Source organism: Gopherus evgoodei, chromosome 8 (genome assembly GCF_007399415.2).
Source record: "Gopherus evgoodei ecotype Sinaloan lineage chromosome 8, rGopEvg1_v1.p, whole genome shotgun sequence".
Lineage (NCBI taxonomy): Eukaryota > Metazoa > Chordata > Testudines > Testudinidae > Gopherus > Gopherus evgoodei.
The window spans coordinates 29,660,078-29,872,134 of NC_044329.1; the positions used below are offsets into that span (position 1 = coordinate 29,660,078).

Genomic DNA, 212,057 nt, shown 5'->3' on the forward strand with positions numbered 1-212,057 from the left:
AAGCTGTATTAGCATTTAGCAGAGGATGCAGTGTACTGGAGGTAGATTTAGACCCAAAGTTGTGCAAAATTATCTCTGAGCCTGGCTCCAGGTTTAGCTGTGTGACTTGTTAGCAGCTGGTAACAGAGCTTTTACATTTTTAATGTCCAGCTCAGGAAAACTTGTCACCAACTACATTTCCAGTGCTGCAAATCTGGCAGCATTACTATGAGCATGTGGGGCCTAGCGGCTATTTTTCAGTGGGGTTTAAAGTGGCGTTATTGTGGGTGCTGGTAAGTCTGCTAACGTGCTCTCTCCATAATACCTAAGAATGGCTATACAGGGTGAGCCCAGTCTTCTGACAGTGCCCAGTGCTTCAGAGGGCCTGACTAGAACAAGCAAGCACTGAGTGAGTGACCCATCTCTAACACTCAGCTTGTGGCAAAAAGAGGCTAGGGAACAAGCCGCTGATGGAGCTATTCGCCGTGAACGTAGCTTGTTCTTCCTTTGAACCCTGCTAGTATTGTTTTGGCCATCACAATGTAACTTCCATAGGTTGATGCTGAGTCATGTGAAGAATAACTTGCTTTTCTGTTTTAAACCTGCTGCCTAGTGAGGGTCCCCTAGTTTTTGAGATATGTGAAGGAATAAATAACCTCCCTTTCTCCACACCATTCATGGCTTCATAGACCTTTAGCACATGTGCCTTGTCTGTTTGTTTTCTATACTGAACAGTCCCACTCTTGTTAATCTCTCCTCCTAGGAAGCTGTTCCATACCCCTAATTGTTTTTGTTGCCTTGCTCTGTACCTGTCTCTTTCTTTACAATGGGGTGACCAATGGGGTGCATGCAGCATTCAAGATGTGGGCATGCTATAAATTGATATAGTGGCATTATCTATTCTTTTCCTCGTGATTCCTAACATTGAAAACAGCTAATGGTGACCAATCCATCTAAGGTCTTGAGTGGTAACAGCTAATGTTGTATGTATAGATAGATGGGCTTATGGTTCCCAATGTGCATTACTTTGAATTTCATCTTCCATTTTTATTGTGCAGATCAGTAAGAGCCCTTTGTAATGCTTCACTGCCACCTCCTCATTCATGTTGGAATGGTCCCCATATAGATCTCTGGGGGCACCACGCTTTCCTTTGCTCCCTTCTGAAAATTAGCCATTTATTCCTATCCTTTGGGTCTGTGTTGTAACCAGTTCCTTCACACTGCTTAGCTGAATACTTTCTGCTAATTTATTCCTGTTTAATTTATCACTTTGTTCCATAAACCTCCCCTAGTGCCACCTCAATCTGGGACAGTTTGCATTGTCACCTAAAACTAATACACCTCTACCCTAATACCCCTCCCTAAGGGAGGGATAGATCAGTGGTTTGAGCATTGGCCTACTAAACCCAAGATTGTGAGTTCAATCCTTGAGTGAGCCATTTAGGGATGTGGGGCAAAAAATCTATCTGGGGCGTGGTGTTGTTTTGAGCAGGGGGTTGGACGAGATGACCTCCTGAGGTTTTTTCCAACTCTAATATTTATGATGTGGACCTCAGGAGCCAAAAAAAATCTGTGTTTAGGTGAGACTGTGTTACAGCAGCATAGAGAGAGGCACTGCTTTCACTGCTCCCTGCCCCACGATGAGCATGCCACTCAGCTCTGCTTCTCCTCCCTCCCAGGCTTGCCTCACAAAACAGCTGTTTGGTCTGGCAAGCTGGGACAGGGGGCAGGAAAGGAGTAGCAGCAGCACTCAGGTGGAGATGAGCAGGGAGCAGTTCCTCTGAACACACCCACACCCCACTTGCTGCAGCCCCCCGACCCTGCTCCACCTCTACCTCCACCTCCCAAGCTTGCTGCACCACTCAGCTGTTTTGTGCCACAAGACAGGGAGGGAGGTGAAGCAGAGCTGACTGGCATGCTCATGGGACAAGGCAGGGGCAGGAAAGGTGCACAGAAACCACTCCCTGCCCCAACTCACCTCCACCTTCTCCTCCCTCCTAGGTTTGCCACACAAAACTGATTAGTGCAGCAAACCTGGGAGGGAGGGAAGCAGGCAGAGGTGAGCTGGGACAGGGGGGCCCTGGGGAAGGCCACAGCAAGTAACCAGGGTGCAGAGGAACCACTTGCAGTAACACAAATTCAGATATAATGTGGTAAAGCAGCCCCAGAGCACTGCTTTACTGTGTTACACATCAGGGTAGAGGTGTAGCTCACATCCTCTGCAGTAAAGGCTGAGTCCAAGAATTCACTTAGCTTCTTGACAATAGCCTGCTCTTGCTTGAGTATTCCTTTAACACCTTGGTCCTTCACCATTCCTGATTCTGCTGTTCTTGTTCTTTAAATTCTTCTTTTGACTTGCCTGCATTTATGTTCCTGTCAGTTCTCTGCAGTAGGATGTGACTTTCTGTTGGTCTTTTTTTTTTTTTTCCTTCCCCATTTGGGACCTTGCTTATGGTACGTTTGAAGTGTTTCCATGCCAGTTGCCCACATTACCTTTTAATTTATAGTGAACTAGTTTCCTTATTTTTAATGTCATTCCCTTTTCTATAAATGCCACTGTAGTGGGCTTCTGTGTGTCCCTTACTGCCCTCCCCTCACCTGCTGTTGTTAAATGTATATTATGGTATACTATTTCTATTGCTATAGTATCAGCAAGTCTTTCAGCTCTATTCACCTCTGTGCCAAACATGCTCAATTTAGGACTAAATCAACATTTGCTTCTCTCCTTCTGGGTTCCAGAACTAGCTGCTCAAGGAAGTAATCATTTGTGGTGTCAAAAAACTCTTTGCTTCCCATCCTGAGGCAACCTGTGTCCAGTCAATGGGGAGAAGAGTTGAAATCTACCACTTTTACTCAGTTTTCTATTTTTATAACCTTTCTCCCAGACCTTTTCACAATCACCAGCTTGGACAGGTAGGAGATAAGAATATAGCAGTAGGAATATATTATTGAAGCATAGAATGTCTATCCATAGAAAGTCTGTTACAATTTGATTCATTAAGATTTTTATTGTATTTCCCCTTATTCTTTTTTGCACATGTAGTACTACTAGGCCCACCATCCATCAGCACTACCTCATCTCTCATTCCTATATATTTTGTACCTTTGTATCACTGTGTCCCATTGGTTGTCAGCCTTCCACCACATTTCTATGATGTCTATTATATTACTATCCTCATTCAATGCCAGACACTCACATTCACTTATCTTAGAATTTACAGCATTGGGATACAAGCAGTCACTGTTTAGCTGTCTGTCATTATGTGACGTAATTGAGTAGGACACTCATTTGTTTCTTCAGTTCCTACTTGTGCTTTACCACTCTAGTTATGTTCAACCACACTAGCTCAGAGGCCCTGACTGCTATGCCTACTGTACAGGTGTCCCAGCTCTTGTGTAGCACTCAGAAGTCTGTTGGTGATACACTGTTCAGAACTTCTACACACTGTTGGTAAGACACTAATAACCCCATCACCAAAGGATGTAACATTGCTACTATGCGTGGCATACAGCTAAGCAACTCTAAATCACACATGCAACTATGACATCATAAATCAAGGGCAAGTTAGTTTTACAAGAACAAAAAAGACAACCTCCCCCCCACACGCACACCCCACAGCTGTATAAAACATTTAAGCCTAGGAGTAGCACCTTAATTAGCTGTGTGTACATACTTTTTGGCTTCCATGATGAGCAGCTTAAAGGTACGCAGGGAATGTTTAACCACAACTGTAGTTCAGAAGACAAGCACAATGCCTATGACTGAGGTCAAGTTTCTGCTAGTCCAGTCACATAATTTCTGCTTAGAATTTAGCTTGGTTAGGTTGACTTATAGCCCTTATTTAACAACTGAAATGTATTCCTAAAGCTTCACCAACTCTCAAATGCAGGAACTCTACCCATAACATTAAACAACCACCCCCACCAGATTTGGATTTTTATTATGTAAAAAGGAAGTATCAAGAGTTAACAGGACATGCTAAAGTATTTAGCTCCCTCTAGTAAAAGGCATAGGTTTTCAGCCCTATTTTCAACTGTAAAGAGGTTAAAATTAACTTCACATCTCCACCACCTTATTCAATAAAAAGAAAATTCAAGAGACATAATACTCTAGAATGCATAAAAGTCTACATCTTATAAAATACTTATGTGTATTTGGAAAAATACCTTGTTTTTAGTTTAATAACTTACTTTATAAGTATAATTTTGAACCAGCATATTTTGTCTTTCCTGGATGTAACAATTGCATTTTATAACTTTGTATATATACACATACACACATTTGACCTTTTAGCTATCTCTGTGCAGCCAGTTCAAGAACAGCTTCCTGAAACTGGAAAAAAAAGCAGCTTTATAAAATTACTATTTTACATTACATTTATATGCCATTACAAATTACTTCTTGGTTTATTAGTTTTAAAATATAGGCAAGTCTATTGAGTCTATAGCTTTTAAAATGATAGCAGAGGAGCAGCTCATGCCTCAGCACCAGCCTCTGTTGAGAACCAGGTGCTTTAGATTTTCATTTCCTTTGTGTCATTCCTGAGAGATTTGAAGGAGTCTTTTATCCTCATCAGTTCTGCAGCACACATATGACCAAAAACTCTGTTGTACCATTCTGTTGTTCGTCCCCTGTAAACCAAGAAATCGATATGTTAGCAGCTCTTAAAAGATATTTAAACAGATCTAAGCAATTCATTTTCGTTCTGTCCACTACCTTCTTAATTTGTAAGCACATACACACCTAATTATTATTAGTACTGCAGTAGTGCCTACATGCCCCCACCCTGAGTGAGTGAGTGAGTGTGCGTGCGTGCGCACAAAAGGCCAACTCCTCCCTGTAAGATAGCCTAATGAGTAGTTTGGCTAGGTCTGGGAAAGAGGAGGATTTAATGCAAAAATGCACTAATTCCAGTGGTGAAACAGTGGAAGAGGTTCATTTTCTTATCACACCTAGGTTATAGAATTTTTGACTGGTCATCTTGGTGTTAGCAATTAATGACATTTTGCTAACTGCTGCAAATCTCTTCCCAGTGGGTGTTGGGGGCATATCCATCAAAATCTTCCAAATGAGCCACTGCAGCCATTCCCCAACAGAATCCCACTTGTTTTTCTGTTCAGTGACATTGGTGACTATTTCACAGCTTGATGCAGACTGTTTAGCCAAAGTGGTGCCACTTTGCTTGGGACTCTGACCCCTTTGGGTTTTGGTTAATTGAAACAAAGTGTAGCAATGGTTTGAGCATTGCCCTGCTAAACCCAAGGTTGTAAGTTCAGTCCTTGAGGGGGCCATTTAGGGAACTGGAGTAAAAAAAAAAAAAAAAATCTGTCTGGGGATTAGTCCTGCTTTGAGCAGGGGTTGGACTAGATGCTCTGCTGAGGTCTCTTCCAACCCTGAGAGTCTATGATTCTAATTCAAGTCCATTGGACATTCACAGTGTCCTCAAAGTTGGCTCACATTTCTGGGAATTTTCCAGAGCTCAGACAGGAGGTGAATCATGCACAGAGGTAACGCACACATGAAAGAGAGAGACTACAGTATAACACTGTGCCTCAAATGTTTTTAAAATTGAGACATGCAATTTAAAGTTGACCCTTCCATCTCCCCAGCAAGACCATCCCTTACAGAGTAAGTCTTATCTCTTGGCAGCATTGAGGTTACTAGAATTCACTGTTCTTGGGCAGAATATGTTGTGTATGAGTGAAATCTAACTTTCTTCCAACATCATAGGACTTGACTCTCTTCCACCAGCTTATTTATTCTGAAACACCATGGAGAAAAAAAATCTCTCTACACATAATACCCCATTAGCCTGCCTTTGATTAAACTGCGTGCTATGTCCCGCTCTACAGGTCAGGAGCAAGGCATATCCTGCAGAACAACTACTCTGTGCATGATTGAAGCTCCCACTTCAACGGTTTTGCATGTGCCCCAAGATTTTAGAATATTGGGGGTTAACTTGTACCTATTTGTTGTTTTATGGAGACAGATTAACAAGAGTCATCTTGGCTTATAGAAATCTAGCTAACAGGCAGCCCCCATCATCACTCATGAGAACAGCTTCACCAGCAAAGAATGTGAAGCAATCATCTTTCCCAGCTTCTAGATATTCAGCACTGGATTATACCAATTGCTTGCCATTTTCTACCTCTCTCCTCATAAACCCACACAGATCATTGCAGCCACAAATAGGCCAAAACTATTATAAATAGCTCCGTAACAGCACACAATAACACTGTGCGACAGCTTTGGACAGGATGTGATGAATAGTTCTAGTACTCACTGTGTTGAGGCAATTAATATAAAATTCATAGTAAAAAAAAACAACAACTCAGTAAAAGATTATGTGGGATTTTAACTACCATCTGTCCCAATACCAAAATAGCTTTATTGTTGATACTCTGGGGGGACAGAATACTTCTCTACAGTAAGCACAGACTCAAACCTGTAGTAAACAACCCACTTGGTAAAGACAGCTTTGCCAATACACAAAATAGATCAACAGGCACTTCTTATCCAAAGACTTCAAAGTGTTTTTACACAGGTGAGGAAGTAGCATTATCCTCATGTCACAAGGGGCAACTTTTACAAGGAAGGGAGATTAAGTGGTTGCCCTAGATCATCCAGCAAATTAGTGGTAGACCCAGGAATCGAATCCAGACCCCAGCCTCATGCCCGCTCCACTTGAGTGCTAAGTATTATTTTATGTTAATTTCCTCTATGTTACTGTAGAATGTGTGTGACAGAACATATTGGTGGTTGGAAAGCTGTGCTCAGGACCCAGCAGCACCATAGGGCTAAGGTAAAGAAGCATAAACTAAAACAATACCTCGTGTCTGTCCGGCAGACGTGAGTCACTTTGGATTTCTGGGAGCCAACTGGTTCTATGAGATACTGACACAAAAGGACATGGGCCAAAATCCCATGCAGAGTAGCTCCTTCACTGTCAACGGAGGTAGCTGCCAAAATACAGGTGCCACTTTGGGGATCAGTCCTCCAAGTCCTAGAACAAAGAAGGGCATTTTTAGGATGTTTCACACAGATGTTTTTAAATGGCTGGACGTATGGTGTAAAGCAATATTCTGATGGGCAGAGACCAAATCAGTTAATGCACAAAATGAATAAAAATCTTTTCCATGCCTCAATCCATATGGAGGATGCTTACAAATCCTGCCATAAATCATCTATTATTTGTGTTGCACTAGCACCTACAGGTCATGGATGAGGGTTCCTTTGTCCTAGGCACTGTTCAAACGCATAATAAAGACAGCCCCTGCCCGGAACAGTTTACAATCCATATAGAAGAGACATATGGAGGAGCTAACTAAGCCCTGGTCTACAGTACACACGTCAGTGTAACTACATTTTCTACAACCCTGAGCTACATAATTATAACTGACCTAACCCCCTGTATAGACAGCGCTATGCCGATGGGCAGGCTCCTGTCAACATATCTACTGCCTCTCTGGGAAGTGGATTACGTACGCCGACAGGAAAAGCGTAGGTAGCATCTTCACTCAGCGGCACAGCTGCACTGTGGCAACACTAAGTGTAGACAAGCCCTAAGGGTCCCAGTGCTGCAACCAGATTCCTGCACCCACATGAAACCACACTGCACATGAGCACAACGATCTGCTCAAGTGGATCCAGGGGCCTAAATCACCTGAGCAGATCTGGGATAAAACCCCAGTCAATTCACAGCTCCCACCTATACCTTCTTAGGAAAAAGGTGATAAAACAGGATCTAGTCATGGTCATACTGGGCTACAATCTAATTTTTCCCAGACGCAAACCAAGGATTCTCACACTGGGGGATAATACAGCTACAACAACAAACATTTGTGCTGTAATTTTTAGAAGAAAAGAGGCAGGAATGTGGCAACTATTTCTGAATCTCATCAGTGTAAGCCTCCTATTGAGTTTGTAAGCTCTTTGGGGGAAGACTTATTTTTATACGCGGCACACTGCCTGGCAAATGGGGCCAAGGGTTCTAGGCATTACCGCAATACACACTGTGTCACAGTAATGGACAATCAGATCAGTGGTTACACAGTAGGTATCCAGAAATAGGGAAATGCACCCCTTTTTGATTGACATGGAACTGGAACAACCCAGCATAAAATGCTGGGAAGCAACAGGCACCACAATTGGGCTATAAATTGTGTTTGGGAAACCAATGAGAAAAGTCACAGCAGTTCCTTACCTCAAAACCACATAATCCCGCGGCAGGAGGGGTGACATGCTTTCTGTTGTATAGTGATACACATCTGTTTCATCATCCCAGGTCTCCAGGATTTTAGCCTGCTGCAGACTTGGGTCCCACAGATGCTGCTCTGTCAGTATGCGTTGAAGGATTACTTTAGGAGCAGCATTGATTTCAGTGGATGCCTTCCATAACCGGACGTGGTAGTTATCTTCCACCTTAGAATACAGGTAATGGACACTAGTAGTCTACTCAAAGAGCTTGGCTTGTTTAGCCTAACCAAAAGAAGGCTGAGGGGGGATATGATTGCTCTTTATCAGAGTGATAAATATCAGGGAGGGAGAGGAATTATTTAAGCCTGGTACCAATGTGGACACAAAAACAAATGGATATAAACTGGAAACTAGGAAGTTTAGACTTGAAATTAGACGAAGGTTTCTAACCATTAGAGGAGTGAAGTTCTGGAACAGCCTTCCAAGGGGAGTAGTGGGGGCAAAAGATGTATCTGGCTTCAAGACGAAGCTTGATAAGTTTATGGAGGGGATAGTATGATGGGATAGACTAATTTTGACAATTTATTGATCTTTGATTAGCAGCAGGTAAATATACCCAATGGTCTGTGATGGGATGTTAGATGGGGTGGGATCCGATTTACTACAGAGATTTCTTTTCTGGGTACTGGCTGGTGAGTCTTGCCTACATGCTCAGGGTTTAACTGATCGCCATATTTGGGGTCGGGAATGAATTTTCCTCCAGGGCAGATTGGCAGAGGCCCTGGAGGTTTTTCACCTTCCTCTGCAGCATGGGGCACAGGTCACTTGCTGGAGGATCCTCTGCACCTTGAGGTCTTTAAAACACGTTTTGAAGACTTCAATAACTCAGACATAGGTTAGGGGGTTGTTAAGGAATGGGTGGGTGAGATTCTGTGGCCTGCGTTGTGCAGGAGGTCAGACTAGATGATCATAATGGTCCCTTCTGACCTTGAAGTCTATGGAGGAATATATTTAGTGATCCATTCCCCCTTCCACCACTCCCTCCCTCCAGCAGAAACCTAGGCAGCCTTTCACCAGGCTGTGTGTGTTACAGAATGGTTCTAGGAGCCAAAGTGTAGTAAAGGGGACTTTATAATATGAATAAACTGCCCAGTCAGCATGGATCATGGGTACTCATGTTTCTGGTATCTACAATGAAGGCCCTCCCTTGACTTTTTCCTACAAGATAGGTATCTTGCCCAGATAATGGTGTGCTGCAGGTGAGGGTGTGCAAGTCACAAATGGGCAGCTCAACTTTGTTTAATGCTAGATATAGACTACAAATAAAAAGGCACCAGGGAGTTGCCGCTAGCTCAAAAGGGCTCTGGGGCAGTTGCTGAATTGATGTTAGTCAGAAACACAGCTACTTTCAGTGCCTCCGCAAGCTCAGAAAGGTGCGTGATTATTAAGTGCCATCTTTGCTAACATCCCAGCATCAGATTTACCTTTTTGTTCGCCAATTCCACACGTTCCAAGTTTGAACAAGTAACCCAGCTCTTGAACTTCTCTTTGGCATCTCGCAGCAAGTCCTGCATGGAGTTCTCAAGGGAAACCAGCATGGAGTGCCTCATTGAGGTGGTCTGATTAGAAGCCTTTTCAGTCAGGCCATTCTGTTCATATAAGTCATCATAACACTGATCCAGGCAATAGTCAGGCATCTGCAATGGGAGGGGATGTTGGATTCTAAACACAGTCCCATCACATTTATTCTTTTACGCTGGGGGAAAACTCTGCTAGGATAATGATCCTTAAGTGAATATGAACTCACTACTGGAGACTCTTCAAGTGAAAGTTACAAAAGCAAAAGCAAGTGCCAACAAATATTCTAAACTGTTCCTTGAAAGAGCCGGACTTGCTAATGCGGTGAGACTGTGAATGATCGATCAGCAATCAGGAGCAGCCCTACACATTTTATAGCAGTAGATGTGAAAATAAAAACCACTGCCCTAAGAACTGGGAAAGCTAGTTTAAGGAATGACATCCTCTCTCAGCAGCTGGAGCACTGCAGTGGGATTCCTACATTAAACTCCTGGCTCTTCCACCACTTCAGTGTGCAATGTGGGCCTAGTCGCTTCACACCCTTCTGTACAACTGGAAAATGTACTTACCTAATTGGAATGTTGAGGCTTTAACTATAATGTCTTATGCCAGGAAATCAAATGACTAAGTCCCATTAAAAGTGTATCTGCCTATAAATGTGTTTGAAAACTACACTCATTAAACCCCAACTCCTCTAGGAAGATTTTATATTAATTCTGCACAGACAGTAACTGAGGTAAAGGCGCATGACTTGCTCTTCCTTGGGTTAGGCTATATAGATCAATTTCATATGAAAGCCTCAGATGTTCCAGCTAGTGAGGTTACAGCATTTTCTGGCTCATACCGAGAGATACAGTAAGATTCAGAGAGGAATTTCCATTTCTCAGCAGCAGTTCCTGGCTTATGGACAAGGGAGAGATGTCTGATCGGAGACAAGATACACTATCTCCTTTGCATGTACATGACTTGCCTGACCTTACAGAGCGTGCCTGGGGAGCTGCTTACATCTTTTATACTATGCCGGCCCAGACTATGGAGCCAGCCATCACACTGATTATTGTGGGGGCCGTTGGCTGCATAAGAAGGAGGTCATGCCTGCCTAGTAGGGAAAGTATACGCCGCAAGGTCTCATTAAAAAGCACAGCCAACTCCTTCACCATGAGAGACAGACTTAATGGGCTAAGAATTCTTTTCTGATAAGGGAGCCTCTCCCCCACTGAGAATGTCTTACCAATCTGGGAGAAGCTGTGATAACATATGGTTAATGGAAGAGTGCAGAGGGTTGCAGGTATGCTTGCATAGGAAGAACAGAGCTCTTCTCCAGAGCAAACACTACATGAGACTTCATTAGTGTCCTGCTCTAGCATCTTCCATCTGAGTCTCCCAAGCTGCCTTGCAAATAACGACCAAGCCTCTCAGCAAGGGAGCTATTATCCGCACCTTACAGACACAATGATTATAGGCTCCTCAGTGGCAGTGACACCACAGCAAATCTATCACAGGCACATCCTGCACCAGTGCAAAAAGGGGCTTGCTTGAGTGGGGCTTATCAGGATTCGGCCCATCTGACACTGGCAGAGTGCATCTACATTGAGGGTTTGCATCTGTAGCTACCCCAGCCCAGGCTACGTGACTTGCTCTATGTGACACAGCCAGAGGCAAAGCTGGGAACAAAACCCTGAACTTTAACTTCATTATGCATCAGAGCCTGTTGCAGGAGGTGATGGCTCTTCTTTTCCACTCTATTCTTTGGGGCTTCCCCCCCACCATCTCTTTTCTGTTCCCCCTCTCCACGGTGCACCATTTCTTTCCTGTGCTCACTCTTCAAATACAGGCCAACACTGAACGTGGTATGCCTAAGCCCAGAGAGGAGGCTGGAGGGATTGGACCATCATACCCTCCTTGCCAGTGAAGGTATTTTGGAAAGCTCCTCTGGCCCTCCCTGAAGTTGAAATTTCTCCAAGGGGCCATTTCAGCACCAAGGTAGAAGGGACAGCCTGGCACCAATTAACAGACATGTGAATGCTGCCAAGGGGAGTGGCAGAAGTGCCTGGATGCCAGACTGATTCTTGATCCTTATCCAGCTCTTGCCTCAACGGCATAACTGCAGACTCCCACGTGCAGGCCAGTTAGCCTGCTGGAGGGAGCTAACCAGCTGCCAGCGAGGCTGCTGTGCAGTACTGACAGCAATCTTCACAGGAAGAGGAAAAATGAGGAAGGAGAGGATGCAATTAGCAGCCTTCCCGCAGGGTTCCCAGCGAGGGGGAACATGCACATTTCCCCTTGTGAAGGATGTTTTAAATCACTCTAGGATGGCGAGCTCCCTTTGTTACATGCTTATCATTAGAGCCCTGCAACCCACAGATAGAAGGGGCTGGCCACTCCCTACACGTAGGCTACACTCAGCTCAGGGTTGTAGAGATACCCTACCCGAGTCAGTCAAATGCTGGATATAGAGGATTCCTGGAGGCATACGCCTGTGGGGTAAGCATTGCCAGGTGAGGTTGCCAAGTTATTTCTGTCTTTAACTGGTAATACATTTAGAAATGCTGTCCTAAGCCAAGCTAGATGGAAAAAACAACTGCACAGAAAAGGGACATTTTAAATAAACTGAGTTGGGTTTTAAAAAGAATCCTGGTTCTGAGTTCTCAATACAGTGGGGCTAAACCAAAACCCAAACCCCACCTCAACCTCTGTGGCTCAAGCGCACCTCCCACACAGATATATCCAGAGCCTCAGGACGGGGTTTAGCACAGGAAGAAGGAAATGGATGGCAAAATGTGATCCTGCTAAGTACTGTACAGCAGATACGATGACCTCTGTAACAGAATTCTCCCTGTATTACGGTCAGTAGGACACAGATACCACACTAAAGCGTTAGGAATTGCAAGCAGAGGAAAGAGCAACAGGATAGTGAATCATAATTTAGCCCAGGAAAACTATCATCCTCAGTAAAAACAAGCCTTCAGGGTTTGCTTCAGGGGTTGTTGGATTATTTTAAACTGTATTCAAGCAACAACAGGAGGACATTTACTCTTGCCAATAGGCAGCAAAGAACTTGCAGGCATGTCCAGTTTAAGTTTCAGGGCTGGAGCATCCTACTGGCATATTCACTTTTCTAATGAGCATGATGGACACTTTCTGTAATGTAGTAACATAGGGGGTGTTATAGGAAGTGACATACCTGGAAGAGTCTGTTGCACTCCATTATCATGTGGGCCAAGCCTTGGGTAGCTGCCAGATTTTCGCTCAAATCTCTCTGGTCTGGTTTTCCCAGGCTGTACTTCCTCTGGCTGGACCTAGAGAGAGGGTTAAGAAGGATTTTTTCAAAGGCACAGCAGAGTAAATCAAAAAAGTAAGAGCTGAAACGCATCAGCAGCAGCCTAGAAGCTCTAGGGAATTCTCTCATTTACTCTGGTGTCTGAATTTCTGCGTTACAATGAGTTCTGTACACAAACAGCTTTACTAGACAAAGTCTTCTGTCATCACTTTCACATGGACAACATTGTGAAAGCCACAGTAATCGTGAATAGGAAGCCAAATAGAAATGTTTCAGAGTGGTAGCCATGTTAGTCTGTATCGGCAAAAACAATGAGTCGTCCTTGTGGCACTTTAGAGACTAACAAACTTGTTTGGGCATACGCTTTCATGGGCTACAGCCCACTTCATCAGATGCATTAAGTGAAAAATACAGGAGCAGGTATAAATACATGAAAGTGTGAGGTCAGTCTAATGAGATAAGTCAATTAACAGCAGAATACCAACTGATTTATCTTGTTAGACTGACCTCACACTTGGTTAAGCAACCCCCATCCTTTCATGTATTTATATCTGCTCCTATATTTTTCACTTCATGCATCTGATGAAGTGGGTTCTAGCTCATGAAAGCTTATGCCCACATAAATTTGTTAGTCTCCAAGGTGCCACAAGGACTCCTCATTGTTTTTGCATAGAAATGGCAGCCTTGAACCAAACTGCTGAGATACCAAAGAGCACTAGTGCTACTGAGGTTTAACAACATTTTACAAGTAATAAGGTCTTTTACTGAACAGTCATTAGAAAGGATTAGCCAAAGAAATTAATGAGCTCTCACTGATGTGTTCAGCATCGAGTTAAGTGTTTAGTTACGTCAACAACCTATGTAAGCTGTCTAAAGACTTTTTATAAAATCATCACAATCCATAAAAGTGCTGCCATATTGCTATGTTTTGCTAACTCGTGTTATCAGCATTTTAGGTCTTCCCAGACATAATCTTTATATTACACTAGTAACACTCACTCACAATAGCTTTATCTTGGAACATTCCTACTGAACAACTTTAAAAAGTGCAAGCGATAAGGACCCTTGACTATTCTTTAGAGCCAAGCCTTTTAGAGTATGCCCCTTTGAAGTCTGAATCCTAAGGTAAAATATTAACAACTAATTATCTTAACTTAAGGTTCAAAACACCCTTGTTTCTAAAATGATTTTAGGCTCCTTGCTGTTCCAATGTAGAGTTAAAAGTAAATCCAGTGGTACAAACCACTAAACTAGGAGTCTCAATTTCCCAAACATTACAGATTGCTTAATTCTGGTCAGAATTTGCTATTGGAAAGCTATCAATCACTTTGCCACATTCCTGGCTCCACTCACATCTTCTCTCACTATGATCAGCAGTGCTGTCATTGTTTCAGCTTCAGTGTTAGCTCTTCCCAGCAAGAGCTGAGCATCACAGGACTTGTTTTATAGGTAGATATGCGTTTTGAGATGCTTTGTGCTTCTTAAAAGCAAATTCTTTACATTTTTCATCTGTTTACTTTTCTCAGAGAGCGTCATTAAATCTGAAATGCACAAATACCATGCATGTGACATGCTTCCTCACCAAAATGGAATGCAATATCCTTATCATTAGATTGCATAAGATGAAGAGGCATCTGCTTCGACAAGGGCATGATGTTTCTGTCAAAAGAAAACAGCCCTTTCCTGCCTCAAAACAAGTTTATCCACAAGCACAGCCATACTATATACCAAACAAACAAGGCCTTGCATGGAGGTTAGACTAGATCCTGAATGAGCATTCTCAGGTTACTGTACTGGTTCTGCCTAGAAGGTCTTTCATCACTGCATGAACTGCTGGTAAATGTTACACAATTAGGATATTGTTGCTTATTAAAATTAAAAATCACTCAGTCCCCCAGCATCTGTATCACCAAAAAGAATTAGTACCTGAGCTAGACACTAGCTGCAGGAGCTTGAATCTGCAGCTGGGTTTTTACATGCAAATACTAACAGGAGTTTCGAAGCCCACTTAAATAAATGCTTTCTAGCTACCCATTTCTCTGGAATACAGCCATCTCTATTGCATGTTACTTGAGTGCAAGCAGAATTATAAAAAGCAAACTTTGTCAGGGAGACTATTCTCACTCCTCTCTTCATAAAGCACACACCGAATGGGTTTTTTGCTGTCTCCTTTGGCGCAGCTATTGGGAGAAACCAAATCTGAGTTTTTTGTAGCGGAATCAGGCTAAGCTAATGCAAATGATACATCTTACCACCTTCAGAATCTTATGCCAGGCACGTGTTAACTAATACTCTGTGCATCCACAAAGAGTAGAGTTGTCTTAGTGTATGATGCTGGGGGGAGGGGAAGAATGGATTACTGAGATAACTGGGGCCCAGACTACTTAGGGCTTTGAAGAACAGGGCCTTAAAATTGATCTTGTAATTGACAGGGAGCCAGAAGAGCTGGAGGGTGATGTAGTCTCATCTTCCCTAAGGACTGAGCTGTGACATAACGGGACAAATCTGGAGCACTTCCAGATTTTTTTTTAATTTTATTTTTTTTTTAAAACAGGCAAGGTACATTTTGGCTCATTTTATTTATGCAGTCAACATGGCACAGAAACACTCTGATTTAACAGTTCAGCTGTTACAACGATACCTAGATGATGATGAACTCTCTCGCCTTAAAGTATTGAGATGAAACAAGGATGGCGCAAGACAGACTGCAATATTGGTCGGAGTCATCTGGTTTTCTTCAACAAAAGCAACTACATCTCGGAGAAAGAAGAGAAGAATTTTCAGAGCTTCTCGATTTTCATCTGGGAGCAGAAGAATGGCAGCCTGGACTGCATGAAACTGTTGATCCTTTGGCAAATCTGAAGATAAAAGAATTAGGAAACTCACGAGACGGTTTGATAGGATAAAACATTAAATAAAAGAGTGAACACACTATCCTCTAAATAGGGCACCAACTCCATACATCAGCTCTCCCATTACTCAGGATCATAGGACACTCCTCAGAGATGGCAAAGAGCTAAAAGGCCACCATTCCAGGTGTCGACACACCTATTTGCACCAGTTTAGTAAAGCCAGTTAAATTAAGCCTCCGCAAGAGGTTTACATAGTGGCTTATTTCAGCTGGTCTTAAAGCTCTTCCTGAAAGACTAAAACTGAAATAAGGCTCTTTAAAATCCGGATACAGGCTTGTCACACCCGGAGTTATTCAAAGACAGTTACTCCTGAATAGCTCCCTGTTCAACCATACTTACTCCAGAAGCAGAGTGCCCACCAAGGTAGGCTAAACAGGAACAGCTGTTTACTTTAAAAATAGCTTTTTTTTAATTTAAAGTCTTCATTAAAAAAAACTTTATCCAGAGATTTGGGATATTATTACATATTCTACAGACAGGAAATAACAAGAAACTAGGACTCCTGTAGTCAAGGCTTTGCCTTGAGGCAGCAGGACACATGTTCCTCATATCAAAGTAAAGTCATGTAATACAACAAAACTCAAGATTTAATCTTTTTAGAAAGCTTGGGCTTATTTAAAGTTTAAACGCCTTTTCCAGGTTACAGAAAAGACTGTCATTAAAAACCCTTGAGGCACCAACATCACATGCCTCCGGAACAAGTTCTTGCTGTATCTCAAAAATGAATTCAGTTAAAAACAAACAATTGGAGACACAACTAATTGAAGCAAATGCAAATGATGTAGTTTGTCTTATGGTTTATTCTTCTTTCAGACAATGTAGATAGGCTGACAGAACAACTAGAAATAGCTGGTATTTCCAGTGAAAATGCCATAATATGAGTGCTGGTCCTGTGGTAAGAAGTACCTGATCTCAAGGTGCAGTCTTATTGAAATGAACAAGACTAGTTGCATAGTCAGGTGCTCCTCAATGAGAGTAACAGATTATGCCCTAATTTAATACACAGAAACAACCATTTAAAATACAAGTCAGAACACCTACCACAGAGTACTCTTAAAGGGGGGGGGGGGGAAGAGAGAGAGAGAGAGAGAGAGAGAGAGAGAGAGAGAGAGAGAGAGAAAGAAAGAAAGAAAGAAAGAAAGAAAGAAAGAAAGAAAACACACACAAGGGTGAGGAAAATAGTATTTGTTATATAATCTGAGATCAATATTTTCATATTGATTTTAGAAGCCCATCTTGAGACACGCTGGATTTTATTTGAGAAGTGCTGAGCACCTGCAGCTCCTATTGACTTCAACTGGGCTTAAAGATGCTCAGAACTTCTGAAAAGTCACACCTCCAGCAGCATAACGTTGGATTCTCAAAATATGGAGCACACAAAAATCAGGTTACTTTTGACCTAAATGTCCAAGAAACTCAGAACATTAAAAAAAATTACATACACTGATAGATGTGGAGGAAGGATTCACAAAGCTTGCTAGTGAATATAGGCTCAGGAAGATCTCGGAAATACTGCTTTACCATATCTGCCACATCAAACGCTGACTGCCCTTCATACGTTACATTGTTTGGGTCATTTTCATTCATTTCCCTTAAAGAAAGGATCCTAGATTTAACACCTGATTTTCTGAACAGGCCAACCTATTAAGAGAACAGACAGACGTAAGAGTCCAAACTTAAGTCAAAATAAGCAATTTTTCTCCTTAACTCTGACACTGAAGTACTTATGATGGCTGTACATGCACACACTGTACATGCGACATGATTTTGCTGACAGGTACATTAAAATATATCCCTGGCGTTGCTCTGAAAAGTCAGCTACTACCAATGCACTCTGATCTCTTTAGATACAGCTTGGAGATTCCCTATTCTCCAGCCAAACCACAGTGGGACTCTTGGTGCATCAGTTAACCCAAGAGTGAGAGAAGTGAGAGTCCTCACTGAAGACTTTTCTTCCTTTTAAATCTATTTGTATTGGCTCTCTCAATTTATATCAACAGGATATGATGTTAACACTAAGTCCGCAAGTGCCAGTGCATTTTGGATGTTATATACAAACCCTTTTCTCTTTAATACACAAGTATGAATTTAAATTCATACCTCGGTAATTGCATTAAGCATTAAGCAGGATATCCAATCACAAAGTTTCACATGCCTATTTTTTAGAGTTGGATAAGAACCAGAATTTCCATTTCGTGGGAAATATTTCAAATAAGTTAATTTCAGTTTGGAATAAAAATTGGAAATTTTTAAAATTTTCCATGAGACAAAAAATTCTGAAAAATTCAATTTGAATAATGTCAAAACATGTCATTTCAACAGTATTTCAATTAATTTTGTTTCAACTTTTATAATATTAAAATATTTAGTGTTATATATTTTAATATATAGTAAAGTTAATGTTTTAATGTAATAAAGCCAAAGCCAAACTACTGAAATGACATGTTTTGACATTGTTACAGAATATATATTCCATTTTTAATGGCAAGATATAGATTTGTACACTAACCCCATAATATGTATTTGGATCATTTTTTCATTTTGCATAATATTTGGTTATATATGTCTACACAAATCTGCAAATTAAACAGTGTATGACAGATCTTCCTTTAACATGCACACGATGACATACAAGGCAGCTCCTCAGTTTAGTTTTCAGTGAAGAGAGACTTTATCCCAAATCCAGGACTCATGTAAAATGGTTTTCTAAGTGAACTGAATCTTTTTTTAAAAACAAAAACCCCACAACCCTCCATGGGTTTAAGTTATATGAGAAAAAGATTAATGAAACTAGATTTGTGAATCCAAACAGTTGGAGAGGAATGGAAAACTTCTAACTTTACAAACTTTCCCCATCTTATAACAGAGGTACCGCAGCATATAGTATGTGGCTCATAACTGTGGGCACTAATCTACAACTGCAAATATCTTCAGAGCAGTGGATAAATGTAACTTAGGCACAAAAAGGATGTTAATCACAGCACAACTATATACCATAAAAAGCTACAGCTCAATTCTTAGAGATGTGAAATGAGAATTCTGATGTTGCGATGCTTTCAGATTGTACTGAGCAGACACAAGAGGTGCTACAGGTATTAGATTTTGCTTTTTACCACTAAAATACCACTAAGAGAAGGCAGTTGACCCACATTTGCCAAGTGATCAGAACAGCTGTAGGTGCTATAAACAAAGAAGGGCAACTAAATTTTTACTGGAGTGGAAATAAGGTATCCACAAAAGGAGAATATCCCTATTCCCTGTAGGCTGCCCACTCAAGCCTGTTAAGACATCACTGTTAGAAGCCTTGGTGAGGAAAGAATGTCCTTGAAAGCGTTGACAAAGCAAAAGAGACTGGTCAGCTCTCTAGGGGTTCCAAGTTGAAAACATACATGGAATGAAGTGTCACTCAAGTCATATTTAGGTTTGTTTTATATTTGTACCTGGTCAAGAAAGTGGCTTCTTAAGTACTCCATGGCCTGGATAATGCTCTTTGGAAGCGGATGGCTTGTTCGCTGAACATTTAGCAGTAATGGCACCCCAAATACATTTTTGTCCTTATAGTCAGGGGCTCTGATTTTTCTAATGAACTTTGGAACAGTCCTGAAAACAAAAATAAATACATTCAAACCATTAGCTGCCCTTCCATTCAGGCAGTTTAGAGCAGGGGGCACTGGGGATCTTTCCCCCCTGCCCCCCACACACCTCTCTTTATGCTGTGCACATTTAGGAATCATGTGCCACCTTTTTTCCTTCCCTAAATGCTGCAGTCTTATTACACTCATGGCTGCACAAAGAAATCAACACTTAAAAATACTGCAACAACCTAGGCTGTGTGTCTCAAGTCCCTGAAATTAGCAGGGAGCAGCTCCCATAAAGAAATCCTCATTAAAAGCTGAAACTCTTGCAGAATATACTACCATCCTTGTAAGAGTGGCAGGTTCCTTTGCTGTGCCCCTATGTTCAGGTGCTAGAATCCTGCATAAAGATGCAGAATTGTTATTGTTTATCATAATGGCAGGTGAATTTTATTTATTTAAGCTACAACCAGGATAGACGGATTGGAGTGGGTCTCTGTCCCAGACCCTAATTCCCTTTTAGAGAAAAGCCCTATGAACAAGCAAGCTTCGGGAGAAAGTGAAGACTGAAGCCTGGACTGTTATTTAAGTTATCAATAATGCCAACTGTAGGAAAGGGTGAGAATCTGGGTGAAATCCTGGCCCTACTAAAATCAGTAGCCAAACTCCCATTGAGACGGTGGGATCTGGATTTCACTCTAGATGTGCATACTCAGTTCAGAGCAGGGTAAGAGCCATCTGCTTTTGCCAACTGTCATTTTTCCTGAAGTAGAATATGTTAACATAACAACTTACCAGTTCCAGCCCTGTTTACTAGAAGGAGAGTATTTGTCCATTAAAGCAGTGAGTTTCAACAAAGCATGTTTCTGTATTCGGTTTAGGTGGGCTGCTGACTGGTTATCAATTTGTACAGAAAGGCTTTCCAAGTTTACAGTCTCCTCTGTAGACCAGTGTCGCCTCTCATGTCTAAGGAATAAACATTATTTAGGTTAAAGGAATGTTCTTATTGCTCATGTCAGGTCTCTGCCTAAAGCAATGGAACACCTATGGAACATTTTGTCCTATCAATCACTTCAAAAGTGACCTTCTGTTTCCAAGCAGATTTTGGTTGCATTTTACATAAAAGGTCTAGTCTATAAGGTACTGCACCAATGTGAAAGGTTCAAATTAGAGAGAGGAATGAGCCACAAAGTTTGGATCTGGATTTATCTCAGTGTTTATGTGGCCATCATCACCCTGATCCATAGCATCTAATACTTGGATCTTGTTGGCTCAGGTTTGACTCTAATTGAAATGGATTTAAAATTTCTCATTGTTTTGAGGTGGTGATTGTGTTTTGTCAGGGAAGTTCTTGGAGGTAGGACAGAAGGAGGAGGGGGAAGGTTATAAAGAAAAATGAAGCTGACCTGTTGGAATGTGATGATGATGATCCCATCTCTGAATTTGATATATATGTCAGTTCTGGGGAATAAAGCTCATTGCCATGCTTGCAGTTCTGTTTTCCATCAGCAGCTCGTAGATCTACCAGTTTCTCTTCTGAATGCTTTTTTATCTCAAGGTGGATTTCTTTAGGGGAAGATGGACACGGAGAGGTTGAGTCGTTCGCAAAATCAGAGTCTCCGTCATCTGAGAACTTCTCAGTCCACTGATGGACCAACTTTCTGAGCCCATTGACATGTTCCATAACATTGTCTAGTTCTGAAAAAACGTCATCATCACTAACTTCCGGTGTCTCCATCTTATTAAGATGAACAGGAATGCTGGGCACATTGTCATAGATACTCAGTCTGTTATCTATATATGATAGAGGACTCAGAGGGGTCTCAGACTCCTTAGAACTAGTTCTAATTCTGTTCCGCCTACATCCATGAAAGCTTCCAGTTCTCCAGTTCACAGAAGTATTGTCTGTGGGAGATAAGAAACTGTTTGTAAGTGCTTTGGGGAAAGTCCCAGGCTTATGGCCTTGTGGTACATGAAACATTTGGTTCGCATGCAAATTTATTTCATTTTTGAAGTTTTGCTCAGATACATCATTCCACAGAGAGAGCTTGCTGGAGTTGGAGTCCTCCACATACACGCCTCCTCGTTTAGCATAGCTCCTGACTTTGATAACAGGACTCGGAGTGCTCACTGTGCTGCTGGTTTCAGACTGGCTGCTGCTGCTGCAAGTGTGGGGAGAACAGGAAGAATTCTTTTTCATCTGGCTGTCAGATAGGTCACAAATATCTACACAATTAAGGTTCTTCAGCTTCTCTTCGTCCAGTCCCTCCAGAAGAACAGGTTCACCAATAGTAGGTTTGGCCTTTGACTGAGCCGCTCTCTTTACACTGGAACTCCTTATGCGCAGTTTCTCCATTTTCTTTAAAAAGCTCTTCCCCTTTTTTTGTGGTGGCTTATCCAAAAGCTTCTCCTCGCTAATGATGTTTAAGAACTCACTAGGAGAAGGAGAACAACTAAAAGTAGAATCAGGAGAGGCCAGTTTACTTGAGGAACACCTTGAGGAACTAGTGCTGGTCTCAACATCCTCAAAAGTCTTAGGGAAGCTGATAATGTCACTGTCCCCACTGCTAGTACTGTGAATTGACGACACATCATGCTTCTCTCCTTGGTCTGAAAAGGATATCTCCTCACTACCAGTGCTCTTAAGTCTTGGACTGTCTGGGACTGATGCACTAGACCCATTTCCAGGGAAACCTTCTACGCTCTCCAGGCGAGACCATCTCTGACTGCACCTCTCATAAGCCCATTTGTTACTTATTGCACAAGGTTCATCGTCTTCAGATTCATCACTCTTAAAGTAAAGAAAGTACAGTTCAAGGGGCAAAGTCCAGCAAGTTTTAAAATATCTAAGATGCAATGAAAAAGGAGGTTTAACTTTTTATGCTTATTTTTGCATCACTGTAGTACTTTTAAATTTAGATTTCTACATTGTAACAACATTCTGGCTAAAGCCCTTCAGCATGAGATTTGTTTTGCTTGAGGGGCTTTGGGGAGAGACAACACCTAAGCAGGCTGGAAGCTTTGTTAAAAGAGAATACAACTGACTGGATAATGAAAAATCTGTTTCACGGCAACTTTCAAAGTTTGGTTTCAAAATCTAGTTTCTTTCAACATCGGAACAAAGCCAAAACTCCTGGAAAATGTTCATGAAAGTGAAATTGTGTTGAATTGTCTGTTTTTTTCAGATCAAAACCTGAGCTTTTCTATTAGGGAAGGGGCTAGCTGGGTGAGTAGGTACATGCAGGGAATAGTGTGTCTGTCTGTCTGTCTCCAAGGTGGTGGAGAGAGCACTGGCTTAGGATGTGAGACCCCCAGGTTCAAGTCCCTGAATCAGACAGAGATGGGACTCAAATGTGGATCTCTCACATCCCAGGCCAGCACTATAGCCACCAGGCTAGAGTGAGAAAGAAAGTCTGGGTGTCTCTCCTATTCCCAAAAAACTCTCAAAAGAGATACGTTTCCACAAAATATATTGGTTTCAACAAAATAGCATATTTTGTTGAAATTTCTTTTAGTCCAAAGTGTCCCAACCAGCTCTAAAAGAGAAATCAAATACTTTCAGGGAGGCACAGGGTGGGATTTCTGGAAGTAGCTAAATAGGGTGACCAGGTGTCTGGTTTTCTACTGGAACACACGGTTGAAATAGGATCCTGGCGGCTCCAGTCAGCACTGCTGACCAGGCCGTTGAACGTCAGGTTGGCGATGCCATGCAGTGGGGCTGGCAGGCGCCCTGCTAGCCTCTATGCTGCGTGACTTCCGGGAAGCAGCCAGCATATCCCCCCTGCATCTCCTACACACAGGAGCAGCCAGGGGCTCCGCACGCTGTCCCCACCCCAAGTGCCATCCCTGAAGCTCTCATTGGCTCAGAACCGCAGCCAATGGGAGCTGTAGAGGCGGCGTTTGCGGACAGGGCTGTGCACAGAGCCACCTGGCCGTGCCTCTGTGTAGGAGCCTGGGGGTGGGGCGCACGCTGCTGCTTCTGGGATCACCCTCCCACCTTCCAAACCCCTTGTCCCCAGCCTGGAGCACCCTCCTGCACCTGAACCCCCTGCCTCATCCTGGAGCCCCCTCTCATACTCCAAACACCTCGGCTCCACCCCCCCGGCTCAAAGCCCCCTCCTACACCCCAAACCCCTCATACCTGGCCCCACCCAGGGCCCACACCCCCCTCACATCCCAACACATTGCCTCAGCCTGCAGCCTCCTCCTGCATTCTGAACTCCTCATTTCTGGCCCCAGCCCAGTGCACCCACACCCCCAGCACACACCAGCCACTTGAGCCAGCCCAATGAAAATGAGCGAGTAAAGGTGGGGAGAGTGAGCAACAGAGGAAAGAGGGGATGGAGTAAGCAGGGGGCGGGGCAAGTGTGTTCAGTTTTGTACATGTAGAAAGTTGGCATCCCTATAGCTAAGTGACTTAGGCACACTAGTCCCATTGACTGTCAAGGGGCTTTGAGCTCTTAAATGCTTTGGAAAAATACATCCACAGTGCCCACTCTATAACTCTCTCCAGCCACTCATTTGTCTGAAAACAAAAGGCGGTGTCAGTAGCCAACAAACAAGTTAAAAATGTATCCAAATCAAAGGACAAACACACTGAGTACAATAAAACAAGTGTGTGTAGGTTCACGTGACTGACAGTGATATACGGAACTTTTCACCTAATAGCATAAGAGAAGCAAAACCTTCCTTAATCAAAATCCCATTCTCATAACGGGCACCTGCATTGGCAGTCTCAAAGGGTTTGTCCACGCTATGGAAAATGGTATGAGCTTTTATAAACATGTTAATTAGCTCTCTTTAAAATCCTACTGCAGAGTGGCAAAACTGTAGTTTTAACCCATGTTAGCTAGGCAAGGGAATCCTAGACTTTTCCCTATTGTGGGCAAGCCCATGGAGAATAAATTACCCTCTCACTTGGAGAGACAAGGTGGGTGAGCAAATATTTATTAGACCAACTTCTACTGGTGAGAGATGCAAGCTTTTCAGCATAAACTATGTCTACACTGGCAACTGAATGACAAAACTTGTGTCTTTCAGGAGGTGTTTAAACCCTGTTGCTCCCAAAAGACAAAAAAGTTTTGCCGTGACAAGCACCAGCGTGAATAGCGCATTGTAGGCAGGAGTGCTCTGCCGACAACATAAATGCCACTCCGTGGGGGTAGAAGTTTTTTTGTCGGTAGGAGAGACAAACAGCAGATACACTGCGTGACTTTTAGTGACATGGTTGTGGCGACACAGCCAAAAGATGTGTCGCTAAAAGATGTGTAGCATAGACAGCCTTAAACGGAGCTCTTCTTCAGGTCTGGGAAACGCATTCACAGTGTTACAGCTAAATACAAGGTGGAACAGATTGTTTAGCATAAGTAGTTAACACATATTTCAAGGGACCATTCAAACTGAAACATCTGATTAACACCTCTCTAGTCACCGAGAAGGGGGCGTGGGTAGTTAGTGGGTTATAGACTGTTGTAATAAGTCACAAATCCAGTGTCTAGCAGAATTATGAATTTAAGCTCCCAGGCTCATCTTTCGAAAACGTTCTGCAGATCTCCTTTGAGAATGAGGACGGAGGTCAGACAGAGTGATCGTTTTGTGAAAAGTGTTCACTCACAGGTGATCTGGTGTTTGTGTCTTATTTTTCTTTGTAAATTAATTCAAGAGCATAGTGATTGTCTCATTTCACCCATATAGTCATTACTGGGTCATTTAGTGCACTGGATGAGGGACACCACCATGTTGTTTTAAGCATGTGCAAGAACTATGGATTTTGAAAGATGTGTTGTGTGCGGTGTTCATCATCATAGCAATGGAGCTATTTCTACAAGTTTTGCATCTGTTGTTCTGGCAAGGTCTGTTGCCACTTGGAGTTGGTGTGTCCTGGTCTAGGGGAGAGCTTGCGTCTGATGAGGAGTTTGGAGAGGTTGGGGGATTGTTTGGAGGCCAGAAGAGGAAGTTCAGGCCTGAATAAGAGCTTTGTGTAAGCTCAATAGCTTGTCTCTCTCACCAACCTTGTCTCTCTAATATCCTGGGACCAACATAACAACAACACTGCAGAACCTCACCTATAGATCAGTTGAGATAGAGATACAGAAGCTTGCACTCCTCTGAGCATAAATTTTCAGGACCTGACTCAGAAGAGTGTCCCTAGTCAGGGCAGCACTTAAGCATATGTTGAGTCAGGGCCCCTGTGCAGTCCATTTGTAATGCTTATGAGTATTAAAAATCTATGAGTAAAAAGTTCGTCTTACCAGGCAATGACGTGTGCCAAGTTATGCTATTTTTTAAAATGCTCTATTTGACTAAGTTATGAAATGAAAATTTAAAGACATACCCGCTTTCTCTGACGACTTATTTCCACTTTCATTGCTGCACACTTGTTCAGTGTATTTAACCGTCTAGGGGGAAAAAAAAAAAAAAAAAAAAGGACTTAAGACCTTAACCCAAATTATTTCTTGAATAAAAGCAGACTGACATTCTTATAACTGCTCTTGAACTCTTAAAAGCAGTCTGAACTTCTGCCAGTAGGAACTGACTTTCTGCTGTGGGTTCCTGAAATGCCCTCAAACCACCAGCCCGTTCTCCAGTTACATGATGTTGTCTACAGCTAGAGTCCTCCCCTCGCCAAGTCTGAAGAGAGGACTATAACCAATCATTAATAAAAGCTTAAGAAACCTTTGGTGATTGTGAAGGATGCTACATCAATGTAAGACTTTGGCAAAGAAAAAAAAATCTTGGTAAAATTTATGTTTTAAAACATAAGAAAAAAAACAATGGGACTAAAGTAGATCACTAGGGCCTTGGCTACACTGGCGCTTTACAGCGCTGCAACTTTCTTGCTCAGGGGTGTAAGCTAATCCCCATGGGGAGGTGGAGTACTTGCAGCGCTGGGAGACCTCTCTCCCAGCGCTGGCGCCGCGACCACATTCGCACTTCAAAGGCTGCAAGTGTAGCCATACCCTAGGACTCTCTCAGGTGTTTGTTTGTTTGTTTTAAATCATTTTGGTGGAACTGCAGAATCAATAAGGCCCCAAACCAGCAAAAAACTTAAGCACATAAGTAATCACTTCGACATCAATGTGAAATGCTGAGATGTAGTTCCAGTAAATAAATAAATAAAAAAAGTGACATCAATCTAATGTGATTCTGATGGTGAACGGATTAAGCGATAGCCAAAATAGTATTCCATCTCACTCAGTACACAGAGAAAATAGCTTTGCTATACAGAAACGCATTCACTTAAGCACTAACTTAACTTTTAAGTAAGGCCATTGATTTCAATGGGACTTAAGCATTTGCTTAAGAGCTTTCCTGAATTGGGATGTCATCTGTTAAACAAAGGAAAACAACATACTCTCAAAAGGAGTATGTTAAATGCTAAACATAAGCATAATTTTCATGTGTGCTAGGCTGGGGGAAAATTCAAACTAATAATATTTACCTGTAAAGAGAATCAATGGCATCTCGATCTAAAAATTCATGATCTTTCCTCACAGTTTTGATGTCGACAGGAAACTGCATGTCTGTGAATACAAAATATTTATAATTAAGCTTGGAGGGTTTAGATTGTTATCAGTAAAGACTGTTAAACATCAATTTTATCATTCATACAAAGCAATGAAAAAATATATCCATCACTATTAATCAAGATTTACAGTTAGGCAAAGTAAGAAAAATGCTGCTTGAGAACTTAAGAGTTTGATTTAAGGCTATTTACTTTGTATATTTTGATACGTGATGAAGACAATTTGTGTTTTAATGGAAATAAGCTTCAACTTTTTTCTTCTCAAAAACTCATTTCAACAGTCATTAAATAATTATCTGACCCTTCCATTGCATGACCTCTCCCAATAATTTCCTGCAACTATGAAAATTGAAGATAAAAATTGAAAAAAGCTTAAACACACACAGATATCTCCTGAATTTTTTTTTAAAAAAAGAAGGAAAAAAAATCAAATTCTGCCAACCCTACTTATCTTTTGACAAGGATCATAATATGAACATCTGCAAAGAAGTTAAACAGTACTTGCCATCACATTTCAGTTTAGGCTTGATAAAACTAAATATAAATACACACATGCAAATAACTAAGGACCCAATCCTCCAAGCAATTACATATGCATAATTTTACGCACATGCTCTCAATGGGATTACTCACATGCAGGGCTATCCCTAGAGGGGCTGCAGTACCTGGGACATAGGCCCCGAGTTTTTAATTTGCCTGGTATGCTCCCTCCAGACCTCGCCCCACTCCACCCTGCTACATTCCACACCTACCCCACCCAAGCACACTGGGCTTTCGCTTCTCCCTCCCTGCCCCACGAACCTCCTGACACCGCGAAACATCTGCTCCACAGCAGGCACTGAGAGGGAGGGGAGGCGCTGATCAGTGGTGCCGGGCCAGTTTGTTTACCTGCTGCATCTGCAGGTTCAGCCGATCGCGGCTCCCACTGGCCACAGTTCATCACTCCAGGCCAATGGGGGCGGCCGGAAGCGATGGCCAGCACATCCCTCAGCCTGCGCAGCTTCCCGCAGACCCCACTGGCCTGGGACACTCTGCTTAAACTTTAGTGAGATCAGCAAAACATGCAACACCTGAGTAAAGTCAGTTCTCCAGTTTAAAAGTATGATTAAAGTTCGACAGCCCAGATTTTGAGATCTACCCTCCCAGATCAAGGAGGCTGCTAGTTCCACTGGCAATGTTTTCCTTGGATTCTTTTACTGAGATTTAGATATCAAGTGAAGTCAGAACACTGCATTCCATCCTCAGGCTAATTCAGAGAGCATTATACAGTATGATACACTGAGTATCTACACAAACTGTAAGGCTGCATATAAAATGCTAGTTTATATCTACTACCTATTTCAGTCTGACAAAGGATATCATGAGACACCACATTTTAAGGTATATGACTTCCAAGTTCAGCTTTGACTATTTGATTTCTCAATCTTAATGTTGCAATCACTGATTTGTTTGCTCGTCTGTTTTAAAGAAAGTGTTGCCAGTGATGTTTGTAACTTCCTTGATCGATAGCTATTTGGTTTCATGTCCTCTCAACCCAGCTATCCTAAATCAAAAGTTTAGACTGATAAATATTAATAAGCATATTTCTAACATGCACACATAAAACTGCTCTGTTTTTAAACGTTTATAACTTCAAAATGACAATCATTTTTTCCAAACTTGGCATAACCCTTATAGCCCAATAACACTATGAGAACAAGCTGAGACTGAACTTACAATCTATTTGAGATATTCCTGATTGGAAGAGTATTCCCCCCCTTTAAAAAGTGGTTCAAACAACTATGTTCAGGCATTTTTGGGAGGGTGGAGAGAGAGCTTGAGTGATTGCTAGGAGTAAAAAAACTAAAACATGGAAAATTTCAGCCAAAAAGGAAGGAGACTGAAAAAGTTCTGAGCTGTTAAAAAGTAGGGAAAAAAATTCAACCTGAATTGCAATCTCTGCTACCAAAGCGTATTACTTATGTTTGCTCCTTTCCCCACACCCCTCATTTTAAAAAAAACCTTTACATTGCTGCTCAAACATTAACTTAAGATATACTTTCCATGCGCACAACTCAGCTCCATGTTTTGTTTGTTAAACTGTATCAGATTAAATTTTTATGAACTGGTGACAACAACATGGCTGTGCCTACAGTATATGTGTGGTCAAAGGTACTGGGCTCTGAACGTTTTTATTTTTGTTTTTTTTTACAAAGGGATTCCAGTTGGATTTAATATCAGATGTATGGATCATACTGTACCTTCAAATAACTGAGCATATTGGGGGAAACCAGCAGCCCTCAGCCAGTCACAGGCTTCTTTGGCTTCAATTTCTGTAATAAAACATAACAAAAGACTGACTTTCAGTTGTTAACAAAAAATTTAGAGATCAAGCAATTAGGGTGACTTATTAAATAAGCAAGGTTATTCTGTAAGACGCCACAAAGGTGGATTCCTGAGGACCCCTGCATATGTAAATTCTGCTAGTTTACTATTTAAAATGAGTACACGCACACAGTGTATTTATTCCACTGTAGAGTAGATGCAAACATACAAATATGTTGAAAGTGGGGTATATTTGCTATATAGTGTACCAGTCTACATTATCCATTTGTGAAAATCTTGTGCTCTGAAACATCTGTTACACGTTGGAATGAACAAAAAGGGATATATGATACACATGTCCAGCTACTGGTAAAAGATATCAATGCCCAGTCACACATACTGACTCTTAGGCATGACAGCAGGACATATACATAGCAGAGAATACTACTTTATTAGTTAAACTGGAAGACCAGCACACCATTAGTAACATTGAACACCACTTACTAGTTCATAGTAACAAGAATTTGCCCCGGTTTAGTACCCATTGGTAGAGTCTTAATATTTTGTTCCTTGCCCACTATCAATTCCACTTGGCAGTTACTTCAGGACAACAGATATCAGGAATCAACTGCTCATTTTATAGCAATTATGGCCATACTATAACATTCCCACAGGAGCAGAGGCGAAGCATAACCTTACAGAAATACAGAACACTCACCAGATGCCTTAAAAATGTAATCAAGTTTAGTATGTGTTGGAAGAGCACATATCAGCTGCTTCTAAACTGTGCCAATATTGCAAGTTAGTGGTGGCTGTTGTGGAGGAGAGGAATCCTGAACTGCACTCTTCTCCTTCCTAGGTACACTTCTAGTTGAGTTATGAGTACAACCAAACTGTCAAGGCTTGTCTGACACACAGACAGTCCCTGTGCATTCTCCTCAAATCTTTAGGAAGAGCTTCTGGCATATTAGACAGAAGAAACAAACTGGTTTGTTAAAATATGTTTTCTAAACAAAAAATGCATTCCATACATTTATGCATAGGAATGCATAGCCTGATTTTACTTGAAATATTCAGCAGTAAGTTACCAGTTTAGTAAGGTGAAGGAATTCATCTATATATTTCTAGTTTTTTCATGAATTTACTGCTTTGCTCCTCCTTCATAAAGTGAATTTTAAATCTCTCAACTCTGAATCTGTTTTATTACTAAGTCAAATAAGCTCAGTTTGATTAATTTAGGAAATCCTATTGCAATGCACACCCAATCAACCATTTTCACCTTCAAGTAAGGAGGTAGGTTGAAATAACATTTGTTTTAAATAGACTGATTCACTTCTCTCCATTTTAAAAAATTTTCACAAATACTTATTTCTATGCCAACTTTAACAGTCTAAATATACCATTGCTGCTGCTCTCATAATACACATTTCAGGTCCAACTGCCCCTAGTTTGCACATAATTTTATCAAAGCATAGCCTTTAACAACAAAATCAGGAACAGATTGATAAATCACATGCACATTCCTAAATGACATACCCACATTAAGTGAAAAGAAGAATAATAAATCTTTAGGCATTATCTTCACTAGGAAAAAAGCTTTGTTCTTAACTCGAGCTGTCTTCACTAGAATTTGACCTTGTGTTAGGTAAGGCCATTTCTAATTTTCACACAAATCAGCGGGTCAAGGAAACCCTAAGTTCATCATAGTCTTTAACTCAACCTGCTAACTCTGCAAAAAGTAAACTATGCCCTGCCTTGTCTTCATTAGGACTAACTCACGTTAATTAAGTTAAGCACATCTTTTTCCAGCGAAGACGGAAGAATCTACATAGTCCCATAAACGTTAAATAATTTCCCAGGTTAAAGTAACCCAGAGCTTCCTTCTGAAACTACAGCTACATTTCCACTGCGAATTGAATCAAGAAAAACTAATCCAGGAAGGCAGCTTAAAAAATGTTTCCATTAGTAATTTTTCCATCAGCTAATGATCCTGGACACAATGACCTTATCACCCCAGTGGTGGTCCCTTCTGGAACAAGGTCAAGGCAGGTTCGGAAAAGTTGTACTGCTGTCCCTCTATTCTGTAGCTAAATTAACTTCTACCTTCAGGTATTTCAATGCAGCACTGTACACAAAGGTTACAGACACTACAAAGTTCTTTACTTTGGCCTGGTCTACACTACGTGTTTATCTCAAATTTAGCAGTGTTAAACTGAATTAAGCCTGCACCCGTCCACACAACGAAGCCCTTTATTTTGGTATAAAGGGCTCTTAATATTGATATCTGTACTCCTCCCCTTTGAATACCTTCATCTTGGCCTGCTGCCCCTCTGTTACCAGGCTTCTGTACAGGAAGCATCAATACACTCCTTACTCTATATCTGTTCCCATGTTACAGCTTTTGAAACAATCTAGCTGTTATTATTTCACTGATAGAAATGGTTGCCAAAATGCTCTAAAAAAGTCGGTGGATGCCACGGACATCCAGGGAAGATTTAGGTGCAGCTCTAATGGGAATTAAGATAATTGGAAAATAGAGTCCCAGCTGTTTAGATATGATCTAAGGACATTCCCTATTCTCCCCTCCAAAAAAACAAAACAAAAAAAACAAACTGTACCAATATGATACTAATCAACCTCAGAGGAGGAAATAAACTTTATCAAAAGGAAAATGTGTGTTGACCTACATCAGACTCCTGATGTGCCAGGCTAGTTTGCAGCCCGACAGCAAGGGAATTTAAGACATGCGATGTCTGAAGAGCTATTTTGGCAGCAATGGCATACATATTAAATACCCAATTGATGTTTTCTATGGATGCACACAGAGTGTTCCAACACCCCCAAAATGTTAACACCTGAAAAAAGGGCAATACTCATGAAGGCATGGCATTGTATTGCACCAACAGTATAGTATCAAACTTGGGCACCAAGTATTAGAGATGTAACAAGGAACTTCTGAATCCTGGTTTAACTGAGCTACTATAATCATGAATATTATTGCTCTATAAACTAACACAGTGCTTTAAAAAGTGTAGCTAAAAGCCACAAAAGTTCAGTGAGGACTAAACTGGAGTCTGAGATATCCGTTTATGTAGAGCAGAGCCCATTGCCTTACAAATAGTTATTTAGCCTGTTGAAATGGTCACCCATATTACTTTTTGATCAGGGAAGCAGCCTAGCCTAGTAGTTTATGCAGAAGAAAGACGTGAACTCTTGTCTTCTAATATCTGCTCTGTCCCACAGCCACTTTGTCCCTCCCAGTCTCAGTTCTCTCCAACTGTGAAATCAAGGTATGTATTTTACTTAAAGTGGTATGGGGATTAATAAATATTTGTACAGTTCTTGTAATAGGTGTACAAACTTTGTGTGTTAGCCACTATTCATAACTGCCAACCTCACTAAATTATTAGAATTGTTTTTGCCCCTATACTGTTACACAGATACTACAACAGCATCTATCAATAGACTTACTGACCAACTTTTTAAAATAGAGATGCTAGAAAACACAGGATGATTCTAACTGCTTACTGTTTTTTGATGCCAATATAGCTGCTCAGATGCTTGTAGGGAAGGAGTCAGCCCCTCCTAAATAGAAGCAGGAAATGGGAGATCCTTTGAAAAGCTGGCACAGGAGTGACACTCCGAATTCTATTACAATTACATCCTCTTTCTCAGGATTGAGCAGAAGGCAGATTCCTAGAAATCGTACAGCATTATCTGTATATGGTATGAAATACCAGAGTTACTCTGACATGGCAACTCCGCCTCGCACATTAAATACACTGTTTGGTTTTATAAATATTTAAGCAGTTGGAAAATTTCCATTTCCTGCAAGCCCCATTAGTTTATCAGAGATTAGAGGCAGCACTTTAAAGTTAGCTGTTTTCTCTTGCGCCAAAGGTGACAGGGTCACTGCCAAATGTTTATGGGAAGCAAAACAAAAATGCATGACCCGTGCCAATTTTCCATATAGGATTGTAATATAGAGTTACGTAGGCAGGTTATCACATAACCAAAATTTAGAAGGGATGATTAGGTCCAAAAACCAAACAAATGCTCACATTAATATGAATGTTCATTTTTTATTAAAATGTCAATGAAGATTTGAATTTAAACATACTCTCTGCAGTGTTTGCTGCCCAAGAACAGCAGCCCTGTGATAGTATAGGAAAGGCAGAAAATGAAACTAACCAGAAAGAGCACATGAAACAAACTAGTCTAATCTCAGTTTAAAATGATGAATACTTCACCTAAACAAACAGTATGAATAGTGACTAGTACTTTAGAATTTAAAAATACTTTGTTTTAATAATTTACGATATTAGTAACAGTTAAGGATATTTGTTTAAAACTACAGCATATAAATTTATACTTGACAGTATTGCTGCAATATATTGAACATAAAACTCATTCTTAATATATTGTTTGGGGTTTTTTTGTTTCTTTTGTTTTTAAAAACAGTTGTCCCTCGCTACCATTTCCTGCATTTGAAAACTATAACATCTCCATAATCAAGATCAAGGTAAATGCACATCTTTCACCTTCGTGTCACAATGTAGTCTTCCAGTTTTAATGGATAAGAATTAGATGGTGATCAGGGTTTAAGAAAATTGAAGGGCGAGGGTTTTTAAGTCTGAAATTGTTCCAAAACCTTGCAGATGTTGAACATTCCTGCTGTTTGCAGCAACTCCATACCAATTATCCCAGGACTCTCCACTTCAGCAGCTCTAAATTGCTTAAGAAATTGCTATGAAAAGTAAGATTTGCTCAACACTCCCAGCTCACCAGGAAGTGTAGCAGCATCTCCTCCTCACTCACAGCAGGTACAAAGGAGAGAACAATTAGTGTAGAATTAATTTTAACATTACATGATTAGGCTAGGATGCCAATTTGTGAGGCTATAGAAATAATTCAAAAGAGTTTTGTTCCCTCTTGATCCTTGTGTGACACATGAAGGATTTTTTTCCATAATACAATAATCATACTATGACAGCAAAAGGCAAGCCTACAAAAAAAAAATACAGCAAAGCAGATGGCCCTAATACTAATCAGATGCTGCAGCCTCCTTCTGTTACTGGTAATGCTGAATCTATTGTCCTTCTCAACCACCTCCATCTGCTCCAGAACTGGAGTCAACATGCATGGGACATGCTTGGCCGCTGCAGCAGCCAGATGTCAAACTCTGGAATGCATTGTTCCTACAAGAAATTAGCCTACCCAGCACCTACTAAGCTAACAGGTTCTTCATGAAGCCTCTTGCTTGGTTTCATTGTGGGCTGTGATTCAAGCTGTTGTCTCTGGGGCTGATCCAGGTTGCAGATAAACTTATTAGTCCTTCCTGTCATCCTTGGTCTGTATTCCGTGTTGCATCTGTAAAATTTCTTATCAGTTGTCCATAAACTTCAGCTCCTAGGAAGCCAATTCCCATCTGCACATGTGCGGTGGAAAACACATCCACTGGACTAGATCCACTTAAATCCCAATGGGTTGCCCAGCTGTACATCAAAATCCCAACAGGTATCACAAATTAGATTTCTAGCCTCCGGCAGCACCACAAATGTATTTACAAACAATTTTAGTTCTGAACAAAAAATTATACCTTACAATCCACTTAACTACTGGATATAATTGTTTCTGGCCATTCACCTGAATTAGAAGTGTATGTCCTCAAACCCTTTCAATAGTTCCTTTTCCCCTAAAAAAGTACATGATGTTTTCTCTGGAGTACTGCTGTCACAATTCAATGTTACTGCCTGCCAGCATATACACTCACCCACATTACAACTCTGTCCTTGGGAGTCAAGTCTTCCAGTATACCCCGGAGACACAACTATTTGCTTTGGCTCAGCTTTGCAATCAATGTATCAGTTGCAAACTCCCCTGGAACCACATGAATCTGAGCAGCACCTTGTGCACTACCGATGTTAATTGGAGAGTCCCTACCAAATATTTAAACCATAATCTCCTGGCAAGGTGAAGGGGGAAATGCCACCCCTCCTAACACATGCCTATTTACTTGTTTTGAATGGAATACACGGGAAGAGTAAGTGTCCTGTTGCAGTTATAAGGAGGAGGTTTGTATTTGTAAGGGAGCTAAAGTGTAGTAGTCACCTAACTGCTCTGTGCCTCAGTTTACCTTACCGCATGTACTGCAGGAGACACAATCAGCGAGTTCAAGGTCAAGACAGTCTCTGAAGAATCTAGGCCACTGACTTAGACGCTTTAAAGGCAAGTTGTTTAGCGGCAGAGTAACACCAGGGAAAAGAAAACCTACGTTCTCTCACCCGGCCTGGCCACACGCCTGACTGCAGAAAGACTTCAGCTAACGGGTGAAAAACTGGGGCGTGCCCGACTCAAAGCCACCCCGACCAGCACACTGCGGGGGGGGGGGGGCTACTCACTCAGGTTAGGAGAAAGACACTCACACACCCCGCGCGCGCCCCGCAGCCCTCACCAAGGCAGGTTTCTGCAGGAGAATTACCCCCGCCTGGGTGGGGTGTCGGTCAGAGCCCCCCTAAAGCGCGGGGAGCGGGCGGGCCCGAGTCCGCAGCCAGACAGCGGAGCACCAGTGGCAGCCCCGGCCCGCTGCGCTCGGAGCGCTCCCCTGGCGGCTCACCGAGCCGCTAGAGGCCGGGCACCCATCGGTCTCGGCCCCGGCCCCGGCCCCGATTCTCCCCCTGCGCCTCAGCAGCCGCCCCGCGCACTCACGTGTCACTATCATCCTGCCGGCTCCCCGCGCGGCTCCCGCTCTTCCCAGCCCCGGGCAGCCGGAGCCGCGCGGCGGGAGGGCGGGCGCTGCGCCGCGCCTGCCCGCGGGGCAGGGCCCCTGTGGAGTCCTCCAATCCGGGGCGGCCTGGGCGCCCCAGCACAGCTGGGAAGGAGCCAGCCCAGCCCCGGCGCGCTGCCACTACTGCTGGAGGGGTGCACAGCAGCTGGGCTCGGTCCGGGTGTCCTGGGCTCTCCCCCTCCCCCGAGCCTGGGGGCGGCAGTCTCGCCGGCTCCTGCCCTGAGCCAGAGCACAAAGGGGTGTTAATGAAATTAACTTAGATAATTTTTTTCACATTTTACGTGATTGAGGGCTACAAGGACGCCTGTTACCTACCACTGCTTTGACAGACGGCTCGCACCCATCCCCCCGCCCCTTTCCGGGCTAACTAGAAGCGGAGAATGATTTATCAGTAGGGAGGAGGCCAGAATCTCTTCCCCTCCACTCTGATCCTTGGCCTTCAATGGTCAACAGCTCCAGCACGGATTTTGTCCGGCTCGCTGTATGGTCCTGGGGTGTGCACTATCATTTATTAAGAGCTGTAACAATTGCGCTTAGGAATTTTTTCCCCAATAAATTAAAAGTAAGTTTCACTTAAGTAACTAGATGCAGTGCCATGTAGCTATAATACACTAACCAGGAAAGTTGTGCTCAAAAACTGGTACATTAGTATCCCAGAAAAGCATGAACCATACCTGAGATATTTACCCTAGTGTGCTGCTTTGATACTATTAGCATAGGACTCTTCCACCTCCAGCCTTTGATGGTTCACTAAATAAATTGCTAAAGACTCAGATTTGTAAAGGTATGTAAGTGTTTCTGAGCTCAGCATTGCAATGCATAACTGATTTAGAAGTTTAAGACCCTTTGATAATGCAATTTTGACTTCTAAATCAGTTTAGCTATTGCTATGCTGAGCATAGCAAAACTACAGTTATTTTAAAAATCAGGGTTGAAGGACCTGCCTATATGGGGAAGTTATTGCAAAATAAGGTAAGGTGTGGATTTAAAGTTCAATAGCTATTCCACACTAGCTCCTAGAATGGATACTCTTATTCCTCACTAAGAGAGTGCCTTCATGCTGTTAATCCTGTGGCTAGTCCCCTGTGTAAACAAACCCTAATAAGGAGTTTTTCAACAGAAAATGAAGTTTCATCAAAAAATGGAAGTGAAATTTATTGATTGCCTCTGATTTATGGGGCATCAAAAATAATAGTTGCTCCTTAACTTAAGCATACTAGAATATTACTGTACAGCACACATTGCAAAATTTTTTGGGTGGGAGATCAGAGAGAGAGGGCAATACACCAAATACATATTACTACACCTGTGCCCCTGATAGTCAAATCTATTAGTTTTTCCATAGTAACTCCTTATTTTGAGACATTTCTAATGGAAGATTTGTCATAGGCCAAAGTTCATGACACTTAGCAATCTCACATTCTTGCTGACACTAACTTATTGGTCAAAGAGCTCCTCACAACACTCCTGCAGTCTCAAGAGTCCCAGGCTAGCATCTGAACTACCAGACAGTCTTTCCTCTTATGGGTATTGATAAAGTCACCCTGTGCAATCCACTTGAGCTTATTTATAAATGGGTTTTGTTGCATAGTACATCAAACTGTACTTTAAAAAGCCTTAAAATCAACAACCATGTTAGTTTACTTAGAAAAGTAGCAACTGTGTATTGTTTGGATGGGAAAACCTTGTGTGAAAGAATATCTCCTTGGTCAGTCAGTTCTTTAATTGTGTACCTCGTGTAAATGATATCTGAAGAGCGCCAGGGCAACCAGGCATGGCAAGACCTATAAACTGAACTTTACACTGGCATAATAGGCTTTCAGAAGGGGCTTCCCAGTACAGATGGGAACACGCTAGATCTGCTGAAGCTGACACACTGCTATTTTTAGTGGCACAAGCTAGCCCCAAGTATAACATACTGCCATGGCCACACCGCTATTTTAGAGCACCAGCTCCAGCAGAGCTAACACACATCTGTCTACCTGTGCTGGGAAGTACCCTCCCAAATGTTCAGAGACATAGTATGTCACATGAGTATCATAATGTAATTTGGCACTCTCTTGATTGTGTATTAAGTGGATGCAGACAGTTTAATCATCACTTCACACTTCTGATTCCATTTTCCCCAACAGGCTGCTTCTAGGATTAGTATCTAGACTGCATCTGCATTAGAAGTTTTTATTTCACATTATTGTTACCAGCAGCGCAGTTGTCTTAATCTCTTTGTTGTCTACTCCTGACTGGAGCTGACTTACACAATGACTGCAACACTGGCAGCCTATTGCCACTAGTGTTCCCACTGTTGTTCCAATTGTGGAGCTGCACCTGTGCAATGGTGTAATATTGTCTAGGGCACATCAGACTAAAGATTAGAGTGGAGAAGTTTCTATACTTTGTACATTTGAGAGCATTTTGTTTATAATTATTTTGCTGTTTTCCCTTTTTGTGAGGATTTTTCACATAGCAGCAGTAGAGGGAAAATATTGTTTCAAAAAGGAAATGCAATTTTACACCTGACCCCACCCCCCAAAAAAAATTGGTTGCAGGACTAAAGTGCAGGTATAGTACCTGAAACTGCTTTTCTATTTTAAGCAGTCTAGATTTCCAGGTTCATAATGTCCCTTTAACACAACAGACTTCCAATGTGCTGTGCCAAGAGTCCACGAAATAAGGGTCCATACATTACATATTGGCACAATTCATCATAATGCTTCCCATAAACCATAATTTTATGCCCATATATTACGGAAGATCAGAGTGCTATAGTACCAATAAGTCTGTGGGGGAGAGAGTATAAATACACACACAGAATTTCTGAGGAAGTCACCAACTCAATACAGTTCAGCTGAGGGAAATTTGAACAGCCCAGGCACAAGGCTTTCAAATATGCACCAATATGTACTAAGGCTGGGCATGATGTACTGATACCCCTCAGTCATTATTAAAGACACAAGTTAATGTGCCACGGAGATTAATTGGGTCCTATTTGAGGTGATATTTGTAATTGCATTGAGATTGCAATACATATGTTAAATGAAAAATGTTTTGTCATTAAAAAGAAAATTAGAAAGTAAAGTTAACATGACTATTTCAACCAATACAAGCTAGGAAACAGATGAGAGACAGTCTATGGGCTCGTCTACACTACGGGGGGAAATCGATCTTAGATACGCAACTTCAGCAATCACGTAGCTGAAGTCGAATATCTAAGATCGGATTATTCACGCGTCCTCACCGCGCAGGATCGATGTCCGCGGCTCCCGCTGTCGATTCCGCAACTCCGTTGGGGTTGGTGGAGTTCCGGAATCGATATAAGCACGTCTAGATGAGACGCGATATATCGATCCCCGAGCAATCGATTTTAACCCGCCAATATGGTGGGTAGTCTAGACATAGCCCCTGACTCTAGTATCAGAGGGGTAGCCATGTTAGTCTGGACCTGTAAAAGCTGCAAAGAGTCCTGTGGCACCTCATAGACTAACAGACGTATTGGAGCATGAGCTTTTGTGAGTGAATACCCATTTTGTCGGATGCATGTCTAGCTATGATTCTAGGTAGATCTTGTTGATATCTGTTCAGACATAAAGGTAAAAAAGGATCCTGAACAAAAACAAGTGTGTTGTTTTTCTAAAAGAGCTGCTCTAGAAATTATTTTGGCCTGTGTTATACAGGAGGTCAGAGTAGGGATAGATCTATTTAAAATGCTGCAGCAGTGCAGCTGCGCCCATGTAGCAGTTCAGGATAGACACTGCCTACACCAATGGGAAGGCTTCTCCTGTTGGTGTAGAAAATCTATTTCCCGGAGAGGTGATAGCAAGGGCAACAGAAGAAATTCTTCCACCGACCTCACGCTGGTCTATGCCCGGGGTTAGGTCGGCACAGCTATGTCTCTCAGGAGTGTGGATTTTTCGTACCCGAGAGACATAGTTATACCAAAGTAAATTCCTAGTATAGACCAGGGCTAGCTGATCACAGTGGTCCCATCTGGCCTTAAAATGAATGAATCTATAAACCTAGATACTATGATATAGCAATTTCCTTGTTCTTGTCAATTTATCATTCCATGACATGCTATATATTACATGGATTAAGGATATAGGATCTCTCAGGCACATTTAAAATGAGTCACTAATAGCTGCAACTCTACCCAGCTGTGTTCAGTTTAGGGCCAAGTGATTCTGTTTGCACCCACTGAGAATTAATTGCCACAACAAGTTCCACAATTTATTTGTCTGATGTAATTAACATGCTAATGACCTCAGCTCTAGTTGGGTAGCTTCATATTCTGATATCAGTGCCCTGTTATACTATTCTAATATGATAGACATTACATTAACAGCTTACACCTGTTTCTTGGAGGAAATCTATTGCACAAAATGAGAAATTTGATAAACTTGACAGCTGAATCAGTTAAGATGTTAGTTTTAAATCAGGTTTACTCCCTTCACTTTCCATCAGATATAGGTAATCTTTCTACCATTGCAGAAATCCCAGATTTTGAGAGAGGCTATTTTTTATGTCAAAGACTTTTTTTCATTTGAACAGCCCCAGGCAAGCTCATGTTGATTCTCTCAGGTTGTCTTGCACCTTTTTTGCAGCTTAAGGTGCTTTAACGTGCCTTGTGTGGTTGCAGCTCTAAAAAAAAAACACCACCTCAATGACGGGCGTAGCTCCTAGCACTCCAATTTGCTGCATTCAGGGGTTGTTTTTTCACACCCTTGAGCAAGAAAGTTGCAGCGCTGCTAATTGCCAGTGTAGACAAGCCAAAGATTTAGTTAGTAATCCCAAATGAAAAGATCTCAAATTGTAAATCTCTGATTAAGAAAAGGATCTAAAAGGTGGTAATGGAAAAATCTAAAATCCATCAGTTCAGTGTATAGTAGCATGATTAATTACAAATCTGAGGGAATCAGGAAACTTGCATTCTATTCCCAGTTCTAATGAGTGACTTACATGTTGTTAGGCTTCCTTGGACTTTTGCAAGAGATAAACAAGATTTGGGCTCATGATTAAAACCCACTTTGGGTCCCATCTACACTGCCAGACTAAACCATATCATGGGACTATTGTGTTATAATCAGATCCATTGGCATAACATATTTTATGGAATAGAGAGTACCTTTCAGACTATTTTGCTTATGTAGACTTAGTCTAGACAAAAATAGTTTGTGGTCTGAAATATGCACACTTTGTTGAGCAATGCACTTGTGTGCTAAAAACATTTTGAACTTTGTGACTGATCACGGATTTCTCTGCATTTGCTGTAAGCTGTTTTCAATGAACCCTTTGATTATTTATTTTTAATAAACCAAAACAATTTAATTAACCAGCCTGATATGACATTTCCCTAATGTGGTTTATCTCAAACTTGTAAACATTTTCCTATTCTGTAATTGCAGAGGCCACATTTTTTATAATTAAAAAAATTAAAACTCTGTCCACATTGTTTCTGGAGCCAAGTTAAACCATATATTATGGCGCCTTATAATAAAAATATTTGAACAACCTTTATGGATGCTTAGAGCCATATGGTACTGGATTATAATGTGGTTTGGCTGCAGAAGCATACCTTAGGTTACTATTCATACATTTTCTTTTAGATCTTTAAATCAAGGTTAGTTTGGTGGCTTTTGAATTGTTAAATATTATGAGTAGAAAGGGGAGACCCTCAAAAGGATGAGATGCTTTGATCATTCTTCAGGTTCAGATACTTATTCAAAGTTTATGAACTACTTCAGATTGCAAAACTGGCTTAGAAATTTCCCTAAAATAACATCTTGTGATGTTTAGGCATTTCTAGTTTGGAACCTGAAGTGCACAGGGAGATAAAAATGAAAAAGAATGAAGTAGTTAATCAAATATATTTTTAAAACATCAAATAAAAGTTCCTTTTGGGTTTGGTTTGATTTTTAAGTGAAGATTTGAAAATCAAGGTCTTGCAAGTTTCTATTCAATCCATTTTGCCCAAACCTAATTGTGATAGCCTGATAAAGTTGCAATTTAAGGGCTTAGTTCATTAAAATTACATCTGGTTTCCACATGGTAAAAGTGCCCCTCAAAACTTGGTATTTTAAGACTTGTACAGCCTTGTGAAGGAGCCAATTCTAATTTGAGTGGAAATGACCTCTACATTGGCAATTCTTTATGACAGAATAATGCAACTGTATTATTATGCTCTTGATTCACTGAGCACATGTGCAACAAATGAGATTACATAAACCTGATTTAGGATATCCAGCAGTTATTAATTTAGAAATTGTTGCCAGTCAAGTAAGAAATTCACCCATTCAATGGAAAAAGTACACACCCTTCACTGATTAAATTCTCATCTATGCACTGGGGTTTAGACGACAGAACGTATTATTGTCAATTGGGGAGAACATCTGTAGACAGAGTTTCAATATGAAAAAAATGATCCATCTGTATGATCATACAGTCTTTTTCCCACTCTAATTTTCCTTGAACAGCTGCCAGTATGTGATGAGACAGGAAGAAATTAGAGTTAGTTTATTAGTAAACAACGTTTACAGTGATCTTGAATGCAAGCCTCATATTATATAGGTAACTGATCAAGAGCAGGTAGGCAGAAGAGAATGTTAATATGGTAGGGCTTGGTCGAGTGCCGTGCAGCCATGACTGAATGGTGAAGGGCTTCAGAAGGGTTTTGAGTATGTAGGTGCTGATCCTGCACTACAATGGAGGTGGATGGACCCGTGCACCCACAAAGAGCCCCACTGAGGTAAAAGGGGCTGTGCCCCTGCACTAGGGTGACTAGATGTCCTGATTTTATAGGGACAGTCCCAATATTTGGAACTTTTTCCTATATAGGCTCCTATTACCCTCCATGCCCGTCCTGATTTTTCACACTTGCTATCTGGTCAGCCTACCCTGCACAGGAGTTTCATGTTGCAGCATCTCAGGGCCCTTTAGATTTTAAAGTTCCTTGAGGCAGAGACTGTGTGTGTTCTACCATATCGAGGCCATTGTACTAGATTTTGGATGAGACCTTTGTGCATCACCATAATTTATATAAATCTATCAAAATCCCCAAGTCCAGTTCCAGGGTGGCACACTGTAGAGATTCGCAGGACAGGCGCGTGAGACATTAAGGAGATATTTCCCACTTTCCTATGCTTCATAGTTCCTGATTCCAGAGCCCATCCATGCCCACTACCGCTGAGTCACTCAGCTTACATATTGCCACATCCCAATAACTAGAGTAACTCTCTGGTGCTGAATTTCCTCTCTTCCAGTTCATATCCAGAACAGAGCTATTGGACAGGAAAAGTCCATTGCCACTGGGTGGGTTGGGACCACTTTCAAAAATCATCTCTGCTGAATGCCTGACACTGGTGGGATTCTGGTGCTGGACGGCACAGATAGACACCCTTAGTACTTTACAAATATTAAGGACACACAGTCCCTTTTTCAATCTAAAACACTACTGTTTGCCTGTTGTAGCCTACACATGTAGAGATTTTATACATGGTGTCTCCAAATCAGAGGCATTCCGGGTTGCTAAGACTCCTAGACTTACCCAAATATGGTGAAAGATACTTCAGCAAGTCATCTTGGAGCAGTTCACTTGAAACAAATTCACAAGCTATTTCATGAACAAAATTAACCTTTTCATAAATGGAAATGAACTTTTTCCTGTCTTTCCTCCTCCCTTATACTTAACCAAAATTGTAGAAATTGCTCTGAAAGTTACTCAAGCTACTTCAGACAGGCACTGATCCCATCAGTGGAGTCACATCTCATTAAAAGCCAACCCACTGCATATTTTAACTCCGATGTCATTGGAACATTTCCCATGTAAACATGAATCTACCAGAGATCCCACAGATCACCTCTCCCTGGTTGCCTCACCCCCACCCCTAAATGAAGAACTGTATAAAGGAATGTCCTGTGCTCTAATTCTGGAAACAAAGCCAACTTCATTTCAGCTGTGATTAAATTCTGTGATCATTTTTAGTGAAGGGTGTTCTGCATAGAAGTACTGCTTCACCATAATACTCTATGCTCTATAACATACTGTACAAACTACTCGATAAAACATTCATAATCATCCGAAGTAGCATCACTGCTTCAAAAGCAGAGGCCCTGAGGTTTATTTTAAACAGTCCACTGGAATCAGTGCTTCTGTATCCTGGGAAATTTCCCCAAATCTGGGAATTTGTGAGTAAAATGTTTGAATGAAAATTCCCAATTGAACATTTTACTCACAAATTCCCAGATTTTGAGAAATTCCACAGGATACAGAAGCATTGTAAAAAACTTTATCTGGGAATTTTTCACCGGATTTGGGAAATTTTTAGCACTAGGTTGGGAAAAGTTGGCATCATGATATAGAAGCATTGGCTCCGGCCTGGAAATCCCCCAAGCTGTGGCCTACTGGAAGGCCAGTTAGGTACTGGGCAGTGCTTTTATATCGTGATGCCAAGTCAGGCACCTAAATACATGTCCTGATTTTCTGAGGTGCCAAGCACTTGCAACTCCTACTACTTTAATGGGAGCGGTATGGTGTTTAACACTTCTGAAAAATCATCCCACCTTTAATGAGAGAGAGTCACAAGTCACCCTAAGTGCACTTGAACTGCTCAGCCTTCCTGTCTTCCCCCCCTCAAGCTTTCCAAGAAGAATCATCTCAGGACAGAGTCCAACTTTTGCAGTGAAATTGTCCAGGCTTTATCATTTCACAGATTGATGAGGTTCTCAAATTTAAGTTTGCAACCTCAGCTATTACCAGGTCTCCACTCTAACAGTTCATTGAACTAGTTTCCTTGTAAAGGTTAATTGGTGAACATGGGTGTATTTTAGTGTCTATTTCTATGCATGTTAATTCACACTAAAAAACTGCTATAATGAAGTCACTTTTTTTGTTTCTTGGAACAATGTCACTATGGGTGCCCCAAGCCTGATAAGCCCTTTCCGTACAAAAAATAAATGTAAGCAGAGTCTCACTCGTCTAGTGAGAAGGGAGAGCTTTGTGGTTAAGACAATTGTCAAACTCAGGAGAACTGGGTTCAGAAGCCAGATGTGCCTCAGACCTCAGTGTGACTTTAAGGTGATCATGTAATGTGTCTGTGCCTCAGGTCCCCATCTGGGAAAAGTGGACAATCTTTTTTCTCCCATGCTTTGTCCATCTTGTCTGTTTAGATGAGGGATGTATTATTTACTTTATATTTATGATGTTTCTATGTAGAGTGTCTAGCAGAATGGGGCCCAGATCTTAGGGCTAGTTTACACTGGCAACGCTAGTAGCTACCAGCAATGCGAGCGCGGCTCCCAGTGCTGGTGCACTGTTTACAGTGGTGCTTTCCAGCACTGAAACTTGCTGCGTTCAGGGGCAGTGGCGTATTATCGCTTAGGCCTACAAGGCCTAGGGCAGCAAATTTGCAGGCGCGGCAAATTTATAACAACAGCATTTTTGTAATCACGACATCAGCAGCGCCACGATTCTTCCAATAAGAATGCGTATTGAAACCACCAATGACGGCGCAATGCTATTTAATAAACATATTCGCGAGAATCCTAAACATTAATAATATGACCAGAAGGAAGATATTAAGCAGTTCTCAGTTAAAAAAAATGCTATACAAAAGAAAAAAAGGGAAAATGAAATGATAGCAAAAATGCGCAAAATAGATTCCTTTGTTGTATCAGTTAGTGAGACAGAAAATAGTTGAAAATAGTAGTGAATTAAAAAGTGAAAATATTGGTGTTGTTATTGAAAATATTGATGTTTAATAAGTTCATATGGGGGCGGGGGCGGCAATTATTTCAGGGCCTCGGAGAGGCAAAATCATTAATCCGCCACTGATCGGGGGGTGTGTGTGTGTTTTTTCACAGCCCTGAGTAAGAATGTTGCAGCGTTGTAAAGTGCCAGTGTAGACAAGTCCTTAGGCTCTGTTGTAATACAAAAGACCAAGTAGAATAACAGAATTGGAATCTGAACATTGCAAAGCAATAAAGCAGTTCAGACTTTTTCCTATATGAGGAGACATAAGAATTTTATTCTACTAGAGTTCACATTGAGTTAATTCAACTCAGTGCAGAGGCCCTATGCAATGCTGTCTAACGCACCACGTAAAATGCATATTTGCAGCTTATGGAGGTCTTAAATGGTCAACCTTTTATAAGTCCCTTAGCAGTTTGGTGGATTTCACCCCAGAAGGCCATTCCACTGTATGCTTACATGATTATATATTAGATACATTAAGACTGGAGTATTTGCCTTTGTCTATTACACAGCTATGCAACAATTAACATTTATAGAAATGAGAAGAGCTTCTCGCTAAGATCACAACTTTGGTACTCAGTTTCTGGGTCTAACTCACTGGAATGAACTATATTGAATCCTTTGATTACATTCTTTTATTATTTACAGTTCCTAGCGCCTTCAAGTAAAAGTGTTATTTGCTTTGGATGAAACATTTTGTTTATGTAGGGCAAATTAAGGTCCCTGTTCAACATTGTGAAATCTTACGAGTTTTGACATACTGATAGCTATGTATGAATCAGTTCTTTGTTTCAGTAGTTAATACAAAAGCTGGCTCCAGATGCCTTACTGTGAAGACAGATAGTCTACACATACCCAGTCTCCACTCCAAGACCCAGAATAGTTAGGATGTGCAGGCAGACAGGAATACTACTGGAGTAAACACTAGATACTCAAACGTGCACACTCCCAAGCCTAACAGAGTAAGGTATATTCACACTGGGTAATATACTTCAAATATAAGACTCTTTACAGAAGAGATCACATTAATGGTTATGCATGGTCAGTTTGATCTCACCCTAAGCAACAGCATTATCAGGGAAGCATGTTAATTTCATCTCATTTTGATAGAAAGAGAAAAAAACAAAACAAATGTGCTTCCTGTGCCCAGAACTAGTCACATTATTTTGCACTGCCTCGCCGTTTTGAACTATGTTCTCAGGCCATGAGTGCTTTCCCTCCTCATGGAAAATGCATCTTTAAAAAAAATATAACAAATGTTTATGATATTTTCATGAAGAATTACTTCAGACTTGATTCCTCTCTAGTTTTCAGCGAGGGGCAGCAGATAGCTAATCCTCCAGGGCAGCACAGGGAGGGCATTGTGACTCTTAGTCACCTCTTCCTGTTTGTTTCCCTCATTTGCTCCAGTAAGAAGTAATCAGTGACTAGTTCATAGTAGTAAATGGGCACAGTCTACAATTTGACTCATCAAAAGCCTCCTAAACCATAGAAAATAATGACTAATTACACTGCTGTCTGGTCCAGCTAATATGTAGCCTCTGCACCCTCACACCTACAAACCTCTTTCAGAAAGAAGGGAAGGGGAAGTATATTGCACTAAAATACATTAAAATTAGAAATAAAATATTGCTCTGAGTGTAAAAAATAAGTTAACAGCCCTGAATTGACTTATGCACTAATCTGCATGGGCAGTAGAGAGCCTCAAAGACTGCTCTAGTCAATTGGGCTTTTGCACACAGTAACCTTGCCAAATGTACTTAGTGTATCATAAGAATGGTGTGGGCCTTTTTAGAAGTTACTTCTTCCCAGGGCTTGACTTTCAGGGCCAAATGATCAAAGGGCCTCTGAAAACGTCTCATGGTTCTTGCACACACCTCTTTCTTGACAGTCTGCCAAGGCCAAAAGGGGAATGAAGATCCAAAATGGGGTGGGGGGGAATTATTCAAGCAGGAAAACAAACTGCTGTAGGATTCCTTCCTTCGCTTTTGTAACCTCTGCTGCATAATTCTGCACCTTTGAAGTAAATAGTTTTCAACAAAAAAATTTAAGGTACATCCATTTATTTAATTTATTTATTTATGTAGGACATAAGTAACTTTGGGTCTAAAATAGCAATAATATCCATCAAAATTAGCTGACAGGTATACTGTAGACATCATACAAGGTAATAAGAATCATTTCCTTGTTTCATGGCCATTTTAAACACTGCAACTCCAATTTTGCAACCATGATTAAGCATCTGTTTTAGTTCTTTTGAATATTAAATGTGCTGTGCCAAACAAAATTAGAAAGTAAATAGTTACAGACTCAAATACATGATTTTAGCAGAAGCTGCCGTAGTATCTTGAGTTTCGTCTTACCCACCCCATCACAATAAAACATCAAACTTTTTTTTTTTTTTGGGTGGGCGGGAGGAAGAAGGGAAGGAGTACAGAGCTAAAGGAGGATGAGAAGTGGTAATCAGCATTGGCCAGGAAGCTGAATTTCCATCTTGAGAAATTTTTGGCATTTTCAGTCCAACACCACAAAAAACACAACAACCCACAAACCTCAACATTTTTCATGGAACTGAAATTCAACAATGTTTCATTTTTGTGTTTCCAAAATGAAATATGTGCCCCAGAATCCCTGGCAGGCTGCCCAGCTCTCTAGGCTCCCAGGTTAGCAAGTCAAACAGGTAGCCCAGCAGCTCACCACGTGTGCTGCTAGGGAACTGGGCAGCCTAGAGAGCTGCCAGTCTGCTTGGTTTCCATCAAAACTGTCACTGTAAAAGAGACATTCCCCGCAGAACATTTTGTTTCCATTGAATCAGTATTTTCCAACAGAAAACAAATGTTCTGTGTGAAAATTTTCAACCAGCAATAGCAGTAACCTAAGTCTGGATAACAAAATGAATGCCATAATGCAGCCAAAGTTGGGTCAGAACTAGAACCCAAATCCAAATACCTCCTAATTGCAGGAAAGCACCACAATATACACATTTACATTTCAGGACTAACTTTGAACAAAACAAAACAAAAAAATCAAACATTAAACATTTTAACCTTTGCATCAGTGGAAATGTGTAGATCTAGAAACTGGTGCACTTTGGTACAAAAAGAAGCTTGTATATCCTAATAACTATGTGGTGACCCTGCAAACATGCATAATTTTACCCATGTATAATCCATGCTTAAGAGTTTGCAGGATCGAGACCTATGCTATATTCTTCTCATCCCAGTGCTTATCGGTGCAACCCTTCATTAAACACCTAAGCATGTTCATATATGCACATGCATAGGTATGTACAGCCTCCCAAAAGAAAGAAGGGGGAAGTATTCTTCACTCCTGCTCAGTCCTGTTGCTATGAGGAAAACCTATTGGGCTTACACTTGCTCGTTTTACTCACACTGTACTTCCCTCTCAACTGATATTGATTCATATGGACCACTTTTTCCAGATTTTATATTCAGACTTCAATCCTGAGACACAGATATGAGTAACTTTACATGCTTGAGTAGTTCCACCAATCAGTATTTGCATGATTGCGGTCACAGTCTTTGCTGTATAAAAGGCTTTTAAAACTAAGTAATTTTTCCTGCTTCTTAGGAACAGACACAGCTCTCATGCATACAAGGAGACAAGCAGCCTCTTCAGATGTCAATTTAGAGACAGCTGTGTCTGGATATTATCACATGACCTGCTCTGAATGCAGCCAAGATGTCCCAGCCCATTGGAGTGACATCGTAACAAGACATCTGTGCAAAGAGATGGACAGACTCCAAATCTGCAGAGTTCCAAACACTTCAGCAGCAGTATTTGGGAAATGAAGAAACAGTTGTAGTGCTGGGAAATAACATACTTTAATGGTTATTTTCAAGAGGGTCAGAGAGACAAAAAACAAAACAAAACACAAAAAAAACCCCACAACCCATGGCTAAGGCTCAGGATTGTGATTCCTTTACTTGTGTTGAATAACACCTTACTCCACAAGAGAGTCATTGACCTCAGTGGGTCTTCTGCTATTATTATTGTTACTACTATTCCTTGTGGAGTAAGGTGCCCCTAAATGTGAGTAGGGGTTTGTCTACAGCTAAAATGCTAATTAAAGAAAGAAAGGTAAAAATCATCTCTGTAAAATCAGGATGGAAAATACTTTACAGGGTAATCAGAGTCATATAGCCCAGAGGAACTCCTTCTAGCCTTAGGTTCAAAGTTACAGCAAACAGAGGTAAAATCCTCTCAGCAAAAAAGAACATTTACAAGTTGAGAAAACAAAATAGGACTAACACGCCTTGCCTGGCTGTTACTTACAAGTCTGAAACATGAGAGACTGGTTCAGAAAGATTTGGAGAGCCTGGATTGATGTCTGGTCCCTCTTAGTCCCAAGAGCGAACAACCCCCAAAACAAAGAGCACAAACAAAAGCCTTCCCCCCACCAAGATTTGAAAGTATCTTGTCCCCTTATTGGTCCTTTGGGTCAGCTGTCAGCCAGGTTTCCTAAGCTTTTTAACCCTTTACAGGTAAAAGGATTTTGGTGTCTTTGGCCATGAGGGATTTTATAGTATTGTACACAGGAGGGCTGTTCCCTTCCCTTTATAGTTATGACAACCTCCCTGAGAGGTGGTAGGTAGGTTGACAGAATTCTTCTGTTGACTTAGCACTGTCTACACTGGGGGTTAGGTTGGCTTAACTACGCTGCTCAGGAGTGTAGATTTTTCACATCTGAGCAATGCAGTTAAGCCAACTTCATTTTTCAGTGTAGACCAGGCCTAAGTTTATTATAAACTCTTTCTGTCTGTCAAACCTGCAAGATCCACAAGGGGTTTCTTTCTCCTTATCTCCAAATTTAAAAGTTTTTCCTTCTTCCAAAAATTTCCCATTATCCCCCCATTTCATTCAAACTATCTGAATTTACTGGTAGAAAAAAACAAGGATGGGGCAACTTACAGATGACAGCTGCTCTTTGCCATCACATGCTGCTGTTTATGCAATACTGTGAAGGCAGCATTAAAGAACAGGAATTCCAGCTGTTTCCCTCTTACCTAGCTACATTTTTATTTATAAGACCATGTCTATATATAATCACACCCTGTATTAGTTTATTCTTATAACCCACCCCACCCACTTCCACAGAATACTATTTTAGTATTAGGAAATACAAAGAAATACTGCATTGTTTTTAATATATTTGGGTTTCCAGAGATCACATACAAATGATCTCTTCTTTACCCAAGACACTTAGGCCTGGTCTACACGGGGGGGGAGAGGGTGGAAATTGACCTAAGATACGCAACTTCAGCTACGAGAATAGCGTACCTGAAGTCAACGTATCTTAGTTCGACTTACCTCGCGTCCTCACGGTGCGGGGTCAATTGCTGTGGCTCCCCTGTCGACTTTACTTCCACCTCTCGCCGAGCTGGAGTTCAGCAGTCGACGGGAGACCGATCAGGGATAGATTTATCACATCTACACTACACGCGATAAATCAGTCCCCAATAGATAGATCTCTACCCGCTGATTTGGCCGGTAAGCTAGGTAGGATTTGCCATACTAGGGCAGGCCACCTGTCCATCTAGCTCTTATTCATTCCTAGATAGTAGCCAGTATCAGGTGTTTCAGAGGAAGGTGCTAGGAACCTTCTGATGCACAATTATTTAATAACATACCCATAGGGGAAGTTTCTTCTTGCTGCTCTCAGTTAGTGGTTGGCTTAAACCCTAAAAGGTCACGGATTAGTATCTCTATTTAAAAAACAAAACAAAAAACACTTCTAATGTAACTGGATGTTTTCATTATCATTAAAAGTAAATTAGCCTTTTATATCTAGGCTCACATTCTCGGTAACATCTTGTGGCTGTGAATTCCACAGGTTAATTATGAAAAAAAATTCCTATGATTAGTTTTAAAGAGTGCTGCCGTTCAATTTCCTTGGATGTTCTCTGGTTGTTTTATAAAGGCAGGGAAGTGTGAAACAAAAAAGTGCTTGATCTACCTTATTCACACCATACATTGTTTTATATACCACTATCACATCCCTTCTTATTTGCCTCTTCTCTAAACTAATCAGTCCCAGACCTTTTCAGTTACCTTTCAGATGGGAGTTTTCCATTCCTGTAATCGTTTTCATGAACACCCTTCAATCTCTCTTGATACAGGCTGGCTGGAACTGAACATTGTATTGTAGGTGGGGGCATATATTGATTTATATAACAGCATTATGTTTTTGGTATTGCTTTCTGTACCGTTCTTTGTAATTCCTAATGTTCTGTTTCCTTTTTTGACCACTGTTGTGTACTGACCAAAGGTTTTCAGCAAGCTGTCCAAAATTACACTAAGAGAAAAAAAGCTTTGGGTGATTACAGTTAGGTTAGAAGCCAGGTAGCTCAGATTAATTTTTTTTCATAACTGCCCTATGTTTTTTCATGTTCTTCACACGGTCAAGAGTCACATGAATCAACTTTAATAAATACACATAGGCAGACCTATTTTCCAGCAAATTTCAAACATTTTTTGTTATTAGAATTGATCAGAATAACTTAAGAGCTAAGAATACAGTAATTATCCTGCATGAACTGAATGCTATAGTAGTCACGTAAGCTTTATAAATAGAAACAGAAGGAACCTCATACAGTATGTTGCTATGAACTCTTTTAGTATATACAGGCTGTTAGTTTCCAAGTAGAATGTAAACATCCACCTAATTTGAAGATGGTGATGCACACAGCTATCTATTAAACTAGCCATGATGTTCTGTCCAAATGGGAACCCTGAACTTGAAGCAAAAGACAGTGGATCATTAGCCATCAAATCCCGAAGCTTCCTTCTTTAGCTATATTACTGATCTGTTGCAGTAACATTTAGACCTAGATACTTATTTTTCATCTATCATCCCAATAAAAAGAAAAACAACTTCTATTTAGAAGGGTACTGTAACCACACATGCATTGTAACACGTAATTTTGTAGACCATTAAAGCTTTATAGAAAAGCAAAACAAAACAACAAAAACAAAAACAAAAAAACAACCCAACTCCCCCCACAAAAAAATGCATGATAGTAATTCCACCTCTGTCCCTTTCTTTTCACCACCACCAAAATTACAAGAAGTTGAAAAAGATACTATCAAAAGGGCTTTGTCGGGGTACGAATCCTTATTACAAGAGAAGAAAGCCCTTACATGTGTTTACTAACTTCTCACTGAGTACATTGTAAGATCTTACTTCTTTAACACTTTATGATCTTTGCACTTCACTGAGCATGGACAATGAAAACAGACTAGTGAAATCGCACTGTCTGGTTCTCATGCACTAGGCACAATGCTGCATGTTTGGGAAGCAGAGGAATGTTTAGACTCAATGTCTCAACTGACTTTTTTAAAAATCATGAAAACCAATGAACTTTTACTATTAGGGTTTTGTAAATAAAATAAACAACATTTCCCCAAAGCCAACACTTACATTTTGGAATTAAATTACTCAACAACATCCCTTTAAATAGTCCTTCAAACAGTAACTTTGGTTCCTCTTCTTGCAATAGTGGATGAAACCCTCTAACTGCAAGTGGATTGCTAAATTATTTGGAACTAAGCGCAATATTTGTGGTGACACTTTCTATTTCAGCCCATCCTACTCACAGGCATCCAGCCAGGAAGGAACACACTCACTGAATAGTCTCACTTGTACCAATTAATGGAATAATTATTTACTGATGGAATTACAGGAACACCTACTTATCCTAATCAATGAGCAGAGCCTCACTGTGCTAGGTGCTGTACAGACATAAAGTGAAGAAGATAGTCCTTGCCCCAGAGGTCTCACAACCTACATCATCAGACTACACACAAGAGGAGAAAACAGACTAATAGGGTGTGGGAGGATGGGAGGCTGAGTGAACAAGGTGGAACAGAAAAGCAAAAGTTAGAGCTCGTTATTTGCCTAACCAATGCCAGCCAGGAATGAAGATGAGTGTATGGAAACGGATTAAAAATCTTAGTGATGTATTACTGAACCAAATTAGCTCTCTCCAGGAGAGAGGGGTGAAAGGTGGGGGAAGGAGACTTCTTAGCAGTCAGAAGTACCTCTTGAAATGAATTTAGGATACAGTGAACTACTTATCTTATTAGCACCTAACTAAACTAATCATATCATTTTTGAATAGAGCAATATTAAAAAGATCATATCAATACTTTCAGTCTCTTCTTGCCAAAATGTCTTGAAGGAGCTTAGAGGGAAGCTGAACAGGAAACTCAGATCATGATATATGTTCTCTGTAGATGTGTGGTCAGGCACATTACTGCTCTTTCATGATAATCTGAACAATAATAATTTGATACCAACAAAATTCTCAGGGTATAATTGGGTTAGATACTATTTGGCTGGCTGGAAATCTTCCACAGAAACTTTTTTTCTGACAGAAAACTAAGATTTTTTGGGCTACCAAACAATTTTTAGCATTTTTCATTTTTTCAACAAAAAGTAAAACTTTCAGGATAAAAAGAATTATTTGTTGATCAGCTCTACTTAGAGTTGCCAACCCTCATGGTCTGGCCAGGAGTCTCCTGGAATTGGGCTCAATCTCCCGGAAGCTACTGAAGCTAATCCAGGAGATTTTAGGCTGCTAAAAGTCTGGTGACACAGTGGAGCTAAAGCAGGCTTCCTACCTGCCCTGGCTCCATGCCATTCCCAGCAGTAGCTTCTAGAAGGAGCCATGGCCAGAGGGTCTCTGCGCACTGCCCCACTCTGAGCACCGACTCTGCAGCTCCCATGGGCTGGGAACGGGGAACTACAGCCAATGGGAGTTGTGGGGGTGGTGCTTGCAGGCAGGGGCAGCATGCAGAGCTGCCTGTGAGCTTAGGAGCTGCTGCTGAACATGCTGCCACTTCCAGGAGTCACCTGAAGTAAGTGCCACGTGGGTGGAGCCTGTACCCCGAACACCCTCTTGCACCCCAACCCCCTGCCCCAGACCTGAGCCCCCTCCTGCACTCAAACTCCTTCCCATAGCCCACACCCCAAGCCCCTTCCTCACCCCAGCCCCTTGCTCCAGCTCTGAGCCCCCTCCCACACCCAAACTCCCTCCTGGAGCCTGCACCCCAAACCTCTTCCTGCACCCCAGCCCCCTGCCCAGGCTCAGCCCTGAGCCCCCTTCTACACTCTGAATCTCTTGGCCTCACCCCCTAGCCCAGAGTCCACACCCCATCCCGCACACCAACCCTCTGCCCTAGCCCGGTGAAAGTGAGTGTGGATGGGAGAGAGTGAGCGATGGAGGGAGAGGACTGCAGTGAGTGGGGGGATGGTGCCTCAATAAAGGGGCGGGGCAGCAGTGTGGCCTTGGGGAAGGCAGGGGAAGCATGTTTGGGTTTGTGCAATTAGACAGTTGGCAACCCTAGCTCTACTTAAATACAATTCCAGGGCTATAATGACAGAAATATGAAGGATCTGGAAGCAATTTAGAATCATAGTATGTCAGGGTTGTAAGGGACCTCTGGAGATCATCTAGTCCAATCCCCTGCTCAAAGCAGGACCAATCGCCAGACAAATTTTTGTCCCAAATGGCCCCCTCAAGGATTGAACTCACAACCCTGGGTTTAGCAGGCCCATGCTCAAACTATCCCTCCCCCAAGGTTATAGTGTATTTGGATTTTCTTGTCTTTGTCCCAGGAATCATACTCCATAGGGAATATCCTGTAGAAATAAATGGAGAAGAAACAACTAGGTTCTATAGACATTTTAAAAGGTTAAGATTATGGTGCTGTGATACAAAATTTTTATTGCCCTTAATTTAACAAAAAACAAAACAAAAAAACCCTGCAGCTATTTGTCTAAAACAGAATTCTATCATCCCATTCTCTCCACATCACTTTCCTCATTTCTATTTTAAAGGTAAAAGACTGATCTGAAACACATAAAAATATTCTTGATAACTTGTTTCTTACATTCCTGAACCTGTTCTCAGCAACTGCTACCATAAATGCAGATTCAAGGCACAGTAGTGTGGATGGATGGTTCAGTTTTATGGTTTACATCTGATGAGTTCCAATACACTTTGAGCACATTTGCCCTTTGCATTAGAGAAAGTAGCAATGCTAATTTCATCCTGCTTTTGTGACATTTTCTATTTTATGTCCCTACCCTTACCAAAAAAGGCTCTGGAATAAGTACATGCAGAGCAGATGGAACCTGAGCTTTTAAGAATGGGATGTTGAGAGTGCTAGCCTACCTCTGCTCCCACTGAATCATTAAACCCCTGGTTTTGTTGTTTTTGTTAACCTTTAACTCAAAACACACTATAAAGAGTTGTAAGAAAGATCTCAATAAAAAAAACCCAGACATGTTTTTCCCTTCAATTAAGGGCTAAGAAGCTCACAAGATTCATCTTAGTACCCCCAAAAGACCTCTAGTGGAAACTAGCCCTTACACATTCATCAGAAGTAGAAATATGTAAATTTAGTCTATGAGCAGAAAGTCTGCAAAAAATGAATAAAAGTTAAAGAGACCCTGAAATTCTGGGATTAAAACTTTTTGAACATTTTATTTTCCACTTGCTTTGCTGGCAGTCTTGAGCCAAAATGAAAGACTAAGAAATATTAAGCCCAACAGTCACTTTACTGTCAACACCCAGCAGAGGGGGCTATAGCAACAAGGGGCAAGGAGTTTGGTGAAAAGCAACATGATTAAGGGGCTGGAGAAATTGACTTGTTAGGAAATATTAAGAGCAAAATACATGCAGAAAAAGACAACTCAAGCTGAATAACAATTAGGGCTGGGTAAAATTTTCTATCAATTTTTTAAAATAGAAAATTAAGTTTTTGACTAAATGAATATTTTTTGTGAAAAGCATCTGCTTTCCTTGAAAATTTTTGATTTTTCATTCAAAAAACTGAAAACTAAAAATTTTGGTTTTCAGTTGCTGACAATTTTCAATTTTTGGTATTTTGATGAAAGTGCAAAGTTTTCTATCAAAATATCCTCCATTTTCCCCATCAGCTCTAATGATAACCATCTATATCTGTCTATTGAGAGGGACAGAAGGGAGTAAGCTCCAGAGAAAAAGAAATGATTTAGCTTAATGCAAAGGATTTTAACTAAGTAATGGGATGAAATTAAGAAATGGAAGATTTAGGCTGAATGTCAGCAAAAGCTTCTTGACAGAAATCTATTATATTGCAAAATAATTTCCTCAAGGATAGTGGATGAAACCTTATCACCTGGGACATTAAAGCAAGACTGGGCAAAGCTTTAGGAAATATATTGAAGGAAACAAACATGTATGGGCAGAAAAGAGGACTGGGTGACCAAAAATGCCTTTGCCATCTTTAATAAGGATAAGCTGAATACAATTAAAGCTTTGAAACTGCTTAACAGCAGGAAAATGATAATATACAAAAGATTGTCAGATACAATATATAGTAATGAAGGTTCAGAGAGCAACTGTGAGAAAGTAGAGAGGCCACTTTTGGAAGTGAGTCTATTACCAGAAGCTGAGGACAATCAAAACTTTCTACGGACTCTAGGATTTTATAGTTATTCAGAAAAGTTAGGAGTTAGAAAACCTAGGCACAGAGGAAGTTAAAAGTTATTACACTGAAAATAGGAGTCCCCTAAAGGTATTGGGGACAAATGAGTTCCCTGAAACATGGGAAACAAGAGGACCCAGACAATTATAGACCAGTCAGCCTAACTTTGATACCTGGTAAGATACTGGAACACTTTAAAACATCAATTTGTAAGCATGAACCTGATCACTAGGTTTAAGGCAGGAAGGTTATTCTAAGTTTACAGTAAAACTGAGTATCTTTTAGGGAATAGAAAAGAGGAGGAGGAGAAAGTGGATGAATGAGACATCATGCAGAGGGGCAGATTTTCAATGGCACAAATGGTAATTAAGTGCCTAATCCCAATTGAAAAAAGAATAGGAGTACTTGTGGCACCTTAGAGACTAACAAATTTATTGTAGCATAAACTTTCATGGGCTACAGCTCACTTCATCGGATGCATGTAGTGGAAAATACAGAAGGAAGATATATATATACACAGAGAAAATGGAACAGTCGGTGTTACCATACACATTATACGGAGAGTGATCAGTTAAGGTGAGCTGCAGGAGAGAAAAATAACTGTTTGTAGTGGTAATGAAAATGGTCCATTTCCAACACTTGACAAGGAGATATAAGGAACTGTAGGCGGGGGAAGACAAGCATGGGGAATAGTTTTACTTTGTGTAATGGAGTTAGGCCTCTCACTGTCATTTGTGCCTTTAAAAATTTCCCTCAGAAAGTGCATGTGCATAGGCATGCACTGTGAGAGTAGAGATCTGAGAGGCAAGAGCATTTGGCAGGCCACCAACACCTAGGATGACCAGACAGCAAGTGTGAAAAATCAGGACAGAAGGTGGGGGATAATAGGAGCCTATATAAGAAAAAGCCCCAAGTATCGGGACTATCCCTATAAAATCAGGACATCTGGTCACCCTACCAACACCAATGACAGAGTTCTCCATAAAAGTCGAGACAAAATGGTGCAACTTAAAGACAATGAGAGAACCAGGTGGCCTAGCACTTAAGTGAGCACATCCCCACTCAGTTTATGCTCCAGCCAGCATGAAGATCTCAAAACCAATCATTCAAAAATCTTTATTATTAACATTTCAAATTCTGACCAAAAAAAAAGTTTCCCCATTTTTCAGCCAGCTCCAGTCAACAGCTTTTCCTGGATTCTCCTGCTTTAACACAAAGCACAATTACAGGATTCCAATGCTGACCTGGTGAACTCCAACCCCTAACTGACTCTGCAAAGAGTTCTCCCCCACTATGGGTCTCAGTAGAAGTCAGTGAAGCCCTCATTCTCACCACCACACCTTCCCTTCCAAACGCTGCTATCTAGGGCTAGATGAAGACGCCACAAATCACCTCTGGAAAAGTGCCCTCACTGCCCATGCAGTGGACGATGCCAGAAAGGGAAGGACCCTCCCTCCCACACAATAAAGAAGAATGAGCTGCTCAACCTCACATTAAAAAAAAGCAAACCATTCTCCAAAGGGAAGAAGAAAATATTCCTTCTTATACCTGCCAGTTCCTAGGAGATAGTTATTAACTACAATCATATGCAAAGAAGTATCAGTTGCTGCAATCGTAGCAACTATTCTAAATTGTGTTATAAAGATGATCTGATGGCTGGAAGGCAAGGAGGACTATTGCATTGTACAGCTTAAGTAAATTGACTTTCCATCTTCCATCCTTCTTAAAAACCCCATGCCCATGACCATTAGGATTGTGCAGTGCTTCTGTTGTTAATACAATCCAAGATTCAAGTTAACATATCCTCACTTATGTTGCAAGTTTGACATTTTTAAAAGGGAGGAAAAAATTATGCTTAGGCTATGAGTTACAGGAATTTTCCCAGCTATAATTTTTATCATCAGACTAAACAAATTGAAGAACTACCAGTATATCTTTATTAATGAAGTCTGTATCTTAAAGGTAGGTCAGTCAATGCAGGACAGGACATTTTGTTTCATTGTTTCAACACACAATTAAATTATTTGATTTTAAAAGCTCAGTAAACAGAGGGATTTGTAATGGTTGTCTAGGATTCCCTTATGTGTGGTTCCTTCAAGGACTTTGGGTGACAAGGGATGGATCACTTGATGATTACCTGTTCGTTCATTCCCTCTGAAGCACCTGGCATTGGCCACTGTCAGAAGAACATAAGAACAGCCGTACCGAGTCAGACCAAAGGTCCATCTAGCCCAGTATCTGTCTACCGTCAGTGGCCAATGCCAGGTGCCCCAGAGGGAGTGAAGCTAACAGGCAATGATCAGGTGATCTCTCTCCTGCCATCCATCTCCATCCTCTGATGAACAGAGGCTAGCGACACCATTCTTTACCCTTCCTGGCTAATAGCCATTTATGGACTTAGCCACCATGAATTTATCCAGTTCCATTTTAAACATTGTTATAGTCCCTGCCTTCACCCAGCCTTCACCCAGTCACAACCTCCTCAGGTAAGGAGTTCCACAAGCTGACTGTGCACTGTGTGAAGAAGAATTTCCTTTTATTTGTTTTAAACCTGCTACCTATTAATTTCATTTGGTGACCCCTAGTTCTTGTATTATGGGAATAAGTAAATAACGTTTCCTTATTCACTTTCTCCACATCACTCATGTTTTTATATACCTCTATCATATCCCCCCTTAGTCTCCTCTTTTCCAAGCTGAAGAGGCCTAGCCTCTTTAATATTTCCTCATATGGGACCCTCTCCAAACCCCTAATCATTTTTGTTGCCCTTTTCTGAACCTTTTCTAGTGCTAGAATATCTTTTTTGAGGTGAGGAAACCACATCTGTACACAGTATTCGAGATGTGGGCATACCATAGATTTATATAAGGGCAATAATATATTCTCAGACTTATTCTCTATTCCCTTTTTAATAATTCCTAACATCCTGTTTGCTTTTTTGACCACCTCTGCGCACTGCGTGGACATCTTCAGAGAACTATCCGCAATGATGCCAAGATCTTTTTCCTGACTCGTTGTAGCTAAATTAGCCCCCATCATATTGTACATATAGTTGGGGTTATTTTTTCCAATGTGCATTACTTTACATTTATCCACATTAAATTTCATTTGCCATTTTGTTGCCCAATCACTTAGTTTTGTGAGATATCTTTGAAGTTCTTCACAATCTGCTTTGGTCTTAACTATCTTGAGTAGTTTAGATAAGAGAACACAAGAACATAAATGATCTGGAGAAAGGGGTAAACAGTGAGATGGCAAACTTTGCCATCTCACTGTTTACCCCTTTCTCCAGATCATTTATGAATAAATTGAATAGAATTGGTCCTAGGACTGATCCTTGGGGAACACCACTAGTTACCCCTCTCCATTCTGAGAATTTACCATTAATTCCTAGCCTTTGTTCTCTGTGTTTTAACCAGTTCTCAATCCATGAAAGGACCTTCCCTTTTATCCCATGACAGCTTAATTTACATAAGAGCCTTTGGTGAGGGACCTTTCCAAAGGCTTTCTGGAAATCTAAGTACACTATGTCCACTGGATCCCCCTTGTCCACGTTTGTTGACCCCTTCAAAGAACTCTAATAGATTAGTAAGACATGATTTCCCTTTACAGAAACCATGTTGACTATTGCTCAACAGTTTATGTTTTTCTATGTGTCTGACAATTTTATTCTTAACTATTGTTTCAACTAATTTGCCTGGTACCGACGTTAGACTTACCGGTCTATAATTGCTGGGATCACCTCTAGAGCCCTTTTTAAATATTGGCGTTACATTAGCTAACTTCCAGTCACTGGGTACTGAAGCTGATTTAAAGGACAGGTTACAAACCTTAGTTAATAGTTTCGCAACTTCACATTTGAGTTCTTTCAGAACTCTTGGGTGAATGCCATCTGGTCCCGGTGACTTGTTAATGTTGAGTTTATCAATTAATTCCAAAACCTCCTCTGGTGACGCTTCAGTCTGTGACAGTTCCTCAGATTTGTCACCTACAAAAGCCGGCTCAGGTTTGGGAATCTCCCCAACATCCTCAGCCGTGAAGACTGAAGCAAAGAATCCATTTAGTTTCTCCACAATGACTTTATCATTTTTAAGTGCTCCTTTTGTATTTCGATCGTCAAGGGACCCCACTGGTTGTTTAGCAGGCTTCCTGCTTCTGATGTACTTAAAAAACATTCTGTTATTACCTTTGGAGTTTTTGGCTAGCCGTTCTTCAAACTCCTCTTTGGCTTTTCTTATTACACTCTTGCACTTAAGCTGGCAGTGTTTGTGCTCCTTTCTATTTGCCTCACTAGGATTTGACTTTCACTTTTTAAAGGAAGTCTTTTTATCTCTCTCTGCTTCTTTTACATGGTTATTAAGCCACAGTGGCTCTTTTTTAGTTCTTTTACTGTGTTTCTTAATTTGGGGTATACATTGAAGTTGGGCCTCTATTATGGTGTCTTTAAAAAGAGCCCTTGCAACTTGCAGGGATTTCACTTTAGTCTCTGTACCTTTTAACTTTTGTTTAACTAACCCCCTCATTTTTGTATAGTTCCCTCTTTTGAAATTAAATGCCACAGTGTTGGGCTGTTGAGATGTTCTTCCCCCCACAGGGATGTTGAATGCTATTGTATTATGGTCACTATTTCCAAGCGGTCCTGCTATGGTTACCTCTTGGACCAGCTCCTGCGCTCCACTCAGGATTAAATCTAGAGTTGCCTCTCCCCTTGTGGGTTCCCGTACTAGCTGCTCCATGAAGCAGTCATTTAAAGTATCGAGAAATTTTATCTCTGCATTTCGTCCTGAAGTGAAATGTTCCCAGTCAATATGGGGATAATTGAAATCCCCTACTATCATTGGGTTCTTAATTTTGATAGCCTCTCTAATTTCCCTTAGCATTTCATCATCACTATTACTGTCCTGGTCAGGTGATCGATAATAGATTCCTAATGTTATATTTTTATTAGAGCATGACATTTCTATCCACAGCGATTCTATGGAACATGTAGATTCGCTTAAGAAGACAGATATTGGGCTAGATGGACTTTTGGGTTGACCCAGGATGGTCATTTTTATGTTCTTTTGACTTATGCACATGCTTAACTTTTCTCATTGTAATTTCTCCCAAAATCAATGGGACCATGCTCTGTGGATTACGGTTAGCACGTGCATATGCCTTTGCAGGATTTAGATCTAAGTTACTACCCTGGGCTCTCATCTGAGTGTCATGGGCAAAGCAAGGTCTTTGAGTTTAATTTCATTCTTCTATTCCTCCTCATTGGATGCCTCAACTGCCCAGTCACTAGGATAATGGTGTCATTAAGGGCATCCTGACAATGTTTAAGTACATAGGCACATACATTAAACACTGAAGTTTGAATCTGTAAGCACGACGTGGATCACTTTTGGAAGCAAAATGGTCAGGTCTACAGAGTGATCACTCATTTATTATTTTATTTTCTTAGTGCCCATGACATACTATGTGGCTTTCCACATGCATAAAAAGACACAGTCCCTGCCACAAAAGGTATATGATACAACATGACCTCTTTGCAGATAGAGTGATATTGTGTCAAACAAATCATATTTTATGGGACTGCTGCTTCTGATTACTAAGAATTGCCCTCATCCTATTATTTTTGTTATCCTCCATCACTTTCTATTCTAGCCCCCTTACTTCTCGCATCAACCTCTTGCATCTTGTCTTTTAGACTGTAGGCTCTTTGGGAGCAGGCGCTCATTTTCTATATGTTTTGTAGAGCACCTAGCAAAATGGGGGGCCTGCCTTGGCTGGCTTCTGTGAAATAATGTTCAGTACTAGTCATTCTATTTTGTTCACAAAATAATAAAGCTAGTGTGAGCATTAGAACTGGGCCATCCTTATCAGCAATATTACAATATACACTGATGATTCAAAGCACTGGACATTACAGTACAACACTACAGTTTCTACTGCAAAGTCTTTTTTAATATGAAAGCATTTGGCTATTTTTCTGGGTACTCTATAGCAGTGGTTCTCAAAGCCGGTTCGCCCCTTGTTCAGGGACAGCCCCTTGTGGGCTGGACCGGGCCAGTTTGTTTACCTGCCCCGCCTGCAGGTTCAGCCAATCCCACTGGCTGTGGTTTGCTGCTCCAGGCCAATGGGAGCTGTGGGAAATGGCGCGGGCTGAGGGTTGTGCTGGCCGCCGCTTCCTGTAGCCCCCATTGGCCTGGAGCGGCGAACCGCGGCAAGTGGGAGCCATGATTGGCCGAACTTGCAAATGCGGCACGTAAACAAACCAGCCAGGCCCGCCAGGAGCTTTCCCTGAACAAACGGCATCCCAGGTTTGAGAGCCACTGCTCTATAGTTCCTGCCACACTTGTTGTTATGCTGAGGTTGCCATTCTTCACAAAATTCAGCACCATCGATTCTATGCCACCATAGATGGAAATGGTGCTGGCCACGATAATTATACAGTACATTGAATGTGGAGTCCGAAGAGCTTGCAAACTAAAGGTCCTATCCTGTTCCCACTGAAGTCACGGCAAAGCTTGCACTGACTTCATGGGGAGCACTGCTGCCACAGAAAACCAGGCTCTAAAATGGCATATTAAAATACTTTATTATTTGTATTCCTCCTGGAAAGGGAGGAGAATAATTTGAAACCATGATTGAAGTCTATCCAAACATTCTTTATGTCCATGATATAAACTGTTTTCCATAAAAGTTTATCTAGATTTACTGGATACTAGTATCACTAGGCTAAACCTCTAGACTGATGAAGGAAGGAATTTTAAATGCGCTATATTTAAAAAATTAGCTAATCCCTCTTTATTCTCTGTCCAGCCCCTAAATCAAAATCTGAATATAAACATCCTATCTAGCTTAGGAGAATGTAAAGAATAACTAAAAGTGTCCAGAAAAAAGCTGTATTAATTGATCGTAAAAAGAGATTTAGATTAGAGACCTAAAGTGAGGTTTTTCTGTAGTGTGAATTGAGTGGTATTAATCCAGGTTTGATAGCCCTGGGCACCAGATATGCAGTGTTATCAACTTTCATTGTTTTAATTACATATTTCATTATAGTTGGTGTTTTTCTTAAAGTCTCAGCTGCTGGAGTCAAATGATTAACTGGAAAAGAATAAAAGCTTAAAACACGAAGTAATTGTAGCCTAAAGGCTCAGAAGCCAAAGGACAAATAAAAATAACCCGTTTAAAAAAATTCTCATGGTTTTGCAGGGGCCTGATTCCTGATTTCTGGATAGAGAAGACGCAGCAGTAATGCAAGCTGCCCCATAGAAAAGAGGACGTTGCTGGGAAGTAGCACAGAACCAATTGCAGTTTTGGAGCAGCTTCACTTTTCTGCTTGGTTCATTTTTCATGTGAAACACGATCAGCTGTTCAACCAAGCAGATAACTTCTCCCTCTCCCAAACCTCAGCACCATAGATACAAAACAAAGCTGCTGACTAATCTTTGAAACAGGGATTTTCAGGGTACATTTACACTATGGGATTATTCCAATTGTACATAAACCGGTTTTATAAAACAGATTGTATAAAGTCGAGTGCATGCGGCCACGCTAAGCACATTAATTTGGTGGTGTGCGTCCATGGTCCAAGGCTAGCGTCGATTTCCGGAGCTTTGCACTGTGGGTAGCTATTTCGTAGCTATCCCATAGTTCCCGCAGTCTCCCCCACCCCTTAGAATTCTGGGTTGAAAGCCCAGTGGCTGATGGGGCAAAAATCATTGTTGTGAGTGGTTCTGGGTAAATGTCGTCAGTCATTCCTTCCTCCGGGAAAGCAACGGCAGACAATCATTTCACACCCTTTTTCCCTGGATTGCCCTGGCAGACGCCATAGCACGGCAACCATGGAGCCCGTTCAGCGTTTTTGTTTTTTTTTACAGTCACCATATGTGTACTGGATGCCGTGGACAGAGGCGATACTCCAGCGCTACACAGCAGCATTCATTTGCTTTTGCATGATAGCAGAGACGGTTATCAGTCGTTCTGTACTGTCTGCTGCAGGTGTAAATTGGCAATGAGATGATGGTTATCTGTCCTTCTGTACTGTCTGCTGCTATCATGGGTACCCCTGGCTGAGATCGGTCGGGGGCGCAAAGGCAAAACTGGGAATGACTCCCTGAGTCAATCCCTCCTTTATGGTTTCTAAAAATAGAGTCAGTCCTGCCTAGAATATGGGGCAAGTGTACTAGAGAACCAGTGTATCAGGGAGCACAGCTGCTCCATGTCAGATCCCGCAGAAATGATGAGCTACATGCCATTCACGGGGGTGCCCCTGCAACAACCCCAATCATTGCTTTCCTCCTCCCCCAACCTTCCTGGGCTACCGTGGCAGTGTCCCCCCCATTTGTGTCATGAAATTGTAAAGAATGCAGGAATAAGGAACAGTGACTTGTTAGTGAGATAAAATGAGGGGCAGGCAGCCTTCCGGTGCTATGACAGTCCAGGCAGGACATTAAGTGGTGCGGGGGAGAGAAGCCCAGCATGCCGCTGCTATGACAGTCCAGGCAGGACAGAATCTTTTCTTTACACAGGAAAGGGAGGGGGCTGATGGAGCTCAGCTCCCAGTTGCTATGATGAGGACTGTTACCAGCCGTTCTGTACCATCTACTGGGAATGACTGAGAATCATTCCTATTTTCACCCAGGCTCCCCCGGCCAGCCTCACCTGAAGCCAGCCAGGAGCACTCACGGGTTGATAACAAGGACGGCTACCAGTCCTACTGCACCGTCTGCCACCGGGCAGGGGAGAGGAGTGGATACTGCTCTTCACTGCTGCAGCATCGCGTCCACCAGCAGCATTCAATAGACATAGGGTGACATTGAAAGAAGTCAAGAAACGATTTCTTTCCCTTTTTTTCACGTGGCGGGGGAGTAAATTAACGAGCTATTCCCTGAACCATGCCGGACAATGTGTTTGAACCTACAGGCATTGGGAGCTCAGCCAAGAATGCAAATCCTTTTCGGAGACTGCTGGGGACCGTGGGATAGCTGGAGTCCTCAGTACCCCCTCCCTCCTTCCATGAGCATCCGTTTGAGTCTCTGGCTTCCCGTTACGCTTGTCACGCAGCACTGTGTAGCCTGGAGATTTTTTTTTCAAACGCTTTGGCATTTCATCTTCTGTAACGGAGCTCTGATAGAACAGATTTGTCTCCCCATACAGCGATCAGATCCAGTATCTCCCGTACGGCCCATGCTGGAGCTCTTTTTGGATTTGGGACTGCATCGCCACCCGTGCTGATCAGAGCTTCACCCTGGGCAAACAGGAAATGAAAATCAAAATTTCTCAGGTCTTTTCCTGTTTACCTGGCCACTGCATCCGAGTTCAGATTGCTGTCCAGAGCAGTCACAGTGGTGCACTGTGGGATACTGCCCGGAGGCCAATACCGTCGATTTGCGGCCACACTAACCCTAATCCGATATGGTAATACCAATTTTAGCGCTACTCCTCTTGTCGGGGAGGAGTACAGAAACCGATTTAAAGAGCCATTTATATCGATATAAAGGGCCTCATAGTGTGGACGGGTACAGCGTTAAATTGGTTTAACGCCGCTAAAATCGGTTTAAACGCGTAGTGTAGACCAGGCCTCAGACTCAAGCTTGTACCCTGTAGGTGGCTGTAGGGCTGGTGCAACCACTAGGTGAACTAGGCAGTGACCTAGGGTGCCAAGTGGTTGCAGGTGCCAAAAAGCACGCTTAGCAGAAGCGGTGGAGTGGAGGTGAGCTGGGGCAGAGGGGCACGGGGAGAGCTGCCCGCAGCAAGTAATGGGGTGGGGGGCATGCAGGGGAACCGCTCCTCACCCCACCTCACCTCCGCTCCACCTTCTCCCCTGAGCATGCTGACCCTGCTCTAATTCTCCTCCCCTCCCAGGCTTGCTGTGCCAAACAGCTGATTGGCGCCGAAAGCCTGGGAGGCGGGAGAAGTGCCGGCGTTCTCAGAGGAAAAGGCGGAGTGGAGGTGAGCAGGAGTGGGAAGCTGCCACAGGGGGGGTGCAAGGTGGAAGTTTTGCCTAGGGCATGAAATATCCTTGCACCAGCCCTGGGTGGCTGGTCACATGATGCTGGCTCTTCTCCTACTTCCAGCTACTATACTGCATTGAAAGACAGCTAAAAATACAGTACATACTTTCCTAATGTTACTTTTTCATGTAAGCAATTGCTGTATTGTCTACAAGGGGTGTTACGCAATCATGAATGGAGGAAGAGTGTGGTCTCAAATAGCCAGCCTGTCTATTAAGGTTCAGTCCACACTATAAAATGGCAAATGGAGGTTAGCAAACATGAATTGCAGTCTGACAGGCTTCCTGGTTCGTTGTTTGCCAAGCTTCTCACTCAGCAGCCAAGCCCCTCTGAATTAAACTAAAAAAACTGAAGACAATTTGGTCATTCAATGCAACACACACAGACACACACACACAGTTGGGTATAATTTGGGGGGGGGTGGTTACTTTTTATTCTACATTATTTAAGGCTCTCTCTAACAGCAGGCATGGGGGTGGATATTTCATGAGCAGCATCCATACATACTATTGGCACGACAGCTTCCAGCATGGAAGGTGGGAGCCTCATTTCATCCTGTCGCCCCTGACAAGAGCAGCTGTACAGAGTAGTTGGTTGATAATCTGTATTTTTTCTGCTCTGGAGAAAGAGGAGAACTATTATTCCCATCACATTCCAGGAGGCAGAATTTCCTCCATGCACAGCACTGTTGATAGAACATTGACTCCAAGCCAAAGAACCTCTTGTAAAGAACTCAAACAAGGGTAGGAAATACTTTTTTTTTTTAAAGTCACTTATTAAAGCAGAGCTTCGTCATACCGTTTTCACTGCTGCCGTGAGAGGTGAACTCAGAAAGGAAGTCCACCCAGTTTCAAAGTTATATAAATGAAAGTTTCATGCTGCTTCCCACCTGATTTTTGCCAAAAACCTGAGGATATTACATAAGAATGTTAAGTGCCCTGTGTTTGTTTTGCTCTGTTTTCATGGATTTAGGGATGAGCTCAGATAGTTGGCTAGCAACAAAGGGCTTGCTTTTAAATCAGAGGTTCCTCCAAAGTTCACAAAAAAGTATTAAATAAGCAATTTTTAAACTAAAAAATGCTTTTCTAAATGAGGAAAAAACAGCTCACCCTGCTACAAAGCCTGAAGTCAAAAGAAAGGATGGAATTCACTACCCAGATGAAATATATAGTCCTTCACACAAACTCTTTATATTTGGGGCAGGGACTGTCTTATTATATGCATATAATGCTAAGAAAAATGGAACCTCTACACACTATTGTAACTAATAATCATAAAACCACCTTAAATTTGTAGCGTTAACATTATATGTGTTCATGCAATATGTAAAATCTATTATTTTGCAATGTTCTTAGCACCCCTTGGAAGTTTACACTTCAGTTCTTCCTTCTGATAACACTTGGGAGACAGCTTGGATAAACAGAAATGGACTCCAAGCATGGTCTAAAATTCAATTTAACCAAGCCAATAACCAAGAAGGTTTGAAAAAGTTTAGTTAACTTATGCTAAAGGAAAAAACTGTCATTACTGGTAGTTTTTCATTCCCTTTTGTCTATGCATTTCCTATCTCCAGTTAGGCTAAACATCCTCTGTTATGGTATCTTGACATTTCTGTATATAGCCACCACTTGAAGTGCTTCCAATATCAGAAAAACACTTGCTCTTGGGAGATTTCCAGCTCCACTTTGCAGATTTAAGACATTCAGCCAGCATGAACAACCTGGTTCATCCAAACTGAACCTCTAAAATTTTTGCAGTTTAATCAGTGCTAGCTAGAGTCACAGTTCAGGGCAACTCAATCTGTAGTCCCCCTCTATGGTCCTGCAAAGGGCACCTGTTCTAGGCTTCCAAGCCATCATCTCTCTTGGATGGAGACACACATTTCACTCACTTCTGACTAGAATATTTCCAGGCTTCACAGTTCCCTGACTATACTTTGGTACCCCCAGCAAAAGACAAGTTGCCTACAAGGTCTTATTTTGCCTTCTCTTCAGAGATGGTATAACAGTGTAATTGTCAAAGGTACAGTTACCACATAACTATTTCTAAGCAAGCACATTTTATTCTCAAGGTAAAAGCATTACAGAGAAAACATGTTAAAAACAATAAAAGAAACTACACACATGCTTATAAGCTTACAAGGGATCAACCCAGTTCTAAAATGGGCTGTAGTTTCAAGTTCATAACACTCTTTGTTCAGCACAAGAACACTCATGACTCTAAGTCTTTCATTTATCCACTTTGGGCCTTTGAAGAGACCATGAATATGTTATAAGCCAACCAATGGTTTTCTGCTCAAGGCGCAACTTCAAAAGGATGGATTCAGAGATGCATCATTTGCATTCCTCTCATCTCAAGTGTTTCCTAGGAAATCTACTTCACGCATATTGTCCCCAAAAGTCCTTTGAAGTTCCTGGTGCTTCCCAGAGATTGCATTAATTCTGACTTCCTCTTAAAGAAATTCTATTTACTCTCACAATAATATATAAACATTTGCATTTTTAATACATTGGACTCCTAAACATTATTGAATTAAGTATTTTAACTTAACTCCATAAAGTTTGTTTCAGATAATGTCATATGTGTCATGTTTGGAGTGCAGTGTCCCTCCAAAATAAAACAATGGGGATTATCTTGAGGAATGTTTTTGGGCCTCACCTATTAATTTTTGGACCTGTGATACTTTGAGAATAACATTTAGTTTTTCTAATGGCCAACAGACAAGGGCCTTTAATATTGGTGTTTTGGAAAATTCGCTATTAACTCCACTTTTGTTTGTTCTTGACTTGAAGCAGTGTTATTTAACATGTTACATGCATTTTTACATGCCACAGTCAGGTTGGGATCTGTAGTGAATTCTGAAGGAACAAGGTGCTCCCTAGAGGAATGTCACTTGAGAGAAATCCAGAAGAGCAAGTCATAGCATAGTCTTGAAGAGCTATGTTAAATTATGTTCAGTGGTTTGAGAGAGGAGGGTCCTGCCCTGGGCAATACAGATCATTGCCAAGGCCTTTACATAAAATGGGAGGGAGCACAGAATTAAGTGGGAAGAGCCAGTGTAAAGGAAAAATTTGAGGTTTCTCTATTTTAATTTGTATTGGTCTGGAAACAAAAGAGAAGCTTCCTCTTTTGGCTTCTCACAGGGAAACAGTCAATGTAATTAGCCTTGGCTGATAGGTATGTATTTCACAGGTATCCTGCCCACCCCATGTCCAGTATCATGTTACAATATCTACTTAATGCATCTAAACCCGACTGTATTATGAAATTAAATTGATGATGAGTTATTTGCTAAATATGTATGCATGTTAGATCTTAAGAAATTGAGTAATATTTTATTTCCTTGGCACCAACTCTCAGGCTTTCAAAAGAGGGCCCCTTTCCACTGAAGAAAACGGGAGGTGCAAATTACTATGTACTGGAGCTCACAGAATCTTTGGACTGGACTCAGGACCACAACAAAAGTAGGAAGGAACGGGTGTGAGAAAAATCCATAGTCAGCGGCAGGCCCCCTTCCTGGTTATCAAGTCCAATATAATTATCTAAGCTACTAGAGTTGATGTAGTATAAATGTTTTTTAATGGAGACTTAAAAAAAAACTTTTCAGACCATGTCTTCCTGTGGACGGAAGAGAGTTCATGTGATAGTGAGCTGCATTGTTCAGCTTTACATTCCACATAGATACATCACTTTTTAACGTAAAATACCTATTATAAATCACTTCTATACCACTGTAAAATACATGGCACTTCATGTCTAACTATGTTCCTAGTCTTTGTGCAGAAGAGTGTACAGCCTATGGGCTAATCCTGAAAGGTTCTGATCACTGTCAGTTCTCATTAATTTTACTTGGAATTGAGAGTTCTTAGCACCTTCAGGGGGTATCGATTAGCAGAATTAGACCCCAAATATTGGGTACTGGTCAATTTAATTAATGTTTTTCAAATGTTTCTGCCATAACAGGGAAAAAGACAACCATAGAAAGATGACCATTCTGTTTTAATCTTATATTTAACTTCTGTAAGTAAAATGTTACAGCCTCATTCAAATAGATCAGAGATCAGCCCCAAATAAAGTCCCAGAGCCATGCATCTGCAAATGTAAGAGAAGTTTAGAACTGGATCCAAACTTTATAGCTGACAGTTTCTCTCAAATGGGCTGAACCACACTCTCTCCATTTTGTGCAGAGTTGAGATCCAGATATACAAGACGGCTGGAGGCTTTTTTTTTTTTAAACTTTGTGACTATTTTAAAGCTCAAGAAAGAATAGAGCTAATAGAATTAACTTGAGCTAGGCACAATATATGATTCACCATGCTGCTCTGTCCAACACACCTCAGTACTGACCGACATACTACTTCTATTCCTCTTTAAAAGACTGGATTTCAACCTCATTCTCCAGAGACACAAGACTACCTAAATTTAATTCATTCTTACTATTCTTCTCCAGATTGCTAGCAAAGATGATTCTGTGCAGGTAAAACAACTGCCTTTATTTTGCCTTCATGGTACAGCATGTCACGAGGATAGAGCCCAATATTATCAGTGTTCCTGCTACACGAAGAATGTGAAACATGTGTAGTAAATCCCACTCATTCCTCACTTATTTTTTAATGCTTATTAAAATGATGGACTGCTGCACAAATAACTCCATTCTTTCACCTCCTGTATCTACAAGAATCACCTGCCACCTCCAGATCAAAGTTCACTCCTGGAATAGAACTGGCTTCCACATTGTGCAGTTAGCACAATGAGGAAGGTATAAAGGGAGTTTAATGTACTTCAAGTTAAAACATTTTGGCAAATGAGACAGCATAAAATCACTGGCTAAAATAAAACAATCTATGTATAAACCAACCTCATAAGAATTTGACAAGAGTTTCCATTAAAAAGATTCCAGCTGATTGTGAAAAACATTTTAAAATAAATAGTGGTTTGTTTTAATCTTGTGAAAGTGTCTTCTTTTTAATCCCACTTGCCCTACAAGATTAAATACACAATTAACTGATACTTCAGTCACAGTTCTGGCTATCTTATTTAGGTGTCCTGTTTCCATTAAAAGTCTGGTTGGTGGTGCAGCGGAGGCTCTGCACAGCTTCCAGAAGCAGAAGCGTGTATCCCATCTGGCTCCTACGTGTAGGGGTAGCCAGGGGATTCTGTGCGCTACCCCCACCTCCACAGCTCTCATTGGCCGAGAACCACAGCCAATGGGAGCTGCAGGGGCGGGCCCTGCAGATGAGGCAGCATGCAGAGCTGCTTGGCCGCATTGCCGTGTAGGAGCCAGAGGGGGTACATGCTGCTGCATCCCACTTCCGCCCTCCAAACCCCTTGGTCCCCACCTGGAGCCCCCTCCTGTACCTCAAACCTCTGCCCCAGCCCAGAGCCCCCTCCTGCACCCTGAACCCCCTCATTGCTGGCCCTACCCCAGAACCTGCACCCTGAGCCCAGAGCCCATACCAACTTCTACACCCCAACCTTCTACCTCAGCCTGGAGCTCCCTCCCATACTCTGAACCCCTCAGCTCCACCCCCCCACCCCGGAGCCCCCTCCTGACACCAACCCCCTCATCCCTTCCCCCACCCTGGAGTCTGCACCCCCATCTGGAACCCTCTCTGCTTCACCTCCTCCCACCCCCCAACCCCCGCCACAGCCCAGTGAAAATGAGTGAGTAAGTGAGGGTGGGGAGAGTGAGAGACAGAGGGAGGGGGGATGGAGTAAGTAGGGGCAGGCCTCGGAGGAGGGGTGGGGCAGGGGGCGGGGCAAGGGTTTTCAGTTTTGTGCCAGTAGAAAATTGGCAACCCTAATCTTATTACCATGCTCTTGGATTAGGCAGTACTGATTTCCAACTGTATTTAGGCACCTAAAGAGCCAGACAGGTGCTTCTGAAAACCCCTTGACATGCCTAAGAAAGTTTGGTGCCTTTCTGCATCTTTAGGTGCCTATATACTTTTGGAAACTGGACCCAAGGTCACTGAGCCCAGAAATAAACTGGAAGATGCACAAAGCCTCTTTGAGAGCTGTCAATAACCTAGTCCCAGAGTTGGACCTTAGCGTCCAAAATATGGGGGTTAGCATGAAAACCTCCAGGTGAAAGAGACGTTAACCCTTAGCTATCTGTTTATGACACGCCCCCCAAATTGCAGACAGTGGGGAAGCTCACTGGCGGCGATTTCCTCCTAGAACTTTAAAATAAACAGATTAATACAACACATGCACCTTTACATATACCACTAAGTATATAACTAACAGACTTTTACATTCTAAGAACACTTTTTAACTACTGGATTCTGGGAAACTCTCACAGGAGAGTGCATCAGCTACTTTGTTAGAAGCTCCTGAGATGTGCTGAATATCAAAATCAAAATCTTGGAGAGCTAAACTCCAACGAAGAAGTTTCTTGTTGTTCCCCTTGGCAGTATGAAGCCACTTTAGTGCAGCATGGTCAGTTTGTAGCTGGAACCGCCGTCCCCAAACATATGGGCGTAGCTTTTCCAGGGCGTACACAATGGCATAGCATTCCTTTTCACTGACTGACCAGTGACTTTCCCTCTCAGACAGTTTCTTGCTGAGAAACACGACAGGATGGAAGTTGTGATCTGTTGCTTCCTGCATGAGCACTGCTCCTATACCATGCTCAGATGCATCCGTGGTTACTAGGAACGGCTTGTCAAAGTCCGGGGCCCTGAGCACAGGGTCAGACATGAGCGTCGCCTTAAGCTGGGTAAAGGCCTTTTGACACTCATCAGTCCACTTAACTGCATTTTTGCTTTTTGGTCAGGTCGGTCAGTGGGGCAGCGATTTGGCTGTAGTGTGGTACAAATCGCCTGTAGTACCCGGCCAAGCCTAAGAAGGATTGGACCTGCTTCTTGGACCTTGGGACAGGCCACTTTTGGATAGCATCCACCTTGGCCTGTAGGGGGTTTATGGTTCCTCGACCCACCTGGTGCCCCTGGTAAGTCACTCTGTTTTGGCCTATTTGACACTTTTTGGCCTTAACAGTTAGTCCGGCCTGCCTGATGCGCTCAAAGACCTTTTCCAGGTGGAGTAGGTGTTCAGGCCAGGAGTCTGAAAAAATGGCCACATCATCGAGGTAGGCAACTGCATATTCTCCCAGTCCTGCTAGTAGACCATCTACCAACCTCTGGAAGGTGGCGGGTGCATTTCGAAGGCCGAAAGGAAGGACATTGAATTCATACACCCCCGCATGGGTGACGAATGCTGACCTTTCCTTGGCAGGTTCATCTAGCGGTACTTGCCAGTACCCCTTGGTTAAGTCTATTGTAGAGATGAACTGGGCACGTCCCAACTTCTCCAATAGCTCATCGGTGCGTGGAATTGGATAGTTGTCTGGACGAGTTACCACATTTAGCTTATGGTAGTCCACGCAAAAGCGTATTTCCCCATCTGGTTTGGGTACCAGAACCACTGGAGATGCCCATGCACTGGTAGATGAGCGGATTATACCCATCTGTAGCATGTTCTGGATCTCCCGTTCTATAGCAGCTTGGGCATGAGGAGACACCCGGTAGGGTGGGGTTCTAATGGGGTGAGCATTACCTGTGTCAATGTAGTGGTATGCCCGTTCAGTCCATCCTGGGGTGGCTGAGAACAATGGGGCGAAGCTAGTGCACAGCTCCTTGATTTGTCGCCGCTGCAGATGTTCCAGGGTGGTTGAGAGGTTCACCTCTTCCACGCCACCGTCTTTTTTTCCGTCGTAGTAGACACCGTCAGGCCACTCAGCATCATCTCCCTGGACTGTAAACTGACAAACCTGTAAGTCTCTGGAATAGAAAGGCTTGAGAGAATTAACATGGTACAGTTTGGGCTTTAGTGAGGAATTGGGAAATGCTATGAGGTAGTTCACAGTTCCCAGGCGCTCTTGGACCGTGAATGGCCCTTCCCATGATGCTTCCATCTTATGGGCCTGTTGCGCCTTCAGGACCATAACCTGGTCTCCTACCTTGAAGGAACATTCTCTGGCATGTTTGTCATACCAGGCCTTTTGCTCTTCCTGAGCATCCTTTAGGTTCTCTTTAGCAAGGGCTAAGGAGTGTCGGAGGGTGCTTTGTAGGTTGCTTACAAAGTCCAGAATGTTAGTTCCTGGAGAAGGCGTAAACCCCTCCCATTGCTGCTTCACCAACTGTAATGGTCCCTTAACCTCGTGACCACAGACAAGTTCAAACGGTGAAAACCCTAAACTGGGATGTGGTACAGCCCTGTAGGCAAACAGCAACTGCTGCAACACTAGGTCCCAATTATTGGAGTATTCGTTGACGAATTTACGTATCATGGCCCCCAAAGTTCCATTAAACCTTTCCACCAGGCCATTGGTTTGATGGTGGTACGGGGTGGCAACCAAGTGGTTCACCCCATGCGTTTCCCACAGTTTTTGCATGGTCCTTGCCAGGAAATTAGATCCTGAATCAGTAAGGATGTCGGAGGGCCAACCTACCCTGGCAAAAATGTCTGTTAGGGCCAGGCACACAGTGTTAGCCCTGGTGTTGCCTAGAGCTACTGCTTCCGGCCATCGGGTAGCAAAGTCCACGAAAGTCAGTACGTACTGCTTTCCTCTGGGTGTCTTTTTTGGGAAAGGACCCAGAATATCCACAGCTACTCACTGAAATGGGACCTCAATTATGGGGAGTGGCTGGAGAGGGGCCTTGACCTGGTCTTGGGGTTTTCCCACTCTTTGGCATACCTCACAAGACCGGACATACTTGGCAACATCCTTGCCCATCCCCTCCCAGTGGAAGGACTTCCCCAACCGGTCCTTGGTTCTGTTCACCCCAGCATGGCCACTGGGATGATCATGGGCTAAGCTTAAGAGCTTCCCCCGGTACTTAGTTGGAACCACTAACTGTTTTTGCGGCTGCCATTCTTCCCGGTGTCCACCAGAAAGAATTTCCTTGTATAAAAGTCCTTGGTCTATAACAAACCGGGATCGATTAGAAGAGCTGAGAGGCGGTGCGGTGCTCCATGCCGCCGCCCACGCTTTCTGAAGGCTGTCATCTGCTTCCTGCTCAGTCTGGAACTGTTCCCTTGAGGCTGGGGTCACCAGTTCTTCCTCAGATGGTGGACTTGGGCTTGGTCCCTCTCGAAGCGATGTAGGTGATGGGGTTGTTTCCGTTGCTGGTGAACTGCTCTCCGCTGGTGCACCTGAGGGTATTTCAGGCTCTGGCTGAGCCTTTTGGGTATGGCTGTCTGTTGCTTTGGCCAGTTCTGGCTTGCTGGCGCCCTCTGGTGTTGAGTTTGAAGATGTGGTTGCACTTGCTGGTGCTGGTTGCTGTTCCAGTTCCGGGCCTGGGACTGGAGATGCTGTGGCTGTTTCAGTGGTTGGCATGGAATCCAGGTCCACTACCTCTGTCTGGGTCTCTGGTAACACAGACGGGGCACCTGTGGACGGCTCAGGAACAGGAATGGGTTTGGAAGCTTGTCTGGTTTGGCTGCGTGTAACCATTCCCACTCTCTTGGCCCGCTTCACCTGGTTGGCCAAGTCTTCCCCCAGTAGCATGGGGATAGGATAATTGTCATAGACTGCAAAAGTCCACATTCCTGACCAGCCTTTGTACTGGACAGGCAGTTGAGCTGTAGGCAAGTCTACAGCTTGTGACATGAAGGGGTAAATTGTAACTTTGGCCTTTGGGTTGATGAATTTGGGGTCTACGAAGGATTGGTGGATAGCTGACACTTGTGCCCCCGTGTCTCTCCACGCAGTAACCTTCTTTCCGCCCACTCTCAAATTTTCCCTTCGCTCCAAGGGTATTTGAGAGGCATCTGGGCCTGGGGATCTTTTGGGTGCTGGTGGTGTAATGAATTGCACTCGGATGGCGTTCTTTGGACAGTGGGCCTTGATATGTCCCAGTTCATTACACTTAAAGCATCTTCCATCTGATGGGTCACTGGGCCGAGGTGAGTTACTGGAGACTGGTGAGGTGGAAGAATAGGGCGTCTGTGGCTTTACTTGGGTTGTATGTGGGGTCTTTGGCTGTCCTCGGTTGTAGGGTTTATGGTCGGTGTGCCCCCTGGGGTATTCATTCCCCTTGACCGTAGCTTTCTTGCTTTCTGCCACTTCCATCCATCTGGCTCCAATCTCTCCCGCCTCAGCGAGATTTTTGGGTTTTCCATCTTGTATGTACCGTGTGATGTCCTCAGGAACACCATCCAAGAACTGCTCCATTTGTATGAGGAGGTGCAGTTCTTCCAAGGTTTTAACATTGTGTCCTGATATCCAGGCCTCATAATTTTTTCCAACGTAGTAGGCGTGTTTGGGAAATGACACATCTGGTTTCCACTTTTGGGTTCTGAAACGCCGACGGGCATGATCCGGGGTTATCCCCATTCTGTATCTGGCCTTGGTTTGAAAAAGTTTATAGTCGTTCATTTGCTGCGTAGGCATTTCAGCTGCCACCTCTGCTAAAGGTCCACTGAGCTGTGGCCTCAATTCTACCATGTACTGGTCTTCAGGGATGCTGTACCCAAGACAGGCTCTTTCAAAATTTTCCAAGAAGGCCTAGGTGTCATCACCTGACTTGTAGGTGGGAAATTTTCTGTGATTGGGAACCATAATTGGCGAAGGGTTGTTAGGATTGGCTGGCGCATTCAGCCCAGCTTGCGCTGTCCAGTTCATCTTTTCTCTGTTTTTCCTTCTCTTCACTTTCTTTTTGTTGTTTTTCCATTTCTTTTTGTTGTTTTTCCATTTCTTGGCGGTAGGCTACCTCTTCTTCTGCTTGTTTCATTTTGTGGGCCACCTCTTCTTCTTGTAGTTTTCTGTGGTGGACTGCATTTTTGGCTTCTTCTTGTTTTTGTAGCCTTTCCATCTCTTGTTTGTGAGTTGCCTCATCTCTGGCCATCTGTGTTCTGAGCAGTTCTATCTGTTTTTCCATTGCCTCGAGCTGTACTGCATCTGGTTTTCATGACATCTTGTTTTTTTTGTGTTGGGGTGCCCTCCGGTGTTTGTTGTCTGAACTGCAGGTTCTCTGTTGCCTCCTGGGGTCTGCATAGCAACAGTGCCTTTTTCCCTTTTTTCCTCTAGCTAATCGTTTCAATGTAAAGTAAACCAGAAAAACCACTTTATTTGCATGTATATAGTGCTGGTATTTGCCTCCTAATGGGAGTGCTATTGTCTGACAAAAGACCCAAAATAGTCTCTTAATGGTTTCTTGCTTAATATGCAAGCCACAACTGCCAGAGAGAGCAGAAAAAAAATTCTCTCTGGTTCCCTTTTAAAACCAAACCCTCTCTGCTAAAAAGCCCCTAGCAGAGAAAAGAAAAATATAATATTCCTACTGGCTTCTGGATTCTATCTATCCCACCACTGCCACCATGTCAATAACCTAGTCCCAGAGTTGGACCTTAGCGTCCAAAATATGGGGGTTAGCATGAAAACCTCCAAGCTTAGTTACCAGCTCGGACCTGGTAAAGCTGCCACCACCCAAAAAATTAGAGTGTTTTGGGGCACTCTGGTCTCCCCAAACCTTCCCTGGGGACCCCAAGACCCAAATCTCTTGAGTCTCACAACAAAGAGAAATAAACTTTTTCCCTTCCCCCCTCCAGGTGTTCCTGGAGAGATACACAGAAGCAAACTCTGTGAATCTAAACAGAGGGACTCCACCCTCCCCATTCCCAGCCTTGGAAAACAGAAGTACCGAGAGTTAATCTCTCTTCCCCCCTCACCCAGAGGGAATGCAAAGTCAGGCTAGTAAATCTCACACACACAGATTTCCCCCTGACTTCTTCCTCCCACCAATTCCCTGGTGAATACAGACTCAATTCCCTGGAATTCCCCACTAAAGAAAAACTCCAACAGGTCTTAAAAAGAAAGCTTTATATAAAAAGAAAGAAAAATACATAAAAACGGTCTCTCTGTATTAAGGTGACACATACAGGGTCATTTGCTTAAAAGAATATTGAATAAACAGCCTTATTCAAAAAGAATACAATTCAAAGCACTCCAGCAACTATAGGCATGTAAATACAAAAGAAAATATATAAATAACTATCTGATCTTTATACTCACAACTTGGAAACAGAAGATTAGAAAGCAGGAAATAGAAATCACTCCTCATAGCCGAGAGAGCATACAGGTAGAAGAAGCAAGAATAAAGGACTCACACACAAACTTCCCTCCACCCAGAGTTGAAAAAATCCTGTTTCCTGATTGGTCCTCTGGTCAGGTGCTTCAGATACTTCTTTCCAGGTGAAAGAGACGTTAACCCTTAGTTATCTGTTTATGACAAGAGCCTATCAGCATGCCAAGTATACCTGTGCCTTCATCATGAGATCCTGACACACTCATCTCTTCTGGTGATAACGAGCAAGGATTAATTGGGTCCACACAGTAACTTCCACTCCAACGCCATCCTCCAAACCATCATTGATCTAGACATTTTGCTACCAGTGCATTCTAAGAAAAGCTGGAAAGCTAACCCCTGATGCTTCAGCAGGAAATTGAGTGGCAGGGGATTATGCACAAAGAGCAGCACCAGCAGAATATGGAGCAATGCATTCTGGGATTTCTTACCACAGAGTCTGAGGGGAGAAAGGAAAGTCTAGTTACATGAGTAGTTACGGGAACCCTTCTGCATAGTAAAAGCAGTGTTACAAGCTGGTTACAGGAAGATGTAGGGTAGGTCACTGGTAGGGTGACCAGACAGCAAATGTGAAAAATCGGGACAGGGGGTGGGGGGGTAATAGAAGCTTATATAAGAAAAAGACCCAAAAATCAGGACTGTCCCTATAAAATCAGGACATCTGGTCACCCTAGTCACTGGTAAGGGTTTATGTGGATAGCTACAATGGCTTTGAGGCAGGGATGCTGGAAAAATTTTTTGATTAGTAGGGGTGCTGAGAGCCATTGAACCAAGCTCCAAACCCTGTATATGATGGAAACCACTTCAAGTCAGAGGGTGCTACAGCATCCTCTGCACTCCTAGTTCTAGCACCTATGTTTTGAGGTGTTGCCTGGGCACAAATCATATTAGTAACTGGTTACAAATGATTCAAGTCACAGCATGGGCCCTAGCAATAGCAGCTGAGTGCCTCCACCTAGTAAGACACCAAGTACAGTAGCTGCAGCTAATAGTCATTAAATCAAACTCGATTACACTCCTTCCACTTCCAAGCCCACTCTACCATACAAGTCTCCTATGGCCCAATGCTGCAATTTTCCAACTTGGCTTCTAGTTTTGCTTTTTGTTTTATGGATACATGAACATTTCTCTCTTCTCAGTGTTTAAGTTGTGTACATAACTCATGCTGACCTCTTCATCTCTTACTGAGGCGTGCTCCTTATCCAGATTTCCATCAGACATCACAATGCTGCTTATTTGACACACTATTTGAAAATATCTCTCAGACATTTGAACAATATTTCTGCTGGTATTAGATGTTTAGAAGACATTCAAAAATGTCAAGAGTACCCAGGTTGGTTGAAGCATAGCACTGAAAGGATTTTATGGGACATTCCACAATCTCAGTCACGTTAGACTGGCTCATACAGAGGCCCTGGCAGGGTCAGGAGAAGGCTCTCCAAAGCTTGAATTAAAACAAAACAAACAAACAAAACCTCAATAACTCAAGTTAAAATCCTTTTAAGTCACTTTATAGGTGAGGACACCATGCCATAACTGCTACATGTCATAATCATGGGTATAATCAAGAGTGGTGTAGAGTGGTGTAGTAGAGGCTATAGCAGTGAACTGTAAGTCAACACTCCAGGGATCTATTCTTGGCTCTGTCTCTGTGACCTCTGTCAAACCATTTAAATGCTCAGTACAGTCTGCTGTTTAGTGGCAAACACCACTTACCATCACTGACTAACAGTTCTATGCACATTCAGAGAGAAGGATGTAAGTTTAGGTCTCAAAGCTGCCATAACTAAGCATCTCATTTCGCATAGGATCATGAACTGGCAAAAGCCCAAATGGGATATTAACCGTTATTCATATTGACATTTTCTATAACATTCCCACTTGTCTGAGGATGCCTACAGACATAAAAAACACATGAAAGAGACCACAGTCCAGGACACAAAGTAAGCAACATTTTTGCTCAGTTCTTTTACCGGCAACATACCATGGCTGTAAGGCATGATGCAACACAATCTGTTTTAACAGCTGAACAAAAATCTTTTACCGTCATTATGGATTTACAGCAGTGAAGATACAGATATTGTGCATGTGTGGGTTTGACCAGTGTTGCTGCTAAGGTAACTGAATCAAGAACTTTTGCGTTGAAAACATATTAAACCAGAGTACTGTAAAAATTAAGGGACCTTAAAATCGGTCCCATTTTTCTCTTGTAGCTGCTTTGGAGTGCCAGCGCTTGCTTCAAAAAAGAAAACAAAAGTTTGTGACTAATAGGTTAACAGATGTACATAAAGCCGTGTATTCCTCAGTGTGAATCAAATCCCACAATTTAGGTGGATGTTTTAGCCAAACATTTTTTTAAAATGGATGGATTGGCCTATACTATAGGATTTGGAGCTGACGGCTGGGAGTGGGGTATGCTGTGCTTGGGAGAAGGGGTAACGAGGAAGGTAGGGTTTTGAGCACCTGGAATGTGAAGCACGTTTGAACTTCTAGGGTTTCTTTCTTTCAAACAGGAAGCCTGGACAAGGCAGTGTGCTTTTAATACATGCTAAACTGGTTGATATAAAACTTTAACTTGACCACTATAAAACATGTTAAAGGCACACTGCCTTGCCTACACGAGACTTAACACTGACATGTTGTCTAGACTAGGACTTGGAAGGTGTTAGGAACATGTTAATATTAACCGCCTAGCGTAGGCACAATAACGTGTGGCATAGTGGTCAAATTAAAACTTTATTATCTACCAGTTTAGTATGTGTTAAAGGCACACTGCCTTGTCTACACCAGGTTATTAATGTATTAGTTAACAACTTCCAAATCCTTGTCTGGGTAAGGCCTCTCAGTCCCATTCTGACCCAACCCCCATCTTTTGTAAAAGAAAAAAAACAAAAAACTCACACCTTCAAAAGACTTGGAGTTTAATTTGAGATAATACAAATTTGTTAGCTATCACTTATCTGTATATCTCAAAGTACTTTGCAAAGGAGAGATCATCCCCATGTTAGGAATGGGGAAAATCAAGGACAGAGAGATAAAGTGACTTGCCTAAATTATCTGCCATGGCAGAAACAGAAATAGGATCTCGATCTTCTGAGTGCCAGTCTAGTGCCCCATCCACTGAATTATACTCCCCAAGGCATGAAATTTGGTTCCAGATTTCAACTTTTGACGAAGTTTAGGGGTATTGAAATCTCCATGTAATGAGCTGGCCAGTGTACATGAACCACTGCCCTCTACAGGATGGATTCAGAACTTCAAGACTGTGTCCAGGGTCGTCCCTAGACATTTTGGTGCCCTACGCAGCCCCCATCCCGCGGGGTGGGGGGTGGGGTGGCTGGCCCCAGACCTCCACAGGGGACGGGCAGGAGCAGGCTTGGGGGGCAGGGGGGAACTACCCCCCAGCATGAGCTAGTGGAGCAGAGCGGGTTGGGTCCGGGTCACTCTACTTCCTGCTGCCCAGTGATTGCAGGGCAGGCTTGACCCTGCACTCATGGGGTAGCAGGAAGTGGAGCAACCCAGCCCCAGCCCACACTGCTCTGCTCCTCTGACTTCCAGCTTTGCAACTTGGGGGACCGGGGGAACCGCCTCCTGGCCACCAGCACTCACTGGCGGAGCGGAGAGGGTTGGAGTCAGATCGCTCCACTTCCCGCCGCCCGGTGAGTGCAGCATGCGCCCGACCCCTGCTGCAGTCCCCTGGGATGTAGCTCTTGGTAAGGGGTGGAGTAGGGGCGGGGATGGGGAAGAGCAGGGGTGGGGGCTTTGGGAAGGGGTGGAGTGGGGGTGGGGCTGGGCCAGAGCAGGGGTGGAAGAGGCAGGGCAGGGGTGGAACAGAGGTGGGGCTTTCGAGAAGAAGTGGAGCAGGAGCAGCTTTCGTGACGGGGGATTGGGCTGGCTGCTGGAGCAGCATGCAGCTGCATAGATTTTCCAGTGCCCTACACAGCTGCATAGTATGCGTATGGGTAAGGACGGCCTTGACTGTGTCAGTCATAAGCCATATATAGCCAACAGTTTAGGGAGATTTTCCTTAAACTGAAGAGGGCAGGGTGTGTGCTTTTAGACTAGGAAGACTGGAACACTCATACTGGCAGCTGCTGCTCTGAAGTGCCAAGTGGCCAAATTAGTTTCCAGCTGTGAAATTCAAATGCATTTTTGTAACATGAGGTTCGAGTTGAGGGCTGTTTGGTTCCAGTGGGTTCGCTTAAGCCCATCTCTACTTAACTAACTTTGGTAGCTCCTTGGTATCCTCATAGGGGAGATTCTATAAAAATACAAAGATTTTTTTTTCCCCCCACGGATGCCCCCACTTTGTCTTTAAGGACTAAAACAATTTAAAAAAAAAACCTGGCCACTGCTCTCTTGCAGTGTCAAACCAGCGTAAGCCGTGACAGCACTCACATGAAATATTTTACTATTAAAGGCTTAAAAAAAAAAAGCGTTCAAGATGATATAGTGACACCAAACAATCTTGAAGTATTACAAGCTTTATATGGTCCCATTTAAAATTTATAGTGCTTTAATGAGAGGGAGATACTCTGACCCATACCATCATATTTTATTAATAATTTCTGAAGGGTTATAAAAAAAACCCCACAGCAGAGCTGTATTTGTTTTTCTGCTACATTTAGAATGTGCCAACACTTAAATCATCAGAGTGCATAGCTTTCATATTTACCATACCTTTTACAAGCATACTTAGCATACTGCCCGAGAGAGACTCCTGTGCCCACAGAAATGAGGAATCTGGATTAATTTAAAGGAGAACATTTCACAATCCATTTCCCCAAAATAAGAGAGCAAGGAGCTGCTCAGTTAAATTAATGGCAAGTAAATTTTGAACAAATAAAAGGAAATTAATCTTAACACTATGTCTAGCCACGATGTGTACTTAGGTGCTGATGGAATTCAAAGTCAGGCATTGTGGCTGGAATTTTTTGTAAATGGTTGGATAATCCTAAACCCAATAGTAATATTATTTTTGTAGACTGGCATGATAAATTACAAGTAACCAGAACTTAGGCCTCAGAATGTAAACTGACAATCACGGGGAGGCCAGATGCTCATCACGCTATATACTGCCATATGGGTAGGTGCATTCTGGGGTGCTGGTTTACCTTCTTCCAAAGCATCTAGTAATGGTCTCTGCCCAAGAGAAAGGCTACGAGCTGGATGGATCAATGGTCTGACCTATTATGGTATATCCTATGGTGACCCAGTAGGAGGTGCTATACTACACTTTTGACTATCATATATGCTTTAGTTTAGCAGACCTAGCTGTGGCCCAGAGGGTGAGGAAAGGGAAAGGTGGATTGAATAGAATAGAGGCCTCACTGCTCTCTATACTTCAACTTTTAGCACTAACAGCCACTTTAAATTGTACTAGAACCTAGAACTTCCATACTGAAAGACACACGAAGTGCATTTCAGCCTCCTCAGCTCTGCAACTGTTAGTACTTTATTATTTATTTACTTAATGCCCCAGAAGGTGCCAGGTTGACAGATAAAAGACCCTGAAGAGCATATGATCTACTGACAACAGTTTCCAGAGAAAAAAGAGATGCAAAGGAATACAAATACAAGATTGTAAAATAATTTCACATTCCTACTTGTGTTACTTGACTCCTGCCTTGCTGATATTAATCCAAGCCTGTCATCTTTTGTAGGGAATTTTTAACTTTGCCTTTTTCAGTTTTTAAACATTTTTAAAATAACTTTTGCTTGTTTCATTTATTTTTAGTTGTAATTCACTTCCTCTTTAGATTTTAACCCTTGTATATTCTATATATTTATATTTCACCCTCCCCTTTTCATACTAGCAGAAATAATAGGCTGAGATTCCCAGAAAGACGACTCCGCAAAATTCAGTCTCTTTGACAACTATTAGTTTAGTCTGCCAGTCCTTCGCTAAAGTACCTCAGAGTACCTAGTGGATTTTAATTTGAGTAAGTTTTCACAGATTAGGCCACATCTAGACAGCTTTGCCCCAGTTACAGCCAATTCAGTGTAGCCAGACCAGTGCAACCTCTAGCGTAAGCTGGCAAATCCACTATTGATACTCGGGGAACTTTACGTCTGCTTGAAACCATGGGATGCTAAAAGCAGCTTTACTCGTCTGCACTAAGGGTGTCACTGGGATGGCTACACTAATTGTTGGCCATTAACAACCAATCGAGCCAGGGCTTTAGAGCTTTTGCTGATGGTGCAGAGGCTTTCAGCCCAATGAGAAGAGAGCTTAGGGTAACCAGATATCCCGATAATTAGGGGTTTTTTTTTTGCTCCACCAGCGACACTCCCCCTCCCCGTGTCCCGATATTTTCTGCCTCTCATCTGGTCACCCTAAAAGAGCTATCATGCATTCCCCATACTAATACCCACAAAAGGAAGGGAGCAAGGAGCCCCTATACATTCCTAAAACCTACCTTCCAATGAGTTAATCTGCTACTGCATTCAGAGCCCGCCCCTAGATTAACCTGCTACCCAAACACATAGGCTCAATGGCCCCCTAATTAATGTGTCTGTCCACCCCTCCCCCACCTCTAATTAAAATTCTGCCTCACCACCACACACACACACCCCTCTCTGCTGTACCCTCTCATATTGCTCCTGAAGGGTGGGCTCTGCCTCTTCCCTCAACTACTTTAATCCCTCTCACAGCCCTCCACATGCTGCAGGAGGCCAAGCGGGTGGGAGCAGCCCAGAGGCTCTTATCCCCAGAGGCATGGGGGAGCTAAGAGAGAATTTCTTCATCCTCACAGGGGCGTGGTGAGGGAGGGAGGGTTACAATGTTGGAAGCAGAGATGAACACTGACTGAGCCAGCTGAGGAGCAGGAGGGCAGAACACTTCAGGTACTCTCCTGAGCCCTTAAAAGGGAGTAGGCGAAAATCCCATCCACATTCGAAGTGCTGAAGTAAGGAACCTCTCAGCACATGAAGCACTTCTACTTAGTGGCCTTTCCCCAGCAAAGCAAGTTGGAAAAAAAAAAAGCCAGAGTAATTGTCTCCATAGACTGACAGGTTTTCAAGTTTGAGGAAACTGAGGCACAGATAAGTTAAGTGACTTGCCCAAAGCCTCACACAAAGCATGTGGCAGCCAGATATACTACCACAATCTCCTGACAACCTCCCACCCCCACCCCATAGCCCCACGCTCCCCTGCAGGCCAGATCCTAAGTCACCAGATCATCCAAGGGAGGGTAGGATATCAATATAGATATATAGGTCTCTTGGGTCACGATTGTCTCCAAGCAGAGATATCAAGCACTAAGCCCTGCCACTACTGCCAGAAACATTCAGAAACTCAAACCTTATAATTACCTAAAACCTTTCCAGGTACAGCAGTTTGCAGCAAATGAAAAATCAATCAGACTCTGTTTGGTGGCAATAGATTCCTTCTGTTAATTCCTAAGTGCTTAAATCATTTCTGAAAAAGACACTTGGGTATTCTTGAAAATTTTACCAATTGAATCTGGTTATTTGCAAGATTTTCACTTTGAATATGTTGGGCTGGAATTAGATGAGCAGAAGTAATCTTCCAAAATATTTCTTCCCCGTCTTCCTCTTCGCCAAATTGTTTTTGGATGTATTCTTCTAATGCCATCCAGCCATAACTGCTGCCATGACACCATATATTTTAATTACCTGTGTTTCTGTTCCTCTTGTTCATTGACTGTAGTGCTGGTAAAAGGTGCAAGACTGATAGCCCTGGAGAGGAGGAGTGGTCTAATGGTTAGGATGCTAGCCTGCATCTTGGGAGATCCGAGTGCAATTCCCTGCTTTGACATAGACTTCCTTTGTGACCTTGGCCAAATCATCTAGTCCAATGGTTTTCAACCTACAGTCCACGTACTCATGGGGTCCATAGATCATGTCTAAAATTTCCAAAGGGGTCCACAAATGAAAGAATGTTGAGAACTCATCTAATCTCTCTGTATCTCAAGCCCCAAGGTGTGATGCGGATTAATAATGACTAATATGGTTAATAATGCATTAATGACTGCAAGGCGCTTTGGGGGAGGATGGGGGAGGATCATATAAACACCTACGATACATGTTCTTATTGAAACAGCATTTTGTTCAGAAATTTTGCTAATTAAGAAAAAAAGTGAAACACACCTCAAAACAACCTGAAACAAAAAACTGAAAAAAAAATCCGTTTTTAAAAAGTTATTATTCAGATCAGCCTCCAAGCCAAAACCTGTTGTTTGCTCAACTCTCCCCATGAGCAATGCAACATATTCTTGAATGTTCTTTATAGGTGCCTTGTATGTAATGGCAATGTTACAGTAGTGTCTAATTTACAGTTGAACTAGGCACTGTACAAGTCATGCACATAGTAAGAGGCAGTCTCTGCCCTGAAGATCTTACAATCTAAACAGACAAGACAAAAGGTAGGGAAGGCGCACAGATCAGTGAAGTGACTTGCTCATGCAGGTTGGTGGCAGAGCTAAGCATAGAACTGAAGATTTATTGTACCAGCCTAGTGTCTACCCACTGGACTACACTGCCTATATTTTGAAAGTATCAACAGATATCAGTTACATTCTCTTATTTTGTCAAGCTGGCTAGGAAACTCAGTTCCACTTCAGGAAAAAAAAAGTGAGGTTTGGAAAAATGTTCAGCCTGATTCAGGCTGGAGAAAATAGAACAAACAAACAACAGAAAAAATTTCAAAACTTTTTGCCAAAGTGGAATTTTGCAAATTTAGTTTCAGAAACACCAAAACATTCCTACAGAGGGAACATTTTGTTGTTTCCAAAATAAAACACAGTTCCTGCATTCTCAGGGTCCCTGGGATCTGGAGCCTTAGCTGCATGGTTGCCTGCTCGGTGGGTCCTTAAGGAGCCAGAGGAGCCTGGAAGCCCAGCAGTCACCAGGTGGGCTGCCAAGAAATCTGCCTGACTTTCTTAAAAAAAAAAAATCCCCCCAAACTGACAGATTCTCATGGAATGTTTTGCTTTCAATGAATCTTCATTTCCCAACAGCAAGTTGTTCATTTGAAAAAATTTCCAACCAGCTCTGTTATTCTGATACTTCAGATTGTATCCAGGATGGTAATTTATGCACTAAATCTAAGTGCTGCAACACTAACCAGGAATGGTGACAGGTTTCAGAGGAGTAGCTGTGTTAGTCTGTATCAGCAAAAACAACCAGGAGTCCTTGTGGCACCTTAGAGACTAAATAAATTTGTTAGTCTCTAAGGTGCCACAAGGACTCCTCGTTGTTTTTACTAACCAGGAAAGTGTTGATTTCCCTCTTGGTTTACTTGTTTGTTTCTGCACCTTTGGCAAACACCTTCGCCTTTTGTTTTCTGGGACGATTTCAGCTCAGTTTTCCAGGCATGTACTGCAGGGGATTTTTCACTAACAGTAACTAGATTTAATTTCACTGCCACTTGAGATGGCTATAAATCTCAGCATGCCAATTCACAATAAGCCTCAAGTATGAAAGCCCTGTTTTACTACAGGCCAAATAGCAGTGTCTATTTCAGAGATTTAAAGTGTTTTTCAAATGACACATTTGTACAACTTAAATGGAAACATATTGTCAGCTTCTGGCAGTTTAAGTGCAAACATCTGTCTTGAAAGATGTGTGGTACCACAAGAGCCTTTCTGATAGGAAGTCAATCAATAGAGATAATAACTGGAAGTGATCTGAGGATTTAAGATATTCTAATTCGCTCACAGAATCGTAGACAGACAACTTTAAATGCCCTATGATGGGAATCACACCTCTGCTCCTGGGAGGCAATGCCACAGCCTGAGGGAGTTCAAAGATCCTTTCCCCAGACACTTAATTCTAATTAATTTTTTCCCTCTGAATTTCATAATGTAGCCTTATCTATAGTTATAGGTCTTTATAACATAATTACCCACCCCAAGGTGAGGGTTTACAGCTACTTTAATCTGTAAGAGTCCAGCTCCCAAAATGGACTACAGTAGAGAGGTGATCAATCAGAAGAGGATCCCACGGTGCACAATAAACACTACATAATGCTTTTTCTATAATAATTACTTTTACTAGCCCTACAGTACACACATAGCAATCTGGTAAAGGAGAGAGAGACGAATACAGAATGTGTTGTATTTTCATGACTCACAGCATGCCTTGTGGGAAAACCCAGAGTGTTAGTCCTCCTCATCCTCACTAGGATCGCCCCAGTGTTTGGCATCTCCCCCCATCAAGGCACGCAGACACCTAATGCATTATGCTGACACCCATGGGGGTTCATACATATTTATGAAAGCTTTAACTCCTTTTCCTTATTTGAACTTCACATCTCACAGACTTTTGGGGTATCCTGTTTTTCACAGGCCAACTCATTACCATTTATATCACTTTGTCACCACAGTAACCTTAAGGAAGTTTCTGATGTTATACCCCAGCTACCAACAGTCATCATGTGATGTCTACTAATCTCTGGTAGACATTATTAACCACACACAGCAACTATTTTCAAAACATCAGCATATCACAGAGACACAAGCTCAGCAGGTTTATTATTAACTTGCTTATGCTAATTTATCCTAGATCCTAGAGCCTAATTTGGCTAAGCTAAATATTTTACAGGCAAGGACGCCCTGTGTTACAACTTTGATTAATGCATATGTTGCACCTCTATATCCTAAATATCCTGGATACCTTTTGTCCTTGGCTATGCTAGTACTCCTCTTTATTCCTATTCAGGCCCCCTGAACATTTCCTCTCCCACCAGGGTGCTTACACACTATTAATACTGGAAGTAGTTGTATTATAACCACTTGAATGTGGTAGCACTTTGGCACCCCAGTCATTGACCAGGACCTCATGGTGCTAAGTGCTGTACAAATGCAGAACAAAGACTCATCCCTTGCCCCCAGGAGCTTCTCCCCAGCTGTAGAAACCTTTTAGTTCAGCTATCCACATTAATTTTCCACAAAAAGTCAGCCCATTCATGCCCTTTCACTTTTGTTGCTTTTTTCTTAACTGAGATAGGAGTTTAAATGATGTTAATGTGTACGTTTACATTTGGAAGGCAATCTCCACATTATTTATTGCAATTCATATAACAAATGGATGGACTTCTGTTTATCTTTGTGTACAAGTATCCTCAGTAGCTTTTTAAAATGAAGTTGTTACCACAACTCCACCAGCCTTCCTACAGATCCATCACTTGCACTTAAGCAAAAGTGATGAGTCCTAAAGAAGACACTGAAAAATGCTCCCCACTTACCACCTTCCATATCCCCACCACATTGGAGCTACATGGTACAAAGACAAGGAGTAAGTGCCACAGGCAGCGGGCAAGTTTTTTGGTAGGCTTTATGGCAAAGTAGTTTAAAGTATGATAATGAGTTAGTTTTGCAGATGTTTATGAGGAGCTTCTCCCAAGCATGAGGGGCAGCATGAGAATTGAATGAGAGGGTGATGAGGTGGACGTTGTGGGCTGAATAGATGTAAAAGTTGACCTTTCAGTTCTGAATCAGAGAAGATAGGTAAGGCAGGGGTTGACCATGAAGGGTATTAAAAATGAAGACAAACAGCTTATTTCTTATGCAATAGAGAAGGAAGAGCCAGTGGAAGGATGCAAAGAAAAGAGTGACATGGTTAAAGCAACTGGCTAGAAAGAATGATCTTTTCAACAGCATTCTGAATGGACATGAACAGATTAAGATTGTCAAGACCAGAGGGAAGGATGCTGCAGTAATCAAGATGAGACCGTGGACGAGAGTTTTAGCTGTGTGAATAGCCAGGAAAAGTCGTATCTTAGAGAAGTTATGCAGAAGATTCTGCAAGATTTAAACATACCCTGGATGTGAGGACCCAGAGAGAGGTCTGAGTTGAAGATGACATCCAGTTAGTGGACTGCTTGACACACAGGATGATGTCATTGTCCATAGTGATCAAGAAAGGAGGCAGTGGGGAGAGCTTGGGGAGGAAAAAAGTAGGATCTCTGTTTTAGCCACGTTAAGCTTGAGCTGCCAGCTAGGCATCCACGAGGAGATGTCAGAGACACAGGCTGACATTGTTAGTTTGGACAAGCTGGAGCAGAGACACAAATCTGTGAATCGTCCACTTAGAGAAGGTAGTTGAATTTGTGTATATGCTACATGTGACTCCAATTTGGAATAGGGGTGTTCCATAGCCTGTTTACAACACAGGTGTAAATTGTACTGTGGATGGGGCAGACCTGTATTTTTAATTTGTGCTCTCTAGCTGGGCTAAAGCCTGGGACTTGCCGTTTTAGTCCAACTATTAAACAGATAGGTCATGTCTACACATCCTTGACATAACTAGGTCAAGGGACAATTGTGCTGCAATTGATTTTGTTAGACGCGAAGGGCTGGAAGGAAAGAATGAGACTAAGGTTTATTCTGCTCAGAGCTTGTTCTCCAAACATTCCTACTTTTGATTAAAAAAAACATTGAATATGCCCAAGGAAAGTCAATTAAGGAATCCCAGAGGGATAAGTACCGTTATATTCTTATATATCAAATCAAATATGCAAGCTCTTCAGGGCAGGGGCTTGTCTTGCTGTATGCATTGACAGACCATAGCACACTGTGGGCATTATGCAATAATTGTCCTGTGGTGACTGATATCAGATTCTATTAATTATTTGCATTATCGTAACATCTAGAGGCCTCACTAGAAACTGGAGTCCCATTGTACTAGATAGCCACAGCCCCTTTACATTCCAAGTAGAGCAGAGGGGCAAAGCGTGACACCAGAAACATGCACAGAGGTGAAATAACTAGCACAAGGCCACATAGCAGGTCATCGGAAGAGTCAGGATTAGAACACAAGTCTCTCAAATTCCACTCTAGTGTCCTTTTCACTGGACTGAACTGTCTATCGATGCTAGGCACTGGCTTCTGCAGAAATGCCTTATGTAGCATATGATGCAAAGGGTTTTTCCGCACTGCAGTTGAATTCCTTCCAGAAATGCAAACTGGCTCTTACACACACACTGTAGTGCTCTCTTGCCCTTGTCAAGTTAATACACTGTACTCATAGCCTCATGCATAAAGAAGTGGCAGGAAAGTTGCATAAGTGCAGTGTAAGTCCTTGTGACCATGGTTGGTAAGTATTTTGACTGAGATGGATGTGTCAAAAGAATTTTTGACCAGTGTCATTTTAGCAAGCTCCTTCTATGCCACCTCCTAGCATCAGGTCCTGTCCCCTGAACTATACTGCCATCTCTCACGCTCTTGGGAAGATAGACTTTAAATAAAATGTATAAACATATTCCCCATACTCAGGAAGTTCAAAGGTTTCACAAGTTTATTTCCTGAAGTGCAGAGGAATTCAGCTCTTTCTTTGGACTCACTGACTACTGCACAGCAGTGGTCATGAAAGGGAGGTGTCCCTTTGGGGAAGTGAATTCCTTTGCCAGCAAGTGGGTGGACAAAGAATCAGAAGACAAAGTCAGGACAAATATTTTAAAGAGACAGAACAGGAAGACAATGTTTCGAAAAGAGCAGGTCCCTTTGAAATTCTCTCTGGGTCAGGAGACTGTGTGTCTGGATTTTGCAATGGCACAAGGCAGAGAAAGCTCTTTAAAAGGAAACTGACTGCCCAGAACAGAGGCAGACTTGCACTGCTAGGACAAGTGGCTCAGCAGCTACACTACACAGTATTAGTACATGCTTGTATTTGGGTTTATGAATGAGAGAGGGGCGCAAGCGTGGATGGGGATCTCAACTGCTGCAGAGAGGGGAGGGAGTCAGGGCAGTGCAGGACAGGAGCAAGGATATTGGATCCAGTCTGAACAAAACTGCATAAAGCACACAGTTGTATCAGTTGGCAGGGGCTGTGAAAACATCATTAGTTGATGTGAGTTCACACTCTCACATTCTATATCCTAAGAGTTGTCAATAGGGGTCTACCGTGCCTTTAGTCCCAAATCTCTGCAGGATGCAGCCTGCCACCTAGGCTCAGGACAGTGGGAGCTGGACAGCTATCAGGATGCAGGAAATACAAAAGACATAACACCTAAGAAGGCAAAATACAGCAAGCCATGGAGTAAATCTTAGGAACATTTTGTAAAGCCCTTTTCTCATGCTCTCTTCTGTAGTGTGGAGTAGACACAGTAAGAGCCAAGACAACTCTGGTAGGAAGCCATGGGGAACCATGCGATGAAGGTAGAGGCTGGAAAGCTGAGGGAGTCTGCACTTGACGAGTCATATCACTCTCTCTCCTCCCCTGCTAGTCACATGTCCATCCAGTACCAACTCTTCCCCTATTTGCAGTCACAAGAGTGATCCAGCCTCAGCCAACCCAGTGAAACATTCTGCCTTATCACTTCCTTAATAAAAGTGGAAAAGGCCCAGACTGGCAACAGCTCCAAAACTACCCTGAAACCCAGCCCCACCCCAGAGAATTTCCCCTCTCCATATCCTGTCATCACTCTTCACCTTTAGACAAGGCTTTTGAAAAATCCTCTTGCCTACTTTACTATGGGCAAGTAGGACATTTTGTTTTGCAAATTTGTGAGCTTAAATATCTGCAGATATTGCTCTAACCTTGCACTGAATTAAGTTTCCAATTCACCTTGGTAGTAACAATCTTTCCAACAGGAACTGCTGCAGTGCTGTTTTCCTCAGTGTGCAGACAGACATCTCAGTGGCTGCTGCTCAGAGTTTTGACAAGCAACAGCAAAAGTGAAATTAAAAGAGTGATTAAAAAAAAACACCTGTTCTTAAGATTCCTAAGGAAAACTTGTGAGGGACTTCAGCCTAGTGGTTAGAGCACAGGCCTGCACACATCAGGAGTTCTAGTCTCTGCTCTTGCTGCTAGCTCACTGTGAATACTTGGTAAGTCAGGCTCCCTGTTTCTTGGTATCTGTAAAATAGGGGAGGAATAATAATTACCTTCTTCAGAGGCATGAGGAGAGACTTAATTGACTGTGAAGCACCTGGAACTCCTTGAATGAAATAGTCTACAGCAGTACAAGATATCTTATTATGTACAGCTGAAAACCTATCACAGCTTCACACCCATGGGTTCTGAGATTTTGGGATTTTTCTTGCCTTGTTTAAAAACATCAGCCTGTGTTTTCAAATTTGGTGGGTGCCTATGTAACACTGACAGACCTCAGTTGTAGAAGAGCAGGATTGAACCTGGGACCTCTCAAGCTTAATGCATGAGCCACAAGCCAACTGGCTGTTAGCTAAGGCTGTAGAGCAGACTCATTTTATCCCTCTCTCTAAGTGGTCTTGGTGCCACTAGATGGGACAGAACACCACAGCCGGGAGGTGTGTGGGTTACACCTACAGTGGTAAATACTAAAAAGACATACTGGAGAGTTGATGGCTGCACAGTTTTAGAGTCATAAAGCAATTGGCTAGTTCAGGGATTGGCAACCTTTGGCATGCGGCCCGCCAGGGTAAGCCCCCCTGGTGGGCTGGGCCAGTTTGTTTACCTGCTGCATCCGCAGGTATGGCCGATCACAGCTCCCACTGGCTGCGGTTCACCGCTTCAGGCCAATGGAGGCTGCAGGAAGCAGCACAGGCTGAGGGAGCCAGTGGGAGCTGCGATCGGCCAAACTTGCTGGTAAACAAACAGGCCCAGCCTGCCAGGGCACTTACCCTGGCAGGCCACATGCCAAAGGTTGCCAGTCCCTGGGCTAGTTCCTGCTACATGTAAGCTTTCATATAGAACAGGGGTTTTCAAACTTCATTGCACCACAACTCCCTTCTGACAACAAAAATTACTACATGATCCCAGGATGGGAGATTGAAACCTGAGCCCGCCTGAACCCTGGGAGAGGCAGGAGGAGAGGCAAAGCTAAAACCCGACCCCCACACAGGGGGCCTATAACCTGAGCCGTGCCACCCAGGGCTGACAATATAAACTGATGCATTCCCAACCTCTTTACCCAGCATGGTGAGTTAGTAGCTGCAAAAGGACTTGTATGCAATCTAAATGAGGTATCCTTATCAGAACCTAAGTGAACTCATATAAAAGGTTGTCATTAAGGACAGCAAGCTAGTCCTGAATGAGTGGCAGGTGCTGAAAATCAGATGATGAGATAAACTTTCAGCTAGAAACCAGGCACTTTCACACACAGGGCCAAATTCTACTCTTAGTTACACCAACAAAAACCACATTGACCGCACTGGGATTGCATAGGTAAAACTAGGGGCAGAATTTAGCCATTGTCTTAATACTGTCTAGTCCTTTCCTCTTTTCCCACATGAACCCTAGCTACCCTGTCCTGCCCAAGAGGGCTTTCCTATCCTGTCCTCTGTCTGCACAGAGTTTGGGGCTTTCTAAGCCCTGAACCCCCTGGCCTTCTCTCTTCCCCATAGTAACCACCACAGGGAAGCTCGCCTATGTTCAGGGTAGGGCACGGAGTTCCTTTCTGGACCAGCCAGTACATAAATCATCAGGGAAAAGAGTGCTATGGAGTCAACATGCCTTGCAAACAGGTATATGACTTTTCAGGGCCTGGTCTGTTAATGAGCTGAAGAGTGGAAGACAGAATACCCCGCTGTAAGCTTAGGTGTCCCACTTTGCTGCCTGATAATGTACAGCTGTTGCTTTGCTGAGTTGATTTTACCTCAGTGCATCTCTCATGGCACTTACAGAGACAGTAACACCACAGCAATATGAAGAACTGAGCAAATACATAAGACTATTGCAATGTGCAAAGAATTGCAAATAAATTCTTAGGATAGACCAGACCTTCATCAGGGAAGCTTTATATTCTTTTCTACAATATTCCAATAGTCTTGGTTGCAAAGGTCAAGCATTATCACTGCTCCCAAATCTTTTCAAATTAAAAAAATAGAGACTTTTTAAAACTGGAGTCAGGTTGCTTGAGTTACCAGCATAGGCTCTGGAATTTCTAGACTCTAGAAGCAAGTCAATTCCTCAGTGCAAAACCATTCATTTCATATTCTATGCACTATTCTTGCAAGTACACCAAAAGTAAAGGTTATCTGGGGGTACTGACAATGCCCATGACTGTTGATATTTAAAATACATATTTCCATGATGTTCACTACATGAATAACCTCACTGAGATTTTTTTCCTTAACACTTGCATGACCCCAGCCCTAGTCAAGTATCATGTATTTAAGGGATTAGAAATAGGTCTTTAATTATTTAATAGGGAAAGTGGAGTCACTTACAATGAAGCCGTCAGTCCCAAAAGTAATTACCATAGGGTGATCTCTTCTGCAAGAGGTTCCTGGTAATAGCCCAGTTCCTGAAAAACTGAACATTAGGAAGAAGAGTTGCATGTGACCACATCTTCACCTACAGCATTAAGCTCCATCTTGGTTTGTGGAGGAGGGATCAGTAACGGAGCGGGGGGGACGGGGGACGGAAGCTCCAACAATTATATTTTAAAGTCACAGTGCTCATGCTGAGCATGCCCAGCAAAGCTTCTCATTGATTCCCAGGATAAGAAATAGATTTAAATGTCCTCCCCTCCCAAAAGCTATATGTTTCTGGTTGAAATGCTCCTGGATATTGGGAGAAGTCTCACAGATAGTATGGGAGAGCTGGTATATGAAGGTTGCCTCACACTTTCCACCATAAAGCATTCTTGCAAACTTCTTTGAGTGGCGGTCAAACCTCTATTGTTTGCGGCAAACCTTTGATATGGGTTAGGTGGAATCCCCTTAGGCTACAGAAATGCCTTTTCTTTGTTCCATGAAATTCTATGCAGAATTGACTGAGATAGAAACAGTTTAAAATCACTAATTCCCTTCTCCGACTTGCATTCCTCAGGGAAATTTTGACAACCTGCCAAAAACACTGAACTTTCTGAGGCCACTGCCAAAGCAGCAGCACATGCTATACTAGGAACTGGGAGGTGTTGGCAGGGCATGTGCTGGGGAAAGAGCCAGGCCAGGCTCCTCTCCCTGCTCACCAACAGACCCAGCACGTGGCTTTAGTAGCCCATTAATCCTCCCCACCCCTTTGTCTGTGGCCTGGTCTACACTATGCATTTAGACCGAATTTAGCAGCATTAAACCGATTTAACCCTGCACCCGTCCACACAACGGTATCCCACAGTGCACCATTGTGACCACTCTGGAAAGCAATCTGAACTCGGATGCACTAGCTAGGTAGACAGGAAAAGCCCCGCGAACTTTTGAATTTCATTTCCTGTTTGCCCAGTGTGGAGTGTTGATCAGCACGGGTGGCGATGCAGTCCCAAATCCAAAAAGAGCTCCAGCATGGACTGTATGGGAGATACTGGATCTGATCGTTGTATGTGGAGACAAATCTGTTCTATCAGAGCTCCGTTACAGAAGACTAAATGACAAAGCATTTGAAAAAAATCTCCAGGCTATGATAGACAGAAGCCACAGCACAGTGCTGTGTGACAAGTGTAATGGAAAGCCAAAGAATCAAATGGACGCTCATGGAGTGAGGGAGGGGGTACTGAGAAATCCCGCTATCCCACAGTCCCCGCAGTCTCTGAAAAGCATTTGCATTCTTGGCTGAGCTCCCAAAGCCTGAAGGGTCAAAAACATTTTCCCGGGTGTTTCAGGGTATATGTCGTCAATTTACACCCTTCCTCCCCTGAAAGAAAAGGGAAAAAAAACATTTCTCGCCTTTTTTCAATGTCACTCTATGTCTACTGCATGTTGCTGGTAGACGGAGTGCTGCAGTGCTGAACACTAGCATCCCCTTCCCAGTGGATAGCAGTCATATTACACTGTCTGCTATCATCATCATCAGCCCGTGAATGCTCCTGGCTGGATGAGGTCAGGTGAGGTCGGCCGGGGGTCCCTGGGTAAAAATGTGAATGACTCCCAGTTATTCCCGGCAGATGGTACAGAATGGCTGGTAACCATCCTCATCATAGCAACTGGAGGCTAAGCTCTATCAGCCCCCCCTTTCACGTCTAAAGAAAAGATTCTGTACTGCCTGGACTATCATAGCAGCTGTGTTTCTTATTCCTGCATTCTTTATTACTTCATTGCACAAATGGGGGGACACTGCCATGGTAGCCCAAGAGGGTTGGGGGAGGAGGGAAGCAACGGGTGGGGTTGTTGCAGGGGTACCCCCTAGAATGGCATGTAGCTTATCATTTCTGCGGGATCTCTGGGGCTCTGACATGGAGCGGCTGTGCTCTCTGGTTCTCTAGTACACTTGCCCCATATTCTAGGCAGGACTGACTCTATTTTTTAAATAAAACATAAAGAAGGGAATGACCCAGGGAGTCATTCCCATTTTTGTCCATGCACCCCCGGCCGACCTCAGTGAGGCCAGCCAGGAGCACTCATGACAGCAGCAGACGGTACAGAATGACTGATAACTGTCATCTCATCGCCAATTTACAATAGCATGGCAGACACTGCAAAAGGGATGGTAACCATCTGTTACCTTGCAAAGGCAAATGAATGCTGCTGTGTAGCACTGCAGTACTGCGTCTGTCAGCAGCATCCAGTACACATATGGTGACAGTGACAAAAGGCAAAACAGGCTCCATGGTTGCCATGCTATGGCGTCTGCCAGGGCAATCCAGGGAAAAAGGGCGCGAAATGATTGTCTGCCGTTGCTTTCACGGAGGAAGGATTGAGTGACGACATTTACCCAGAATCACCCGTGACACTGTTTTTGCATTGGGATCTCAACCCAGAATTCCAATAGGCGGGGGAGACTGCGGGAACTATGGGATAGCTACGGGATAGCTACCCACTGTGCAACGCTCCGGAAATCGATGCTAGCCTCTGTATATGGACGCACACTGCCGAATTACTGTGCTTAGTGTGGCCGTGTGCACTCAACTTTATACAATCTGTTTTACAAAACTGGTTTATGTAAAATCGGAATAATCCCGTAGTGTAGACCTACCCTCAAATAGGTCAGAAGCTCCCTCAGATCTCAGGCAAGGAGAGAGAAAGAGATAATACAGACTCCCAGCAACCACTGTCCAGCATGTGGCACTAGCAGCCAATCCCCTCTCTGGGGCAACACCTGGGGCAGGAGCTCCCCCAACTCTAGGTGTGGGGAAGAGAGAGAGCCAGGTTCAGACCATATCCTAGACCCAGCAACCCTTACTGCTCTGAGATAACAGCCTTCTCCTGCTACTTGCTGGTGCTATTAGTGCTAAAGCAGGGGTTCTCAAACTGGGGTCTGGGACCCCTCAGGGGGTCGTGAGGTTATTACCTGGGAGTCACGAGCTGTCAACCTCCACCCAAAACCCTGCTTTGCCTCCAGCATTTATAATTGTATTAAATAAATTTTAAAGTGTTTTTAATTTATAAGGGGGTCACACTCAGAGGCTTGCTATGTGAAAGGGGTCACTAGTAAAAAAGTTTAAGACCCACTGTGCTAGAGCTCAGACTACACTGCTAGACATGAGGGTTCAGACCCTATTGGTGACGTGTGGGATTTTTGGGGGGTTGGGCAGAGAATGTAAAGGTGCACATAACAGAACTTGTTTTTATCTTTTTCTTTAAAATAAATACATAAACAAACAAACCTGGGTTTTTGTGACCATAAATCTGGCATTTTCTAACTTTTTGAGGGTTTTACTTTGCCACCTATGTTCTTTTAACATAGCTTTTTTTGTGTAATATTACATAAACCACAAAGGTCTCACAGTTAAATCAGCTGCTCAGACAGCTTTGAAAGAGCTGTGCCATGAATCTCAAACCCTGAAGCACAGGAAAGAAAAAATTGACCTGCTGGCCCCAGACCAGACAGTGGGAAAATGACTCCGCCCCGCCCCCCCAAACCTGGTATGCCGGAGCTTTGCTGGGAGCACAGCACAGCACCAGTTCCTGTACTTTCCAGACAGTCCTAGTTTTGCTCTTCCTTCCCCATCTTGCTAATGGAGAATGAATGTGGAGAGGTTTAGCCAAGAGCTGCTAGCAAAGCAGCAGCGTCTCCCATCTCAGGAGGAGGAGGCTCTTTGAGCTTTTCCCAGTTCTCAGTATTGGCAGAAAGAGCTGTAGTATAGGGACAGATGCACCAGAAATACCATGTGATCTCCAAGCAAAAGACAGAGTGTTTTAAGCACTTAACATAAATCTAAACATTTTATAAAGTGAATATAGTTTTCATGTCTGGGGGTCAGATTGTCAATATGAAACTGCTACCTTCTGTTTATCCACAGATTAGATACAGCATAAGCAACACATGCTCCTGACAACATGCTTCAGCCTTACACTGGAGGGAGCAGCTGGAATGGATGATAGGTTCATTCAGATTTTATATCTGCTCTCTGACTGGCTAGTGATTTTCAGTGATTTTGCTGAGCGTGCACCTTCTGAAAAGCAGGCCCCTTTAAGTTTGCTCATGTTCAGCACCCAAAAATCACTAGTCACATCTGAAAATCTTGACTGTATATATACATGCATATAAATACTGGAGCCAAGCACATATAGGCACTTATTATGCTGAGATTGCAAACAATCAGGCAGAAATTCTCCCACCTGGGGATATGAAAAATAGCCATACTTGTAGTGGCTTACATCCTGTGGGAAGAGAATTAGACCCAGTGTGACCAGACAGCAAGTGTGAAAAATCAGGATGGGGGTGGGAGTAATAGGAGCCTATATAACCCCCCCCCCCAATATCGAGACTGTACCTAATAAATCAGGACATCTGGTCACCCTAATTAGACCAAAGGGTGCCAACTGTCACAGTGATATTTGTGATGGTGACACACCAATCCACTAACAATTGGACTGAAGCTACAACTCAGTTCATATCAGCCATCAAAACATTTGGCAGATAAGACAAACTTCCTGCATGGGCCAGATTCAAAGCAGTGACCTTAAAGTAAATGACTGTATCCTGCTGCCAATCCTCTGATCTTCTTTTAAGTACATTTTTAACATTCTTTCATGCCAAGTCAATAGAATTTAAATGTCACATTACGATAAGATCCCCTTTCCAACATGCTCGGATCATACCTTAAGTATAGACTAATCTCACTTGAATCATAAGGGCATGGGCTTTAGGGAGTGAGCTAAACCAGATAAGGACATAAGTTGAGGAAATGCTAAAGATAGGAATTTGTGATTTATCCAAACTCTTCACTCGAGATAAACCCACCTCATCAGCTGCAGTAAATAATAGCTACTTTAGCCGTGCAGGTTGAAGTATCAGTTCAACGGTAGAATAAACTCGTTACGAAACCTAATAGGTGTTTTCTTTGGCAGCAGTGAGAGACATATTTCAAGGAAAAAATTGGAAGAATTTCAAAATGATCAATTTACTAGAAAAAAATCCCTCTTGGTTTTAATCTCTGGGGCCATAGAGGTAGCAGCATGCACTGAGCCAAATTCTGATCTCAGCTACATGATCCAAAATCCAGTGCAACTCCAGTGGAGTCAGTTGAAGTCCATTCCATGGACACAGACTGTGATCCTGCTAAGATACATATGTGCCCCATTGAGCTCACCATGTTTAAAATTAAATGTGTGTGTAAATCTTGGCAAGATTGGAGCCTTATCCCAGATTTACACCAATGTGATAGGGAGCAGAATTTGGCTCAAATTTTGCATTATTCAGGGTGAAAAACCTACTTGGCTGGGAGCTGTGGACTATCTTGAAAACGAAAATTAAATGGAAAGGCCTTCCTAGAGAGATTTGGTTCCATGTTGCAGCTGACTCTGTGTACCCCTTATCTTTATTCCTCTTATTAGGATTGTTTGACCTTAAATGTTAAAGGATGACAGGAGTCAGAATGAATGTTTAGTATGTACCAGATATTTTTATTTCATGTTAGTGAAACTTTTTTATAAAGCATTTAGGCAGAGATTCTTGTTACAGCTGTGTAACATACCCGGGGTGACAGACTGTAGCTGTAATCTAACATTATTTGTCTAATTAAAAATGCAATGAAAAGGATGCAAATTAAAAAAAAAAAAAAGACTGACCGAGATCAAATAGCTTCATTTTGGTGCCTTTCTTTTCCCATTCACTTCACCTGGGACATCAGTGGCTCCTTGTTTTGAGGCTTTGTAGTAGCTGGAATATTCGTAGTGTCTAATTTAGTTGTGGCAACTGTCACAGAGTTCCTGGGCGATGCTCTGGAACTGCTCCCTACAAAGCCAGTCAGGACTTTGGGGAGCCTCTGCTCTCTTGGAGCAGACTGTCTTCAGGGCAAGAAGCTCACAGGGCTTCACTTTCCTGGGTCTGACCTTGGAACATCCAGCATATGCCCCTCCGTGTGCTTCCCACAGCGAGTCTACCCGGATGGGGTCCTGGGGAAGCCAGAGGGTCCTGCACGCATCCCCACTTCGCAGTCAGATGAGACTCTTAGCCAGCCAGTAAAACAGAGGTTTATTAGATGACAGGAACACAGTCTAAAACAGAGCTTGTAGGTACAGAGAACAGGAACCCTCAGCCAGGTCTCCTGAGGGAGAGAGGGGCAGTGAGACAGATATCCATGTCTGCACTCACTCTTCATCCCCAGCCAGCTCCAAACTGAAACCCCCCCCACCCCTCCTTTCTGGCCTTTGTCTCTTTCCCAGACCAGGAGGTCACCTGATCTCTTTGTTCACCTTTAGCCATCCCCTTGCAGAGGGGAAGGTCCCCGGCCATTTGCTGCCAGGAGACAGACTGTCAGGCATTTATGCACATTGGAAACTTAAGAAATGTATATGGGAAACTGAGGCACCCACACAGGATTCAGAGGAAACATTAAGAACAGTCCCACTTCTTCACAGCAATACCTTGTATTTCTATAGTGCTTTCTATCCATAGATCTCATAAGGCTTTAAAAGTACTAGTGAATTAAGCCTCATAGCACCCCAGTGTGGTAAGTAAGCTTTAAATAGCCCCTTTTACAGATAGGAAAATAGCAGCCCAGAGAATGTAAAGCTCAGAACACTGAGACACATAAATAGACATTCCCCAACTCTGAGGATGTTTTTGAAAATTTGGGCCCAAAACACTTGATCAAAGCTGTGCAGATGCAAAGATGACTGGAACACAAAGGTGAAATCCTGATCCCAATTGACATCAATGGTAGTTTTGACTTAACTGAGGTCAGGATTTCACTCCAGTTCTCCTGATTCCTACCCCACTGATGAATGTATTGAACTCAGATAGAATCACGAGTCAGATTCTGTCAATCTTGTTCACTTTAAGTTACTTCATTACTCTACAGTTAGTCCCGGAGGTGTCGGTGGGACTGTTGGTGTTATACAGCACTACTTTATATGAGCCAGGGCGGCAGAAGCTGGCCCTATCCTTGCTAATCTAATTGTCAGTGCTTATCTACTCTTAAGAGTTTGTTTCCTGTAAGGTGAGGTTGTAAAGAACATGTTAAAGGAAGAAGAACAAGGAGTCCTTGTGGCATCATAGAGACTAACAAATTTATTTGAGCATAAGTTTTTGTGGGCTAAAACCCACTTCATCGGATGCTTGTAGTAGAAAATACAGTAGGAACAATTTGGAGGGAATCCTCCCAAGATGTGCAGTGATCAGCTCCACTTCCCACAACATTGCACTGTGGGATACATACCCACAGTGGATTGCTCACACTATCCATGATGGCACCCATAATGTGGACATGATCTGTCGACAGAGGGGGCATGTGTGAACACCCTTTGGCAATTTTGTTTTGTCCACATTTGGGTGTCGACATAAGTTTTGTCAACAAAACTTGGTAGTATAGACAAAGCCTAAGTAACTCGGCTCATATATCCATGCTGCCACTAACAACTATGACCATGATGAGCTGCTACAATGCACTTACCAACAAGCTTTTCAGATCTGCTTTTCACAACCTAATCTTTAGGTCAAATGTTCCAGTGATATTTCTCTTAAAGGCAATTTCCTGTTTCCTAATCTGAATAGTTACTTTAATCATTCTTCCACTGATGTTCAAGTGTTGTTTGAAAACATCTAAACAAGAAAAAAACCTGAATTCTTCTCCCTGAACATTCTGTGCCCTCCTCTTTGGAATGTTATTTATGTGCCAGGTGCTGGAGTGAATCCATAACATGCCAAAAGGTGGATGTCATGTGTTCTATTCCTCTTCATAATAGACAGTTTATGTTTGTGTTGTGGTTTTGGAAGCAGGTTGGATTTTGCACAGGGTGTACTTTGCATGCCCCAACTGTCGGGCACAGCCTGAGTTGAAATGTTCAGTGGCCCCATTAGCTAGAGATCAACATCCTTATTGAAAAAGCCCTTAATATTTACCCACTACATACTCCCAAGTCACTGTCATCTATTTGGGCTTGATGGCGTACAAATTGCAATCAGCATCTGAGCCTGCATAGAGAGGTTCCTGAGTTTAACACAGGTGGTTGGGAATTCCAAACCATGGAATAAAGGGAGAGTCAGTATGGTAATGATCCAAAGCTGCTGAAATCAATTGATTCAATACAATTCAGATCAGGCCCTGTTTCTGCTAGGACACCAGTTTATTTAAGCAAGTTGTTAGCTTCTTTTCTACCCATTGCTGGGGGGAAAACACAGTTTTTGGTCATTTGTTTTTACTGTGAAATATATTGGCTCTATGTGTCACCAAGGTCCTCTTCACCCTTTCTTCACTTTCCCGGTAGTTGTAATGAGAATTATTCCAGCCCGGGAGTTGTTTAATTTATTGTTTAAAATACTTGCTGAGTTTTAATTACCAGGGTCCCGATTCTGCTTTTATACTGCTTAAATCAGCAGTAATGCCACTGAAGTCAGTGGAATAACACAGGGGTAAAGCCATCATAAGTGACAGGAGAATCAGGCCCCTAGGTACATCTGTGCATATAAATGGTTTCTGAGGCCATGTCTACATCTAAAATTTTGCAGCGCTGGTTGTTACAGCTGTATTAGTACAGCTGTATAGGGCCAGCGCTGCAGAGTGGCCACACTTACAGCAACCAGCGCTGCAAGTGGTGTTAGATGTGGCCACACTGCAGCGCTGTTGGGCGGCTTCAAGGGGGGTTCCGGGAACGCGAGAGCAAACCGGGGAAGGAGACCAGCTTCGCTGCGGTTTGCTCTCGCGTTCCCCGAACCACCCAGCAAACCGCAGGGAAGGAGACCTGCTTGCTCGGGGTTCCGGGAACGAGAGAGCAAACCGGGAAAGGAGACCAGCTTCGCAGCGGTTTGCTCTCGCGTTCCCCGAACCACCCTGCAAACCGCAGGGAAGGAGACCTGCTTGCTCGAGGTTCCGGGAACGAGAGAGCAAACAGGGAAAGGAGACCAGCTTCGCCGCGGTTTGCTCTCGCGTTCCCGGAGCCACCCAGCAAACCGCAGGGAAGGAGACCTGCTTGCTCTGGGTTCCGGGAACGAGAGAGCAAACCGGGAAAGGAGACCAGCTTGATTACCAGAGGCTTCCTCCTTCCACGGAGGTCAAGAAAAGCGCTGGTAAGTGTCTACATTGGATTACCAGCGCTGGATCACCAGCGCTGGATCCTCTACACCCGAGACAAAACGGGAGTACGGCCAGCGCTGCAAACAGGGAGTTGCAGCGCTGGTGATGCCCTGCAGATGTGTACACCTTCAAAGTTGCAGCGCTGTAACTCCCTCACCAGCGCTGCAACTTTCTGATGTAGACAAACACATACATATCAGCCACTCCAGTGAAAACATCAGACATTTATCTCACTGCCAGCTGCCAATACCAATCCTACTGTTTTTCTGTCTTTTCATTAGGAAGTCTTATGCCCTTGAAAATCACATGCACAGGAAACAATAAATAGACTGGCTTGCAGGTCTTCCAGTAGTTTGGTATTGCTGGGAGAGGTCATGCTGGAGAATGAATTTGAGATTGGTGACAAGCACAGAAAATTAGCCATCCCCTAATGTCAGCACTTTGCAATGAGTTTCCTGCTCTAGGTCCTTAGTAGCCATCTATAGATATAAACCTTTTAGAAAAATGTCACTCTCCCATGCATGTCACTTTTATCATCAGATGGAATAAGGCATCACTACTTCCCCTTTTGGCAGCAATTTTATGCTTTGGGCTGAACTAACATTATTCGTTCACTGTTAACTGCTTGGGTTTGACTTGAAAGTTCTGTACAAACCTGTTAGCATGAGCCACTGATTTACCTATCTGATTTCTCTTGCTCTATCTGCTTTTCATTTTGTTTTCTACATTCATATATAGAAGCATTTATATATAACCTTAGGCTGATTAGCAGAAGAAAGGCTCTGCAGTGACCATCTCTGTCTCTCATGCTGCACATCAGATTCTGAGCATGTGAATTAGGACCAGTCTAACTATTCCTGGTCCAGGGACTAGAATGTGGGTCCCACGTGTTACAATGCGCTCTATGTCTGTATATATGTAAATATGCAGTGTTGTTGTACGCAGGTTGGTCCCAGGATAGTATAGACACAATGTGGGTGAGGTAATATCTTTGATTGGACTCACTTCTCTTTGATGTGCGAGAGAAGCTTTCAAGCTACACAAAGCTCTTCTTCAAGTCTGGGAAACTGACATTGCATTAGTTTCCTAGACGTGAAGAAGAGCTCTGGGTAAGCTTGAAAGCTTGTGTATCTCACCAACAGAGGTTGGTCCAATAAGAGATATTACCTCACCCACCTTGTCTCTTTATATGTAGTCAGTCAGTCGTATTATAAGGCACCAATAGATGGTGCTCAGGAATGTGTAGCACTGATCGTAGGTAAAACTGAGCAAATAGCTGAGTTTTTGGTTTGGGGGCTGAACTGAATAATTTAAAAAAATTGTTTGATTCAAATTGAAACTGATTTTTGTTTGTTTTTTCATTTAGTTTCAGTGTTTTCTAGTGTTTTTCACTCCCCTTTTTAATTACCTACATTTCTAAACAAAATACAACACAAAATCTCTCTCCTAGATATTTATATAATCCCCCTCGTATGCCTTACAGTCATTAAAGCAATCCCCTCCCCTATCCTTGTGAGGGAAGGCAGTTTTATTCCTATTTTACACATGGGAGACAGGCAAAGGAGATTAAGTGACTTGTCTAAGGTCATATAGGAAATCTGTGGCAAAACAGTGAACTGAACTCAGGTCTCCTAAAATACAGGCTAGCACCCTAACCACTAGACCACTCTTCCTCTCTAGGGCACTCAATCCAGCACCTCTTACCAGCACTACAGTCAATGAACAAGAGGAACAGAGATAGAATTAATCAAAATAAATTTTGTCATGGCAGCCGTTATGGCTGGATGGGACTGGAAGGATACACCCAAACCAAAGATGGAGAACGAAATATTTTGGAAGATTCTTTGTATTAATTCTGAACAGCCAACTGTCAGTTACCTTCCAATGAGTGTAACTGAATGTGATTTACATGTATTCTGGATTAGTGCTGTGAAAAAGGCCATCCCTGCCAACCCAACTGACTGTGTTTTAGGTCAAGAAAATTCATGTGGTAATGCTTAAATAGTGCCATGTTGCTTTAGTTCTACCTCATTCATCTTGTCTGCTACAAAGAGAATGGGATCCACCATGTATTTGTAACATGATGTCTGACATTCAGAATGCAAACCGTCATAATTTATCCAAATATAAAGTTCCCCTTGTTTAAATTGACTATCAGGTTTGAAAGTGGCTCAAGGAAAATCCCTGAGATTTCTCTTTCCATCTGCTTCAAACTACTCTCCTGCATCTATAATTAGTAGATTAATTAGTTAAGGCTGTAGAATGCTACGAACATGTAAAGTCCTACATTATGTTATTATTAAACATACTATGTTCCACATGATGTTGGAGGCTCTATCTAGGAAATTAGATGGGTGGTGACCACACGAGCTAAACCTGTTATGAACAAGGAGGATTTAAATTAAAAGTGAACTCTTTCTTTTAAAGAAGTTTTTGAAAACCACAATCTTTTTAGGAATGTTTTTCTTAACTTGGTGGATCTTTTAGAAATGTCCTCCTTACTGACATTGACTTTCCCTGTGATGCATTACACATGCTTGAATGGCATGTCTGCATTGGGCTTGTGGAAAAGAGGAGGATTTAAAGAAAAATTCACTCTTCAAAAAAATGTGGTTTGTGAGGCAAAAATTGCTTTATCGGTTTATTCTTTGATAGCAGAGATTCTGAAGCCATATTGCCCACTACATGTAAACCTGAAAGGACTCTGTGTTTGGAACCTGTATAGGTAACTTCTAAGCACACAACCATCCGAAGTGTGTGCTGGTAGTCAGTATTCCCGAGAGTTCGCACTGTAACAGTGGCAGTGACTGTTCCAGAGACATTTAGAAATCTGAAAGGTCCAGTCTCTGCTACCCATACTCTCCATGAGTAGTACCCTAATGCTCACATAGTCCCTATGAAGTTAGTGGGATAGCTAGAAAAGTAAGGCACTACTCAGGTGTGTAAAGGTATCAAAATCTGTCCCAATGTAAGGGAGCCAAATAGCACATGGTATTAGTGACATGTAGACCAGTGGTTGTCAAATTTTTGTACTGGTGACCCCTTTCACATAGCAAGCTTCTGAGTTTGACCCCTCTCAAATTAAAAAACACTTTTTTATATATTTAACACCATTATAAATTCTGGAGGCAAAGCAGGGTTTGGGATGGAGGCTGGCAGCTCGTGACCCCCTCATGTAATAACCTTGAGACCCCCTGAGGGATCCCTACCCCTAGTTTGAGAACCCCTCATGTAGACCCTTCAGGCTGACAGTAAAAGAAACTAGCTCTGGATGGAGTTAATGACATTCTGATGGCTCTCTGGTGGCTTGGGTGAGATGAATTTGATGGTCTCAATCCAGACTAAAAAGGGCAAGTATCCACATTTCACAAACTACCATAACAAGTGATATGAACTAACCCCTTTCCTGACATGTTTGCATTGTTGCTGTAGCTGTGTTTGTCCCAGGATATTAAAGAGACAAGGTAAGTGAGGTAATAGATTTTATTGGACCAACTTTAGAGAGACAAAACTTTCAAGCTTACACAGAGCTCTTCTTCAGGTCTGGGAAGCGTACTCAGACTATCACAACTAAATACAAGGTGGAACAGATTTAGCATAAGTAGTTAACACACATTTCAAGGGACCATTCAAGGTGAAGTGGCCTGTTAACACTTCTCCAGTCGTGAGGGGTGGCTGGGGAGGGGAAGACAGGGCAGAAGTTAGTGGATTATAGGTTATTGTGATAAGGCATAAATGCACTGTCTCTGCTCAGTCCATGATTTTTAGTGTCTAGCAAAGCTATGAATTTAAGCTCCCAGGCTTGCCTTTTGAAAGTGTTGTGCAGGTTTCCTTTGAGAATGAGGATGGAGAAGTCAGATACAGAGTGATCACTTTGTCAAAAGTGATCACTCACAGGTGATGTAGTGTTTTGTCTTTGCTGACAGTCAGACAGATCTGGAAGCTAATAGGCAGGGAGACCTGGCTGACATCTTATCCATCTTACTGGCTCTTCCAGAATACTTATATCTGCAGACCTGTCAGTCTGGCATCTTCCATTAGAAGCAAGAGAAAGACTAAGGGCAGGGTAGGCCCATTACTTAATGAGGAGAAAAAAGAACAGAAGTACTTGTGGCAAGTAGTTCAGGGCTGCTACTCTGAAATCTGTTAGTGAGGAGAGAAACACAATAACAGAAAATGCAGCAATTGCTGAAGTCTTAGGGTATGGCTGCACTTGCAGCTGTACAGCGCTGAGAATTAAACCTGTCTTCGTACAGCTGAGTAGGGAAAGCGCTGCAGTCTGTCCACACTGACAGCTACCAGCGCACTGTCGTGGCCACGTTTGCAGCATCTGCAGCAGCATTAGGAGCAGTGCATTATGGGCAGCTATCCCAGTGTTCAAGTGGCTGCAACGTGCTTTTCAAAAGGGTGGGGTGGAGTATGACAGGGAGCGTGGAGGAGAGAGAGAGTGGATTTTTGGAGCCAACACTGTGCCAGCAGGCTGCCTTACAAGTTCTGACCCCCTTTCCCACCCCTCTCTCATTCACTGAAAGCAAACAGCAGCTGTTTACCCCCCACCCCACAGACCACATAAGCAGCCACTGCTGAAACAGACCCCCCCTCCCCCACTGTGCTGCTTCTCTCCTCAGGCCCCCTCCCTCCCCTTCTCTTAAAGCAAACACTGGCTGTGGGTGTTCCAAAGGGAGTCCCCTTGCCTGCCTCTGCTCATTCATATCAAAAAAACAAATACAGCTAGTGTTTGCTAAGCAGCTCCCAGAGTTCACAACAAAACAAAGAGCGGAACCTTCACTTGAAAGCATTATGGGAAGCTTCTGGAGGTCAGTTACAGTGTACTAAGATTATTCCCTGTTTACACTGGCACCTCAGCACAGCAGCAGCAGCGCTATACTCTTTATTCCTCTCATGGAGGTGGAGTACAAGCAGCACTGTACCCACAGAGATACAGTGCAATAAAGCCACCAACAGCGCTGTAACTCACTCCCCGTGAGTTACATGGCAAGGCACATACAGTGCTGTAACTCTCAAGTGTAGCCAAGGCCTTAAATGCCTTTTTTGTTTTAGTTTTCCGCAAACAAGTTAGTAGTGATTGGGTGACTAACATAGTAAACATCAGTGTAAATGGGGTAGGTTCTGAGTCTAAAATAGGGAAAGAACAAGTTAAGAATTACTTAGGACTTGTCTACACGTCTGGCTAAATCTGCATTGCTGTGATCAAAGCAGCGGTGTTGATTTAGCAGGTCTAGTGATGTCAAGCCAAGTCGATGGCACAACGATCTCCCTAATAGGCAGACAGTAAGTTGGTGGGAGAGTGTCTCCCATCAACATAGCATGGTGTAGGCACGGTTGTCAGTTGACCCAAGTTACATCAACTTCAGTTGTGTGACTTATGTAACTGAAGTAGCGTAACTTAGGTTGACTTACAGAGTTACCGTAGACCAGCCCTTAGACAAGTCAGCAGAGCCTAATGAAATACATTCTAGAATACTTAAGGAATGGGCTGAAGAGATCTCTGAGCGATTAGCAATTATCTTTGAAAACTCATGGAGAATAGGAGAGAGATCCCAGAGGCCTGGAAAAGGGCAAATATAGGACCTATTTATAAAAAGGGGAATAAGGACAATAATGTAGGAAATTATAGACCAGTCAGCTTAACTTTGGTACCCAAAAAGATAGAGCAAATAAAGAATAAATTTAAGCACCTAGAAAACAATAAGGTGATAGGTAACAGCCAACATGGATTTGTCAAGAACAAATCATGTCAAACCAACATAATATTCTTTTTTGACAGGGCAACAAGCCTGGTGGATTGGGGGGAATCAGTAGATATGGTACATCTCAACTTTAAAGGCTTTTGATATTGTCTCACATGACCTTAGAGTGACAGGGTGGGTGAAGATATCTTTTATTGGTCCAATTGAGGAAGAGGGTGGTGAGAGCATACAGAGTGATGAGGGCAACAAGGGATAGACATATCAAGTGGGGTCCTGTGGGGATCTGTCTTGGGTCTCGTTCTATTCAATGTCTTCATAAATGATTTGGATAATGGCATAAGGAATACACTTATAAAGCTGGGAAGGGTTGCAAGCACTTTTGAAGATAAGATTAGAATTCAAAAATGATCTTGACAAATTGGAGAAATGGTATGAAATAAATCAGATGAAGCTTGGGAAGGAATGATCAACTGTACAAATACAAAATGAGAAATGACTGTCTAGGAAGGAGTACTGCAGACAAGGATGTCGGGGTTACAGCGGATCACAAACTAAATATGAATCAACAATCTAACACTGTTGCAAAAAAAAAAAGAAAACGTCATTCTGGGATGTATTAACAAATTGTGTAAGCAAGACATGAGAAGTAATTTTTCTACTCTACCTAACACTGATAAGGCCTCAATTGGAATACTGTGTCCAGTTCTGGGCTCCATACTTTGGGAAAGATGGGGACAAATTAGAGATAGTCCAGAGGAGAGCAACAAAAATGATTAAAGGTCTAGAAAAGAAGACCTCTCAGGAAAGATTGAAAAAATAGGGCTTCTTTAGTCTGAAGACAACAAGACTGAAGGCAAACATGATAAGTCTTCAAGTATATAAAAAGTTGCTATAAAGAGGAAGGAAGTAAATTGTTCTCCTTTAACCACTGAGAACAAGACAAGAAATGATGGACTTACATTGCAACAAGGGAGATGTAAGTTAGACTTGAGAAAAAACTTCTCAACTGTAAGCATATTTAAGCATTGGAACAAAATAACCTAGGGAGAATATAGAATCTCCATCACTGGAGGTTTTTAAGAACTGGTAGACAAACACGTGTCAAGGATGGTCTAATACTTAGCCCTGCCTCAGTGTAGGGGACTGGACTAGATGACTTACTGAGGTCCCTAACAGCCTTACATTTCTATGGTTCTATGACCAAGATCCATCAAAGCACAAAAGCATCTAGAATGGCATGATACATTTAGCTGTGATCCTGCAATGCAACCAGCTAGCGTGTGCTCCTGTATCCATATTTATTTTCATGTTGATGTTATCAAACATTTTCTCGTTTTTGTCTGTGGAAAATGAATGTAGTCGTATAGTGTTTATATTAGTCAGCCATTTGATATATTTACATTTTATCAAAGTGCAAAATGCTTTAGAGATTGCAATTCCCGTTCCAGAACAATGGGGGCTGTGGTAAGCGGTGTGGGCCAAGGGATGTGCTGGCCACCACTTCTTGCAGCCTCCATTGACCTGGAACGGCAAACCGTGTCCAGTGGGAGTTGCGATCAGTCGTACCTGCGGACACTGCAGGTAAACAAACCTTCCCGTCCCGCCAGCGGATTTCCCCGACGGGCCACGTGCCTAAGGTTGCCCATCCCTGGTTTAGCCTATAAGAGTAAAGCCTTCTAACAGGATGGATACATTTCCACAAAACTCATACAGTTTAAAACAATTCTGTATATGCCATTCCAGAACTACCCAAACCCCACATACTCCATGGCTAGTATACTCTACCATTTTACAGAGCAATGTTTAAAAAAAGAAAGCAGGCTCAAAACCACACTAACACCACTAATGCTACAGAATTGGCTAAAGAGTAGCTCAGAAGAGATAGGAAACACATGGTGAAATGAAGCTTCCTGTATATGGCTATGAATAGCCATGTGATAGGGATTATGCAGAGTTCGGCATAATACATCTGGACAAATTCTGCCATCCGTTATAACCTCGAACTCTAATTCAAAGGGACTGTACAAGTGTATCTGAGGGAAAAATGTGCCCTGTTTACTGGTTAGTACAACATAGTCTCCAAAATGCCAGACCAGCTGTAGATGGACTATTTCCAAGACATTGAGCCCAATCTTGCTTCTACTGAAGTTTATGGGAATTTTGCCAGTGACTTCTCAGAGAGCAGAAGCAAGCCCTTTGAATAACCGGTGATTGAGTAATATTAAAGCAGTCCATTCTCCCCTTTATGCTGCTTCATTGGAATATGAAATTTTGAAGTTTGAATTTATGACAGCCAAAGATCTGGCCAAATCTCATGGAGAAGATTCTTAATATTTAACGTATAGACTAGTTAATCTTTTCCCTGGGATATAGTCATTCCTGCTGGTATCAAGATGCAAATTGTACCAGTCAGACCTGATGCAAGTCAGGGAGGATACACCTCAGTAGAGTTACGTTCACGGCTGACAGCCTGGTGTGAGGGTGAGGGTTAGGAAAGGGAGCATTAAAATCTGTCAGGGGTTTCATAGGATCAGTGCATCCTTCAGCTACTTTAGTCATGTCCCACCTCTGCCAGATCTGCCCGCTCTTCCCCCCAACACAGTAGCAGTGTTGTGGCCACTTTCCATCATTGCAACCTTCCCATGCTGGATTTTTTGCTACTAGCAGAGCCTGCGGGTGGTTTTAATTTTTTTATATATATATATATATATATATATATATATATATATATATATATATATATATATATATATATATATATATATATATATAATATATATATATATATATATATATATATATATATATATATATATATATATATATATAAAAAAGATGTCTAACTCTAAAGCTGGCATTCGGGCACCTTTGCCTATCATAGTGTGTGTGTGTATATATATATATATATATATATATACACACACACACTATGATAGGCAAAGGTGCCCGAATGCCAGCTTTAGAGTTAGACATCTTTTTAACCACAGAGAGGCAAAAGCTAAGGCCACGAGCAGTACAAATTTCTTTTCAGTGCCCATCAACAGGTCTCCAGACTTAAGGTTGAGTGTATAGCCCAGTCTCCATGTCCAAAACTTTGCTGATCTGCTCTGAGCACCAACAAGGATGCCAATTAATGCCACTTGTAATGATTTTTTTTATAATATCCACTAGGAACTAGACTGAGACCACCAAACTCATTTCATAGACTGCCTATGATGGACATTAGATGGTAGTGACTTTCAATCACTACCACCCTGGTCTTGATTTGAACTCCCAGCCTGGTTATGAAAATTCTGTATCTCGTAATTACTAGTTCTCAAGGCTAGTCCATTTCCAATAGCCTATCAGTCTCATTGCTTTTGCTGCTGAAAGGCACTGAAGAAGCTTCCACAAAGTCCAGGAATATTTCAAAATAATGCCCTAAGAAAAGGGTGGGTGCTTCTCCTCAAATTAGACTATGAGGACATTGTGTTAGTTAGTGTGTGTCACAGATGCACCTTAATGAAGTTGTGATGTCATCAGCTTTGGACTATCCAGTAGGCAGAATTTGTAACATATGTAGGAACATTTTTACTCTTCTTCCTACAAAACCAAACATAGTATGACACCTAGTGGCAGGACATCACATGAATAAAACAGTGGCCGAGTGAAAGCTGTATGTTTCATAACCATTCACATCATCCCTTCACAAAGGGCTACAGGCTTATGAATGGTTATTATGCATTTTAAGTACTTTTAATACCCACCTTTATAGATGTTAAAAAGGAAGGATTTTTATATTACAGTCATTCTGCCCAGCCCCTTCATGTATACTTTAAAAATAACATGACAATACTTCTGAAAAAAACAGTGCACCGAGGTTAGTATATTTAAATTGCATTTGTCTTTGTGCAAAATTTTCCCAAGTATCCCCCCGTCTTATCACACTTTTGATGACGTTTATGAAAACAGGCTTGGCAAGGTTCCTGTAATGCACTGTTTGGACATGGAAAATTTAAAAAGGATGAAAAAAGGATGGTAAGATCCCAGAGGCAGGGCCTGTCTTTTTGTTCTGTGTTCCTACCCCCCAGCACAAGGGAGTCCTGAGCCATGACTAGGGCTCCCAAGCACTGTCACAGTACAAATAATAATGGCAAGTGAACGCCTTTGTCAGTCCGAGTTTTTTCCCCCTCCAGGACAGGTTTAAGGAACACTGAAGGGCATGTGGAGACATTTGCACTGCTGCTAATTGTACTGCACCTGCTCTGTAAAAACGAGTTTAGGTCACAGGCAATCCAGCACCTTTAAACAGTACTAACTCAAATGGAAATTAAAGTGATATTACTGGCCATGTCCTAAAATGGATACAACATAGCTCCCAAATTAACATATTTCCAATTACTTTTATTTTGTACCATTAGGAGGAGTAAAGTAATGCTGGAAGAACGAGGGTAATCTACACCAAATATTGTCGAAAGGCCATTGTGTTTTATAGTAGCAATTTACTATGCTGTTATAATTCTCTGTTAGATTATCGCTGCACACATTTGACAAGTAAAAAATGCCAATGTGACAAGGTGCAAAAAAGCCAATGCAAAAGACTGGCTTCTTGGCCAGAGCAATCCACTTTAACCATTGTACTCTCCCTTTCTTTGACTATTACCTGCCTTGCCTCCAGATGGGACCAGCCCCCTCCCACTTCCTAAACTCTCTCGCAATGCTCCCATGCAAGAGAACACCAATCCATCCAAAGCCCTGCATGTGTAGACTGTGACTGCTCTTTGGGCCAGAAACTTTCTTTTTATTATTTGTGTGTTCAGGACCTAGCGCAAAGGGACCCTACCATAATAAATATGATTAACAACAACAACAACGGTCAGGCTGAGAACAAGCTGCAAGGAGACAGCTAACAATGAGGAACTCTGGGATCAAATGAGGATTTTGTGAAGGAAGCAGGTCAGGATTTATGCTAGAGAAAAGTCCCATCCTGTCCAACTTCTTTGCTCCTAGAAGCCTTCATTAACCTACACCAGCAGCTCCAGCCAAGGCACAAAGTCTCCCCAAAAGAGCCATTTTCCAGCTGTAACCATTGGAGAACCAGCTGGCTTCCGATGGGTTTAAAAGGAACTTTCAGCAGAACCAGCATCCAAAGCTTCCCCGTTTCATCCTGTAGTCTTCCATTTATCTACTTCATCTCAACAGGTCTATCCCTCATTATTAAGAATGATTAGAAACAAAGAATGTAGGTCATACTTACAGGATAGGTGACTATCTTGGGAAGCAGTGACTCAAAAAAATTTTGGGGTCATGGTGGATAATCAGCTGAACATGAGCTCCCAATGTGACTCTGTAGCCAAAAGAGCTAATGTTATCCTGAGATGCATAAACAGGGGAATCTTGAGTAGGTGTCGAGAGGTTATTTACCTTTGTATTTAGCACTAGTGTGACTGCTGCTGGAATACTGTGTCCAGTTGTGGTGCCACAATTCAAGAAAAATGCTGATAAATTGGAGAGGGCTCAGAGAAGTTCCGTGGGAATGATTAAAGGACTACAAAACATGTCTTACAGTGAGAGACTAAAAGAGCTCAATCTATTTAGCTTAACAAACAGAAGGTAAAGGAGGGACTTGGTTGCAATCTATATGGGGAACATATTTCATAATGGGCTCCTCAATTTAGCAGAGAAAGGTCTAATATGATCCAATTGCTAGAAGTTGAAGCTACACAAATTGAGACTCGAAATAAGGTGTACATTTTTGACAGTGAAAGTAATTAATCCTTGGAACAATTTACCAAGGCCATGATGGATTGGATGTTTTTCCAAAAGATCTGCTCTAGGAATTATTTTGGAGAAAGTTCTATGGCCTTTGTTACAAATGAGGGCAGAATAGATGATCACAGTGGTCCCTTCTGAATGTCCAAATAGTCATGCTCACTCACACTCTCTCTCGCCCAGTACTGAAGCTGTTGCACTGTGGATAAATAATGAAAGCATCACTGGGGGGAAGGGGAGAGCGCGCACATGCACAAGAATGATGCTGTAGTGTGGTGGTGGTTAGACAACATCCCTAGGAGACCCTGGATCCAGTCCCCCTGCTTCAATGACTTTTTAAATTATTTACCTTCAGTGAAACAGCTTCAACAGGCAGGACTGAGGGATCCCCACATCTGAATATCCCATAGTGGCTAGAGCACTCATGTGAGAGGTGGCAGATCCCTGTTGAAATCCCTTCTCCCACCTCAGGGGAAGAAGGGGATTTGAACCAGGCATCTTCCACATCCCAGGTGAGTGATTTAAGCACTGGGTTAAAAGTTTAGAGGGAAGCTCCTCCCCACATGCCAACCTTCTTGCCAAAAGGGAGCCTAACACCACAGCTGAGTATCCCAACTAGAAGGTGGTGCCTCCATGCTGCCCAATTTTAGGTGTCTATCTCTGTGAGTGGGGTGGGGTGGGGCTTAGCATTTCCCATTGGCTGTCTTAGGCAAGGATCATCCAGTGTGCTGGCTTTTGTGAATCCGATTTGAAGTTGCCTATCTCATTCATTGTATTGGGAACCCAGCAGGAGCAGCGCCAGGGTTTTTGGCCCCCTAGGCGGGGGTCCTTCTGCACTCCCAGTTGTTGGTGGCAATTCTGCGGCGAGGGGAGTCCTTCTGCAGCTCCCGGTCTTCGGGGCACTTTGGCGGCAAGTCCTGGAGCAAATGAAGGACCCGCCGCAGAATTGCCGCCGAAGACCTGGAGCATGGAAGCACCCCCCGCCGCCAAATTGCTGCCAAGGGTGGCAAAATGCCACCCCACCCCAAATCCTAGCGCCCTAGACGACTGCCTAGGTCTCCTAAATGGAAGCACTGGCCCTGGAGCCCAGGCACCTAATCCAGGCTTTGTGAATTCCAGTGCTTTTCTAGGCATCTAAAAGTTAGGCTGAGTATCACCACACCTAGCAGTACATCTACACAATTAAACACCCACAGCTGGTCTGGGTCAACTGACTCAGGCTCATAGGACTATAAGAGTGCTGTGATGTTGGGGCTCAGAGTGGAGCATGAGCTCTGGACCCCACAAGGGGGAATGGTCCCAGAGCCTGTGCTCCAGCCTGAGCCTGCACATCTACACAACAATTTTTAGCCCTGTGAGCCTGAATCAGCTGACCCAGATCAGCTGCAGGTCTTTTATTCCAGTGTAGATGTACCCTCAGTTTCTTTGTGAATCTAGACCGTTAGCACTAGGACAAGGCTATCCGGCTCCAAACACCTGCTTTTCTAGGTTATCATTTACCCTCTGATTTAATGCCCTTTCCTACTCACATGGTTACTTCCTTTTGATCTCTCTCTCAACAGTTCTCTATATACAGCATTGAAAACCAAGCCTTAGCCTTTGGTTTATAAGTATCCTCAACCTGAGTTCCTCTAGGCTAGGTCTCCTTTTGTACCTCTCACCAAGTCTGCAGAGCTGCATCTCTCTGTGAGCTTTCATAATATTCCTTCTGCCATCTGCATGTGATTGCAAAATGAAATAAGTGAGTCATTAACCCTGCTCCCCTGGCTTATGGTCTAATGCAGAGTGGACAGGGAGTTCGCTGGATGAATCACTCCTTATGAAACAGATTTTAGATTAAATCATGTTTTTGTTTCTCAAGCTCAGTGGGTCATTTAAACAAAACATTGATTCCTGTTCATATTTCTGAGACTTTGGATGGTTGAATACAAGAGAAACTTATGGTTTCCATTATACCAAATGAAACAATCTTCATTCCAGTTTGTATGCAGGCCTATATTTTTCCTCAAGATTATGTCATAACTTTGGATGTCTTGGAAGTTTTTATTGAGGGAGCATTAGGGAAGCCAACATTTCATGGCTCAAGTGCTCAGATACTATGGCCAAAGGGGCAATACATGTACTTAGACGATAGCTCTTGCTTTCCTCACAGCAGTAAGAGGCAAGAGAGCGTAGTAATATTCCTTTTACAACATACGTGTTAAGTAAAATGTACCCCTAATGCTGGCCCATGGATCATGTATTCTGGCTTTAATGTTTCATTGGCTCTAGACAGGGTTGAATACAATTTGGCCAATTCACTGTTTGACACAGTTTTCCTTTTTACCTCAAATGATTTATTTAATGGACCAATTGTTCCTAGTATCTGACCAGCTCTAATAGCTATGTAAATGAAACCCACACACCTCCTGGGTGTGATGTCCTGTCTCATCTAGTAGCACCCAGACCACTTAAAGAGAGAGAGAAAATGAGTCTCCCTAACAGACGATTGGCTTTTAGCTCATGTGGTAGAGGCTCATGCCCTAAACTCTAGAAGTCCCCAGTTCAATTCTGCCCGCCAATGACGGGGGTCTGTTGGTGTTACATAAACGCTTCATAGAAAGTGGATGTATTCTACTGCCACACAAGGCTGGTATTGAGGAACAGCAGCCAAAGTGTTAATTATTCTCTTTCCTCTCACATATCACATCCTGTTATATTTCTTTCCTTTTACAAGGGATCATTTTCATATTTTGCCTTCTGTTTCAGAGCTAGTTCCATTTCATGAACCATCAATGACTTATGCTATACTAGCCAGATTATGTTTCAAAGAGATTGAGTCAATACAGTTTGCATCACCAATAGAATGGCTACAACACACCAGAAGTTCTTAGTCACATGAAGTTAGATAGCTAAAAATGGGGAAATCGACTAATGAATCACAATTGTACATGTTGAAAGAAGAGCAATTGCTAACCCATGTCTGAGAGGTTACTGTAGTACAATGAGTGGAACTGGAGAACGGTCAGGTTTCAGAAGGGCCTTAGTCTGGAATGAGACCAGGGGTTCAGTAAAGCAAACTGGGACCAGGCTGTTACCAGACAAACACAGACCTCTCTGCATGTAATGCTGACTGGCCTCTCTGCATTCCTACAACGTTGACACCTGCCACATCACTGATTGCTAACGAATAGAGCTGGACAAAATTTTTCCTCCAAATTTTTTTTCAGTAAAAAAATGCAAATTTGTGTCAACAGTACATGTCATGAATGTGTGTCAATTTCACAGAATTGTATTGGTAAAACAAAACACACATCCCTCAAATTTAAAAAATGTTGAAACATTCTGACATTTTGAAATGAAACTTTTAGAGTTTTTGGGTTGAATAACTTTTTGTTTTGGAATTTCCTTCAATTTTATTTTTAAAAATGAAAAAATAATGTTGAAATCTAAATGAAATGCTTTGTTTGCACCAATGCATTTTTTTGTGTTTTTTATTTGCCAAAAATTCAGAAAAAATTCATTTTTGGGTTGACCAGAAACTTTAATTTTTCAGAACTGCCAAACTGAAAAATCCATTATTTGTGGAACTCCACTAATGAAACAGTTACAATTTCTAGAATGACAAATCCCAAACATTAAAAAAAAAAATAAATAAAAATCACAAGCCTGCCTCCCCACAAAAGGCAGGACATTAGCTTGAAACTCCTGACGTTTTAAAATACATATTGGGTTGATTTTTTGCCTTCTGAGCTATTTGGATGCACTGACTTCACATTTTCCAACTTCTCTGCAATCATGTGGTCTAGAAAATAACTTTTTAAAGACTAAAGAAAGCTGAGATTCTTATACAGTGTTAGGATTCCAGAAGCTGGGGACTCATTAAACTCATGAGAACTATCAGCAAGTCCAGTCTTTCAAATTGTTCCTTATTTCTCCAACTTTTTTTTAATGGTAAAAAGTAACCAATTATGAAAAAGTTATTTATTCAACTGCCAAATCCTGATCTTTCCCCACTGACTGTGGAGGGGCCTGCTTGCCCTGAAAATACTGCAGTTCTGTCCTGGGAGAGGGAAGGGCAGGACTCTAGAACAATTTTGCCCATGGAGCCTGGATGCACTCCTGACCTCACAACATGAAATCTGGGTGATCTGGTGGTGTCTGGGTAAGGAATCTGTGCCTATTTATTGATAAACAGTGAGGGTCACATCCTCAGTAGATGTAAATCAGTGTCACTCTATAGCATCTGGCCCTGAGTCACTCATGCATTTGCCTGGTAGGGTTTGGAGAAGTGGGTAGGAGAGGCATTAAAGGCAGCTAATATTCATAGAGAATTATCTCCTTATGTTATTAACATGCTCGAACACCCAGAGTAAATGCCAATAGCCAAATTAATGCTCCTACAAGCAGAACCCCACTCGGAGGGAGAGGGGTACACTGTATTGCCTGGAGGGATTATTCTTGCATTGGGCAGGACTCTGATCCCCAGAAACCCTGGCTACACCATTAGAAAAGTGGAAGCATGCATCCCTCAACATGGCCCTCCTAATGCTGTCTGGTGCATGGGTAACAGCCTGCTCAGACATGCTTTCCAGGCTGGTCAATGCTGCTGTCAGCCCTAATAACTCCCCCACCTGCCTTTCCCATGAACACTAGGAGCACAGTCAGCAAAATGATGACTTCCTCCTGCATAGGGGTGCTGGGAGGGATATCACTCCATGCAGTGCACAAGCACTAGAGCAGTTGTCAGTTATCCTCAGTGAGCAAAGCAACTCAGAGCCCAGAGGACCCACCAGGCATGCGAGGGTAAATGAAGGCTAGCTTTTCCTTATTAAAAACAGGCATTCCATCTTCTTGCTTTACACTCAATTTATTGCATTATAGGTCAATTGCAAAATATTCTCCTATATGTGACTATTTGGCAACATAACTCTATTATCCTCTTTGAGATGTTTAGCTTATTTGATCACTTCACTCATTTGCTGCTAAAAAAAAGTGTATTGTTCTACTGGGGAGGGGGGATACAAATTCCATTTCCTAGAAACCCTGCCTGTACACCAGGCCCTCAATCCTGGCTCTCAAGTACTGCAAACTAATCACATGTCATCATAACTATAATACTCCATGGCATGCAGCCAGGCTGACTCAAACTGATGAGAAATAAATTGAGTCAGTACTTGGCCAAAGAGCATCTGCAAGTGGAGAGGTTTAGTTTACGGTGGGGAGAAGGGTAATAAATGCACATTTATTCTTTGCTATGGCTTTTGCTATCAATTTGCCAAAACAAAAGTCCAGTAACATGCAGTCAAGATGGATGATCTAGGTTACAGTGGGTGTTTTAACCTTGTGCTTTTGCAGCTGAGGAGAGCTACATGTTAATTTCCATTGGAAACTCTAGAATATTAAATTGATATTTATCACAGTTGGCATATGGCTCAAAGAGCACAGCACATTTAATGCTTTCCACCTCCTGTGCAAGGAGCTCTTAGTGTTTTACAAGTTGTCATGAATTAACTACCACCCCTCTGCAATGTAGGTGAGTATTCTCCTCATTTTACATATGTAAAATTGATTGCAGACTTGTCCAGTACAACAAAGCAAGCCTTTGACACTGCCAGAAATAGAGCCCAGATTTCCTGAAGAGTGATATAACAGCTAGACATTGTTTTCTCTCTTTACTTTCCATACAGGAATTGTGGCAATGCAACCACTTCTGGGGTAGAACAGAGCAACCGTTATAACAGTCTAGCACAGAACAGTGAAAACGAATATCAAATTCAAATGCAATGGCAGGGGATTAGAAGTGAGAGGGCAGTTGCTGGATCTCAGTATATCAAACAAGCCAATATAGCAAATGGATTCTAAAAATACCTCTGTCTCCTCACTGGGGGGGGCAGAGAGGAATTGGGAGTAATGCTGGATTATCAAGAGGTCACGTGCTACTGGATATTTTATCAAGATAGTAACACTCTGTCCATAACTCTTTCCCACTCTTCTTCCTCCACTGAATGAACTGTTAGAAAAGCCAGGAGAACTTCTAAAGTCATGAAAAAAGCGCAGTATAACATTGGCAACGCAGCTAGTGCTGGTGCTGCAGCTACCAATCCATAGCCCCAACAGAGAAAGAGAAGACAAAATGATGGAAAGGAAAGGAAAGAAAATTATGTTCCTGGACTCCTCCAAAGAGTGAACAAAAGCAGATTTGCTTAGATACTAAATCTTAGCATCAGATTCTGCCCCTTTCATTTCCTGTCCCCAGGCACCTTCTGCTTTGCACCGCTCTGGGATAAGGCTGTAGAAGAGACAGAGCTACCTTTGCCATGTGAAACATAGCACAGCTGCAGCTTCCACCCTTAATTTCTTTTTTCTGTGTTGAGATCATGCATTTTCCATCATTCTTTAGCAAGTAAGATTAGTGTTCAGGCTAATGTTTTAGTTTGATTTTCTTTCTAGTGTTTATATTTTCCCCAAGAGTCAATTAGCCTTCCCTGATGGAATACACATGCTGCAATTCCCACACAATCCACTTCCATGTCTCACATTAACTTCACTTGCATTGCAATTTTCCTATTCGAACCCAGCTAAATAGTTTTCTTCACCCTAATTATATTTATGTCCCTAGGGAGGTCCTTATCAATTCAGGCAGTGACAGATTAGGATGCTCCTTTAATGGCAGTCACTCTGCACTCCTTTGGCCCTTCATTTCTGATGAGGAGACACTAAACCAGTGACTCTCAGCTTTTCCAGGGTACTGTTCCCCTTTCAGGAGTCTGATTTGTCTTACATACCCCAAGTTTCACTTCACTTAAAGTGCTTGCTTACAAAATCAGACATAAAAATAAAAAAAAAGTCACAGCACACTATTACAGAAAAAGTGCTTACTTTCTCATTTTTACTATTATAAAAAATCATTTAGAATATAAATGTTGTTTGTACTGCTCTATACACTAAAATGTAAGTACAAGTTATTGTCTGTATGAAGTTTTAGTTTGTACTGACTTTGTTACTTCTTTTTGTGTAGCCTATTATAAGACTAGGCAAATATCTAAATATTTGATGTACTCCTTGGAAGACCTCTGTGTACCCCAGGAGTATGCATACCCCCAGTTGAAAACCACTGTCCTAAAGCAATCCCAATTCTGTTTCACTTTGGAAACATTTACTGTTCCTCCCTCCTGCTCTCTCTCTCGCTCCCCTCCCCATGCGAGGACAGCACATCCTGGAGTTGATATTTCAGTGGGGCACTATATATTTCTTTAATAAAACCCAGGTTACTTTTCAATTTGTGACTTCCATTTCTCTGCCAGTCCCTGGCTTTATGGCCAAAACAGTTGTGAGAGGTTAAAAAGCAGCAACAAAACCATGAGAAATCTCTGAAGTATCATTCAAGTAACGCTTGCACTAATGCTGATTATTTCTTAGTTTTCATACAGTTTATAGATTTGCTTTTCAATTACTGCAAGAAAGGCCTATGAAAGTCAGTCATTTATATAAATCAATATCAAATGCTTTATGCATTTTCCTTGGAGAACAGGCCTGACTGCTGGAGAGAAGATAAAAGCAGATTCTTCCTCTAGAGGGTAGCAGTTATTGTTAGTGAAAAAGCCCTTAAATTTTATTACACTGATGCATAAGACATTAGATTTTGTTGTAACATTTCTGGAGCTGGGGTACTGGATTTCATTGTCTCTATTTATCACGTTAATTTTTTTTAGTACCACACATTGTGTCATTGTTAAGTTTCCCATCCCCTCTAACAGTAAGGAAAGTGTGAATGTATCAGGATTCCATCTCCCCCCCACCACATTGTTAGCCTTTTCCATTTCCTCCCTTTTCCACTCACACTCCTTACAAGATTGAAAGAATAGAACAAACAAAGAAAGAGCAAACCTCCTCCTACCTTCCATGTGAAGAGTGACTTGAAATATATTATTGTCCTGTATGGAAAACATAAGAGCCCCTAAAAAGCCAACCAATGTAAATCCAGCTTTAAGGAAACTAAGGTTGTAACATTGCCTGTTTGGCTTTAAACAGAAGTGTCAGGACCCCACCCATGGCTGGGTGGAGAATCCCTCCATGAAAAGATGGAAAAAAACAGTTCACTGAAACGTCTCCAAAAGTTTCAGCCTGATCCAAGTCGTTCTTCACATCTCTTCAGTACTTCTGACTTGCCATTTCCTTTTCTCTGCATTATTCATCAGGAGCCAGTGACTGAATAGCTGGTCAGCATCAGTATCAGCAACATAGTTTGCAAAAAAATATGATTTCTACTGCGTCATATATGTGGATGGTATGGATTTATAAGAGAGACTGATTTGTGCCCCAGGGAGCTTATCATTTAAGATCAGTCATAAAGAAAGGGATAAAGTGAGGCAAGGTATGTGAAGGACTAGAATTACAACAGTAAGAGATCCTGAGATAAGTTGTGGCATGGAAGAGTCAGAAGTGCTGTTTTTTTCAATTACTAAAGAACAAAGACCACCGTTGTCTGTTGCTCTGAGTTTTACCATTGGCACCACCAAGAGTTTGAAAAGGCGAAGGAAAAAAAATTTGCGCATCTGGTGCTTTTGCACTTGAGCTGCATTCTGTATTGAAGATATTTTCCATTTTTAAACAATCACTACATTACTTTTTTTTTTTGCAATTAAAAAAAGAGTCACACACAGAATGTTCAATTGTAACAGATAAGCACTTTTTAGCAGGAAGCTGTGGGCTGCTTCTGCAAACTGAAACCCCACACCAGTCATGGCTCAAAACCGAGTTCCATTTTATCTAAACCACCAAGGCCAGTTCTGGGGTCTTACAGAAGGAAGGTTATTTTGGTTAGGCCTTGCTCTAACTATCCATTTTCACTTACTCCATTTTCAGAACCAGTCTCTTTCAGCTTAAATTTTGCATATTTGATTACAGGCCAAGAGGGACTAAAGAAGGATTTAAAGATAAATAATAAACAGCAACAAAGAAAGGCCATTCAGTCATTTTGAAGCTATCAAGGTGAATTTTTACATTTAAATGTATAGTGATAAGGAGGACAAAGTAAGGCCAAACTTTAGGTTGCCCCATTAGCTCAGCACAGATTGCTCCTTGAACTGCCTTGAAGTAATCCATTCCACATTGCTACAATTTTCTACATGCAGTGCTCCAGGGGCGCATGGTCCTCAATGAGCAAAGGCTTAACCTATCTAGCGTGTTATATGCCCACTACCACTGTAGTACTTGAGCAATTCCAACTATTCATGGATGTAGCCTCAGAACACCCCTGTGCAGGAGGGATGTATCATCCCTATTTTACAAGTAGAAAAAAAATGGTTATTAACCTTATAACTGTTTGAGATCTGTTGCTCATGTCCATTTCAATTAAGCATGTGTGCACGCACCATAGCAGGAAGATTTTTCCCCTAGCAGTATCCATCAGGGTCAGCCTGGGCTCACCCTGGAGTTGCGCCTTCATGGCGTTCAATATAGGACCTTGCTGACCCACCACACCCACAGTTCCTTCTTGCTGGCTACTCTGACAGAGATGTAGGAGGGTGAGTATTGGAATGGACATGAGCAACACATCTTGAACAACAGTTACGAGAACCTTAATAACTTGCTCATGTCAATTCCAATTAGGTGATTTCCAAGCCTAAGTTTTGGAGGAGGAATCAGAGCTTAAAAGTTCAGACTGAAGTACTGCTCTACCAAAAGCTGCATTGTCTCTGGCTTGCTGGGTAATGGCATAATGCAATGTTGACGTAGGAATGGAGGACCATGTCGCCACTCTGGAATGCTGCCAACAAAGACTGTGCCCTGGTGGCATGCACTATGAGTGGAGGGGCAGGTACCTTCACCAGGTCACAGTATTCCCAGATGCAGGATGTGATCCATGATTAAATCCTTTGGGAGGAGATTGGGAGCCCTTTCATTCTGTCCGCTACCATGTTGAGCAACTGAATGGACTTCTGCAACAGTTTGATTCACTCAATGTAAAAGGCTAATGCCCGGTGAACATCCAGTGAGCGAAGCCTTTGTTCCCTGCAGTTTGCCTGCGGGTTAGGGTAGAAAAATGAACAAAAAATGTCCTGGTTGACATGAAACTGGGAGACAACGTTAGGGAGGAATGCTGGATGCAGTCTGAACTGAACCTTGTCCTTGTAGAATACAGTGTAGGGAGGCTCTGATGTTAGGACTTTGAGCTCAGACACTCTCCTGGCTGAGGTTATAGCTACCAGAAACACCACCTTGTATGAGAGTCGAGCAGAGAGCATGTTGCCAGCAGTTTGAAGGGTGGCCTCAGTCTGGAAAGGACCAGACTGAGGTCCCAGGCTGGGACCAGCTCTCGGACATGTGGACATAGCCTGTTGAGACCTTTCAGGAAACGGCTGACCATAGAGTTGGCAAAGACTGACCAGACCCCTGCACCTGGATGGAAGGCAGAGATGGCAGCCAAGTGAACCTTTATTGATGACAGGGACAGCCCCTGCTGCTTAAGATGGAGAAGGTAGTCCAGTATATGGGGTATGGACACAAGAATCAAAGATGGACAGTGTTGCACCGACCAGATTGAAAACCTCATCCATTTGTTCAGATAGGTAGCCCTGGTGGAGGGTTTCCTACTGCCAAGGAGGACTTGTTTGATTGAGTCCGAACAGGAGACCATTGGGTTCAGCTAGGGAGCTTCCACACCGTGAGATTCAATGACTTAGGGTTCGGGTGCCAGAGATGGCGGTGATCCTGAGTTAACAAGTCTGGGAAGAGCAGTAAGATGACTGGGGCTTCCATGGACATTTCTAGCAAAGATGTGTACCAGTGCTGGCAGGGCCAGACTGGGGCTATTAATATCACTAAAGCTTCTTCCCTCCAGACTTTGAGGAGCACCTTGTGAATGAGAAGGATAGGAGGGAACACATATAGGAGGTGTCCCCCCCCATGGAAGGAGGAACGCATCCAGGATGGATCCTGAGCTGCAATTCAGGAAGGAGCAAAACTGCTAACACTTCCCATTGTGTTGCGCAGTGATCTGGTCTTTCTGGGAAAACTCCACCATTGGAAGACAGTTTGCAACGTCCAGGCACAGGGACCACTCGTGGCCATGGAAAGACCTGCTGAGATAGTCTGCCAACTTGTTCTGTACTCCAGGGAGGTCTGATGCAGGTGTATGGAATAAGCTAGACAAAAGTCCCACAGCATGAGGGCTTCCTGGCACAGGGGAGAGGAGCATGCCCCCCTCTGCTTGTTGATATAAAACCATCACTGTGGTGGTGTCTGTCATGACTGTTACACATCTCCCTGCCAAGTGCCCTTGGAAAGTCTGGCATGCTAGGTGCACCACTCTGAGCTCTCTGACCAGACCACAGGCCTTGTGTCCTGAGGTGTCTCAGATGTGCGCCCCAACCCAAGGCTCTTGCTTCCATCACTAGCGAGAGGGATGGCTGAGAACTGGTGAAAGGGATCCCTGTGCATATTACCTGCAGATTGAGCCACCACAGGAGGAAGTCGAGGATTGGACAGGGCAAAATCACAACCCTCTCCAAACTGTCCCGAACTGGCTGATACACCGAGGCATACACCAAGTATACCGAGTCTGAGCCTGGCAAGTTGCCCAACATAGGTAGAAGTGGCCATGTATCCCAGGAGTTTCAGGCAATTCCTTGCTGTGGTGATGGGAAACTGCCTGAGACTTCTTCCAGGGTCTGGAACCACGAGTCCAGGAGGTATGCCCTGGCCTGTGTATAGTCCAGTACCGCCCTATAAATTCTATCCACTGAAGATTTCCAGCATTGATTTCCCCACGTTCAGGAGAAGGCCCAGTTCGTCAAACATTGTTCTTATGAAGTCAACTTGTGCCTCTACTTGAGCCATGGCGAAGCCCTTGATCAGCCAGTTGTAGAGGTAGGGGAACACCTGTACTTGCTGCCTATGCAGAAACGTGGCTACGACTAGCTGAATGGGAGGACAGTGAACTGATAATGGCTGTGGTCGACCACAAACCTGAGGTATCTTCTGTGGGACAGAGTGATTGCTATGAAAAAGTATGTATCAAGGATGGCATACCAGTCCCCTGAATCCACGGAAGGGATGATGGAGGCCAAAGACACCCTGCGGAACTTCAGTTTCTTCATGAACTTGTTTTGGTATTAGGGAATACTAGGAACAAAAGCCCTTGCCCTTCAGCTCCTGAGGAATCTCTTGCACTGCCCCCAGCGATAGGAGCGAGTGAACCTCCTGTATGAGGATTTGCTCATGAGGGACGGGGAAGTGAGGTGGAAGGGCAGGAAGACAGAGGATTGCAGTGAGTATCCTCTCTACCATGCAGAGCACCCAGTGGTCTACTGTAATATGGGCTCATGCAGGGTAGAAAGGGGATAGTTTGGATGAGAAGGTAAGATGAGGTGGATCCAGTGGAGTTACTGGTGTGCTGTCCTCAAGAGTGCCTTCAGATCTGAAGCAGGCCTTTTGAAGCTTAGACTTAGACTTGCCAGAGCCCTGGATTGAGGAAGGGTGTGGCCTCTTCCTGCCACTTCTATTCCTCCTCCAGGCCTTAACTATATTATATACACTGAAAAGTGAACACTGCCAAGGTAGCACTTGCCAAGACAAAAGCAACGAGGCATTCCAGCTAGCTGGCACTGGCGGTAAGGAGGAACTGAGGGGGTGGCAGGTCATCAGGGCTCCATATTGAGTGCCATGTAAGTGCAACTTCAGGGGACACCTGGGCTGACCTGACAGATACTCCTAGGGGAAAAAATTCTAGCTGCTGTGCACACAGTGCATGCACACCTAACCGAATTGGCATGAGCAATCACTTGAAGAAACAAAGGAAATAAGTGAATTTCCCAAGCTAACAAATGAAGACTGTGGCAGAGGTAGGACTAAAACCCAGATCTCCTTGATATGTAGTTTAATACAGCACCACAAGATAATCCAGTTCCCCTTACCATTCATTCTTCTGCAGCTCCTTTTTCCCCCTGTACTTGCACAGGTGCTCAGTGGAAGACTATAAACTTACTGCTTGGAAAACAGGGAGGAGAAGTGACAAGAAGGGAGCATTCTACACACTGCTCTAGGATCAGGGAAGTTTTCTGACATATGTTTTCACCCATTGTAACAAAGTTCCTCCTCTACCTTGGTGGGTCCTGCGCTTATTGGCAGATTTGCTCACCTCACAGATTCACCCTGTGGGTCAGGAAAGGCTCAGAGACCTTCTCATCTGGTAGAAGCCACAGTCCAGGTCAATTCCTTCTGTGTTTGATCAGGATTTGGGAGGTTTTGGGGGAACCCAGGCCCACCCTCTACTCCAGGTTCCAGCCCAGGGCCCTGTGGATTGCAGCTGTCTATAGTACCTCCTGGTACAGTTGCACAACAGCTACAACTCCCTGGGTTACTTCCCCATGGCCTCCTCCCAACACCTTCTTTATCCTCACCACCAGACCATCCTCCTGATGTCTGATAATGCTTGTACTTCTCAGTTCTCCAGCAGTATGCCTACTCACTCTCAGCTTCTTGCACATTTCTTGCAGGCAGAAACAGGCACACAAGCACTCCTCTCATCTGGCTCCCTTTGGTATGACTGGAGTGAGCCTTTTTATGGCATCAGAGGGGCCTTAATTAGAGTCAGGTGCTTAACAGCCTCCCCTGACTCTTAGGAGGTTAATTGGAGTCAGGTGTTCTCATTAGTCTGGAGAAGCCCCTGCTCTGGTCATTCAGGGAACAGTAAACTGCTTATCCAGTGGCCAGTATATCTCCCTTCTACTACTCTGCTGTTCATAACTGGCCTAGGTCTATCACACCATGAAAACCTGTTTTGTTTGATCTCTGATTAGAAACATTATCTCTGAGGATGAGCCCTGACAGACTATGTCTGTGTTATTGTTTCTACCCAGTAGAGCCAACTGAGAATTTTCAACATTTTTGAGGGGAGTGAGAGCTGAGAACAATTTATCAAAACTGGACAATTTTTCAAAAAAGCCCCTATTTTTGGACCATCTACTGCTGAGTCAACCTGTCAGCCTTCATGTAATCCTCAGTCTCAAAGGAAAACAGGCATGTGCCTTTGACATTTACAAAGAATGGAGGGAGGGATAGCTCAGTGGTTTGAGCATTGACCTGCTAAACCCAGGGTTTATGAGTTCAATCCTTGAGGGGGCTATTTAGGGATCTGGGGATTGGTCCTGCTTTGAGCAGGCAGTTGGACTACATGACCTCCTGAGGTTCCTTCCAACCCTAATATTCTAAGAATTCAAACTAAAGTAGATATTTTATTTGGAAAAGAAAAACCCAAAAGCCAAAAACTTTCACCTACCTCTGAGTCCTGGAGAAAGCAAAGCTCTTTTGCAATACATTTAGTCTCTGCAGAGATGGGTCTGAGCCCTACAGCTTGATCCAGCTCCTCAAAGTGAGAGCTGTTTGGATTCAGGGTTCCAGTTCAGGACTATTGGAGAGTAATGCCAGAGACATGAAGTTTGGATTCAGCTTCCTCAAAGATCATAGAGGGTTTGGAGCTGGGATTCAGATCCAGACTTCCAGTTGACACTCATCACTCACTCTTGCACGCACCCACCCACCCACCATTTACTCTAGGAGCTATAAGTCAAATTAACATCAGCCAGGTGTACAGCTCCCTGCATTGCCCCAGAGATTCAAGTCTAGGAAAGACTTGGAAAATTGTGAGCTCCCACATCATGAATATTCAGGGCCAAATCCAGTTCATTGGTTATAACCCAGAAGCTACTTTCCCTATCATTTTCATTTATGTTGTTTTGGAGGGAAGATACCCTAGACAAATTTAGAATAGCAGCACATCAATAATATGAAATTGGTTTAAACTGCACATGCTCATAAGGTTCTCAAATCAAGCCAATGCATATACGCCAGTCCTGTAGCTTGGACAGGGCAGTAAACCCTAATTTCATTAGGAGTAAAAATTAACTGCAAAAGGAGATTAAAAGATATGACTAGAACTGGTCATAAATTTTCCAACAGGACATTTTTGATCAGGAATTGTCATTTGGTCAAAATCAAAACTTTCCACAGGAAAACGATTATTTGTACAAAATTTCATTTTGAAATATATGTGTCATTATCAGAACATAAGTTACAATATTTGGTTCAAAATGACTTTTATTTTGATTTTTTTGTTTAAAATAAAAATGAAATGTTTGATTTTATCAAAACAGACTATTTTGATTGACTTGAAACTTTTTTTAAATAAAATTCCATTTTCTGGAGATTTTTCAATTTCTTGGTTTCATTCCTATTTGGAATGGAAACAAATTTTGAAATCTTGAAATTTTTCACAGAATGGAAATTCTGGTTCCTGTACAATGCTAATTATGACAATAACCATCCAAGGAAGAAGGAGCTTAGTCTAAAAGAAAATCAGTGCTGAAAGTGCTTGCAAGAGCTCTGCTTTAGAATTACCTCTTGGAACCAATAGGCCCCATTCTGCAAATGAATGAGCAACACAAAGAGTTTCCACACGAGACATGTTAAATTTACAATAGGGTGGACAGGCAATAAATGGAAACTGGTTAGTGTGGGACTTCAGGGCTGACCCCTAACTTGTCTGATAGTCCATGATTATTGCTCAGTCCAGATTTCCAGACGCTAACAGAGTGCCACAGATTTCTGTTAATGGAACAGAGTTGAGAATTTACATTATGAGTTAGCTCTGCACTGTGCAATCCCTCACCTAATAATAAAGTTAAGCATAGTAGAAGGGAAACCTCAAAATTTTTCAACTATTGGTATTTCTAGCTATAGATTCAAACAAGTAATGAATAATATACTCAGATCTCTCTCCAGTCTGCATCCACCTCCGCTTCTTTCTTGGAAGAAGATATTTTGTGTACATTCAGAATGAGGCAAATTCTGCTCTCAGTTACCCTAGCCTACATTGTACCCTAGCCTATGCTGGCTTTCCTAGAGTTACTCCAGATTTACATTGTTGTAACTGGAAGCTAACTCTGGCTCTATCTTGTAATTCTAAATGGGATCTTAGAAAGCACAGTTTCTTCTTTCTCTGGCAATCAGGAGAAATGAAAATACTCTCCTCACGTGGGCCATCTGCCAGGAAAGGGATCCAAGAAAAACCTTATTTTCACTTTGGCACTGGGTGCTGGGGTAACTTGGAGAAGGCAGCCATTTGTCACAAAGCCTGGATCAGTCAACATGCTATGATTTCGAGGAACAGGATCACTTTAGTCAAGGCCTACTCTCTTGGGCAGTGGGTATCAAAGGCAGGAGAAGGCTCAGCCTCCCAAACTGCCTGTGTGGCCCACTGCACTCTGCTGTGGCTCTTGGCTGGGGCCCGGGCCAGTGGCACCAGAACTGGGAGAGTCAGGGGGCCATAGCCCTCCCTTCCCACTTTTTGAAAGTGCACAGGCCTGCCGCGTGTCCCGTTCACTTTTTGTCAGGAAGGACTCTTCCCCCCCGCCAAGGCCCAACCCCCAGCCAGACCAGTGTGGAGCCCAGCTGGGGAGCCGCAGCGGACTCTCCACCTGCCCAGGATGCAGGCGGGCTGGGGGCTGCTCGGGCCCCCCGCACCGTGGGCAGGTGGAGGGTCTGCTGCAGCTCCCACAGCTGTCCGCTTGGCTCTTATCATGGCTGGGCTGCGGCTCCGAGCCCTCCCCAGCCCCCAGCTGGAGCTGGGTCAGGGAGAACTTCACGGGCAGCTGTGGAGAGCCTGGGTCCCTCCACCTGCCCTGTTTGAGGGACCTAGGACACAGGCAGTGACTGCCTTTGCCTCCACGGTGGGTGGGGCCCCCCCCACTTTGAGGAGGGCTCTGGCGCCCTTGCTCTGGGCTTGGGCTAGCAGGGGCTAGCCTGCAGCCAGGCACTGTAGGAGTTATGTAACACGTAGGAAACTGTATTCCAAAACTGTTGGAAGTGAAAGTTGTCACCTGATGCAGGGAAGTCTCAGAGCTGACTCAATCAACACCAAGAACAATCAACATCTGTGGATCCAGCCCAAGCCCCGTTTTGACTGTCTGGACCAGATGCAGGCTTGAGCATTTACAAAAAAGACAAAAGAACCCCAAGAAAAGTCTCTGAATAGGGCACCTCGTGGCTAAGAGACAATAGTCTGTATAGGAGAAGGCGAAGGGGCACATTATGGAGGAGAAACTCTGCCAGCAGATGTGCCCCATGAAAGGTGAATCCCAGCTTTCTGGACTGGACAAGCTGTAAGGACTGACCATTGGCTTGGAAATACTTTATTAGACAGGAAATAGCTTATTAATAAGTATAGGCTATAGATTGTGTTCTATATTTTTCTTCTACATGTAACCTTATGTTTCGAAACCCTTGAACTTGCTTTTATATGAATCTCTATTTCATGCTCTGTTAAATAAACTTCAATTTGGTTTTACTCTAGACATGTCTAAGCGCCTTGTGCTAAGGATGGTGTTGAACAGAGGTGAAACCGGTCAACTGAGGTGCACTACTTCCACAGAGGCTGTGGATTGGGGAGCGTGCAGAAGACAAGGGACTGAGGGCACTCAAGTGTAACAAAGTGGGTGTGTAAATTGCGAGGCTGAACTGGGAAAGAATGGGGCTTGTGGACCCTGGAGCGGAGTGTTTGTCTTGCCAGCAGCCAGTAGTTGGGGAGTTTTCTTTGGTGGGCACAGACAAGAATCCCTGTCGCTGTGAGCAGGCAGTGGTAGTGATTCACCCTGGATACCTCAGTTTACTCTCACAAGTGTCACAATCACCCTCCAGGTGGCATGAGCGGCACCAGGGTTTTTGGCACCCTAGGCGGGGGTCCTTCCACGCCTTGGTCATTGGTGGCAATTCTGTGGCGAGGGGGTCCTTCCGTGCTCCCAGTCTTTGGGGCACTTCAGCGGCGGGTCCCGGAGCTAGTGAAGGACCCGCCGCAGAATTGCCACCAAAGATCCAGAGCGCAGAAAGACCCCCCGCCGCCGAATTGCCGCTGAGGGCGGCAAAATGCCGCCCCCCCCAAATCCTGGTGCCCTAGGCGACCGCCTAGGTCCCCTAAATGGAAGCGCCGGCCCTGTCCAAGTGCTTATAACAGAAGCTGTGTTTTTACATTCCCAGGAATGGTAATGTCTGTTTGGGACACTATATTTCCACTATCTTGGCCTTGCAGAGAGCACTTCTCTTACTGCAGTGCATTACTAGATGGGTGTGGGACTGTGTCAGACATGAAATTTGGAACACTAAGGCAAGTTCATTCCCAAACAAACCCTAAACTATTTTTCTGATCATAGGGAAAAGGTGCGTAGATATGCTTTCGCCTTCCTTCCACTCACCTTAGAACTCAAGGTGACCCTGCTAAAGAAGCAAGCTACTTGACAATGGGGATCCCTGCTAGCCAGGAATTCCCATTTTAGGCTCTGACTAAGGCAAGGCAGCTGTTGCTTTGCTGTTTGACCCCTTTGCCTCTTTTCCTGACTGTCAATTCTTATTTACTCCATAACTTTCAAAGATTGAAGTTTTCCTGGGGAAAAGTTATCTGTGTCTTTGAATGCACTATCATAATGTCTAACTCAGACCTTCCCTTTGTTCCCAAGGTCAGGAATCTTGGATTAATCCCTGACTCTGAACTTTCTTTTCCTCCTCCATTTCCCTTATCTGTAGATCTGTCTATCACTGCCTCCCTCCAGCATTGCAAGAATTCTTCCTAGTCTTGGCTTTGACTCCACTGTGATACTTATTCATTCCCCTCCCTCATGGTCTTTCTAAATCCCTAATCTTCTCTAAATTTCAGGGGTCCAGAAAATTATGGCCCACGGTAGTTTCTTGGTCCAGAAAGCAGGATAATTTTCAGGGGAGTTCTGGCATGGGCTCCAGTCAACCTTGGATAACCTTACATGTTCACCTACATGTTCATTCTGCTCCAAATGATTTAAGGGATTAGCAGCTAAGGGGAGAAGGTGGCTGCTTAAAAACAAACACCTCTGCTTTACTTAGAGAATTGAGTGCAGTTAATGGGAACAACAGTGCCAATGAGGGCCTGAGTACGGCTGCTTGTCAAAGCCCTGTGCAAGAGCACATAGAAGGAAAAGCATTACCCACTTACAATTCCCTGGTGTGCTTTTCCCTTAAAATATTGTTCAATGTGAAAGTTTTTAGTATACCAAGCTTTGTTCAGCCCATGGAAACACAGCTGAGTTTCTTTCCCAGAGGAAACTGTAGACCCTGAATGCTCTGTGCAAATAATTTATTTTACTAATGAATGCTACATCCATCAGGATTCCACCCCCTCCTCCTTCCCCCACAAACTTGTTTTTACCAAGTACTCTTAAAGAGTTGTAAAGTTAAAGGCATGACCCCCTCTCTCCTTAAAATAATCAAGGGGCCTAGGGACATGAGTATGTATGCAACTGGCTGATTCATTGAAAGTGATGCCTTAAGACAGGTAATGAAAAGAAAATCATTGTCCCTCTGAATAATTAGTGGCATGTTCATGAGAATATCCAGGCAGAAACCATGTTCATCTATTTGGCAGGGACACAAAACAAGCTTTTTTACTAGTACAGTTCTGCACTATTACATATCCCAGATCAGGGAGTGAAGTCTATAAATCAGAACAGATGTGCTCCTCTTTGCTGAAGGAAGCCAATAACTGTCTCCTGAGATGGAGGACATACCAAGTGCTCGAGAATGGGATGGCTACCTGGGCCTACAAAGATATGACAATTTGAGGGAAGCAATAATCTCACCCTTTAAATTTATCGCAATATGAAGGTTAGGACACTCAGACCTCAATCAAGCAACTTTTTCTCTGCTGCTAGTGTTACAATCCATTACAAAACAGAACCATTGACATTATATTGAAGGATAAAATGGTAATTTGCAAATATCTTCGATTTTTCAATGTTCCCTCAAATACATAAAGTTATCAGATAAAATCATGTTCCTACTTAAGTCATTGACAAAGCTCTAAGTGACTTCTGTGGGGCCAGGATTTCACCCCAGATCTCCACAGTGTGCTTCTGTTCATGCGAAGTATGGATCCTTATCATAGCTAGATGCTGCATCCAGCTTCCCTCTACAGAATTGTTCCATTTTCATGACAAACTCGGAATCTAGGAGTCTATCTGTCAATGTTATGCACTACTTACCCCATAAGAAAAGGTTTTACAATGCTAATGTTCATAGAAATGTTTATATAAATTTATCCCAAGCGTCAAGGAAAATAGTTTTGTCTAGATTTAAATATTCCCCTGACATGCTTGCAGCACAAAACACTGTGGCGTGGTGTTAGTGCATGAAAACCAGATAACAAAACTTACTACAAACAAAAAAACTGACTATTTTAATTGGCCAAACTGAATGAAATTCATAAAATAATTAATCATATGTAGTCAAAGGCAAACTAGATTTAAAAAAAAATTCTTCATATTTTAGAATCTAAAGTGTTGTAGGGGCAAGGAAGTATGTACTTTGTATGCACACATATAAATAAGCTTCCCTCCTCATAGGGTGAGTCCTCAGCCCTTCATGAAGTGTGTGCAATTCCAAAGTTTGTGTGTGTGTGTGTGTGTGTGTGTGTGTATGTGTGTGTGTGTGTATGTGTGTGTATCTCCCTAGACTGTGTTACAGTTAAGGTATAGCTACACTTATGACGGCATGTAGAGTGCAGATATTGCACACTTAGGTATAAATAGCAGTGTAGATTACGAGGAATGGCTTATGAGCCTTTCCCAGCTGCCGCCTCCCACTGGAACCTGCTGCGTGTAGCTACTCACTACAGAGACAAGTGTGGGGACTGCCTGCCTTTCACTGCAGCGCCTAATAACATGTACCCTACATGCTGCTGCAAGGGAACACAAAACATTACAGTAGGCTGGCAGCTCAACAGTCTCCTCCCAATTCTTCTGCAACAACAGTTAAACTCTCACACCAAGTGGTAACGTCCAGCCTCCGGCTCAAGTGAGATAGGGAGTTCATTGTCTGGATCCAAATGGAAGAGCGATATTTGGGTACGTCTACACTGCACCTGGAAGGCATCTTTCCCAGCGCTGGTAGATGTACACATGCTAGCTCTGCTCAAGCTAGCACACCAAAAATAGTGGTGTGGCTGCAGCGCACAGGCAGTGGCTTTGGCTAGGCCCTCAAATACATACCTAGGATCTCAGATGGGATTTTACTTGGGCACAGCTAGTTATAATGTATGGCCCTAGAGCAGAAAGAGGGTCCTGGGTCAGGAAAAAGGAAGTTGAGGAAGTGGTGCTGCTGAGACCCAGGCAGAGAAGTCCTGGGGAAGCAGGAGGCAGAGAAGTGTCGCTGCTGGGTCAAGGCAGTAACAGGAAATGAGTGGGAATTCCCTTATCTCAGGGGTGAGCAGAGGGTAAGTGACGTCTCCATGTGAGCATTGGAGGGAGGTGTGCATTGTATGCATTGAAATTGCTTTTCAACTTTTCAACCTGAAATTATCACACACACAGAGGCAGAGGAATAGAGGTGAGTTAAAGAATAAAAAGACAAAAACATCTCTGACTGATTTCTTGAGGTTGGCAATACTGTGAAATGCCAGCATGCAGGTTACACTAACCCCCCCAAAAGGGTCAGGAGAGAAATGTAGGCCCCTCATCCCGTCTCATCCTCCATGCCACTTCAACCTCTAGAGCTCCCCCTGGAAAGCCTGGTGCCCTAAGAGAATGATATTTTGTTTTATGTCTTCTCCAACGACAGGAAGTTACAGAGCATGGAAAGTGCTGTACCTTGGGGCAATATGAGCTAATAGGTCTCAAAAGAGTTTTCAGCTGTTCTTTAACTATGAGCTTCTTAGGCCCCCCAACTCCCACTGCTCCCCCACCAGTTAAACAAAAGACAAGGCACAAGCCATATTCACCGAAACTAAGCATTCTCCTGTTGGTCGAAGAGCCCAGAGGGACATTTTCTCTTTAACTCTTGCATGACACAGATACTCTGCAGTGTTGGGTTGAGCGGGGAAGCCTGCTCCAACAAGGTAGGTAAGTTTTAAAGAGGAATACACTGGCTCACAGAGGTAAAATGACTAGCCCCAGAATGAGCCAGTGGTAAAGATGGAACTAAAACTCAGCAGGCTGCCATTGAGATCAATACAGTATGGAGAAGACCAGTATGCTAATTTCAATTTTGGTAACAATTAAGCAAGTTTGCAATTACTATAATGCCCACCATCAAATGTCACATAAGATCTCTAAGCAATGATTAGTTTATTCATGAATATGCAATGTGTTACCATGGAAACCCATTCTGTTCTTATGACATTTGCCGTGTGAATGCAGTATTGCCAATGCCAAGCATTCAAATATCATGAGTCAGGCCCCCAAAGCCATGACCATGGCCTAAAAATTACAAAATTTTAAAAAGTTACATGTTTCAGCTTCTGGTTTCTGAATCTTTAGGATGCACTTGGCTCATGTTTTCAAACTTTTCTCTGCAACAGTGAGAGCTAGGAACTTATTGTTTTCCACTAAATGAAATCTGAGATTCTTACAGAATTGCAGCAGTTTGGAGTTAAGGCTTAAAGAAAAACTCCAAATTTTGCATGAAGACTCACAATGAAATTGCAAGTGTCAGAGGGGTAGCCATGTTAGTCTGGATCTGTAAAAGCAGCAAAGAATCCTGTGGCACCTTATAGACTAACAGACGTTTTGGAGTATGAGCTTTTGTGGGTGAATACCCACTTCGTCAGATGCATGTAGTGGAAATTTTCAGGGGCAGGTATATATATGCAAGCAAGAAGCAGGCTAGAGATAACGAGGTTAGTTCCATCAGGGAGGATGAGGCCCTCTTATAGTAGCTGAGGTGTGAAAACCAAGGGAGGAGAAACTGGTTTTGTAGCTGGCACGCCATTCACAGTCTTTGTTTAATCCTGAGTAAATTGAGTAATGAAGTTGCAGGAATTGGCAACACTGAGCATCACTTAAAGTGTGTGTACTGCTGTCTCAGCAGACTAGCCTGTAAATTCAGAACTGTAATGATTTCAGAGAGAACTAGACAAACGTTCCCTGATTTTCTAGAGTTCAAGAGAACACAGGAGAGAATTTGAATGGGGTGGCCCTTTTGTTTCTAAGATCAAAGGTTATAATGTTATGAAATTTCTGAGCTTCTTCTATTCTTTAAACCCAACTGGGAAAGGCTTGCCCCCAGGAAGACAGCCTGACCCTCATCTTCATTCTCGGACTCTGAAGTCCAGAGCTATCCAAGAAAAAACAAGGGGATATTTTTAGACTGTTTACAAAGAAAGAACTGTATTCTTTTTAATGTATCTGCCTTCCAATTGTAATGAATAGAGCTAGTGCAAATCTCTGCATTCCTACAGTTATGTAGAAAGAGCACTGGTCATCTCATAAATAGATGTGGTATTTTGCCTGCATTGGTGCTGGCATTCTGGAAAGAACCACAATGAAAAGGGTGCCTGGGAATACACTGTAGCAAGACCAGAGTCACACACTTGGAGAACACTCGGTCCTCCAGGGTTTTCAGCTCCCAAACACCTCTTTCTCATTCCCCTCTTGTGGTAGGAGCCTCAAACTTCTTCTGTGATAGCAGTTCAAGGTTAGTATTTCAGCACTGTGAACTTCCTTAGATGCCTTCTTTGTAAGTCTCCCTACACTGTGTCCAGGGACGGCTCCAGGCAACAGTGCTCCAAGCACATGCCTGGAGCGGCAAGCCGTGGGGGGCATTCTGCCGCTGGTCCCACAGCTTCGGTGGACCTCCCGCAGGCGTGCCTGTGGAGGGTCGTCCGTGCTTGGGGCAACAAAATGTCTAGAGCCGCCTCTGGCTGTGTCCCATTATTTTGCATGAGACAAACAAGTGCTCTCCCTGAATTCTTCTTCTTGAGGATGCTGGCTGCCCCTTCTGGACTCTGCCCTGTGCAGGGCAGATCCTCCACGTGAGAGAGAAGGGTTGCTTTGGCAAAGGCTGTTCACGGTGGGATAAATGTCAATGCATTTTACTTTGGTGATTGCTTTTCTCATTTTTCTTCCGTGAGTAGGGCCCCACATGGCAGAGAAGCAGTTACTGATTTTCATCCTAATTTAAAAGAAAAATGTACCTCACCATCTCTGTTCCTAGCCCCAGCTCTTTGGCCACCAGTGCTCACTGCTTCCATGCTTGCCAAGCAATGCTCCTCTGGGCTCCTCTGCAGTATGTGTTTTGCCATTTTTCCCTGCCAAAGTCAGACACATCCCTGAGACCCACCCTGCTCTTCAACTAGGAGACAGAGCCAACACCACTGATTGTTTGTTTGGGCAGTTGCACAGTGAGGGACAATGTAGTGAAGTTGTGTGAATTTCCTTTGTCTAATGCCAATTGGAAAATACTGACCAGAATTCCTCTTTCACAATCAGCATTTAAAAAATATTTCCAGGCTAATTACTTTCTTACAGTCCAGCATCTCGTGTAAGCAATTGTCTATTCTTGAAGATCACGTGGGTCAGAATGAGTCAACATAGGATGTATCATCCCAAAGTGAGAAATTGCTCATAGCTGCATATTTGGAAACAATCCCAGTTGAATTGAGACCAGGTGTGTGATCAGATTGTACAATACAGCCAGAGAGAGGAGGCCTCAGGGTCACCAGAAGCTGCAAACCAGATGATGTCACTGTATGAAACTAGTAAGAGCTTTTGGGGTGCTCGCAGTCCCTGAAAATTAGGACTACTAGAGGTGGGTTGGAGCTGGAATGTTCTAACTCAGTCTGGATCCAAACTTTAGGGACATTGGGTTTCAGTGGATTGGCCCACTTCTTACAGGCAGTTCAGAAATGTATGGAGATGTTCTGGAAAAAGACCAGTGCCCAAGTGGAGAAACCAGTCCTCTTTGTTTACGTAACATTTAAAGGGGAAAACCATCTTTGTGAAGTTCGTCAAGAGGGACCAGTGTATCTTCTGCATGGGATTCCTGTTAGCCAGGGCAGGATTCTTCATAAACAACCAAGGGATGGGCTATGCAGCCAACTCATTATACTGTTCCTTGAGACAGAAGCAAATCATATCCTGGTTAAAGTTTATTATGGACTGCAGCAGGAATACCGTTCAGGTAAGTGTCTGGACCCCACGACTAACTCACAAGGGTATGACTCCTGAGTGATGCTGTATGAGGGCTGGTATGTGTATTTCAAAGTATATTTCTTAAGTGCTACACAGACAGCTTTTACTACAGTGTGCATGGGAAAGCTCCTTGGATGGTCTTCTCTCCTAGTACATCAACACAGCAGGGGATAGGAGTCAGCTCTCAGAGCACAATTTATCGATCCGTTTACAACTTCCACTCCCTAAGATTTTGCAGCACTGTTTATACATGAGTGTCCCACAGACCAGAGAGTATCAATGCCCAGCTCTAACCACCATAGCAAACTAGGAAAACTATTCACTAATTCTCTGCAGAAATCAGAGTTCAGGTCTTTACTGGCACAAGTGTGAATTGCTGCTCACCTGGCACAACTGTTTTCCTCCATGTCCTTCTTAACCACACGCTAATATTTAATGTCACTTAACATCACCACCTAATGGCCAAAGATGTTCATTGCATCTAATATTTATCTTGATATTCTGATTATCCAATTCACACTTCTATCTAAACTTGGAGAAGAGCTGTCAAGAGAACTGAAGGACTCTTATTTTGGTACAGATCACCAGGGCCTGAACTGAAGGAGAGCCAGAAGGAAAGAATGCCCTGTCAAAATTTAAATATCTAATCTACTGTAACTTCATTTTAAAACCAGACAACCTTTCCTCCTAGTTGGAGCCCTGATGGTATGATAAAGTGAGTGTGGGGAGGAAGGATAGATGTAGCGGGCTTCCCATCCAAGGATAGTTAGATTCTGTTTACACAACAGTAAATGAGAAAAGGATCTTCTTATTTCCCTTCCTCTTGTAAACTATTCAGATTCAGGCAGATCTAGATACCCTTGCTTATTACCCGTATGGATGTCCTTAACACCTCATGAGCTTATGCTGCTGATTTGTAAGGGGACCAGATACAGCAATATGAAAACTTAGCTTGTATCATGTCATAAATCAAACTGAGCCCTCATGGAAAATCAAGACAAAAATTACTTTCCAAGCCATCTATTTGCCTTAGCATGTGGTGAATGTAGAGGAAAGAAATGTGATGTGGCCTAAGGCATATTTTACTGTTAGATTTACATGCTGCCAAAGTGTGTTGTTTTTTTTTTGAGGGGGTAAAGGAGGGAGGGAGGATTGTCATGTTTCTGGGTGGTTATTCCAGTACAGAGATAGTATATAATAGGGCAAAGAGAGCTTAAGTCAAATCCCACTGGAAACAATGGAAAGTCTGCCATTGACTGTACAGGGCTTTGGAATCAGTCCTTGGTGTGGCGGATAGGTATCATTTTTCCTAAACTTAGATCAAAATTAATGGAAAATGAAGTGACATGGGGCAAAATTTTCACCTCCTGCTAGTCCAGGAGGAGTTTGAGTGGAACCCTCCTATGTTCAGCAGGACCAAATGATTTATACGAGAAGGAGCAAACCTTGAATATTCTGTTAAAACGTCACTCTTGAGCCCTTCATTCCACAGGCTGGTTCAACTGGCACAACAAAGTGATTTATGGTGAAGGCTTTGGCTTCTCCTCCCCTCACAAGCTCTCACTGTAGTTTACATTATGGACCAGAATAGTAACAAATATTTGAAACTGCAACTATTTGTAGGAGTTTCTCCTTCTTCAAACATGATCTGAACCTCACACTGCGTGGAGGGGAGCCAGGAGAGAATGCTGCACTAAATGAAGTGGTGCTCAGAGGGTGCTAAATAAATGTATTTTTTCATATTTTGTTAGCTTTTCATATATTATTACTATCAGTTCAAAACCCCTCCACATGGCTGTATTTCTTATAACTCATTCTTTTCTCAAAACAGTGCAATGGAGTAAGGGCTGAAGGTTCTTTTCCCCACAGTTACAACAGAAGGCATAACATATGGAGTGGGTCACTGTCGTCTATAATGCTAAGTGTATTATACAGATCACAACCAACCAACTAGAGTAAGAGGAAGTCTGACCCACATTTATAACAGTGTTTACAGGACAGAAGTTTCTTTGAATCACTTGGAGCAAAAGCCACTTCCAAGGGATAAGAATGTTATTTTGTTTGGGGGGAGGGAGCGGGGAGAGGAACCCACTACTTTTTAACTCTTTGTTAAACCAATCATTGTAAACAAGAAGAAGAGCATTAACTAGTTCCCCTGATTTCTTCCCTGGGAAGATTTATCACAACATAGTTTTAAATGGAGAACATTTGTGATAATATTATGCAGGAGAGTTCTGGCTGTTTTTTGTACTCTCAGCATTGGTTTAACAAGTCATTAATGAGAGGGACTAATAATACCTGAGGCATGATGGGAAGCTGGACAGGATAGATTTAGAGAAGTACATGAGTAATTTAAGCTTCAGTAATTTAGAGGAGAGAATTTGGAACAGAAGAGCCCAATGTATGTATTTATTTACACAGGGCCTATCCCAGTCTATACACCATAAAAGTGACATGAAACCATGGTGAAAACACTTTCCAACAATAGTCTCCCAATCCAGCCAACATACCCTATTTATCTCCAACAGAGACCTTGGGGTAAAAAATTCCAGGCTTCATTAGAACAAGGAAGGAGCCCATTCCAAAGTTAAAGACCCATCACTAAAGTCTGCTGCCACCAGCACCCTGCCATCCAAAGAGATCAGAAGGGAAATTTTCCGAGTACATATATAGTAAAGAAAAACTTAAGTTTTTTCTTTGCTGATGGGTCCTTATGACAGATACTGCTACTCACTGTATGTGCTGATTTCCAGGGAAGGGAAAGCTTGCTCTGTCCACAAGCCTCCTTTTTATATTCCCAAACTGTAGGTCTAGTTACAAAGAAGAGATGGAATTTTGCTGAAGACTTCATTCCCTTTCTTTGTCACCATTGTAAACCAAACAGATTTAACATGTACAATAGGAAAACAAGGGGGGAAAGAGAAAGGTCAGCTACAGGTCAGCCATAGGAGAAAAACAAAGTGACACCATTCAGAGAACCTAGTCTGTAATTTATGTGGCCAAGTTAAACAATACATACTAAGAGCTGAACAAGCCTTCTGATTCCAATGTTCATGTCTATAAAGTCCTTGTGGGGAAGGTAATCTACTCCCAATTGTCTTGTTTAACTTGGACAGCAAACCTGACATAGCATAGTTGAAGTTTAATATGTTCCTGGACTAGATAACAGCTGGTTGTGCACCTATAACTTATAAGTTATGCACTTACAAGATATAAAGGGGTGACAAACCCTTTATGAGAAATAATGCATACAGGCCCTCTGATTCCATTAGATTTCCAAACATGATGGCACCTTATTTGTTCTATATGCCAACATTTCCTGTTTATTAGCTCTGGGTGGTATCAGACTCTCAGTTTTTAAAACAAAATTTAAATGGAAGTTTGTCTTAAAAATCAAAGGGAATTATAGCCCTAGGTCATTGTCTTATGCCCAGAGACAGTGATATTGTTTAAATAAATATATACCAAAGATACTTTAATTGCCCTTTTTTTCTGCCAGTGCCATATAGAGTAAAGGAAAAAATTCTTTGAAAGAATTTATATTGACTTCATTTCTTGTAACCTTTTCATGCTTTCTAGATATTTTCCATGGGAGTCTTGGTTTCTCATCTGGAAGCAGGACCTAATCCAAAGCCCCACTCAGCAGCAGCTCTAGGCACCAGCACTCCAAGCGTGAGCCCTGCCTGTCGCTATGAAGGCAGCAGTCAGGCTGCCTTTGGCAGCATGCCTTCAGGAGGTCCACCAGTCATGCGGATTCGACGGCAATTCGGCGGTGGGTATGCCAAAGCTGAGGGACTGGCAAACCTCCTGCAGGCAAGCTGCCTAATCCGCAGGACCGAGGACCTCCTGCAGGCGCGTCACCTGCCATGCTTGGAGCAGCAAAAAAGCTAGAGCTGCCCCTGCCCCCACTAACGTAGTCTTCAATTGACTTCGGGTCAGGGCCCATACGGAGCTCTTCCAGAATTCCTGGCAATAATAATGGGCCTAATCCTGCAGGTCACACCTAGCCAAAGCACCTGTTTACTCTAAAGGAAGGATTTCTGAATCAATTTAGCATTGTGATTTTCAAAGGAACCTAAGGGAATTAGTTGCTGGGCCCTTAACTTCTTAAGGCTTTATTGAAAATCCCAGCCTAAACTGATATACTCTTGTTTTCCCAAAGGAACCCACATCGGTGGGACATCACGACTTACATCTATAATGCCCTCACACACACACACACACACACACAAATCCACCCCGAACTCAACATGGAAGTCAGCCCAAACCAATAACTTTCACTTTGTTTTGATGCAAAACAATAAAATCAGAGTCAATGAGTTTGGCTTAGAAGGCTAGCAAGCTTCTCAAGTAAAAGTAGATGGCATTTCTAGCATATAATGGATTCCAAATCCAGCTATGTTTCACCGACATTGGAGTTTTGTTGTGAATATCTTACACAGCTTTTTTCATTAATTATTGAGGTAGCATAATTTCCATAATCCCAATCAATAGATGTGTGCAGTCACTGAAGGATTAACATCAGTGGAGCAGCCCTATTGTGTGCATGGGTGCATGCTGTATCTTTTATAAACACAGCAGCACTAAAGAGGTGAGCCTCATGCAATGAGCATCCTAGGAAGTGCTCCTTTCTTTAATACCCCAAACTACTGGAACCTAAAACTGGCCATACTGGGTTAGACGAAGATCCATCCGGCTCAGTATCCTGGGTCCAGCAGGGCCCATACTAGAGCTTCAGAGGGAGTGTACAAAACAGGGCAATTATGGCAATTATCTTTTACTCCAGGTTTCTGGTAGTCAGAGGTTTAGGATCATCCTGATCATGGGGTTGCGTCCCTGATCTTCTTGGCTAATAGCCACTGATGGACCTATCCTCCATGAACTCATCTATTATGCTTTTGGCCAACAAAACATGCCATGGCAAAGAGTTGTTTGTTGTGCATTGTGTGAAGTCTTAGGGTGCAATCAGATGGAAGAGGAATGTTTGGGATGACAACCAAGCTCATTGTCACATATGAAATGTTGAGAGATTTGTTTATGGTCAGAAAAGTATCTGTAGTCATAGGGATGGAGTGTGCCTATTAAACACTATCATGATTGGAGTAGCCATGTAGAGCTGCTCTGGGAAGGGCTAATGCCCATGGTCTGTCTCGGTAATGGGCAGAAACAGAAGCCTATATCTGAACATTGCTAATCTTTGGGGTGAGCAGGCTATCTAAAACCTCACCCAGATCTGAACTTGGACTTCAGGCCTATGATTATTGTGAAGCAAAACTGATGATTTGGGGGACCTTCCTATGCACAACTGATGAGCTCAGTTTGATATTATGAATTCTCCACCTCACTCCACCTCTCAATGTGCAGTAAATCAGCCATTGGCTGACACTGACCCTGTCACTTAATATGCTTCGTGGAAGAAGCTACAGAACAAACAAATGAAGTCATTAACATTAAGAACTGTCCTCTGGAAGGACAGTGGGAGTGCTAAAGAAGATGCCTGAGCTGAAAGAATCCAGTTATTCCAGGTGGTCTGCACAGAAGAGAGTTGGAGGAGTGGAGAAATCCCCAGAAGGGGAACAAACAAACCAGGTATTAGGACTGGTGTTTAAAAATTCAGATGATGAGAGACTCTGCTTCCTGAGAAAGAGAAGACCATTTGACAGCTGCACCAGCCAAAGCTGAAAGAAGATGGTCAGAAAAGAGACTATATGATCCAGGGGAGAAGCCCTGATTTGGAGGAGCAAAGTCTGGGGGCAGGGGGGGAGGGTTTAAACCCTGAAAGGACACTGACCTAAATCTCAAAGAACATTCAAGAGTGGAAAGGACTGAGATAGGGAATGGTGTGCAGGTGTTTATTGTTTTGCCGACATTGTGCTGTCTAAAGTAAAGAGTGAATGTTTTATGAATCCTTCTGCAAAGTCTGTACCCTGTTTGGCCTCAGTTATCACATATCCCTGAAGGGTTAAACTATAAGCTAGAGTACTTAAAGGGATGGGACCCTTAGACGGCTGCGTTTAAGTTACTAGGGAGTCTTGGGGCTTGGGCAGTTTGACTATGGTCCAGCTTCCAAAAAAGGGCACCGATCAGAGAATCTGTAACCAGGGAGTGAGCCTAGGGGCCAAAGATAGAGAATGCCTAGAGCCTACATAGGGGAGCTGAAAGCACACAAATCCCATGTTGGGATCCAATCACATCAGCCTGGTGAGTGTCCAGCAGGAGGAGCTAAATCAAGGCCATGACAAAAACTATGAATGTTCTCATTTAACAGAGTTTTGTGTAACCTCTGGGAACAACTACACTTTCTCCTCTGGAATGACCCTTCTATAGCCTTCCATTGACATCCGAGAAAGGAGAATGGTACTTATAAGAAATCTTACAAGTGGTAGGTGGGATAAATCCCATGTAAATCTCTTCTCTTTCTCTGCAGAGGTTAACAAAAGCCGTTTATGTCAGCAATGGACAGTTCTACCAACAACCCACAAAGCTTCTTAAAGAAAAATATTTATAAAGCCAATTTAAGTAACTAGAACATTTATTACTGTCATGGCCAATAGAGCTTGTATTTATTTTATGAACAGAATGTTTTATTTAACGGCAAAACTAGTCTAGCATCTCCCACCAATGGAAATAATAAAGATTATTTCATATGAGAGTAATTGCAGCTGTTGAGCAACAGGCTACCTATGTCCTGAAGAGAGGGATCGAAGTTCTTTTCATTAGAAGTAGAAATAATCAGCTCTTTCTAGAGTGTGGAACCATCTATTTTAATTCTGGCTAAGTAATTTTGAGGCTCAATAAGTCAAATGTCATCCCAGTGTAACTTCACAGCCCATTGTCTGCCTGTGACTTTGTTCCAGGACCTGTTGGCTTTTCCTGGATGGTATTTAAACATAAACAACTATTTGAAAGTCTCAGCAGGATCAGTTCTTGTTTCATCAAGGTTCAGTGGGGAAAGCTACATTGTGCAACATTTGTGCTGCTACATCTTCTATCCCAACAGGGTCTGCTCTGTCCAAGAAGGGCTTCACCCAGGAGGCAAAGCTAGTGGTTTGTACCACAGTTCTCGCCTTGGGGCCTACTGGAGGTGTGCACCTTTAAATTACAATGAAGTCTCCATAGGAGTCCCTGTGGTCAGAAATCTGCTGAACTCAGTTGACTGCTGTGGCCATTTTGTACAGCGAGGTTCACAGGTGCTGTGTGCCCACTGTGACCCAGCCCTCCAGTTGATTTTGGAACTGCTGGGGACTTTATGGGGTGGTCTGCCAGGACAGAACCCTGTGAGATAGAAAGCCTTTCAGGAGGTAATAGGTTCCCATTCAGTAGGCCTTTTCATTTGAATAAAAAAAAGTCTTCCACTGACATGTGACATGTTCTGGGCAAACTTTTCCCTCCCAAGAGGCTGTGGGGCACTGGGAAGAGGAAGAGCTGCATTGCTTGAGGGGCATGACCTGCAGGTATACAGTGTCCATTGGCACTCATGAGAAGCATGCTGGGAAGTGGCTCTTGCTACACTCTATTCAGCTCTTCTGAGGAAGATGGGCTGTGGTCTAACCCAAACATGCCTTCTGGGCTAGTCACCCTGATCCACTCTGTCGCCCTCTGAGCACCAAGCAATCCAAGAATGGCTATCCCTCAGGCAGGAGGAGGGAATGCATGGCTTGCCACCCCTCCCACCTACCTCTGCCTGGGGGAGTGAGGGGTGAAATTACACATCGACAGAAAAAGCAGGACAGTCACATTCCCTAGCAATTCCATATTAGTGGCACTGGAGGCACGGATGAGCACAAGTCCACCTGAAAACAAAGGGTAGGTACATGACATAGCTCAGCTATGCCTCCACTGCCACCACCTTTAGCATCTCAGCTACACTGCTACTTGTGCTAACTCGATGAGAGCTAGTGCGTGTATGTGTATGCGAATCACACCCCTTGCTCTGTAGCCTCAGTCTTAGTCAAGGGAAAGGAAGTCAGAGTGCCCTCTCCCACACCTCCCTCTAGCAGGAATCCCCAAATTGAAAGGTTAACATGGCCCTGAGTTTAAAATCCAGGATCATCCACAAAACTGTTAAGTCAGAAGAAGATATTGTTATGATCCTCAAATCTGACCTCAGGTACAAAGCGGACCAAGATCAGTGGTAGAACTGGGAAATCATGAGTCCAGCTCGCCATTGGCATGCTGACAGGAATAACATGCTTTCGTAAGTAAAACAGTCAGAAGTGCCAGAATACACACTGGACGAAACGGAGTAAGAAGGTGCCAGTTTTGCAATCACTTCTCAGACCTTAGCCCCACCATTCTAGCAATATGGATGCATGGATAACAATGCTCATTTAGACCTGTTGATATACAGCGTAAGAACTTGGATTGTAAATGATTTTTCACTTTATCTGTTACTATTAATATCCAATAAAGACTTCTTGTGAAGAATGTGAAGGTCTGATGTACCATGTGCCAGCAATGCCCCTCTGCCATGTACATTGGCCAAACCAGACAGTCTCTACGCAAAAGAATAAATGGACACAAATCTGACATCAGGACTCATAACATTCAAAAACCAGCAGGAGAACACTTCAGCCTCTCTGGTCACTCAATAACAGACCTAAAAGTGGCAGTTCTTCAACAAAAAAACCTTCAAAAATGGACTCCAATGTGAAACTGCAGAACTGGCATTAATTTGCAAACTGGACACCATCAGATTAGGCCTGAATAAAGACTGGAAGTGGCTGGGTCATTACAAAACCTAAATCTATTTTCCCCAATACTAATTTCCTCTTACTGTTACTCACACCTTCTTGTCAATCATCTGAAATCAACTACTCTCATTACCACTTCAGACATTATCTTTCCTTCCTTGATATCCTGCTGTTAAGTGAATTGTGTCATTAAACTGACCTCACACTTGGTAAGGCATCTCCCATCCTTTCATGTATTTATACCTTCTCCTGTATTTTCCACTTCATGCATCTGATGAAGTGGGTTCTAGCCCATGAAAGCTTATGCCCAAATAAATTTGTTAGTCTCTAAGGTGCCTCTTTTTTTATATATATATATTCCAGTTACGCCTTAAATTAACCTCAGCTGCATCATAGACTCATAGACTCTAGGACTGGAAGGGACCTCGAGAGGTCATCGAGTCCAGTCCCCTGCCCTCATGGCAGGACCAAATACTGTCTAAACCATCCCTAATAGACATTTATCTAACCTACTCTTAAATATCTCCAGAGATGGAGATTCCACAACTTCCCTAGGCAATCTATTCCAGTGTTTAACTACCCTGACAGTTAGGAACGTTTTCCTAATGTCCAACCTAAATCTCCCTTGCTGCAGTTTAAGCCCATTGCTTCTTGTTCTATCATTGGAGGCTAAGGTGAACAAGTTTTCTCCCTCCTCCTGATGACACCCTTTTAGATACCTGAAAACTGCTATCATGTCCCCTCTCAGTCTTCTCTTTTCCAAACTAAACAAACCCAATTCCTTCAGCCTTCCTTCATAGGTCATGTTCTCAAGACCTTTAATCATTCTTGTTGCTCTTCTCTGGACCCTCTCCAATTTCTCCACATCTTTCTTGAAATGCAGTGCCCAGAACTGGACACAATACTCCAGCTGAGGCCTAACCAGCACAGAGTAAAGCGGAAGAATGACTTCTCGTGTCTTGTTTACAACACACTTGTTAATGCATCCCAGAATCACGTTTGCTTTTTTTGCAACAGTATCACACTGTTGACTCATATTAAGTTTGTGGTCTACTATGACCCCTAGATCTCTTTCTGCCATACTCCTTCCCAGACAGTCTCTTCCCATTCTATATGTGTGAAACTGATTGTTCCTTCCTAAGTGGAGCACTTTGCATTTATCTTTATTGAACTTCATCCTGTTTACCTCAGACCATTTCTGCAATTTGTCCAGATCATTTTGAATTTTGACCCTGTCCTCCAAAGCAGTTGCAATCCCTCCCAGTTTGGTATCGTCTGCAAACTTAATAAGCGTACTTTCTATGCCAACATCTAAATTGTTGATGAAGATATTGAACAGAGCCGGTTCCAAAACAGACCCCTGCAAAACCTCACTTGTTATACCTTTCCAGCAGGATTGGGAGCCATTAATAACTATTCTCTGAGTACGGTTATCCAGCCAGTTATGCACCCACCTTATAGTAGCCCCATCTAAATTGTACTTTCCTAGTTTATCTATAAGAATATCATGCGAGACCGTATCAAATGCCGTACTAAAGTCTATGTATATCACATCCACCGCTTCTCCCTTATCCACAAGGCTTGTTATCCTATCAAAGAATGCTATCAGATTAGTTTGACACGATTTGTTCTTTACAAATCCATGCTGGCTATTCCCTATCACCTTACCACCTTCCAAGTGTTTGCAGATGATTTCTTTAATTACCTGCTCCATTATCTTCCCTGGCACAGAAGCTAAACTAACTGGTCTGTAGTTTCCTGGGTTGTTTTTATTTCCCTTTTTATAGATGGGCACTGTATTTGCCCCCTTCCAGTCTTCTGGAATCTCCCCCGTCTCCCATGATTTCCCAAAGATAATAGCTAGAGGCTCAGATACCTCCTCTATTAACTCCTTGAGTATTCTAGGATGCATTTCATCAGGCCCTGGTGACTTGCAGGCATCTAACTTTTCTAAGTGATTTTTTACTTGCTCTTTTTTTATTTTATCTTCTAAACCTACCCTCTTCCCGTAAGCATTCACTATATTGGACATTCCTTCAGACTTCTCAGTGAAGAGCGAAACAAAGAAGTCATTAAGCATCTCTGCCATTTCCAAGTCTCCCGTTACTGTTTCCCCCTCCTCACTGAGCAGTGGGCCTACCCTGTCCTTGGTCTTCCTCTTGCTTCTAATGTATTGATAAAAAGTCTTCTTGTTTCCCTTTATTCCCATAGCTAGTTTGAGCTCATTTTGTGCCTTTGCCTTTCTAATCTTGCCTCTGCATTCCTGTATTTGCCTATATTCGTCCTTTGTAATCTGACCCAGTTTCCATTTTTTATATGACGCCTTTTTATTTTGTAGGTCACGCAAGATCTCGTGGTTAAGCCAAGGTGGTCTTTTGCCACATTTTCTATCTTTCCTAACCATCGGAATAGCTTGCTTTTGGGCCCTTAATAGCGTCCCTTTGAAAAACTGCCAACTCTCCTCAGTTGTTTTTCCCCTCAGTCTTGATTCCCATGGGACCTTACATATCAGCTCTCTGAGCTTACCAAAATCCGCCTTCCTGAAATCCATTGTCTCTATTTTGCTGTACTCCCTTCTACCCTTCCTTAGAATTGCAAACTGTATAATTTCATGATCACTTTCACCCAAGCTTCCTTCTACTTTCAAATTCTCAACGAGTTCCTCCCTATTTGTTAAAATCAAGTCTAGAACAGCTTCCCCTCAGTAGCTTTTTCAACTTTCTGAAATAAAAAGTTGTCTTCAATGCAGTCCAGGAACTTATTGGATAGTCTGTGCCCCGCAGTGTTATTTTCCCAACATATACCTGGATAGTTGAAGCCCCCCTTAACCACCAAATCTTGGGCTTTGGATGATTTTGTTAGTTGTTTGAAAAAAGCCTCATCCACCTCTTCCACCTGATTAGGTGGCCTGTAGTAGACTCCCAGCACGACATCACCCGGGTTTTTTACCCCTTTTAGCGTAACCCAGAGACTCTTAACACTTCCATCTCCTATGTCCATCTCCACCTCAGTCCAAGTGTGTACATTTTTAATATATAAGGCAACACCTCCTCCCTTTTTCCCCTGTCTATCCTTCCTGAGCAAACTATACCCATCCACACCAACATTCCAGTCGTGTGTATTATCCCACCAAGTTTCAGTAATGCCAACAATGTCATAGTTGTATTTATTTATTAGCACTTCCAGTTCTTCCTGCTTATTACCCATACTTCTTGCATTTGTATATAGGCATCTAAGATACTGGTTTGATCTTGCCTCCCAGCTTTGCCCTGACCCTCCTTTCTCTCTGCCATTATAGCCCAGGCTCCCTCCTGTTTCCAACCCATCTCCCAGGTCTTGTTCCCCACTTACCTGTGGGGTTTGCTCTTATTGTTATTCTTTATCCTCCATGGTACACAAGCTTAACGTCTGGGAGAGGCTTTCCCCCCCTTATATGGAGATGCTTTCGCAATCAGGTACATATTTGAATGGTTGCCAGTATGGTAATTTGCAATCGCCATGTGGTCTAATAAATATATGAGAGGAATCCTGCTGTCTCTGCAAACTGTAGCGATGGCTTTCTTGTACTGTAACAGCATGAGGGGAGGGCTGTGAACATCACAATGCAATCTGAATCCAGAGCATCTAATCCAGATACAGAGGGGAAGAATTCTGATAACTCACTTACAAAAACCCTCCTTACATGTTACCTTTCTAAATATATATCTCTGGGAAATTGCCTGTCTTGGGTTGGATGCCCATTTAGAAAATGCCTGTATCTCCCATGCTCCTCACATAACTAACACAACGGAGGAGAATGGACCCCAAGTCTTAACATGGGTTACATATGCTGAAGCTTCAGTGCTAACTGTCCAAAAATATTATAGTACCCTGGCTACCCTAGCCTAAGATTACGTATTTGTGATCTCCAGGCCCTCTCTGAAATCAGCTAGACTAACAAACTGATTTGCACAATAGGTCAGATGCACAATGTTTTGCCTATGAGCTGTTTGTCAACTATTCACTTTGACTATTTGCAGTATGTGATTGGTCACGTAAGTCACATGCTATTTCAACCAACCAACTGGCAAATTTAAAATTTGTAAATAGAAAAATGAAAATGCACCATGTTATTTGCTCTTGGTCACATGCACGGTCCCTAGTGTACATTCAGGAATACCTTTGCTTGTGTAGCAATACATGTGCACTAATGAGTAGGAATGGCTATTTACCAAACAACCAACCACCTTGTCTCATGAGCAACATTTAAGAGGACATGAACATACAGCTGTCAGCTGTTTAGCATTTGAGAGAGTCTTTATGAACACTGTTTTTGCAGGACTCAGCCAGCTCTATTTCAAAACATTTGAAACAAAATACTTTGAAACAAAACATGAAGGCAGAAAAAGCCCAGTGATAGAATTTCAGGGACTTATCTTGGATTATAGTAAATACATTTTGGAAGCTGATTTAACTGTAGTATGGTGGTCACTCTTAAAAGCATCTCAAGCACCTTGGCTTGATAGATACCAATTAAACTTATTACAAGGAATACATACAGTAACTCCTCACTTAATGTCCTCTCACTTAAAGTTGTTTTGATCTTACGTCCCTGCTCAATTACAGAACCTGCTCCATTTAAAGTTGTGCAATGCTTCACTATAACGTTGTTTGGCTGCCTGCTTTGTCCACAGCTGGCAGCCCCCTTATCAGCTCCTCTACATCCCCCCCCCACAGCACCTCCAGCCTGCCAGCAGACCCTGCAGATCAGTGCCTTCCCCCTCCTCCCCCCACCTCCTGCCCATGGCAATCAGCTGGCTTGCGGCGTTTGGGGTGGGGGAAGGAGCAAGAACTTGACACGCAGACTCCCCACCATCCCCTGCCTCCTGAACGCTGCAAACCAGCTGATTGCCACAGGCAGGAGGCAGGGGAAGGAGGAGGGAGGGGAAGCCTGCACGCTGAGTTCTCGCTCCTGCTCCTTTCCCCTCCCTCCTGCCCCCTGAACGTTGCAAGCCAGCTGAGTGCTGCATGCAGGAGGCGGGGAGGAGGGAAAAGCATGCAGAGTAAAGGGGGAGGAGAGGGGGAAGAAGAGGCAAGTTAAGGGTGGGGGCTTGGGGGAAGGGGTGGAGTGGGCAGGCCGAGGCTTGAGCCCCCCTCCCCTGTTGCTTGCAGAGTAGGGGAAGCTGCCACTGCTGCTGCGCAACATGCTTCTCCTCTCCTACAGCATCTTCAGCATCCTTGCCTGCCTCACTGTCTCCAGTGCCAGTGGGCTGTGCCTGTGTGGGGTAAGTAATTATAGTACTGTACCATATAGCAAAAAAAATTTTTCCCTGGAACCTAACTCCCCCATTTACATTCATTCTTATGGGGAAATTGGATTCGCTTAACATCGTTTCACTTAAAGTCGCATTTTTCAGGAACATAACTACAACATTAAGTGAGGAGTTACTCTAGGAGATACTACAAATGCTGAGGTATGGTTAATTATCTACAGCAAAATTGGAAAACTTAAGGCAACATGCAGAGGGGACCAGATTCCCTGATCTAAACAGACCTTGACATTGGGAAACTTTGCAACAGGAAGCTCTGCATCTAGAATTAAGTGTTTACAGTGCAGTATAAGCATTCTGCACAGCTGCTCAATCCATTATATGTTTCTTGCTTATAATTCTTTTAGAAGAATTCTGCTCTCAGAAAGTAAAATCTGGCGTTTTTCCTTTATGAGTAGATGTAAATGTCAGGATTTTGGTCCCGTCAAAACAAGAAAGCAACCTTTCTCTGAGCAGCACAATGGTTTTGTGTGTGAGAGGGTTGAGAATTTCCCATTTTTGGCCAAAAAAACCCATAGGAATATTTTTTCACATGAGAAATGTAAGAGGATTTTTCACATGATTCCACAAGGGAACTGAGTATAGAGGTCAGGCAGTAAGGTAGGATTCCTGCAAGGTGTAGGGTCAGGCAGGCTTTCAATGGGAGTTTGACCATAAGCCTGTTCCTGAGAGGTGTTTGGCACTTAAACACTCCCTGTCATTATTTTCTAAGGGTACATCTACACCATAAATGAAAGTGTGACTGCAGTGCTGGCAGACATACTCATGCTAGTTTTGATCTAGCTAGCATAGGTAACAATACCAGTGAAGATGCGGTGGCATGGGCAATCAACCCAAATATATTCCCAGAGTCCCTAGTGGGGTTGTACTGGGGTGGATAGCCCACACCACCACATTCTCACTAGTGCTGTTATTCTCACCAGTGAGATTAAACCTCGAGCAGGTATGCCTACCTGCACTAGAATCACACCTCCTTGTACCCTTACTTATATCCTTATATCCAGTCATCTAACTCTAACAGAACAACACTGTTATATTGCGAAGATATAGTTGTGTAGCACAGTGGTGCTTCCATTGTATGTAGAATGAACAGATATTTATATCAGTATTTGCAGGACATGCAACCAAATGATAATAGACCAAATCCTCAGTTGATGTGAACTGATGTAATGCCACTGGCTTCAGAGCTCCTAAATTCAGCTCTGGATATGAACTTTTAATGGCCGGTTCCAAACAACCTCCAACTATGTGTAAGGATAAGGGCTCACTGCAAAGTCCAGATTTGTCATTTCTGACCTTTCCCACAGGTTTTGATCCAAGCTTTTAATTCAGCTCCCTCCCTTATAACTGAAGGTTATAATAGCTCTCCTAATATTGGGTTTGTGATGTTGTGAGAAATAAGCCCAATGAGAGTTCCAGTTTGCCTTATTGATCTTCTGATCCTTTATCGCATGTTTCATTCATTTACCTGAATGCTACTCTTACTGACGCAATTCCCAGACTTCAGGAATTAAAAGTAGCCGTGTTTGACTTATTACTAATTTTAATCAAGCTTTCTGGGTCATTTACTCTGGCTGCCTTCACACTTGTACTGTCTGGACTGCTCTTGAGAGAGTCAATGCAGGTCCACAGAAACTGACTAGAAGAGATGAAATTTGTGACTCAGAACCCTAACAAGGGACTAAATCTGGAGGCTCTTATTCAGTTCTCATACAAATCAATGTCCATTGCAGTCAGGGCAGAGTCAAAGCTGAGTAAGGGGGATTTTTTTGCCCCATGCAATTAGAAATTGGGCCAATTGCCATAAAAACAGCCCAACCTCAACATTGCCTTATAATGCTGGATTGATTGTGAAAAATATTGCCATGTCCCATTCCTAGATTTTACAGTCAAAGAGAGCTCTGGGGAGGATTAGCGTCATATCATCTGGGTTTACATAGAATTTCTACTTCAAACCTGACAACTTTGAAGTCAAAGTTCTGGGAGAAACTTGCCCTATTTGTCTACCTGATATAATTTATGTCCTCTAAACAAGCATGCATGTTTTATTGCTATAGAATGTCAGGTTGGTAACCCAAAAGTCAGGCTGCCTTTCTTAAAAAGGATGCTTTCTAATAACAGCAGTGTTCTTTGAAGAGGCATTATATAGAGCACATTTTACAAGCATTGATTTTATATTACCATGTGACTCCCACTTCTTGTTTAGAGTGTCAGAATTCAACATGTCTTTGCATTATCAAGCAATCATTTAGAGGCTGTATCATGCCTATATTCTTCTGAGCATTACAACAAATTCATCCAAAGCAGGAAGTCTAAAGAAAAACTGAGCTCCACATACAAAAAAGACACCAATTCCCTTTTTTTGGTTTAGTTGAGATTTGTTTCAGGGCTTGTCCTTGCAGCTGTTCATGGTCACAAGCTTTGATGGTTATTTGTGTGCACAGAAAATAGTATGTAAGACATTTTGCAATATAGCATTTGACAGAATTCCAGATTGTGCAACTACTCTTATTACATACTTGTCAAACACTAATAAGCGCTGAAGGTCTATGTCATGTATAGAGATTAGTTCATCAGAGATTATAAAACCACAGCACAATTGATTCCAATCAGTTACTTGGTGCTTAGGAAACTCCTCATTGTGAATTAATGTTCACGTTTCCTGACAATTATGACTATAAACGTTTGATATGCCAATGCCTCCAAAATCGGTAAAGTGACTTCAAAACTTCAGCAAAAGGACAAGCAGTATAAATATTCAGAGGCAGAAATTCAGGTAGAGTACTTGAGACTCTGCAAATTAGTGCCCATACTGAACATCAGTCTAAGAGAGGGGTCGGCAACCTTTCAGAAGTGGTGTGCCAGGTCTTCATTTATTCACTCTAATTTAAGGTTTTGCGTGTCAGTAATACATTTTAACATTTTTAGAAGGTCTCTTTCTATAAGTCTATAACATATAAATAAACTATTGTTGCATGTAAAGTAAATAAGGTTTTTAAAATGTTTAAGAAGCTTCATTTAAAATTAAATTAAAATGCAGAGCTCCCCCCAGACTGGTGGCCAGGACCCGGACAGTGTGAGTGCCACTGAAAATCAGCTGATGTGCCACCTTTGGCACGCATGCCATAGGCTGCCTACCCCTGGTCTAAGACATCTACTCTGTCACATAGATGAAAAAGCAACAGCCAGGGCTACAGGGCCATACCCCCCAACCTTCTAAAATGACATATCAGTGCAACACATAATTTTAAGTGCCTCTTCCATTGGAATAGGGGCACATACATTTTCATTTTCTGCCACTTCCATCACTCATTTTGCATCAGTTTGAATAAGTATCCCCTGTGACTGACCTGATAAGCGTTTTTCTCTCGTGCTTTTCCAGAACACATCCCATGCTTTGTTGGTTGAGTCCTTGATATGCTCACTGAAGGATCTCCTCAAACGAGATTTCTCTGGATATGCCATCCTGGCTATCAAATCCACTGAGGCAGTTTTAGCCCATTAAAATCCAACAGCCTGAAAAAAAAAATCCCAGCAAACAGAATTCAATTCTCCCAGCTTTCTCTTCTTAGACTGGTCAGAAAAAGTCACTCTCTAGGAAAAGTCTGCATGTAATTTGTTAACACCCCTCTCGGAATGAAAAAAAGAGAGAGAGAGCCCTCCTTCCAAACAATCTGAGGTCAGGCAGTGCTGTAAAGGAAATAGCAGCCCATTTGGGTCTTCTGTGCCTCAGAGCAAAATGCAGTTCTGCATCTCAGCAGCCACATTTTATAAACAGACTTGATCGTCTGCCATGCAAAGAAATAAATAACAAGTTAGGCAACAAGGCGTCACATGGAAAAGGAATGAAATATTAGACAATGCACTGTACCTTCAGTTTCCAGCTTCTTTGCATTAACTGTTTGGGGAACAACTTCCTCATTTCCAGGTTCCTTCTGTTGTTGCTTTTTATGTTATGTGTGCATAGTAGCGCTTGTGCCTGCAGTTTTCTTCGCTATGTTGCGATTGTTTATTTGGGAAGCATTTTTTTTAACTATTTGAAACAAAGAGTCCAGCCTCTCCAATTTCATAATGGGAAGTTTCTCCTTTAGTATCAGCTCAAATCCACTGAGGGCCTGATTAAAAGATTCCCATTGACTTCAAAGGACTTTGGATCAGGCCCTAAAGTTCTGATTAATGAATTATCCATATTACCTACTTACCCCCCAAGAGCAACACTGCGTCTCACACAACTGTTATCCAAAGGTACTTAATGGCCTCCATTATCTAAGATACTTATTGCTCCTCTGAGGTGTGGTAGCAGGTGTCCAGCGCCTTGCAGGTAGGCTTTCCAGCAGACAGCAACTGTCTCTGCTGTTACCCAAGGATTGACTTTGCTGCTACTTGCACAGCTCCCTCAACCCACAACCTTGCATAACAAAACTAACACCCATAAGATCTTTCAAAGACTGAATATTTTCTAAGGAAAAAAACATGAAGTCTATGTAACAGCACCCCCCTGCTATGACAGCAGTGCCTGAGTTCCTCACCAAAGGCCCGTGAAATAGGGAAGTGCTATTTATGCCCATTTTACAGATGGGGAATGAAGGAACAATGAGATTAGGTGGCTTGCCCATGATCATACAGGAAGACTGTGGAAGAGCAGGAAATTGAATCTGGGTCAAGTTCCCATCTAGAATCCTAACCACTGGACCAGATGGACCCCTTCTTTAGATTGCCAAAATAGAAAGACTCAGACCTGGAGACTAAACTAGTAAAAAGGGGTCCCTCCAGGTCAGGGTTGAAATCATGAGGAAACTTGCCCTGTCACTGACAATACTATACTTTTTCTGGAGTTAATCTGCCTTCAGTGCTGTATGCATCTCAGGCCTGGTCTACACTATGCGTTTAAACCTATTTTAGCAGCATTAAACTGATTTAATGCTGCACCTGTCCACACAACGAGGCCCTTTATATCGATATAAAGGGCTCTTTAAAATGGTTTCTGTACTCCTCCCCGATGAGAGGGGTAGCGCTGAAATCGGTATTACCATATCGGATTACGGTTAGTGTGGCCGCAAATCGACAGTATTGGCCTCCAGGCGGTATCCCACAGTGCACCATTGTGACCGCTCTGGACAGCAATCTGAACTCGGATGCAGTGGCCAGGTAGACAGGAAAAGCCTTGTGAACTTTTGAATTTCATTTCCTGTTTTCCCAGCATGGAGCTCTGATCAGCACAGGTGGCAATGCAGTCCCAAATCCAAGAAGAGCTCCAGCATGGACTGTGTGGGAGATACTGGATCTGACCACTGTATGGGGAGACAAATCTGTTCTATCAGAGCTCCATTACAGAAGACGAAATGCCAAAGCATATGAAAAAAAATCTCCAGGCTATGATACAGAGTCCACAGCACAGTGCTGTGTGACAAGCGTAATGAAAAACCAAAGAATTAAATGGACGCTTATGGAGGGAGAGAGGGGGTACGGAGGACTCCAGCTATCCCACAGTCCCCAGAAGTTTCTGAAAAGCATTTGCATTCTTGGCTGAGCTCCCAATGCCTGTAGGGTCAAACACATTGTCCGGAGTGGCTCCTTAATTTACCCCTCTAACCCCCCATGAAAGAAAAGGGAAAAAAATTGTTTCTCACCTTTTTTCAATGTCACCCTATGTCCACTGCATGCTGCTGGTAGACACGATGCTGCGGCAGTGAACAGCAGCATCCTCTCCCCTCCCCTCCCCGGTGGTACACTATGACTGCTATCCATCGTCATCATGAGTGCTCCTGGCTGGCCTCAGGGGGCTCCTGGGTAAAAATAGGAATGACTCCCGGTCATTCCCAGTAGATGGTACAGAACGGCTGGTAACCGTCTTCATCATAGCAGCTGGGGGCTGAGCTCCATTAGCCCCCTCCCTTTCATGTGTAAAGAAAAGATTCTGTACTGCCTGGACTATCATAGCAGCGGGATGCTGGGCTCCTCTCCCCGCCCCACCGTTTAATGTCCTGCCTGGACTATCATAGCAGCTGGAGGCTGCCTCTCCCTCATTTTATCTCACTAACAAGTCAGTGTTTCTTATTCTTGCATTCTTTATTACTTCATCACACAAATGGGGGGAAACTGCAACGGTAGTCCAGGAGGGTTGGGGAAGCAGGGAAGCAATGGGTAGGGTTGTTGCAGGGGCACCCCCTAGAATGGCATGTAACTCATCATTTCTGCGGGATCTGACACGGAGCAGCTGTGCTCTCTGGTTCTCTGGTACATTGGTTCTTTAGTACACTTGCACCATATTCTAGGCAGGACTGACTCTATTTTTAGATATCATAAAGGAGGGATTGACTCGGGGAGTCATTCCCCTTTTTGTCGTTGCGCCCCCGGCCAACCTCAGCCAGGGGCACCCATGACAGCAGCAGATGATACAGAACAACTGATAACCGTCATCTCATCGCCAATTTACAATGGCATGGCAGATGGTACAGAATAACTGATAACCATCTCTACTATTTTGCAAAGGCAAATGAATGCTGCTGTGTAGCGCTGCAGTACCGCGTCTGTTAGCAACATCCAGTAGACATATGGTGACAGTAAAAAAAAGCTGAATGGGCTCCATGGTTGCCATGCTATGGCGTCTGCCAGGGCAATCCAGGGAAAAAGGGCGCGAAATGATTGTCTGCCATTGCTTTCATGGAGGAAGAAATGAGTGACGACATTTACCCAGAATCATCAGCGACACTGTTTTTGCACCATCATGCATTGGGGTCTCAACCCGGAATTCCAATGGGCGGGAGAGACTGTGGGAACTATGTGATAGCTACGGGATAGCTACCCACAGTGCAATGCTCCAGAAATCGACGCTAGCCTCGGACCATGAACGCACACCACCGAATTAATGTGCTTAGTGTGGCCGCGTGCACTCGACTTTATACAATCTGTTTTACAAAACCGGTTTATGTAAAATTGGAATAATCCCATAGTGTAGACATACCCTCAGTTTCTATGTCAATCAGCACTTTTCACAAGCAATTAACCTGGTAATATAAAAGTGATCAAATCGGTTCTCAGTGAGACCAGAACAACCCCAGCTGTGATTAGTGTTGCTGAGCAGGATCTGGTCAAATTTTAATTTTATACTGACGTAGCTAGATAGAATATATCCCGGACAAGTTTTATTGGCATGCATTTGGGATGGCTTATTACTCATGAATGGTGATGTTGCTCATAAGTTAAGTTGCTCATCCAAGAAGAGAACAACAAAACTTTCACAACTCATCCCAGCGACACATACATTGCATGTGATATGTTACAGAAAAACACTCCTAAAATAGCTTGGAGGCTCTGTTTTAATTGGTAACTATTTCCTGTGTCCATTCCCATCAAGAGTTTAACTGCATGGAGTTCAGAGGGAGCCATAAAACCTTTGAAAAGTACCTAAAATACATCTAACCCTGAAAGCACAAGAATGTTCCTTATAGTTGTATCGCACGTCTAGAAAAAGCTGTTTCTAGCCCAGGTCCTGCCTATCCTGGGCTCTGAACAGGGATAATTTCCAGGAGGAGGAGACTGGAAGAGGAAGCATGTCTGCTGAGGGCTTGTTTGAACCATTTGAGCCTGTCCAAGGGTTTAGAACAGGGATTCTCAAACTGGGGGTCGGGACTGCTCAGGGGGTTGCAAGGTTATGACCTGGGGGGTCGCGAGCTGTCAGCCTCCACCCCAAACCTTGTTTCACCTCCAACATTTATAATAGTGTTAAATATAAAAAAAGTGTTTTTAATTTATAAGGAGAGTCACATTCAGAGGTTTGCTGTGTGAAAGGAGTCACCACTACAAAAGTTTGGGAACCAGTGGTTTAGAACAATAGAACAGATCTCAGGGAGATAGACAGCAGTTTTACACCCAATGATGCATGTGCAGTTGCACAGACGGGCATTATTAAACACATCCACATCCATCACATACCTGTGTAGATTATCTCCACGCAAATAGCCTTTTATAAACCTGCTTTGAAAGTAATAGAGGCATAGGCATGTGCTATGTTAAGCTGTGCATTTTGAAACATGTACTTCAGATGGGCATCAGTATATTAGCCTTATATCAGAAGCAGCACTATACAAAGGGCATATCCCAAGCTCTAACTGAGTGTTGAAGAAGCAGCTTGGGAATAAACCTTGCCGCAAAAGGAAAGTATTTAATGGGGAAGTGATATGAGGTAGAACTTTACTAGTCTTCACCATATATTTTATATGTTTATGTTAAAAATCCACTGTTTCTATTCCTGCAGGAGGTACAGCTTTACCCATAAATTGAGTACTACCAGAGTTTGAAAATCGAGGGCTTCTGCTGGTGATTCTGTTGGAAAAAAGTTCAGCATGTATCAGAATTTGTAGGAGACACAAGCATAAAGCCAGTTGAACGTCTTTGTTTCTTCTGGGTGTCCTCAAGGCCAAGTCCTGTTGATGTCAAAACCTGACAAAAGGAAAGATGACTAATTTCACCTTCTCTGAAACTGATAGATCCATGCCAATGCTCTACCTAGCACTGAAGCCCATGAGATGACAATCCCACAGGACCCCAGCAGTAGGCAAGGAGAAAGACTAATCCCCTTGAAATCTGAAAAGCAGAACTCCAGCAGTGTGGTGAAACTAAAAAATAAAGTTACATTAGACATGTCTCTTTTCTTCACTTGCTATAATTGAGAGAGCAGAAAAGTCCAGTTTCCCCATTCTATGGCACAGAAATGGCTGAGGTGAACAACGACATACGAACACATTAGTTTTGCAATAGTTATGGGGCAGCCAAAGTAGAGGTTTTGCAGCTACCCTGCTAGTCAGATATAAATCTAAGTAAGATAGTTTTTGTTACTTTAATGTCATTTTATAAAGTCATAAAAACTGTTGCCTCTAACTAAGCTGAGGTTATTAAATATGTATTCTAACAACCTAAATCTTTTGGGTTGGAAACGCTGCATAGAAAGGTTCTTTGTTTGGATGTTTTATAGTTTGGAAGAGTTTCAAGCTGGGGGTTGGTTGAAGGGAATGTGGCCTAATGGTGAGATTGGGGGTAGGACTTTAGAAATCTCTTCCTGGCTCAGATAGTGACTTGCAGTGTAAGCTTGAGGACAATTCACCTATTTGTACCCATTTGTAAGATGCGTATAACACCAGCCTCCTTCAAATTGCCCGTCTGAAGGAATTTGGTAAACCAAACCAGGACAAGTCACTGGATTCTTTCCTGAAAAACTCACAGGGTTGACAGGAAAAAACACTTAAGATAAGGTGACAAGCACACTGGCTTTTCTGGACTGCCAAGAAGCTCGCTGAGAGCTAGAAGGAGCTTACTAATTTCCACAAGGGACCATACCTGCCTTCCAACTAGCCCAGAATCCTGGAAGTATAAGAGGTGCTGTAAAGGCTCTTTTATTCTACCCTCCTCTTGGCCTGCCTGTCCCTGTGACATGTCTGAGAGGGGAAACGGTGTCTGGCCCATGGTGTAGTACCAAACAATGTGTGTGTGTGTGCGCGCACGTGTGTGATTTACTGAAGCTGCAAACCTGATTAAGATGGGAGACACGTTATTGAATCAATGTCTCCAGTAGGTATGGTTCCCAGCAAAAAGAAATCTATAACTACTAGAGAAAGGTGTGCAATCATTTTGGTGCTGTGTCTTACAGCCCTAAGCTCTCTTTCTAGAGTTTTAGCACAAAGTTAGCATGGAGCAGGGAATGTAGTGCTCAATAATAAGCAAGGCATACAGGATGGAAGGTACTATAGAAATGCAAACTATTTATTAATTTTATCATATTGGCTTTAAAAAAATGGTTTTATAACTCAGGATTTCATGCAAATCTTTATAAGCCTATGACTTTACTAAAGGGAGTTTGATTAGCTGACATTCATTGGGAAATCAGTGTTTATTCACTATTCACTTCATCTTTTGTCTTGGCCATCACTCATTTCAATAGACCAGAAAATACCTGTGCTCTAGAGTCTCGGCCATTATCTGGTGACAAAAAGTGCACTTTTCCCTTTTAAAAAGAGTTAGAATGTGATTAACCACATCCCCCCAGTGAATAAAGTCAGGCATTACATCCAGTAGGAGCTTGTGGGGTACTAGCTAATGCATATTAATTTTTCCAACTTTCACTGACTATTGTCCTAATTACAAACTCCTTACTTGGTCAAAATTCCATTTTATTATACGGAATTTTCTGTGGAGGTGGAATTCAAGTATTAGGATGTATATTGGCTCTCCTAAAATGATCATAACTAACAGAGGATGGAGAGTTAAGTAGAGAATATAGTAGTGAAGGGGGTTATTGACAAAGAATCAAATATTGCCAGAAAGATTTAGCATTCATGATCCCGTTGTCCATATTCAGGAAGATAATTTTCTGCTGAAGCTTTTTGAAACACATGAATTAAGTCAATTTAGCGGAACTGTCATTTTTATAAACCTTTCCAATTTTGCCATAACAATTTTATGGGCAACAGTTATAAAGATTTCTTCCATATTAGTACAGACATGTGGATTAAAATGGGTAAACAGTGGATTTTAGAATAACTATCATTTGGGATAGCAAAGTGTTAAGGTCTAGGTAAGTGATAGTAAAGTCACTCCTCTCCTTCAGATCCAAGTTTCGTTTTAACCTTAAATCAATGGAACAATTCTGAATTCCTCAGTCAGTTCTCTCTGCCTTTGTGTTTGGATTGTCCATTAGATTATACACCTAGACATGCATTTATGTGTAGAACTTTTTGTAACAGATACAATGAGGGATTTACCTTGCTTAATCTCCATTTAGAAAAATTGACAGGTAATATTCACAGCTCCACCTACCAGCACATAACATCTCTATTGAATCTACACATTTATGAATGAGGTTATATATTGTAAGTGGTTTCCTGACTGCAGCAATTAACAGTATGTAGAAATTTTGGCATATTGGACTGAATTCTGCTCTTATTTATACTGATGTTAAACTAGACTAACTCCATTGACTTTAGTGGAGTTACTTCAATTTACTATACTGCAAGAGAGTTACCCAAGTATAAAAGAGCAGAACATCAGCTCAGTTTAAACTAGAATAAATTCTGTCTACTGCTCTGGACTCCGGAATGTTTTCCTATCCACTATGTAATGCTCATAGAGGAACTTGTAACTAAGTACCATACACGAAATTATTCACTTTGTTCATCTTCGTGTTTAAAGGAATCTGTGTTACAGTAGTGATTAACTGATAAACAGCTGTTTTAACTGTAACCAAGACTTTAGAAACAAAAGTAAACTCTTCCAGAGTACATAAACAAGAGCGAGTACTGGCTTCCAAAAAGAGTCAAAGCAGCAGTTTTGCCTCTGAGATAGTAGGCAAGCCAAAATTCAACTATGCCTCACATATCTGCTAGTTTACTTTGAATATACTGATTCATGGGCATAACAGCTAAGTTTTGTATTGCTAGTAAATAGCTTTGTTTATAAAAATGTATTAGTTTGCCTTTGAAGTCTCCTGGTTTGTAAGATCAATTTATGTGCATGACAACTTTATTGGTACGTGTGTATAATTTATCACATTCTCTTGCGTCTGTGTAGATTACAATACAGGCCTGCCAAGCAGAGAAGTGGCAGAGTTTTCCTCCTCCTCTCACATCTCATTCAAATACTAAATAGGATAATATAGAAAACATTTAGGATCCAGAACAAAACCACCTCTGCTTTTGCCCCCACATTCTCATCTGAACTGTCTCACAAAGATCAGGAGCTTAAGTTTTGGCCCATATCTGAAGGAGAGGTATAATTATGAATATTCAGATCCCAGTCCTATTATAACCAGAGTCTGTTTCCAATCAAGTTTGGTGAGGGAGGTTGAATACATTTTGGGGCAATGGAGTAGGTACAGTTTATCAGCTTTTTCATGAAGGACATAATCTTATGTGTTTTCCCCTTACTGAACTGGTATTTCCCCAAAGTCTTTATAATGAACTAGTAATAACTCCAATATTATGTTATTAACTACAGTTTCTGAAGCCCCTCTAGCCATTTGCCCAGTATGGGAGTGTATCATACTATGGTAACATGGCCTTGACCCACAACCTACAAACACTTAAGAGATGTTGGCAACGCCAGGGAGGAAGTCTAAAACTAAGACCCCTTTACTTTAGAAACGGACAGCTAGAACCTAGGCTCGTTGTGCCCGTGACCATTTGTTACAAAGTTGATATTTACCCATAGGTGTAATTACAGAGGGTTCGGCTACACAAATTTCATTACAGTCAATTAGGACAAAATTCTGCTAATCAGTCTGTATGAAGTCAATGGGATTGCAAAGCTGTCACACTTTTCCCAAATGGAAGTTTTCAAAGAGCTGCACAAGGTATTTAATATGAGGAGTTTAGGCTTGAGAGTACAGAACAGTACACAAATTTTGCAGCTTCAAGTCAGAACCACTAGTTAATATCATGTACTGTGGTTGACCAACTCTGTGTCATCAAGAGGCGTTAGAGTGAATGGACATTAAAAAGGCTTTCCTGTAAAACATGTGGAAAATATAAGGCCTGTCAGAAAGGATTCAACAGAATATTAACCTAAAGAGCTGATTCCAGTAGTGAAAGCAATTTGATTATTGCCAGACCCAACTACAAAGGGTTATCATTCAAAATCCTATACTGTAATGTAAAATCATCCCCAAAATAGCTATATTTCTGTCACAAACAGTACTTCTTGTCAGTGGGTGCTTGAAATAGGGTTATTAGCCTTTGAATGAACTGGCTTTGCAGAATAGTGTATTAAAAAAAATCAAACCTGTTTTTGGAACTGAACTTCAGCTGGCTCTGCTGGGGTATAGCAAGCTGGAGCTAATACAGCTGTATAAGAACATAACATAAGAATGGCCATAATGAGTCTGACCAAAGGTCCATCCAGCCCAGTATCCTTTCTATTGACAGTGGCCAATGCCAGGTGCCCCAGAGGGAGTGAACCTAACAGGTAATGATCAAGTGATCTCTCTTCTGCCTTCCATCACCACACTGACAAACAGAGGGAAGGGACACCATTCCTTACGCATCCTGGCTAATAGCCATTAATGGACTTAACCTCCATGAATTTATCTAGTTCTCTTCTAAACCCTGTTATAGTCCTAGCCTTCACAACCTCCTCAGGCAAGGAGTTCCACAGGTTGACTGTGCGCTGTGTGAAGAAGAACTTCCTTTTATTTTTTTTAAACCTGCTTCCCATTAATTTCATTTGGTGGCCCCTAGTTCTTATATTATGGGAACAAGTAAATAACTTTTCCTTATTCATTTTCTCCACATCACTCATGATTTTATATACCTCTATCATATCCCCCCTTAGTCTCCTCTTTTCCAATCTGAAAAGTCCTAGCCTCTTTAATCTCTCCTCATAAGGGACTCGTTCCAAACCCCTAATCATGTTAGTTGCCCTTCTCTGAACCTTTTCAGAGATATATCTTTTTTGAGATGAGGAGACCGTATCTGTATGCAGTATTCAGCATAAGAACAAAGAACACAGGCTAAACTTAATGTTGACCCTCCTTTTAGGACTTTAGATGTTTATATATATAGTGGAATTGTATCCAAAATCCCAGCCAAAAGCAGTGAATGATTTTGTTTGATACAGGTTGGCTCATAAAGATTGCCTAGAGTTAGCAAAGTCATGCTCAGATGTAGATGACATTAAGCACTCATTACTGAACAGTTTAGTCAGCACTTGGCAGGGATTTATGGGGATATTCCTGTATCCCCTCCTTAATGGATGAGTAAGGAGCCTCTTCCAGTGAAAGAAATCCTTCTTCATCCGTATGATTTCCCCAAGACACTCAGAGTGCCTGAACCTGCCAACTAGAGTGAAAACAATGAAAAGAGGAAGAAGCCTGCATTGATGAGCAAAATATAAATATAAATAGGAACATTTTTCGGAAGTCATGTATTCCAGTTTGACTGAGACCCCACACTGATGTTCAGAACTATGTTTGGTTGGCACCTTTTTGCCGCCTCACAGCTCAAATAAGTCATTGGTTGTATAGTAGTTGGAGTAAATTAGACTGGGTCAGCTTTGCTCCTTCTCAACCCCAAAGAAAGTCTTGGAAGTCAGGGAACTTGCTGAGCTAGTGGTTCTTGATGTTATCAAGTTCGACAAGTTGTAGACCCAAGGCAATACGACAATTCCCCATCATCTATTTATCCCTGGGTCTCAGCCAGTTCAAGACGACCATGTAATATCCTTCCTCATGCCATGAGGAGGGAGAAAAGTGCTTGGAGAGAAGGGTAATTCCACCTTTCATTGTGCTGTAGACCTGCAGCTTTCTGTACCTCATATCTTGGTATCTGCGAGTAGCAGCGACACAAGCTTGTATTGTGTTTGTACATTAGATGGCCACTTGATGTATGTGAAATGACATCACATTAACTGTGAATGAGGCAAAGAAGTTTCTGTCCCCCTGCATGCTCACGAAGTGTAGACTGCTATGCTCTGGTCTACTGTCAAGCTGGACTTCTTCCAGTGTCTTGTTCCTCCATTTAAGTGTGCATCAGCAATAGCTATTTTGAGGTAACAGACATATTACTAAGAATTGTATCACTGTCTGAAAACTTGACCAGATCCTCATTTGGCAGATGAGCCAAAATAGATGTCAGTCTCTTAGGGATGAGAGAGTGCAAGGACCATTTTGCCCACCACTTAAAATGCAGCAAACGCACTTGAAATATGCCTTTGACCAAATGGACACAAGAGCCTCGACATGAGCATGTCTGGAGCTATTTTGTGATTAGCAAACAGCCAATATTTGAGAAATTGAAACTCAAGGTGGGGCCTGGTGAGTCAAATGACAAGGCCCTAAAGGTCAACATAGTCCAAAATACACTGACAATATCTGAAAATAAGTAGGCAAACTGAATTCACTGAACATAATTCAATCTGTAAGTAAAGATCAACCTGTTTGTGACAGAAAATAGCTTAGGAAGAAGCTTCCCATGAGGAACTTTCATTAATGCAGTGATAGAGATGAGTCATATGGCTTTTTTTCTTTAAACAGCGCAGCCAGGTTTAAGCACCTGATCTTAAGATGTTAAGTACCCACAACACCCATTGATGTCAAAAGGTGCTCAGTACTGCAGGATCAGGACTAGATATCAGAATGAGGAGCTTAATCCTGAAAGATGCCAAGAGACTCCTGTGATTTAAATGGGAGTCAAGGGGCTCAGCACCTTGAAGGATAGTGCTCTGATTGAAAATGCTTTTAAAAACCCTTAGCACAACATGTCAGAACAAGGTGAACTACCCAAGCAAGAATTCTGGTAATGGGCAAAATGTATTTCTAACAGTCTGGATTTTCATTAGCTCACTAGGCTCCACCTCTAGCACAGAGCTTGGGCTGCTCAGAGATTGGATTTTGTTCAACACCATGTCTCCAGAAGCTGACCCAAGGAAAAGGCAAAGTTAGCAAGATTTACTAGCTGGCAGTCACAGTGACCCTACATAGCATGTCATTTTGTATATTTTTCATACCTCCTGTGTATAGCCTGCTCAATCAGTTCAGCATGTGCTTTGACTCTTAGCACTAAATGACATCTTTAGCTTGGCTCAATCTTTAACTTGCAAATCTTCTAGTTTTCCAAATCTACCTGGAGAGCCCCACAGTAAAGTTACAGCCACAAGCTAAATATTTCACTCCAGATACACTCCTCCCATACTGCCTGGAAATAGGGTGCAAAAGAACTAGTAATTCCGACCAGAGCTTAAATTGGGATAGTGTGCAGTGGTCCAGCAAACGGATGCTATTTTTCTGGTTGCTGCTATCTTGTGATTCAGAATCTTAGCTTTGCTAAGTCTCTAATTTTCATGGTTGTGTCATCTTTTTAAGGCTATCATAAAAGTAAATCAGTGCAGCAATGTCTACCTGATTCTGCAGACAGCTTGAAACAAGAGCTTCATTAAAGAAGGTTAATGCTTAATCTAATGGATCTAGTTTAAATGTTAAGCTTGTTAGCTATTTCACTGCTGCTCAGACATCCAGGAAAGGAGAAGGAATATTATATCAAGTTTGTGATTGTATGTTGTGTTGGTATCTCAAGAGACTGGAACTTCAGTTTTTCACTACTATTCCTCAGTCATGTGTATTACCACCCTTTTAAAAGGTGAATGTTTTAAAACTAAAATAAGAAGTTGTGGAAAAGTGCTTAATTTTGTATTCCAGTAATGATCTGGCTTCCAGATATATTAGCCTTAATCAGAGTTTAATAAACTCAACTGATCTGGATTCTTCCATGAATTTTAATACTTTGAAATGCAATTGAAATTCAGTGCTTAGCTCTTCAGATCAAGTGATGAAGGTGTATAAATTACAACTCCTGGGATGCAGGTATTTATTATGTTCATTTAACTAAGAGGTTAACTGAGGCAGAGAGAGATCAAAGCCTTTGCTCCAGGTCACCCAGTATGTCAAATGGCAGAACCAGGGGATGGAGCAATTCCCAATTCCCAGACTCCTACTTTAAGCTAGATAGCACCCCCTTGTGTGGTCAGAGGGTGGCAACTAGCTGCCAAGCAATACTTAGTGCAGGATTATGAAATGCCTAAGCACATGCTTCAGCACTTTGCTGAATAAGGATGAAGATACATAAAGCATGTACTTCTGTGTTTTGTTGCACTGAGGCTTAAGTACTGCACCTGCATAAGAAAAGAGGGATTCTCTCCCCTCAGAACTTGCAAGCTCACTCAAACCGTAATATATTCTTTCCATCACAAATGCCTAACCAATTTCTATAGTTTGCACATCTCATCCTGCAGCCCTTATACCCATGAGTTCTCCCACTGATATCAAGGAGACAAATAAGAATGATGAGGATTGCCCATATCGTTTTATAGCTCTGCATGCAACATCCTCCTATTTAAAAGAGATCCAAAGATATTTAAACTTGAATCTGGTTATGATGCAGGATGGCACTTGAATAAGGAGCTGTGGTGTACATATCCTAGGTTCACCCAATTTAATATCCAGTGATTACTGAGCCAAAAAATCCCTCACCTTCCATTTAATATGGGGAAGGAAAAAAAAGAAAAAGAAAAGAAAGATGTGTTTGTATCCTGAAGCCTGCACAGCTTCAGGAATTGGCAAGAAAACAAGGTTGTGTCCTGTTAGTGCAGAACTGGGCTTCATTCCCACCAGACCAAAAGCAGCTCAGTGGGGCTTATCATGAAGCATTTTTAATTAGAAACTTCTGCTGCTCTGGGATAGGAAAGAGCATCATGGAGTGTGGGTAAGAGATGGAAAATATCAATTAATGCCCATTTCAGTTGGCCCAGTACTTATAGTGTCCCCCTCTCCATAGAGCTGGTTGATAAGGTAGTCAAAACTTGTTACTAGAAACACGATTTCTTCTTTAAAAAAAAAACTGTGTTAAAAATGTGTAGCCTAAACAAAATGTAACCATTGAAAGCTTGGAATAGAAATTGTGTTGACATTTCTCAGAAGTATATTTCGACCAGCTCTGTTTCTTACACGTATGGGAGGAGGCATTTCGAGTCCAAACACATGGAATAGGAATCAAGACTCAAAGGGACGATGAAGGTTAGTAGGCACTAAGGTGTATCTACCTCCTGTAGATTTTCTCTTGAACAACTTACAGTTAAACACTCCCAGCAAACTTTCAACAAGAGTCACAGAATTCCTGGCCCAGTGCTCTGCAGTAGACCTGTCCTCCAAGAAGAATAGTCCCTTGGCTGCAGAATGAGTGTTGTTCTGCTGTATAGTGGGAGGATTTGAAGGCCATGTAATCCTTATGCTACACATGCTTGTCCCTGTGTGATCTTTGTGTAGCATCATGCGGGGGGGGGGGGGCTCATGGGCATGGGTTATAGACATATCTGGAGGATCCAACACTGCATAGCGAGCCTGTTCGGGGCCCTTTGGAGGCTGCAAGAGCCAGCTGGAAGGCAGCCTCAGGCTGTATTATCTTGCACTGTGATCCTCTGAAGGCTGGGTCACAAGAGGCCACCTAGATACTTGCCTCACCTTCTCCAATGCCAAATAGCTGCATCTTCCCAGAGTCCCTGTTGATGGGTTCCTACAAGCGTATATAGGGAAGCTGGTATATACCACTAACTCAGAACTTTTTCATAGGTAGGTGATACCTTTTGTGTGAAGAGAAAGAAAAAGGTTTTAGATCATCATCAAAGACTCAAATTACCTTTTCCTTTTTAAGGTGGTCCTTACTTGCCCATTCTTAACAAGTGGCACCCTCAGTAAAAGCAGTAGTGATTGTGAACTCTTCCTGATATGCTGTACAGTGAGTTCTATTTGGCTCCATTTGGTCCTGAAACGAAGACTCAAGTCCCTGACAGATAATCAGCTGGAATCTTATGAAGATAGTGAAGACGCCAAACAGAACAAATCAAACATGCAGAGCCAAAACTTAAGCAAGAAATGTAGACAGGAAGGACATTGAAATAATAGGAGCAAAGCATGCTCTGTACCTTGCAGGAAAAGACTCTACAAAAACAGAACTGAGAAGCATGGCCAAAAAGGAGACAAGTACTTTTAAGGCTTTCAAAACAGACATGTGAAAACTGGAGCACTTTAAAGGGATGCTGACAGCCCTTCCTGAAACATCAGGCCCCTTTAAGACGGTCTCAAGCTGGGCATGGAAAACTAGATATTTAATCAGAGGTCACTTTTGAAAAATATTTGCCTGTGCTTTTTGTTCTGATATTCCCTACTGTCAGACACAGCAAGAAGCCAAAATTCTGACCAGAGATTAGAATGTCTGCTGCATAAGCAATATGAGCATGCCCACTGAATTAAAGGCCACAGTAACAATTATTATGTACAGTTTAATATTTCATTGATTAAGACTTTATTTAGTATTTTCAGAGCACCCCAAGTACTTATCTGTTTTTTGTCTGTTTTAGATTTGGACTCTGTGTGTGTGTGTATGTGTGTGTGTGTGTGATTCTCCAGTTTGAGTTGGCTCTTTCTGGAATCCATGTATTTTGATACTGCTGGCTTGTGCTATTTGTCAGAAAAATTATTTCAAGTTTTTTTTAATGACTGTGCTTAATTTGAGATATAAGCACAAGTTTAAAGAGAGCTTTATTAGCTTACATGCAAGAGTATTTATTTGTGTATAAATGCAAAACTACAGTTGGAAGATAAGAAATAACAGTTTCTCTCTTAGCCAAAAGCAAAGGTCCCTTATAATACCCAAGGCATTTTGTTGGAGATAGTCAAGATGTGTCCTATCTCTGAACTGCTTATGGCTGCAGTTGTAGCCAACCTGGACCTTGTTTCAGCGTTTTGATTTCTCATTCACTGGCTAGACATGACAGGACCCCATCTCCTCCAGTAAATTGGGAACTTGAGCACTTCAGACAAACTGAGAAGATGCAGAACAAAGCTCATGGCATGGCACATGCAATATCACAATGCAACACTGCTCATCTAAGAATAGCCCAGTAAAGAGGCTGCCCAGCATTTTAGCAGATGGAGACTTAGCGAAGGGAGAAGTGGTCTGGCCTGAGCCCCATTGAGGGGGAAGTGCAGTCTAAACTTCTGCTTTTAAAAAGCATGCCTAATTATTTAAAAAAGATACTTTGCCTATGTGCTGACTCTAGGGCCCAGGGTGTCCCAGTTGCACTCCAAGACAATCAGCACAGGGCGTTGCCTCTGACAGCCACCATTTTTATAGTCTTTCCCATGCAGAAGAGGATCCTGGAAGAGTTATAGTGGCCTCAGTTTGCCTTCATTTTTTTGCAGGTCATTGAGTGGGAAGGACGATATGCATCTCATCAGCCCTGCTCTTCAGCTTTACCTTTTCACCATGGAAATCCCTCCCTTTCTTCTGAGGTTCCTGAGCCATTTTGCATGGGTGGGCAAGTATTTTCTTTTTTTACTCATGAGGAAATAAAGGTATAGAAGTTAAGACTTGCCCAATATCACTATACAAGTTAGCAGCAGAACAGGAAGGAGAGCAAGCCAGGTCCTCATGACTCTTAAACCCCAGTGCTAGCCACTAGAACATGCTGCCTAACCACTGTCTTCAGCCATAAAAGCTTCACCATAGTTAAAGATGCATTTATGCTATTTTCTAATCTGAATTGCATACTGCAGAACAAACTATGCTTGGAAGATCAGTGACTTGCACACCTCAAATCAATTGAATTTTGTTCTCATGTGGATGGATGCCAAAGAGTACCAACTATGATTATGGTTTCTTGTCTGTGAAGTATTTGGTCTAAATCTAGTTCTTATAGGCCATAAAACAGCTGGAAATGACACACTGAATACTAGTTTGTGGTGTTTACAACTACTAGAGTATCTCATACCATAAATGTTGGATCTAAATTAATTGAGAATTATACAGCTTAAAATTTAACCATTTTACCAGTTCAAGATAAACAAGGAGTATAGTAAAAGCAGTTCTGCTTCTGGGAGACCTTCTAAAGGCTACCAAGTTCTTTTTGAAATATTAATATTACCCAGAATTCTCTAATGTCTTTAAAAAAAGGAAATGCATTTTTGATCTGAAATTGTGGCTTTTAAAATGAAATCATGATGAATTCATCATCTTCCACTTACTTCAGTAATTAGCATATTTTCATTAATCTCTTTTCAGTGTCCAATTTTAGCAGCATTTCTTCCTAATTTGTTTCATATTCAGAAATCTTTAATGTAGTTCCAGTCTTCTGGCTTTTGTTTGGAAGTGTATTTAAAAAGAGATTTTATCACCAGTTCCTTTTTGCATGCAAAAAATCTATTTCTGATGGGCCCCTTTTATGGGGAGTTCATCTATAACAATGATCATTAGGCACGTTTATGCTAAAAACCCAACAGTAACTACTAAAGTATTTTCCTTAAAGGGCTATAACCTAGTACTGCACTATAAACTGACATGCAAAATTAAGAAAAGTCAGCACTTAAAATCAATGGAATGTTTCTTCATGACCTTTAACACTTGGCACTTCATTGGGGCCCCTGAGAATGGATTGTGACACTGTGTCCAGATCACAAATGGAATTCAGGTCATTCTGTAATCTACCTGGAGAGGGTTATTCCTCTGGGTGGAAGAAGTATGGCACGTTACATGTCTAGGGACACATTGTTAAAGGCATGTGTGATGCTGAATGCCATGTCTAATATTAACATCCCCTAATGCAGACAAACTGTAGGACAAATATGCAGGTTTGTTTCTTGCTCCTTTATACAAGCAACTTTGAATCCTCATCTTTATGGCTATTTCACTAACCCGGAAGACCTGCAGACATTTCTGCTCTCTCACCAGCTTTAGATTAAGACCAGGCACTCTCCAATGACTAGTTCTCCGAAGAGCCAGAAATAGACCATAATAAGGGAATTGTTTCACTGTTAGAGAGGAAGTTATACTTACAACAGGGAGCCCCTATATTGTGTTTACATTCTCAGACCAAGGCTGTCTTCCCTGGTTCCTTTAGGTCATAATATTAGTAAAAGTTTCAAGGTGGTCACAGTAGACTGCTTCCCTAGTTCATTAAACTATGTTCCTTGAGGGGATAAATAGTAAATATGTATCTTTTCCCCATCGCAGGTTCCTGCTACTTGTATTGTAGTGCCTAGAGGCCCCACTTAAGAATCCCATTGTGCTAGGTGCTGTATGAACATACCACACGAAGAGTTCCTGAAAAGCTTGCAATCTTAGCCTTAGCCTTACATATCCAACTAATTGTGTAGAAGAAATTAGTTTAAAATGTAAACTCTGTACGTTAAACCTAGAAGAGGACCATCTCCCTCCTCCTCTGGCCCAGAGAAGACATGTGCTTATGTCTTTCATCCAGGTTTATATATTGCACCGTAACCATAGTAACTGACCACCATTTTTCAACCTCTTAGTCTGAAGTACTTTGAAACTGCTATGCACCAGTCTGCACAGGAGCGTGGCTATTGTGCGAGCGGGGGTGGAAAGAACTAATACAACTAAGGCCTTGTCCTTATACAAGATATAGAAGTCAAATATCTTTTGCTCAGAGCTTGAAAGCTCTTCTAGAGGGACTGCTCATTTTTGTGTATTTTACAGGCTTGGTCAAACTAGTGCAGATTCAAGTACTTGATAAGTCAGATGCTCCAAGCTGAAATCCTGTAAGGGCCTCCTTGCTATCTCTGATGTATGTCTAGAGTCAAGAACTACAGAAAGAGAAGAAATGTGCTAAGTCAGTCAAGCCTCGGCCACGTATCCCAAACCCCACCCTCTCCATTATATGGATGGAGCCACTCTGCATAAATAAAAAAGAGCTACAGAAGCAATAACTCATGTTTTCTTAGACTGAGGCCCTGTCCCTCAGAGTGGGGAGCTCTTGAAGCTTTTGTGAAATCTTTTGTTGCTTTTTGCAACCTTTGCCTAACTTGTCAGAAGTCAGATCCACCAAACCCAGAGTGTCCTAGCTTGATCAGACTCACCCTTTCTTAGTCATCATTGTTCTTTGGAAGGCTGGAAACCTTCATTTGTTGTCATCCTCCCTAGGATAGGCAGCATTCCTGCAGGTTTTAGGACCAACCATTTAAAGAAGAACAAGAGAAAAAGGAAGAACAGAACTAGTGACCAGGGCAACTGGTGCAGAGAGAAAATAAGGCTGTATTTTTGGTAGTTCTGTTTTCTGGTAGGGTTGGGTCTCACTTCTTAGAGCTTGTTGTATAAAGAAATTGCACTAGTTTAAATTTAATTGTTTTAGTTAAACTGGTTCAAACCTATTATGTGGACACTTAGGTCACTTGGCTGCAAGCTTGATTGGGATAAACTAAATTGACTTAAGTCAGGAGTAAACAGCTTTAAGATTTATCACATACATCACTCTGAAAAACCTTTGGCAGAGATTAGCAAATGAGACCACCATGGATGCCCTCATAAGTATGTCTGCTGCAAAACAAGATACCTGTTTTACATGCAGTTAACTGTTTGCAAAAATTCCCATTTACATGTTTGGTTATCAATTTTACACACGCAGATTTTTTCAGTGGCAAAAATGTGTCCCTGTAGTGGAGTTGTTAGCTGGTCCTGTCCATCAGGGCTTAAAGCAGCCAGAGGTGGGCCATGCCCCAATCAGGCCACAGCCGACCTGTATAAAAAGTCTGTGAGCCAGGAGCCCAAGCAGTCTCCTTCTGCCTGTAGAGGGAGAAGGGCCTAGCTGCAGGGAGCTAGAGACAGGGTTCCTGAGAGGATCAGGGCTGGGGAAAGGCAGAGGAGCTCCAGCCAGAAAAGCCCCAGGCTGCAGCCTAGCATAAGGCCAACAGGTACTGGGGGTTGCAGAGGGCAGCCCAGGGGTAGGCCAAGGCAGCAGGTCCAAACCCAACCTTGCCAGTGATGAATAGGCTGATACTGCAGTCTGCCCCAGGATGTAGGGGCTAGATGATGACTGGCAGTAGCTTTATACTGAGACAAGGTAGAGATAGTGGGTGGGGGTTTCCTGGGGAGGGGAGACCCTGAGAGAAAGGAGTTACTGCTGGGGGCAGCACCGCAGCTAACAGGGCAAACGGAGTCCAGAGAGGGACACAAGCCAAGTGGTAGTGGATCACTGGCCTGCAAAGGGTGCTCTGGGCTGGAAATCAAGCTAATTCCCTGAGACACAAACAGGAGGTGCCCCAGGGGTGAGCTTGCACCCTTACAGTCCCCAACTTTGAACTTGTGGCTTAAATTTAGTTTAATTATATTGCAACACGGTACAGTGGGCACAATGATGGTCCAAACCATCACTATTGTAAGCTACATTACTAGAGTGTTTTGGACCATTCCCGCATAATGCAGTGGTACTATATATTTTTAATAAGGGAGATCACAAGAAATATGCACCTCAATTCATGTGTCTAAAGCTGCAAGTCTTCGCTCCATTAACAAACACTTTTGATTTCAGGGAGCAAAAATGGCAGCATTTGGAGACGTTTGGAGTTTTTAAAGAACTAACAGCACTTCCAGCATAAACACTTTGCTTATACTTTCCTGGGAGGAATTCAAAAGTGCAGAGAGGCAGTTCAGCCTGGATCAAGGTCAGTTAGCATAAACTAGCAAGAACTCCCCTCAGACAATCAATAGTCCTATACAGAAGACTTCTAAAGCTTTATAGACATTGGTTTAATTTATATAGAGTACATGCAGATTGCATAGTGAGGTGATAAGATTAAAAATGGGACCTGTAATTAATAATTTAAAAGCTGCTTTTAAGGTCTGACTTTTTAGAAATCTTTGATTAATTCCTATCTCGGTTTCCACCTGTTGTTCCTCTCCTTTCACTTCTCTGTCCCCTTCCTTCCTTCCCTTTCCCCATTCCTTTATTATATTTGTCTTTTTGTGGTGGTTCTCCCCATATTTGTGTGTGCCAGAGGCTTGGAGGTGGGAGGGGGATGGGATTCAGTCAATCAATAGAAGCAGTTCACATCAGAATGCATTAGGAAGAGAAACAATGGCTTGTAATAACTTAGCAGGACTCAGAATCCTGTGGCACCTTATAGACTAACAGATGTTTTGGAGCATGAGCTTTCGTGGGTGAATACCCGCTTCCTCAGATGCATGAAGAAGTGGGTATTCACCCACGAAAGCTCATGCTCCAAAACATCTGTTAGTCTATAAGGTGCCACAGGATTCTTTGCTGCTTTTACAGATCCAAACTAACACGGCTACCCTCTGATACTTAGCAGGACTCTTAACTGTGGAAGCAACTGGGCATTGCAGAAGCCTACCAAGAGAAGTGCACTGATTTAACAGTCACTTAACATCCCTTTAGACTGAACAGTATTGGAAATAATACAGGGATTAGTCCTGCAAATGTAGAGCCAGCACAGAGGATCCAGATACCTTGACTATCTAAGAATCTATATTAAAAAAAAAGAAAAAAAAACTAAATTGTCCTGTGGGCTGCTACATGACAGGCAGCCAAAGGAATCTAGTGGTGTGCCATTTATTTGTATGTAGGAAGCATAACTCCCAAATGGATTGTGATCTGAGCAAGCTAGAGACCTAGAGGGGAGATTCTCAGCAAGCAACCTCTATCTGTGAGCACACCACTTTGTGTCTGCACATATTTGATACACCACCTGTGTACACACCAGATTGAGCATGGTGTGCGGGGTAAGGGTTTTACCCATGTTAATTCTATGACCTGTATATATAAGTGACAGACTCTTATTTACAGACAAGCATTAGAGTTTCAGAAATGTGCATGGGTGTGTGGGCAAAAGTGTACCCTTTAAATGAGTGCTGGGGTGGGGAAATCCCACTGAAAAAATAATCAACCTATAATGAACAAGTACTTTAAATAAATATTCAGCACAGTAGTATGTGCCAGATACTAAGTATACAGATGAAATTGAGAGATACTCATCTCTCTGGAGATAGTAACTTTAAGTCAATGTATACCATAGTTCAATCCTCCATACCATCTCCATCCAGCACTCCCACCCAATCCTCCTCTTTGTATTGTGCTGCCAGGGATGCCCACCTCCCCTGGCAATATTCCTAGAAGGATATAGCACAGTCCAGAGGAACTCTTCAGAGGAGTTAATACAGCCTGAGGCTCCATTAATATTATTGGTCCACCCTTAGGTGGGGGAGAACAGTGTATGAAGTGCACCTATTCCCCTGGTCCAGCTCTCTTCAGTCCTTTTCTTCCCAAGAAAGCCCCTGCCCCTTGGAGGAGACTGTGGGATGGTAGTGGAAGTGAACCTTCAGAGGTAATAGACAACTCATCCATTCAGTGTGGCAAGAAAGGGAGATGCTCACATTGGGAATGCCCTTTGAATATGAGTATAGCTGGAAAAACTGGGTCCTATGTTATTGCAAATGAAATTGCCAATGCAAAGAATGTGCTAGCCTGCATTTCCCCCTGATTGTGACCGTGTCAGTGGAAGTATGGGGTTTCAAGCATTATGTATTTTCTTTCTTTTCTATCTCCTGAGTTTGATAAGAAACAGCACTTCCTTAGCTTTGGGACAATAGCTCTTAACACACACAATTCAGAATTCTAGATGACAAGGACCCGCTGTGTAGCCGGCACCACTCAGTCTGATTTCCTTGCTCTTTATCTTGGTGGCTTTGTACAAGAACTACAGAGAGATTAATAACTTGGGTTGAATTTCCTCTTCTGGGATACCACACTTACACATTTTAGTAAACAGATAATAAGGCATTTATAACCCTACATTAGATATGCAGTTAGCTTCTTAGAATTGGATGGGATTATGTTTTGGCATGTATTATACTGTACATGACTAAACTATCCATTGTTGAGAAAGATGTGATGATGAGAGCTCAGATATTCACTGATACACATAAAACAGATGTTATTTCTAGCGATATGTTCATTTCCGTACCTAATTGGGGAATCTTAGAACATTGAAGTGCAGGCACTAATCCTGTTCACTATATATATATATATGCATGCACACACACATACACACACAGAGGACAGTTCTGAACAAAAGGAACCCCAAAATGAGAGTCAAAGTGAAAAATACAATCTAAAAATTCTAATAGTTAAACCTAAACAGTGAATGGCAACTGCTATTCATCTGTTAACTGCCTTTTCCTGAGGGACCTATTTCAGGTTGCCTCTTGAAAAATGATACTGAGTGGCTTTCTTCAGCAATTTGGACTTCAGTTTCACAGTGCTAGTGCTGCATTGTAAAAAGCTTTAAGACAGTCCCAAAGGAAAATTCAGACTAGAATTTATTTTACAGAGCTATTTTAATAATGGGAAAGCGGCTTGTTTGAGCACTCATACCTGTGTGTGTAGGAGTCTGGTTTAAGACCACGCTTTATTATAGCAGATTGTATTACATGGGAGCATTCCCATTATGTAGGTGATGAGAAACTAGGAGGCTTTGCTCATGACTGCTGGCTATGACACCAAGCAATGGAACTTTTGATCATGGGTCTTTTAATACCTAGGTGGGGCCTCAGACACCATCAGGGATTATGACTTGACCATTTGATGGCACCTACCAGGAGGAGAGATCCAAAAGCCTTTTAAGGAGTTCAGACTCTGCTATGGAAGAGTCGTTTCAGACACCACAAATATAGACACCTTTCAGGTGAAAGGCAATGCTATATATATGTCATATCTCAGGACAGGAGGTAATATTATATTCAATGGACACCAAAGGAAATTTAGCCAGCCAGAATGCAATCAGTTGTAATTTGCCTAGGTCTTGGTGGTTAGTATCCCTGTCATATTAAGAGTACCGGGGGTTCTGTGCCTCCTTAGTTTTCTTCCCCAGTCCCTGGTGGTTGGGGTCCAATGTTCTTTCAGACAGGAGCATCCGCTCCTCCTGTTTCATCAAACACAACTTGTGACTTTTAATAGTTCAGAAATTGAACATGACAATCAATAGATATTGAATATTGTAGTTTGTGAACATGTCTAGGAATGAACAACAAGCCACAAGGCATCCAATTCCCCTCCACCATTACCAGCCACTGGCAATAGCTAACCATCCAGTTAAAGTAGTGCAGAGAAGAGCTGCAAGATGCCTCCAGCGATATACCCTAAAGGCCAGTAGGTTTGGGTTCTGGGGCCTAAGGCCTCACACCAAAAATGCTATACAAGAATATGCTGACCAATTTCCACTATCATCATAGGCTATGAAGTGGAGAGGAGAGGAGCTGTTTGGATAACAAATCCTAACTAAAGAGGATGGGTGCAAGGAGCTCTGGATGGCACATGGAACAGGAACTGGCTGCATATCCTACATGTCCCCTTTTCCCTTCAATAAAATGTTATCAGAACAGTTTGGGAAAGCACTATGCTGTCACTGAATTGGGGTGCTACAGGATCCCCTCATGGGAGGAGTGATCACACTCACCCAGCAGCAAGAGTCATGCCACCCAATTCACATCTAGCTTTGGAAGAAAGATAGACCAGTTTGAACTTTAGCATAAGTGACACAGCAGGACAAAAAATGAACAGAACCTGGAGCAAAGCAGAACTGACACATTTTAGACATCTCAGCCAGCAATTCCACAAATGGAAACTCCACAAAGGGTGGGCACATTACTTCTAGCGAGGAGGGGGCAAGACCCATCCCCACTGACATCTTTAATCTAAGGCTCCCTGGATTAGAAAAAGGCAGATGTGGTAACATTATTTTCTGCTCATGGGATCTCAGCTCCATTGTCAGAACTTCATTTTTAGTCTTTGCTTCTCCCCCCCCCCACAGTTTTAAATATTTGTTATAATATCATTAATTGAGGAAAGTAACATTAACTTCAATGTATACGTCACTGATAGGTTCTTAAGATTTAGAAATAAACCCTAGCTTCCAAGCTTAGAAATGATTACAAACAATTATATGTTTGATTTTGCTGCCATCTCTAGTATCTTAACATCTGGCTTTGCTTTTTTATATTCTCTTCTCTTTGTGTACCCCTTGCTATTTCTCCCCTACTTGGGTGTATCTTAAGTAAGAGAAAAAATAAGCAATTTTTGAGTTTGCACACATCTGTTTCTCTATGCCCCTTGAATAGCTAGAAGGTGTGTTCCACCCTCGTACCTGAAGTGCTTGCTTCAGGGTCTCCTACAGCTGACTCCCCAGGCAGTCATCAGCCAAAGAGACAGCCCCAAATCCATCAAGACTAATCTTCCCTGGGAAAACCACAAATTTACCAGGAATCAGAGAACCTCGCAGCCCCATTTGCCTCTCCTCGCCCCCACAAAAAAAAGCAAGATTATTTTGCTTTTATTCTGCCACTTTCACCTAAAAGCAGATAGAAACTGAAAGCTTTTGTCCTTGGAAAAATGTCATGAATTCTTACAAGATCCCATTGTTCTTTAAGTCTGTTGTAAACAACCTGTCAAATTTAGCTGGGATGTGCAATACATTATCTTTCACAAAGAGAAAATTGTGGAAAATTAGCAGATTATCTGTTAATACATTCCATATGGTGAAATGGAAGAGGCCAACACTCCTGTCAGCCTATATGAAACAGGGCTAGAAGCTGCAGGGTTTTCTCTGCAGCGCCACAGCAGTTTTAGTTCCTATCGTAATTCTCAGTGAAAGCCAATGTATCAGTTTTTTCAGATGAACATACTAAGATAGCTTGATTCCCTGGAAGGGCATGGCTTGGTGATCAAGCTATCAGGTCTGAAACATCTAGATTCTTAAGAATCAGAGATTCAACCTTGCCCTTTTAAAATACATGAATGGAGTTCTAAGCAGATTGCAAAATCCTGTCTGCTTTGCATGGCACTTTTTGTGATTCCAGGGCTTTGCCCCAATCTCCAGAGGAAGCTCATTCTGGTTCAGTGAGCCTGAGTCTGCCACCCTACAGACATTCCCTCTGTGATATAAGTATCTAATTTTATGTTGATAGTTTGCAGACTCAGGAGTCAGACCTACCATGTTTGCAGCAGCCTGCCCCCAAGCTTTCTAAGCAAGTCTCGATGACTTGAGTGGGAGCTGGGGATGATCAGCACCAATTAAAACCAAGACTGAACGTAGCACTTTTCATTTAAAAGTGCATCACAAGGGCAGATTTTGTCTTTCTTGTACCATTGAGGAGCCTGAAGAACAGAGGTCACCACTTGCTCATGCTCACACGGCAAGTCAGTAGAGTCAGGAATAGAACCCAGGTCTCTAACTACCCACTCCCTTACACTAGTTTCTAACTAGCTAATGCTACCTCCCCTTAATCAAAGTATTTGAAAGCCTTTGGGTAAGACTTTTCAGTCCTGTACAGTCTGTAATGAGCCAGTAATAACTTAAGGAATAACTTAAGGAAATAACTTAAGGAATAAGGAAATAACTTAAGGAAATAACTTAAGTAATAACTTAAGGAAACCATATAATCCCTTCATTTGTGGCCAGGTGTTTAGACATATGGCCCTAAGAGAGAAGAAAAAAGTAATACAATGGTCCAGATTCAGGAGATGGTTACATGTTGATAACTGAGTGTAAAGAAGTCTAAGTTAGAGTAGGTTGAAGGCAGCATGTGGTGGTCTCCTAGTAAGCAGTCAGACCGATTGAGTGGCTAGAGAAAAGGCACTGTACTTTTGATAACTGTCTCAGCACTCTACTCAGAAGGAGTCTGTTCGGGCTTTTGGTCATGCTCAGAGACTTATTATTAGCATAGTCAGTCACATATAAACTTGACATTTAACCGTATATCTGCCTGGTACCATTGTGTCCTGCCATATTGCTCTTCCAACTCCTTAGCATGTAAGTTATACCTGTTGGATTCCCTTAGGGCCACCTAGACTCATTAGTTACCTCATTTGCTTATGCAAGGTGGCATAAATTACCTGTGGGTATATCACCTCTGAATTTGTTCTAATATATGGTAGTTCTCTCTCAACAGAATAGTCCATTTATCCATGGTATCAGTGGATCTTTAAACAGCTGTATTTATATGACTGCCTTTTATCCCAAAGCCACCCAGAATGCTTTATCCATTGAATACATGCAGCAGTACTGAAATGCAGCTGCTTCTGCTGTGGAGGACACTGGGCAGCCAGCATTGAGTGCAGGGCTGAAAATGAAGTCTGGAACAAGGACACTTGCAAACCCCTACATGCTGGGGGATTCTTAGTATCTGTTCAGGCCATTCTGTTATGGTCTCATTCAAAAGCTGGTTGATTTGTAACAGACTTTTTCGGAAAAGCCCATGGGTAGAAATGAACAGAGGTAATACTTAGAATGCTTTTAGTCTTCTCTGCTAATGTGCTTTAGTAAAATTCTCTTGCTACTGTGATGCAAACTGGGTCAGATTGTGGATATAATTCCTACCCCAGTTATTAACTGTAAGGCAACAGATTTTTTATTTCTCCAATTTTTTGGCAGATGGAGCTAGAGAGAGAGGAAACAAACATCTGGCACGTGTCTATGGAGAGTTGTTATTAAAGCTAAATCTCAGATCAGATCCCCAGGAAATTAGTCCCCATGTAGGTCTGGGGAATTTGCATCTGGCCCCCTGTTTACAATCTTATCACATTCATTCCTATTTCTCACGACCTTAACACCATGCTAGCTGTAGCAAAGCATTTGGTTACTACTAAAAAAGGTCAGAGCACTCCAGAGGCCAATTACTTTCACATGAAGAAACTGCCTTCTAGAATCCAGTTCTGTTCTGCAGAAGTTGAGCCTCCTGAGTAATATAATAAGATGTGAGGTATTGAAGAGTAGCTACACTCTGAAGAATTTATGGGACCACTGAAGACGTCCATCCAAGTTTTCTACTTGTGCCTGTGCCAGAACTGATAACACATAGGAATTAGATTTTTTTTTTTGCAATAGTGAGATAGAGCGTCACCTGAAATTTTGTTGTATAGTACAGCAAGAGCTCATTCCTTGTGCACCCAGACTCCTTTTGACCTTAATGGTAGTTTTGAATATGGAGGAAATACTGGTTCTCAAAATGGAAAGTTTGATTTCACACAGGTCTGTGTGTCTAGCAGGAAATAGATTCTTTGGAAGTCACAAGTTCAACTCCCACCAGAAAATCATAAAACAAAAAAACACCACATCACCAGTGGATGAACACTTTCCACAAACGATCACTCTATATCTGACCTATTAGTCCTCATCCTCAAAGGAAACCTGCACACTTTTAAAAACAAGCCTGGGAGCTGAAAATCGTTAACGGAATAGAGCACTGGATTTATGCCTTATTACAACAACCTATACCCCATTAAGAAACCCCTAGCTGCCTCCCACTCCCACTTCCTTCCACAGCCTATGACTGGAGGGAGGTTAATCAGTCACCTTGAATGGTCCCTTAGAATATGTGTTAACTACTTCTGCTAAACCATCTGCTCCACCTTGTATTTAGCTGTGACACTCTGAGTACACTTCCCAGCCATGAAGACGAGCTCAGTGTAAGCCCAAAACCTTGTGTCTCTCACCAACAGAAGTTGGTCCAATAAAACAAATATTCCTTCACTGACCTTATTTCTCTAAGATCAACACCTGGCAGGATCAAGGCAACCCTTTGTGCTGCTAGGAAGATAAAGAATTTGTGGGTGATTTTTCAGATAAAAGCTTAAAACACCAATGGTCAGATCTGTTCCTGAAGGCTGTCAGGGAGAGAACCAGCCCCCAGCACAGGACAGAGCAGCCTTAAGGTTTTAACTTTCCCTGGTCAGGTTTGTGAAGTGAGAATCAGTCTGGGCCCACCCACAGCATACCCCCTATGCCGTATCCTACAGAGGATGCCACTACAACAAGTCAATGTACAGTTGTTGCTTTAAAGCCATTAATACTTTAACAGGATAAAGAGGACTTAAGGATCAAGGATCTGGGCTCAAACAAGGTTTGTAGAGCTGCATGCACTTGCCAGCTATGCACCAGTTAATGCATCTGTAACATGAATTTAACATTTAACTGTCTCACAGATATTGGGGATTCTTTGATTTTTTATAAAAGCAGCAAAGAATCCTGTGGCACCTTATAGACTAACAGACGTTTTGGAGCATGAGCTTTCGTGGGTGAATACCCACTTCCTCAGATGCATGTAATGGAAATATCCAGGGGCAGGTATATATATGTGTGCTAGCAAGCAAGCTAGAGATAACGAGGTCAGTTCAATCAGGGAGGATGAGGCCCTGTTCTAGCAGTTGAAGTGTGAAAACCAAGAGAGGAGAAACTGGTTCTGTAATTGGCAAGCCATTCACAGTCTTTGTTCAATCCTGAGCTGATGGTGTCAAATTTGCAGATGAACTGAAGCTCAGCAGTTTCTCTTTGAAGTCTGGTCCTGAAGTTTTTTTGCTGCAGGATGGCCACCTTAAGGTCTGCTATAGTGTGGCCAGGGAGGTTGAAGTGCTCTCCTACAGGTTTTTGTATATTGCCATTCCTAATGTCTGATTTGTGTCCATTTATCCTTTTCCGTAGAGACTGTCCAGTTTGGCCGATGTACATAGCAGAGGGGCATTGCTGGCATATGATGGCGTATATTACATTGGTGGATGTGCAGGTGAATGAACCAGTGATGGTGTGGCTGATCTGGTTAGGTCCTGTGATGGTGTCGCTGGTGTAGATATGTGGGCAGAGTTGGCATCGAGGTTTGTTGCATGGATTGGTTCCTGAGCTAGAGTTATTATGGTGTGGTGTGCAGTTACTGGTGAGAATATGTTTCAGGTTGGCAGGTTGTCTGTGGGCAAGGATTGGCCTGCCACCCAAGGCCTATGAAAGTGTGGGATCATTGTCCAGGATGCGTTGTAGATCCTTGATGATGCATTGGAGGGGTTTTAGCTGGGGGCTGTATGTGATGGCCAGTGGAGTCCTGTTGGTTTCTCTCTTGGGTTTGTCTTGCAGTAGGAGGCTTCTGGGTACACGTCTGGCTCTGTTGATCTGTTTCCTGATTTCCTCATGCGGGTATTGTAGTTTTGAGAATGCTTGGTGGAGATTTTGTAGGTGTTGGTCTCTGTCTGAGGGGTTAGAGCAGATGCGGTTGTACCTCAGTGCTTGGCTGTAGACAATGGATCGTGTGATGTGCCCGGGATGGAAGCTGGAGGCATGAAGGTAGGCATAGCAGTCGGTGGGTTTTTGATATAGGGTGGTGTTAATGTGACCATCACTTATTTGCACCGTGGTGTCAAGAAAGTGGACCTCCCATGTAGATTGGTCCAGGCTGAGGTTGATGGTGGGGTGGAAGCTGTTGAAATCATGGTGGAATTTTTCCAGAGTCTCCTTCCCATGGGTCCAGATGATGAAGATGTCATCAATGTAGCGTAGATAGAGAAGGGGTGTGAGTGGACGAGAGCTGAGGAAGCGTTGTTCCAGGTCGGCCATGAAGATATTGGCATATTGTTGGGCCATGCGGGTGCCCATAGCAGTGCCACTGATCTGGAGATATATATTGTCATCAAATTTGAAATAGTTGTGTGTAAGTATAAAGGCACAGAGCTCAGCAGCCAGTTGTGCTGTGGCATCATCAGGGATAGTGTTCCTGACAGCTTGTATTCCATCTGTGTGTGGGATGTTTGTGTAGAGAGCCTCTACATCCATGGTGGCTAGGATGGTGTTTTCTGGGAGGTCACCAATGCATTGTAGTTTCCTCAGGAAATCAGTGGTGTCGCGGAGATAGCTGGGAGTGCTGGTGGCATAGGGTCTGAGTAGAGAGTCCATATAACTACAATACCCGCATGAGGAAATAAGGAAACAGATCAACAGAGCCAGACGTGTACCCAGAAGCCTCCTACTGCAAGACAAACCCAAAAGAGAAACCAACAGGACTCCACTGGCCATCACATACAGCCCCCAGCTAAAACCCCTCCAACGCATCATCAAGGATCTACAACCCATCCTGGACAATGATCCCACACTTTCATAGGCCTTGGGTGGCAGGCCAATCCTTGCCCACAGACAACCTGCCAACCTGAAACATATTCTCACCAGTAACTGCACACCACACCATAATAACTCTAGCTCAGGAACCAATCCATGCAACAAACCTCGATGCCAACTCTGCCCACATATCTACACCAGCGACACCATCACAGGACCTAACCAGATCAGCCACACCATCACTGGTTCATTCACCTGCACATCCACCAATGTAATATACGCCATCATATGCCAGCAATGCCCCTCTGCTATGTACATCGGCCAAACTGGACAGTCTCTACGGAAAAGGATAAATGGACACAAATCAGACATTAGGAATGGCAATATACAAAAACCTGTAGGAGAGCACTTCAACCTCCCTGGCCACACTATAGCAGACCTTAAGGTGGCCATCCTGCAGCAAAAAAACTTCAGGACCAGACTTCAAAGAGAAACTGCTGAGCTTCAGTTCATCTGCAAATTTGACACCATCAGCTCAGGATTGAACAAAGACTGTGAATGGCTTGCCAATTACAGAACCAGTTTCTCCTCTCTTGGTTTTCACACTTCAACTGCTAGAACAGGGCCTCATCCTCCCTGATTGAACTGACCTCGTTATCTCTAGCTTGCTTGCTAGCACACATATATATACCTGCCCCTGGATATTTCCATTACATGCATCTGAGGAAGTGGGTATTCACCCACGAAAGCTCATGCTCCAAAACGTCTGTTAGTCTATAAGGTGCCACAGGATTCTTTGCTGCTTTTACAGATCCAGACTAACACGGCTACCCTCTGATATTTGATTTTTTGGTAAAGCATTTAGAACACCTCAAACATTGAGATCCTCCAAATGGCTTTAAAACAGCAAATGTCCTTCTTTATCTCTTTAATGTACTGTCAAGCCTAAGGCCTTCATGACGAGATAAAGGTTGGCATCTTACTATTTTTCAAGGCTCTGGAGTGAGTTGTTAGGCAGTTCCAAGTCCAAGTAAAAATGTTTTAGAAAAATAAGTGACAGTAACAAAGCATGATGAATGTAGAGAGTTGGAAGACATTGTCCCAGGGGTACTGTATAGAACAGAGATCGGCAACCTTTGGCATGCGGCTCGCCAGGGTAAGCCTCCTGGTGGGCCGGGCCAGTTTGTTTACCTGCCATGTCCATAGATTCGGTCAATCTTGGCTCCCACTGGCCACAGTTTGCCGCTCTGAGCCAATGGGGGCTGCGGGAAGTGGCGTGGGCCGAGGGATGTGCTGACCGCCCCTTCCCACAGCCCCCATTGACCTGGAATGGGGGACCGCAGCCAGTGGGAGCCGCAATTGGCCGAACCTGCGGACACGGCAGGTAAGCAAACTGGCCCAGCCTGCCAGGAGGCTTACCCTGGCGAGCCGTATGCCAAAGGTTGCCAATCCCTGGTATAGAACAACACTAGGCCCACTCTTACAAGTTTACTCAGCTGATAAACTGGGAACTGTTTCAAACAGTGCAGAAAAAAAGCAAAGGGAGTGAAGGGGATAGCATGTGGGCAGGAAATAAGGAGATATAAGATGGAAAGTTGCAAACAAGTACACCTGGAAAAAATAATCCCCACATATATTCAATGGGAGGTATTTTATTTAGAAAGCAGTAAAGCCAAAAGGTGCTTGGGGAGCAATAGTGAGCAGGAAGTCAGATAATGTGGTATAGCAGCAAGAGGTCTGGTTTGGGGACCTATACACCAGCAAAAGAAGCAAGTGCCTGGAGCAGCCAATAGAAAGGGGTGGCACTCCATCCATTGTAGGGGTGGCACATCTGGTTTGGTGGCAGTGGCACTTCAGCGGCAGCTCAATCAACCTGCTCCGGATCTGCAGCAATTCAGCGGTGGGTCCTTCACTCGCTATCTTGCTCCTAGGCAGCACTTTGGCGGCAGCTCAATTGGTTTTTTTTTTTCCCAGCTGCTTGGAGCAGCAAAAAAGCTGGAGCCGGCACTGCCTATACACAAACATGGAGTCTCAAATCAGGGAGTCATTGTCCCTCTTCTCGGTATAGCAACGGCAAGTTATCGGAGTGCAGCATTTACTTCTGGAAAATTTGGATGCCAGAAGGATGATGATAAATTGGAGACAGTTCAGAAGAGAGCTATAAGGATGTTGGGTTATGAGGAAAGAACTTAATACCCCTAGCTTGGGCATATGATAGCCTATACATATTTGTATTTACATGCTTCAAATGGAGACATGACCAGCAGTTTCTTTGAGGAAATAACTAAAAGTAGACATAAGTGAATACATCTTCAGTTGCTTCACTAGCAATTGACTGTTTTCAAGAGTCAAAATTTGATGAAAACTTTCTGCCAGTAATTCTTGGGTTATAGAATGTACCCTGTAGTTTGAATGTACTTGGTGTCCAATCAAATCCAATGAGAAACTCTTCTATTCTTCCACTGGACAAAAATTATTCTTAAATGTGAGTAAATGCAGCAAAAACACAGTTCAAAATTTACTTTGCTTTTCATATTCTTTAAGGACTTGGCTGGCTAGGAGAGTGAGTTACCTTTTCGTTACTGGATACATCTCTCTTAATTATAGGCCAGCAAAAAAAGTCTTATTGTAAAGGAAAAACCAAAAACCTAATCAGATGGGTCACTAGTTTCTAGCTTGGTGCCAGTGAGAATTATGGATGCTCAACACATAAGAATTAGGCTATTTTATCTTGGGCTAAGATTTTTTTGAGTGGATACTCATCTTTGGGATACTCATCTTAAAGGGGCTTTGTCATAAATATAAAGGAAAGGGTAACAAACTTTATGTATGTAGTAACATAAAATCCCTCCTGGCCAGAGGTACAGAATCACTTACCTGTAAGGGGTTAATCAGTTCAATTAACCTAGTTGGCACCTAACCAGAGGGACCAATGGGGAAAGAAGATACTTTCAAATTGGGGGGAGGAGAGGAGGAGGAGGAGGAGGAGGAGGGAGAGGTTTTGTTTGTGCTCTCTTTGTTTGTTCCCTCTTGGGACAGAGAGAGAGACCAAGCAGGTAAACCAGCTCCTAAAAAGATACCTGAAATAATACATCTAAAATTACAGAAATTGTAAGTAAAGACAAGGAAATGTGTTAGATTATCTTTTGTTTTAGCTTGTAAGTTTTCCTATGCTAAGAGGTAGTTTTATTCCTGTTTTTTGTAACTGTAAAGTTGAGTCCAGAGGGGAGCCATCTGTGTTTTAAGTCTGGTATTACCCTGTAAAGTTACCTTCCATCCTGATTTTGCAGTTGTGATTCTTTTACTTTTTTCTGTATAATAAAGTTCTTCTTTTAAGAACCTGATTGATTTTAGTGTCCTAAAGATAAAGGGTCTGGTCTGTACTTATATTAAAGGCAATTGTTTGGTATATTATTCTCAAGCCTCCCCAGGAAAGGGGGTGAAGAGGCTTAGGGGAATATTTTGGGGAAATAGGGACTCCAAGCGTTCTTTTTCCTGAATCTTTGTCTAAATTACTTGGTGATGGCAGCAATACCATCCAAGGACAAGGAAAGGATTTGTGCCTTGAGGAATTTTTTAACCTAAACTGGTAGAAATAAGCTTAGGGCGTCTTTCATGCATGTCCCCACATCTGTACCCCAGAGTTCAGAGTGGGGAGGGAACCCTGACAGGCTTGATTTTAAGAGGGATGCTTTTCAGTACTTTTTTAAAGTCAAGCCTACAGGTGTCAGGTTGGACATCCAAAAATCATTTACTTGAAAACCTGTGCGCCTTATTCTAGGCAGCTCAATTGGAGACTTTTTGGCCAGAGATCTTGCTTTTTTCTGAAGCTCGCTAACTCAGGCTGTGATCAACCTTTAAAGGGAAGAGGTGTGAGGTTGTAACATTCTGTGGTGTAATCCAGACCGATGAAGAGTTGTGTCACTTCTTACCCTGTAACCCTGACAATGCCTTGCTCTTCCTGGGGTGCCCATTCAGCAACAAGCATGCACTCTATGTCTATGTAGTGTACATCTCTGGTCCAAAGCTTTGGATTCAGGACCCTGTCTGCAGTACCACAGACTTTCACTGGTCTCCACCAGCCTTGATTAACAACTGGCGAGGTGACTCCACACTGTCCCCAGCCCCACATTTACCCCAAAATGTGTGTTCTGAAATGTTCAGCCCTGTCTTGGAACAATCAGGAATGTTAAGGTTTGTTGCTCCTTTAAAGGGTCGATATTCAACAGTTTGTTACTTGTAAAAGTTCACCTGAAACACAGTACTGGATTGGTTTAGATTAAAAATAAAGCAAGTTTAATTAATTACAAAAACATTGAGTGAGTACAAGTATAAGGACTAAAGTCACAAATAGTTACAAAAGAAATAAGATAAAATGTCTTCTAGTAACTAAAACTTAACGAGCTCCACTTGGGCCAAGGTAAAATCCTTACTACCTTTTCCCATTGTTATACATGAAGAAGAATTAGCTGTCTAAATATCTTTGAAGTTATGGACCTAAATGCTTAGGCATTTCTTATACCACGGCAGGGCTGGTGGCATCAATGTCATAGACAGAAAAAACAAAAGTAAGAGCCACCTAGCAGATCTTAACTACTGCATTGGAACATTTTTAAAAGCATGCCCCAGCTTCCACAGGAAATGGTCAGCCTTTATAAGCCTACTTTTTGTAAGCATGCATGTTAATGCAGCCTTCAAAACAAATGGTGATGCACTTTACTCTGATGGGTGAGATCTACACATTTTACAAGCCATGCAAATGTTTGTGACATTTCCAGGTTCTCCTCTTTCAGCTGCTATCCTATTGCACCCTGGGAACTGGCACTAATAGCTAGCAAGTTTGCCAATTCAAACAAAGTTCTATTGCCAAAGGAAGAGGGAAGTTTTAGGCAAACATTACAACATGCTTGGAAGCTCTCTTACCACATGGATATTGTTACAAAATACTACACTTTATGTTCCAGTTTTGGAAATGAACACAATATTAATTTCAAACAGTTTGGATAATAGAGAGATCACGAGTTGCAGTTGTACTTTCACCTGATTTCCATCCTCCCTGGTATTGGATCAGAGAGCTGTGGGAATAGCCTGTCAAAACCTCATCGCCCTGCACCCTTCCTGTGCTACATTTCACCTCCTTTGTGTAACGAAGATCTTGAGTGAAGTGACCACTCACAGTGAAAGCTTTTCTTGCTGCAAGATGATGTAGGGCAATATCTGCAGACCTCAGTTCCATGCCTGCTTCCTCCAAGAACCGATTAGGAGCAGTAATCCACCATTCTATTTGTTCATCCCCCCTTGCCAGTGAGAAGCATCACTTGTTTGAACCACTGCATTCTGGTATAGACAACTTGGGCCAAAGTTCCTGGTGGCATACCCTCAGAACATCCAACTTCACCTCACCAACACCAAGATATTGCATGGAGGCTGCCTTTGAGAGGAGGTAGAAATGGGGAGAGCTAAAGCAGAGGCAGAGCTAGCAAGTGCCAATGGAGTTCATTACGATGTTCTTGGATATTCATTACTGCTTCTGAATGCTTGGATTGCGTAAATGATGCAATTGGTAAATACTGTTGTGACTCAGCAACATTTGGTGGGTTTTGAGACAACTTTCTATCTGAATTTAAGAATTTGCCCAGTAAAAAATTTCCTATCAAACCCTTGATAGAAAATCAGGTTTTTGATTAAACAAAAGATTTTCTGGAAAGTGTCTGCTTGCCTTAAAAAGTTTGTTTTCATGCCAGAAAACTGAAAAATTTTGTCTATAGAACAAAATTTTTGGATTTTGAGCAAAAAATATTAGACTTTTGATAGAAATTTAGGAAAAGTTTTGTTTGTCCAGAATGTTTCACGAAAAAAAAAAATTCAGCCAGCTCGAACAACCACCCAAACCCCAGCTACAAGCTCCACTCTCCAAAGAGTGAACCTCTGGATCACACTTCGCAGTTAAAAACTCTCTTTATGCCTGTTGCTTTAAGAAACAAACATTATTAAGTTTCTTTCTCAAGGCACTTTTTCCAAGATTTTTTTTCAGACCAAATGTGAAACTTGCAACAGATAGACTCTGAACAAGGGAAAATGATACTATTAGGAAGAGAATCTCCTGCTTAAAAAGCTAGCATTTTTTGCTACCTCCAAACCTTGGCTTGCTTTTCTGGGCCAAACATATTTTACATTTAAAAAAATAATTGTTGATCAGTTTAGAATGTGTTTCATTGTTAGAGAGGAACTCACATCTAGCTACATTTTTAGATATAGACTCAGTGGCATGTGAGGTTTTTTTCTTTTAAGGTGTGTAACTCATTTGTCTCCAATAAGGCGTACAACTCATTTGCCTCCCTGAATAATGGTCTTAGTCCTGTAAGAATGCCCACTTCTCTTTATTGCTAAATCTCTACTTTTTTAACCTTTACAGAGTCTCCTCAAGGCAACTCAAGCATTTGTGCTTGTTAATGTCCTCAGATTGTAGATCGTTTAAACCTGGGAGAACTAATCCCATTTCTGTTTGGACTGGCTCCTACAGGGTCAAGAGCTACATTGCGTGGTGGTACTTCCTACCTAAGTGCTCTTCTGTTGTCATGGAACATAGTGGTTTGCCCCATGGGCTGGAGAGCCTGGGGCTAAGCCAACCTAATTACAGAATGAGCCCCACCTGAGAGAAATCAATGGTTCTTGTGTAAAAGGAGTCAGGTCTAAGTAATGATAAAGCCCAGCTGGGGAAAGAGCTAGAGGGTGGTTCCTATAAACACAAGCAGCTCACAACAGGAAGTGGCAGTGAAAGGGAGAGATGCAGAAGAAACTGCTGTTATATCTCTAGGTTTGTAGGGTCCTGATTTAGAGCAAGGAAGCCCAGGAGAGACCCTGGCTGAACAAGGAAGAGGCTGAAGAATAGCCTGAAAGAGGGCAAAGGGTTTTGATTTTGTGTTAAGGCATTTGTGGACTTTGGACAGCTGTGACTCAAGAAGGGGGTGGAAAAAAGAATGATCTAGCTGGAGGGCCAAATTACTGATAGAAACAGCACGATAGTGCTGGAGTGACCATTGTCAGGGGGCTTAGGGAGCAAGCTGCAATGCCAAGCCTGGCTATGAGAAGGTGAGTGGACACTGTGCTGGGTCACTTTAATAGTTCCTTTCCAAAAAAGTATCTGGATCTAATGCTCCCTTTTGATATGCCAGAGAGATCTTATACTTCTGGATCTGACACTGGCTCACATTCAAGGAGGTCTACCTTATTATTTAGTACTGACCTGTTCTCCTGAAAACCTTTTCTTGCTCCCCATAAACAGCTTTCTTGTCAGTCTCTTTCTCCTATTCTTAACCTAGTACTGCCAACCCTAAGCAGTCAAAAATGAGGGGAAAACCCCAAACCAACAATGCAAACAGAAAATCCAAGATTGATATACAGTTGTAACACTTTGAGGAAATGTTTGCTTCTTTTTATTTGCCTTCTGGTTTGAGCCTTAAGATACACTTGGGTCCCATGTTCATGCTTATCTATACAAATGAGAGAGCTAAACTTTTTTTTTAAAGCAGAGACTCCAGGTAATAACCTGATTGTAGCAGTTGAGCCTTTAAGGAAAACACTAAATATCACAGGAGTCTCAATAAAACACTTGCCATTCTTCCCTCATCAAAATCCCTCTGACCTGGGAGCACCCCCCCACACACAGTTAGTAGTGCACACATTAGGTGAACAAAGAGGGCTGTGGCTCTTAAAAGAGAATTTATGAAACCAAAAAGAAAGTGGGGTTCAAACTTCATTGCTGCCGTAAACAGAACCTTGCAGGAAAGTGGGGTCAGGAAAGTTTGTTGGTGCCGAAAAACCACATGCATACAGATGCATACTGTATACATATGTCAAGTCTGATGACTTTAGCATTAGATGCCTAACTTCTCCGGTTCATCTGAAAACTCACCATCTGAGAGAATGCATTTGCTACTCAGAATCCTTTAACTCTTTGAATGCCACACTGGAAGTTTACCCAGCAAAGATTGTGTCCTGCAACCCTATGGGGCTTCATCATATTACTATGTCACCCTGAGGGTGATGTGAACAACATTGACCAATATGAGATGTTGTATGCCATAATGGAGCAAAGTAGTTACATTTTTACATTAAATAGTGGTTATGTTCTAGAAAGCCATTCTGTTTGAAGACAGGCAGCATTGTCCCATGTTTGTTTTTCTTTGAGTTTCAGATAAAGCTTACAAAGTAGAACATTTTAACTGCCTACTCACCCTAGGATATTTAAGATGAGCTGTGTTCTCTCCAGCTGTCTCACCACAAATAAAGCCTGCTGTTAGACATCGGTTAAAACTTCTGCTGATGTGGTCCTTAATGTGACCTTGAGGGCTGATGTTTGGGGGATGGGGGAGGAAGGAGATGGAAAATTACAGTAGGGTCATAGTACCAACAAGAGGGAAATCAGTGGAGGATTCTGCTCAACATCTTAGATGAGTGTACGCAAAGTCAAGGAGTATGGGCAATAAATAGGAAGAACGTGGAAGTCAGTACATAAACTGAATTATGACTTAATTGGCGTCACAGACACTTTGTGGCATAAGTCTGATGACCAGAATATTGGCATAGAAGGGTTTAGTTTGTTGAGGAAATACAGGCAGGATAAAAAGGGAGGAGGTGCTTCATTATATATCAAGAATATATATATTTGTTCTGAGGTCCAGAAGGAGGGGGGAGAGTCAGACCAGTTGAAAGTCTCTGGGTAAAGAAGATCAGCAAGAAGCCATTATGGGTCCATCAGGAGCAGTTTAATGACCTGAAAATCAAAAAGGAATCCTGTGGAAATGTGGATAAGTTGCTAAGGAGGAGTACAAAAGAATAGCACAAGCATGTAGAGATGAAATCAGAAAGGCTTAGGCACAAGAGAAATTAAACCCAGCAAGGGACATAAAAGGAGAGGTTCTTTAAATAAACTAGGAAGAAGAGAAAGACAAAGGAAAGCATAGGTCTGTCACTTAGTAGAGAAGGAGAGCTAATGACATCAAGAACGCTGAGGTCTTTAATGCCTGTTTTTCTTCTATCTTCACTAAAAAGGTTAGTGAGACAACAAGGGGGAAAGATATTAAGCCAAGATATGGAAAGAACAAGTTAAAGAATATTTAGATAAGCTAGCTGTATTCCAGTCAGCAGTGCCAGATGAAATCCATCCTCGGGTACTTAAGGAACAAACTGAAGCAATCTTGGAACCATTAGCAATTATCTTTGAGGACTCATGGAGGATGGGGGAGGACTCACAGGACTGGAGAAGTGCAAACATAGTACCTATTTTCAAAAAGAGAACAAAGACAACTCAAGAAATTGTAGACATGTCAGCCTAACTGTGGTACCCAGAAAGATACTGGAGCAAATGAGTAAACAATCAGTTTGTAAGCACATAGAGGATAATAGGGTTATAAGCAATAGCCAGCATGGATTTGTCAAGAACAAGTCATGCTAAACCAAACTAATACTCTTCTTTGACAGGGTTACTGGCCTAGTAGATGGAGAGAACCAGTAGATCTATTTTGATCTGAGTAAGGCTTTGACACACTCCCACATGACATTCTCATAAGCAAACTAAGGAGATGTAGTCTAGATGAAATTACAAAAAGGTGTGTGCACAAAAGGGTTAAAAGACCATACTCAGTAGTTATCAGTGATTCACTGTCAAAGTAGGAAGGCGCATCTAGTGTGGTCCCATAGAGGTCAGTCCTGGGTTTGATCCAATTCTGGGCACCACACTTCAGGAAAGATGTGGAGAAAATGGAGGAAGTCCAGAGGAGAGAAACCTAAAATGATAAAGGTTTAGAAAACCTAACCTATGAGGAAAGGTAAAAAAAACAAACCACAAACAAAAATTGGGAATGTTTAGTTTTGAGAAAAGGAGACTGATAAGTCTTCCTATATGTTAAGGGGCTGTTATAAAGATGACAGGAATCAGTTGTTCTCCATGTCCACTGAAGGAAGGACAAGTAATTGGCTTAATCTGCAATAAGGAAGATTTATGTTAGATATTAGGGGAAAACTTTCTAACTATCAGGGTATTTAAGCACTGGAATAAGCTTCCAGAGAGGTTGTGGAGATTCATTGGAGGCTCTTGAGAACAGGATAGACAAACACCTGTCAGGGATGATCTAAAATTTACTTGGTCCTGCCTCAGTGCAAGAGGTGGACCTGATAACCTCTAGTGATCCCTCCCAGGCCCTACATTTCTATGATTCTATGAGCCGAAATGGAAACCACCTCATTCCCACAGCTGTACCAACAGAGGTTTTTGCTTGCTTTAGTAAGAGAAGTAACTTTACTGGTAATCCTGACTTCACATATCTGTTTAGAAAAATGTGACATTTTTACATATCTACTTTTTGGACCATACTATATAAGGAAATTGTTGAATGCTACAGAAAATTGAATCTCTGATGAAAACATGAGTAACACTAAAGTCAATGTTAGACACTTCACAAAGTGTCTTTTGGCTGTTTGTGTGGGATATCAGAGTAATAGGAGTTATACAGAAATATTTAGTTTTCTTATAGTAAAATAGCTCTAGTAGCTAACAATATTAAAATTACTTCTGACGTAGAAATAATGGTCAATTTAGCATTCTACCAAGCTAACACATTCTGGGGTGCAATCCAGACAGTGAGGGGTTGTCATCACCTGCCTGGCAACTTTTGGCGCCTGTCAATGCTTTGTGGTTCTAGCTCCCAACCTGGGCTGCTCACAAACAACATACAGATCACACTCTGAATGTCTGTATATAGCTGCAGCCTGCCAACAACATTCTAGTCAACACTCTGGCTTCCTTGTTTACTACTTTCTGGGTGACCCCAACACACACCCAGTCCTATATTTTCCCCCCAAAATGTGATTTGCACTGTCCAGCCCTCTCCTGGGCAATTCAGATATTAGTGGTCCGTTGCACCTGTAAAGGGTCAATATACAACAGTTTGCTCTTTAATGGGAGTTAGCAAACAATTCAGTTTAAACACAACACTAGATGAGTTTTTACTGAAGAATAAAATAAGTTTAATTAACTACAAAGGAGAGAGATTTTAAGTTAGTACAAGGTATTAAAGTCAGAAATGGTTACAAGAGAAATAAAGATAAATTGCTTCCTAGTACCTAAAACTTAAACTAGACTTGGTTCAAGTTAAAATCCTTACCAAGTGTTCCCAGCCTGACCAAAGTCTCAAGTCAGGATCTGCTCCCCAAAGTCCAAAGGGCTGGTTCAAACAGTAAAGCAGGAAACATGGAGTCTGGGGGTAAAGGTGCCCCCATGCTCTTTCTTCTCCCCTGTATATGCTGAAACACAGATCTGCCTTGTCTCCTTGCTGTCTCAAGGACCCTGTTCACAGGCACGGGCTTCCTCCTTGCCCTGGGGGTGCTCAACCCATGCTCTGCCAAGACCACGCCCCCCACTCCACCGCTTCCTTCAAGCCACCACCCCTCCTCTTCCCACTCATTTCCCAACCCCTCCCCCAAGCGTGCCCTGTCCCTGCTCTCTCTCCTCCCTCCAGCACCTCCTGCATGCTGCAGAACAGCTGATCCACGGCAGGCAGGAGGCACTGGAATGGAGGGAGAGAGAGTAGTTGATCGGTGGGGCTGCCAGTGGGCGGAAGGCACGAGGGAGGGGAAGGGAAGGAGCTGGCTGCCAGTGGGTGGTAAGCACCCTGGAGCACCCCTATAGTTAGCATCTATGACTCTGTTTACTACTTATATGTAAAGTGAGGTAAACACATATTCCTTTATTTAAGATAGACCTGTTTAACCACTCCTTCTTAATCAGGGCTATGTGGGTTTGAACATGTGCTGCCAACGTCATACAGGAGGAATTCAGAACTTTGCATATACCTTTGCTACATACATGTTACCATGATATTGACCAGCGAGTCAGCAGTTTTCAAATGAAATCTTACAAGACATATTATGTAACGTGTAGGGTATGAATACAAGGGTGCATTTGGTCACATAAGCATAAAATATCTGGTCAATATTTAGGTAGTGCTGGTTTTCAATGGTGCTTTAGATGAGCATTACACTGCATAAACACACCCATTGTTCTCTAGATGAGCATTACACTCCTGAATTATAAGGCTGTTGAGCATCTGAAATTCTCATTTATTTCCAAGTTATGAGCATGGAAATGGGTTTGTATCTGACCACAAATGGTATCAGTGCATCATGAGACACCATTGCACGCTATGTCATATAGTGTGCATGTGTGTCTTTTAACAGTCATGTTTTCCATTAACTTGCGTAAAGTCCTTTAAGTCTGTAAGTGAAATTTGTAAAATGTTTTTTCCCTTACTTTTACTGTAAGGTTGATCATGGATGTTAAGTTCCTGGCATTGTCATGTATGATACTAGTGCATTAAAAGAGAAATACTTACAATAAGTTTGGAAAGAAGAATAAAAGTAGGTCTAAATTTTGAGTTTGCTAGCCAAGTGACTAAAGAAATTCAACCCTTTGTGCTGCTTCTTAGTTTCCACGGACAGTGGGGACAAGCAAACCAACATTTTGCTGTGAGAATGCATGAACTTTTTTTCTGAAATATGGCACTTTGACTCACATCCACACTAACCTAAACCATCTCAGATGTAACGCACTCTGCTGCAGCCCTGGGAGGCAGTGGATTCTGGGATACTTCTGGAAAGCCACCAGAGCACTGTGGGACCACTTTAGTGGTATCCATATTGGCAGACTGAAATGGTTCAGACTGTTATTACATTACTATGTAGCTGTGCTGAAAGCAAGTATAATCCAGATGGTATTTGGCATGTATGCTGTCAGGAGGACTGTTGAGTGTGGATGCAAGAGAAACTATGAATTAAGTGTCCAAAGTGCTGCCACAGCTGAAATAGCAGGAAGCCAACTCATGTGAGCATTTCTTTCATGTATACAAAATATCGTGCAAAGAATCTTTGGCAGCTGAGTAGCAACAGTTACTCAAAGAAGCGGAACCAATTTTTAAATGCTTCGTGACGGGATGGTTTGGTAACTGTTCTGGGTTGTTGTGTGCGTGACATTAGTGAGAAAGAATGGAGTTTGAATAGAGTAAAAGGAAGTACAATATTTTTCTTCTGCTTTTCTGTTTAACGCTACAGCATTGTCTTTGTCCCTCTATCATTCCTTTTAGAAAAGCCAGCAAATACATGCACCTAAGGATTAGATGTGGTTAGTAATGGCTACCATGAAATGGAAGCTTGGAGAATCAGCCGAAAAGCCTCAGATCGATGTAGAAGGAAGTAGTTGACTAACCAGGAACCCTGTCCTTAAACTGGCTGATGACATAATCCTGATGCTGTTTAGACTAACACTGAGTAAGCAGGTATCAGGTGATAGCCTGGGACTATGGAGGTCTGCGGTCAGTTCTCTGCTCCACCATGGACTCTAACAGTCAATGAGTGTGTCTATGCAGCAAAGAAAAACCTCTGGCTGGCCCATGTCAGCCGACTCGGGATCCTGGGGCTCGGGCTGTGAGGTTGTTTCATTGCTGGGTAGACTTTCAGGCTCTGGGATCCTCCCACCCTGCAGGGTCCTAGAGCCTGGGCTCCCGTCCAAGCCTGGAAGTGTACACAGCAATGAAACAGCTCCGCAGCCTGAGACCTGAGAGCTCACGGGTGTCTAGTTGCAGTGTAGACATACCCAATGGGACCTAGGCTCCTAAGTAGGGGAGGCTCATCAGCTCAGGTAAGTGAGGCCCAGCCTAACCAAGAATCACTCAAAGCTACAAAATTACATACAGATTTAAGGACAAATTAGGATTTGATTTAAATGTCATAACTCACTCTCTCCAGCAGCAAAGCACAATGCCAGAAAGCTTGAAGAATGTAGTGCTGTGTGAGGCTCAAACCTTGGTATAGCTAAGAGTGCCTTAAGAGGCTGCGGTGTTATGACAATTTACTGTGCCTGGGAGTCGCTTAGTAAGGGCATTGCTATGGTAACCAGTGCATGGTGGGGCCACTGCAGGATTGTAGCAGTTAAGACAGGGACTGCAGGAGTTTAGCAAGAGGCAAAGGGGGGGGGAGGGTGCAGCTCACATGGCTCAGGCCCCAGGCATGTGCACAAGGAGATGCCACAAATCACGGGCTCACCGCAAGCTCTGACCCACATGTTGTCCCAGGAAACAGCAGCTTTTAAAAGCTATGAAATTATCCATGGGGTGGGAGGTGAAAATAACTATTTTGTGCTATATGCCTCATCTGTTGAAAAAGTCCCAGGCTGCCACTGCTCCTAAGTGCCTAAATTCATTTTGAAAAAGAGATTTAGGATCCTAAATCAGTTAAGTGGTGCAGTGCTGAGCACAGCAAAGCCTAAATACCTTTAAAAATCTAGGCTTTAGTCTTTCTGTCCCTCAGTCCCCTGTTTTACAGATAGAGTTAATACAGGCCTGTCACATGGGCGTTATACATTAGCTGCTGTGAAGTGCTCAGACACTATAGTAATGGGGGACCATATTAGATAGCTGTTACTAGCCTGAGTTGTGCAATTTGTTTGCTTCTTTGTGTTTTGGCCCTTCCCTGACCCAGCCACTCAGGGCCCGCGGCCACATCCACACAGTATATATATATATACACACACTACTTATATGGACCTGAGGATGTCACATGGGCCACAGGCTCCGCTGTGAGCGAACTGGGTTCCGGGCTGAGCAAGACATAGGCACTGAAGTAGTGAGGTTTCACTACACTCTTCTATTGGCTTTTATATTAGTTGTCAGCTTTGCTATTGTTATAGCAACCTAAATGAATTAGAGAGCTGTTAATTAAAAAAAAATAAAATCACTCAGCTAGTTTTGAAATAGTTTTCAAGGCTCATTCAGAACAATCACACACTGCTGGTTCAGTGTCTGGAGGTAGCTGTTTGGGACTAGATCAAAAATCACACATGTCTGAAACTGTACTATGTAGGCAACAAAGAGAAGAAGTTAGATCCCTCAGTCCACTTGCAAGATACATTAAATATTTCTGCCATGATTAGCTTGCTTTGCTCCAAGATAGACTGATGTATAAATATATTAAACTAGAGATGGGCCCAGTCTGCAAGCAGAGGTCCAACTCTCCATTTCCCTATGGTTTGGCAGAGGTATGGACGTGGTAGGGGAGCAAAGTTTGAAAGTAGAGTTTGTATTCAGCTCTTCAAAATCTGAAGTTTCCCAAAGGCTAAGTGTCTTTGAATCTGGTTTGCGTACTTCTTGTTAATATCCATTGGAACTGTCAGTGTTAAAGATCTAATGCAGAGATAAGTTGCTTAATGGGTGTTTAAGTGTTTCATTGAATCTAGGCCAGACTTCCATCTCAGGTATATGGATGCAAATCCAGAGTTTCACATTGGTGCAGTTAGAATCAGAGTATGGCCCTAGATGAATGAATCACAAGACAAATGAATGCTCAGGAAGTCTGATGTCCTACTGCTGGATGGTGGGAGGAGGATTTGAGAATGGGAGTCTTAACTATTAACTGGAGAGCAAGAACTGGCCCAGATCTTTGCACCTTCCCCAGCCTGACTTTTCCTGCTATTTGGATTAGATTGAACAGGGGTCCCCTCTACACACATTTGGATGGTGACATGTGGGTGCTCAACAGCTACAGTAGCCTCTCTTCTACATCCCAACACAATCTTAATCTTGCACACACTACAGACATCTTCCCAATGAACTGCATGTCAGTTCAGAAGAGACTTCCATTCAGTCATACTGGGATCTAGAAAAGGGCTGCCGATTGCCTGTTGTATCAGAATAGTACCAAGGGAGTAGTCCTGGAGTAATTTAAATACATTGGGGCTAGCCCTATTTGTGGGAGCTTTATGCCAAATAAGATATATAGGAGTAATATGTAGAATCCTGGCCCATCCATCCTTATCTTCTCCTCCAAACTTTTATACCTACTGCATAGCTTCTGCATGAGGGCATATACAAGCCACCCAACATAGGAGCATAAGCAACAAAAGGAAAAGATACCTCTGGTGCATTTTTACTAGTTCCCATTACACTCATGCTACAGTACTGTAAAGTAACAGACAGGGAGATCAGTGAGGAGAGGCAGCTGGACACTTGAAAACAGCTGGCCCACTGGCAGCTCTCCTAGAGCTGTGTTATGATTATCTATTTAACAGCTTTTTATACAGTTCAACAGTTCTTCATGCTATACTACCTTCAGTTGGCATAAGCCTTATATGATCCTGTGAGAAAAAAAAACATGTCTTATTGAATAAGAGAAGTGTCCTAAGGATATAGTTATTACTGTCACATTTTAACTTTTCTTATAGTCTAATAGAGTATACACTTACCTGTACAGGAAGGTTTGGAGAATAACCCCAGGGCCTTGACAAAGAAACCCATAGTAAATATGCTGCTATAAACAACCAAGAGGTGAAAAAGACAGCAATACTGTAATGAAGCTGCATCTGGAGCAATTGGATATTCAGTAATCTTTGATTAGCTTGATGTAAGCCTACTGAGAATTGACAGAACTATAAAAGCTGGCCAATCACAGTAGGAAGCGGTTAATGTGAACATTGTGGATGAGGAAGAAGTTTTTGGTTAGCAGTCTTGAAAGCGACAGAGTTCAGTCGGGTTGGAGCAGAACTTAGGTTTAGAGGTAATTTTTCTTAGAAAACTGTGTTGGTGTCTGTATTGATTGCAGAGCCAAGCTGTTTGGTCCTGAGGGCTCTTTCAGTTTTCCAGACACAAATGTTTATACACAATTCTGTAAGTTCTCACTAATATATAGTATGGATGGGTTTTGAAGCAGGGAGGTATGTATGTATGTAGCAGGTTTGTGTTGGGTTCAGTTAAAGCCCCCACCTGAAGGCATTAGATGAAATGGAACATGGAAAAGTTTCTAAAAAGCCTTTATAAGCTTTCTTATACTATCTTCATCTGGGTCTTTATGTGCTACCTTAGACTGTGTTGGTAATGTCTGCTGAGTAACAACTGCTCCAAGGTCTTAAATAGAATGCAAACTGAAGAGCAAACAAATACTACTCTGTCTCTAACTGTGCTAACAAATATATAAAACTACATTAGTGATTGTGAAGCACTCTCCAGCATGTGTAGAAAGAGGCTGTGATTCTCTATATCTATACCATTTTAACTTAAAATTCAGGGTGATTCCAATTGTATTGCAGAACCTCAAACAGAAGTTAGCATTAAGTGCTTGTGTTTCTCCCAGGTAATGCCAGTCAGTCGCACTTCTGTTTATAGTTCTTAAGTCTTTTTCTTTTCCCAAAATAATTTAATCATAAGTCTGGCTACAAGAATTCCATGTCATGAAAAATGCTGATATTTTAACATTTTTTTCTATTCTGATCCAGAACGAAATGGATACAAATTTGGTGGGTAGGGCACATGCTTAGGATGTAAGAGATCTAGGTTCAAGTTCCTTGTCTGAATCAGACTGAGCAGGTTCAAATGTCCTAACCAGCAGAATATTAGACAGCTACCTCAGAATAGCTTTTTCAACAAATATGTTTCCACAAAAAGGTCTGGCTTCAAAAAGTTATCATTTTCCAATGAAAAAACATTTTTGAACCTGCTCTACTTAATTTTTGTCTTCCTCTGTAGGAAAATGCCTAAGAACGTATTCAGTTAGTTATTGTCTTTCAGATATTTCATGATTCCTGACCAAATACCAGGGCAGTGAATCAGTCATGAGAATCTGCTGGACCCACATCGTTTATGCTAAAACTCCCACAGAACTAGCTTGCGGTTTTGTCAGACTCTGATTATACAATGTACTCTAGTTATAATGAAGCTCTGTCATAAGTAGGTTTTGGCTTTCTATACTCTGTTTGCATGGTTGGTTTTATTTTATTCTCATTGATTTTCAGTATAAACCATAGTATAACACAAAAAAACTTAAGTGAACTGAAAGAAAAACGTTGGTTTAGAGTCCTGTTTTCCTGTTCATGACCTCCCTAACACTAAAAATAGTGAAAAATCTATTCCTTACACTGCCGTAAGGCCATGGTTAAAAGTCTATTAGGCTTCAGTGGGCTTTAGATCAGGCCCTCAGTGTCTGGGATGCTACCAGTGCCAAGCAGGAGTGCAGCTGACAAACGCTGTGTTCAGTGAATGCCAATATAAACTTGATCCATTAGATGATACAACTCACATTTGAAATTTCCCCTTACACCACACATCCTAGCTGTAGACTTGTGCTCAGGTCCTAAGTTCTGGGGTTTGTTAGGAATAAATATAGGTAGGTTTTGGAAGTGCAAAAGCAAAATTAGGGTTGAGTCAGCTCTGGGCCACATTTTAATGAAAATGCCAATATTTGAGTTGCAGCTGGGTGGGGCATGTTTTGGATATGTAATTGTGCTTGGCATCTCTGTATTTAACTTTTCTCATTGGAAGTTACTAAATGCATATCATTTTAAAAAAGAACTCTTAACTTGGGCCTCCTGATTAGTGAGCAGAGCAGGAATGGCTTTTTTCAAGTAACGTACTTAGTTTTGTACTTGCTGCTCAGATGGCCTAACCCTGCAGTTTGGGTTAGGATCTCCTCACTGCGGAAATTCAGTTTGGGACCTGAACCACCCTGAAGTACAGGAATGTTCAGTTCTGAATTATTCTAAAATAGGCCTTATTCCTGCAAGTGCTTATACACATGCTAAATGTGACAGTGTGACTACTCACAGTGCCTAAAGCTAAGCACATGCTTAGGCCAGGTCTACACTAGGGACTTCTGCTGGACCATATAGCTATGTTGATAAGAGGCGTGATCCCTGACCAACATAGCTGTGCCGGCAGAAACCACTAGTGTAGAAGCATTTATGCCAGCAAAGCTGTTCTTTTACTGATATTGCTTGTTTAATTCATGGGCATGTGGTTTTACTGTACCAGTATAAGACTACTGGTAAAGTGTTTCTAGTGTAGACATTGCCTACATTAAGTCTTTGCAGGATTAGGGCAATAAAGTCTACAGGTACTTCACACCTGCAATTTGCACCTTCCTGCATCTGTAGGAGCATCTGCATTTGAGGAGAAATTCACCTTTGGAAGAGTGTCAGTATCCCTGTTACCTTTCCCTTGGCAGGGCAGGGTAGCTCTTTTAATCAGGTTGGGACTCCGTTAGGGAGTTGTAAGAGTTGTAACTTGTTGTAAGATCCAGAGGCTGAGGTGAGCTAGGGGGCAATCCAGAGGAGTAGTCAAGCATGCACAGGTGGTCAGATAGCCAGCAGGTCAATCTGTAGCAGAGGAAGTCTGGGGCACTGCTCAGAGGTCTCATAGGGTCAGTAGCAGGAAGATCTAATCCAAGGGACTGGGTCAGTGGATTGGGGGGGACAAGGTCAGGTGAGGCAGCAGGACAAGGTGGTTTAGGCAGCAACAAGTAGACAATGGTCTGTTGCTCAGACAGCTGATTCTTCCCATTGGGACTTTTGTATAGTCCAGGTATGCTGTGAGAGTGATGAAGGCAGACAACTGAAAAGTGACAAATTTTATAAGTGCTTGCATACAAATGCCGGAAGTTTAAATACTTAGATGGGTTAAGTTGAGTGTTCGGTATTAAATGAGGATATTGATATAGTCATCAAAGAAACTTGCCTCTCACTGCTTCTTTTACTTTGTTGTTTAGCCACAGTGGCTCTTTTTTTGTTTTCTTAACTATGTTTTTTAATTTGGGATATACATTTAAGATGAGCCTCTATTATGGGGTTTTTGAAAAGTTTCCATGCAGCTTGCAGAGATTTCACTTTTGATGCTGTACCCTTTAATTTCTATATAATTAACCTACTCATTTTTGTGTAGTTCCCCTTTCTGAAATTAAATACTACAGTGTTGCATTTTCTGTTTTACGGTACTGCATTTTCTCACAGCATTTTCTGTAGTTTGATAGTGGTTTTGGCTAATTAATGAGGCTGATGAACTGGAAGGGTGGAATCAGCGTCAACAGAGAGCAGTTAAACTACCTCAGATTCACAGACGATATCATGTTGATTGCCAGTAATATAAGGGTACAAAATATATAGGAATGACAGAGTAGGTCATGCTGGTGGGGGAGTGGCACTATATGTGAAAGAAAGCATAGAGTCAAATATCGTAAAAATCTTCATGAATCAAACTGTACCATAGTATCTCTATTCAAGCATGGAATTTCTATCCATATTCAGAGCATGGCAGTAGGAATACACTACCAGCTACCAGACCAAGATGGTGATGGTAACTGTGAAAAGCTCAGGGAGATTAGAGATGCTATAAAAATAGAAAACTCAGTAATAATGGGGGGATTTCAACTATCCCCATGTTGACTGGGTACATGTCACCTCAGGATAGGATGCAGAGATGAAGTTTCTAGACACCATTAATGATGGCTGCTTGTAGCAGCTAGTCCTGGAACCCACAAGAGGAGAGGCAGTTCTTGGTTTAGTCCTAAGTGGAGCACAGGATCTGCTTCCAGAGGTGAATATAGATGAACCACTCGGTAATAACGACCATAATATCATTAAATTTAACATCTTTCTAGTGGAGAAATACCAAAGACGCCCACCATCATAGCATTTACCTTTAGAAAGGGGAACTTCACAAAAATGAGGAAGCTAGTTAAGTGGAACAGTCACAAGAGTGAAATGTCTGCAAGCTGCACTGAAACCTTTTAAGAACACCATAAAAGAAACTCAAATTAAATGTATATCCCAAATTAAAAAAAAACCAACATAGTAAGAGGACCAAAAAACGCCACCCTGGCTAAACAATATAGTAGAAGATATAGTTAGAGGCAAAATGGCATCCTTTAAAAATTGGAAGTCGAATCCTGCTGAGGAAAACAGAAAGGAGCATAAACTGTGGCAAGTCAAGTGTAAAAGTAAAATTGGGCAGGCCAAAAAAGAATTTGAAGAGCAACTAGCAAAAGACACAAACTGACATGAAAAAAATTAAGTACATCAGAATCTGGAAGCCTACCAAACAACGAGTGGGACCACTGGACAATTGAGATGCTGAAGGAGCACTCCAGGAAGACAAGGCCATTGCAGAGAAGCTAAATTAATTATTTGCATTGATCTTCACTACAGAGGATGTGAGGGAGATTCCCACACCTGAGTCATTTTTTTTAGGTGACAAATCTGAGGAACTGTCCCAGATTGAAGGGTCAATAGAGGAGATTTTGGAACAAAATGATAAATTAAACAGTAATAAGACACCAGGATCAGATTGGTATTCACCCAAGATTGCTGAAGGAACTCCAATATGAAATTGCAGAACTAGTAAGTGTGGTATGTGAACTATCACTTAAAACAGCCTCTGTACCAGACGACTGGAGGATAGCTAATGTGATGCCAATTTTTAAACAAGGCTCCAGAGAAGTTTCCTAACATAGTCAGCAAAGGACACGCACCAGGTAATGAATCTGACTCTATATATTAGACCTGCAATCTTAAGTAGATTTTGAAAATGTGTTTCAATGTTGTGAAGCTCTGTAGAGTTGCTGTTGAAGTATGAGCCAACGTGTGTGTGTGTGTGTGTGTGTGTGTGTGTGTGTGTGTGTGTGTGTGTGTGTGTGTGTGTGTGTGTGTGAGAGAGAGAGAGAACGAGCGAGAATGAGCCCCTAACAAATATAGCAGAAATGAAACACAAAATGAATTGAATGTACTTAGAGGTGAACAAATTCCTCTTGGATTAAAAAGAGACCTAACCAGTTTTTTGGGTCAATGCCAGT

The 212,057-nt window shown here is 42.5% G+C and overlaps 1 protein-coding gene across 5 annotated transcripts; it reads right to left on the reverse strand.

Moving 5' to 3' along the window:
- Positions 1 to 2,270: 2,270 nt before the first annotated feature.
- On the reverse strand, positions 2,271 to 159,710 carry LOC115656428 (rho GTPase-activating protein 7-like). Of its 5 annotated transcripts, none has more exons than XM_030573139.1 (14): positions 159,532 to 159,710; positions 29,287 to 29,358; positions 26,963 to 27,044; positions 25,856 to 25,919; positions 20,928 to 22,312; positions 20,317 to 20,487; positions 19,387 to 19,546; positions 17,389 to 17,587; positions 15,676 to 15,892; positions 12,939 to 13,053; positions 9,661 to 9,873; positions 8,184 to 8,401; positions 6,810 to 6,983; positions 2,271 to 4,611 (listed from the first exon to the last, which is right to left on the reverse strand). In XM_030573139.1, the coding sequence occupies exons 1-14, from the start codon at positions 159,644 to 159,646 to the stop codon at positions 4,494 to 4,496; spliced, it is 3,303 nt and encodes a 1,100-aa protein (XP_030428999.1). In that variant the 5' UTR covers positions 159,647 to 159,710; the 3' UTR covers positions 2,271 to 4,493. The 5 variants fall into 5 exon arrangements, with proteins under 5 accessions (XP_030428999.1, XP_030429000.1, XP_030429003.1 ...); XM_030573140.1 differs by lacking the exon at positions 159,532 to 159,710 and adding an exon at positions 36,059 to 36,137; XM_030573143.1 differs by lacking the exon at positions 159,532 to 159,710 and adding an exon at positions 33,892 to 34,404.
- Between the last annotated feature and the right edge of the window lie 52,347 nt (positions 159,711 to 212,057).

Excerpts from the sequence above, each read along its gene's own strand:
- LOC115656428 (XM_030573139.1), bottom strand. The coding sequence starts at position 159,646 with ATGGCATATCCAGAGAAATCTCGTTTGAGGAGATCCTTCAGTGAGCAT. Across the intron at positions 20,488-20,927 it reads TCATCATCACATTCCAACAG|ACATGAGAGGCGACACTGGT; the intron begins GTCAGCTTCATT and ends TTTATTCCTTAG. Across the intron at positions 17,588-19,386 it reads GAAGCCACTTTCTTGACCAG|GTTGGCCTGTTCAGAAAATC; the intron begins GTACAAATATAA and ends TTCTCTTAATAG.